Raw genomic sequence first — 288,358 nt, 5'->3', positions numbered from 1 at the left:
CGAAATCGTTTTTTCCCATTAAAAGTAATGTAAAATCGTTTTAATCCGCTCCAACACCCTGAATGTTTACCATGAACGTAAACATGAAGCTAACCCAGGCTAAAGATTACGCTAACATGAACGTGTAAAAATAAAAAAAATCAGGTCGTTTACACGTCATTTAGCACCCGGGTCTCCACAACAAGTGGTGAGCGGTTAAAGGATAAAGAAAAGATTTATGAATAGGATTTCTTACCTTTGTGGTGGTCTGCAGAAGCCATGCTCTATAGTCTATACCCTCAAAAGAAGGGAAACTCGCACATCTGCTTCAGGTTTTGCTATTATTTCTTTCTTAAATGCAATAGTTGTACGCACTACTCTTCTTTTTTCACCTGCAGCAACTTTGCTGCTTGCACCGACCTTCTTCCGAGGCATAATTAGGGGTTAAAACACTCCGTTCACCGATATTATAAACAAAAGCAAAAAGAAGTGCGCGCTCACGTGACAACAGTTCTTCACGAGGGGTAGGGGCAATCTACACCCGTACGCCGCTTAGCATCGCCCCTAGCGTACCGGCGTTCGAACTCCGATTTTTTGAAGGAAAAGCGAAGCAAGAATTTCTCGAAATTTTTGGTCGAGAACCGATTTGTTCGAACTGAGAGGCGTTCGAAAACCGAGGTTCAGCTGTATAATGTTTCACTTCCTTCAGCTTAGGATAGCTATTCAGTAATACTCGTATATTAGCATTAATCCTCTTCCATTCAACAAATATGTGCTATGGGAAAACTGTCAATTTCACAAATCCAGATGTTGGCTGCAGCAAATGTGCGTGTGTGGATGAATCAATGTGGCCAAGAAAAAACACCCCAGAGGAGAGGGACTCTTTTTTTCTCTTAACAGCAAACGAGCGTCATCTCGAAAAACAACATGAAAATATCATACATAGCAAGTCAAAGAATTTTGCTCCACTTTGGCAGGTTCACGGTTTTGCCGTAGTCCTTACCTCTAGTTGCTTTCATTTAACATCTGAGTCGTTATGGCGATAGGAGGTAAATCTGTTGCTCTGGGACGCTTCCAAGCAATAAATCATGTAATTAGTATCTAAAATGTCTCATCTCATCTCATTAGTTGCACCGCTTATCCTCAGTAGGGTCACGGGGGTGCTGGAGCCCATCATCGGGCAGTGGGCAGGGGACACCCTGAACTAGTTGCCAGCCAATCGCAGGGCACACAGGGACAGACAACTCGCTCGCTCATTCACACTTAGGGACAATTTGGACCGGCCAATCCACCTGAAATGAATGTCTTTGGAATGTGGGAGGAAACTGGAGTGCCCGGAGGAAATCCACGCAAGCACGGGGAGAACATACAAACTCCGCACAGGAAGTCCGGTAGCTGGATTTGAACCCAGACAGGAGGTTCCTAACCACTGCGCCGCGCTGCTATCTAAAATGTAATATAGGTAATTTCCACAAAGGAGTAGTGAAATTCAGGCGGCACGGTGGATGGGTGGTTAGCGCGCGGTGCGGACGTTTAGGGTTCAAGTCCAGCTTCTGCAGCCTCCCAGTGTGGAGTTTACATGTTCTCCATGTGCCTGCGTGGGTTTCCTCTGTGCACTCCAGTGTGAATGAGCGAGGTGTCTGTCTCTGTGTGCCCTGCGACTGACTGGGAACCAGTTCAGGGTGTCCCCTGCCAACTGCCCGAAGATAGCTGGGATGTGCTCCAGCACCCTCGCAACCCTATGGACAATTGACAAATTATACAAACTCCTTCTTTTAAAAAGTAGTCTTTTTGTGGGGGACAGAAACATGAAGCTATTCTGTCTCACACCAGCAGCACGTCATATTTACAGCAATGCACCGCCTTTTCTGTGGTTGCAGCTGCTTCCTGTTTAAACGAAAATGACACCAAATGAAACTTTTTCTATCAGATAAGATTATTATGAAAGGAATAATGGCATGCCATCCCGCACCCTCAGATGATCCTCCTCCCTTCATCTCACTGTAGCTCAGCTCCATAGGGAGCAGAGCTTTCAGCCGCTCTGCCCCCCTGCTCTGGAACTCATTGCAGATTGACCTCCGGAATTCTGCCACCTTTTTAACTCTACTGTGTTTTATTTGCTATCAATTACTTGCTTGTTTTACTCTTGCTTTATTGTTGTTTCTTACTAAATGTAGAGCGACCTTCGGTTGTCCTGACAAGCGCTTGGAAGTACATGTACTATCATTATTAACCCTTTTGTTCTTATTTGCTACTAGATTTGAGTAGGTTGTACTGTATATCATTATCCTCACTTTTTCAAAATACAATTTGTTTTCAAACGGTACAAAGGAAAATTCATCCAGAGGATCCGAGAGGATTTCTTCTTCCGAGAGGGGGCCGTGACAGAAAATAAGCGAGAAGCACTGCCCTAAATTGAAAGCATCCCCCACACGCACACATCGACGCGTGTGTACACCCACGCACGAAGATTTTTTTTTAAATCTTGCTTATTTTTTCTAAGGATAAGAAGTATGTAAGTTTTATCAAAGGAACGCTTTCTTGGCGTTTGTAGAATATTTTTTGCTGAGGCAAATTGTCAAAATTAAATACATATGTTATCATTTAAAATAAAAAACTTTGGTGCATTTTTAATATTCTCATCTCATCTCATCAGCCGTACCGCTTATCCTCATCAGGGTCGCGGGGGGGCTGGAGCCCATCCCAGCTATCTCCGGGCAGTGGGCAGGGGACACCCTGAACTGGTTGCCAGCCAATCGCAGGGCACACAGGGACAGACAACTCATTCGCTCATTCACACCTAGGGACAATTTGGACCGGCCAATTCACCTGAAATGCATGTTTTGGGAACGTGGGAGGAAACCGGAGTGCCCGGAGGAAACCCACGCAAGCACGGGGAGAACATACAAACTCCGCACAGGAAGTCTGGAGCTGGATTTGAACCCACAACAGGTTCCCATGACATGAACTGTGCCGCACAAGCGCTAACCACTGAGCCGCCGTGCTGCTGTACTTTAGAAAACAATGTCCTATCTCCAGTTACCAGGGTTGGGTAGGGTTACTTTAACTTGATTACTTTCAATTACTTTTGGATTACTCCAATACCAAATATGCTAATAAAAGACAAAAGAAACTAAATATGAATAAAATTACTACATTTTGTGCAGGCTTGGGGAGTAACGGAATATATGGAAAGGCAAAAATGATGTTGGCAAGCTGTTTGGATTTATTTTCATTTTGTTTCTGTCGCATTTTGTGTTAGTTTTAGCGGAGATCAAAGAGATAAAAGCCAGGAGAGAAAGGTTACCACGTGTTGTGAGTCATAATTTTATTCATATTTAGTTTATTTCGTCTTTTATTATCATATTTGGTATTGGATTCATCCAAAAGTAATTGAAAGTAATCAAGTTAAAGTAACCTTACCCAACCCTGCCAGTTACTTAGAATACGTCAAATGCACAAATTTCTCCCACTTTTTGCCTGTACAGGGTAAAAACGACCAAAACACACAGTTGTTCTTAAGTCAAGAATTTTAGAGCCCTCCCTTTTCTAACGTGTCTCCTGTGTGGTCAAGTGACAATAAAGTCTAGTCTGCAGCTCGCACTTAGAGAAACTTGTAAGGACTGCGTGCATGTCTTTAGCTTCTGCAGCGCTCGATTCCAAAATGGATATTACGAATGGAACGGAACAGAATAAGGGTACGTGTTTTCAGTCTTATTGGGGTTTACTGGAGAAAGGATACCTTATGTGTAAACATTTGCAATACTGCATGTGATTTTTTTTTTTTTTTTAAAAAGAGGTTATTCTAAATCTTAACCTTTTTTGAGTAAGGTTTAAAGGGACAGTGTGTATTATTTGTCCACCAGATGTCACTGCATTATATCATGCAACCCGCAAATGAGTGCTAAAAAACAAGAATGCAAACTACAAAGACTTCACCGTTTTTATTCTTTGTTTTGCCCAGCATTTTGTGAGGTTTTTGGGTGCCCATAGCAGCAAGATACAGTGGAACCTCGGTTTTCGAACGCCTCTCAGTTCGAACAAATCGGTTCTCGACCAAAAATTTCGAGAAATTCTTGCTTCGCTTTTCGTTCAAAAAATCGGAGTTCGAACGCCGGTACGCTAGGGGCGATGCTGAGCGGCGTACGGGTGTAGATTGCCCCCACCCCTCGTGAAGAACTGTTGTCATGTGACAGCACACCTCTTTTTGCTTTCGTTTTTAATATCGGTGAACGGAGTGTTTTAACCCCTAATTATAATAATAATAATAATTTCCTTTGTATTGTCATTCTTTGTAACAATGTACACAGAACGAAATGTCGATACACCTGACCCGTTGTAGCGAGCTGATGCAGCCGCAGCCAACAGAGGGCGCCGCCATTTTACCAATGTTATAAGTCTTAGGTAAGACTCGGCCGAGGCGCGAACCAGCGACCTCCCAGTCTCAAAGCGGGCGCCCTACCATCTAGATGCCTCGGAAGAAGGTCGGTGCAAGCAGCAAAGTTGCTACAGGTGAAAAAAGAAGAGTAGTGTGTACAACTATTGCATTTAAGAAAGAAATAATAGCAAAATATGAAGATGTACGAGTTTCCCTTCTTTCGAGGGAATAGAGCATGGCTTCTGCAGACCACCACAAAGGTAAGAAATCCTATTCATAAATCTTTTCTTTATCCTTTAACCGCTCACCACTTGTTGTGGAGACCCCGGTGCTAAATGACGTGTAAACGACCTGATTTTTTGATTTTTACACGTTCATGTTAGCGTAATCTTTTGTACGGAAGATTACGCTAACGCGAACGTACGATTAGCCTGGGTTAGCTTCATGTTTACGGTCATGGTAAACATTTAGGGTGTTGGAACGGATTAAAAGGATTTTATATTACTTTTAATGGGAAAAACGATTTTCGGTGATCGACCAAATCGGTTTTCGAACAGGGTTCTGGAACGGATTATGGTCGAGAACCGAGGTTCCACTGTAGTGGATAATCATGTCAGCTTCCTCTGAGTGAGGATCGAGTTGTGTCAGGTGAATACACATATATTAACCTATTTAATATATTTAAAGAATGCGCTTTTATGTGATAGTTCTGCATTTTTGCTCAATATTAAAAATCAATATAGTTTTTTAATGAATGAGGGTTTTTATTACCAATAGGAGGCGCCAATATTTTACACACTGGCCGTTTAAGTAGGCTCCAGCCAGAGAGAGGCACCTCCTTACCCCCGTGCAAATTAGTTACAATAGCAAGTTCAAGGCTTACATATTGTTCTGATTACAAGTGATTGTGAAATACAATGGGCAGGGCACCCGTATCATGCAGCAGGGGTAAACCAGTGATAAGTGTTGGGCCCTACTGTTGAACAGAAGAGTGTGTTGTGTCACCCTGAACCGAGTGACATGGCCGCTTTCTTGTGTCCCGTTTCATCTGGAGGGACGAAAGCATGACCGACTTGGGTGCCGAGGTGCTTAACTTGTTTGGGTATTTGGGTTGCCCATAGTCTCAAATTTTTGTGTCTGTTTTTTGCTACTTTTTCCCATTTTTTTTTTTTTTTAATTTTCTTTATTTTTGTATCTGTTTGTCTTGCTTTTCAACCACTGGGTGTTGCTTTATTATGTACTGCAACAACAAACAAGTTTAGAAGCACAAGGAAGTATCCAAACTAAGGTGACCCAAAGTGACAAAACCGCACCATTTTAATAACATTTTTTTGGGGACCCGTAGCAGCAAGATGACAGAAAAGTATATCAGCTCTTTTTAGGTGAGGCTCATTCTATGTAAAAAAATGCTATAATTTGTCAACCTAAGAGTATTTAAAATAAGCATGTTTATATAATAGTTCATGCATCTTTGCTTGATTTAAAGGTAGAGTGTGTAATATTTAGTGCCCCCTGGTTGTGCAAAAAAAAAGACAGACGGGAGCAAAGACGGGACAGGTGGGACTCAGGGTCGAAAAAAGCTTGCCTATTATATACTGAGGTTCGCAGACGGACTGACAACAGGGGATTGACAGGATCGGGTTCAAATAGTGACAGGAAGCCAATCAGAACTATGCGTTTTTGTTTATTGTCAAGTCAATTGACGCTTGTATTTATTGTTTTATATTACAGAATATTTTGTTGTTTTGAGCACTTATTTTATATCTGTCCAAAACTTCAATATTTGAATAAAGAGGGGGAAATTAGAAATGTCTTTAAGGAATTCGGTTCATCAAAGAAATAATCGACAGATCCATCGATTATGACATTAATCATTGGTTGCAGCCCTAAAATCAATATCTATATATATATATTTTTTTTTTAACACTGGGAGGCACTATACACTACATACTGTCCCTTCACACTACTGTACATTTATCTCTCTCCAGCATTGCCTCTGAATGGTTTCACCGTGGCTGTTCTTGCATCCTTTGTGAGCATAGGAATAATATTTATCATGTCCATGGCGTTCATCACCTGCTGTATTTTGGATTGTGCTGCAAAAAGCTCCACAAAAAAGCAGCTCAGGTGAGTTTTTGTAAAGATGGTAAGAGGAAAAAGTCGGTCTCCCTGGAGTGAAATATTTCTTTGCAGTGTTTCTATCAAAAGGCATTTGGAAGATGGTGTGTCTTACTATGACCTTCAAGACAGCAATGATCATTTTTCACCCTGGAACATTTACATCCCACAGAACCTCTATGAAAGAAGGTGAGAACTGGGCTACTTTATCAAAATGAAAGGAAGCTAACTATGAGTCACAACAGCTATACAGTAGCTATAACTTCAATTTCCTTTCCCACAGCCCTCCTCAATGGTTCACCTTTGGCCTGGGTCCCACAAAGTCCCCACACCTACTCGTCCCTCTGGATTCTACAATTGGCAACATCCAAGCCCACAGAAATTCCACCATGTGCGGGAATATCGTTAGCCTCGGTTAGGTATCAGTTCAGCCATGTTGTCCAGAACAGAAATAGGCACCAAAGCCAAGAATCATGGATGCGGTTTGTAAAACCCTAATACATTTTTAAAAGCTCCTCTACGAACTACTTCTCACTCCATAAGAACGTAAATGACCATCAGGTGATGTATGATGGTAATGGACTCCGGCGCTTCATCACTCTTGCTGCTGCTGGACCTTAGTGCTGCCTTTGACACTGTATGGTCTCTCAGGAACAGTCCTCTTATGGTTTGGATCCTACCTCTCAGATAGGACGCACTGTATTAAATACGGTGAAATGACATCTGAGCCCTTTATAGTGTTACCTGTGGTGTTCCACAGGGTTCAGTACTTGGCCCCCTTCTTTTCAGTATTTACATGCTTCCATTAAGTGATATTATTCGCAAGTATAACATCAGTTTCCATTGCTACGCAGATGACACTCAACTTTTCCGATGGAGGAATCTGCCACACTAAACTGTGGAAATTTGGAGGTCTGCCTCAGAGATAAAAGAACGGATGTCACTCAACTTCTTGCGCCTTTACTCTGAAAAGACCGAAATGTTAGTTATTGGTCCATCTAAATGCCGTGACTTATTCTCAAAAACAGCTCTAAATATTGACAAATGTAATATCACCAAGAGTGACTCAGTCAATAATTCAGATGTCATATTTGACCCCGATCTGTCCTTTCAAACACACGTTAAGAATATTACTAGAACAGCTTTTTCCCATCTTTGCAACATTGCTAAAATTCGCCAAAAAGAGATCTGCAGGTTCGAGAGTGTTCTCTATTCGGGCCCCGGTGCTGTGGAATGCTCTTCCCCCTAAGATTCGATCTGCAACCTCAGTGAAAATGTTTAAATCTAAGCTAAAACACACTTCTATTCTATAGCATATAAATAACCTATATTTTATGTTGACAATATCTGTGTATTATTTGCCCTTATGTAGGTTTTAGATCTGGGAATGGTGTCATAATAGTCTATAGTTTGCAATAGCCCTTCGAGACTCTTTGTAATTAAGGCCTATACAAATAAACATGACTTGACTTAAAACACAAAAATTAGACAGACACCAGAATATAGTGCTCAACATAAGTGAATACCAGTCCACCTAAAACATATTTAAGAACATTTTGTTTACCACCTTGAATGTCATAAATGATGTAGTAACCTCAACATAATTTAGAGGTGAATCATAGCTTTCTTGTAGTGATCCACAGGTACCTTTGCCCAGTCCTCATAAACAAAGACCACCAGTCCATTAACATTTTTTGGGCTGGCATGCTGAAACTGCCTTCGTGCCTCACTAAAGACATGTAAAGAGATTCATGGTGATGGCCACTCCACTCTTCAAGACTTTTGAAACCCATCCGTGGTAGAATTTGAGGGGTGCTTGGGATCAAAGTCCTATTGGAAAGTCCATAACATTTGCATGACTCAATCTCCTGCTGGTCAACTGAATTCACAGTACCTTAAAACAACCCAAGAGTGTGATAAACTCCCCCACCCCACATTCATGCTTCACAGTAAGCAGAGTGTTCGTTTTCTTTAGGCATCTTATTTTTCCCTCCATGTACCGTTGAGCCATTGGGCTCAGAGTTCCAGTTAGGTCATCACTCCAGAGAACAGCATCCTCAAAACTTTGGGGTTTGTCCAAGTTTTTTTGGCACAGTGGAGTCGAAAGGGGTGTGTGCCTAGACCAGGGGTGGCGAACACGTGGCTCTAGAGCCGCATGTGGCTCTTGACCAATAAGAATGCGGCTCTTTGCCTCTTCATATTTTCTATATACTGTGGCTCTTTGCCTAGTTTCATGTTTAGTTTTTCCCCCCTCTTAAAACACACTTGAATCCATCAGAGTTAATAACGAATAATATATATATATATACCACAGCCATATCCCCTAGTGGGAGGTGGCTAGAGTCATTTCTGACTCTTTTTGGGAGATAGATTCAGAGGAGGGGATTCCCAGCCCCCTCGCTCAACCCAACTGAGGTGTTGGGAGTCATTAGGTGACCAAACCCCTCAATTCCAACCCCTAATGCTGAATGCCAAGCAGGGAGGCAACGGGTACCAATGTTTAAGTCTTAGGTATGACTCGGCCGAGGGTTGAACCACAACCTCCCAGTCTCGGGGCGGGCACCATACCCCCAAGGTCAACGAGCTAAAATAAATAATATTTTGAAATTAATTTGGCAGATTTGTTGTTTTTATGCTGCTCCGGACACATAACTGATTGCCAATCATCTGCGTAGGTTACATCTAGTGCCGGTCAGTGGGTGGTGTGGCTTTTTGACTCTCACGGTTAAAAATTTCAGCTCTTTGTGTCAAACTTGTTTGCCACAACCTGGCGTAGACCTTTTTGCACGGAAGCAGTTATATAGCAGTGTGCACTTTATTATCTTCAATAAAAGATAAAGTATGGGGGGAGTTGACCCACTATCTGAATATTTCTGAGCATCCTTTTGACTTCATGTTGCAAAGATGTCTTTAAATGACAAGAAAAGCAATGTGTCAGTCTTTATAAAGAATCTAATTATTGTAGGGTCAGTTCATATCTACTAGAAGGGTTAAATAATTATTAAAACATGTCATTTGAGTTGTTTTTGTCATGCTATTATTAAAAATGGTTGCAAATAAGGTCAAATGAATTCTAAACTTGGAAAGACAACTTTTAATGAAAAAAATCTCGCGCCACATCGTTTCATGTTTCAACAATACCAGTTTCATATTGTTGATTTTCTTGAATTATCATGTTGACAAAATGATAGTATAGAGCAGGGGTAGGCAACCTATGACACGCGTGCCAGCAGTGGCATGCGAGTGCACGGCAAAATAACAATGATTTTTTTTTTTAATGAGCATTTACCTGAAATTTTCAGTTGCACTCCGTGTTGTTTAGAGGCTTTACGGTCCCGCCCCTCCTCCTCTGCTCCGTTTATGAGTGTGTGTCTGCGCGGCGCCGAGGAAAGGAGGAGTGATCCGTGTTTTAACCCAGCCAACGAAACACAGGCGCGCGAAAAAACGAATGAATCATGACGGCTCCTCCAGCGAAAAAAATGTTGTTCTTTTCAGCGAGTATGGGCAAATGACTGGGGCTTTGTGCAAAAAAAATGACTGTGCTGTTTGTGCATTATGCATTGAGAGCGTTGTACCTCGCACATCAAGGGTTAAATGTCAATACGGAATGAATCATGAACATGAATTCAAGGGAGAGTCTGACAAGGCGGAGACATTAAAACGCGCTGTGTCCAGATAAGGCAAACACAGACCCTGAAAACCATTGACACTGCTAAAAACGCCATTGCTCTCTGCATTTCAAAGCACGGAAAATCTTTTGCGAATATATTAAAGAAGCGTTCTTTTCGAGCTAGTTTTTTTTTTTTTTGGTAGATTGCCTAACAAATAGACAATCAAAAACAAAAATTAAACACATCCCCATGTCAGCCAGAAGTGTTTTAACGTCAAGAGGATGGGCTGGCAGAAAGCGTGTATGTGTGCGTGTGTGTTTCAATTTAATATTTTCTGCTATAAGATTTAATTTCATATTTTGCTGTTATTTGGGATTGTATTACATGTTTCATTTGTTTTTAAGTTTAACTATATTTCATGCAATTTTTCTAAAAACAAACTAAAAAGGAGCGAAAATGATTTTCTAGTAATACAAAACCTGATTTAATACATTCTAACCTTTTTTCAATCTTTTTGGGGAGATTATCAAGATATTTAAATTGTGATTTTTACTTTATTACATTTATTTTATTATTTTCTGTTGGTTAATAGATATTTGTACCTGTTCTGTCTCATGTTCAGAGAATTACTTTATAAAAAGAGAGAGTAAATGCTGCCACTGGTGTGGATGAATGTTACAGTTGGATGATTAATGATAAAATGCTATGTTTTATTTAAATACTTATAAAACAAGAATAAAATAATAAAATTGGGCAATTTCCTGTGGTACACTAGACAAGGTTTCACGGCACACTAGTGTTCCCCGGCACACTAGTTGAAAAACATTGGAATAGAGTACAACAGGATGCAATATGTTATGTTTTCTAATTTACATTGAAAGTTGAACATTTGTCAGCTTTTTCCTTACTTATGACACGATTTCCCTTCAGCTATTGATAACATTTTTGTAATGGTTGCAAATGTTCTTTACAGTGGTCTTGACCGCCTTGCATGATGAAGCAGCTCAAAACAATAAGCGAGGAAATGTACTCCTATGAGTTTGATATTGTTAACTGATGTCTTATGAAATTCTTTAGTCAAAAAAAAAAAAACAACAACAACAAAAACATCTTAAAGGCAAAATTTTTGGCGAAACTTTTGAGTGTATTATTGTGCATGATTAGGAAAAAATAACTGGTAAATGTTTTTGAAAACACAAAAAAATAATGTCAGATTTGATTAAAGTCAGTTCTAGTCATTTATATTCTGGGGTTTGCAAAACAAATGTTATGATCCAACTCACTTCCATCTGGACAGCCTCTTTGCCAAATGCTTCTCCCTGATGCGCTCAATAAACAATCCAGACCGCAATCAGAGGGCGTTACAAAATTCACATCACTGCAAGTTAGGTATCTCGCACATTTTTGGCTTTTTTTCAGAAAACTTTCTAGATAATTTGGAAAAAAGGTGCCCACAGCCCTGAAAGCACAATAACGTTTAACATCCGAGTTGAACAACAGTACGTGATGCAAGTTGGCCCGCGCTTCTATTAGATGTTGTATATGAGCACCATCCTGTCTATAGTTGCCCTGCAGATGGGACATTTCTTTGGCCCCGGCAAAGCCTCGTAGCACCTCGTGCAGGTGCACACGTGACCGCACTCTAGAAAGACACAAGAGCGCTCCTGGTAAAGGCACACTGTGCATCGACTGGCTTGCATTCCCCCGTCTTCTAGGTTTGACTCCTCTTTAATTTTCTTCTCTTGCTCCTTGAACTCTCGGAGCATGCGCTTGACAAGCTTCCTCTGCCTGTAGAAGGCGTACTGCTTCCACAGGAGGTAGAAGAAAGTGGAGCAGGCAGCGAGGCCAAAAACGGCCGTCAGGATCCTCCACAGTCTGACGTTTCGCTCCAGCTTCCTCAAAAGAGCGTCGTAGTCCAGTAGGGTGAGGAAATAAGGAAAGCCTTGTTTGGGCGGTTGCAGCTTGAGAACATTGTTATCCAGCACCAACTCGCCCACGCCCGTGACGCTCTCGCCCAAGCGCAGCATCTCCTCCGTTTCGTGAACGCCTTTGGGGCGCTCGCCGCTGATGAAGCTGCCGATGGCGCTGGTCAGGGACTGGACAGCAGGGTGGAAATTCTCATATGTGGTCTCCAGGTTCAATTCTGCTGCTTCGAGTGGGCGCATTATGCGTACGGCAGCGCCAATGTCGTCGTCGTGGGGACCGAGTGCAAATGGAACCGTGTTGGTGCGCTGGTGGATGACTTTCTGAGTGTTGCTCCTGCATGTCACGAACACTTGGATTAGAAAACAGTTAGGACATACACTACATAGTTAAATCATACTCTCTGTAAGAGTGGTCCGCAACATTTTCTGTACCGCAGACCAGTTTAGCGTCTGTCAACAGTCTTGCGACCTGGCCCAATAACATCAGTGAAAATAACAATAATAAGCCCAAATCCAACATGTCATTTGAAATTGTTAATTTAAAAGACACATTTAGACTTCACACATCTGGAAAATGACATAAAAATGAGAATCATTTAGATGTTAGAGCTTTTTTGTTGAATATATCGTAGTTCTGGCAGGTCTTTAAAAACAAGACCAGTCCAGCGTTCAATGCCAGTGGTTGCCTTGTGGCATTTTATATTACTTCCTGGTGAGAATTCTTTTTCACATAACTTATGAGAAAAGGCATTGCCATTTTATCAGAAGTAAGACGTATCCATTTTTCGACGAAGTTATTGTAACAAACCCTAAAATCTAAAATATTCTTCTTTTAAAATCTCAATTCTTTAAGTAAATTAAAATATTAATTCAATATTTTAGAATGCATACATTTTTCGGATAAGGATCTGCAATTGTTAAAGGAGAAATTACATGTGAATCAAAAATAATATACAAGTTTAAGTTATTGGTAACTAGTGAAATTTGGGTACTTTTTCCTTGCAAAAATTCCCATATGTGACCATTTTAAATGATATCCATCCATCCATTATCTGAAACCGCTTATCCTCAGTACGGTCGCGGGGGGCTGGAGCCCATCCCAGCCATCTTCGGCCAGTGGGCAGGGGACACCCTGAACTGGTTGACAGCCAGTCGCAGGGCACACAGGGACAGACAACTCGCTCGCTCATTCACAGTTATGGACAATTTGAAGCGGCCAATTAACCTGACATGCATGTTTTTGGAATGTGGGAGGAAACCCACGCAAGCACGGGAAGAACATGCAAACTCCACACACAATCTCATGACCTCAGAACACTGCCGCGCACCCGCTAACCACTGCGCTGCTGTGCTGCCACTTTTAAATGACATGTTATCCTTAAATTAAATTGGTAAAACTAATCCTTAACCCCATGTACATTTGATGTGCCGGTTTTCCGTCTTACCAGAGTTGTGTGGTTCGGTTCCACACCATTTTCTCCTCCTTCAATGTTAGTCTCTCTATGACACCTTTGCAATTGTCGAGAAACTGGCTGTTAAGGGTTTCTTTCACAGACATCACGACACCTGTAACAAAGGGTACCATAACTAAGAGTGTTGAGGGTTAAGAAGAGATGTTGGTGAAGATGCCCTTTATAGCAGCTTTAAAAAATATATCGAATGAGGAAGACAGTCAGGATAATACAACAATATTAGAGATATTTAGAGTAAATGCGTGAGTAACATTTCTCTTTTAGTTGCTGGCATAGGTTATAAGGCAAAAATAATGTGACTGTAATCTCAATGCATGTGGATGTCTAGGTGGTGAGTACTAGAAACTTACACAATATAGAACTTTAGATTTGATCTGTAACACACCGCTAGTACAGTGCCTTGCAATATCCTTTAGCCCCCTTTTCGCCACATTTCAGGCTTCAAACATAAAGACAGATTTTCTTATTACTTAAGTGGGCCACAATTTTTAGGTGTTACAAAATGTAATCGGTATTTAAAAAAAATAAAAATAAATTAAAACTTAACATGTTATTCGGGCCACTATGAATAATTGTAACGCCACGGTTTACTGCAATTACCACTGCAAGTCGCATTGGGTTTCTTTCTCAGTTTTTCACATTGTGAGACGGAAGTCATTGCCCATTATACTTGCAAAACACATGGAGCACAGTTCTTCCCGGAGATTCTTGATTGGATTCAGATTTGGACTTTGACTTGGCCATTCCAACACCTCTATTTGTATATTTATGAATATTTACATTGTAGATATTGCTTTAGGCTTTGGATCGTTGTCCTATTGGAAGATAAATCTCCATCCGAGTCTCAGTTTTTTGCAGACTTACACATAGTGTTTTGCATAGTGGCCAAAAAGTTTAATTTTCTTTCATCTTCCTCGTGTATTATATGTCTTTCAGGTGGCTTGTGAAAATGAGACCTTTAATGGCTAATATTAAGAAATTGCTTTCCTCTTGCCACTTCCGTATAAAGGCAAGAGTGTGCAGTGTACAACTGATTGTCATCCTAGACAGGTTCTCCCACCATGTAGATTTCTGCAGTTCATTGATAGTGATCATGGGGCTCTTGAGCTGCATCTCTGATCAATATTCGCCTTGTTCGAAGTAAAAGTTTAGAGGGACAGACGGGTCTTTGAAGATTTGCAGTGGATTGATACTCCATACTAATATGATTGTTTGCACAGTGATCCTCAAAATTTTTAAAGCTTGTAAAATCTTTTTCTAAAACCAAATCCGGCTTTAAACTTCTCCACAACATTATCTCGGACCTGCTCGCTTTCTCCCTTGGTCTTTACAATGCTTTCTGCACTTTACCTGAGACTATCACAGTGCAAGTGCATTTATATGGAGACTTGATTTCACACACGATTCTATTTATTATCAACTGTCGTTCAAGACGTCATTGGATCATTCCGAGATCCTCAAAAAACATTTGAGCTAAGTTTGCTGCACTTAAAGTAAAAAAGTGAAATAATATTGCGCACTCTACTTTGCAGTTTTTTTTTTTTTTTTAATAAAAGTATAAAATGTTAGATATGGAAAAAAAAAACGTTCTTCAACTATGAAAAATACATGTGATCAATATCAACTGATCAAAAACCCTGCAAAATCATGTACACGATCTTGACCAGATGTCGTGTGAATCAACTTCTAATCTATGGATATATAAATATCCAATAAACGTTGTGATGTTCTGTCTTAAACTTAAAATGTGGCAAAAAGTTGAAAGGCAGCTCATATTTGATTTTGAGCAACCCAGCCGTGCATGAATCGCAAATCTCACCCTGAATGACAGCATAAGGAAAACATCTTCCAGGTGTTTCAGACAGGATAATTTTCAAATCCTGGTCAATGGATACTATCTTGGCTTCCTGTGCACAGAAGAGATGTCTGTTGTGTTATCAATTGGCTTGAATTTTGGTGACAGCGTTGTGAATGGAACGTGTTTTGGATGTGACAGACCTTTAATTTGGTCACTGTTGCTGCTCTGTTCCTGTAGACATTGTAGAAGAAGGCAGTAAGAGCCGAGCTGGTAGCCAAGAAGCCCACCTGAAGAGCTGAGGGATTCCAGTCCATGATGCTGTCGAGACAGGGAAGCACAAATTTGTGTCAAAATAAAAAGTATTCATGACTGAAAATTTGCAAGCTGCTTGCTTCTAAGACAGTTAAATTCCCGTTTAATCAAATTTTGTAGGAAGTTAAAAAACATTTGGACTTGAAAACAATGCAATAAAACATGTTCAACATAATTTATATACTGGTGGGTCTTTCAGAATTCAATGTCCAATATTCACACGTTACATGTCTTGTCAGATGATATATACTGGCTCTATAAAAGTTAGCGGTCTGCCATTCCCAACTACAACAGGTATCAAAAAGAGGAATATGTGGCTTTGTTGCACGTGTGCAGAAGAAAAGAATTAATATAAATTAGAACTGTAGTACAATAGTTATCTGCCTTTTACTGGCGACTATTGCAGCAAAAACAAAGGTATCATTTTTGTTGTAGATGTTAGATGATTGTCATGATGTGTTTGCCCATTATTTCTCTTTTAAATGGTCTACATTTATATAGTGGTTTTCAAGTGAATGAAGACCTCCCAAAGCGCTTTACAATGTGCTTCACACTTACCCATTCACACACACACTCATGCACCAATCGTGAGTCAGCCATGCAAGGCGCCTACCTGCTTATTGGGGGCATTAGGGATTAAAGAGTATTGGCCAAGGACACTTTGACAAATATTGAGAACATTTTCACCAAAAACATACCCTCACATTCTGATTGGTGCACTGGTTGGGGGCGGCAGTAGCTCAGGAGGTAGAGCGATCGTTTTAGGATTAAGGGATCCCAGTTCGAATCCCGGCTTGTCCGTGTTACATGTCCAAGTGTCCTTGGGTAAGACACTGAACCCCCAATAGCCCCAATAAGCAGGTTAGCGCCTTACATGGCTGCACAGATCACGGCCGCTATTGGGAAATGTGAAGCACAATGTAAAGCGCTTTGGGAAGTCATTGACTTGAAAAGCGCTATAGAAATGCAGATCATTTCAATGCAGATCATTTCATTTCATTTCATTGGTTAGTGATCTGCCATTCTATACTAGCGTAGGAATAAGAGATAAATGTGTCTTTGTTGATTTATGTCGAACATTTCAGTCAGTTTATGGTGTGTTTTTTGCCCATAAAGGCTAGGCGTTTGTGCAGAATGACAGAAACAATATACATTGAGGCTGTAAACAGTAGTTAGGGGTTTGCCACTGGCAACTACTGGAGCAATTAGAGAGCACTTTAGTTGCAGATTTTGATGAATATTTTCCTATGAATTAGCTCCCAATGCAAATATTCACCCAAAATAAAACCAAGACATTCTTCCACGTTCTGATTGCTGTATGAGATGCCATTAGCAAGTAACTAACGAGCTCCAATTTGGTCATTATGCTCAAGTGCATTACTTTCAAATTACGGCGCTAACTCCACCAGAACTCAGACACAGTTCAGTCTTAAAGGTAGCGTAGCCTTTGATACTTGTTCCACGTTTGGAAATGCCCAGGCTACGTCGACGTTGAGTGATTCGGCAAGGGAGGAAACACTTTACCTTTAGAGCTGATCAACGTTGGGCGTTTTTAAAAAGAACTAGTTTCGTTTTGCGTGAAAACTCGGCTCACATTTCCGATGGTTTCATTTTGGACGCTAGCTAGCATACATGCTAGCTCCCTCAATCTCATTAGCCAGTGTCACTTCAAGCCAACTAGATAATAGTTTCACAAGTGCACACCTTTACGTTAACCATGACTAGATATTTTTTAAATGTCGACATTTATTTAAGGGCTTGAGCGAGTCCGAGATGAGGTCACGGTTGCCCCTAGCAAGATAACTTTGTCAACAAACCTTCCGAAATGGACGTCATTGCATAGCCAGAAGCGTGTGACGTGACATGCTGATAAGCACAAACAAAAAAATAAAATGTTATTTTTTTTAATGTACACACATAATTTGCAAATACAAAAGTTCACTACTTTTAATATAGTATACTATTTATGATTTATAAAAAATAAAATAAACAGAAGAAATAAACAAACCTGTACATGCACATCTTTCTTTTTGCCAGACGATGTCAGTGTTGTTGTAGAACCATGTTAGTGCTGAGTCTTTTCATATCTTTTTTCTCAAAATAAAAAAATAAAGAACGAAATATGCATCTGACTTTTTATTTATGTGTAACATATCTGTCCATATCAGCTGGTTGCTTCCATTCTTGATCATTGCAATTCCCCTTATTAAGCAATAATAAAACATAACTGCACCCATTTACTCACAGCAAGAGACACTATCCATCCATCCATTATCTGCAACGCTTATCCTCAGTAGGGTCGCGGGGGTGCTGGAGCCCATCCCAGCCATCCTCGGGCAGTGGGTAGGGGACACCCTGAACTGGTTGCCAGAGAGTTGCAGGGCACACAGAGACAGACAACTCACTCGCTCATTCACATCTAGGGACAATCGGACCAGACGAATTAACCTGGCTTGCCTGTTTTTGGAATCTGGGAGGAAACCCACGCAAGCACGGGGAGAACATGCAAACTCTACACAGGAAGATTCGATCTCATGACCGCAGAACTGTGCAGCACACGCGCTAACAGATAAATTGTGTAAACAACCATTTTATTTTATAAATAAAATATGCAAACAAAGTTTGGGTGTGTCGTTCAAGTTTCCTTTAAAAGTTGAAAGTAGAATATTTTGTCATTTAAAGGTGGTGTCCGTAACTTCAAAATATTCTACTTTCTGACACCATCTTCTGTCTGAAAACATCATTGCAGCCTCTGTCAAGCTCTATGTGTTGCATGTGCAAGTACGGGAAATTCTTCTTCGAATCAAAAATGTTGGACAACGAACACAATTTGAAATGATTAAAAAACATATGATATTCTGGGAAAAGCATTCGTGGAGGGGATGGTGCTTTAATGTCCATTCTTTCCAGCTCCTGGTTGTGCACATCTTCGATGACCTCTCCTGGTCTGCCAACTCCGAAGCTTTGGTACGGAAGGCCCAGGAGCAAGTCCACTTCCGGAGGGTGCTCAGGAATAAGAGCCTGGAACAGAATCTACTGGGGTTGTTCTACAGGCCCACACTGGAGACTACACACTGGAGGCATAAAGCATTACGTTGTGGTATGACGGGAGAACCTTGTTGAGAGTGATCAACCCTGCCCGGAAAATCATCAGCTTCTCGCTGCCCAGTCTGGGGGACATTGCTGGCTTTCAGAAACAAAGCAGAACCAACAACATTATTGGGGACCCCTCTCAACCCAGCCACCACCCTCTTTGATCCCTTAGGCTGAGACAGTTTATTCCCCAGGACTTTTTTTTCTCTGTCTCTGTCTGTCTCTCTCGCTCTCTCTCTCTCTCTCTCTCTCTCTCTCTCTCTCTCTCTCTCTCTCTCGCTCACTCTCTCGTTCTCTCTCTCTCTCCCCTTACCAACCTCCCTCCCTCCCTGTGTCTTGGACAAGTAAAGTCTGGTGGCACCCATTTCTCTCTAAGCCAACATATGTTTCCACCCAGTCTCTAGCCGGGGACTATTTGCGTATAGGACAACCAAATATACAGAGCCTCATTCAAGAGAGATATTGCCATCACAAAACAAAGACTGAATGTGCCTCTTTCTCTTTACGGTGGATATTTATGACATTATCAACCTGACATGTGAATATTAAACTGTTGAAATTCTTTCCGACAGGAAAGGGGGTAACTTCATTGTGACCTCCAAATCATACACAGGCTATTTGCCTTTTTTGTGAAATAACGATGGATGGCAAATCAGTTTCGTATCACAGCTTAAAACTGTAGATGAAAGACTAGGAAATTGCAACCATAATTGTTGGCGTGACAGCAGTAGACATGGCATTTAAACAGAACCCTGTACCAATTGGTTAGCTCAATTGCACGGTCACAATTTCGATGGCTCATCACTCTGTTACAGCCCCCGCTCGCATCAGTGGGCGACCGAAGATAATGGATTATGGACACATCAGTGTTGTTTATTTTAGGCGGGCCAAATGGACGCACTTCAAAGGCCCAGCCCGACAAAAACTGCGTTGTGCCAGCCCCAACTCGCATAGGTAGGGAGAACAGAGATAATGGGTGGTGGCTGCACTAGTGTAGTTCTTTTTAGGCAGGCCAGAATATCAAAATTCCTCCACCAAGCCTTGCCGAAAATCCAATGCGCTGGGTGAGCCCAACTCAAGCGAAATGAGATAATGGATCTGAATTTTTGGCAGATAAGACAGTAAAATTCAGCCGCCAGCCATGCAATTACTAGGCTGTTTGCAGACAACCTCACATACGTTGGGGAACGGGGATAAAGGATAGCAGGCGAACTATTTTCATTCATTCATTCATTATCTGCACCGCTTATCCTCAGTAGGGCCGCGGGAGTGCTGGAGCCCATCCCAGCCATCCTCGGGCAGTGGGCAGGGGACACCCTGAACTTGTTTCCAGCCAGTCGCAGGGCAGGCGCACTAATGTTGTTCATTTTAGGGTGACAGATCGAAAAATGTAGCTGAAAAGTCCTGCCAAAATGCGACATGCTGGCCTAAACAGTTCATACGTAGGCAAAAAGGGAAATAAGTATCACAGCTGCAACAGTGTTGTTCATTGTCAGTGGACAGAACAGCAAAATTCAGTCAGTAGGCCAAAAATGTATAAGCATAATTAGGCAAACAGGGATAATGGATCATGGCCTCACCAGCGTTCTTCATTTTAGGTGGGCCAAAAGACATAACTCAGTGGCCTGGCCTGACAATGATGTGCTGTGCTGGCCCCAAGTCACACGAATCTGAACGGGGATAATGGATTGAGGAAGCACCATTGTGTTTCATTTGCGGCGGTCACCAGCAAGGCAAAATTCACCAGCCAGGACGGCCAAAAATACGACGGCCAATCCTCACTCACAGCAATAGGCAACTGGGAATAAACAGAACTGCAAAATTCAGACGCCAGGTGGGACAAAACGTTGCTGTACCAGGCCTCATTTTGTATAAGTAGGTGCACAAGGATAATGGATCACAGCCGCACCAGTGCTGTTCATTTTCTGCGAAAGATAGGGAGAAATCAACCACCAGCCCAAACCAAAAGTGTGCTTTGCCACTCGCTGAAATTAAATGCAGGACCTCTGAATTATCAGCCACATGTGCTAACCAGTCGCCGTCTGCCTAATTTAAAATCAGTATAGTAAAAAAAAGGAAACTAGGTTTTGTACTCTCTCAACTGATTTAATTCTCTAGACGGTATCAAGTCAAGTCAAGTCATGTTTATTTGTTTAGGCCTTAATCACAAAGAGTCTCAAAGGGCTGCACAGATCAAAGACTATTGCAAACTACAGACTATTATGACACCATGCCCTCAAAAACACTGTACAGAATGCCTGTTAATGATATTGTAGAATATTATGGTAATGCAGATGTAAAAAGCACAGATGGACAGGATACAAATTTGATGATACAGACAACGAAAATGGACCAACATAAAACCTGACCCAAACCTAAAAACTGAAAACAAGTTAAACCAGAACAATCCAAACCACTGATCGTGATATAGATAGATAGATAGATAGATAGATAGATACTTTATTCATCCCCGAAGGGAAATTCACTTTTCCAGCAGCATCCCTAAGCTGAGAACAATCGAAAATAACTGAGAACAATCGAAAATAACACGGGAGCTGCTGGAGTGGCTGCCATTCGTGACGGCGCCGGAGAAACGATTCAATTTGAATCATGTACAAACAAACAAACAATTGAATCATGTACAAGAAACGATTCAATCTGAATCATGTACAAACAAACAAACAATTGAATCATGTACAACAAACAAACAAAATATTTATGTTTCAATAAGTGGAGTGTTAATAAAATGGGGGGAAAATAATTTCTGATACTGATATAACCAGGTAAAACTAATTTTAAGTTACCTGTCCAAATGAATGTTGTGCCATCTCACCTTTCCCACTCTCTCTGCTCGCTCCTGAAACTTTATCAAATAGTCCAAAATTTTACCTCATCTTCTCCGCTCACCTCGTCGTCCTCTTCTCCTTCCACTTCGCACTACAGAGACTTTTTAGCTGAGCCGTCTCTTATGACACCATCCCCTGATCTAGACCAAACTAATGCAAGCAAAAATGCAATGGCAAAGCAAAGCCACTGAGGAGCTAAACGATATGCTGTGATTGAAGGAAAATAGGTTATTAAAAGATATTTTATACTTCATATTTTAATTAAACTAGGATTCACACAAATGTGCAAAGACTAGTTCTTGTCCTCCCTTAAGGAGGATTGTTTATACTAATTCGTCCGCCGAGACCTTCCCGAGATGTAAGAAACATTACTCCCAACTGTAAGCAAGTCTTTCTACATTTCTTTCTAAATGTATGCAAATCTATTCTACAAATGCAAGTTTATTTTCTACAACATATACAGGGGGGGTATACTGTATACCTCTATACGTTTTTTAAGCATTTTTGAAGGGGCGCCGCTACTTAGCAGATTTTCAGTTTTCGCGGGTGGTCTCGGTCCCCATTAACTGCGATAACCGAGACTTCACAGTATTTCCAATCTCACTCATATCCCATTTTCTTCATCCCTGTAAGGCAACATTGTGCAAAGTCAGCATAGGCATGAATACAATTTTAGATAGATAGATAGATAGACACTCCGCTCATCCCCGAAGGGAAAGGTGATTTTCCATTTGTAGCAACATTTCATGTCCGGATCATTCCCTTACCCTGATTTTTCTCTAAAATCTGCAGAATGTTTACAAAAAGTACTTTAATTGTTCACTTAAAGTATTTGCAAAGATTTAACTCTAAATAAAATGTGTTATAGATATTATTTTGTATTTTGTATTTTGGGGGAAACTTTTTGGTGACACACATGCTCAATTTTATTGTTTCATGAACCGTAACAGGATCAGGACCCAAATGCGTGACGTTTCTTACACAAGCTTTTATTTTACGGGAAATGGGGAGTCATGCACGTTAGGCAACTGTCTGGCGTGGAATGACAGGAAGCCAGAGACCGACGAGATCGATACCAAATGCCTGAGCAGATATCAGACAGATGGGCTTGATACCAGACATGACGGGACAGACAGGATTGATATCATAAGAGGATACCGAAATTAAACAGGACAAACTAGACGGGAACGAAACTGGAAACCGATATCAAACAGGACAAAATGAATTGGAACAATACCGCACAGGAAATACCAACAGGAAACAGGACCGAGTCAAAACCCACGTCTTGTGGGGCATAGGTTTGCTGACGGACTGACAAAGGAAGAGTGAGAGCACTGAGCTTAAATAGACGGAAAGCCAATCTGTCAACAAGCCGCAGCTGGCGCAACACATGCTGTTGGATCTATGAACCTAAAAGGCTAGAGTGGGGACCAAAGCGGGGCTGGGTGTTTAATAAGGACGAGGAGTGATGATAATAATAATAATAATAATAATAATAAAGTAATAATACTTAAAAAATTCTATATTGTTAATATTCTAATATCCATCCATCTATTTATCCATCCATTATCTGTACTGCTTATCCACAGTAGGGGATGCTGTAGCCCATCCCATCCATCTTCAGGCATCGTGCAAGGGACACCCTTACCTGGTTGCCATCCAGTCGCTTATTATAATAATAATATTACATTCTCATAGTATGGATGTATGTGTTTATGAACAAAACATTTGTAAAAAATAAGCTTTTTGCGTAAAATAATTGTTAGAAAATGGCTGTGTGGAAAACATTTACACATACTGTTGAAGAAAACAAGCTATAATTATAATTGTATCCATCCCTGAGCTTGATCACTATGTATTTTTTTATTGTTATACATAATAGTATTGTAATAAAATCAGAAATATGACACCAAAATGTTGTTGAGGAATTATTCTTTTAACCCACATCATTGTTGCTATGAAGATTAGTAATGTTGGGTTTTTCTAGTGAGCCAATCAACAATCATTAGTTGTTAGCACTGTCAGGACCAGAACGGAAACAGGACCTAATTGCGTGACGTTTAGCACAAGTTTTATTGAAAGAAAGAGGAAGGGCTGCGCCCACGAGCCATTGTTCGCTGGCCGCGGAAAGAAAGTCGCTCTCGGAATTCGGACTGGGATTCAAACACAGAAGTGGATTTTCCGTAGCAAGTGATGGCGGTGTCGGGGACGGAAAAAGCAGGTCGGTAGTCGGGACAGGAGAGCAAAAACGTGGTCGGGGTCGGAAGTGAGTCGTAAGTAAGCATAGGAGAGAATATGTAGTCGGAGACAAAAAAGAGGTCAAAAGTCGGGACGGGAGAGCAGACGTGGTCAGGATAAAAAAAACGGGACAGGATGAAGTCAGGGTTTAAAGAGGCTTGTCTAGTGTTAACTGAGGTTCGCAGACGGACCGACCAAAGGGGACAGACAGGACTGGGTTCAAATACTGATCGGGAGCCTATCAGAACCCGCGGCAGTTGGCACCAAAGGAGCGGGCACAGCTGTGTCACATTGGTAATCATGACAAAAACAAGCTATAATTATAATTGTGTTCATCCCTGAGCTTGATCACTATGTATTTTTTAGTGTTATACATAATAGTATTGTGATAAAATCAGAAATATGACACCAAAATGTTGTTGAAGAATTATTTAGTTTTTTTACCCACATCATTATTTCTATGAAGATTAGTAATGTTTGGGGTTTTTTAGTTAGCCAATAAACAATCATTAGCTCTTAGCACCACATACATCTTGAAACAAACCATAGGGCTTGGTGTCTTATTGTCATGATTACCGATTGGAATCAGCTGTGCCCACTCATTTGGCGCCAACCGCCACGGGTTCTGATTGGCTCCCTGTCACTATTTGAACCCAGTCCTGTCTGTCCCCTGTGGTCAGTCCATCAACGAACCTTTGCCCCGCAAGACGTGGGTTCTGACTTGGTCCTGTTTTCCTGTTGGTATTTCCTGTCCGGTATTGTTCCCGTTTATTTTGTCCTGTTAAATATCGATTTCCAGTTCCGTTCCCGTCTATTTTTGTCCCGTTTATTATTCTCTCCAGTTTTCGTTCCTGTCTTGTTTCCCCTGTTTATGTCGATATCCTGTTTCATCATCAATTTTGTCTGTCCCGTCCTGTCCGGTATCGACCACATCCGTCCGATATCTGCTCGGGCAATTGGAATCGATCTCGTCAGTCTCTGGCTTCCTGTCTTTCCACGCCAGACCGCTGCCTAACGTGAATGACGCCCCATTTCCCGTAAAATAAAAGGCTTGTGTGAGAACGTCACTCGTCTGGGTCCTGATCCTGTTCCTGCTCCTGACAATTATACTGATAAAAAGGGTGTCAATTAAATTTACTAGCAGTATACTGTTCATACATGTTTATTTTAAAACTATATAATTCCGGCTAAAATCAAAAACTCAATGTAGCAAGCTTGCCAAAGCGTTGAACTGGATCTTAATTATTCCAACGCTTTGTGGAACTTCCTCTTTGATCACTGCTGCACACTCAAGTCTCTGCGACTGTTGGCTAATTGCGAGATCTTCTTTCTATTTGACCTTACAAGCGGACTTAATCGCTCCCTGTGCTACATCGCTTTTTAGATAATGGGGTGAAACAAACCAACTGATTAGGAGTGAGCTGTGGTGCTTGTAAAAAAATAGAGCAACGTCCTAAATTGATGTTGCTTTTCTTCCACTGCTGCTCATAAGTCATCCTTCGTCATAACAAAGCTCGGCGTCAAGAGCTCTCTGCTCGGAAGCAATCACCTTTCATTACGGAATGCATTTGCTTTCTTATCGCCCTCTCTCGCATATTGCCGGGTGCCTTGCCGTCTCGACATCACCCTCTCAACGCACATTAATCAAACTTCCCAGAGGTGGGGCACGCTCACAAGGCCCCTTTCATTGATTACTTTGCACTGTTGGGTGATGAAGAGTCTGACTCAGTGATACCTCACTCGATCCAAAACTCTCGACATGATCTCATGGAAAAACACGTTTTGGAGGCGGGTATCTCAAGACGGACACATTTGAAAGTTCTAATCTCATCTCATTAGCTGCACCGCTTATCATCAGAAGGGTCGCGGGGGTGCTGGAGCCCATCCCATCAATCATCGGGCAGTGGGCAGGGGACACCCTGGACTAGTTGCCAGCCAATCACAGGGCACACAGATACAGACAACTCGCTCGCTCATTCACACCTAGGGACAATTTGGACCGGCCAATTAACCTGAAATGCATGTCTTTGGAATGTGGGAGGAACCCAGAGTGCCCGGAGGAAACCCACGCAAGCACGGGGAGAACATACAAACTCCGCACAGGAAGTCCGGTAGCTGGATTTGAACCCACACAGGAGGTTCCCAAGACCTCAGAACTGTGCCGCACATGCGCTAACCACTGCGCCGCCCATTTGAAAGTTGCTATTGGTAAATCACTTGGAAATGATCTTGACGCAAGGGTAGAGGTGTCCCAAATGAGGCTTGAGAGCCATATGCAACACAATACGGACGCTCTCCTACTTACGACCATTTCACTTACGTAAAACGATAGATTTACATTTTTTTCAGGATGTCGAAAAATTTCCGGTCATTGCTGTAAGTTAGATTTGTGTGCACCTTTTTTGGAGTACAGGACATTACTGTAGTGCTTCTTTCCGCTGCTACCGGCGTGTTGAGCTGTGAATTAAAAAAAAAAAAACGCTTCCTCTTTCTAGTTCGTGTGTAAACATTCTATAGGTTTACCGTTTTCCGTCAAACCTGGTGTGACAGCTTGTTAAAGTAAAAAGCAGCCCTTGCCTCTGCAAAATCAGCCTGTTTTCAAAGGTGATTGATAGTTCTATCCATTCAGCCCATGACTTTATGGGCTTCTTTAATAAGAAGATTCAACGCATACAGGAAGAAATTTCTAAAGACAATGTTAATACATCACTTATTAAAGGTCTGAAATCTATAGATGCGCGACATGGTGGCTGTCCAGTGACTTTTTCCCGATTTAGTGATCTCATCTCATCTCATCTCATTAGCTGTAGCGCTTATCCTCATTAGGGTCGCGGGGGATTTAGTGATCTGTCACTTGATAATATTAAACAGGTGGTGAATACGGCCAAACCAATCACTTGCCTGTTTGACCCGCTTCCAGGTTAGCTGATTAAAGATCTTCAGTTTTAAATATTATAGAAATATCACTCTACTCAGGTGTAGTTCCAGTGGCTTTTAGGTCCGCTGTTACTAAACCTACACTGAAATGACCCAACCTTGATCCAGAAAGCTTTTGTAACTATAAACCTGTGTCAAACCTACCATTTCTTTCTAAAGTACTTAAAAACGTTGTGGCACATCAGGTAAATGATTTTATATCTGAGAACAATCTTTTTGAATCTATGAAATCAGGATATTGAGGTCTTGGAGTTTTTCCTTGCCCTAATGTAGGTTTTAGATCAGGGGATGGTGTAATGATAGTCTGTAGTTTGCAATAATCTGTGGTCTGTGCAGCCCTTTGAGACTCTCTGTGATCAAGGGATATACAAATAAACATGACTTGACTATACTGTCTATGTCTATACTATCTCGAGCACGCTAAAAACTTTGACATTTTTATTGTTTAATATCTCATGCATCCATTCAATATGGTTAGTGTAAAGTGTAAAATAGAGGTGAGCTGTTTTTTTTAAATGAAAGTGTAATAAGAAAGCTTGAAGCTGTTGAGAAAATGGTCGGAACGCTATTTTTCGGCCACTTTTTACCCTGGAGAAGGACCTCTTGAAGCGCATCTTTCAAAAGTAAGTTAAACTTCACTTTATTTATCGTCATAGAGCATATTATTTTATGAAATGTTTATTTTTTGAGAACAAAACAATACAGGTTACTTATACAAGCCTTAAACATACAAAATATAGCACTGAAGCAACTTCTGTATCGACTTTCCTTTGGCTTCACCAAATATTTAATTCCCCTAATAATGAATTGTTTTTTTTTTGTTTTGCGGTTTTCTACCTTTATCAAGATGTTCAAGAAAAAATACAGTTATATAACAAGATTGTTTTCCTTGAAAACTAGTGAATAAAAAAAAGAAAGAAAATGAATGTTTTTTCCCTTTGTTTCACTTGTTGGTCGTGCCAGACTCAGATAAATGAATATGAATGATCATCAAGCAATTGCTTTATAGTCATTTTACCACAGTTTGCTATAGTTTTCATTTTGTAAGTGGAAATGAAATGCGAGTGATCAAGTGGAACAGCTGGGAAAAGCCAGTAAAAAAAATCTTAAAAGTTTAAATAACTTGTATTTAACAGAAAACGTATTTGCACACAGCCAAGAATAAATTATTACCCCATTGGCCCTCACTTTTGCTCAATTTAGGTATATATATATATATATATATATATATATATATATATATATATATATATATATATATATATATATATATATATATATATATGTATATGTATATATATATATATATATATATATATATATATGTATATATATATATATGTATATATATATATATATATATATATATATATATATATATATATATATATATATATATCTTTTTTTTAAACTGTGAACCGAGTTTTTATTTGCCCTCATGTAGGTTTTAGATCAGGGGATGGTGTAACAATAGTCTGTAGTTTGCAATAGTCTTTGGTCCGTGCAGCCCTTTAAGGCTCCTTGTGATTACGGGCTATAAACATGACTTGACTTATTCTTACTTAAAGATAATTTATCTTAATTTTCTTGTAAAATAAAATAAAAATATCCAAGAATTGCCTTAAATAGCAGATTGTGGATTTTTTCAAATTGCAAAATATTTTTCTAACCTTGTGAGAAAATATTTTCCCAAAATCGATATAATTATCAAATATCTGCTAGATAAGGTCATTCTGCTTTTTTATGGATTTTTCCATTTTATTTGAGAAACAAGATACAACATATTAAAGTAAGAAAGATATACTTAAAACAAGCAATATTATTAGATAATTTTGTAACAATGACAATAAAGGTATATTCTATTCTAATACAAAAAACATACTGCATAATATACTCTGTATTCAAAGGCACATGGAGTAGTTTAATAGCTTAATGGTTAACATTTTTTCAATCATGTATGCAGCACCTTAGTGATAAGTTTCAATTTTGTCTTCACGCCTTTTTCTCTTTCAAATCTACAATGGACCCAATGTTTTTTCCTTTTTGTAATTGTATGTGAAAATGAACGACTCTGGGCACCAGTGCTCTGCATGGTGTTAGCATGATATGTTAACCACGGTTAGCAAGACATTAGATCTCCACAACAGCTCGAATAGTTGTCACCTCCTGCACTTCACAGGGCAATGTATTTTTTTCTTTCTGCAGTGTGGATATTTAGAAAGCAACATTTGCTGGCATCTGTTTTTTTATTACACTCCAACAGAACTTTTTAAAAGCTCCAATATGTTGATTAAGCTTTAATGATGTTTCCATTCAAATAATGTGTTAAAATTATTTGCTAATTTGTTTTTCTCCGTACAACAGAGGACTTTTGATGATCCAGATGTAGTCACAAAGCAGTCATTTAAGCCCCTTTGAGACTTCTCGTGGGCGCTGGATCCTCTCTCTCAGTTTTATAGGACTCATAAATACAGTGATACCTCATCGCAGAGCTGGACAGCTCTGTAACGCTTCAGAGGGGATCCATTTGGAAGCCAAACAAAGATGTGGGGAGGGCTGTGCATGCTCCAAACACTCAGCTCAGCGCATCACGAAGCGAACAGCAGAGGAGAAAGAAGAAAGAGAAGGAAAAGGAAGGAGGAGCGAGCAGGCGAGCAGACCAACTGAGCTCTCAGTTGCGATCGTATGCTCGGCAAAGCAGCTACCCTGTCTCTCGGCGGCACAGGAACCTCCAGCTTTTACAGACTGAGCTGAAACCAGCTCACCAGGGAGCACAGGATCTCCTCCTGCGGCCGCACCATGTTGCCCTGGAGGAGGAACAAGTTTGTCCTGGTGGAGGATGAAAATAAAATAAAAGGCAAGAGTCTGGGGAATGGACTGACCTATCAGTCGATTCTGTCCTCTCTGCTGCGCTCTTGTCCCGACCTGCTGCCGGACTGTCCCTTCGACTGGGTGGGGAACATCTTCCAAAACAAACGTCAGAAGGTGGAACTCAACAAAGAGGAGCCTGTTTACAACGTGCGCTACCTGGGAAGTGTGGTCACCATCATGGCCAAGGGGGAAGGTTGCACCCAGGAGGCTGTGGCCAAGATCTGGACCAAGAGCGGCTACGGCGAGCAGAGCGTCAAAATGAAGTTGACGGTGGGACCGCAAGGCGTCCGCATGTGTGCCGATAAATCCGGCAAGAAAAGTCCAATTCACCTTTACTCCCTGAGCAGGATCACCTACTGCGCGGCTGACCCGTTCCGACCCAAGATACTGGCTTGGATCTACAGGCACCAAATCAAGAACATGGCAGTTGTTCTCCGCTGCCACGCTGTGCTGGTAAGCAAGCCCGAGAAGGCCCGAGCCATCGCGCAGAGTCTCTACCAGCACTCCACCTCGGCCTTCAGCGAGTTTAAACGGCTGAAGCGGCAGAGTGACTTCCGACACTGCCAACAGCAGCTGCTAGGGGACGAGGCGGTGCCACTGATGCCCCTGAGGAGGCTGCTGAATGGCCAGTGCCACTACAGATTGCCCGCTGAAACACCCGGGAATGCCACCCGGCTCAGTTCAATCACAGAGGAGGAGGAAGACGATGGCAGTGACGGGGAGGCACCACCAGCCCCTACAAGGAAACAGAAGGTCCTGACCACAAACACAGACCCAACTCAGCTGCTCTCCCAGTTGGACCTTGGAGATATTGCTCGATTGGAGCAGTGCCAAATCACCTTCATCAGTGAGACCAATAACAACACGTTTACTTTCATAACCTCGCTGGTCTAGGTGTCAACACAACAAATAGGATTTTCTCTTTTCCTGGGGTTGCCTCCTATTCTCCCTCTTGAAATTTTATTCACCAGCGTCTGTTGCCGGCTGGTCTTCTGTGAGGACACTTTTTTATAATCTGTCCAGATGGCTCTGACGCCATATTTACCGTAGCAAGTCGAGAATGTTTACAAGGAGAAGCACTGATGCACACCCTCACGAGCACAATGACTGACGTCACTCTCATACGGTCATGTTTTGATGACTAACAGTCCTTTATTTTGTCTTTTTTAAAAACAGAGTGTTTATATGTTTGTGTGGTATTTATAACGTGACAATCCTAACCCGTGGTCAGGTTGCAGAAGTTTGTTATTGATTTGTTCATGAAGAAGGTGATTCATTTTGGATTCAACCCATTTATTTGGCTTCTTAATTACCGCCATTTGTTACCGTCCTCATCATTAATGCATGACATGTCAACTGTAACCTTTCCAGTTGAGCTTTCGTCTGTAATCATCCGACACTTTCACTAAGAACACTGTGATAAATGTGTGAGCAGGGACAAAACGTGATGCAAAGTCAAGCTTATGTACATTTTTACATTACTGTTTCTATAATGCAAATTTTAGTCTTGTTTTGGTTACATTCCCTCTACATAAGCTCTTACGTAACCTCATAGTTTGTTTGAAATATGTCACTCGCATCTTTCCATTTAATTCAGTTTTTAATGGTAGACCGCATTATGTTGTACACTGAGAGATATTATTTTCAAAATATGATGAATAAAAACTTGTTTATGATTCCTTGGTAATTTCTGAAAGATCGAGTGGGTTGATTGAAGCGAATGTCTGAAATTACATGATTCGGATGGGAATATGTTTGAATCCATCTCAAGGACACAGAACTACTCATGTACAATTCGCAAAGGTGTGTAATCTTGAAATTTAATAACAGACCATGTCTAACAGTTACTGACTGACACACATTTCTCTTACGAATGAGAAATGAGGAGAAACTTTGGACCACAATCATCCATTGTTGAACTATTAGTAGTAGTCTGTTTTTAATTTAACGATTGAAATTTCCAACATTGTGCATAGTCATTGGATGCACCTCAACGTTTTTATCCTTGTTTTTGCAACTCTCTTGAGCAGCTATCCTGGACTTGTGTCCTAAAACTTCACAGTCAAGTCAAGTCAAGTCAAGTCATTTTTATTTGTATAGCCCTTTATCACAAAGAGTCTCAAAGGGCTTCACAGGTTTTTGCACAGACTATTATTTCAGACTATTATTACACCAACCCCTGATCTGGAAACAACATGAGGGCAAGGAAAAACTCAAAAACCTCAACATGAGGAAAATGAAGAAACCTTGAGAAGGGACCGCACATGTGGTATCCCCCTTTCAGGATTACCAGGCAAAGGATGTTGCAATTACAAATAATAATAAGATATTGTCCACAAAAAGTATAGGTTATTCATATGCTATAGAGTAGAAGTGTGTTTTAAGCTTAGATTTAAACATTTCCATTGAGGTTGCAGAACGTATCTCAAGGGGAAGAGCATTCCACAGCACTGGTGCCTGGATGGAGAACGCTCTGGAACCAGCGGAACACTTCTTGGCTCTTGGGATCACCAGAAGACCGCCGATCTCAGAACGAAGGCTTCGGACCGGAACATAGGAGGATATCAGATCTGAAAGATATGAGGGAGCAAGTCCATGTATGATTTTGTATAATACTAAGAGAACCTTAAAATCACATCTTAGGCTAACAGCCAATGCAGGTTAGCCAAAATCGGCGTGATGTGATCTGACTTTTTTGTCCTAGTTAATAGCCTCGCTGCAGCATTTTGTACCAGCTGAAGACTCTTGATTCTGGACTTCGGGAGACCGTAGAGTAGTGCATTACAGTAATCGAGACGGGAGGTAACAAACGCGTGAAGTGCCATGTAGCTTACAGTCTCAAGTCTTTCTCAATTTGATGATCTTTAACGGGTGTCTAGAGTTTTTATAGCATTTTTGTCATAACCAATCTAATATCTGACATATTTTGGACTTTCAGCTAAATCAGGTCTGTTATAGATTGGATTTAATCTAAAATAGACTATAAAATTGGAATTTCATTCTCCGTCGAAAGTGCCCTGATTTTTTATGTTTTTTAAAAGGTCTTTGTTGTGTTTACTTTTTCCAATCTTGTCCAAATTAAGTCCACGTACAGTTTTTAGAAACATACGGTAATTTTAACACACTGAGGTTAAAATGCAATATGTTAAGAGGGTATAATTAAGAATTCCTTTAATGTATAACAAATGTGGGAGTTATTTCAGGAGCGGACGTTGCTCTTTACGTGCCAGTTTTATTGATGTATGATGGACAGACAGAATGCACACTACTTCATATTGTTGCCAAAGTACTGAGAACCGACGAACCAGAAAATATTTGGGAAAGGCACATTCCTGGCATCTAAATCTTCAATTTCATGAACAATTAAACAGTATACTGAAATACAGTAAAACAAACAGAAATTAAATCAGAAGTCAGCCCTATCGATTGTAGTTCGATGGTTTCCTGCTGGCTTCTGCTGAATTTCCAGGCCGCTCATGCTGAGGAGGGCATTTCATCAGCAGATTGAATTGTACGGAGAGAGAACATAAAGAACCTGCCACAGCATTTCAGCTGTCAGGGACTGACATCACTGACAGCTCCAAATCCAGGGCCGTTACTTAGATGTCATGAGATTTTACCATAACCATCAGCATTTTAATAATGACATACCTTGAAGCAGTTGTTCTGGAATTTCACACAATTTGCAGACATTGCATCAAAGTATTATTTCAGAATCAAGGCAACATAAGCAAAAGGTTGGAAAATTTAGACAACGTGCAATAAAAGTAGAAGAACTAAAAGGTGCAGTGTTTATATTGTGAAGGATACAATTCAATCCAAACCCAACTACTATTTACACAAATAATTCTTTTTCCGGATCTTTCATAGTTCTTTCCTCACTTTCAGTAAATTTAGTGTTGCTTATTATACGTGGCAGTGCTACACTACGCACATAAATCAATGCTTAATCTGGGATTACTGGTGTACCGCGGCAATATTAGCGATCTACAATGATGTTGTCGTCTGCCAGTGACCGAGATGAACCGTATTTTAACCGAACTGGAGGGAGGCTTTCGTTTTTCTTAGTCTCTCTCAGACTGTCATGGTTGCCATGGCGCCCAATTGGCCCCGCTCGTGTGGCGCCAGCTGCAAATTGTTGACAGATTGGCTCCCTGTCAGTATTTGAACTCGGTCCTGTCATTCCCCTTTTGTCGGTCCACCCTTTATCGCCTGTCCTGTATTTTGCTCCTGTTAGTCTCCCGTTACGACCTGTTTTGATCTCGACTACGTTTACTCTCCTTTCCTGGCTTTCGACTTGCTTCCGATCCCGTTCATGTTTTTGCTCTTCTATCCCGGCTACTGGCCGTTTTTTTTTCCGTTCCCGACACCGCCATCGCTCGCCACTTCCGCGTTCAGAGCGACCTGCTTCCCGCGACCAGCTATCACCGAATCGTGAGCGCAACCCTTTCTCTTCCTTCAATAAACCTTGTGAGAAATGCTACGCGAGCGGGTCCTGTTTCCGTTCTGGTCCGTTCTCATCCGCTACACTTTGTGTCCACACCTAATGTGTGCAAAGCACGCATGCTCAGTGCAAACGAAATCAATGCTCCATGCGCATTTTTGTAACGAGAGCGCCACTGCCCCCTAGCATAGTGAAGGTGCAACTGGACTTTGTTCTGAAAAGATATATTCTCCTCGAGGAGAATAATATTTGACAAGGGGGGGGGGGGGTACTCGCTACTATGTGAGAATCACTGGTTTGACAATTTTATAGCAGAAGTAACTACCTAATTCAGTGAATTAGTTGGTGACAGGGGTGTGAATTCCTTTAGCCTTTTTATTTTCTGTGCATTTCCATGAGCTTCTAGATTCCCGTTCGAGTCGCTGCGTGTTACATTAGCAGTCCTGCGTTTACACGCAGCACTTGGCAGAACAGCAATTGCACTTTTATGTCAACATAACTCTCAGGCAAAGACGAGAGAGCAGATGGTTGAAGCAAGACGCACCTTGGGCTTTATCACCAATACCTTGCAGAATAACAAGCCCCCCAAGCCCGCCATCTCAAGCTTTGTTGTGTCACTTCGTCAGCCACAGGGGACGCTCCGGCGGGAAATTGATAAAGTCCTTCAATGCAGCTCGTCACGCGTTGGAGAGCAACACGATGCGTTTTGAAAGATGACAAGATGAGTGACAGCGTCCTGGCAAGTGGCAGCTTTTCCCCTCCACGGTTCTGATGTTCAATCAGCGGTAAACTACAAGGCAAAAGAGAGCTGACACTTCAAATGTAAATTAATGTTTTTTTTTAATTCATGAAAAAATATTCCAAGCATACACATTATCATGTGTTGTTATAATAATATTCAGAACTTATACTATTAAGCAGTGGGTGGGCGAAGTTTTTAATTCACGGGCCACATTGAGTTGAGTGGCTGGGAAAGGAGGAAAATACATTTGATTCAATATATAATACATAAGGAAATACATGGGGAAAAATTTAGCAGGGTTTAAACCATTCATTTCTAACATCATCACTACTTGTTCAAAAATGCATCTCTCCATTTTTGCTTTTTTTTTTCATTTTTGCACTTTTTTCATTCCATTCATTGGGGCGGCAGTAGCTCAGGAGGTAGAGCGCTCGTCTTGGGATCAAGGGATCCCAGTTCGAATCCCGGCTTGTCCGTGTTACATGTCGAAGTGTCCTTGGGTAAGACACTGAACCCCTAATACCCCCAATAAGCAGGTTAGCGTCTTACATGGCTGCAAGGCCGCTATTGGGAAATGTGGAGCACATTGTAAAGCGCTTTGGGAAGTCATTGACTTGAAAAGCGCTATATAAATGCAGATAATTTCATTTCATTCAAAAATTAAAAAATGACAAAAATACTGCAGTATTTTACAGGTACATTGTGTAATATTTGACCAAGTCTAGACAAACATGGTGGCAACTAATAGGTATGGATTCCAAGAAATCCAAATTTCTCGACCTATAGATATTTTTTCGAATTAACATTGGTATGATAGCTCATGTATTTTTGCCTATTACTTGAAACAATATATATTTTTACAAACTGTCCCTTTAAATAACAGCTACAAAGAACTTATGAGCAAGTAATCATGTGAACATATGCATGGCATGTTAGATTCTTTGTCTATTTTATCAAATGGTTTTACGCAGTTTTTTGCCAAACTCATTCTTACATCATCATTCTGTAATGCATCTAAACCCAAGTTTAACTACCTAAACCAAATATATGACAAGCGGGAACTCAAATTTCCCGATTCAGCGACTCTTATATTGTACTGTATCCCCTAAACTCAAAATGAAAGATTGTCTGTAACGCATGACACCGTTGTTGGCGTAGACAATCCGTGTCTCGCTGCGTGATCATTTCCTGGGATTCAGACCGAGTATGAAGAAAAAAGAGCTGAAGAGACCAGTTCACTTGATGACTTTTATTACAAAGTTACAATATAAAATCAAAGTATACTCTGGGTCTGATTAGGAGAAGTTCATCCCTCAAACAAGCATTGAAAAAAATGGCTAACCACTGACTAATAGAAAAGGGTTGGGGATTGGCTGAATGGAAAATGATACTTAACGAGGCTGTAATTTTCCAGTCGAGTAAAGGAGGGACATCTTCACAAGAAACCTTTGTTTGGATTGGATATAACTGTCAGGACCAGAACGGAAACAGGACCCACTCTAGTAATGTTTACCACAAGTTTTATTGAAGGAACGAGGAAGGGTGCGCCCACGATCCAGTGTTCGCTCTCGTATTCGGTTTGTGATCCGAAAGCGGAAGTGGATCTTCCGTAGCGAGCGATGGCGGTGTCAGGGGCGGAAAACTTGTCGGTAGGTGGGACTGGGAGAGCAAGACATGGTCGGGGTCGGAAACGAGTCGTAATTCAGGACGGGAGAGCAGATGTGGTCGAGATCAAAACAGGTGGTAGCAGGAGACAAACAGGAGCAAAAAACGGGACAGGCGTGAGTCAGGGTCGAAAAAGGGCTTGGCGTGTAAAACAGAGGTTCCCAGACGGACTGACAAAAGAGGACAGATAGGAATGGTTTGAAATATGAACAGGGAGCCAATCAGAGTCTGAGGCAGTTGGCGCAAAAGGAGCGGGCACTGGTGATTCACATCAGTCATCATGACAATAACTGGCTTTTTCAAGTGTTCTGATAAGATTATAGTACACTCAAAGGCACATTACTGGGAAAGTACCGAATGAATCCACACATATTGAAACATCTAATCTAATACAGAAAGTAAATACGTCATTCAAATATGTGGATAAGCATACGGTAGACAAAATTAATAATGTGATTCTCAAAGTGAGGTGATGATTGAATGAGAAAACTAATATTGCTGGAAAACTCTTGCAATCGTGATAACATACTCAGTGACACATTTTAATCATCTAAGTGTGCTGGCACAACTAACATGCTAACCAATGTGTAGCTTATGGTATGACACCTTCAAAACTGTTTAAACTGTATAAAACGTTTTGACACAATATATGTCATGGTATGCAGACAATATACATATATTACAATTTCGACACATTGCACAAGACACTGTGTTTTTCTTGATGAACTCAAATCCTGTCTTCCTTTTTTCACATCTTTCTTGAAATTGCATTCTATCAACAAAAATTCTTGCTACATATATTTATTTCCAGATATCATTTTACAACGATCATTTACCACTACCATATTTATTTGTGTATAACGTGCATTAGTGTACAACGCGTACCCCCTAATTTTTTATTAAAAATCCGTATACAATTTTGTTCACTTTTTCTTAGGTCTAACCAAGCATTGTAGGCAACATATGTTCCATATGCATGGCCATGTTTTAAATAATGTATTTACAGCATGAACTATGACCACAGTACCAACATAAAATTGTATTTGTTTAATGTTCTTCTTAGTCTGATTCACCATCAGATACAACAAAGAGTTCTTTACCACATTTTTTTCATTTATTTATATCTTTCGGAACGACGTTCTGGTTTCTCCATTCTCTTAACATTCCTCTCTGGTTCCGTAATTACCGAATCAGTTTAACATCACTAGTGGTTAGGATTAAACTTTCCCATTGCCATGACCAGGGTTCGATTCCTACGGCTTAGTTTGTCTTGTAGTAGTGGTGGGTGATGGTCAGGGTTGGGTAGGGTTACTTTAACTTGATTACTTTCAATTACTTTTGGATTACTCCTATACCAAATATGCTAATAAAAGACAAAAGAAACTAAATATGAATAAAATGATGACTCACAACACGTGGTAAGCTCTCTCTCCTGGCTTTGACCTCTTTGATCTCCGGCAAAACTAACATAAAATGTGACTGAAACAAAATGAAAATAAATCCAAACACCTTGCCGAGATCATTTTTGCCGTTCCATGTATTCCGTCACTCCCCAAGCCTGCACAAAATTTAGTAATTTTATTCATATTTAGTTTCTTTTGTCTTTTATTAGCAAATTTGGTATTGAAGTAATCCAAAAGTAATTGAAAGTAACTCTACCCAACCCTGGTGATGGTTTTCAACTGATCAGTCACACAAAAACCAACTAGTATACTACCACCAAACTTTGTGCGTAATGCACACCCAAACTTTTAGTTCTATTTTAGGTCAAAACAAAAAAGCCGGTTGTGGTTGTTTTGGGGTGCCGAAATATAAAATGACAACAAACAACAATAATGGGACAACAGGATCAAACAAAATATACCAAAATTCTTTTGTTTCCCTGAGCGGGACAAATTCCATCGGGGGACAATGAGGTACAATGCACTGTATGTCATTGGCATCATGGGCATGCTGGTCATCGCATTAAAATCTGAGCCTTAAATAACAAGTAGTGTAATGTTACGACTCCTGAAATTAAGGATGCAAAGTTACGTAGTACATTCATGGCTTTATTTTCATATGAAAGTCTTTGGGGATGTTGCAGAATTACAATGCAGAAGTAGAGATTTGTGAAACCAAAATGTTGTCCTTTATCAGTGCGATGTCACAAGAAAAGGCAGGCGGCGAGGCAATCCAGTCCAGAGCACCAGAGGCAAACAAGAATTACCAAATAGACAGGCGAAAGGTTCGGGCCTCCAGTGAGTCAAAGCAGCAAAGTCAACAGTCCAAAACTCCATCATGCAGTTTTTGTAGTCCGTGAGGTCAGGCAGTGGTTTGGTATATTGGGTAGACAGAAGTGCTGTAACAAGGGTGCTTGAAACGTGACAAGAAAAACAACAATCTACAAATTAACCAAGGCAACAGAATACGTAAAAAGGAAATAGGATGAGTCGTGATAGGAGGAAAAACTGCGGTAAAATCAAAACACGCGATAATAGAAAGTGAGTCGCAAAATTTCTCAGGCAGCAAAAAGAGATGTATCTCAGCTTAAAATAGCTGCAAACGTGGTACCTTGGAATAAGATGTGTTTTATTTTGCTATTCAAAGAACCCATCAGAATGCTGCTGCGGCAGAAGATGGTCTCTGTTGGCCCAAATAGCACTGGGTGTTTGTACTACTATTATTGTTTTGTTTGGTTGCAACCCATGTAAAAATAACACAAGGTATTCAAGCAGTTATATAAACTCATGGAGCCAAGACTTTTCAAGTATTTGTGTCTTCTGGTGAGGAGCTCCGAAAAGTCAAATTTTGTATTTCGGTAGAATAATTAGTCAAGGTCATCAAACGAGTTTTATAGTTTTATTCAAATAAGCCAAAATTGTTTCAATACAAAAATGAAAAAAATACTTGTCAATGCCGCCCGGAAAAAAAGAAATGAATCATTCTGTGGACCTTTAGATATTTTTAATAAGTACAGTGTTGACAGGTTTTCATTAAAAGTTGTTCCGTGACCTTTATGGCCCCTAAATCAGGTTATGTGGAATGTGGAATCTAACGGTCCTTGTTTCACAAATCTAAACGATGTTCCACACTCTGAAACACACTCGGGTACCTTCAACAATGTCAACTCTTCACTAAATTTCCCTTTGTTGTCACCAGATAAAAAGTCTGTGTTTCCATGCCAACAGTATTGCCAAAGTGAGAATGGTAAAAGGTAAATCATCTGCATGTATACAGCGCTTTTCAAGTCATTGAAGACCCCCCAAAGCGATTTACAATGTCACACTTTGCCATTCACACACACACACACACACACACACTCACCACCGATAGCGGCAAAAGCAACATGCTTAATGGGGGCATTAGGGGTTCAGTGTCATCTAAAGTTGAAATGCTTCATAAGCTACAGAAAGAGTGTGTGTCATGATTACTGATATGATGCACCTGTGCTCGCCCCTTTAGCGCCAACTGTCTCGGACTCTGATTGGCTCCCGGTCCTTATTTAAACCCACTCCTTTCTGTCACCTGTTGTCAGTCCATCTGCGAACCTCAGTTTACACTAGGCAAGCCTTTTTTGACCCTGACTCCCCCCTGTTTTTGCTCCCGTCTGTTTCCCGGCTTCGACTCATTTATGATCCTGGCTTACGACTCGTTTCCGACCCCGACCACGTTTTTGCTCTCCTGTCCGGGCTACTAACACGTTTTTTTCATTCCCGCCACCGCCCGCCATGGAAGTCCATCTTCTGCGTTAAGAGCGACCTGCTACCCGCGCCCAGCAATCACCGGATTGTGGGTGCAAACCTTTCCTTTCTTCCAATGAAACTGAGGGAAACGTAACGCAAGTGGGTCCTGTCTCCGTTCTGGTCTTGACAGTGTCTCTTTACACTTCATACTAGCAACATCCCCATCCAGTCTTCATTTAATGTGGTATGGATTTGTAATGAAAAAGGAAACGAAAACACAGGAAACTAAACAATTTATGCAAAATATGTGCATTATGGTAAAAGTAGATGAGTCCTAAACCTGTAAGAGTATTGATGTCCCTCTTCTTCTTCCCTTTCTGCTTCTGAACACGCTCTATGATTTTGTGTTCAGACTCAGAGAAGGCTTTCACAAAGTCTTTTCACTCATAAGGCAGAAGTAGCGTGACTAAGACGCGCGAGCTGATGGGAGCCGACATGTTCATCCTGTGAACTTACTAAAGGATAATGAAACTGGTTATCTGCATCTCAAAAGTGTGCTTGTTAATTCAGCACGTTAGCCTGAGGCAAAAACAATCAGAGGGGTTTGTTTGCTGACTCGGACTCACCCTGTCACAAACTAGAAACGGAGACGGGACCCAATAGCACTTGTTTTTATTGATAAGAGGGAGAGAAAGGCTTGCTTCCACAATCCGCGGATCAACGAACACGGGTAGCAGGTGGCGGGAATGCGGAGGTGGCACTACCGTGTCTGGCGAGGAGGATCGGAGACAGGCAAGTCGTTGGCCGAGGCTGGAGATCAAAGGCGGTGTCGAGTTCATAAGCGAGGTCGGTAGCAGGAGGGAGGTAGGTAACGGGGCAAAACAGGTCAGGTAACAGGCAGACAGAACGGGGCGTAGTCAGGTCCGGAAACAGGTTGTCAACAAAGATCAGGCAGAAAAAGCAGGACAGGAACAGAGTCGGAGTCGGACGAAAAAGGCTTACTGAGCTGAAGGAAACAGTTCGCGAACGATCTGACGGCTTCCTCTTGCTGTCCAGGCTGTTGGTGCCAATCAAGCTGTCGCAGGTGCTCTCAATCGGCAATCATGACACACCCTCCTATTTCTCATTATTTTTCTGTGCCAAACTCAGGACAAATACTAGCTGGAAACAAAACTTTCAGACTTGCATAGTGGATGTCAATCAACGTCCTGAGAAATGTATCAACCTTTTGCATTACACAATTGCTGAGTGAAAAGTATCCCCAGTGTGCGGTAACAATCATGCCATACCAATGGTTAGGAGTCCACCCAAACCATAGCCACTTACAAAGTACAATCAAACAACATCAACAGGATGATAAAGATCTTACAATGTTGATAGACTGAAACAGGTCTGGAGACAATAGAGTAATCGCATCAAATGAACAAATTAATTTATTGAAAGACTAAATAGTTTAATTAAATTTCTATGTGACATTTATAGGATAGGGGGCAGCACGGCGGCGCAGTGATTAGCGCGTGTGCAGCACAGTGCTGAGGTCATGAGATCAAACCTCCTGTTTCGAGTTTGCATGTTCTCCCTGTGCTTGTGTGGGTTTCCTCCCCCTTTCCAAAAACATGCGTGTCAGGTTAATTCGCCGATCCAAAGGTACCCTAGGTGTGGATGAGCGAGTGAGTTGTCTGTCCCTGGGTGCCCTGCGACTGGCTGGCAACCAGTTCAGGGTGTCCCCTGCCCACTGCCCGAAGATAGCTGGGATGGGCTCCAGCACACCCCCCGACCCTACTGAGGATAAGCGGTGCAGATAATGGATGGATATATAGGATAAGGTTCTATTGAATTCACCCATCCATAATTATTCATAAAGGCAGAGGTCAATTTCTCAGAGTAACAGATATGAAGGCATTGCAGCATGCGTGTGTCATTCCATTTTGAGGCTGTTGTTTGGACCTGTTTCCATTTTCATGATGTCAATGCCCTTTTTTCTTTTGTTACTTCATTTGGAATTGTACGCCTTTTTGCATTTCCTTCTGCTTGAAGGTGGGTCGCATCGTTAAATAACATCTCTGTAAAATATGTGTTAAACAATGCCCAAATAAGTCCAAAGAGCCTATATGTTTTTTATTCCCAATGCAACTGCTTTTATCTTACTTTTAGCAAAGCTGTTTGGTGTAGAACAAAAGAGGTATCAGGAGACCAGAACAGACCAGGAAACCCCAGAGCATTCGTTTCAGTTCTTTATTTAAGGAAGTGTTCAGGGCTTGAGGGAGACGTGATGGCCGTCAGACGTCAGTAGCAGAGCCGGAGAGATAGCTTCGGATCAAGTGGCCAATCGGAGTGCGGAAGTCAGGCAGGTCGAGTTTACCGGGGCTGGAGAGGAGATCGAAGCGTGGGACGGAAACAGGTCGGATCGGAGGCAGGCAGAAACAGGTAAGCAGAGTTCTTTGATGAACGGGAAATCAGGAGAGTCACACAGAGTTGCAAATGTACACTCTGACAAGGAGGTCTGGGCGCAGCGCGCTTGAGAGCGAAGTGCCAGCCAATCAGAAGGCGCCCACATGATTGCTCCAGGTGATCAGAGTTAGTAATCATGACAGGAGGTATAGGGGGACACAGGGGTGATGGAGGGAGACTATTTTTAGGGAGGTGTCCATTGGTTATAATATGGCATATGATTCATCATCATCTTTACATTTGTAAGGTATTTTGAAACATTAACTACTAGAAAATAACAAAAAGTTAGCTAATTGAGGTAACATTGGCAGTTGTGTAAAGTTTAGCAGTTTGCTCGCTACCATCAACTGAATGTCGAAGGAGTAGAAACAAAACAAGATTTCCTCAATATCGGTTGCTTTAAGCATTACATAAAAACATGTATACAAGCAATGCAGTTACCCTTGCATTATTAATTTTGGCGCACACACCAACGACACAAAATAACAAAAAAAATAAAGTATTTTCACTACAAGAATTGCAAGTACTGTACCTTGTTTTTTCGGAGGAGATATCCATTACATCCTCCTATTTAATTCCAATTTGCCTTGCAACTCAGTATAAATCCTGCTAGTTGTCCCAACGTATCCACGATTTCCCAATTTTTTTGAGAAAATGAAAGGTTGCTGTTCTTTTGCTCATGATACAGAACATGCAAATTGGAATTTTGCCTACTCAGCCTGAACTAAGGAATTATGCCTCAGTCGCTTGAAGGAGTTAATGAAGCACAATTTCAATTAAGAGCAATGTCATTGCTACCAGTGCAGTATTTTTTTTTGCTCAGTGAAAAATGCATTTAAAAAACTCTTTGAACAAGCACAACTAAAAGAGATGAAGGACTTCTTTTAATTCAAGATAATCTTGTACATCGCTAGTGAAATACGTAAGTTTAGAAGATACCAATGATAAAGAGAGAAGACAACTATGGATTTTAAACTTGCAAGGAGAACAGGGGAGCGAGTTTTTAGAGAAGAAATTCCAACCTGTTCTAAAGGCCCTCCCCTGAGCCCTTGCTTTTATTGAAATCTCCTAGGTTACAAAGAAAATCCGCCCAAAAGGGTGTAGATATCAAAGAACAGAAACATGATTGACCGATAGTGACAATGATGTAATCAGTTTACAATAGTCAAAACAACAAACAGCAGTGCACAATAATAATCAATATTGGCAAAACTGGCATCCTCTGCAAAGTCCTTTGCAGGTGTCCAATATTAAAAACATAGTACACATATCACACAACTACTGAATTTCTGATTTATGCGTTTAAAACATACATTTTGAAATACAATATTTTTTGATATAGGTGCAATAAAAGTGTGGTTATTTCAAATATTTATTTATTTCCCAAGTTACTTATTCTGACTAGGGTCGCGGGGGTACTGTAGCCCATCCCAGCTAACATCGGGCAGTGGGCAGGAGACACCCTGGACTGGTTGCCAGCCAATCACAGGGCACACAGCGACATAATACCACTCACACGCATTCATTCTAAGGGAAAATTTGGAGTAACCATTCAACCTGCCACGCAATTGGAAAACTATGAGGAAAGTGGAAAGAAAACCTAAGAAAACCCACGCAGGCACGGAAAGGACAATTGCTGGAACTGAAACCGGGACCTTCAAACTTTGAGGCTGATGTGCACGGCAGTCATCCAACATGCCACCCCTATTTCAATTACAAATAACAAAATTACGCTTAAAAAGGATGGTGCAATCAAGGTTGCCTTCTTGGCATTATTTGGTTTTGGTTCAACCAAATAAAATGCAGGTAAGGTGAGTGATGGTCTCAGACAGGATTCAGAACTAATCTGTACCTCTACCAGGCAGCTTTGCATAACATGACATTAGTTTGACACCACTGGTTTAAGACATTACGTTAATATGTACTTCCCATACAAACACAGATCAAGACAAAATAATGCATTTCATATATTAGCTAATTTTACTACACAGCTTGTCTTATACACAATCACACAAGTACAACACTTAGTTAATCAAGACCACAGTTGAAGCGGCTGACACAGATTATTCTTTTCCCGTGGCACATCATGGAGACTCATTTAGGATATAAAGCTGCAGGATATTGTCTTTTCTATTAGATTGCATTCAAACATCCAATTATTAAATACACTGCTGTTGTTTCATAGTTGTCATTAAAATGTGTTTTGTTTATTATCACCCTCCAGCTGTTGACAGCGGTCTTTGGTACTGCCAGGAAAAGCCCGAGCTGACAAAACGCATGGTGGCATATCCCGCTCGTCAAGGGCTGTGTGTGAATAAGTGATGAGAAGAGAAAAGGAAACATGCTTAATATGCATGAAGGTACAAGTAGTTGAATATCTCCTGGCATCACCTCCATGTGATGTAATTGGCTGCATGTTTCATAAGGTCGGTGCCTAACTGAAGCTCGTTGGCTTTGTCAGCTTTCCGCAAGTAAAGCGAACTTTAAAAGCTAAATGCACCCTTCGCTATGCCCCATTATGTTTGCCACTTTTTAAATTGATATTCTGTTCTCTTCTCCCAGATAAACAAGGAACGGTTTTGTCACTTCTATCCATGCTGGAGATAAGTGGGTTTGAGCTAAGGGATTATTTTGTGCACTTGCGAGATTTTATCCTTCAAAGAAGAAACAGTAAGTCATAAACTAAATGGGAGATCAAAAAATGTGTTTTAGATAGGAGGATAGAGAGCCAGGAAACTGGAGAAATAAATCATTGGGACTTGGGAGTTTGGGTGAAATGGGGGAAAATGCTCAGATTAAGTGTTGGGCACATTACTGGGGAAAAAAAGTAGTTAGTTGAAATTACTGGTTACATACAGTAAAACTCGGTTTATCAGGATTCAATCCTATCAATCTACCATGGTCATATCCCTCGACAGGGGTGACTGACAGCAAGACAAACACATACAAAAACAAAGAAAATAAAAAAGGGAAAAATTAGCAAAATCATACACAAAAAAGTTTGAACCATGGCCAACCCAAATGCCCAAAAACCCAATCAAGTTAAGCACCCAAGTTGGTCATGCTTTCATCCCTCCAGATGAAACCGGACACACGAAAGCGGCCGTGTCACTCTGGTCAGGATGACACAACACACTCTTCTGTTCAACAGCAGGGCCCAACAGCTTTGACTGGTTTACCCCTGCCGCATCCTACGGGTGCCCTGCCCGTCCCTTAGAACACGTCTAAACATCCCACTATCCTTTTACAACACCTCTCCACTCATTCCTATCACCAAGATGAGCTCTAGCTTCCACTATATTTAGACCTCTTTCCTGCAGTGCACTCAGAACACTATCCATCGACGTCAATCGCGGCCTTCCTCTTGGTCTCCTTCTATTTACTTCTGCTCTATAGATCCTCTTCAACATTCGCTCCTCATCCACCCTCTCCATGTGTCCAAACCAACCGAGTACTCTCTTATCCACACGCTTGCTCAGTTCTACAACTACTCTAGTTATGTCTCTCACAATTTCATTTCTCAATCTATCCAATCTCGTCACTCCTAACATACTCCTCAAACACTTCATCTCAAAAACATTCAGGGTTCAAATGGATCGGGAAAATTATCCGGATTATCCAAATATCTGGACAATAAACTGGACCGTTTAACAACTGGAAGTGCCATCGAACCGCGAGATGACGAACTGCTGCGCTAAAATTCTGACGAAGACATGGTTAATCTTATCTATCACGGCTGACGTTCAAAGAAACTATGCGGGTCAGATGTATCGACATTTCGTTCTGTATACACGTGTATACGAATGACAATAAAGTAAATCTGTATCTGAAACTGAATTAGCCGATGTCTGGTAATCTCAGAACCCTTGACCTCAAAATGATGTATATTATAAATAACACGAAAAACTCATCATTGAACATGAATTCATGCATTTATATTCACACAGATGAAATGAGAATTGTAGAGTGTAAGAACGGAAGTCTAAGGCGAGGTAAATAATGTCGGCGCGAATGGGAGCTTTATTGACATAGCTTTTCAAAACCGGGCACAAAAACGATGGGACGTTGCTATCCCTCTAACCGGAAGAAGGGACAGCATAACTTCCTAACCTGTCCCACTGGAACTGTCTACTCAACAACAGTGTTCCGTGGGGGGATTATGTAAACCCACTACAGAATACTCATGAAACATACATACCTTCTTTTTCAGAAATTCTTTCAATGTTTGAGGTTTCATGTGAAAATAAGCCACCATATGTTTCTTCTTCATATCAGTGCGGTTGTTACTGAGTTGTATGATCTTTCATTTTTCTTCTAATGTCCGGTCCTCTCGACTCCTCTTCTTCACTAACGCCATGATGTGATACTCTAGCGTAATCTCCTTCAGTGTCTTTTTGCACGAATAGATCACAACTTGAATCGAAGCACAATGAGATAGAGTCAGTCAGTGATAACTGGGAACATGTCCCAGGAAGACAAACAGAGAAATTTGTTTGTCTATGGACAAAAGGATGGCATACACTTTCAGGGAAAGTTACGTCATCCAGCCCCTTCTAGGAAGAAGACGTCAAAGATGGCATGTCCACTTGGAATACAACTCCGGAATAGATATGGCAAAATGCATAGGAATGGATCGAAATGATTACGATTTTGATCCGGAACAGCCGAAGATCCGGATCATAAAATCCGGAGTATGAATAGATTTTTCTGAGGGTGTTCATTAGCTATAATCCAGACTAAACTTTTTATCCAGATATCGCGAAGATCCGGATAAACCAAATTTGGATTATTCTAGTTTTACTGTACTTTGAAAAATAATTCCTTTAACCCCCAGATTACTGACACCAAAAGTAGCGCGTTACTCGGCAAGTAACTTTGTAGTTACTGTCATGATTACCGATGTGAATCATCTGTGCCCGCTCATTTGGCGCCAACTGCCTCCCAAACAGTATTTGTACCCAGTCCTGTCTGTCCCCTTTTGTTAGTCCGTCTGCGAACCTCAGTGTATACTAGGCAAGCCTTTTTCGACCCTGTCTCCCACCTGTCCCGTGTTTGCTCCCGTCTTTCTTCGGCTATGACCCCTTTTGATCCTGACCAAGTCTGCCCTCCTGTACCGACTTACAACCCGATTTTGATCCCGACCACGTCTGCTCTCCCTATAACTTAAGACCTGTTTCTGACCCCGACCACGTTTTTGCTCACCTGTCCCGGCTATCAACCTGTTTTTCCGGCCTTGACACCGCCATTGCTTGCTACAGAAGATCCACTTCCGTGTTCGGATCACAATCCGAGTACGAGAGCGACTTACTTCCCGCGCCTGGTGAACACCAGATCGTGGGCGCAGCCTTTCCTCTTTCCTTTAATAAAACTTGTGAGAAACGTAACACAATCGGGTCTTGTTTCCGTTCTGGTCGTGACGGTTACAAATGACTGTATTTACCCGCCTTGCAGCAGACCCCTTAAAACTGCTTAAAAATAGCTCCATAATAAAGAAAATTGACCAACCTAGGGAAGCGGTGAACCATTTATGTTTCTTGGCTTGGTCAATCTTAAGATCTTGCAAATGAACACTTAGCCTCATGTCTCTGGGCTTCAAACCACTCGAAGAATTCCTTCTCAATGTCTAGGTACTGTCCAAGACGTTTCTTTTTTCTCCCCAAGGCATGGTGTATTGCAAAAATAATTTGACATGTAAAAAGATCAAAATTCAGCATTCTATTACCGTAATTTTTGTGCTCACGTTTGTTCCTGTATAAGCCCCACCCCATTCCAACACACTGCCTACCACTCTCTACTGGTGACACACAACACAATCAAATATGCATTTATGAACTGACCCCCGGAGTTCAGTATTTTTTATAGTTGTAAATACAGCCTAGATGCAAGTGTATACAGTAGGGGAATTATCAAAATGATCAGTAGGGAGAAATTCAGTGTTCTCGTGCTCACGTTTACATATAAACACGCCCACACTTCCATCTGAATATGTTCAGCTTTGTGTTGCAGGCGAATTGAGCTTTGTATGTTACATAACGAGCATAGGAGGAAGAGTTAACGATCAGAAGATATTATGTCTAATGAGCTGCTTCTAATAAGTAGAGGAGTAACGCACCATGTTGTTGAGTTGAGTTACAACATTTCATTAAGAATGCATTACGGTACTGGTTACTGAGAAAGTACCGTAAATTCCGGACTATACGGCGCACCTGATTGTAAGCCGCATCCACTACTTTTTAGGTGATTTGCCACTTTTATACTTACACAAGCCTCATCCATGTATTAGCCGCGTGCGCCCGCATTAAGACTTGCGACACAATCAAAGGTTTGACCCAGGACAGTCTGTAAGGCCTACTATTATTACTTCATTTTTTGGTTTGAACAAATTTATTGACACTGATAACAGCAAACAAACAATGTGAGGTTTGAACAACCCTTCTCGACAATCTTAACAGCAATCAAGCATATTCACAATTTCGTTATGTCTGGCTTTTTTGGTTTGAACAAATTTATTGACACTAATAACAGAAAACAATACAATCTCAACAGGGGTTTTTTTTTAAGGGTTATTGTTCTATCTTCGTTATTCATTATCCATTATCTGTTATCGGTCAGTTCATAATACGCTACAAAGCCTAGGAGCCAGGACACTTACTCTCAGCCAAAAGGCCAAGCTAAGGTCCTAGCCCTAAAGCCTTGCTGCGATCATTGCGAATGCACCGTTCCCGGAGCGGGGGGGTTTTTGGGGTTTTTAAGGGTTATTGTTCTATCTTCGTTATTCATTATCCATTATCCGTTATCGGTCAGTTCATTATACGCTACAAAGCCTAGGAGCCGGGACACTTACTCTCAGCCAAAAGGCCAAGCTAAGGTCCTAGCCCTAAAGCCATGTTGCGATCATTGCGAATGCACCGTTCCCGGAGGTACTGCAATACCGGGCCGATGCGTGGAGTGGACAGAGCAAGCTCTTATTCCATCTCCGGAATACAAAAATCAAAAGGCCAAGCGGCCAAGTTAAGGTCCTAGCAGGCCAAGCTAAGGACCTGGCATCAAAGATGAGGACGGCTTACCGTGAATTTCATAATTGCGGCAATCAAGCACAAATATGAATCCTGGGACCACAGTTGGCATCAAGAATGGAAAATGATACCCGTAATTAACGTATGATGCAGACTTGTAGAGTCTGAGTCCCGTTGAAAGTAATCCAAGGAAACAAAATGTATATTTCCAAAGTTAAGGGTGGGAAAAATATCTATCCACTATTGTCCGCTGCGACAACAGACAGATCTACCGGTAACTCAGCTTTACCCCATTTCCCATCAGCCCGCGTTTGCCCCGCCCCTTCTTTTTGATTCGTCCGTAGAACACATAACAGAATAAATCTCTAAAATAAATACATTACAAAAATATACAGTTGCAAATACATATTAGATAGATAGATAGATAGATAGATAGATAGATAGATAGATAGATAGATAGATAGATAGATAGATAGATAGATACTTTATTCATCCCCCAAGGGAAATTCACATTTCCAGCAGCATCCCTGAGCTGAGAACAATATTATTATTATTATTATTATACATGTTTACACATAGTTTTCAAAGCTTTAATAATAATAATCTAACTTTCATCCCAAACCGTGCCTTTGAAAGGTACCAACATGCTAGTAGGATCACGCTCGCAATGTATCTGACGTGCCTGTTAAAAAGAAGCATCCCGTAATTGTGAAATTCACAGTTTATCGTCCTCAACTTCCTCCTCATAACTATCGCCATCAAAAGCGTCTTCCTCATTATCGTAACGGACCTTAACTTTACAGAAAATCTATGCTTATACCTAGAGGTTGCAGTCTTTCTTGACCCACATATTCTACTGGTAAATTGGCCGCTTCACTGAATAAGCCGCAGGGCTGAACATTTCGGAAAAAAGTAGCGGCTTATAGTCCGAAATTTACGGTAAATGTGTTACAGGATCACGTTCTAACACTTTACAAACACTGCTCAGGTTAGCACATGGAACGACCCCAACTTGTAAATTTGCTAACTTACTAACAAGAAGTTTACTGCCAGAAAGTAAATGCTGCAGTGCACATGGCAAATAAAACTAAGTCATGTTCAGCTTTGAGGTGATATAAAAGGGAAAACTCAGCAAGGTGTGTCATCTGCCAATGACCTGACAGGATTGCTTTACAAATTAATGCTGCAATCCACGACTTATCATGCGAGCCTACCGTCCTGCAGAAAAAAGTGGCTGTCCCTCTACATCAACTAATATCGGCATCTGTCTGTGAAATCACTAGGAGATCCAAATTGAGGCCCTCTACTAATAATTTATAGCGAGTAGAGGGAATATGGGAACTCAGAGAAACTTTCATATTAGTGAAGTGTGTTGAAACCCTGGAAACACATTTTCATTCAAAGTATTTCTTAGTTCACTGAGCTGCACTACTTAACTCCCTTTCATTAATCATGATCCAACTAATGTAAACTAGTGCAATATTTGTTGAGATGGATCAATTTACGAGTTTTAAAAAACATCTTCCCTCAAAACAAGATGAGCAAACACTCGAAGTTATCCTGGAGAATGTATTTGACTTGAATGATTCACAATGTAGCTGACAGCAGAAACTCAGCGGTGAAATATATTACCTGAAGGCACAGGCATCGCCAGGCTACTATAGCCAACCGTAATCCCGTCCTTGCATTTCCACGTGGTTTTAGGATCTTCTTGAGAAGGTTTTCTACAGCCCTGAGCTGGTCTAGCCCACCAATCTTAGCCAAAAGTCCCCCCTGACAGGGATGGCCAACATTCATTGAGTGGGTCTGCCATGATTTCTGCAGAAGTTCTATCACAGACTGGCAGCTGGCGAGACTCTGCTAATCTCATAGAGCTTTGCACAACATGGTGGACCTTCCAAGCCCCCCAGCTAGGCTTTGTCTTTGAGAGATATGTTTTTCCATAAGATTCCGGACAAGGGTGGAATCTGGCTTCTTTGAAAGTAATGCATACCGTGCCTAGTGGGCGAAAACTCTGAATTGCATGCCTGTGAACAAAAGAACACGCTTGAGCCAGATAGTGTAATTCCATTGTTAGAATTTTAAATGTGTCACTATACGTGTCGAATGAGAATGACATGAATGTCAGTACATTAACTTACGGAATCATTAACTCTGTATTTCTTATACAAGCGCAAATACGAAATTAGAGCATCGTCACCCACTGAATTGCATGTAACAGCAAATAGTACAGTATGCTCTGTAATGTCCTGCTGGTCATGTGATGTTAAACGTTGGCAGCTGAGTGGTAATGAAGATTGATAAAACACACCTAGACTCAGAGAGCTAAGAACCGAGGTACTTCGTTTCCAGAAAGTAAATTTCAGAGTAGCTTCTCTGGTTCAGTGTTCTCGTTTGCCCGCGTCCCTGCGTCCAAGACGCATCATTTTTGCTGGGGACGCATAGTGTCAAATCGACGTGCGTACCCGAGACGCAACTTTTTTGACACAAAATTGTCATTACTACCCAATACTTTTTTTTAACAAAGATTTACCGCACTCAACTTTTGGTCAAGCAGATACGCCATTGTTGTTTTGGTCTTGCGGTTCGAGATTTCGTCTGCACGCCGATCTCGGCAAACGAGATCTCGTTGCTTCGAGATGACGTCATTGTTGTGGCGGTTGTCGAGTGAAAGAGAAGTTTGCCTCCGAAAAAACAGTTAGTATTAGGTGAAAATTAACACAAAATTGGTAATTTCTTCAGTGTCAATAATAAGTCGAAACGTAACACAGAAAGTGATAACAACGGCCTATAATTCCGGCACGAAAAAACGGCGGAGAAATTCTTCGGAAGATCGCGGAAGAAAGGAAAACACGTGTGTTGAAGCGAACGATTCGACGAAAGAAAAACTAAAGAATACTCCTAGCAAGAAAAGGACTTTTCAGCCATGGAAAAAATTGACTAAATTATATTCCTGGGTACGCTATGAGGAGGATGATAATGGATTGGACCTTGAGAAGGCATTACAACTGTGGCGGGACAGCAAACCACGAAAAATATACGAAGTGAAAAATCTGAAGTGATAACTGCTTTGTATTACTAATTAACTGTGATAATTAAAACTGCATGACTATATAAAGAAATATTTCAGCAATATTATTTTGTATAAAGTCCAATATTGTTGTGAACTGAAAAATCTTGAAGTGATAACTGATTTGTATTTACCAATAAACTGTGATGATTAAAACTTAATAAATATATAGATTTATATTAAATATTTGTCGCCTATTTACAATTTCAACCTCGATAACACTAAATTTTGGAGACCCATAGATCTCTGTTGGGACCCATAGAATTTTGAGCATGCGAGTCCCCGGGACCCATCACTTTTCAGAGGTAAAATGAACACTGCTAATTTCTAAAAATGTAAGCATAAAAGTTCAATTAGAAAGATAACCAATTGAAGATCCTGTGGAATATAGAAGGAATAATTTTTAAAACAAGATGCAAGATTTAAGAGAATTGTTGCAGAGATGTAGAAAGAACTGAATTTTACACATATAAATTCAGATTATCTTTTTCGTGTATTAACTTTTTCAATCATTTTTATGTCTCTGTAAGAGTCAACTATTGTGCATCACACCAATAACCTGCTATCTCAATGGGCTGTGTGCACACAGCATCTCCGCAAACTACACTAAGGGTTGCCAAAATTTTTTACTTTCATAATAGCTTTCCTCATAAATTAACGTATAATGTATAGTACAAACCTATGCCTCATTCTTAAGTCTCTTGCAGACTCCCAACAGATTTCCAGCCAGAATTGGCCGGTATTTGGCTCCATCCATCCTCCCACCAACTCCAACGATCTTCCCAGTCCCTGCTAAAGAAAGCATCCTCAGAGCATGACGCTGCCACCACCATGTTTGACAGTGGGGATCATATTTTCAGGGTGATGTGCAATGAGACTCTTGTGCCAACACTTCGTAATCAAAAAAGTTCAACTTTGGTCTCATCTGACCAAAGCACCTTGTTATTTTTGTCTCCCATGTAGCTTCTTGCTAACTCCATGGAGGGGGCGGCAGTAGCTCAGGAGGTAAAGCGCTCGTATCTCAGGAGGAAGAGCGCTCGTCTTGGGATCAAGGGATCCCATTTCGAATCCCGGCTTGTCCGTGTTACATGTCGAAGTGTCCTTGGGCAAGACACTGAACCGCTAATACCCCCAATAAGCAGGTTAGCGTCTTACATGGCTGCAATACAAGGCCGCTATTGGGAAATGTGAAGCACACTGTAAAGCGCTTTGGGAAGTCATTGACTTGAGATCATTTCATTTCATTTCCAAATGGGCTTTTTTTATGGTATTCTTTCATAAAAGGCTTTCTTTTTGCCACTCTTTCATTGTGAATTTCCCTTCGGGGATGAATAAAGTATCTATCTATCTATCTATCTATCTATCTATCTATCTATCTATCTATCTATCTATCTATCTATCTATCTATCTATCTATCTGTCTGTCTGTCTATCTATCTATCTATCTATCTATCTATCTATCTATCTATCTGTCTGTCTGTCTATCTATCTATCTATCTATCTATCTATCTATCTATCTATCTATCTATCTATCTATCTATCTATCTATCTATCTATCTATCTATCTATCTATCTATCTATCTATCTATCTAAAGGGCAGATTTATTCAGAGTACGACTAATAGTTCTCTTTTGCACAGATTGTTCCACCTCAGGTTTGTATGTCTGCAGGCCACCCAATGTGATAATGGAACTCTTGGTTGCTTCTTCAGAAGAACGTCCAGGTCTTGGTTAGGTTTGCAGTGATTTTTATACTCCCTCCATTTTCTTGTATCTCATTACTGCTTGAAGGTTTCCCCAAGTTGATCCCAGACCTGCCTGGTGTATTCTTTGGTCTTCATAATTGTTACATAATGTCATGGTTGCCATGGCGCCCAATTGACCCCGCCCGTGTGGCGCCAGCTGCGGCTCGTTAACAGATTGGGTTTCTATCTACTTTAAGCTCAGCGCTGTCACGCTTCCCTTGTCAGCCCTTTAACAAACCTCTGTCCCGCAAAACGTGGGTTTTGACTCGGTCCCATTTTCCTGTTTGTATTCTTTGTCCGGTAATGTGCCCGTTTATTTTTGTCCTGTTTAATATCGTTTTCGAGTTCATTCTCGTTTATTTTTGTCCTGTTTATTATTGCCTCCAGTTTTCGTTCCCGTCTAGTTTGTCCTGTTTAGTTTTATCTATCCTGTCTGTCCCGTCCAGTCTGGTATCGACCCCATCTGTCCGATATCAACTCGGGCAATTGGAATTGATCTCGTCGGTCTGTGGCTTCCTGTCTTTCCACACCAGACCGCTGTCTAACTTGCATGACTCCCAATTTCCCGTAAATAAAAGGCTTGTGTGAGATACGTCATGCGTTTGGGTCCTGATCCTGTTCTGGTTCATGACACATAATGCTGTCTGTTCAGGTGCGTTTATTCTGAGACTTCATGACACACAGTTGCACTTTGTCATTATTAGTCATTTAGGTCCACATTGGATCAATGCTTTTGCTAGGGACTGTAAGAATTAGAATACAGGTGTCAAACAGGCGGCCCGCTAAGGGATTGAATCCGGCCCGCGAGACAACACTCAGAGAGGCGCAAGAGAAAAACAAGCTGCAGGTTGAAATATGTCAACTTGATGTTGCCAAAGCCAGGTGCCTCTCACAAAGACACTTTACTTGTATTTATTTCTCTCTCTCTCTTTCTCTCTCTCTCTTTCATTTCCACCCCTTTTCTCCCACTCTGTCTCGGTCTCTTTCACTCTCTGTGTCTCTTTTTCTCTTCCTTTGTTGCTCTTTGTCTCTTTCTCTCTCTGTGTCTTTTAACCTCTTTTGCTTTAACTTCCTTTTATACTTTTCTCTCTTTTCTCTTTCTCTCCTCATACCCTTTTCTCTCCTTCTGTCTTTCTATTTCTCTTTGGATTTCTTTCTTCCTCTCCCTTTCTTCCCCCCTTCTCTCACGACTTTTTCTTGTTTCTTACGCCCTCCCACTCTCTCTCTTTTTCTTTCTTTGTACCGCCCTCTCTCCTTTTTCTTTTTCTTTCTCTTTAATCTACTAGTCCGGCCCCCGACAGAATGTTTGTTCTATAGTGTGGCCCCCGAGTTCAAGTGAGTTTGACACCCCTGCATTAGAACAACATAACCACAAATACATGCTCACTTACTCCAAAATTGGGAAATGCCAACTTTGACGATGCCAATACAGGATATTATATGAGTCTGACCGGAGAATTGCAGAATGCAAAACCTTCTCCTCCCACGCGTGACACAGCTCATCATGAGGCTCTCACTGACGTCCGTAAATAACCACCCACTGTCTGTGTTCTACGTGAGATGAGTGGATGACACAACTCTTTACCAAAAATCGGCAGCAGTCGTGCCCACACACATGCTGGCTACTAGCGAATGGCTCAATGTGTTCCCTAGCTGATTGCATTTTCCTCGGCTCGCTGTTATTGCTTCTGAAAAAGAGGTCTGAAATGGAATCGATTAGAGTGTTTGAGTTTCTATTTTCTAAAAAAGTAAATTGCAGTTTGGCTTAGAAAACCTAATGATTAATGAGAAAATTAGGAATTAGTTACAGTCAATGTTCCCTCTAATTTTCCACGGGTCTGAGCGTTCACACAAAGTCGGTGTGCAACGCTTGAAACAGCGGTGAGCAACCATAATCCCAAGTGTGGCAAGATAATTAATTATCAAACATGTCCAAAACTTGACATCAAGTTACATTTTTCTGAGTTTCCGGCAATTCAAAATTATTTTTCTCTTTTGAATAAATTGACTCATGTACTATTGCAATGGTTGTACGGCCTACAAATCACATTTTTAGTGGAAGTACAATGTTGGCAACAAGATTCACTTGGTATAATTGGAAATTATTTGAATGCAACACAAACTTTTTCTTCTTTTTTCCGTGTTTTTTTCTACTTTTTTTTTTAATTCCTTTAAAAAAAAATCTCATTGTGTTTATTTTTTCCGAGCTGTTACTTTTTTGTTTTTGTTCTCTGTTTACTTTTTTCCTACATTTCTTTCTTTTCTTTTTTTCTGTCTTTTTTCTAAATTTTTCCTTATTTTTTTCTCTTCCTTTTGTTTCTTTTTTTGTTCAGCTTTTCACTACTTTTTCATTCTGGTATTTTTTTCTTTTTTGTTCTATTCCCCCGTTCCTTTAAGTCATTTTGTGCATAGTTTTACATAATATTTGGTCCTGTTGGGATTAAAGAAGCAAAAACAACCTGAAGAGCCGTTTAGGACCCGAAAGAGCCAGTTCCTTTTAGTGAGCCAAGCCGAAGAAGCCGGTTCGTGACAAACTCTACTAACTTTACTCAACTTCGTTCTACTTCGACTCGACTTCAAAATACCGCATTTAGGACACAACGTCAAGGGAACCCGTGTATTTTTACCTTCATGCACCGTAACTTTGACTTAAGTCGCTTCTTAATTAGTAATTTTGAGCCCTCTATTTTGTGCGCTGGCTAGATGTTCTTGTGCGCAGAGAATGTGCGAGCAGTGCGCAATTGTGCACGCGCGCAGCTTAGAGGGAACACTGATTACAGCACAAAACAACATTAAGATTCTGCTCTATTACAGTTTCTATGATACTCACACAAATGCCACTTAGAAATGCACAGAATCGAGTTTATTTAGCCCAGTTCCCAGAGGAATGCCCAGCTGACTTTCAGTTTTCATTAACATTCCTTGTGTCAAGTAGTTACACAAATACTAGCACACATCAATGAAAGATTCAACCTCAATTGAGGAATCATATAACAGCGGACAGCTATTGGGAAAACCATGAGCTTCACCCATAGGGCTACATTGACTTAGAAATGCGACGATATTGTAGTAAAAGACAGGGGAGGAGGGGGCTACCAAGGGTGTAATATTTAAAGAGAAAGTAAACTGCCACGGCGTTGAAAAAAAAGAAAGTAGGCCAGAAAACGATGAGTTGCTTTGGGGAGTCTCTCCTCTGAGTGCCCACGCTAGAAGCAGAATTATGAATTCATGTTTTTCTTGGTGATGTTAACGTACAGACCGTTCTACATGGAGCACGAAGGTGGTGAAAGTCTTGATTGGATTTGCAACTTTTCAGGATTTCTTACATGCATGATAGACAGGGTTGGGTAGGGTTACTTTAACTTGATTACTTTCAATTACTTTTGGATTACTCCAATACCAAATATGCTAATAAAAGACAAAAGAAACTAAATATGAATAAAATTACTAAATTTTGTGCAGGAATACATGGAACGGCAAAAATGATGTTGGCAAGCTGTTTGGATTTATTTTCATTTTGTTTCTGTCGCATTTTAATTTAGTTTTGCCGGAGATCAAAGAGATCAAAGCCAGGAAAGAAAGCTTACCATGTGTTGTGAGTCATAATTTTATTCATATTTAGTTTCTTTTGTCTTTTGTTAGCATATTTTGTATTGGAGTAATCCAAAAGTAATTGAAAGTACATCAAGTTAAAGTAACCCTACCCAACCCTGATGATAGACTGACAGCAGTTTAAATTATAAACCCCACCCCACCTTTTTTCTTTTTCTTTTTTTTCTAGAATTGTTTTTATTAACATTAGAAAATTACTTCATTTCGAAGGGTTTATTGTCATAGGTACAGTAAAGAACCATGTGTCCATGCACAATGAAATTTGCTGTCCACACAGTTGCCAGCCTAAAATTAGAAACTAAGACACTATATACATCCATCCATCCATCCATTATCTGCACTGCTTATCCTCAGTAGGGTCGCAGGGGTGCTGGAGCCCATCCCAGCCATCCTCGGGCAGTGGGCAGGGGACACTCTGAACTGGGCACACAGGGACAGACAGTTCGCTCGTTTATTCACACCTAGGGACAATTTGGACCGGCCAATTGACCTGACATGCATGTTTTTGGAATGTGGGAGAAAACCGAAGTGCCCGGAGGAAACCCACGCAAGCACGGGGAGAACATGCAAACTCGACACAGGTGGTTCGATCTCATGACCTCAGAACTGTGCCGCACACGCGCTAACCACTGTGCTGCCATGCTGCCCCAACTATATACAGGTATACATGAAATAATATTGTGAATATTAAAAGATAAAAATATAAGATTAAATCAAAACAAAAGGGAGTCGACAGGGAAGATAAAAACCCAAACAAATCTTGACATCCCAGAACCGTTTCCAACAACACAATAGCCAATTCCAATCCAAAAAAACAAAAACACAAATAATAACCTGTAAAAATTAAAAATACCAGAAACAGTTCTGTGAAAACTCTAAACCAGGTGTCTTAAACTAAATATCTTGATGGCCGGTGGTGCTTGCCTTTGGGTAAGTTCATACAATATCATACAGCAGATTGCATTTGGCCCTCAGGCTTTATTTTTGATTCCTCTGCTACAGTGTACTACATTCAAGTACAGACGCTCCCCTACTTACGACCATTCGACTTACGTAAAACGGTAGATACGAACATTTTTTTTTCGGGATGGCGAAAAATATCTGAACATTGCTGTAAGTTAGATTTTGTATTATGTGCACCACACCTTTTTCCGAATGCAGGACATTACTGTAGTGCTTCTTCCCGCCACAACCGGCATGTGGCGCTGTGAGTGGTCACCCAGCATCCACCCGGAAGAAAAAAAATCTGCTTCCTCTTCCAAGTTCGTGTGTAAACACTCTATACTGTCTATGTCTATACTATCTCCAGCGGGTTAAGAACTTTGAAATTTTTATTGTTTAATATCTCGTGCATTCATTCAATATGGTTGGTATAAAGTGTAAAGAAACCGAGCCATTTCTTTTAAAACAAAAGTGGAATAAGAAAGCTTGATGCCGTTGAAACAATGGTTGTAAGACTTTTTTTCAGTCACTTTGGACCACGGAGGAGGACCTCTTGAAGCGCATCTTCCAAAAGTAAGTTAAACTCAACTTTTCTTTATAAAGAATCTCATTCTATTAAATGTTTATTTTTTAGTACAAAACAATACAGGTTACTTATACAAGCCTTAAACATACTAATATAAACCTTAAACATACAAAATATAGCACTGAAGCAACTTACAAACAAATTCAATTTTCAAACGATTGTACGGAATCATGTTCGTAAGTAGGGCAGTAGGGCCCTTTTTCCAGTATTTCCCCCCAAAAAAACGTTCAATAAATTAATAATGAAAATGTAAATTTTCACCCCATTAGCTATTTCAGTTTTAGGCGTAAGTAAATGGCCTTCTGGTGAGAGTATTCATTTCTACATACATACATTTAAAAACCCTGTCTCAATATCAAAAACAACATGGGTTTGGGTCTTGTTATTTACATTTTGAACAGGTGGAAGGAAAAGTCGAGTCAGATTTATGAAGATTTTTATTGATTTTGACTGTTAATATCAGTTTGATACAAACATTCCTTCCATCTTGGTTTAGCATTTGTTTTTTTTCTGTTCTTAAAATAACCAAAACCAAAGAGAAAGAGAAACAGGAAGCATTTTAGGATGCTAAACATTCTTTTCATGCAGTTGTCTCCAGAGTTGGTGTTGTTGCCATTCTGCCCTAGTTGCTTTTTAGGTGTGTGTGTGTGTGTGTGTGACTTACTGTAGGTGAGCGAAGAAAATTGCTAACCATTTCTCTTGCACATTTTGCACGGTAATGTCTCACTTGGGCTCCCTCGCTCATGATTCCTCATTTTCCAGCCACTGCCTTTTAATAAGAAGTCCGCCCAGCGAAAATGGACAACCAGTGGATTAACAGCCCGACTGGTGGCCTGTTAGAGCTTGAAGTCTCTTCTTTTAGAGACTCCTTGTGAATTTGCAGCCTCCTACTTCCTTGGTTTCACTTTGAATTATGCATAAAACACATTGGTAGAGCAAAAACAAGGAGAGTGCAATCTTTAAAAATGTTGAATTTAACAAATGTTGAAAACTTGGAACGGGGACATAGCTTTGCAATCTGGAGGAGACCAAAACAAATGCATGATTGCGATAGCATGAGAAAGTGCAGGCTAAAACAGCACACTCAAGTGATTTTTGAATCGTCTACAAGCTGTCACATAGCAGATGCGTGACGGCCACAATAAGGAAAAACATTGCGGGGATGGCTAGTTTGAGAACAAAAGTCATACTGTCAGGACCAGAACGGAGACAGGACCCACTTGCGTTACGTTTCTCTCAGTTTTATTGGAAGAGAGGAAAGGGTTGCACCTACCGGTGATCACTGGTCGCGGGAAGCAGGTCGCTCTGAACGCGAAAGTGGGACTTCTGTGGCGAGCGATGGCGGTGTCGGTAACGGAATAAACAGGTCAGTAGCTGGGACAGGAGAGCAAAAAACGTGGCCGGGATCGGAAACAAGTCGAAAGCCAGGAGAGGAGAGTAGACGTGGTCAGGATCAAAAAACGGGTCGAAAACAGACGGGAGCAAAAAAAGGTGGGAGTCTGGGTCGAAAAAGCTTGCCTAGAGTACACCGAGGTTTGCAGACGGACTGACAACAGGTGACAGATACATGTGGGTTTAAATAGTGACAGGGAGCCAATCAGAGTCTGAGGCATTGGGCGTCAGAGGAGCGGGCACAGGTACATCACATCGGTAATCATGACACAGTAAGGAAAAACATTGTGGAGATAGCTAGTTTGAGGACAAAAGTCATACCTCTGGATACAAAATCACAAACGTGAAAAGAAAACTGTTATGTGCTGTCAAAACAAAGTCTATTTTGTTAAAGTCAAGATTTTCCAAGAGTTTTTACCTCCTCCCCAATACTTATTCTTAATACCCTCCTGAGTCTGTTTCAGCACATTTCTACTATAGGCAGAATAAGGGAGTAGCAAGGCATTTGAGAACATCCACCAGGGACTCGAGCAGCTGAAGCAGCAATTTTGCAACTACCTTTGTGAACCAGCACAAGAAGCAATTAAAAAAGAGCGACTGCAACTCTGGCCCATCAGACTCTTCTTTCAAATTAAAAGGACAGAGAGCAGAAGGACGCTGCTGCTTGCGGCCACTCGCTGGGATAATCTCTCGGATGTGTGAAACCTCTCGCCAATAACTCTCACGAAAACACTGGGCAAGTGAAGAAACGTGGCTGAGTAAACACAGCGACCTCCTTCCTATGGCAGAAATGATGAAAGGATGCTATGAATTCATAGCTGCTCCCTGAGGAAGACCATTGGTTTCCATTTAATGATGTTATTAGGGCAGCTAGAAGTACAGGCCTTTTGCCAATTATAGTGGCCATGTGACTATTAGTATACATGGTATGCCCATGTTATATTCCAAAAACATCCTTATGAACCTAGTTTTGGAGAAACTTTGTTTGAAGTCCATTCTATGAAACAATTCATAGCAGTGGAGTGAATCACTCCTTTATTTGAGAAAAAATTGGACATATACAAAATAATTTGGAAGCCATTTTTACATTTTATTAACACGACAAGTGTCACGGTTGCCATGGCGCCCAATTGGCCTCGCCCGTGTGGCGCCAGCTGTGGCTCGTTGACATATTGGCTTACGGTCTATTTAAGCTCAGTGCTCTCACTCTTCATTTGTCAGTCCGTCAACGAACCTCTGCCCCGCAAGACGTGGGTTTTGACTCGGTACTGTTTCCTGTTGGTATTTCCTGTCCGGTATTCTTCCCGTTTATTTTGTTCTGTTTAGTATCGGTTTCCAGTTTCGATCCTGTCTAGTTTGTCCTGTTTAAGTTCGATATCCTGTTTTGATATGAATCCTGTCTGTCCCGTCCTGTCCGGTATCGACCCTATCTGTCCGACATCTGCTCGGGCAATTGGTATCGATCTCGTCGGCTTCTGGCTTCCTATCATTCCACGCCAGACTGCTACCTAACGTGCATGACTCCCCATTTCCCGTAAAATAAAAGGCTTGTGTGAGAAACGTCACGCATTTGGGTCCTGATCCTGTTCCGCTTCATGACAGTAAGTACAGAAATTCCTTGCTACTTCACGCTTCGGGTAACGATGGTCCTCTGCTTTGCACAATTTTTAATTGAATTGCATTTTCTTCAATGTCATTGATATTAACGTATCGTTCGTTTTGTTCAGCAGACAGAAAATGCTATCCTGGGAGTAGGTTCGAAGGGGCTTTGTGTGTTGGGTGGGGGGGACTGTTTGTGTGCAGGACTGTGATTGGCTAGTGCATGCTGTCAGTCAAACAGCGGAGCGAGCGCACAAGCCAAAGCAAACTGGGAAGCATGGCGACAGCTAATAGTTAAAGTGGCTCGTTATATCAAAAAGAAATTATGAATTAAATTGGACTCTAGGGAGTATCAGAAGAGCGCGAAGAAGTGGTTATCACCAGCTGGTGCTCCGTGGATTGTTATCGGGTCCGGGAAGCGACTGACTCACTGTCGTGGGAGACAATAGCGAGGCTGCAGGTCCTGCCCATTGTTACGGCTAGGCTAACAAATCTCTTGATCAACCCCTGCCGAGACTGTATCTCACCAACACCAGATCCATTATTCATGAAACGAATGACAGAGAGCTTCAACTCATGGTAAACTGCTACATTCGGGACAGTAATTATCGCAGAGACCTGGCTTACTTAAGGATACCCAATACTGATATGCAGCTAGCCAGCTGCTTCTTAATTGCTTTCTTACATTAAAAGGATAAGCCCTCCAATTTACTTTTGTATAATTACTATAAAGACCAGTCATTCAGCCGCGATTTTGTGTTTTTATATGTAGATCTATTATTGCTATTTTGTTACTGATGTATACTCTCAGTCTGTAAGGACATCATCTTGAAATAATTTTGACCTTTGGAGGCTTTTATGAATGTGCAAGGATTTTCAGGATTTTGACTTTAAACGGGAGGTTCTGCTCCCCATTAACTGCGATAACCGAGGGATTACTGTATTAGTTATTGAATAGGTATAAATTGTATTTCAGCGACAGAGATTGTTTGGAATTTTTTTTTTCATTTGTTTTCATAAATAAGATGCATTTTTTTTAGAATGAATGGAATAATGAAAGTTAATGGAGCCTGGAATTTATTTGAGCCTATACAATTTGGATATGAATGTTTTCACAGCACGTAATTTTAATAATAAAGCTACATCGGCAGGAGCGTGATTAAGTCTCCGGGAAATGCAGAGGAGGGCGACTTTATGCTTAGTCGTCCTCCTAGGCGGCAGTGGCTCAGGAGGTAGAGAGCTTGTCTTGGGATCAAGAGATCGCAGGTTCGATTCCTGGCTCCTCAGTGTTATATGTCGAAGTGTCCTTGGGTAAGACACTGAACCCCTAATACCCCCAATAAGCAGGTTAGCGCCTTACATGGCTGCACAGCCGCTATTGGGAAATGTGAAGCACACTACTGTATAAATGCAGATCATTTCATTTCATTTCATTACGTGCATACCGAGTGTGTCATGATTACCGATGTGAATCACCTTTGCCCGCTCATTTGGCGCCAATCGCTGCGGGCTCTGATTGGCTCTCTGTCCCGACTTAAACCCACTTCTGTCGACCCCCCTGTTGTCAGTCCGTCTGCGAACCTCTGTTTATACAAGGCAAGCCGTTTTTGCTCCCGTTTGTCCCTGGCTAAGACCTGTTTTGATCCCGACCACGTCTGATCTCTTGTCCCGACTCACGACCCGTTTCTTGGTCCCGACCACGTCTGCTCTCCTGTCCCGGCAATTGACCGTTTTTTCTGTCCCTGACACCGCCATCTCTCGCAACGGAAGATCCACTCCCGTATTCGGATCACGATCCGATTGCGAGAGCGACTTGCTTTCCGCGTCTAGCGAGCACCGGATTGCTGTCCTTCCTCTCTCTATCTCAATAAACTTGTGAAAAACGTTACACAATTTGGGTCTACCCTTTGTTCTGGACGTGACAGAGTAGGGTAGGGCACACATTGCTCACCAGGTATAGAGGTTCTCGCTGGTGGGATCAAGGGGGGTTATGAAAAAGGGTCTCAACAGAACAATTTCAGTTTTCATATTGAAAGCAAAATTGATGTATTCTTGTGTATCGGTTTGTGTCACAAGTTTCCAGAAAATTTCTTATTCCTGTGCATTTTTTATTAATTTATTTTATTCTCATTAGAGTCGATTGGGTAAACGCTGCCTCGAGCTAAATGATGGCAAAATATTGTGCTTGTACACAATTTTCCATCATGTTGATAACTTTTCCAAATGTAATAAAGTATTTTTTGTCATCATTACCGATGTGAATCACCTGTGCCCGCTCATTTGGTGCCAACCGCCGCGGGCTCTGATTGGCTTCCTGTCCCTATTTAATCCGAGTCCTGTCACTCCCCTGTTGTCAGTCCGTCTGTGAACCTCTGTTGATACAAGGCAGGCCTTTTTTTAACCTTGACTCCCGCCTGTCCTGTTTTTGCTCCCGGTTGTCTCCGGCTATGACCTGTTTTGATCCCGACCACGTATGCTCCCCAGTCCCGGCTAACGACCCATGTTTGATCCCGACTACGTCTACTCTCCTATCCTGGCTTACGACTCGTTTCTGACCCCAACCACGTTTTTGAAACCGCCATCGCTCACTACGGAAGATCCACTTCCGTACTCGGATCACAATCCGAGTGCGAGAGCGACTTGCTTCCCGCGTCCAGCGAACACCGGATCGTGGGCACAGCCCTTCCTCTTTCTTTTGATAAAACTTGTGGTAAACGTCACTCAATTGGGTTCTGACTACGTTCTGGTTGTGACATTTGTAGCACGTAAGACATACAGTCGTATGGACACCCTTGCCTGACAGTGTCTCCAGCATTTTTTTTCACAATACAGACATACAAGGGAAACGCGATGAGCGGAAATTGCTGTTGTAGAGATGAGAGGATTGTCTGTGGCAAGGTGATTTGTTTTTCAGATCCAGGAAGGCTTCAGGGCGGTGTGATTATGAAATAGCAAAAAAGTGAAGGTGATTTACATCCTTCCTGTTCACATTTTTTAATATGCACTTCTCAAGGTCAAACAGAGGCCATGGTTGGATAAGGAAGAAAAGAAAAATCCATTCAATGAGAATGTTTTTAAATATGACTAATAATAAGTGTATGTGTGTTTGATTTATCAATGTAATTGTATTAAGCAGTTGTCTTCTCAAATGAACTTATTAGCTCTGTTGTAATGCCTCAGGCAGTTTGGACTGCTGCTACTTCATTACCCAACAAGCCTTTACATTATTCATTTTGCATTTGATACCCGGTTACTAACATACATATCAATGCTTCTGCATCGTTTATACAAGATTCTAGTCTCGAGGCTGCATAGATTTTGAGCTCCAACTCAAAATCACATGCATTTTTTGTGTAATTCTTAACAGGCACACCGACAAACAAGATAGATAGATAGATAGATAGATAGATAGATAGATAGATAGATAGATAGATAGATAGATAGATAGATAGATACTTTATTCATCCCCGCAGGGAAATTCACATTTCCAGCAGCATCCCTTCGCTGAGAACAATACAATAAAAAAGCAAAAGGAATACAATATACAAATACGTGTGTTGTGTGTTGTATAGAGTATTTAAATAGTGCTACATAAAATACACACTGCAATAAAAGTACGGTAATATGCAATGTAGGGGGTGTGGTTTAATGTGGGCCTTTACTCCGCAAGGGTGGAGTTAAAGAGCCTCATGGCATGAGGAAGAAAATATCTCTTCAGTCTCTCCGTGGTACAAGACAGTGACAGCAGTCTGTCGCTGAAGCTGCTCTTCTGTCTGGATATAATGCTGTGTAGTGGATGTGATGAATTGTCCATGATTGACCGCAGCTTTTTCAGTGCCCGTCTCTCAGCTACTGTTGTCAGGCTGTCGAGCTCTGTGCCCACAACAGAGCTCGCTTTCCTCGCCAGTTTATTGAGACGAGAGGCATCCTTCCTGACGCTGCCTCCCCAACACACTGCTGCATAGAAGAGGGCAAGTGTGCAAACCAACTGTATATTTATGAGTGACACATATAAAATTAGAACTTTTGAAGCTGCAGAAACAAGGACATGTGTTTGTCTTGGGAAGCCTAAAGGCTGAGCACTTTTGTAGAGGAGCCAAATGCTAATGAATAATATAATACGGTCTTGGCAGCGAACAGGCACCAGGCCAGAAAGTTGCTTCATTATGGAATTGTCAAGTAGCAAAAGCAGTGGTGTCAACAACTGGTCCTCGGGAGTAATTGTCGTGCCTGTTTTCACACGGGTAGGTGGAATAGTAACAGCAAAGTCTCATTATGACAGGCCTAATGTCAAATTAGATTTATTTACTAATTAGACTGTCATGAACCGGAACAGGATCGGGAACCAAATGCGTGATGTTTCTCACAAGAGCTTTTATTTTACGGGAGATGGGGAGTCATGCACCTTAGGTGTGGAAAGACAGGAAGCCAGAAACCGACGAGATTGATACCAATTGCCCGAGCAGATATCGGACGGATGGGGTCGATACCGGCCAGGACAGGACAGACAGGATTGATATTGAAACAGGATATTGAAATTAAACAGGACAAACTACACGGGAACAAAAACTGGAGAGAATAATAAACAGGACAAAAATAGACGGGAACAAAACTAGAAACCGATATTAAACAGGACAAAATAAATGGGAATAATACCGGACGGGAAATACCAACAGGAAACAGGACCGAGTCAGAACCCACGTCTTGGGGGGCAGAGGTTTGTTTACAGACTGACAAAGGAGGAGTGAGAGCCCGTTCTAAAAAGATCCAGTAATAGGGGAAATTAGTTAAAAAGAAACCTTTATCTTTATTTTTACAATTTTTATACAATAAAATACTCTATTCTACATTGAAATCAAAGAAAAAACAATTTTCATCAGTTTATGCATTTGTTTAACAAATAAAAGTACTGTACAAGCTTTTTTTTGACGAATAACTACACTACTGTCAAATCATAGGTTTAATCCTCAATATGAACAGCTTCAAATTGTGAAGATTACCACCATCCGACCAGGACCTAATTAAAAGAAGCTAAAACAAAACCTAAAGAAAGAGACGCTTGCGATTAGCAAGAAATATGAAGAAGGCACAAGAGGAACTACCCTTGATAAGTTGCATGGTCATAAAAAAAAACCTACCACAACTATTACAAAAGACAAGAAAGCAATGAAAGCAAAGGGACGTTTAAACATCAGTTCAATTTTTAATTGGTTATTGCCATCTCATCCCCCAGTCTGCATCCACTTGCTAACTCCACTGTACCAGCTTAAGTCACAACACACTAAAGGTAAATAAAATATTTTTTTTCTTTTGCATCTATCTATTTATTTATAATGTAATTTAATCATATACACATATATTACATGTAAGTTGTGCTTAATATGTATTTTTTTGTTATTTCAATGTGAAGAGTAGTGAGGGTTCACTGTAGTGTCACAGGGCAGCGAGTATACTTAAGTTAGTTTCCAACTTTGATTTCTCTGACATATTGATGAAAGAACAGATGAATAGCAGTTGCACCTTGAAATACTATACTACGGTCAACAAAGACATCATTGATACCATTGCGAGTTTCTGGTCACTTTTTGTAATCTCTAATAGTAATGTACATATTTTCCAAATCTCTAAAGGAAATTTATCATGAACTCAGAATTCCTGTCGCAATAAAAACGCTGCCTGACATAATTAAATATACTTAAAGAAGTGACTAAAAAAATTACTGTTGCAACTATACAGACGCTGCCCGACTTACGAACAAGGTTTCAGACGATCGTTCGTAAGTTGAATTTCTTCGTAAGTTGCTTCAGCGCTATAGTTTGTATGTTTAAGGTTTATACTGTATAATTATGTTTAAGGCTTGTATAAGTAACCTGTATTGTCCTCCTCCGTGGTAAAAAGTGGCCTAAAAAAAGCACCCTGACTATTTTCTCAACCGCATCAAGCTTTCTTATTCCACTTTTCAAACAGCTCACCTTTCCTTTACACTTTACACCAACCAAATTCAATGGATGCACGAGATATTAAACATTAAAAATGTAAAAGTTCTTGGGGTGCTGGAGATACAGTACCTGTAGCACTGTTTATTCACATACGAACTAGAAAGAGGAAGCTGATTTTTTTTCTTCCGGTCGGGTGCTTGGTGACGGGATGTTTTTGACATCCCGAAATTTTTTTCGTATCTGCCGTTTTACGTAAGTCGAATGGTCGTAAGTATGGGAGCGTCATTACAGTAAATAGAGTTTAATGAACCATGCATATGCGCTTCAAATAATCTTATCAAAAAGACCAAGAAAATGCTATAAAACACATTAATTTTTCCAAAGATTGCCAGTAGAAGTGTCGGATATCTGGGGATAATCTTAGCCTAGTTGTTAGCCTAGTCTGGAGCAGATTAGCTGTAAAGAGTAAATCACTATGATAACTGACCCAAACTTAATTTAACCGGCTTCACTTGCGGCTATATATACTTAGTTTGAGTTATATTGCGTCCTTGTCTGCGCTCTGTGACAAAGACAGCACAAATACTTTTCTTTAATACTTAGCATTTTGCTTTCACCATAAACATGGCATTGGGCATTTTTCTGTTGACTATTCTGTCACTGGCACACTGGCTACGGAGTCTGGTCATATGGCACATTGTAGACGACAAACGTAAAGTCTCTCAAGTGTCATGATTCCTTTCATCAACCCAGATGTGTTCAAGGGGAAAGACCATAAAAACAGGCATGGCTATGTATAGCCCTCAAGGACCAGGGTTCCCTAGGAGTATCAAATGCTTCCATTCCCAAAATCTGAATCAGAGAAGCCCAAAGTCATTGGAGTTTAGTATTAATTGAGATCTTTCTTTTCCTAATCATTATGCAGCGCACGCTAGCGGACATCTGTCACATTTGAGGTTAAAACAAAGAGATTGAAAAGGACATGGGCGTGATTTACATGTAAAATATTAACTGAGGATCAAGATCATCCATCTTACAAGAATCCAAATCTCAAGATGACCCAAAGGACCTTCATTAAGTTTTCAATCGAGGCCTTGACATAACGGTTTTCTTGTCCTAGATTATACTTGACAAAGGGTTAAAGGGAATCTCTTTCTCTCATGCATGTGTACTTTGTACTTTGCAATTACTGGTTTTTGTCGCATATTGATTGCAAAAATTCCCTGTGCTCAATACTAATCACCAGCCAAGACAAGAGAAGACCAGTGTTTCCTCTAAGCTGCGCGCGTGCGCACTGCTCGCACATTCTCAGCGCACAAGAAAATCTAGCCAGTGCACAAAAATGAGGGCTCGAAATTACTAATTAAGAAACGACTTAAGTCAAAGTTACAGTGCATGAAGGTAAAAATACACGGGTTCCCCTGACTTTGTGTCCTAAATGCGGTATTTTGAAGTCGAGTCGAAGTAGAACGAAGTTGAGTAAAGTTAGTAAAGTTCATCAAGAACCGGCTTCTTCAGCTGGGCTCACTAAAAGAAACCGGCTCTTTCGGGTCCTAAACGGCTCTTCAGGTTGTTTTTGCTTCTTTAATCCCAACATGACCAAATATTATGTAAAATTATGCACAAAATGACCTAAAAGAAGGGGGGAATAGAACAAAAAAGAAAAAAATACCAAAATGAAAAAGTAGTGAAAAGCTGAGAAAAAAAGAAACAAAAGGAAGAGAAAAAAAGAAGGAAAATTTCATAAAAAAGCCAGAAAAAAAGAAAAGAAAGAAACGCAGGAAAAAAGTAAATAGAGAACAAAAACAAAAAAGTAACAGCTCGGAAAAAATAAACACAATGAGACTTTTTTAAAGGAATTTTTAAAAAAGTAGAAAAAAAAACATGGAAAAAAGAAGAAAAACTTTGTGTTGCATTCAAATAATTTCCAATTATATCAACTGAATCTTGTTGCCAACATTGTACTTCCACTAAGAATGTGATTAAGTACAGTTCTGTATCTTACAACTGACTAAATAAGCCCCTAAAAGTGTTAATATTTTGCGACAAAATATATCAGGAAATAAAAAGAAATGGATATCTTGTGAAATAATTGTAAGAATAAACGGCGTTTGTAGGCCGTACAACCTTTGCAATATTACATAAGTCAATTCATTCAAAAGAGAAAAATAATTTTGCTTTGCCGGAAACTCAGCAAAATGTAAGTTGATGTCAAGTTTTGGACATGTTTGATAATTAATTATCTTGCCACACTTGGGATTATGGTTGCTCACTGTTGTTTCAAGCGTTGCTCACCGACTTTGTGTGAACGCTCAGACCCGTGGAAAATTAGAGGGAACGTTGGAGAGGACCGATGTTGGCATTTCTTTCGTCGTGCACGTGTGTGTAAGAGATATTGCTTTTAAAATGAAAATAAACGTGCCTCCCATTGCCGAAGAATCAAGGGTCTCAGATTTAAAACAGAGCCACTTTCATAATCTCACCTTCAATTTAGAATATTTGGTTTGGCTAAGTCGGAAGCAATTTAGAATCACAGATTTGGCGTCGAGCGCCTTTGCAGCTTAGCTTGAGTTGCAAGTTCACCTCTCCATATAGTTTTCTGTGATTGATGACTCCAAGTTGCCCTCTGCTTGCCTTTGCTTCACACGATCCTAACTGGTTTTACACTTGTCAGAGCAAGAAAGCGCTTTGCCCTACTTTTCCAAGATCTACCGTCCCTTTAATCAGTGTTGGTGCTGCAAAACATTTCACTCGCTGTTTGAACACTTAGCTGTGCTGTATTATTCAATGCAGCTTTATGTTCTAGTTATATGTAATGAGAAGTACGCCAGATGCTTTATGCTCAAAGAAAGACACAGGATATGACATATCTGTCACAAGGTCTATTTAATAATACTTATTTCCTAATCCCAGTTTTGGGCCTGGAATAAATGCACGTATCTGTCAAGAACCGGAACAGGATCAGGACCCAAATGTGTGGTGTTTCTCACACAAGCTTTTATTTTACGGAAAATGTGGAGTCATGCACGTTAGGCAGAGACCGACGAGATCGATACCAATTGCATGAGCAGATATCGGACGGATGGGGTCGATACCGAACAGGACGAGACAGACAGGTAGAGATATTGAAACAAGATATTGATATCGTATAGGACAAACTAGACGGGAACAAAAACTGGAGAGAATATTAAACAGGACAAAAATAAACGGGAACAATACCGGACAGGAAATGCCAACAGGAAACAGGACCGAGTCAAAACCCACGACTTGCGGGGCAGAGGTTCATTGACGGACCGACAAACAAAGAGTGAGAGTACTGAGCTTAAATAGACGGAAAGCCAATCTGTCAATGAGCCGCAGCTGCAGCCACACGGGTGGGGCCAATTGGGCACCATGGCAACAGTGGCAATATCCTTAACTGTACATGTATTCAATCTCAAATGTGTGGTGCGTCGTTCTAGGCGTCCTTAAAAAGTTGAAAGTAGAACATTTTCTCAAATATTGATGAGTTCAAAGAACACCTATTAAAAATTCTACCGTGCCTATCTGCATTTATCTTACTTTTAGCAAATTATATGGGTGAAGGGTGGTGGGGTGTAGGGTAACTTTATCCTGGTGAAAGTAAGAAGAGTTCTATTTTAATATAGTCCAAACGCCAAACCAAGACCCCAAGAAAGATAAATCAAGAGTTTATTTGCGTCTAAGAAATGCAGGTACTTCCTCTCCTTCTGAAAACTCATTTGCATAAGACCAGGCAGGTTTCAGGGAAGGAAGGAATACCATAGACCATATATTTAATCCAGACTGTACCCTAAAATATGTTTTAGAATTACAGGTAAAATCAAATTAGTGACCTACTCGACTTACGTCCACCCATACTTATGGCCAGCAGACACTATTTTTTTCCCATGGATACTCATTTTTTTAATTCAATGTCTGCCACTACTGCAAGTAGTAGCACGGCAGAGCGTATGACTAATTTGGCAGCCAGCCGGCACAGCAGTGTACCACTTGTACAATAACTAGATATCTTCTCGGCAGCATGATGTGCCATTGTAATAGATTACTGACCGATTGGTTGGAACCTATCCCAGTTCAGTCAAATGTTACTTGTATCCCATTTTTTAGCTAAAAACTTCCCTCGTTTTTAAGTTTCTCGAGGATTTGTGTGAGCCCGATTATGTTCTTGGCTTAGCCAATTGTTGTTTCCTAAATTCTATGTTGATGATGATGTCTGTGTATTGTCTGTTGATGCCCTTGCAACATCCATTGCAGCCTGGTCTTCCTCGAAGGGGGATTACCTCATGTGTGGCCTCTTCTCAAGGTTTATTTTTTAATTTCAGGAAAGACTGACAAACTTGTTGCCATTTGCACTAAACAGTAACCAAGAAGAAAGTACGTGACCTATTGTGTTTTTGTTCATTACAATGTGAAAAAACATGAATGTTGACATTTTACTGATGCTATTTATCAACACAGAACCTTTTATTTTCATGAGATTTATTTGCCAGTTGCCACTTTGATGGCATCTACTAAGCATGGGACCGATAACATAAAACTCTGGACGGGTGTATAATAAAGTCATTGGAAAGAGCGGCTTGGCAAAGTGCTGATGGAATGCAAATGACAGAACATTTGTGAAGTGCTGGCGATGCACATTATAGAAGTGGAAGGAATTTTGTATCATCTACACCGTCATAGCAATTATTTGTTTTTATTATCCTTTTTATACAAACCAGTGTGTGTATGTAATGCAGATTAGAGGCTGTTACTAGCTCTAAAAAGATGTTATAGAAACTCAAATGGGAAAACTAAAACAAGGGGACTTTAGGGGGGAAACCTGTGTTGCTATTATATACATATACTCTATATACTCTGTATTCTTTGCTTAGTTTTTTTATTTCCTTTTTTTGAAAGCTTAGCAGTAAAATTTGTGTTGTGAATTATGAAAACGAAGACGGTCTAAAATGAAGCAGTGTCATGTTTACTGATGTGACTCGGCTGTGCCCGCTCTTTGGCGCCAACTGCCGCCGGTTCTGATTGGCTCCTGTCAGTAATTGAACCCAGTCCTGTCTGTCCCCTTCTGTCAATCCGTCTACAAACCTCGGTGAGTACTAGGCAAGCCTTTTTCGACCCTGACTCCCAACTGTCCCGTTTTGATCCTGACCACGTCTGCTCTCCCGTCCCGGCTTACGACCTCTTTTTGTCCCCAACTACGTCTTCTCTCTGATTCTGGCTTCAGACTCCCTTCCGACCCCGACCACGTTTTTGCTCTCCTGTCCCAGCTACTGACCCGCTTTTTCCGTCCCTAAGACCGCCAGACACCGTACCAGAGCGACTTGCGTCCCGCGTCCTGCGGATCGTGGGCGCAGCCCTTTCTCTTTCCTTCAATAAAACTTGTGAGAAACGCAACGCAAGTGGGTCCTGTTTCCGTTTTGGTCCTGACAATCCGTTGCGTAGGTTACGATTGATTGGAACAGCTTTTACCTTTGTTAGCGGTATGATAAAGGTAATAGAGCAAGTCAAATAGTGTTGAGGTGAACATTTTTCCTCCTTGACTCAATGAGACAAAATCCGACCGCTTCCAAAAGTGGGCTGCCGGCGGCTTATCAGCAATAGCTTGTCCACAGAACAAAGCAATGGCTCTCTTTGATGGGGGCCCTACGGAGGCAAACATGATTAAAGTGTTCTACTTTCTGTCAATTCTCTCAAGGGGAAACTTGATAAATCTAGTGAGTGAGAGGAGGGACAAGGGATGAAGCACGTTTTTGACGTAGCTTTCTGTTACATGCAAGAACAGCGGACAAAAGGTGGCGTCACCTGATGACGTTTGACAGTTTAAGAATAAATCGGGCGAAACAGGATCTCGTTCTTCATGTCTGTTTTCTATCCACCAGTAAAATTGGCTGTTATGTGCAATCATCGTCTACTTTCAAGATTGGATATCTCATGCATTACTCATCACCAGGCTTGGAGAGTAACGTGTCATGATTACCGATGTGAATCACCTGTGCCCGCTCATTTGGCGCCAGGGTTGGGTAGGGTTACTTTACTGGATTACTTTCAATTACGTTTGGATTACTCCAATACCAAAAATGCTAATAAAAGACAAAATATGCTAAATATGAATACAATTACTAAATTTTGTGCAGGCTTGGGGAGAAACGGAATACATGGAACGGCAAAAATGATGTTGGCAAGCTGTTTGGATTTATTTTCATTTTGTTTCTGTCGCATTTTATGTTAGTTTTGCCGGAGATCAAAGAGATCAAAGCCAGGAGAGAAAGCTTACCACGTGTTGTGAGTCATAATTCTATTCATATTTACTTTCTTGTCTTTTATTAGCATATTTGGTATTGGAGTAATCCAAAAGTAATTGAAAGTAATCCAGTTAAAGTAACCCTATCCAACCCTGTTTGGCGCCAACCACCGCAGGTTCTGATTGGCTCCCTGTCACTATTTAAACCCACTCATGTCAATCCCCTGTTTTCAGTCCGTCTGTGAACCTCTGTTTTTCAAGGCAAGCTTTTTTCGACCCCTGATTCCCTCCTGTCCCGTTTTTGCTCCCGTTTGTCTCCGGCTACGACCCGTTTTGATCCCGACCAGGTCTGCTCTCCCGTCCCGACTTAGGACCCCTTTTTGTTCCCAATTACGTCTACTCTCCCGTTCTGGCTTATGACTCGTTTCCGACCCCGACCACGTCTTGCTCTCCCAGTCCCGGCTACTGACCAGTTTTCCGCCCCTGACACAGTTATCGCTCGCTACGGAAAATCCACTTCCGTGTTTGGATCACAATCCAAGTGCGAGAGCGACTTGCTTCCCGCGTACAGCAAACACTGGATTGTGGGCGCAGCCCTTCCTCTTTCTATCAATAAAACTTGTGGTAAACGTTATGCAATTGGGTCCTGTTTCCATTCTGGTCCTGACACAACGGAATACATGAGACAGCATTATGTAATCAGGATACAAAAAATGTAATTGTATTCTGCTTCATTTACAAAAAAAAAAGAGGTAATCAAATTACAGATATACAGTATTAATAAAATAAGGATTACTTTGCAGCATTACAATTTTATTCAAAATCATTTTTATATTGCACACTATATGGCACAATATTGAAGTCTAGTGTGCATTAGTTTTATCCTTTTTATTTTTTTTCCCGTTCACGTTAGGCCATGTCCGGTCGCCACCCTCTCTCTTTGCAGTCCCATTCATTCCACACAAATGCAGCACACTCAGTAAAAACGTAAATGTATTCCGTTTCAGTTACAGAAAAGGAGTTGTATTCAAATGACTGATACATTTAATTAAAATAAAGATTACTTTGCAGGATTAAAAATGTATTCAAAACTATATTCCGTATACATAATGCGCCGATAGATGAATTTTGTCCGTCATCATTGTCACGAACGGAATAAGCAGTGGACCCAAATGCGTAACGTTTCACACAATGCTTTATTAAGGGATCGGGGAAGGCAGGACGAGAGGAAAAAGCTAGCGATCTTGTGCTCGCTGGGCAAGAGTAGTGGGAAGCCACTATTTGTCACTATTTGAATCCAGTCCGGTCAGTCCCCTGTTGTCAGTCCGTCTGCAAACCTCAGTGTGTACTATGCAAGCCTTTTTTGACCCTGACTCCCACCTGTCCAGTTTTTTCCTCCAGTCTGTCTCCGGCTACGACCTGTTTTGATCCTGACCACGTCTGCTCTCCCGTCCCGGCTTACGACCCCTTTATGTCCCCTACTACGTCTTCTCTCCTGTTCTGGCTTACGTCCCGTCTACCGACCAGTTTTTCTGTCCCTGACACCGCCATCACTCGCTACGGAAGATCGACTTCCGTGTTCGTATCACAATCCGTGTACGAGAGCGACTTGCTTCCCGCGTCCAGCAACCACCTGATCGTGGGTGCAGCCCTTCCTCTTTCCTTCAATAAAACTTGTGGTCAACGCTACGCACCTGGGTCCTCTTTCACTTCTGGTCCTGACATTCAATGTGTTGATAATTTAGTGACATTGATAGTTTATCCAAAACAAAATTGTGTGATTCTATCTATGTTCAGTTCATTTAGTATTTTATTAGCATATTTGGTATTTAAGTAATCCAAAAGTAATTGAAGGTAATCAAGTAACATGACTGCATTGTTATGGTATTTGGATTACATTACTGATAACATTTTTTTAGCAGGTAATGAGTAACTGTATGGGATTACATTTTTAAAGTAACCCTCCAAACTCTGCTCATCACTCGCCTTGTTCTGCTGCTTTAAAGCATTTGTAGCTTTCTTGCACTTGAAGGTTTCATCATTCTCTTGCCAGAGTCTGTCCGATGCAATTGTTTACCGCTTTCATCCAAGTGAAGCATCAACAGCAAGAAGCAACACGACTGCTGGGGTTTTCTGCTCTGTGTTCAATCAAACACTCCCTTTTGTCTGGATTTCATTTTTTGTTATGAAATCACTTAAGCCTTTTTGAAGGATCTAAGCCAGGGGTGTCAAACTCATTTTAACTCGGGGGCCACACGATAGAACAAACATTCTCTCGGGGGCCGGACTAATAGATTGAGGAGAGAGAAATAATACAAAGAGAGGAAGAAAAAAAGAGAGAGGTTGGGACCAAGAAAAAGAGAAAGGGAGAAAGAGAGAGCGAGAGAATGTGAGAAACAAAATAACTAAAAAGAGAAATAGTGAGAGAGGGGGAAAGAAAGAGAGGAAAAGAGAAATCCAAAGAGAAATAGAAAAAGAAAAGGAGAGGAGAGAAAAGTAAGGAAACAAAGAGAGAAGGGAAGAAAGAGAGAAGAGGAAAGAGAGATAAAGAAAGAGAGAAAAGAGAAAGCAACGGAATAAAGGAAGAGAGACCAAAGAAGGTAGAAAGACATGGAGAGAAAGAGAAAAATGAGAGAGAAAATGAAAAAAGGAAGAGAGAGCAAAAGGAGGTAAAAAGACAGAGAGAGAAAGAGACAAAGAGGAATAAAGAAAAAGAAAAAGAGACAGAGTGAAAGGGAGATAAATAGAGAGAGAGAGAGAGAGAGAGAGAGAGAGAGAGAGAGAGAGAGAGAGAGAGAGAGAGAGAGAGAGAGAGAGAGAGAGAGAGAGAGAGAGAAAAATAAAAACAAAAGTACAGCGTTCGTGAGAGGCACCTGGCTTTGGCAACATCAAGTGGACATATTTCAACCTGCAGATCGTTTTTCTCTTGCGCTTCCCTCAGCGTTGTCTCGCGGGCCAGATTCAATCCCTTAGTGGGCCTGATCCGGCCCGCGGGCCGCCTGTTTGACACCCCTGACCTAAGCAGTATTAGAAGTAGCTCAGATTATCTGTCAATGCAGGGAATGTTTATTTCTCCTTTTCTCATTTTTACAGAGCATCTACAAGTATAAGTATAGGCAAAGCTGAGGGATTGCTAATTATGAATAACTCATGTTTTTCTTGTGGTGTGCAGGTTTTCCCTCAGAAAAAGTACTTCATAAGCCTAATTTGTCAGGAAAATTACTTGTCTTTTGGGACAAAATCTAGCCTGGGCAAATAATGGTCGGTGGTAGATAATGAACGAGATGGGCCAAATCATATTTGTCGCTTAGTGGTTTAAAACAGGGACAACAGGGCGGCACAGTGGTTAGCGCGTGTGCTGCACAGTTCTGAGGTCATGAGATCGAACCTTCTGTGTGGAGTTTGCATGTTCTCTCCGTGTTTGCGTGGGTTTCCTCCGGGCACTCCTGTTTCTCCCCACATTCCAAAAACATGCATTTCAGGTTAATTGGCCGGTTCAAATTGTCCCTACATGTGAACGGTTGTTTGTCTCTGTGTACCTGGGGATTGGCTGGCAACCAATTCAGGGTGTCCCCTGTCCACGGCCCGAGGCTAGCTGGGATTGGCTCCAGCACCCCCGCGACCCTACTGAGGATAAGTGGTACAGATAATGGATGGATGGATGGCTGGATGGTTTAAAACAATGTGCATTTTTTGGGTAAATCTTTGGCTGTGTGTCATGATTACGCATTGCACTCACCTGTGCCTGCTCGTTTGGCGCCAGCTGCTGCTAGTTGCCTGATTGTTTCCCCTCCCATTTATACCTGGTATTCCAGTCACTCCTTGTCAGTCTGTCAACGAACCTCTGCACTTGTAAGTCTTGTGTTTTCTGTCCGGTATCCTCCTCGATTATTCAGTATCTGGTATTGATTACGCCTGGCTCGTCCTGTCCGTTATCTTGCTCCAGTGTCTGGTATCAACCCCGTCTGTCTTGTCCTGTTCGGTATCTTGCTCCCGTCTCCAGTGGGGTCTTTGGTCTAAAATTTATTTTTGTAATTTTAATCCGGTGTTCGCTGGGCGCGGAAAGCAAGTCGCTCTCGTACTCGGATTGTGATCCGAACACGGAAGTGGATCTTCCGTAGCGAATGAAGGCAGTGTCAGGAGCGGAAACCTGGTCGGTATCCGGGACTGGGAGAGCAAGATGTGGTCGGGGTTGGAAACGAGTCGTAAGCCAGGACGGGAGAGCACACGTGGTTGGAATCAAAAATGGATCGTAAGTTGAGCGGAAGAGCAGACGTGGTAGGGATCAAAACAGGTCGTAGCGGGAGACAAACGGGAGCAAAAAACGGGGCAGGCGTGAGTCAGGGTCAAAAAAGGCTTGCCTACACGGAGATTCGCAGACGGACTGACAACAGGGGATTGACAGGACCGGATTCAAATACTGACAGGGAGCCAATCAGAACCCGCGATAATTGGCTGAGCAGGCACAGCTGAGTCACATCAGTAATAATGACACTGTTAGGTATTGGCTCCACTAAACGTTCTTAGCGGGTCAATTTTGACCGGGGCCCCAATTCATTCCTGACCACCAAAAAGTATCGCTCAATTTAGTTGATACAACATCTTAACAGACACTATATGCATCCAAAACTAAATATTCCCATTGTAATTTGATTCTATGGCCCCTGAGACACATGAGTTATTACATTTTATTGCCTTGGAACGGGTCACTGGAAAGAAATGAAACTTTCAATGTAACTAGTGAATACTGACGAGTCTATTGTTGTTATGGTATACATCTGAGATCATGTAGCAAGAAACAACCTCGTCGTTCTCGATGCGAGGAGTTGTGAGATAAAAATAGGATGAACAGAAAATTGACTGTACATGGAATTGACTGTACATGATGCAAAAGCCCCTGATAATAGCCTAAACATTGTATATTCAGCAATAGCAACACCAATGCGTAGCGATCACACCAGAATAGACAATTTTCATGTTAAAATTCAGTGTTCACTATTCAAAACAACACTGGTAGCTCTCTGAGGAGTCTGAAAGCATCTAGCTAAGATGGATTTCAGATGCGGCTTCACGAATGCACCGTACATTATTGACTCCAGATGTGATTGTGTTTATGGTTTTTTAATTATTCAAGCTGTTTCACATGTCAAACCACACAGCTTGGCTTGACCTTTCTAAATGTTTTATGCTTTTCGACAGAAAGAAAGAAAATTAAGGCATTCTCGGATTATAATTGAAATTGATGATAAATGCAACAGGTTTATTTTACTCAAAGCTTTGTTGTAAACATGAAGCAAACGCATTTTTTAATTTTTGCAGTGCTGTATATCCAATTTGTTTGAAATTTGTTGACCCTAGTGAAGTTTCTGTCCTACTTTCTGTCAGGACCAGAGCAGAAACAGGACCCAATTGCGTATCGTTTACCACAACTTTTATTGAAAGAAAGAGGAAGGGCTCCGCCCACGATCCAGTGTTCGCTGGACGCGGGAAGCAAGTCGCTCTCGCACTCGGATTGCGATCCGAACACAGAAGTGGATCTTCCGTGGCGAGCGATGGCGATGTCAGGTGCGGAAAAACTGGTCAAGCTGGGACTGGGAGAGCAAAGCGTGGTCGAGGTCGGAAACGAGTCGTAAGCCAGGACGGGAGAGTAGACATAGTCGGGATCAAAAAGGGGTCGTAAACTGGGACGCGAGAGCAGACGTGGTCGCGATCAAAACAGGTAGTAGCCGGAGACAGACGGGAGCAAAAACGGGACAGGCGGGAGTCAGGGTCGAAAAAAGCTTGCCTTATAAACAGAGGTCCGCAGACGAACCGACAACAGGGGATTGACAGGACTGGGTTTAAACAGGGACAGGGAGCCAATCAGAACCCGCGGCGGTTGGCGCCAAAGTTGAGACGAGTGTGGGAGAAAAAAATATTGCGTGAGCAATCTTCAGAACGACAGCTGTAATCCAAGGTCAAGAAAGGAACCGGATAAAATATCAATGCAGTTCCTCTTCATTAAGCCAAATTCTATTGAGCAATAGAACAAAATTAAGCTTGACATATTCACAATTTCTCTTGCTCAGCCCCCATTCTGAGGTCAGTCTTTTTAGCTCGTTCTCTTTGGTTTTCCTTTCGTCATTTAAATGCAAAATAGAGTGAGGATGACAGTTTGCATGTGGCCATATTTGCTCCACCTTAAACCTGCTTGTCCTAGATTCAGGAGAAAAGGCCTCTTGCCTTAGGCCATGTTGACAAATTAAGAAGAGGAATCACTAACTACATGACTGCGCCTCCTCGGGGGAGCACAAGAAGAAAGGAAGAGGACAGCATAAATGGAAGGGGGGAGAACAAGCTTCTTTCGGAAGTTGAATGGCCAGTAGACCAAAATAATCAAGTCACGTTTTCCTCATATCCAGTCCTCGGAGCATAAAAGGAACCCTAACCGCGCCGACTTTGTCCTCTTTTATTTGACTTTCATATTGCTATCTGGATTGATTCACATTTAATTTCCATTTGTGTGATCTAATGGCCCATGGATCGTGCTTTGTTTTTTCATGATATAACAATGAAAAGAAAGTGCCCCGGTAGGCGCTTACACCAGCTGCTGTTTCCATCATGTGTGCTCAAATGAACAAATTCCACCTAGTGTTGCACATTTTAATTCCATCCATTTATTGTTGCGTTTGTGGTATTCTTGAGGTTGATCCTATTGGGCAGAATAGCCATATGTTGACAAACAGAAATTGTTTATCTTTACTTCAATTATAGATTTGAATCTAATGTGGGTTTATCATGCTAAAGTTTGTTACCTCCTGTCTCGATTACTGTAATGCACTACTCTCCGGTCTCCCGAAGTCCAAAATCAAGAGATTTCAGCAGGTACAAAATGCTGCAGCGAGGCTTTTAACTAAGACAAGAAAGTTAGCTAACCTGCATTGGCTCCATGTTAGCTTAAGATGTGATTTTAAGGTTCTGTTGGTAGTATACAAAATCGTGCAAGGACTTGCTCCCTCATATCTTTCAGAATTAATTTCCCCCTATGTTCCGGTCCGGAGCCTTCGCTCTGAAAACGCTGGTCTACTAGTGATCCCAAGAGCCGAGAAGAGATCCGCAGGTTCGAGGGCGTTCTCCGTTCGGGCCCCGGTGCTGTGGAATGCTCTTCCCCCTGAGATTCGATCTGCAACCTCAGTGGAAATGTTTAAATCTAAGCTTAAAAACACTACTATTCTATAGCATATGAATTACCTATATTTTATTTTGACAATAGCTGTGTATTATTTTCCCTCATGTAGGTTTTAGATCAGGGGATGGTGTCATAATAGTCTGTGGTTTGCAATAAGCTGTGGTCTGTGGAGCCCTTTGAGACTCCTTGGAATTAAGGGCTAAACAAATAAATATGACTCGACTTGAATTTGCAGTCTGTACACCATCCCTCTATGCCCCGACGATGACGAAGTAAAAAGCTCTGTTAAAGCCTCTGTCAGTCCTTACCCATTGAAGGAACTTTAGAAAATGCATCTATTTTTTGTTTTATTTATTGTTCTACTGCTGCGAATGAGCCTGTTCTTGGTTTACAGCGGAAAAAACGGTTTACTTGATTTTAATTTAAGATGTATTTGCCTGTCCCTAAAAATGGAGAGAAGTTTATAGTCTATGTCTACTGTCTGCTTATGAATGACTCATGTTTCATGTTGACGATGTCTGTGTATTGCAACATCAACTGCAGCCTGGTCATGTGCGGTCCCTGCTCAAGGTTTTTTCATTTTCATAATGCTGAGGTTTTGAGTTTTTCCTTGCCCTCATGTAGGTTTTAGATCAGGGGATGGTGTAATAATAGTCTGTCATTTGTGATAGTCTGTGGTCTGTGCAGCCCTTTGAGACTCTTTGTGATTAAGGGCTAAACAAATAAACATGACTTGACTTGACTTGACTCGACTTAAAGAAGGCTACACATGCCTTAGGTCAGGTGCATTTGCTTTTATATTTTGCTCCTACTCCAATAATTGTAACCAGTTAATTTCCTCCTGAATTGGTCATCAAATTGAGCTAGCTTGCATTTATCATGCGACATCGCAGTAATGTGGGTCAATTTTGCCTATTATTTTTGTACTGTAACATTGGTGATAGGTTTATAGTTTAGTAGACACTGATAATAGGCAGAGAAGACATCTATGGATTTCGAACATGCAGAGAAAACAGGATAGTACTGTACAAAAAAACCCTCATGAATTTCAAATGTGGTCTGCATTTATATAGCGCTTTTCAAGTCAATGAAGACCTCCCAAAGCGCTTTACAATGTGCTTCACACTTTTCCCTTTTATACATTAACTAACCAATAGCAGGGCAGCACGGTGGCACAGTGGTTAGCGCATGTGCGACACCGTTCTGAGGTCATGAGATCGAACCTTCCTGTGTAGAGTTTGCATGTTCTCCCCGTGCTTGCGGGAGTTTCCTCCGGGCACTCCGGTTTCCTCCTCACATTCCAAAAACATGCATGTCAGGTTAATTGGCCGGTCTGAATTGTCCCTAGGTATGTTTGCGAGAGTGAGTTGTCTGTTTCTGTGTGCCCTGCAACTGTCTGGCAACCAGTTCAGGGTGTCCCCTGCCCACTACCCGAAGATCTCTGGGATAGGCTCCAGCACCCCCCGCGACTCTACGGAGGATAGCACGGCTACTACCTGCTATCGGGGGGCATGAGGGATTCAGTGTCTTGCCCAAAGACACTTCGACATACAACATGGAGGAACCGGGAATCGGACCTGCGACCTCTTGATCCCAAGACGAGCGCTTTACCTCCTAATAGTCAAAATAACGAACAGGCATCCTATGCTTTTTCAGTCGTGTTTCAAAACAGGAAAAGGTTTTTTTTTTTTTTCAATATTTTGAAAACTAATCTATGAAGCTAAGTATGTCATTAACAATCCCCTGAGCAGAAAGCTTCTCATGTAGAAACAGGAGACCTCTGCTTTTACGTTAGCTGATCTGCAAAATCAGAACGTGTCCAATCACTCAAGTGGACAGTGAATAACAATTTCAGTGACAAAGAAAACGAAAGAAACTACTGAGGCCTCTTGAGCTAGCCATCAACACACCTTCTTTTTATGTATTAAGCAGGGAGATAAAGTGTGTTCCAATGTTTTTTCAGTGAATTATTACTGCCATTTCTTTGAAATATATGTGAAACATTAATCTACATTTCACATAGGTTGCAATTTCAACTGCGGTAATACATGTCGGTGATAAAAAGCACCACTCACCACTTCTTCTTTTGCTGACAGCTATGGCAGTGTGACTATATATCGATGCTCCAGCTCTTGTCAAAGTCACTTATGAAGTTTTGTTCTCAGGTTAAAGGTAGGGTACATTGTTTGATGTGTTTTTAAAAAGTTGAAACTGTAACGTTTTCGCCATTAAGTATGTGTTAACAATATAAAAAAATGTCATTTGTGCCTTTCGACTTTTACCTTTCCAGTATTCGCAACACATTAGCAAGCAGGAAAAGGGGGCGGGGTAGGAGGAAGGAGAGTGATTTCATGCTCGTTCCTTGGGGTTTTTGTTTGTGTAGCCTGAAGATGGTAGAAGTAAGAAAAAGCCTGTTTTAAATACAGTCCAAACGCCAACCCAATCCCCCAAAAAGATGAAACAAGAAGAGGGTATTAGTACTTGATGAATGAAATGACTCTAGGCCAGGGGTGTCAAGCAGGCGGCCCGCGGGACGGATCAGGCCCGCTAAGGGATTGAATCCGGCTCGCGATACAATGCTCAGAGAAGTGCAAGAGAAAAAATGAGCTGAAGGTTGAAATATGTCCACTTGATGTTGCCAAAGCCAGGTGACTCTCATAAAGACACTGTAGTTGTATTTCTTTATCTCTCGCTTCTCTTTCCCCCCATTTTCTCTCACTGTGTGTCTCTCTCTCTTTAACTTTCTGTGTCTCTCTTTTTCTCTTTCTTTCTCTCTGTCTCTTTTTTTCTTTTTCTTTGTTTGTCTTTGTCTCTTTCTCTCTGTGTCTTTTACCTTATTTTGCTCTCTCTTCCTTTTTTCCTTATCTCTCTCTCACTGGCTTTCCCCTTCTCTATTTTTAAACTTCTCTCTTTCTCTTCTTCTCTTTTCTCTCCTCTCTTTGTTTTTGGATTTCTTCCGTTCTGTCTTTCCCCCTCTCTCACTATTTCTCTTTTTATCTCCTTTTGGTCTCGGTTTCTCACGTTCTCTCTCTCTCTTTCTTTCTCCCCTTCTTTCTTTCTTTGTCCCACCCTCTCTTTTTATCTCCCACTTGTTCTCTTATTTCTTTTTCTCTATTCTACTAGTCCGACCCCCAAGGGAATGTTTGTTCTATAGTGTGGCCCGCGAGTTAAAATGAGTTTGACACCCCTGCTCTAGGCTGTGATCATGAGGAAAGGGTGTAGGAGAGTGTCACAATTTCTAGTTGAAGAAACCAAATCAAATCAAATCCCTATGTAATTCGTCTGGAAATGTTTTATAAATTATAATGGAAATATCAATCTAAAGGAGGAAATGCAAATGAAAGAAAATACGAACCCAGGTTGCCAAAGTGTCACCAACAACGCCAGCACATAAAATGTCCTAACAATGTTATAGTCTCATGATCAGTGGCCACCGAAAACAATTTCATTATTATTATTCATATTTTAGCTAAGACCCATAAGCATTTCAGGTATAAATCTTTGTCGGGAGAGGTTCAATGTTTGATGGCCTCTGCGCCATTACACAGATTGCTGAGAAGAAAAGACGGATGGCATCCATATTTCATGAAGGCATCACAATTTTGGAGAATGTCAAGTGACCATGATCACAATGGCACCTCAATGTTAAGTGGCAATGGTTGATTGGAACATTGAAAGCTGAACTTCCACAAAAAAATGATAAAATTGGAGGTTAGTGTACTACCATTAAGAGTAAAATGTGTTATAATGGCTTATACCTCAAACCAATGTCTTGGAATGGGTTGTACATCATCGTTGAATATTTCTTTTTTTTTCTTTTTAATTCCATGAAAAGGCTTTTTTATTTTTAACACCATCATTTGAATTTGTATAAAATAACATCCAAGCTGTTCTGGGTATCGTTTGTTGTGATGAAGACTGATTTGGATTACCTGTGCTCGCTCGTTCGGCGCCAACCACTGCGGACTATCTGATTGGTTCCCTGTCCTTTTTAAGCCCAGTCCTTTCACTTGCCTGTTGTCAGTCCGGCAGCGAACCTCTGTTTCTACAAGACTCCAACTCCCATCGGTCCCGCTTTTTGCAACCGTTTTCCACCTGTCCGTTCCTGATCTCCCCGTTTGTTTCCGGCTTCGACCTGTTTTTGACCCCGACCACGTTTTCTCTCCCATCCCGGCTTACGACCTGTTTTTTGATCCCGACCACATTTTTGCTCTCCTGTCCCGGCTATTGACCTGTTTTTTCCATCTTTGACACCGCCATCTCCCGCTCCGGAAGATCCACTTCCGTATTTGGGTAAGAAGAAATGCAATACCAAAGAAAAGTGTTGGCGTCATTTTTAAGTGCCTTGAGAAACATAGCAACAATTTCAAGCATTTACAAGCACTTCAACCAAAATAGAAGCACTTTTCAATTCTTGAAAACACAATAAAATTCAAGCATTTGCAAGCCCCCATAAAAACCCTGCAGAAATAAGATTAATATCATATTATTCCCAATTTTATGCGGTTTAAGTACAGTATTGTTGTTTGGGGGTATAGAATTATGTCCTAGTACTGGGTGGGCGGGTGTCTGTTGATATCCCTTAGGCACAAGGGTTGTAAGGGCGCCATTTCCTGTGTTGTGTCTTGGGCATGTACAGCCAGGTGGTGCCCAATATTGGCATTAATGACCACTCAAGAACTAAGCATTTCTTTTCTTGACATTTCTAAAAATACATACAACTTACCATATGTTTGGGGTAACCATAAGCGAAGGTTCAAACAAAACAAACAAAAAGATTTGTATCGCGTCTGCATTTTGCAACTTGTCCGGCCCCTTCTCAAGGAGTCTTCATTTTCTTCATGCTGAGGTTTTAGATAAAGGAATAGTGTAATAAAAGTCTGTAGTTTGCAATAATCTGTGGTTAGTGCATCCCTTTGCGACTCCTTGTGATTAAGGGCGTCACAAATAAACAACGACACTGAAGTCTTTTTAGAACTGAAATATAGATTTCTAATCATACTTACTGAACCTTCATTATCAGTATATTAAAAGGTGAGGAGCTTCATTTGAAGTGACCTTAAAAAGTGAAAGGCTAATTTTTTTTTTCTATTACGTGTGTTAATAATGACAGCAGAGGGGCCCGCGGGCCTGTTCTGAAAATAGCACACCAGTGCTGGGTCATCGTGATTTTCTAGTAAAATGTGATTCTTATAAGTGGTTGACAGAGTCTATTGCACCCTACCTCTAATAGTTAACCTGCTAATAACTGTGTCAAAACATAGTATAATATGATGAGTTATTTACGAAATGCATGTCAAAATGGGTGCCCATTGCTCCAAAAAGTAACAAAAGTATCTTTAAGCTTGAAAAAAATGGTGATCTTTGTTATAAAAGGACGCTGGTTGGTGTCTGCTGTTCTCTGCTGGAATATGTGAGTATTGCACCAACTAGAACATATCTGCAAATTAAAGTTTTTCTTGAGAAGCGGTATGTGTGTTGAGTAAAATCTCAAGGAGCAACACCATGCGGGTGAGGTTAAAGGGAAATTGTGTATTATTTAGCGCCTCCTACTTAATAAATCCAATCATTAAAAGACTTATATTGATTTAAATAATAAGAAAAAACGTATGAACATCTCATCTCATCAGCCGTACCGCTTATCCTCATTAGGGTCGCGCGGGGGGGGGGGGGGGGGGGGTTGGGGGTGGGGGGGGTGGGGCTGCTGGAGCCCATCCCAGCCATCTCCGGGCAGTGGGCAGGGGACACCCTGAACTGGTTGCCAGCCAATCGCAGGGCACACAGGGACAGACAACTCATTCGCTCATTCACACCTAGGGACACACAATCAAATATAAGCATAAACTGAACCCTGATTTCAGTATTTCATTTTATAGTTGTAAAACAACTTAGTTATTATATATATATATATATATATATATATATATATATATATATAAAATCTTGTAGGGAAATTATTAGTGAACTCTTTTTAATAAGTAGCACCATGTTATAATGACCTTTGGGTTACAAATTTGTATTACAAACACTTTACAGTACTTGTTACAGAGAAAAGTAATTGCTTGACAATGTAATTTAACCTTGCTGTCTGGTAATCCTGGAAGGGGGATACCAGATGTGCAGTCCCTTCTCAAGGTTTCTTCATTTTCCTCATGTTGAGGTTTTTTGAGTTTTTCCTTGCCCTCATGTTGGTTTCAGATCAGGGGATGGTGTAATAGTAGTCTGAAAAAATAGTCTGTGTAATAACCTGTGAAGCCCTTTGAGACTCTTTGTGATTAAGAGCTATACAAATAAAAATGACTTGACTTTTACATTTCTACTGCACTAGTACTCCTCCCCTTCCTCTCCCTGGTCATCAATAGAGTCAGCACCAACTTCCTCATAATCTTTCTCCATGGCTGCCATGTCCTCCCTAGCTTCAGAAAACTCCCCCTCTTCCATCCCTTCCCCCACATACCAATGGACAAAAGCTCGCTTGGCGTACATCAGATCAAACTTGTGATCCAAACGGGCCCAAGCCTCTGCAACCGCCGTGGTGTTGCTCAGCATGCAAACGGCCCTTTGGACCTTAGCCAGGTCTCCTCCAGGGACCACAGTGGGCGGCTGGAAGTTAATGCCGACCTTGAAACCGGTGGGGCACCAATCTACAAACTGGATGGAACGTTTGGTTTTGATGGTAGCGATGGCAGCGTTAACATCTTTGGGTACCACATCGCCACGATACAAAAGGCAGCATGCCATGTATTTGCCGTGACGCGGGTCACACTTTACCATTTGATTGGCTGGCTCAAAGCAGGCGTTCGTGATTTCTGACACAGTCAGCTGCTCGTGATATGCCTTCTCTGCCGAAATGACCGGTGCGTAAGTTGCCAGAGGGAAGTGGATACGAGGGTATGGCACAAGGTTCGTTTGGAATTCTGTCAGATCAACATTGAGGGCACCGTCAAACCGAAGGGAAGCGGTGATTGAGGACACAATCTGACTTATCAACCTGTTCAGGTTGGTGTAAGTTGGACGCTCTATGTCGAGGTTTCTTCTGCAAATATCGTAAATGGCCTCGTTGTCCACCATGAAGGCGCAGTCGGAGTGCTCCAGGGTGGTATGGGTGGTTAGGATGGAGTTGTAGGGCTCCACCACAGCGGTGGACACCTGGGGAGCTGGATAAATAGAGAACTCCAACTTGGACTTCTTGCCATAATCCACGGACAGACGCTCCATGAGCAGGGAGGTAAAACCAGAGCCGGTGCCGCCGCCGAAACTGTGGAAAACCAGGAAGCCCTGGAGACCGGTGCACTGGTCGGCCTGAACACATAAACAGAAGAAAATTACTTCAATAGCACTCAAATGCCTCTTCTAAAACCAAAAATAATCCATTACGATTGATAGTTGGGTTAGTCAAATCCCTGCTGATATGTCTACCTTAGCCTAAACAATTAGAGTCCCCATAGGGTAGTATACGGTGTGATAGCAGGCAGTAGTTTAACAGGAAAAATATACACCATGTTGTTTCCAATAGTATGTCATTGTCGTTCATGTTATAAGCACTCTTTCATGTCACGTAGTTTGCCTAATTAGACCATATACTGTAAGATTGTTTGTTTATTTTCAACATTTAGCCATAAATGCCATGGCGTCAGGTTGAGGATGCTCTTTGCTTTTGAAGAAGTCGCCACATTCTGCTTGTTGTGAAGTACGCTGCCACAATTTAGAACTTGTAACTGAAATCTTTGCTTACAAAATGAAAACAGTAGAGAAATTGCTTCCATTTTGAAAATGAACTTTAAACCCCCAATAAAACACATTGTATCAGGTACACACCAGTTTGCGGACTCTGTCCAGCACCAAGTCAATGATTTCCTTGCCAATGGTGTAATGTCCACGGGCATAGTTATTCGCAGCATCTTCTTTGCCAGTGATAAGTTGCTCGGGATGGAACAACTGGCGGTAGGACCCAGTCCGCACCTCGTCTAAAAATATAGTTGAAATATTTAAGACTTACACAAAGAAGGTAATTGTACCTAGTTGTTTGTTGCGTTACCAATGACTGTGGGTTCCAAGTCGACAAAAACAGCCCTGGGGACATGTTTCCCAGCTCCTGTCTCACTGAAAAAGGTGTTGAAAGAATCATCCCCGCCACCTATTGTCTGATCACTGGGCATCTGTCCGTCTGGCTGAATCCCATGCTCCAGGCAGTACAGTTCCCAGCAGGCATTGCCGATCTGGACTCCAGCCTGACCAACGTGGACGGAAATGCACTCACGCTGCAGAGCAAGTGAGGAACATAATGTTGTTATATCATCAGATACCATCAATAGGTTTTTGGTGTTTTTTTTCCCCGATTTGGGCACAGCACAGTAACAACAATACAAATAACCATAACATATTGACACACAAACAGCTTAACAATATATAATAATCATGTTCCTAAAGGGATTGGCTGCCCTTTAGGTCCCAACCCCTATTCAATTTTCTTTTCTTGCAGACGATATAAATTTAAAATCGAAACAAACTTTACCACATTAAACGAGAACAAAAACTACATTTCAGGCCTGCAGTTATATCACTAGTAACCCCTGTAAGTTAACATCTAATATTTAAAGAAACTCAATATATTAAATTTCCTTAGCATTTTAATGGGAAATATGCATAGTATATCATTTTAATTGATATAAAAAATGGACATTTTTAGGGTTATCTAAATCATTCGCGGTTCATGGATCCCTTAACCACCTGCGTTATAGGGGCACCACATCCTGTGGTATGTCTTGGGCAAGTACTGCCTGGCATCGCCCATCCATCTCCAGGTTGTTTTTTGGGCTATGGGTTTGCCCCTCCACATGAAACAGATTGTACTGGTTTCCATGGTTACCAGTAGCAGGAGAAGCCCCCTGATCTGACTCAGATACAGCACCTTCATCATCTGGTCGCTGTTGTTTTTTCGGTGTCAAGCGTCATCCCTCTCTTCAGAGATGAGCCGGATCTTGGCATTGACAGGAAGGGTGTGTGTGGCAATACGCATACTAGATCGTTACCATCCATTTAATAGTGCATCTGATCTTTTTCCACCACAGAATTCTTTAATAGATGATGAAAGTAATTATTTTTAGCATTTTCTGCCATATTGCCCAACAGTAAACAGCAAATCGGGGATTACACGACACGCTACACTAGATGCGAGGGTTAAATCTGTCAGGTCGGTTTCAGTGGTCCTGTGCTATAACCCACATAGGTGTGTATTGCGTAAGTATTCATTAATCTGCGTGTTGAAGAAGTACACAACACACATTAAATCTGGCCATTTTTTTTAGTATAGGCGTTGGGATGAAACACTTTAGCGTCTGAAAATAAGAAAATGTTAATTTAGCAACAATTAAGAGACAAATGGGACAAGCATCGTTCCTCCATCTTGCTTAAAGTCAATGTTCCCTCTAAGCTGCACGCGTGCGCAATCGCACACTGCCCGCACATTCTCAGCGCACAAGAAAATCTAGCCAACGCACAAAAAAGAGGGCTCAAATTTGCTAATTAAGAAGCGAATTAAGTCAAAGTTACAGTGCATGAAGGTAAAAATACACGAGTTCTCCTAACGCTGTGTTCTAAATGCGGTATTTTGTAGTCAAAGTCGAAGTAGAACGAAGTTGAGGAGTCAGTATGGTTTTTCGAGAACCGGCTTCTTCGGCTTGGCTCACAAATCAGGAACAGGCTCTTTCGAGTTCTGAACGGCTCTTCAGGTTGTTTTTGCTTCTTTAATGCAAACATGACCAAATATCATGTAAAATTATGCACAAAATGATTTAAAGGAAGGGGGGAATAGAACAAAAAAGAAAAAAATACTAAAATGAAAAAGTAGTGAAAAGCTGAGAAAAAAAACAAAAGGAAGAGAAAAAAAGAGGGAACATTTTAGAAAAAAAAGCCAGGAAAAAAAAGAAAGAAACAAAGGACAAAAGTTAATAGAGAACAAAAAGAAAAAAGTAACAGTTGGGAAAAAATTAACACAATGAGATTTTTTTAAAGGAATTTTTAAAAAAGTAGAAAAACACGGAAAAAGAAGAAAAAGTTTGTGTTGCATTCAAATTATTTTCAATTATATCAAGTGAATCTTGTTACCAACATTGTACTTCCACTAAAAAATGTGATTAAGTACAGTTCTGTATCTTGCAACCGACTAAATAAGCCCCCAAAAATGTTAGTATTATGCGACAAAAGATACCAGGAAAAAAAAGAAATGGATATCTTGTGAAAGAATTGTAAAAACAAATGACGTTTGAAGGCCGTACAACCTTTTGCAATAGTACATGAGTCAATTCACTCAAAAGAGAAAAATAATTTTGCATTGCCGAAAACTCAGCAAAATGTAACATAATGTCAAGTTTTAGATAATGATTTAGTTGCCACACTTGGGGTTGCTGTTTCTCACTGTAGTTTCAAGCGTTGCTCACCGACTTTGTGTGAATGCACAGACCCGTGGAAAATTAGAGGGAACATTGCTTTAAGTGAAGCATTTTTAAACACAGAAAGCGCTCACCATGATGTCTTGTCGATGTTGAGATTCGTAAAACTAAATATTTTTATATAAAATTGCCTGCGCTTCTTCTGTACCTCCACTCCAAATTACAGTAGAAAGGGAACTTGACTTTGCCAAATCTCTGCCCTAAGTTCCGTTGAAGACTTTTTTTAATTAAAAAAACTCAATTTAATTGAGGAATACTAATAACAAACGAACAGTTGTTCGCAAAATTGCTATTTTCAATACTGTACTGAAAAAATTATCCCTGAAAAGAAAAAGGAATAAATCTGACCCTTTAAACGCGCTGATAATTCAGCAAAACAGGTCCAAATACACAATTGTGTAAAACGATGTGACTATGAGATTGGGATTCACTACCCCCCAAATAGGCGTGAACTTTGAAGGTCTTTCGAATCATTACGAATGTTGTCACGTGGAAGAAGCAGCCCCCTTTTATACAAAGTTCAGTGGGGTCGAACAGGCTCAAATGTAGAGCTCAACGGGACTTGGGGGAAAGCGAGACGTTAGCCATGTTAATAGCTCTGCGAAATCGTCTTTCTCTGTTTTACACAGGTACACGTCCATTTTCGCAACCGCTCTGTCTGGCACCTTTCGCACCCGCGTCAGACTATCGAGAATGGAACCGAACCGGTTTCGCTCATCTTGGAACTCCGAACAGAAAATGTTCGGGGAAACGCTTGAATGTGCCGCCCAGTGCCGAGTTCGTTGCGAGGGTCAGCGGGATTCCCACCATGGGCAAGCTGCCTTACCGTGAAACGGCGGACGGGCTGGATGCCGCCTTTATTGGCGTCCCCATTGATACCGGAACTTCCAACCGACCCGGAGCCAGGTGTTGTAAACCATCGATAATTGTTTCCTCAATTTTGTTTAATTATAACGTTTAAGGAATATTTTACTTTTAAATTCAAATAGTTTTCCCTAGCTTCTTTACACAAAATACTTGCTTAAGACCTTATGTTATACATTTACTTAAGTGTTACGTTAAGTATTTATATAAACTGGATCCAATGTACAATGTTTATTTAACACCGGTTGTATTAAGTGTAGTAAGTTATAGTGTTTTAAGTTTAGTCAGCAATAATGTTCATTTTTACATTTTATCTACACAGTATAATAGCCAGGGTTGGGTATGGTTACTTTAACTTGATTACTTTCAATTACTTTTGGATTACTTCAATACCAAATATGCTAATAAAAGACAAAATAAACTAAATATGAATGAAATCATGACTCACAACACGTGCTAAGCTTTCTCTCCTGGCTTTGATCTCTGATCTCTGGCAAAACTAACATAAAATGCGACAGAAACAAAATGAAAATAAATCCAAACAGCTTGCCAACATCATTTTTGCCGTTCCATGTATTCCTTTACTCCCCAAGCCTGCACAAAATGTAGTCATTTTATTCATATTTAGTTTTGTTTGTCTTTTATCAGCATATTTGGTATTGGAGTCATCCAAAAGTAATTGAAAGTAATCAAGTTAAAGTAACCCTACCCAACCCTGGTGTTACATTAACACATTAAGTCTTTATTTATTTAAAACTGGGTCCAATGTACGGTGTTTATTTAACACCAGTTGTATTAAGTGTAGTAAGTTATAGTGTTTTTAAGTTTAGTCAGTTCATTTTTTACATTTTATTTACACAGTATACTAGCCAATGTTAACAATCTGTAAACAAGGACCATATGTTCACTGAGGTGGTGTTAAAAGTTTCAAGTTTTAAATTAACACTACCGTATTACTGACTAACTCAGTGTTAAACCCAGGGTTGGTTAGGGTTACTTTAACTTGATTACTTTCAATTACTTTTGGATTACTCCAATACCAAATATGCTAATAAAAGACAAAAGAAACTACATATGAATAAAATGACTAAATTTTGTGCAGGCTTGGGGAGTAACGGAACACATGGAACGGCAAAAATGATGTTGGCAAGCTGTTTGGATTTATTTTAATTTTGTTTCTGTCGCATTTTATGTTAGTTTTGCCGGAGATCAAAGACAGTAGAGAAAGCTTACCACGTTTTGTGAGTCATCATTTTATTCATATTTAGTTTCTTTTGTCTTTTATTAGCATATTTGGTATTGGAGTAATCCAAAAGTAATTGAAAGTAATCAAGTTAAAGTAACCCTACCCAACCCTGGTTAAACCCTATTAGTCACTACACCTAAAATAATCAGTCTTAAATAAACATTAACACTCTGTAAACAAGGACCTCATCATAGGTTCACTTAAGCAATATTAAAAGATTACGCTCTAAGTCCGTGTTTTTCAACCAGTGTGCCGGGGAACACTACTGTGCCGTGAGACTTTGGCTAGTGTGCCGCTTGAATTTGCCCAATTGTATCTATCAAAAAAACAGGCCATTATTCAGTATTTTTGTTATCTTCAGACGAGGAACTGTAATAGTCATCCAGATCAGTTGGTGGCAGTAGATTTTCATATAGTTTTTATATATTAATTATCTGCTCATGAGGTAGCACAGTATATTTAGTAACTTAATTTGTTTAACAAAGATTGCACTGTAAAAATGAAAACATCATTCATCATTCTGTCCTGGTGTATATTGTAAGGTGTCAACCTTTATTAAACTGAAATCTGACTCCGAAGACACTTCACGTGTCTGAACCCTTACAGTTGGAGCATATTCAAAAGCCAGGGAAATTTAATCAGCCGAACGACAAGTATAGTCCACATATCAATTTATTTAGCCGAATCAAAGAGTTTAACAAATCTTTCTTCCTTGCCAATTACAATCGTGTGGAGAAAAGAGCGCTGAGGTTCCGGGGTCTCCTCCTCTTATCACCCATGCCGATGAAATGTTCACGCCCCATGATCAAGCCTCTGGCTGATTGCATCAACACGGCGCGGACCGAAATTCCCAATAGTCCTTTGAAGCTTTGGAGAAGGGTGATAGGTCATCGCCCTCCGGACAGAATGGGGCACAACACACACATTCTAACCCCCCAAACGAGGTGATAAATCATTGTTATCTGCACAGACTGAAACCAAAGAAAACATTCCAACGCACAGGCGTTTTACGATATCCTTCTAAATAATTACTCTCAAGCCTGAGGTCAAACTTAGGACAAGTATTTTGAGTATAAGTGGAATTAAACAGCGTATAAAATATAGTATATAACTTCATTATTTAATAATAATACTTGAGGAGTAATTACTTTTAAGATGAAAATCATTTTCCGTAGCATCGGTCAGCGCCAGGATCATATTTATCATTTGATAGATTTAACAAGAACCCGATTAGTTTAAAATAATTTCAGTAGAGGAATTTGGTATAATTGATTGATTTTTTTTCTCAATTCTTTTTGTTTAGGTTTAGGCTTGAGTAACTCCACCTGTCAACCCTGAGTGACAAATATGTAAAAGTCAAGCTAACTGATTGCATTTACCCCCCAAAATGTTGTTGCATTTTTAGTTTCCATTTGCAATAAATCTAATGACTTATGTTCCCTAATGAACATATGCAGCTAAAATCAAGGTTGAATGTATGTGATGTCAACATGAGTGCGCCAAATACTCGATCTAAATTGAAGCAGTCAATTAAGCAGAGGCTAAAATGACTTATTTTCAAGAAAATACTTAACACAAAACTAAAACAAAGAACTAATGTGCTTAAACACTCAATTAGGCATAGCAAAAGTTAAAGTGTAGTTTAACACACTGTCACTCATGTCTAAAATGACTGCAGTGACATCATCAGGTTGTCTTCAAAAGGCTCAGCTAGTCTAAAAGCAAGGAAATCTGCATGGTACGCCCAAAATTGTGTATTAGGTGAAAATCTCATGTAATCTATGAATATGCTAAAACTATCATAGCAAATATGCGTATAAAATACAACACACTCATATACTTTGAGAAGTATGATTATTAGACCTTACTTCTGAATAATATAACCTCATGGAAGCATGTAAATGCTGAAAAGAAGGGGGCTGAACACCACAGGTAGCACCAAAGGGCTCAGATGCAATTTCCCCATATTTAACACAGTGGGTCCTATCTGAGAGGTAGGATCTGAACCATAAGAGGACGGTTCCTGAGAGACCAATCCATTCGCTCTGAAAATGCTGGTCTACTAGTGACCCCAAGAGCCAAGAAGAGATCCGCAGATTTAAGAGCGTTCTCCAATCAAGCCCCGGTGCTGTGGAATGCTCTGCCCCCTGAGATTCGATCTGCAACCTCAGTGGAAATGTTAAAATCAAGGCTTAAAACACACCTCTATTCTATAGCATATGAATAACCTATATTTTATGTTGACAATATCTGTGTATTATTTGCCTTCATGTAGGTTTTAGATTAGGGGATGGTGTCATAATAGTCTGTGATTTGCAATAATCTGTGGTCTGTGCAGCCCCTTGAGACTCTTTGTGATTAAGGGCAAATAAACATGACTTGACTAGATATAAAGATGATGTAGACCAAAATGTTCTGCTCCTAATGTACCAAAGTGTCCAATGACATAGGTACGTTAAATCTTTGAATCCGCCTTAAACCCTTTCATGATGCCGAAAGATCATTTGTTCGTTCTTAGCACGCTGTAATACTGTATGTCATTGCATAAGGAGTTAATATCAAAACGTTTTGAGTAACCTTTTTATTACTTTATTTGAGATTGTCGTGTTTGTTTTGCTGCTGTTGGTGTCGGTGGATTTGTTCAGACCAAAAACAATCGACTTTGGCCTGGACGGATCTATTGACACTAACAAAGATGTTATATAACAAAATTGTGAATATGCTTGATTGCTATTAAGATTTTCGAGAAGGGTTGGTCAAACCTCACATTGTGTTTGCTGTTAAATGTCATATTTAAATATAATATTGTGAATGTGCTTGATTGCTGTTGAGATTGTATTGTTTTCTGTTATCAGTGTAGATACATTTGTTCAAACAAAAAAAAATTCATCACATAATTATCATTTTTTCATGTTAATTTACTGGTAATAAGTGCAATTTAACATTAGCCTTCTATTTAAATATTCCCATTCACTTGATTGTTGTGGAAGACAGCCTCGGCCTCATCATACCACCTTCAATATATCCAGGTTTATAACAGTTTTCCTGCATGGCTAGGACCTTTTGACTTTATTTGGAAAATTACACTCTTATTCATGGAAAACCATGCCCATGTTTTATAAACAATGCCTAAATTCATTCTGACTTTGTTTAATTTATTTTATTTTAATAAAATCCTCAACGGAAACTGTTCTCAGCTTTTGTTTTATTTTTCATTAAGTCTTGTAGAATTGCGCATGCAGAGGAAGGAAAACGTCCTCTCTTACGTCCGCTTAAGAAGTATTTACTTTAAAAATCGGAATAATTTTCCATTGCCTCTGTATGGAAAAAATGCTAAAATCACATCTAATTTTTGATAGATTCTACATGATCGGTACTAAATCCAAATTATTATGAATAAGTTGGAGCTGTTTAGTCCAGTAGATTTACTGGGTATGATTGATTCCTTAATTTGGCAAGTACACGGCTTGATTTAATTCATACCTGTCAACCCTAAGTGACTAAAATGTGCAAAAGTCAAGCTAATCATCTGTATATTTCAGTGAGGAGTCGGGAGTTCCATGTGAAAAAAGCACTATACTACACATTATAAACGCTATAAATGACGATTTAATTGAGATGCAGCACTTCAGCTAAAAGTTTGAATATGTTTATGGTTTTCGATAAGAAAATAAAGAAAAGCTCAAACAAAGCAAAAGTCTACACAAGAATGCAAGATATTCTTAATAAACTGAAAACATAACATCAGTAGCAGATATATTGTTTACAGTGATGTTTTATCAAACTACAAGGCCAAATTTTATCTGCAAGGAACTTTTATACATGATATCGACAAGAGTGCGCGATATACTAACAAAACCAAACGACGCAGCCAACTAGGCAAAGACAGAAATAACTTTTTGTCAGGAAAATAAACACAATCCAAGAGATTAAAAAACAAGTGTGCTGACCGAGTATAACGCTAAGCAAAATAATAGACACGAACAAGACTGAACAATGTGCATGTCTAGAGGAACTCTAAAAGGCACTGTAGGTTTAAAAGCAAAGAAATCTGCACAAAAAAATAAATTGCATGTTAAATGAAAAGGTCTGAATATGTTACTACTTTAATATTTTTGCAAATAGTTGTATGAATTAAAAAAAAAAATGTATATGTTGAGAGCTTGTAATTGTAATAAGCAAATGTACCACAACGTCCAGTACATAATATCCATCCATCCATTATCTGCACCGCTTATCCTCAGTAGGGTCACGGGGGTGCTGGAGCCCATCTCAGCTTCAGGCAGTGGGCCCCGAACTGGTTGCCAGCCAGTCGCAGGGCACACAGGGACAGACAATTTGCTCGCTCATTCTCACCTAGGGACAATTTGGACCGGCCAATTAACCTGACATGCATGTTTTTTGGAATGTGGGAGGAAACCGGAGTGCCCGGAGGTAACCCACGCAGGCATGGGGCGAACATGGAAACTCCACAAAGGAGGTTTGATCTCATGACCTCAGAACTGTCACGCACACGCACTAACCACTGTGCCACTGTGCTGCCCCTAGTACATAATATGTAACACAAATATAGGTCTTCATTCATATGCAAAATAAGATAATCTACTTTTAATGTTTCAATTTTAAAATGTCTTCCTCAAACATTTTCATGATACTGATTGGTCCTTTTTATTCCTGATTGGTCCTTTCACTGCACATATTGGAAAAGTAAATCCTGCTAAATGTAACCTGAACATATTATAAAACATGGTGAGTTTACTAAAATCTGTTGTCCCGGATATTCATGTTTACTGTTCCAGGTTTGGTCCAAGGCAAATCCGAGTGGAATCAGCCATGCTGAGGGCCTACAACAGTGGCACCAGAGCTGCTCCTTATGAGTCTCTTATGGTGGCTGATATTGGAGATGTTAATGTGAACGTGTATGACCTGAAGGACACGTGCAGGCGAATAAGGGAGACCTACAGGAAGGTGCTGGCATCTGGATGCATCCCTCTCACAATGGGTGAGTGTCCTATGCAGAATAATATTTTTTTTCCTGAAAAGGACATTTTGTATTATTTAATGTCTCCTAGTTTAAAAAAAAAACTTCAACTTTTAACAATTGATTTTAATAATGAGCAGGAAAACATAAACTATCATATAAGTTTGCATTTTTTTTAAACGTTAACAGGTCGGGAAATGTCTTTCATATTTAGTTTACATAATTTGCAGCCCACCAAGAGGGAGCTTGCATAACTGTCTGCCATTTTGCTGTAATGGGTACCTTCAAAACCTCATGAAAGGCTTGGCAAAAAAATTTGATGATAAACTGCAGTTTGGTCACTTTGAGTCCCTGTAGTTTGTCTTCCTTCTTGTGCTTTGTAGCACTTGTGGTTGCACGACACAATACAGATACATCTTAGTGGGCAAGTAATACACACCGTCCTTTTAATCAGATAATTGTACTTACTTTATAACCAAACAGCATTTTTTATGTCCAGGTGGAGATCACACTATTGCATATCCAATTCTGCAGGCTGTTGCTGAGAAGTAAGTAGACCAAAGTAAGGAAGCGTAATCGTAATTTCATCAATGTAATAAGGACATTATTTTTCACATTTCACAAGAAGAAAATAAGTCTAGTTAAAAGAGCAGAAGGCATATATTTCAATGTGGATGTCATGTCATCAATAAAATAAATAGCCTGAATATTTTATATTCCTTTTAATGTTCAATAGCCTGCTTACATTTTTCTGAAATAATGAAATTATTCAGTTGTACATTTATATTAATTAAATATGCTTCTTTTTACTTTTTTTGTGGAATATCACCCCCAATCGTACCTGTACCTCTCAGTAATGTTCTCAGGACTCACCTTAGTACTGATGGCGCGTAATTTGCTAGTAACCAGAAAGTCGCAGAAACACGCTTGGATTGTAATTGTTACTGCACCCACTAAAATTACATTTCTTACACTATATTTTTGTACACATACATTCAAAATATTGAACTTGTTATCAAATGACTTTTATCCCCAAAAATACAGTTTAGCCCAAGTGAAAAGAAACTTAACTCTGCCATCGACAATGTCATCGCTCATTGCAGTGAAATAAAATGATGATGATGGAATTTTAAGTCTGAATGCGAACAATAAAATGTGTTCCGAATATAATTTTTTTTATACTAGCAACAGGTTTAGCTAACCTAAATAGATACTGTGTTGTTAAGAATTCCTCTTTTTGTGTTTTTATCAACATTGTGCAAACATCAGATATGGACCAGTGGGACTCATCCATGTGGACGCTCACTCTGACACCAGCGATGTGGTCTTGGGAGAAAAGATTGGCCATGGGACTCCTTTCAGAAGATGTGTGGAGGAAGGCCTGCTGGACTGCAAGCGAGTGGTGCAGATTGGCCTGCGAGGTTCTGGATACTCTGCTGATGCGTACGAGTGGAGCCGTGCACAGGTGCTCTCATGGTATCATTTATAATCTAACAATAGTCTCATAGTAATGATCATTCTAATTCTAATAGATTTCAGTTCTTGTATCAAGAAGGCAAGTTACAGTAACTGATTTATCTCTTAGATACAGTGGAACCTCGGTTCTCGACCATAATCCGGTCCAAAACCCTGTTCGAGAACCGATTTGTTCAATCACCGAAATCATTTTTCCCATTAAAAAAATGTAAATTGTTTTAATCCGTTCTAACACCCTGAATGTTTACCATGAATATTTAACGTAAACATGAAGCTAACCCAGGCTAATCGTACAATTGCGTTATCGTAATCTTCCGTACGAAAGATTATGCTAACATGAACGTGTAAAAATAAAAAAATCAGGTCGTTTACAAGTCATTTAGCACCACAAGTGGCTAGCGCTTCATTGGAAAGGGGGCTCCGTTCCAACACCCTGAATTTTGGGCTCAGTTCCAACACCCTGAATGTTTACCTGAATGTTCAACGTAATCATAGAGCTAACCCAGGGTAATCGTACCTTCGCGTTATCGTAATCTTCCGTACGAAAGATTACGCTAACACGAACGTGTAAAAAAAAAAAAAAAAAGGATAAAGAAAAGAATTATGAATAGAATTTCTCACCTTTGTGGTGGTCAGCAGAAGGCGCATGCTGTATTCCATAGCAAGATCGGAAACTTGCACACCTCTTTCATATTTAGCTATTATGTCTTTCTTAAAGGCGATAGTTGTACGAACAACTTTTCTTTCTTCACCTGTCCTGCTTGCACCGACCTTCTTCGGAGGCATAGATAGGGGCTAAAACACTCCATTCACCAATATGAAAAGCGAAAGCAAAAAGAGGCAAGTGCGCACGTGATAACAGTTGGTCACGAGGGGTGGGGGCAATCTACACGATCTACACCCGTATGCCGCTCAGCATCGCACTCTAGCGTACGCACTCACGCATTACCGGCGTTCGAACTCCGCAACATGATCCGCAACATGTCAAACAATGACCTGCCCTTTTAAATATGTCCACTGGATGTCGCTCAAGTCAGGTGCCACTCCCAAAGTGCTGACAACCATTTATCAACCAGAAAACGTTTGATGAAACAAAAACATCCCAAAGTCATCTTATTTAATGGTAGGGTCTGTAACTTAAAAATATTCTACTTGCTTATAGCTAGATAGATACTTTATTATATTCTATTATGCCATCTTCTGGTTGAAATCATCATTGGAACCTCTGTTAAGCTCCGTTTGTTGCACGTGCAAGTATGTGACATTTTTAGAAATGCCTGAATAAACTCTTCCTTTTTCATCTTTTGGGGGATTTGGGTTGACAATTAGACTGTATTTGAAACAGTCATTTTCTTACTTTAAACCATTTTCATCCTAGAATAAAAGAAAGCCTCAAGCATGTGCGTGAAATCACTCTCCTCCCCCATTCCCCTTGCCTCATTTCATGAGCGTAATGCGCTCTGTGGCTTGAACACCGAGGGTAAGAGTTAGATAAAAACAGATCAGAGTGGTGTGGGAAAAAATGTAAAGGCTCTTTGAACTCAGTTGGGCAACACATACTTAATAATGAACATATTCAATTTTAAACTTTTTAAGGACACCTGAAACTAAGCACCTCGCCTTTTCTCCAGAAGTTGGGATGCACTGCACGATTACTTTCACGTGTGCTGTGTGGATGTCTCCCTTAACCTTGACATTTGCTACTAAACTATGCTTTTCATCCCCAGTTATTGGAATTTATCGATTCGCACCTGAATTAAAAAATACAAAATTATAATAGAAGCTGGATATTGTTGCTTAAACTCCTTTCTATAATTGATATAAAATGTAGCAGAAAAGTTCCCAAGTTCTGGCAAACATTTTCATTAAAAAAATAAATAATTAAAAAGCAGAAAAATGCCTCTCATGATAATCATCTTTTAATCATTTATTAATATATTTTGCACTTGAATTAGTGTTTGGGTGCTACTTCTACACTCCAGTATGCATGTGTTTCCCTGAGTTATATAAACTGTAGTGAAAATAAATAAAATTGTTTGCTTTTTTACAAATGCACTGTTGATATACACTACAATACATTACATCTTAGTGAAGGAATACAAATATTGAACAAGAAAAAAAAAGCCTAAATAATTGTTTTATAATTGGATCTTACACCCCTTAATCATAATCGTAATTTAATTGTGAGCCTCTGAAAGATCACCAGCCCTACAGTGACAGTTTTTACATTATGGCCCCTGTGAAAGTGGTCTTTTTACCGTGGGGCCCCTAGGCTAAAATTAGTTTGACACTCCAGTTTAGACATAAAAAATAATATTGTTAGGGAATTGTTGTGTTGGACTTAACTTTAAAGGGACAGTATGTATTATTACTGGTAAAAAATGTCATTAAAAATAATATTTATTTAAAAAAAGCATACATGAGCCATAATTTACATTTACTCCTCGTACTTTGTAGCACTTCAGTTGCACCACACAAAAAACACATCTCGTGGTCAAATAATACACACAGTGCCATTAATGTCTCATGTAAAACAATTTTCCTGTTCTAAGGTTTAAAAAATTCACAATTTTTATCAAATTTGTATATTTTTTAGGGATTTCGAGTTGTACAAGCAGAGGAATGCTGGTTCAAATCAATGGCACCTTTAATGAATGAGGTCAGGGCTCAAATGGGCAGTGGGCCCGTATACCTGAGTTTCGACATTGACGCTCTTGACCCTGGCTTTGCCCCTGGAACAGGGACACCTGAGATTGCTGGACTCACTCCAATTCAGGTTAACAAACATCACTTTCATCGTTTATTCACTTTAAGACAGCACAACAATTTTTTTGAATTTTTTGATCCAGGGAGTGGAGATTGTTCGAGGCTGTCGTGGACTGAGCCTTGTTGGATGCGATTTGGTTGAGGTGTCTCCACCCTATGACACAACAGGTATTTTCAAAGCTCACCAAAAAACATTATTATTGGTTGATTTTATTTATTTTTGTCATTACAGGAAACACTGCACTCACAGGTGCAAATATCCTATTTGAAATGCTGTGTGTTCTCCCAAATGTGAAATATTACTGATTGTAAATCTGGACGATTTATCGAAATGTTATCATCTTAACAATATTGGTTATCTTTAATTTAAATATGCTTTCACTCACACCGCATGTGCTCAGTTTTCAGATCAGGTCAGCAACAAACGTCTCTTTGGCGCTCCTAAGTGTCAAAGGGTTGACCACCATATCTTCTTAATCTGAAATTCTATGCACGTTTACCAGGGTTGGGTAGGCTTACTTTAACTTGATTACTTTCAGTTACTTTCGGATTACTTCAATACCAAATATGCTTATAAAAGACAAAAGAAACTAAATATGAATACAATTACTAAATTCTGTGCAGGCTTGGGGAGTAACGGAATACATGGAACGGCACAAATGATGTTGGCAAGCTGTTTGGATTTATATTCATTTTGTTTCTTTCGCATTTTATGTTAGTTTTGCAAGTTAAAGTAACCCTACCTAACCCTGACGTTTACAGAACCTTACATAATCCAAATATCGACAATATTCTGATTATAATATGACTAATTATTTTATGTAAAAATAACTATCTACTTAGACACTTTACACCTACACTTTCAAAGAACACTGAGTATTATTTGACCGCTAGATGTCGCACTATGGTGTATTGTAACCAAAAACAAGTGCCAAAACGTACAAGAAAGAATACTAACTAAGGGATCTTAAACTCAATTGAGTTTGGGGCTTTGGAAGCTAGGATCCGGGTGAGGTTGTCCCAATTGGGGTTTTCCACAATAACAGTGCTGATAAAAATTTGCTCTACATTACCAATTTCGACAAATATTGTCATGTGTTTTTTTCCAAAACAATTGGTAAAGGGGAGCAAAATAAACTAGATACAGCAAAAATGTTTCCCATTTAGCAACACTGTGCCCTCAGGTTGAGGCTTGTTCTTGCTACCTTACTACACTAGCGTTCCAAAGTACAGAGAAAGTAAAGTAACACTTTCAAAATAAATGCATTGTATATTTTATATCTTTCAATCCTACATGCTCATCATTAGGACCAGTCAGTGTCGCAATTTTCTCAGATACGTGTATCGTATTTTCTGGACAGTTTTTTTCATTGGTATGCAACTTATACTCTGGTGCGATTTATAGGTGAAATGTATCAATGCATATAATTTCACGTATTGTTTTCACAATAAAACTTGTGTGTTAAATTATTAAAACAATATATCATTTCACATGTCATTTTTACACTACACCTCGAGGGTGCTCTGGGCCCGTGTTAATGATTTCAACATTGCCTGTAATTTTGAACTAAAAAGATTTAGAACCATTTAGCAATCGTCTTATTTTAATAATTCACTGAATTATTTTCGTGGCAACATTGTGTGACCACAATAATGGAAGTATCAAAGCGGTGATGTGATTTTGGTCCAACGCATGTCTTAGGTCTACCCACAATACAAAACTTCGGACACTGTCACTTACTTTGGCCCATGGGAAAGTATACATTTAACGAGGAGTAACTGTCCGACCAACGTTTTTGGCTATGGCTAAAAGCTGTATCATAATTTATTGTGTGCAAGAAATTATTGTGTAAATTATAACCTTTATCTTCTTCGTTCCTATATAATGTGTAAATAATAACCTTATCTTCTTTGTTGCTTCATCTTATTTGTTTTCTGTTATCCTCACTGCCAAATGTGAGACTGGAGTGCCACGTCCAATTTCGTTGTCACAATATGTTCAACCCATTTTGTAACAATGACAATAAAGGGATATTCTATTCTAAATATTTGTGTGTTTTTTTGTTTTGTCTATCATTTTTTTGTTTTTTGATTTGGTTGACTTGGTCTTGAATTTTATTAACAAAGGCATTAAAAAAGGTCTAAAAGTCTTGATTTACCTGGAAGACAAAAGACAAAATGGTCATGGTGCGTTTTGGTCACTTTGAGTCTGTCTTGTCTTTCCTTCTGCTTTAAACACTTGTTTTAGGTGCCAAGACAGAATACAGCCACATTTAGTGAGAAAATAATAGACACTAGTTGTTTGTCTGCCTGAAATTCTGAGGTTTAAGACCAGCAAGGCTTTGATGCTAGGTCCTTAGCTTGGCAGCAAGGCTTTGATGCTAAGTCCTTAGCTTGGCCTTTGGCTTTGATGCTATGTCCTTAGCTTGGCCTGATGCTAAGTCCTTAGCTTGGCCATCTTGGCCTTTTGATTTTTGCATTCCGGAGATGGAATAAGAGCTTGCTCTGTCCACTCCACGCATCGGCCCGGTATTGCAGTACCTCCGGGAACGGTGCATTCGCAATGATCGCAACAAGGCTTTAGGGCTAGGACCTTAGCTTAGCCTTTTGGCTGAGAGTAAGTGTCCCGGCTCCTAGGCTTTGTAGCGTTTAATGAACTGTCCGATAACGGATAATGGATAATGAATAACGAAGATAGAACAATAACCCTTAAAAACCCCAAAACCCCCATCCCTTTAACTTTCATATTAAGGTGGTGTTCTCAGACTATCATCCTGAGTGCCACAATTGACCCCAGGGCCCCGAGTAAGATGATGGGGAATGATCCTAGCTCCTTTTAGGTGAGGCTGATGTTACGTAGAGAAAAAAAGGTATTTGTTTTACCTAAGAGTTTTGAAAAATTCTGTGTTTATATGACAGTTCATGCCTTCTTTGCGTATTATTTGATCAATATTGTTTTTAATGAACTTTTTTTCAACCTTGTAAGAGGTAAATAATACACATTGTCCCTTTTAAAAGTTTAAGGTTTTTGATTTGTCTTCCTCTAAAAGTACCTTATATAAAACAGGAAAAAGTCTTCAATTTACCTGAAAGACAAAATGGATATGGAGTATCCCGGATGGTTAGTTTGCAAGCTCTCAAGTTTGCAACCCAAGCCAAGAAATGTGAAGGGTTCACTGCTTTTACAGGTTGGTGTATAAGTTTTCTTCCATTTTATTATGTGGCTCTTTTTAAGCAGTTTTAGGGGGGTCAGCTTCAAAGTGAGTTATACGATAATTTGTAAATAGATACTTTAAGAGTAACATGCTACTTTTGGGTGTAAGTAATCGGGGAGTGGGAGGGGGTGTTGGTAACGCAATTACTTTTTAAATGAAGTTACTGTAACTTATGACTTTTTTTTTCCAGTAAGTCACCCAACAGAGTTAAGTAACCTTTCCATAAATGCTCAGAGGCTGTAGCTGCTGAGTAAGACTCTGAAGTTTTACGTCAGTAAAAAAAAATGTGACACTTATTGCTGTGATGTGTGGTTTGTTAGGTGTGTTCCAGGCTGGTTCGGATGAGCGTGAAACTGCAGCTCGTTTCTATTTCTATCCGGGCCTCTCAAATTGGCAGCAGCTGTCGCGACAAATCCTCACGCTGACTGCTGCAAACACAATCGATGGATTCATGCAACTCTCGACATTTTGAGTTTGAAATGGCCCTGCGAGTTTGCACACCCTGGTAGCGCCTTTAATGCGTGTCATTATTTTTAATCTCGAGAAAGAAGCACTAACTCTCCACCTGCATGACTCGTTCGAGTTTGGCAGCGCGTGCATTGTTTATTACTTCCACGAGAGGGCGCTTGGTACTCGTGTATTCATTTTATGAAAAGTGTCCAAACTAAGGAAAGGACCAAACTCAATAAGTATACTGTACATCAAAGGCGATTTTAGGTTTAGACCAGGGGTCAGGAACCTTTTTGACCCAAAGAGCCATAAGAGCAAAAAATGTTTAAAAAAATAAATTGAGAGAGCCACATCATATATTTTCAGACAAAATTGAAAAAACTGCCAAACACGCTCTCTTGACAAAAGCTAATTCTTCAGCACATTTTTTTCACTGTGTGTCATTTGATGATTTGATCAAATGTATGAAATGATAGTAATGCCAAATCCTGTATCCCAAATCAATGTAAATATGCCATTTACAATTTGTCTTCCACTTACAGTTAAGAGTGTTGAGGCAATTTTTTTTTCATGAAATTTGTTCTTAATAACTGTTTCAAAACAATGTGCATGCAAAGTTCTTTTGTAAAAATGTCACAAATTACTGCAAACCATAAGCATATCGTCACTATTGGTGTAGACGAGAGAGAGAGAGAGAGAGAGAGAGAGAGAGAGAGACACTTGCGCTGTGTGCAGGGATCCGCCCACCTGCCAGCGTTTTTATTTTTCAGTTTAAATGGTTTCTTATCAAACTTCTGCATTAAGTTTCTTCGGCTTTATATGAGAGAGATGTGCAATAGTTACATTTTAAGCCATACGTACTTCATGAAAAGAGCCATATATGGCTCCCGAGCCCTAGGTTCCCTACCCCTGGTTTAGACCTTTGGGGGTGCTGAGCACCCATAGTGTCTGGCTGGTTACATTATTATTTTATTTTTATTCACTTAAAGTGATTTAGGATCATTCAACACTTACCATTTGTGAGCATCAGATTACACTTGTGGTTAGCAGAAAAACGAATACTACGATTCAATGCCTCTAAAATGAGAGCTAATAAATTTAATGATAAAGTCATGGTATTGTGTGGTAGAATAAGTTGTTCACTGTAACTACTGTATAACATACTCTCACCGTAATACACAGAGTCCCCACAGACTCTGCCGGGCGAAAAATGAGAAGGGAGGGGGCTGAAAATGGTGCTTGAAATCAAATAGACTGAACCATTTCAAGGAAGTGGAGTACAGTATTTCTGACACTATTTTTCTCACATTTTTGTTTTGTTTGACTTTTATTATTTTTTTATCCAACGATTGTCATTATATTTAAGCCTATTTTGTCCTTTATTAAGGAAACAATGTCAAAAAAAGCTAGTTTTGGGGCGTGCTTGTGCATCCCCTAAAACGGGCTGGTTACGTCCATGCTTTGCATGTGCAGTGTTCTCCTTTGCCCGCGTCCCTGCATCCTAGACACATTTTTGCTGGGGACGCATAGGGTCAAATCAACGTGTGTCCCCGGGACGCAACGTTTTTGACACAAAATTGTCATTATTACCCGATTACTTTTTTTTTTAACAAAGATTTACCGCACTCCAAACTTTTCGTAAGGCAGATCCGCCATTGTTGTTTTGGTCTCGCGCCGATCTCGACAAACAAAATCTTGTTGCTTCTAGATGACGTCATTGTTTTGGTGGTTGTCGAGTGAAAGGGAAGAATGCCTCCAAAAAAACAGTTGGTATCAGGTGCAAATCAACAAAAAATTGGTAATTTCTTCAGTGTCCATAATAAGTCGAAACATAATACAGAATTTGGATAATTACATTGTGAGTGGCTGAGATATTTGCTAAATCAGATTTCCTGATCTCACTATCGCCCTCTGCCGTGAGTTAAAAGAACTGCGTGCATTACTCAGCATCTGCAGATGCTCAGCACAGTTACATGCTACATATGTCTTATATTCATAATATTCTTAGTGTAATGTCAAGATTCAGCAATTTGGAAAAAAAATCAATAAATGGTGGAAATAAGTTAGAACAAAAGTATGATATTAAATAAATATAACGATTTTAATATCTTTTGAATATATTTCCAGGATGAGAGATGATGTACACCTCGTCACCGATGTGCCCAATTTGACAAAATGTAGTTTTTTTTGTTGTTTGTTTTCGTATAAGGTACTGCAAGTGCAGAAAATGTACTTTGTATGATGTAAGAAAATATGCATTTTGGCAATTATAGGCTACTACTACTTCTACATTACAACTAATAGGAGCAAGTAGTAGTAGTAGTAGTAGTAGTCCCATAGTTTTTTAGGCACAATTGACAATATTACTGTTGAAGGGAAAATTGCCCAATAACCCAACCCACTGTGCATGATGTCAGAAAATATGGATACCGGTAATGGTATCATTATTAGTTATAGTATTGGATGTATTTAAAGGGGAATTTGCATTGTTATTCCATATTGGGTGAAAAAACAAAGTTTTAATTCTATTTTAGAAATGTAGTATCATTCCAGCTACCTAAAAGGCATATATCTTTGCGTTGATGTAGCACATTATGTAAATGTTTAATTTTCTTTATTTTACCGGCAAACTTTCTGATTTTATTTTAGTAAGAGCAAAAACAATGTGAATTGGTGAACTTTTATGTAAATAGTTTGGGACAAGTTTCATAAATGAAAACTAAACACATATGTGCATGGCGGGTAGAGCACCAAATATTAAATTAAATTATATTTCCTGGAATATTTTTTGTAAGATTTCATATAAAACAAGTGACAAATAACCAGCCATCCATTATCTGCACCGCTTATCCTCAGTAGGGTCGCAGGGGGCTGGAGCCCATCCCAGGTATCTTTGGGCAGTGGGCAGGGGACACCCTGAACTTGTTCCCAGCTAGTCGCAGGGCACACAGACACATAGAACTCACTCATTCACACCTTTAGGACCGGCCAAATAACCTGACATGCAGTTTTTTGGAATATGGGAGAAAACCAGAATGGCCAAAGGAAACCAATGCAAGCACAGGAAGAACATGCAAACTGCTGGAATTTAACCCTTGACCACAACGTAGGGCTGCATGCTAACCAAACATCCGCCGTGCTGCCTTTATTTAAAAATAGCCATATTTTTTTAATCCAGCTCACCCATCACCAATATGTTTTTTGATATAATTCAATCGTTAATTTTCGTGTGCTTAGCAAAACAGACACAGGCCACAAAAAAACTGTTTAACACTATCAATTAAAAACCATTCAAGAAAATGTATTCATCAATTAATGTAATTTTGTTATCACATTTTGAGAATGTTGACTTTGTTGCAGATTCATGCAATATCAGGACCAGAACGGAAACAGGACCCACTTGCGTGACGTTTACCACAAGTTTTATTGAAAGAGAGAGGAAGGGCTGCGCCCACGATCCGGTGTTCTCTGGCCGCGGGAAGCAAGTCGCTCTCGTACTCGGATTGTGATCCGAACACGGAAGTGGATCTTTCATGGCGAGCGATGGCGGTGTCAGGGGCAGAAAACTGGTCGGTAGCCGGGAATGGGAGAGCAAGACGTGGTCGGGGTCGGAAACGACTTGTAAGCCGGGACGGGAGAGCAAAACAGGTCATAGCGGGAGACAAACAGGAGCAAAAATCGGGACAGGTGTGAGTCAGGGTCAAAAAAAAAGGCTTGCCTAGTACACACGGAGATTCACAGACGGACTGACAAGCGGGGATTGACAGGACAGGGTTTAAATAGTGACAAGGAGTCAATCAGAATCCGCGGCGGCTGACATGCTATTCTTATCCAAAAGTTATACTATAATCCATAGGAATACCTTGCCTGGCTTACTTCTTATGTTTCTGTGCTTTCCTAAATTATTTCTGAGAGCGATGCCTCATTTGTAACTCCTGACAGTTCTTTTACTACGGTGCAATAAAAGCATAAACATGAGTGAGAGTGAACAATCCATCTCAGACACACTTGTTAGATTAGAGACTTGAAGTAGGACAGTATTGTGACCTTCGTCCTGGTTCGGCATCTTCTCTGCATCTCAACCCTTACAGACACACCAGTAGACCTTAAAACCCTTAGGTCATAAAACGGTATGAGTAGGAACCACTTTGGACATAGTACACCTTCTTCCGCATCTAGCAAAATAAAACCATACAGGTGTGTATTCAATCTTTACAACATTCGCATCATACTTCAACAGATGCAGTTCCAAAATCACACTTAGTACCTTGATTCAAACTGGTGTTGCTGGAGCCACAACAGAGTTCTTCTAACTGTTATGATATCACAGCAATCATGGTCCTAGCATGGATAAGCAGGCAAGTGAATGGTTTGAAAATGTTTTTGAAAAAACTAAATATGAATAAAATTATGACTCACAACACGTGGTAAGCTTTCTCTCCTGGCTTTGATCTCTTTGATCTCCGGCAAAACTAACATAAAATGCGACAGAAACAAAATGAAAATAAATCCAAACAGCTTGCCAACATCATTTTTGACGTTCCATGTGTTCCGTTACTCCCCAAGCCTGCACAAAATTTAGTCATTTTATTCATATTTAGTTTCTTGTCTTATTAGCATATTTGGTATTGGAGTAATCCAAAAGTAATTGAAAGTAATCCAGTTAAAGTAACCCTTCCCAACCCTGGCAATGCCCAAGAGATAAGAGTTGAAAGTCAATGCAATTCCCTGGTTTTGTTTATATGAGAGTGTAGTCTGTGTACACTCGTTTTGAAACTTTCCACGCGCGCAACGCGCGTTCCCGTCACGCGCGATTTTTGTGGCGTCCCTCAGAGTCCAGAGATTAACTACCAGCTCCCTAAATTCCATTCCGCTTTTTACTTTCCCAGTGCGCTCTTCCGTCCCGAGCAGGACTTCCCAGCGTGTGACTTGCAAAGAGTGCATTCACTCGCACTGCGATCGAAGCGCTCAACCCGGCGTGCACGTCCCAGTGCCCGACGCGAAAAAAGGAAAGCAGATATAATCGGAGCGGATCTCCACTCCTCTTTTTCGCACCTGTTGATGCAACCCGGACTGCTCACCGGCCGCTGACGGGACAACAGTTGAGATTTCGCCCCGGGAAGCGAAGCGCCGAGAGGGCGCAGAAGTCGGGGAGAAGGACCTTTTTGTTTCCACTTTTCCCAGCGCTTTGCAGCCTGTGCTGGGTTCCAGGGAAAATGGGCTCTTGGATCTATGGATTTCTGTGCTTGTTACTCTCATACCAGTTGGTAACTGTAAGTATACACTTCTATACATTTTGCTTTCCATCATTTTATTTCTGCTGCGTTTCATTAAAAAGAAAAAAACAGTAATATACAAGCTATATAGACTTTCCTCCTGTAAGTAATGTTTTATATACAGTGGAACCTCGGTTCTCAACCATAATCCGTTCCAAAACCCTGTTCGAAAACCGATTTGTTCGATCACCGAAATCATTTTTCCCATTAAAAATAATGTAAAACGTTTTAATCCGTTCCAACACCCTGAATGTTTACCATGAACGTAAGCATGAAGCTAACCCAGGCTAATCGTACGTTCGCGTTATCGTAATCTTCTGTACGAAAGATTACGCTAACATGAGCGTGTAAAAATAAAAAAATCAGGTCGTTTACAAGTCATTTAGCACCCGGGTCTCCACAACAAGTGGTGAGCGATTCATTTGAAAGGGGGCTCCGTTCCCACACTCTGAATGTTTATCTGAATGTTCAACGTAAACATAATGCTAACCCAGGCTAATCGTACATTCGCGTTATCGTAATCTTATGCACGAAAGATTACGCTAACATGAAAGTGTAAAAATAAAAAAAGGATAAAGAAAAAAATCATGGATAGGATTTCTTACCTTTGTGGTGGTCAGCAGAAGGCGCAGGTGGACGGCCGTTGCTTGCTCATAGCACTTACTTAGCCACATCACTACATTTCACAGCCTCCTTATTCTTTAGTATCGTACTGATCGCAGATTTAGCCATGCTGTATTCCCTAGCAAGATCAGACACTCGCCCACCTCCTTCATATTTTGCTATTATTTCTTATTTAAATGCAATAGTTGTACGCACTACTTTTCTTTTTTCACCGGTAGCAACTTTGCTGCTTGCACTGACTTTCTTCCGAGGCATTATAAGGGGCTAAAACACCCGCACGCCGCTCAGCATCGCACCCTAGCGTACGCATTCACGCATTACCGGCGTTCGAACTCCGATTTTTTTGACCGAACCGCGAAGCAAGAATTTCTCGAACTTTTTGGTCGGACTCCGATTTGTTTTCGAACTGAGAGGCGTTCGAAAACCGAGGTTCCACTGTACTATTAATATAACTTAGAACTGATTATTGAATGTGTTGGTGAATCATTCCACACATATGCATGGTGGGCTGGATTTCAAATTCCTTTGCAGCATGTAAGGATGCTTAAAAAAGTGACAGACTAGAAGAGTCCTCTCGAGTAAAGTTGCTCTAAGTTTGTCCACAGAAACAAGCTATTCATAGTCAGACATGCATGGCCTGCTTGTCTCTGCTTCATCCATCAAGCACAAGTGCCCCGCAAACACACTTATACGTTTGTATATGCAATTTCCAGCAAAGTGATGTTAAATAGAGATAGATAGATAGATAGAGAGAGAGAGAGAGAGAGAGAGAGAGAGAGAGAGAGATAGATTATTCATCCCCGTAGTGAAATTCCCACTTCCAGCAGCATCCTTGTGTTAAAAAAATAAAATAAAGATATAGAATACAAAAATACCCAATATAATGTTTTGCGATAGAGTATTTAAAAAGTGCTAGGTAAAATACGCACTGTAATAAAAATAGGGTAATATGCAAATGTGGGGTTTAATGTGTGTTTTTACTCCACCGGGTGGGGTTAAAGAGCCTCATGGCATGAGGAATCAATGATCTCTTCAGTCTGTGGAACAAGACTGTCAGCAGTCTGTCGCTGAAGCTGCTTTTCTGTTTGGAGATGATGCTGTGTAGTGGATGTGATGAATTGTCCATGATTGACCGTATTTTGTTCAGTGCCCGTCTCTCAGCTACAGTTGTCAGGCTGTCCAACTCTGTGCTCTGTGATTTTGGATAACCCTTAACACTCATCAACAGTGTTAAGCGTGTTACTGTAAAAAGAAAAGACAAAAAAGAATTAGAGTTACTAGTGCCTTCATTTTAAAAGGAATTGGGTTACCCCCCAGATCACTGACATCCAAAAGTAATGTGTTACTCTGAAAGTACTCCCATTGAAGCCGGCCCCCTAAAACTACTTGAAAAAGCCACATACAAGAAATATACAAAAACGTGTACTGCGCACCAACCCCTGGGAGCAGTGAAGCCTTCTTATTTTTTGGCTTGTGCATTCTCGAGAGCTTGCAAACCAACACAGCCGAGATACTCCATATCCATTCCGTTTTTTTGTCTTCAAACCACTCAAATATTTCCTTCTTCATTTCTGGGTAATGCCTAAGAAATGTTCGTTTTTTTTCCTCCGGGCGAGGCGTATTGCAAAAATAATTATTACAGATAAAAAGACTAAAATCCTGCACTCTTTTACTGTAATTTATGTGCCCATGTTTGCCACAATTATTAAGTTGTTTCTGTATATATTTCTAAGGGATGGGCAGGGCACCCGTATGATGCGGCAGGGGTAAACCAGTGAAAGTTGTCGGACCCTGCTGTTGAACAGAAGAGTGTGTTGTGTCACCCTGACCCGAGTGACATGGCCGCTTTCTTGTGTCCCGTTTCATCTGAAGGGACAAAAGCATCACCAACTTGGGTGCCAAGGTGCTTACTTGTTTAGGTGTTTGGGCATTTGGGTGGGCCACGGTCCAAAAATTTTAGTGTGTGTTTTTTGCTCCTTTTTCCCTTTTTATTTTCTTTGTTTCTGTATGTGTTTGTCTTGCGGTCGGTCACACCTCTCGAGGGATATGACCAGGGGAGATAGATAGATAGAAATGTTTGCCACAATTATTTTGTTCCTGTATAAGCCAACCATTCTTCACTGGTGATAAACAACCAAATATGCACAAATACCTTCTGATTTCAGTATTTTGTTTTAAAGTTGTAAATACGACTCTGATGTGAGAACATACAGTAGGGAGAATATAAGAATAGAAATTACGTGACCTAGTTCTCTGTGCTTCAGATGGTGCCATCGTAACTCGATTCAGTTATAATTTATCAGTAGATATAAACATGCCCACCATCCATAATTGTAGCCAGCATTGTGTTGTTTGCAGACTGAGGATTGTATAGTACTTCAAGAGCCTAGAAAGAACTGTCAAAGAACAAATATATTGTATTCCATTATCTGCTTTTAACAAGTACCGGCCTAATGCACCATGTTGTAATGACAGTTGAGTTACCAAATGTTATCAATAAAAACGTTAAAGTTCTCGTTACCGAGAAAAGCCATTCCATTCCATCAACGTGTTCTTTTGTAACGCGTTTCTCATAACACTGCTTATCGATTAGTTGGATGAACTCTGTTCAAAATTTCTTACAAGGAGAAGAGTTGTCTTACGGTATTTAGCTGTTAGTTGCCGAGGATAGAATAGCACACCCAGAAGTTCTTTGGAGGTTTCCCTTGTGGTGAGCTGCCGCGGTTGAGATATCCGCCATTCCTCTGTTGATAAAAACTTTGATTTGAAAGATGGGATGTATCTGGGGTGTCCATTGTGAATATGTCTTCCACTTATTCCCACAATGTATTGTTATCTTAAAAGTTGTCATGATTACCGATGTGATGCACCTGTGCCCGCTCCTTTGGCGCCGACTGCCTCGGACTCTGATTGGCTCACTGTCCCTATCTAAACCCACTCCTTTCTCTCCCCTTTTGTCAGTCCATCTGCGAACCTCAGTTTACCCTAGGCCTTTTTTCGACCCTGACTCCCACCTGTTTTTTGCTCCCGTCTGTTCCCTGGCTTCGACCGTTTTTTTTTTAATCCTGACAACGTCTACTTTCCTCTCCTGGCTTTCGATTTGTTTCTGACCCCGACCAAGTTTTTGCTCTCCCGTACGGCTTTCAAACTCTTTTTGTCCCTGACCTCGTCTACTCTCTTTTCCTGGCCCCGACCCTGACCACGTTTTTGCCCCAGCTACTGACCTGTTTTATCGTCCCCGACACCGCCATCGCTCGCCACGGAAGATCCACTTCCTCGTTCAGAGCGACCTGCTCCCCGCGTCCAGGATCACCGGATCGTGGGCGCAAACCTTTCTCTTCTTTCAATAAAACTTGTGAGAAGCGTAATGCAAGTGGGTCCTGTCTCCGTTCTGTTCTTGACAAAAGTACCATATTTTCTGGACTATAAGGCACACCTAAAAATCCCAAATTGGCCAGAAATTTGAAAGTGTAACTTATAACGCATTGCGAGTACAGTGAATATTAATATTCGGAATTTATAAAGTAGTTGTAGGTTTTGCTTTTACTGTATGAGGTTTTACAGTATACTACTGAATATGTGCAATTATTGATCAATTGATTAACATGGCTGACCCAGACCGCATAATATTGAATGCAATAAGATTCAAACCAGAGTTGTGGTGGTCACAGTGCAGACATTTAACCACTAGTCCACAATTTATACAACCATAGGAAAATGCATTAGAGCTTATCTCATTATCACACTATTTTTACTCACGTTGCCGGCATTACTGATGTGCGTAGTGCATTTTGTTCTCCATTCTGATAGGGTAAACAGTCTCTCCACTTACATAGATATACATATCAAACAATAACGTTATTAATGCATGGGTGAAGAAGTGGAGTGACTGTTTAACCTATCAGAATGCAGAAAAAAATGCACTCTGCAAATCAGTATTTCTGGCATTGTAAAATTAGTGTGATATTGAAATGAAATCTAATCTTGTCAGGACCAGAACGGAAACCAGACCCAATTGCTTTACGTTTCTCACAAGTTTTATTAGAGGAAAGAGAAAGGGCTGCGCCCACGATCTGGTGTTTGCTGGACACGGCAAGCAAGTCGCTTTTGTACTCGAATGGTGCTCCGAACGCAGAAGTGGATCCTCCGTAACGAGCGATGGCGGTGTCAGGGACGGAAAAAACGGGTTGGTAGCCGGGACTGGGAGAGCAAAGCGTGGTCGGGGTCTTTAAGCGACTCGTAAGCAAGAATGGGAAAGTAGACGTAGTCGGGGACAAAAAGAGATCGTAAGCCGGGACAGGAGAGCAGACGTGGTCAGGATCAAAACGGGTCGAAGCCCGAAACAGACGGGATCAAAAAACGGGACAGGTGGAAGTCAGGGTCTAAAAAGGTTTGCCTAGTGTTCACTGAGGTTCGCAGACGGACTGACAACAGGGGACTGACAGGACAGGGTTTAAAAAATGACAGGGAGCCAATCAGAACCCGCGGCAGTTGGCGCCAACAGAGCGGGCACAGCTCAGTCACATCATTAATCATGACAAATCTATCTTTTCATCTGTCACCAGTACAATTGGTGGCCTAGTGGTTAGGTGTTTGCGCTCACACGGCCGTGACCCGGGTTTGATTCCTGTTGCATATATTATTTTACGACATTGATTAACTGATCAATCATTGCACTAATCTATGCTGATGGTGTATAAAGAACCCAAGGATTACATAAATATCCACAGTTACTCTTACTGTTGTCTCATGTGGCTTATGTGTGAAGAAATGTATATCAAAAGACTTTTGGAGTGCGGCTTATAATCAGGTGCGCCTTATGCTGCATAAAATACAGTAATTGTAAATTACATGGGCTTTTTGAGGTCGGTTGTCTGTCGTAAGCCGCAACGCATCAGGTGAAGCCCTTCGCACTTGAACGGCTGACCCGATTGAGAACCAGGGCCAAACATACCAAAACGTAATTGAATTATCTGGAACCCTGAGCATCTGTTTCCTCTATGATGGTTCTGAACTATAGCAGCAGATTTCCCTGTGCCATGATTCAATTAAGCAGCAAGCACTGATGGTGTTGCCATCAGGCTGTCTTCCCACCCTGTTGGAATGTTGGGGTCATTCAAATCTGCACACTCAAAAATCAAAGCCAGTGCAAATCCTCAATGGGTCACCGTACGACTTAAAAAATGAGTACCGGTGTCCTGAAGGACTCCAAAGAAATGACCAGATATTACAGACTACAATCCGCTACTTTTTTTCTAAATTTTAATCATTACGGCTTACAATACGGTGCTCCATTAAAAAGAATAAAATTAAGACACTCGTTCGAGGACTTTCGATCTTAATAAACTAGCGCAGCAGTTAAAATGAATTAAATTGGCAAAACCACATACGCTGATATGCGACAAAAACATTCTCAAAACAAAACTCAATGTACTGTACATACTAAAATTCAGAAACCCGTACAATCACAACAGCCTGTACACATGCTTAGCCATGTGTCTGATCTTAAGCTCTCCCATCCCTTGCGCACATGAAAAGGTGTCTTCCTTTGAAGGAGTACACGATAATATCCGGGCTGACAGTTATCAGATTGAGAACAGCCTTATATTCCAAACATTTACTTATAATGTCTTTTAAGTGGTAGTAGCAATACTTTGTCTCCTTTCTATCTCTTTGTCATGCGTGCAAGGGATGGGAGAGCTCAAAATGAGATGCACGGCTAAGCATGTATACAGGCTTTTGTGATAGTAAAGGCTTCTGAGTTTTAGTCAGTACAGTACATTGAATTTAATCAGTATTGACTGTTGTGCTAGTTGATTAAGATTGACAACTGTGTACACAATCCACAAACAAGGGTCTTAATCGTGGTACAATCTATTTTCTAGACATTTCCCCACTGATTTTTTCTTTTTTTATGTAAGAAATGGACATGAATGAGTTCATTTTTACGGCTGTTTAAGCCCATGGCTTAAAGATCAGATGCATAGTTTTTGAGGTGTCTTCACAAAGTATAAAATTCAATATTTTCTCTATTAAGTATGTGTTAACAATGCCCAATTGAGTTCAAAGACCCTTTATATATTTTTTTCACCACTCCTATCTGCTTTTATCTTACTTTTATTATCGGTGTACTGGCCACAGAGCGCATTAGGCCGGAGGAAAGGAGGCGGGCGGGAGGAGAGGTGTTGGGAGATTTCATGCACGTGGTCGCGGTTTTCTTTTATTCTAGAGTGAAAATGGTGAGGTTAGAAAAGGACTGTTTCAAAAACATTCCGAATCTCTAACCAAACCCGAAAAAAGATGAAAAAAGAGTTTAGTCGAGCGCAATCTAAGAGTCACCTACTTGCATGCACAGCACAAGCGGGGGGGATTTTGTAAGGTTTATTGTTCTATATTCTTTATCAATTATCCATTATCCGTTATCGGTCAAATCATAATACGCTTCAAAGCCAAGGGGCCGAGACACTTGGTCTCAGCCAAGAGGCTGAGTCAAGGTCCTAGCCACAGAGCCAAGGAGCGATCAGTGTGAATGCACCGTTCCCGGAGGTACTGCAATACCGGGCCGATGCGTGGAGTTGACAGAGCAAACTCTTATTCCATCTCCCGATTGCAAAAATCACAGCATTGCTGTAAACTAATCCTTCAAAGTTACAAAGTTGTAACTGCCGACACATCCAATAGATCAAGCTCTTATTCCATCTCAAATTCAGAACCACAGTTTGACAGAGGCTTGCAATGATGATTTCAGCCAGAAAGTGGCGTCAGCAAGTGGAATATTTTGAAGTTACGAACATCACCTTTTAAATACGGTGCCGCTTGTACAAAACAAAGTTGAGTTTTTTTTCCTTAAATCTGCACATGTAGCGTTCAATCAGGTTCGCTCTGTAGTCGGGAATTTACAGTACTATTTTTGCGACGTAGGCTAAGGTGTGTTTGTTTGGATTCACATTTGACTTGTTTGTGTCATCCGTCACATGGTTTCTGACACCATTGGCTGTGTGTTGCCTCCAAGTTTAGAGTGACACAAGTGTCCTCTGACTTAATGCAGGGGCGCCCGGACATGAGTTGGGGGTAGGGTGGCCTGAATTCCTTTGACGGTATAACTTGCATGTACGTATGTCAGTGGTAGAAATAATTCCGGTTCCTGACTGTGTAACTCAACCACCTTATCCACCGCGTGAAACTATTCCCATGTGACAGCGTAATCTCTTGATTTATTTGGTCTGAAAGATCTGACTCATTGATGAGGCATTAGGCAAAGTCGTCGCTCTCTCCTGTGTGGCTCTTTGTTGATTCAGACTACCTGGTGGTTGCTTTTCATTCACAGTCGATGAGGATTGCGAGCACAGCAGTGCAAACACCAACTGCACCCCATCGTTTGAACAGAAGGAGCCCCGCCGACTCACACCAAACCCGATGGAATAATTGCCTGAACACTTGGTTCAGTAAACATCGCATTGTTGAGTTATAGCCGCAGGAGAGAAGCCATCTTGGCTGGGGGGCAAGAGGCTGCACTGAAGCGGCACGCCACTCCTCAAGCAGACTGGCACATGTGCTGAATGCTTTTTGTCTGACTTGGGCCTGTAATGAGGTCATAGATGCGCTTTGGTGATTCATTAAAGCAATAAAGATCCCCTGATATGGGTTTTTCAGGGTCGATACTGATTATTAGTATTAAGAGGAGGCTTATAACTGATATTTGGAGCCGATATTTGCTGTACAAGCTTAAAAATTGGCCAAAATGCCAAAAGAAACACAAAATATTTGTTGAAAATACAAATAAAACTTTAATAGCTCCCTAAAACCTTTTACAGTAAATTACACTTTCAACACAATTAACATGAATAATCAGTTACACCAAAAACTAATAGTGCAGGAAATAAAATAAATATATCAAAATATCGATACAACCAACGTGACTTAAATTAACTTAAACAAAATGTGCATCGAAATTTCAACAAAGCTGGCAGATTAATAGTGCGAGCACTCATTTTTTTAGAGACTAATTGACGAACTAATGTTATGGTAATACAGCCTATATAATTGCGTAAAATTACGTTGGGAATTTAATTGGCTAATCAATGTGTCAATCCATTTTTGAATCTTTCACTATTGGCCAAAGATTTTAGAAGCCAAAGTAGGCCATGACGTTTTTTTTTCCAATACAGGGCCTCATAGGTGGTCACAGGCCAAAGAACGTGACAAAAAAAACTTCCAATTGGCCAAGAGTGTTGTCAATAAAAAGTTTGAGGCGAACGGCCATATTGGAAATCATCTGACAAGTCTGTTCATTTTTAAAAGGGAGTTATGGAGCGAAACAGACAAATTACAACAAGGATCATCATCAAACAATGCAGAAATGCTTTTAGGCGGATTTTTTTTTCAATCTGTTGGCATTACCGTGTGTTTCGCAGTAAATGTTTTACACAGTTGGATTCACTAGACTCTTGTGAATGTCGCATCTGTGGGGAATCGTCTTATAAGTAGAATTTCACAGCACTTTTGGGTGAGTTACACCGACTTTTTAGTTTTCGGGTATCATGTTTCAGACTGATTGTCATGTTGCGATGAGTATATTTTAAAATGGTCATCATATATTGAATCCCAGCAGTTTAATAATTCCAATGATATGCGGCATGACATATTTCAGTGACTTGTGACATCGTGAAGACAAGACTTCAACAGTCTGACAGCCTGTGTAAGGAAAACATGAAAAAATCTTTGATTTGTACAAAACTCTTCATTTATAATTATTAATTTTGGTCGGATATTTATTTTTTAAAAGTTGAAGAAAACCCCCTTATAAACAAAGCTGTTTGTTCATCTATTATTTGTAATGTCCTCAACTATAATGTTTTAGAGTGGGGTTTTCAACGTGGTGCACAAGGTATCCCCCTAAGAACACCTGAATAGCTCACAGACAGGTTCTGAAAATAGCTCACCTGTAATGGGTTATGTGATTTTCTGCGAAATTTGATTTCTTGTCAGGGAACCAGTGAACCTCTGCCCTGCAAGACGTGGGTTTTTACTTGGTCCTGTTTCTTGTTGGTCTTCCCTGTCTGGTATTGTTCCCGTTTATTTTTGTCCTGTTTAATATCGGTGTCCAGTTTCATTCCCGTCTATTTTTGTCCCAGATATTATTCTCACCGGTTTTCGTTCCTGTCTAGTTTGTCCTGTTTATTTTCGACATCCTGTTTCATTGCCAATCCTGTCTGTCCCGTGCTGTCCTATCTACTCGGGGAATTGGTATCGATCTCTTCCAACCATTTCAAGCCAGACTGCTACCTAACGTTCAGGACTCCCCATTACCCGTAAAATAAAAGGCTTGTTTGGGTCCTGATCCATGACAGTAGCATTCCTTTTAAAAAAGTTTGGGGACCCCTGGTTTAGAGGCTCTGCTACTCAAATTTACAATAGCAAATGAAGGTAAACCGTTTGAACCTGTAAAATAAATGCTAACAGTCAATACTCCCTTTTCATGCATGTCATTGCATCAGTGCAGGGCAGAGCCGCAGATGAAATGAGTGCTGCACCTCAGCTGGTGCAACCGCAAAACTCTTCATGTGCTGACATGCATGTGCATAGTCTTCTTTGCCTCTCATTGTAACTACCGTCTCACTCTTTCCATTTACACCTCAGAAAAAAGTCGTACATTCTCCTATACTGTACCATTCATGTTCTGTGCATGCTCAACAAGGTTGGTCTTGTAAACTTAAAAAAATCTTAAATTTACGAACTGCAATTTACAGCATTGAAGAGGTTTTAAATTCTGTCTACAAGACATAAATTTAACTCTTAAATGTATTAAAATTAATATTGAATAATATAATTAATAATAATTACTATAAATTAATAAATAAAATTAAAAGCTCTTATCTTCGCCGGCCGGCGACTTTAATCGGGCATGTTTAGAGGACTGTACTTCCCAAATCCATTCAATACGTGGACTGAGCAATTAGGGAAAAAACACTAGACCGTGTGTACAGTAAGATTAAACATCTAGTTGGATCCGCCCATCTCTGTCTGTCCCTCACCCCCTCATACACCCCCCCCTCCGGAGGAAACAAAGCCTATACAACAAGGACAGTACAAACATCTTCTTTGTTCCTTATCTTTGTTTTCCTTATATCCTCACTGTAAAATCTGGTACCTGGAGTGCCACATCCAATTTCGTTGTCACAATCTATCATATGTTGTAACAATGACAATAAAGGTATATTCTATTCTATTCTAAATGTCCCTGTGTTATCTCCATGATAGATCTAATAACTGCATAATGTATAACAATACATAACAAAAGTATGGACAATTATTTGAAATTTTCTTCAACACTTGGAAAATCCAGAATCCCGCTTTTTCAAAAATGCAGCATTACTTGGGAGCTTTACGCACAGTCAGTCTCTAACCTGCTGTCTTAGTATTTCTAGGATGGAAAAGTGTGGGGAGTTGAGTGATTTAAAGTATAACTGGGTTTTGGCTGTACCAGAGAATGAGTCTAGGGGGTCGCCCAGCTGATTCCTGAACGATTTGCGAAAAAGCCATTTTGTGCGGCGTGGTAACGGCGGCAGTTGGGCGTGGACCTCTGACAGGGTTGCCCAGCTGATATCCGGATCCCGTCACTGTGGCGTCTGTCTGGTGAGACGGGATGAAGGCGGCAGTCGGGCGCTTACCTCCGTCACGGGGTCGGCTAGCTTAGGCTCCAATATCATCGCAGCGGGGGCGTTGGGCGCTGCGGGGATAACGTTACGGGATCACCAGGCCATACGTCCCAGACCCGTTGCGGCTGCATGCCCCTCCGCCACCCTGAACTGCTCCGGTCCCACCCCCACACTGTCACCTGCGTCCGCATCCCCCGCGGAGAGCCGAAGAAGACAGGGAGCGCGTGCCGGCTTTAGCGGTCAGGTTGTCGCCTGCAGGGTTTGGTTTCACGTCGTTGTTACCACGTTCCCTGGGGTAGGGGGAAGCCCCTGTACTCGATCCCGTCCTCTTGACGGCAGCGAGTCACCTCGGCCATTCCATACCTGTCACCGACCCCCACGCGGTCTTGTTCGTGACAACCTCAGTCCCTCCCTTCATCCAGGCCTGGGTCGGGGGTCAGTCCTCGCATGGTGATAGCGCGGTCCAGTGCTCTTACCAACCAAGCCTTACCACCGGGTACGCAATTCCTTCCCCGCACTTTAGAGTCCTCTCCATCGGGGCCAAGTGGCGTCGGGCATTGGAGTCTGTCAAGACTCAGCTTTTGTTTTTTTGGGTTTAATGAGTTATAGGTAGAATAAAAACATATATAGCTTAGCAAACTCACATAAAATGTTTATGTTATGTAGATCTGTAAGTTTTACATAAAAAATAGAAAAAGAATATTGACTCCTACATATATCATCCCCATTCCTCTGTTATGAAGCTCCAGGTGCACTATAGCTAACAGGGTTTATAGCTGGGTCACTCATGACTTGAGGACAAGCAGCAGCAATAAAGAACAATAAAAGTTAGGGTCAGAAAGTATTTGCATGTGGCAAATCACAACGTGATGTATGAGTTTAGGTTGTAAAACCGACCCTATCCTTTGGAATTTGCTGTGTCTGAACAGGAGTGAGTATTTTATTTTACGTGGTCTCTTCACTGCAGGGACCACCAGGCTTTTTCTAAGCATGGTCTTCATGGAATGTATTGAAATGTTAAGTTGATTAACGCGGCCATTGAAGCTGCTCTGTCGTCAACCATTGTCTTTACTAATGACCGATTGTAAGTGCTTCCACATTGTTTTACCTTTCTGAATTTTCAGTAGTTCTTTTTTCATTCGAGCCTTTGACCTTTTCAGTACAGTAACACAGAACTGTGCTCCAGGTTTTCCAAAAGAATGTCCACTGCTCTTTTGTGTCTTTTGTTTTATAGCTTAAATAAATACAAGCTTTTTGTCAGTGGAGGCTATCTCTTACTGTACAACACCGAACCCACTCACTTGACTTGCTAGACATTTTCGGAGGGTCTTAAACTGAAATAACATATACCTATAAGCAATGAGTAGATTGATGCAGTTTTTAGAAAGACTAATTAGAAATGGAAATGCTCGTGAACTTCCTTTCTGGAATTGCTTGAATTTCATGTGAAGAGGTACAATAGCAAATGCCTAAATCCAGGGTTGGGTAGGGTTACTTTAACTTGATTACTTTCAATTACTTTTGGATTACTCCAATACCAAATATGCTAATAAAAGACAAAAGAAACTAAATATGAATAAAATGATGACTCACAACATGTGGTAAGCTTTCTCTCCTGGCTTTGATCTCTTTGATCTCCGGCAAAAATAACATAAAATGCGACAGAAACAAAATGAAAATAAATCCAAACAGCTTGCCAACATCATTTTTGCCGTTCCATGTATTCCGTTACTCCCCAAGCCTGCACAAAATTTAGTAATTTTATTCATATTTAGTTTCTTTTGTCTTTTATTAGCATATTTGGTATTGGAGTAATCCAAAAGTAATTGAAAGTAATCAAGTTAAAGTACCCTACCCTACCCTGCCTAATTCATATGTTTTCTCCAGAATCATAGCAGAGCAATTCAAACTTAAAGTGCTTGCCTCAATTCTGCTGAGCAATCTTGTGTGTGCTTTTGTTTGTAGTAAAGACAACTGCATCTGGAGAGAAATCTTGTGTTCTTTGATGCGTGTGCAGTTTGTACCTCCTCCAGGCTGCAGTCTTTCAAAAGAGCTTCACTCGTCTGATGTCCCACCAGACATAACAAGAACCTTAACGCCCCGAACAAACCTTCTCTTGGCACACATTCAGTTTTTTTTCTGATCTTGTGGTTTTTATTGCTCAGTCCCTTTTCACTGCAGTTCACCCCCTTTATAGTCATCAAATAAATGTATCTCGTACCTAAATTATTGGAGTAAGACAGTCTCGACCACAACGGAAACAAGACCCAAATGCGTAGCGTTACCACAAGTTTATTGAAAGAAATAGGAAGGGCAGCGCCCGCGATCAGATGCTCGCTGGACGCAGGAAGCAAGAAGCTCACACAATCGGATCGGGATCCGAATAGGGAAGTGGATCTTCCGGAGCGGGCGATGGCGGTGTCAAAGCCTGAAAACACAGGTCGATAGCAGGGACAGGAGAGCAAAAACGTGGTTGAGATAAAAAATGGGACGTAAGCCGGGACGGGAGAGCAAACCTGGTCGGGGTAAAAAACAGGTCGTAGCCGGAGACAAACTGGAAAATCAGGAACGGACGGGTGGAAAAACGGGTGCAAAAAGCGGGACCGACGGGAGTCAGAGTCAAAATGCTTGCCTTGTAGGAACAGAGGTTCGCTGACAGACTGACAAGTGGCGAGTGAAAGGACTTGGCTTGAAAAGGACAGGGAACCAATCAGGTAGCCCGCAGCAGCACGAGCGGGCACAGATGATCCAAATCAGTCATCATGACAAAGACATTATTTTCTCAGAGGATCATTCAATGCTTTTGCACCAAACAATGGCAATGAGACACATGTTCGAGGTCATCTATTGTTATGGTGCATCTGCCTAATATTTTATTGAAAACCTTTGACCCCATGCTGAGTCATCTTCCTGAATGGGAAATGAAATGGAATGCTGTTTCCACACCAAGATAACCTGACGTTTATTCAGGCTTTCCTGTATTAGTTTGTCCTGCTCTATGCTGTTTCATGATTCCCCACTTTTTCCCACTCGAAAACATAAACTGCAATGATAAGAAATACATTTTTTAATTTTTTTTTTCAGAAGTGCAAAAAAAAAGAGCCTTGTCATCGAAGTGTTTTTGGCCATCGCATTTTAATGTAAGAAGGTGCGTGTAGCAATGGATAAGACTGGAATGTCAATCCTTTTAATGCTGAAGATTTAAAACTAGATTAAAATCACAAGTCCTTTGTAAGCTTCTGGAAATTATGGGCACTAAGCAATCTGATCATGTTTCTACTCCCAAAGAGCTCACAGATTGCTATCAGTGAGAGAGGAGGATTTCACCTTTTATCCCCACTGATTTTCAGTTGTTCCGAATAAATCCAATGAAACTCAAAGACTTTGCAAGGTTTGTCTATCGTATATTTAGAGCTTGCGCATCAACCCGACACTGAGCAAGTCTGAGGTTGAAGGTCAGACAATTAGGAAAGCAGACAATAAATGTCCGTGGTTTAAACATAATGAGCAAAGATTTGTCAACCATATTGAACAATTGCGACTGATTGCATGCATCCATCCGTTTTATAATACCGCAGCCAATCAATTCAAAGGTCCAATACTCATTCAGTTAAAGTCAAGGAAAATATAGCCTGTTTTTACAATTACGTCTTGTTCTATATAGTGCTGTGGAGATCTATATGATCGAACGATGTAATTAATGTGTTTTAATCTTGCCTAAAAATTAGGGGTAGGCGGATCGATGAGTGTAGCATGGGCATCTTAGCTGGAAAACAGGTGAGACAATAGCTCGAAGCCTTACCTAGTACCTTATCAAATTTGATCACGATCTGAAAAACTAATTGTATTTTAAAAAAATGTTCCAATAGTAGGTCTAGGCATTTCCAAAAGTGGCTTTTTGGAGACAACCAGTTCACAGCCCTAAAAACGCTGCATTTGTGTATTTACCTTTGGGCAATTTTTAGACTTTGTGAAAGAGTTGTAAATGTGTGACTTTACTTTCCAGAAGTCATATGTTAATATGAACTGTATGTAATCCCTTTTTATATCGATCCATGCATTATCTGCACTTATCCTCACTTGGGGTCGCGTGAGGCGGGGGTGTCGTGGTAGGGAGGCGTAAGAGCTGGAGCCCATCCTAGCCTTCTCCGAGCAGTGGGCAGGGGAAACTCTGAACTGGTTGTCAGCCAGTTGCACCTTTTCTTATATGATACTGCAAAAGGTATCCTAGGGAAAGTTTAAAATTAAAATAGAAAAAAATAAAACAAGGGTAATGCAATAAAAAAAACATGATAGAACTTTGACTGGTTTATTTATCTCAATTACTGAACTTAGACATCTTAAGATCTCTCATGAAATTTGGAATGGGCTATTCCTTGGTATTTTATTAGCAATGAAATTGTAGCACTGTTCACGGATCCCTTAACGGCATGGGTCGTCGGGGCACTAATTAGAAAGCAACTCTGGCCAGCCTTCTCCACTGTTGACGGTCCCTGGCTGCTTCCTGGGTCGTGGCAAAGTTGGGACCAGTCCATTCCTTAATGTTGTCGGCCCAGTTCTTTTTTGGTCTTCCTCGCCTCCTGCCTCTTTGGACAATTCCCTGGAGAATTATCTTGGTCAGTCGTGAAGATCTTATGACGTGACCTACCCCTGAAGTTTCCGTCTACGCACATTTGACAACAGTTCTTCGTTGGGTCCAATGTGCCCTCTAATAGTTTTGTGCACCGTTTCGTTCGTCACACGGGCTAAGTAGCTGATGTCTATAAATTTCCTGTTGCACCGCATTTCCAGTTTTGCTGTGAGAGTCCATGTCTCGCAAGCGGAGAGGTATATGGATTTCCATATTCCGGCGCTGGCATGAGTCTGATCTTTGATTTCACTGCTATGTTCTTGTCCTTCCAGATGAGTTTAAGTCTGGTAAGTGCGGCCGTCGTTAATACTGCACTAAAAATACACCATTATTCCTACCAATCAGGTAAATGTTTACGATAGGAAAAAAGACATTATATTCTTAATTCCAGCACTGATACTTGAAATATTATTAAATGAAAAGGTTAGCGGTTCAGTTGTTCTTTGTTGATTGAAAGGAAATTACCATTGGCAAACACTTGGAGGCTTTTTAAATAGTACTTTTACTTGAATTGTGGAAAAAAGACAAGAAAGAGACTAACTGTATTTTAATCTTCAACATCAAAGCGTGTCCTAGTGACTGGAAGCCCAGTTTTTCCCCCCATTTAGAAAGCCACCTCTCCGCAAGAGTTTTCGGGTGTGACTTGAGAAGCTGTCTCATTCTTTAAACTGGGGATCAATATCAAATTGCCAAGTTTACTGTATAACAAGAGTGTACTGTATAATAAAGGTTAGCTAGCTGCTAGCCCTCTTTCAGTATCACGTTTCTTTGAGTGGCAGGACTTTTATTGCTGTGACCCCCAAAAACCATTACTCGGTAAAATGGTGACATGAGGAAAATTACACTCACTAAAAAAAGGACGGGCAGTTTTCCTGACACAGTATGTTTGGGGTGAGGTAGTAGCTTTTGTTTGACTCCAGTTTGGCTTTACAAACCCCCATCAGTTCTGCAGAAGAAAACCATGATGATGTCAGTGTTGTGTAGCTGAAATTGCAACGCACACCGATTTTATACTTTTCTAATTTTAGTGGTAAAAGGGAAATTATTGTTGTGTTCACTATTCACTCAACGGGCACAGTTGTCAAAGAGGCAAGCGTTAGTGGTTCTATGGTCAAGGACATTGTTGACTTCCAATCAAGAGGCCGCCACAGGCTTTCTGTGAACACAGTCTAAACTTTGCTTCTGATAATCGCCATTGTTAACTGAAGTTGCTTTGTCTTTGAGTCAGTGGCAGTACCGTCACTTGAGAAGGTTTACTTTTCCATGAAGCCTCTGGTGGCGAACCGGGCCTCTGTCGCAGCACAGGATCAAGTTGTGGGAACGGCAGCTGCTTGTTTCTTTTTGTCATCGTTTCACAACTGCAGTATTCAGGCAAATGTGAGACTATCAACTTAGTGTTCAATGCCAGACATTGAGAAGTGATGTCATGCAGCGATTTTTAGACTTGGTTGGGACTGTAAAATTGTGACTTTTCAGTTAAGACGTTGTTTGTACTCAGGTATCACGCCATTGCCTGAACTCGTTATGAATAGAGCGCAGGCAGCTAACCAAAGAGGCTACTAAGAAGCACTTGGCTACAGATTCCCCCACCGGCAGCAATAGAATGGCAGTTACTGAGCCCTTGTCAACGATGTTATCCTCATTCCATAAACAGAGGCTTAATGGGTGAGCTTGCAGCTGACCTGTGGCACAAGGATATGGAATCCAGAAAGAAATCAGAAACTTTTTCATCTTAGTAGCCCAATTGGGCTAGCTACGGTTCCTCTATTTCATACATCTATGGTAGGGCTGCACCATTAACTAAAATTTGATCGCTTTAGTGATGTGACGTTGTGCGATTCTGTAATTGCCGCTGCCTTTTTTCATGGATTTATATTTCCATGTTTGTGAGGGAGTGTATGGCCAACCAGAATTGTAACAGTTCAGGTTTCAATAGCGCCAGACAATCAGTGGCAAGTTTAAACGGCACTAGCCAATTATGCCGTGGTAAAGTTTGTAAACAGCACGCTATGCCCCACACAGCACGGTGTGAGCTTGGTGTGAGGAGACAGCAACTGTAAAAAAACTTCCCCAACAGAGGGCGCTGTAAACTTAAGGCTAAAGCATTTAAGAATTTGGCCAATTTTTAGACTTTGTGAAAGAGTTGTAAATGTGTGACTTCACTTTTCAGGCGTCATGTATTAATATGAACTGTATATAATCCCTTTTTATATCGATCCATGCATTATGTGCACCGCTTATCCTCACTAGGGGTCGCATGGGGGGAGGCGCTAATGCTGGAGCCCAAAAAACTAAAATACACTTTCATTTCAAAATTGAAAATAACAGAAATTGCAACACTGGTCTGAAAAATCGCAATAGTTTTTTTGTGCAGCCCTAATCTATGGTTAGATCCATAGGCTGCCTTTGAGAGTCCTCGAGGGAGCAAACCAGGCGCTGGTATCATGAGCTAAGCGACTCACACCTCTTTCGCTTCCCGACCCAACAATCAATATCGCTCAATGGACAGAACACCCTTGTGACACAGTCAAGCGTGCTGTGCCCGAGGGCTCTCTCATGATGTTGAAGTCAACACTTCTGACCAAGTTAAAGTGGTCAGTTAAAACCTGAAAAGAAGTAACCGTATTTTCCGGACGATAAAGTGCACCCAAAAAACAAATTTTTGGCCTAAAATTTGAACGTGGGTTTCATAACCCGGTGCGCCTTATGCATGGAAAATTTGGAAATGCATACCAGTGTATTATCATTACCTGGATCCCTGGTACATAGGATAGGGCACTCCCGCCGCTATAATCCAGGTTTTATTCCCGTTGCATCCAATTTATCAATTGTGATCAGCGATGTATTTTGGTTGATTATTCAATGCTCAAATATGGTAATTTGATATTTTTTGTGAAACCCTAATCCTTACTGTAGTTTTAATTATATGCGCATACTTATCTGCTTTATGTATGATAAAAATATTAAAAAGACAAAATTTGGGGGATGTACCTTATAATCTGATGCGGAAAAAATATGGCAAGTACATTTTGCCTCCCTACACTACTAACCTCCATGGGATTTGTGTGTAGTTGCTTCAGGGATATTTTTTTCTGTATTCTTCAATGGGAGGATAACTGTCAAGACCAGAACGGAAACATGACCCAATTACGTAGCGTACCACAAGTTTTGTGGAAAGAAACAGGAAGGGCTGCGCCCACGATCCGGTGTTCGCTTGACGCGGGAAGCAAGTCGCTCTTGCACTCGGATTGTGATCCGAATACGGAAGTGGAACTTCCATAGCCAGCGATGGCGGTGTCAGAAACAGAAAAACGGGTCGGTAGCTGGGAGTGGGAGAGCAAGGCGTGGTTGAGGTCGGAAACAAGTCGTAAGCCAGAACGGGAAAGTAGATGTAGTCGGGGGAAGAAAAAGGTCGTAAGCCGGGACAGTAGCGCAGACGTGGTCAGGATCAAAACAGGTCGTAGCCGGAGATAGACGTGAGCAAAAAACGGGACAGGTGGGAGTATGGGTCGAAAAAAGCTTGCCTTGTATGCACTGAGGTTCGCAGACGGACTGACAACAGGGGATGGACATGACTGGGTTCAAATAGTGACAGGGAGCCAATCAGAACCCGAGGCGCCAAATGAGCGGGCACAGGTGGGTTACATCAGTAATCATACTATGTATCGTGATACAAAGTGGGAGAGGAGGGCACAAAAGAGATGTCGCCGACTTTCAATTTTCCTTGGCAGAAAAGGTCAACCTTAACAAGGAAGGGTGGCATTATCAGGTCATGCTCAATATCTATTGAGATTCTGATCAATCTCCTAAGGCACGTGAACACTGTTGCATTCTGGGAAATCCACAATTCGTTCGCTATATTTGTTATTTACATTTATTTCAGGACAGACAGCTGTTTGAAATCGTTATTCAAACTCTTAAAATCCAGACGATTGAATGTCATCTATCAACATCTGGGTGTACAGTAAGCTACATACATCAATGCTAACTGATATTCAAAAGAATTTCAAAGAATCAGGTCTCAGAAGGGTTCAACCCCATTGCTGTTGTTCCCTTTCAAAGGCATTAAAATATTAGCTAAATGATGATGTTTGATCAAAGATGTGAAGTCATGTCTGCTCTTTTTTTTGTAAGTTCCGAGGAGCTTGTTGTGGCTTGTCTGTAGAGCACATGTTCACTGTGATGTTCACTACCTTTTTGTGGCCCATTGACGATTAACCACCCATCCTCAATGTGTTTTTACACAAGCACACCCGGTCCCTTGCCTGTAATTACATCTTGTTATAGAAGGAAACAACACACTCACATCTGTGCCCAATGAAAGGGGAAGTTGCCCCCGCTTCTTTGGTGTATGCATGCTTTTACTCATGCTTAACCCATGTCTATGAAGTTTTGAGCAAACCTTTAAATTAAATTGAGAGTTATGAGGACAGGTGAACTTTTCCAAAGTTCCAAGGTTCTGTTTTGGTATTGTCTCTTATTGGTGCCCTGCCTCTTTGATTTAGTTGGTGCAAAGCCAAGATCTGAATGAGCAGTAGACCCAAAAAGCTGTACTCCCTCCCCTCCTCTGTGTTTGTCTCCTAACAGCTGTGTCTGGAATAAAATAAATCAAAAAAACTCTTTCAAAAACACATGGCCGTGATTAACTTTAACCTGTAAATAATGACTTGCAAAAATCCTTGTTTTTCTTTGTTTATAGAATTACTTAAAATGGGTGAGTCAATCCTAAATATTATTTTTACTGTATTGCCCTTTTTGAGAGTTGTTTCATCATCTCTCTTAATGGCTTACTTTTATATCCAGCTTCTGGCCAATGTTAACAAGATTGTTTTACCAAACTAGAGCATTTAGTGGTTCTTCTTTCATGGGCGTAGGTTTGGTATTAGCATAGTTAAGTCAAGTCAAGTCAAGTCATTTTTATTTGTATAGCCCTTAATCACAAAGAGTCTCAAAGGGCTTCACAGGTTATTACACAGACTATTTTTTCAGACTATTATTACACCATCCCCCTATCTGGAACCAACATGAGGGCAAGGAAAAACTCAAAAACCTCAACATGAGGAACATGAAGAAACCTTGAGAAGGGACCGCACATGTGGCATCCCCCTTTCAGGATTACCAGACAGTAAAGAATGTTGCAATCACAAATATTACTGATATATTGTCCACGAAAAGTATAGGTTATTCATATGCTATAGAGTAGAAGTGTGTTTTAATCTTAGAATTAAACATTTCAACTGAGGTTGCAGATCGGATCTCAAGGGGAAGAGCATTCCACAGCACCGGTGCCCGGATGGAGAACGCTCTCGAACCAGCGGAACACTTCTTGGCTCTTGGGATTAAGGACATTGGCATTATTTTAAGTGATCAAATAATACTGGTGGGGACAAAACAATGATTGTTTGATATTGGTGTCACGACCAGCACAAAGAGTAGACCCAATCGGGTAACATTTCTCACAAGTTGCATTGAATAGAAAGAGCAAGGGCCGCGGCCACGATCTGGTGCTCGCTGAGCGCGGGAAGCAAGTCGCTCTCGCGATTGGATTGGTGTCAGGGACGGAAAAACAGATCGATAGACGGGACACGAGAGCAAAAACGAAGGTCAAAAAGGGGTCGTAAGCCGGGACGGGAGAGCAAACATAGTCGGGATCAAAAAGGGGTCGTAAGCCGGGACGGGAGAGCAGACGTGGTCGCGATCAAAACAGGTCATAGCCGGAGACAAACGGGTGGTTGGCGCCAAATGAGCGGGCACGGGTGATCCACATCGGTAATCATGACAATTGGTGGGGACACGTCACCTCTGTCCATGCCAAAACCGCACCCATGTCTTCCTTACAAAATTTACATTGGTAATAATTGGCATCAGTCAAAATGGCACACCCAATTACCTTTTTTTTAGATGAAGATCACCACAATTTGTAGTATTGGTCCCTGCTACATTTGTTTTCTAGCACTGCTGGGACATTTACTCCGGCACATTTCCATTCTTTCTGTAGTTATGAATTCGACCAAACACCTAACTGTTTGGTTGCTTGTAAAGCAATGTAGTTTGTTTGGTTATTTGCTCTTAAATGTGACTACATCTAATGATCCAACCAGATTTTTCTCTCTGCATTGGCTATCCTGCTTATAGTAAATATTTTTCTTTTATTATGATTGATTTCACAATTTTTATGACAAACTGTCAAGATGACTGATTAATTTCACCTGCGCCCGCTTGTTTGGTGCCAGCCGCTGCAGGCTTCCTGATTGGTTCCCCGTCCTACTTAAGCTCCGTCCTTTCACTTGCCTGTTGTCAGTCCGTCAGCGAACCTCTGTTTTCACAAGGCAAACATTTTTGACTCTGACTCCCGTCGGTCCCGCTTTTTCACCCGTTTTCGACCCGTCCGTTCCTGATTTCCCCGTTTGTCTCCTGCTACGACCCGTTTTTTGACCCTGAACACCTTTTGATCTCCCTTCCCGGCTAACGATTGGTTTTTTGACCCTGACCACATTCTGCTCTCCCGTCCCGGCTAACGACCTGTTTTTTCGTCTACTACACTACGATATCCGGCTCCGGAAGAACCACTTCCACATTCGGAACACGTTCCGATTCTGTGAGCGGCTTGCTTCCCGCGTCCAGCGAGCACCGGATCGCGGGCGCTGCCTTTCCTCTATATGTCAATAAACTTGTGATTACGTTACGCATCTGGGTCCTACTTCCGTTCTGGTCGTGACAAAAAAACAAAACATAGATTTACATTATCTTTAAGTTAATGTTAGGTCAAAATACCGTAAACATTCTGAACTAAACTATTTGCCGTACAGTATTTATGTACAAGATTCTACCAAACAATAACCGTCAAAAAAATAAGCTAGTGTTTCACAAAATCCCTCTCTATCACATGCTCTGTACACAAATATTATCCAGTTTCATAAGAAACCCATGCCATCGCTTCTGAATTTAACGAAAGTTTGATGTGCTATGTGTCTTACACACTCATCGCGTCTGCTTCTGTTCAAACTTATATTTATAAACCAAAACAAAAGCCTTCTTGTCAGTATCACCGATTGAAAAATGGAGGAGATTGCTCCGGGCCTAAAGTCTAGACAGGATGATTCAGCAGGTGAGTTAATAAACTGCAGTCCACACTGTCAATAAAAACGTTCATACGTGGTTGCTCTGAAGCATGTCTCATCAATGATTAAAGCAAAATTCACATTTTAGTGCAAAGGTGCACTATATCACATACACAGGCTCCCATAAAAGTAAATAGTGCTTAAGAAGTCTGGACTGTCTCTTGCAGAGCCTCTGGTTGACCTTGGACTGGGCAGTAGTGTCTTCTAACCAACAGCATTTCCTCTGACCTGCATTTCTAGTGTATCTCTATCTCTCTCTTGTACTGCCCCTCCTTCCTTGACCAAAGTCTGATCTCACTCTCTTGCTGTTTTGGATTTGTTAACTTATCTCCAAACATGGAGGCACTGGAAGAAAAGCTCAAACGGGCAATCAACTGTTTAACAGATGTCTGGTCTTGTTAAAAATGTAGCAGCATAATTTTGCATTTGGGGGTGAAACAATTAAAACAAAAACTCCCCCAAAACAGGAAAATAAACTTCTTGTGAATTTCCCTGCGGGGATGAATAAAGTATCTATCTATCTATCTATCTATCTATCTATCTATCTATCTATCTATCTATCTATCTATCTATCTATCTATCTATCTATCTATCTATCTATCTATCTATCTATCTATCTATCTATCTATCTATCTATCTATCTATCTATCTATCTATCTATCTATCTGTCTGTCTGTCTGTCTGTCTGTCTGTCTGTCTGTCTGTCTGTCTGTCTGTCTGTCTGTCTGTCTGTCTGTCTGTCTGTCTGTCTGTCTGTCTGTCTGTCTGTCTGTCTGTCTGTCTGTCTGTCTGTCTGTCTGCCCGTCTGCCCGTCTGTCTATCTATTTTCTAGCCCCTAAAACCAAAGATAGGTTAATCCTATTTAAAAAGCTGCTTGTTTTCAATTCAAATGAAAGAAAAGCGCTTTGCCGCTTGAGCAATCCCACCTTTGCAATACTGGAATTTCACAGATCTTCTCCTTGAGCCAGAAGATGCACCCCTTTTTTTCAAGTGCCCCACTCTTTGATCCTTTGTCATGGAGTGACAGAGGGAATCTCAATAAATGGGTTTTAAACTATACAGAGATGGTTTGCCTATCAGACAGAATGCATTTAATGCTGACAATGTGGGCACCTGATTCCCTCTCACTACTCAATAATTGGCTTGTTGGAATGTTCACTTAGCTCTGCTTTAGGATAAATACTTAAAACAGTTAAGCTCCCTGACTTTTCTGGAGGACAGTTCAGATTTGCCTTGATCCTGGGATAGGGTAAGAATGAATGACTTCCTGCACTAAACAAAGGGAGAAAAGTGCAGGGAATCCCCTGTTTTAGGTGGGAGAGCTGAAGGTCACATCTCTGCTTCCAAGTATGCGGGGGGATTTTATTCCCTGCATTAAAGTGAATTCTCTGCCATTGTGTGAAGTGTTCAGTTCCCTCTAAGTTTTCCTATGATCTTTGACCATGACGCTGTGTCATAGATTAGAACTAAGACCACACAACAAAGATGTACAGTTCACTATTTTCCAGGCAATGTTTATCGAATGTAATAAAAACCAGTAGAGTTCTTTCTTTTGGATACATTGACACTCAAATACACTTTTTGACTTGGGGTTAACTCCACTCCAGTCATTTTGGAGGGATTTGACAATAAAATCAAATGTATATATTTTGGAAAAAGCTTTGTTCGCTGTTTGTCGTCCGGACATTGTGTTTTTGGTGTAGTTTGGAAAAAGGTATGGGAGGAATTGGGTTTAGCTTGAATAAGAGCCCATAATGATGTTTGTCGTGCGGGGCTGTTATCTCCCTTTGGAAAAAAGAAGGTTCCTAAAATGTGTTTTTTTCCATAAAAAAGTAATTCTATGACAGATCAAGTAAACAAGATACAGTAAGCAGAATATTCAAAGACACACACATGTGCATTACACCCAAAAAATAACAACGTGACTGCCTTAACCTTGGTTAGCTGTATGCTCAAGTAAGGCATTTGCTGCTACTGTAGCTTAGACTAAGTCTAAATTTAGGTGAGCAGCATTGCATGGACGCAAGCGAGGAACAACAGCATTTTTTTTTTACCAGATTTATACTTTCGTCTGTACACAAATTTTGTGCTGACAAAATTTCAGGACAGACCCCAAGACACAAGTCAAGTCAAGTCAAGTCACATTTATTTGTATAGCCCTTAATCACAAAAAGTGTCCCAAGGGACCACACAGGATTACAATTACACCATCGCCTGATCTTAAACCAACATGCGGGCAAGGAAAAACTCAAAACCTCAGCGTGAGGGAAAAAAAAACCTTGAGAAGGGGCCTCACAAGTGGTAATCCCCCTTCCAGGATGACCAGGGTGGAATAGATTTAGCATTGAGACACAGTACACAAACATAGTAAACGTCAATAAAAGAGAACAATAGGTAACATGTTGAAATTTGTCCGGAAAGTGCAGTAAAGTGAAGTAATAGGATGACTAGCAGTAGAAAATAATGTTATTTCTCCTCCCTCTTCACCTAACAAGGAAGAATCAGAGGTAAGAAGCACAGAAGAAGATGCTATAGAAGAGTACAGATCAGGGTGGTGCAGGCAATGGAACGCTCTAAACTACAAAAACTATGTCAATTGCATGAATCTAGCATAGCGCTAGTAGCTCTAGCAATACAGACTCCACACCCGTGTTTACAGGTTCACCTTTGACCTGGCCTGCACTAGTGTACCCTGTCAAGTGGCACTGTATCATTAGTACGATCCAGTTGTACTACATGTCGGAATATAACTGTTTTATGTGATGCATTGTCAGAATGTCAGCAATATTTATAATATTGCTGCTTAATCCTAGCCAGGAATGCTATAGAAGCTGCTGTGGTTGTTGTTGTTGAGTCACTCAAGGCGCCTAATGTAATCCTTAGTAGCGCTAGACTCGCTCGCGGGAGGCTCCGTAGTTCTCCGAAGGAGAGGAAGCTGCGACTGTCCTGTGCCGCCAGGCCTGACAGGGTGTGACCCAAGCAAACCAAGCATACGAAGCCTCTGAAGTCCTTAGTACGTTCGGACAGGCCGGTGCATGATTTATGGAAGCCCTGTGGGCAGGTAGTACAGGTGATTGGGGTGTGGTCGCAGCGAATGGTTCGAAAGCACTACTGGCATTTGGACTGGGGGCCAGGGTTGCTCTCGAAGTCGCCCGCCCTAAGAAGAACAGAGAGAGGAGAGTAGAAGAGAGAGAAAGAGAGGGACTGATAGAAAGAGAGAAAGACAGACAGAGTAAAACGCAAAAAGGGGGAAAAGAGAGTGGTGGGGAGAGAGTAGGAAAGAGAGGGATATAGAAAATGAGAGACAAGAGTGTAAAGGGGTAAGAGAGAAATGGAGAGACAAAGAAGGAGAGAGGACCAAGAAAGAAAGAGAGAGCGAGTCTGAGTGGATTGAGTTGGATTCGTAAGGCTCCCTTCGCAGGACACCACGGGTTCCTAGTCTTTGTCCTGCAGAAGCTGCTGTTGAAGCTAAATATGAAACATTCTCCAAAATGTAATGAATTGCATCACAAATATACCAATCCAAAATGTCTTCATGTCAGATTCTGCTCATTTTAGGAAGATTTGGGTATGTCAGTATAGTGAGCAGCAATTGGCTGCTGTCATTTTCCTGTGTTTATCTGTTCTTAACCAAACCGACCTCAAATTGCATGCCGGCGAAGGATTGCAGATCATAGCAGCAAATGGCTTGCAACACCACTGAACGCGCTTTCTCTACTGCAAACATATATCATATGTGTTCTCTCTGGACAGAATCTCGCATAAAACTTTCCACACTCAAGCAGTTTTTCATCTGTAGGAGGAAAAACAAATACCACCTGCAGACGTGGCTCTGTTAATTCATTTGGGGATTTGGGGGGTGCCTGAAATATATCACATTATCAAGCAATTTCAAAGAGGTTTGTCAAACCATTATTATCAAACACAAAAACCAGGGAACAGGTGTTGCTGACCAATCAAAATGATATTAGGTGTGCAACAAAGACACAATCCCAAGGTTACAAAACAACGCAGAATGATAAAGAAATTCTGCAAACTCTCAGTTCACGCTCCAATTTTTAGACAGGTATTGTGCAGACATAACAGTCTGTCAAAAACATTTCCCGAGTTGTCTCATGTTTTCCCCCAATATTGTTGATTTCCCCCAAACTTCTGAAAACTATGCTGTGGTCTTACATGACAAAATTAGATAATTTTTTTCAATGATCGTATTCACTTACGTCTTAGATTAAAAACTACTCGCTATTACATTACTTATGTCATGATCAGGGTTGGGTAGGGTTACTTTAACTGGATTACTTTCAATTACTTTCGGATTACTCCAATACCAAATATGCTAATAAAAGACAAAAGAAACTAAATATGAATAAAATTACTAAATTTTGTGCAGGCTTGGGGAGTAATGAAATACATCGAACGGCAAAAATGATGTTGGCAAGCTGTTTGGATTTATTTTCATTTTGTTTTTGTCGCATTTTATGTTAGTTTTGCCGGAGATCAAAGAGATCAAAGCCAGGAGAAAAAGCTTACCACGTGTTGTGAGGCATAATTTTATTCATATATAGTTTCTTTTGTCTTTTATTAGCATATTTGGTATTGGAGTAATCCAAAAGTAATTGAAAGTAATCTAGTTAATGTAACCCTACCCAACCCTGGTCATGATTACCGATGTGTTGCACCTGGGGCCGCTCATTTGGCGCCAACTGCCTCGGTCTTTGATTGGCTCTCTGTCACCATTCAAACCCACTCCTTTCTGTCACCTGTTGTCAGTCTGTCTGCGAACATCAGTGTACTCTAGGCAAGTTTTTTCAACCCTGACTCCCATCTGCTTTTGCTCTTGTCTGTTTCCCGGCTTCGACCCGTTTTTTTGATCCTCACCACGTCTAGTCTCTTCTCCTGGCTTTCGACTCGTTTCTAAACCCAACCACGTTTTTTGCTCTCCTGCCCCGGCTACTGACCCCTTTTTTTCCCGGTCACGACACCGCCATCGCACGCCACGGAAGTCCCACTTCCGCGTTCAGAGCGACCCGCTTCCCGCTTCCAGCGATCACCCTTTTCTTTCTTCTAATAAAACTGAGAGAAACGTAACGCAAGTGGGTCCTGTCTTTGTTCTGGTCCTGACAAGCTATAAATTATAAATATTTCAAAGATAAAATATCTCCAACTGCATACATTGACAGTTTGTGTTCTCAGGTTCACCAGAAGCAGTAATGCAACATTTTTATGGCCTAATCTGATAAAAATAAAGCTTTTAAACTGTCAAAGTTTGGATTTAAATCCAATTTAGAAAAACGGGACAGGCGGGGGGTCAGGGTCGAAAACGGCTTGTCTTGTATACACGGAGATTCACAGACGGACTGACAACAGGGGCTTGACAGGACTGAGTTCAAATAGTGACAGGGAGACAATTAGAACCCAATGTTCAAACCTCTCTTCTTCCTTTAGGTTGACAAGCCACCAGCTTAGTCAGGTTTTGTCCCTCTAATGAAGTGTTATATTTAATTCTTGTTGCTTTTTAATGTTTGTGGTCTCACGTTGGCTAATTTGTTTAAAAATGTCCCTCCAAATGATTTTGACTGGATTACCCTTCTCAAATGTGAAATTTAGGAAGGCAATTTCAGGCATGTGCTTACTTCATCTTCCCCACTCCCACATTCAGCTGTTTCTCGGTTTGCTACCTGGCCAAAGCACTTTTAGGTACTTTCCATCGGGGGTCCAAAGTGCAGAACATGTGAAGTGGCCATAATAATACAGATGAAATACAAATCTGAGACTGGACTTCATTTCTTCAACCTTTCAAATGTTTTACTTTTTCTCTTTGTATAAATGTGTTAATATCGGGATCATACCAATATTTTATTCATGCAGTCCAAATTATTAAAATTGGATGATTTAATAAAATCTTTTACTTCACAACTGTTATTTAAGGTCAACAAAAACATAGTGCCAGAAAACATACAAAAATTATTCACTCGGAAAAAGGGAAATTATAACTTGAGGGGCTGTAGTGAATTCAAAATCCCAAAGGTGAGAACAACCAGGAAAAGTATGTGTGTGTCTGTGTGTGGAATACTTTACAAAATTAGATCAAACAATGTCCAACTATCCATGTGTTCAAATTCAAATACAAAAATGCATTACTGGCGAAATAAGGGAGAATGGGATATGAGGGAGATTGGAAATACTGCGTTTAAAACTATGGTTAACTTGTTGTTATTGTTGCTATTATATCAGAACTGTTATTATAAATCTCTCATCTCATCTCATTAGCCGTACCGCTTATCCTCATTAGGGTCGCGAGGGGCTGGAGCCCATCCCAGCCATCTCCAGGCAGTGGGCAGGGGACACCCTGAACTGGTTGCCAGCCAATCGCAGGGCACACAGGGACAGACAACTCATTCGCTCATTCACACCTAGGGACAAATTTGGACCGGCCAATTCACCTGAAATGCATGTTTTTGGAATGTGGGAGAAAACCGGAGTGCCCGGAGGAAACCCATGCAAGCACGGGGAGAACATACAAACTCCGCACAGGAAGTCTGGAGCTGGATTTGAACCCACGACAGGTTCCCATGACATGAACTGTGCCGCACAAGCGCTAACCACTGCGCTGCCGTGCTGCCCGTTATTATAAATATTATGTTTATTTTTATTGTTGTTATTATCTTTGGTGCCGCAGTGACATTTGGTAACTAGGCGCATTATGACGTTGAGGGATGGGTAGCGAAGATTAATGTATAAAATATGTGATTATTGTAATAATTATAATTATTGATATCTGACCTATGCAATAAGTATATCCACGAGATGTAGTTATATTAGACATAAGAGGAAAGGAGAATTTGTAAAATGTATTTAATAGGGAAGATAAAGGGGTAGGAAAAATAAGCATCTGCTTCTGACTACCCCCTTTCGAACATGTTATGTGACATTATTTTGTTGTTGACTCATTGTTTTTGTCCTGTTTTTATTTTAATGTTCGAAATAAAAGTTTTCATTCATTCATTCAATGTGTTGAAATGGACAAAGACTTTCATGTGGTCCACCACATAAGATTGAGCAAACGCTTGTCAGTCCCAAAATCAAAGTGCATCTTGGCTTACTAAGAAAAACGTTATCTCACTGTATTGAATTAGAATTGTCTTTCTTATTGTTGATAACGTCATGAACATTGTGTACAAGGGTTGGTACGAGTGCTTGAAATACTTGAAAATGCTTGAATTTTAATGTTGCGTTTCCAACGATTGAAAAGTGCTAGAATTTTGGGTTAATTGCTTTTAAATGCTTGAAATGGTTGCCATGTTTCACACCAATCTTCTTAAAAATACACCGACACTGCTCTGGTGGCTTCGCTTTGCCATTGCATTGCAAAAGTTTAAATCTAAGCTTAAAACTCACTTCTACTCTATAGCATATGAATAACCTATACTTTTCGTGGACAATATCTGTGTATTATTTGTGATTGCAACATCCTTTGCTGTCTGGTAATCCTGGAAGGGGCATACCACATGTGCGGTCCCTTCTCAAGGTTTCTTCATTTTCCTCATGTTAAGGTTTTTGGAGTTTGTCTTTGCCCTCATGTTGGGTCCAGATCAGGGGATGGTGTAATAATAGTCTGAAAAAACAGTCTGTGTAATAACCTGTGAAGCCCTTTGAGACTCTTTGTGATTAAGGGCTATACAAATAAAAATGACTTGACTTGACTTGACATTTCTTCCCTCGTGATTAACGGCAGCTGGCATTAGTTGCGCCCAAGAGAGCAGGTGCATGCTACACCTAAACAGGGCACTATAGAATGTGTATTGGTGCTAGGATAAGTTATGGACATTTATTATGGGGCATCCAAAGAATTAAGGTAGCGTTTGCCAAGGGTAAAATTTAATGGGAAGGACTTCCTGCACCTGAAAATGTATGCTACCTTTTATCATATTTTTACCCAACACCTATATGGAGAGATATTTGTCTAAAAAAATTGGATGTTCAGATCCACAAATATATTTGTGATTTACTCAAGACCTAAAAAAATCATGCATCTTGATGATAGCGCATGCAAGATTAAAAGTTTCATATGGAAATCGTAGATTTATTTATGGATCTTCAAAATACACAATTCAACAATTTCTTCTTCTAATCGTACTGGATAATTTGAAAAATTGGCTTTGAAAGTCCTTAAAAATGCTTAAATCCGGCCATCATAAAGGTGAATAAACCCCGTGTATACAAAAGATTAGAAATAAAAGAGAAACTGCTTTGAGTTCCCAAAGCGTTTCCATGGTTGCCCCCACAAATCCTACGTAATTAACTCAAGTGTATTTCATGACCTAAATAAGGACATTCTCTCCTTATTCTTTTAGTTTGTTCTAACTACTTTTGATTGACAAAAAAGAACAACGAAAATTGAACTTTATCCCAACAAATGACATATTGTATGTTTAAACAAGATAGATTATTTACTTATTCAAGTTTGCGATATAGTAAAGAACGGAATTAATACTTAAATGGGTAGGTGGCCATGTTTGTCCCATGTTCTGTCTTAACGCCCGAAATGTCCAATCTGGCTAAAGAACTCTATGATTATCGCAATCAGGGTTGCGAAACACTTGTTTGGGTTTATTCATCGAGTTTCCCACACTTTTTCGACATGGGTTTATGCAAGTGCACGCTGAGGGGACATAAGTGAGTTGTGGCCTGCCATTATGTTGTACAGCGTGAGGGCAAGTCAAGAGGTGGTGTCCAATTATTTGGCCCTGAGGCAGGAATGAAGGGGTGTGAAATAGTGAGGAGGGGTCATGGTAAAGGGGGTTCCTAAAGTCTGACATCAGAGTGGTGGAAGAGCATAAACATCAGGTTTCCTCTTCAAGTTTACAGTCTTGAAATATTCAAAAAGTTTAAAACATTTCGCGTTTTCATGTATGTCAAGACCAGAACGGAAACAGGAAACAGGACCCACTCCCGTAACGATTCTCAAAGTTTTATTGAGAAGTAGGGAAGAGGAGTGTAGGGAGCAGGTCGCTCTGAACGCGCAATTGGGACTTCCGTGGCGAGCGATGGCGGTGTCGGGAACGGAAAAAACAGGTCAGTAGCCGGGATAGAAGTGCAAAAACGTGGTCGGGAACGGAAACAAGTCGAAAGCCAGGAGAGTAGAGTAGACGTGGTCAAGATAAAAAAACGGATCGTTATTCGGGACAGGAGAACAGACGTGGTCGAGATCAAAACAGATCTTAGCGGGAGGCAAACAGGAGCAAAAAACAGGATAGGCAAAAAAAGGGCTTGCCGCGTAAAAACCGAGATTCGCAGACGGACCCACAAAAGGGAACTGACAGGACAAAGTTTAAATACTGACAGGGAGCCAATCTGTCAAAAAGCTGCAGCTGGCGCCACATGGGCGGGGCCAATTGGGCACCATGGCAACCGTGACAATGTACCGTATTTATTAGTGTAACGCGCAAAAAAAATAATTTACCTAATAAAATACCTCGAAGTTTGAGTGCGCCCTATAAACAAAGGCTGGGGTGACATGCTTAGATGTACGATTATATTTTAGTAAGGGTGGGTGATACTGGAAATTTGTATATCGATCCCATCCAAGAAAAAAACAGGTTAGTATTATAGATATTGAAAGTATGAAATAATAAACATACATTTTTCTATTACATCTGTTTTAGAACAAAATCCAAAAGAGTCAAACCAAAAAAGCAAGAACGTAAGAAAAATACAAATACTGAAACTATGTCAACAAGGCAATGAAAGTAACACTCATTGCATATTTTCTATTAAATTAAGTGGTGCAAATAAAGTATCAATTGTCTTTCTCTTGCCATAGTGACAACGGATTTACAGGTTTTTGTTCATAAACAGTAGCATGTTTACATTTTAGGTCGCAGCTCTTTGCTCACACCAGGGTGAGCCTTTTCCAGATGTTCGAGTCAATTTTTGGTGTCGCCACAGTAGCAGACCACCTAACCACACAAACGACACATTGTATTGTAGTTTTCAGTTGTTTGGAATACAAAGTCCACACTGCTCTGCACTTGGTATTTGGTATTTGTCCCTGTTATTTTAAGGTCTTGGTAGGGGTGGTCACAAAGATTTGTCTCTTTCTTCCACCTGGCACAATGTAGCAGCAGGGAGGCAATGGGTACCATTGTTGTAAGTCTTAAGCATGACCGGGCCAGGGCTCAAACCAGCAAACTCCCAGTCCCAAGGCGGGCGCCCTACACCCAAGGCTACCAAGCTGGTCAGGATAAAGAGGGAAAAATATCTACAAGGTAGTGCTTGGAGACTGGCGTAATTTGTAATAATAATGCAATGAAAAAGAATGCATCGTAACAATAGTGCAATGAAAAGTGGTGCAATAACAATAAGCAGTAAAAAAATCCTAATCACGTTTTGGGTACAGTGGTTATTATAGGGTATCTTTTGGCTGTGTATAATGAAGGCTCTGATAGACATGTTGGCACTGATCTCTGGCCTGCAGTCTGCGTACTACATTGGTCAGCTGTCGTCTGGAGAAACTGTAGCTGCATCACTCTCTCAAAAAAGACAGCAATAACTGGGAACACACGCTAACAACCTTTTGAATTTACCGTAAATTCCGGACTATAAGCCGCTACCTTTTTCCCCAACTTTCAACCCTGCGGCTTATTTAGTGATGCGGCCAATTTATGTAATTTTTCCAACGCTCGAGTACAAAAGGTAAGAGTTAGACTGCAACTTCTTAGCTTGTGCACAAATTAAATTACCGTAGACATATCCTCATCATGCTAATTGCAGAAAAGGCACATGACGCAACTTTCAAGTTAAACGTAATCAAGCAGTCCCCTTCACAGAAAGAGCTACCGCATGTAAATTTTATTTTGCGAGCGTGATGCTAGCGTGTTTTTGATTAAGGGAGCGAGGAATGAGGTCCACATGACAATGTCTCTTTCCCATACTGAAGGAAAACAATTTTGATTTGTACCGTGCCTATTAAAAGTACGGTATGTTTTTTTAACAGAGCTATTTACTGTGTTGAGAGCGTGTTGCTAGTAGCGTTTTGCTACCCTTCACAGGCACGGTTTGGGATGAAAGTTATAATATTATTTTTAAAGTTTTGAAAACTCTCTCGGTGTACTGTCTTTCTTTGTAAATATGTGTAACCATGTATAATATGTATTTGCAACTGTATATTTTTGTAATGTATTTATTTTAGAAACGTATTCTGATATCTTTTGTACGAGCAAATGAGAAAGAAGGGGCGGGGCAAACACGGGCTGACGGGAAGTGGAGTAAAGGTGAGACGTGTTTGTGGACGCGGCCGACAATAGTGGATATATATTTTTCCCACCCTTACCTTTGGATATATACACTTTTTTTCTTGGATTACTTTCAACGGGCACCCGGACTCTGCAGATCTGCATTAACTTTTAAGTACCAGTATCATTTTCCGTTCAGTTTGCCGGCTGTGTTTTTTGGACTTTATCGAGTATGGGTTGTGTTTGAACTGTGAACTTGGCATCTGATTCAGCCATGATCTTTGATTTTTGCAATCCGGAGATGGAATAAGAGCTTGCTCTGTCCACTCCACGCATCGGCCCGGTATTGCAGTACCTCCGGGAACGGTGCATTCGCAATGATCGCAGCAAGGCTTTAGGGCTAGGACCCTAGCTTGGCCTTTTGGCTGAGAGTAAGTGTCCCGGCTCCTAGGCTTTGTAGCGTATTATGAACTGACCAATAACGAATAATGGATAATCAATAACGAAGATAGAACAATAACCCTTAAAAACCCCAAAAACCCCAATTTCGTGTTTGAATTGTGTTTTTTCAATGTGGCCGCATGCGGCTAATATACAGGTGCGGCTTGTGTATGTACAAAATCGGTTTTCCTCCCGAAATGTAGTGGGGTTTGGGGTTTTTAAGGGTTATTGATCTATCTTCGTTATTCATTATCCATTATCCGTTATCGGTCAGTTCATAATACGCTACAAAGCCTAGGAGCTGGGACACTTACTCTCAGCCAAAAGGCCAAGCTAAGGTCCTAGCCCTAAAGCCTTGCTGCGATCATTGCGAATGTACCGTTCCCGGGGGTACTGCAATACCGGGCCGATGCGTGGAGTGGACAGAGCAAGCTCTTATTCCATCTCCGGATTGCAAAAATCAATGATCATAGTTAGTCTAACCACAGTCGTGCGGCTTATAATCAGGTGCGCTCTATAGTCCGGAATTTACGGTAAATGGACCTTTTCTACATGTAGAAGAGAATAATCAGTGGTTTTACTAAGGGCCTAAATTGGCTTCCCCCATAGACTGCCTATAAACCTGCTCATTCCTAACTGGAACAGACATCTGATAAGTTGGTGCCTCTTCAGCTGGTGTCTTTTGTTTCAGTTAAGTGTGTGCGCTAGTTTTTGTATCTGGTGCACTGGGAGATCTATTGTCAACAGCTGGCCTGAGCTTGGGCTAGTGGTGTCAAGTGGGCTTTTGTGTTTGATGACTTAGGCGATTAATACCACACCTCTTTGTCTATATGACTTAATAAAACCTCATCTAAATACCATTTTCAAACATAAAGCCACTTTAGAAAAAATGAAACGATATACTGTACAGCTAAACAAAGCATCTGTCAAGTTTCATATTTCAAGAGGCAGTGAAAACATGATTTATGCTCTCCATAGCCTATACTCTCGTCAGGCTCTGCCCTCTGGCCTTTAAAGAAATCTTACCATTCTTTTTTTTAATCTTTTATGCTAAATTGGACACTTCATCCTGAACAAACAGAAGACGGTAGATTCAAATTAAAACAGGGATGTCAAACTCATTTAAACATGGTAGAAAAAGCACTCTGATGGGGGCCTGTCAAGTAAATGATTGGCAAAAAAGTGTGCAGGGTTGGGGATCTTTCAGAGGCTCCCAAAAAATTAGAATGCAGGGATGTAAGATTTGATTATAAAACAATTATTATTATTTTATCGTTTTTTTCCCTTCACAGAGATTTATTTATCTCAGGTAAAGTCTTTTTCTGCTTTTTATTTGTATTCCTTTATTGAAATGTTCACCAGGAATTGCAAACTTTGCTGTTAGATTTCACATATATTAGTGAAAGCACCGTATGTGATGAATACCGATGCGCTGCACCTGTACCTGCTCCTTTGGCGGCAACTGCCTCGGACTCTGATTGGCTCCCTGTCATTAATTAAACTATTTCTGTCACCTTTTGTCACTCCATCCCCAGTTTATTCTAGGCAGGCTTTTTTTGACCCTGACTCACTCCTGTTTTTGCTCCTGTCTGTTCCCCGTTTTTTTTATCGTGACCACGTTTACTCTCCTCTCCTGGCTTTCGACTCGTTGCTGATCCTGACCGTGTTTTTTGCTCTCCTGTCCCGGCTACTGACCCGTTTTTTTCCGTTCCCGACACCACCTTCGCTTGCCACGGAAGTCCCACTTTCGCGTTCAGAGCGACCTGCTTCCCGGGACCAGCGATCACCGGATAGTGGGTGCAATCATTTCCTTTCTTCCCAATAAAACTGACAGAAACGTAACGCTAGTAGGTCCTGTCTCCGTTCTGGTCTTGACACCTTAAGCTTTTTCAAACTTTTGCAAACTCAACCCGTGCTATTTTTTGATATTTGATTTTTCAATCCAGGTGCTAACAGATCATTTCCAATCAGTAGCAATAAAAAGTGTAGTTTAGTCGCAAATATTGCAGTTAAGAGAGACATTGCCTTCAACACTGTGTCTGTTGTTTTAAGTCAAATAACATCTGAATGGGTGTTCCCTCATATGTCCTCCCGTTGATAAATGGTAGTCAGCAAATACAGCTACAGCAGTGTTCTCGTTTGCCCGCGTCCCTGCGTCCTAGATGCATCATTTTTGCTGGGGATGCACAGTCTCAAATCAACATGCGTCCCCGGGACGCAACTTTTTGGATACAAAATTGTCATTATTACCCGATTACATTTTTTTCAAACAAAGATTTACCGCACTCCAAACTTTTCGTCAGGCAGATCCGGCAGATGTTGTTTTGGTCTCGCGGTTCGAGTTTTCGTCTGCAAACCGATCTCGAGTTGTGAGGGTGAAAAGTCCGTCCTTTTTAGAGAACCGGCTTTTTCCGCTCAACTCATTCAAGAGAGCCGGCTCTCAAACGGCTCACTTGCTTTGATGCATTATATGACGAATTATTATGTTGTATAAAGAAGTTACTTACTTACTTACTTATTGCTCCAGCGAAGGTCGGGGGGTCCCGTCCCTGTGCGTTGAGCCGACCAGATGAACCAGGTTTTTCCAATGCTGGCGGTCTTGTGCCAGCTGTTCTGCATCCTCTACGGCAACTCCGTGTTGTTGGAGGTCGCCCGCAACGACGTCGAGCCATCGAGTGCGGGGTTTCCCTCGTGGTCGTCTCCAGCCTGCGGCCTTTGGGTCAAACTGGAGAATGGCTCGTGTCGGATGGTCTGGTGGTAGACGAAGGACATGGCCAAACCAGCGGGTGCGGCGTTGTGCGACCAAGGAAGATGCTTGGGGCTGGCACGTGCGGGCTCTGAGCTCTTTATTGGAGACTCGCTGGGGCCACCTGATGTTCTCGATGGTTCTGAGAGCCCTGCTATCAAAACCATCGATTCTTGTGGCCAGGGTGTCGTTCAGGGGCCATGTTTCTGAGCCATAAAGCAGGATAGGGAGTACGGCGAGGTTGTAAATGCGGAGCTTCGTCTTGCGTGCGATGGTCTGGTGCCGCCAGAGTGGTTTCCAGAGAGACTGCAGAGCAGATGCTGCCAGGGCTCTTCTGCGGAGAATCTCTGGTTTTAGGTCCCCATTGTCTGTCACCATGGACCCCAGATATACAAAGCTCTTGACAGGCTCTACGATGTCGCTACCAATTTGGATGGGAGGTGGATCTGGTCCATCACCGACATACATGAACTTGGTTTTCGTCCAACTCACTTGCAGGCCAAGCCGCGCTGCCTCTTCGCTGTAAATGCCCAGAGCGTCTCTCAGCTGGCTGTAGGAAGTGCTGAGAATGATGGTGTCGTCAGCATACTCCAGGTCAGTCAGGTGGTAGTTGCCGAAAGACACTCCGGGGATGCGCTCACTAACCCTGAACATCAGATGGTCGATGATGCAATTAAAAAGGTCGGGAGCAGCCACACAGCCTTGGCGAACGCCGCTGGAGATAGCAAACCAGTCGGAGTCAATGCCGTTGATACGGACACAGCTCTCTGTGTTGCTGTAGAGCAGCTTGAACAGGGCTATGATCTTGGGTGGTGCTCTGAGAGCTTGGAGGATGTTCCACAGTGAAGAGTGGCAGACGGTGTCAAAGGCGGCCTTCAGATCAATGAATCCGATATATAGATGGCGATCTTTACGGAATTCACGGGTCTTTTCTATCAGCAAACGGACAGCAGAGATGTGGTCCGTTGTGGAGCGGTTGGGCATAAAGCCAGCCTGCTGGGGACGGCGGCAGCTTCTGATTGCTGGAAGGGCACGGCTGAGCAAGATCCTGGTAAAGACCTTGCCCGGGATGGAGAGTAAGGTTATGCCTCTGTGGTTTCCACAGACAAGCCTGTCGCCCTTGCATTTCCAGAAGGGCAAGATGACTCCTCTGGTCCAGTCGGTGGGCAGCTGCTCCGATTCCCACACCTGGTTGAATAGGCGGGTTAGCCACTCCACCATGCCATCACCGCCGGCCTTGAGCATCTCGCCGGTAATGGCACAGATGCCGGGGGCTTTCTTGGTGTTCAGCTTCTTCAGAGCAGCTCTCACTTCCTCGGGTGTTTCAGGGTCTGTGCAGCAGGTGTCGTTAGGAGGTGCTGTGCTCGCAGCCCGTAGGAGGGTGGGATCAGCCGGGATGGTGCTGTGCTGCAAGAGGAGGCTAAAGTGCTCCTTCCAGCGCTCGAGGCAGTTGGCTTCTGTCATGATGAGGTTGCCGTCTGAGTCCTTTACCAGGGCTGTCTTTATGTGTGGGCCGCTACGGGCTTGGCGTAGTAGACTGAATACGCGGCTCATGTTGTTGTTGTTGGCCGCGGACTCAAGCTGTTGGGCTTCTGCCTGCCAAAACCTCTCCCTATCTTCAGCAATGGCCACATTGCGCAGGCGATTCAGTCTCCGATACTCTGTGAGGTCGCCTCGGAGTCGGGCCTCACGCCGCTGGTCTATGATGTTTAGTGTCCTCTCTGATATCCAGGGCTTTATCGGGGAGGATCGCGGGCGTCCGAGGACATTGTGAGCAGACTGGAGGACACTTTCCTTGAAGGCCGCCCAGTCTGTCAGCTTGTCAGGAGCCAGGGTATCAAGAGAGCGGCGGATGGAGCAACTGAAGTCTCTGGCGATGTTGGGGTCGCTGAGTCGGGAGGAGTCGGGGCGAGGCAGAGTCTTGTGCTGGTTGGCTCGGAGCTTTAGCTTGAGCTGGGCCACCAGCAGACGATGGTCTGTGTTGCCAAGCTGTGCTCCTCTGAACACCCGGCAGTTGGTTACAAACGACTTCCAGCGTCGTGATATCAGGATGTGGTCCAATGCCTTCCTGGTTCTGCCATCTGGGCTGTACCACGTCCAGTGATGGATGCATTTCCGGGGAAACCAGGTGTCAGCAACACAAAGGTTGTTTTGGTGGCAGAGGAGGAGGAGGCGGTTGCCATTGTCGTTTGTTGTGCTGTCAACGAAGGTGGTGCCGACAGGTGAGCCGGGGGACCGATCATTGCTGGATAGAGTGGCGTTGGCATCAGTGAGGATGATGGTGACGTCGTGTGGTGGGGCTTGGTTGACAGCCTGGTGGAGTTGGTCAAAGAACGCGTCCTTCGCATCCTCATCAGCGACATCGGTGGGGGCGTAGGCGACGATCACTGTCATCTTGCCGTGATGGTGGAGGAATCGAGCAGACAGTAGTCTGTCGCTTATTGGTGTCCAGCTGATGAGGGACCTCCGGAGGGCTTTTGGAATGGCAAGAGCCACACCATAAAGGCCGGTCCGACTCTCGGGGCCACTCCAGATGTAGCAATGGTTGCCAGCTGTTGTTTCACCATTGCCTTGCCATCGTACTTCACAGAGCCCTGCCATGGTGATGTTATAGCGACAGAGCTCTCGGGACAGCAGGGTGGCAGCTCCGGGGCGAAGGAGTGTCTGGACATTCCAGGTGGCGACACGGGTCTTATGACGAAGATCGATCCGTACTCGTTGGTCGGGGGCAGGCTGGGGTCCGTTACCGTGTTGGTCAGTCCGGCTTCTTTCTCTGGTCAGTTTCGTAACAAAGTGTGTTTCTCCTGGGTGAGTTGTTAGCCCTCCCCAGGATAGTCGGTTGGTGGGGCTGCCACCTCACAGCGTACCGACACGCTGGGGTCTTTGTTTGTCTGGAACCTACCCCGGAGACCGGCCCGCCATGGGTGACCCTACCAGGAGCAAGCTCCCGACAGTATCGCTCTCCAGGGTCACTGGAACACGCAAGCCCCCTCGCCGCATCAAGGCCAGACCCATCCGAGGGGGATAAAGAAGTTAAAGAAGTATAAAAGGAGAAAATGAAAAAAAGACAGGTTTGTGGTTATCCCTTTAATCTTTATATTACCAACAATAATTTGATGCAGAAAATGTATTAATAATTTGATGATTAAAACTGAATGAATATATAGATTTTTATTATATATTTGTCACCGATTTACAATTTCAACCTCGATAACACTAGATATAGATCTCTGTTGGGACCCATAGATTTTTGAGCATGCGAGTCCCCGGGGCTCATCACTTCTCAGAGGTAAAATGAACACTGCTACAGTTCCTTTGGGAGTGGCGCGTGGCTTTGGCAACATCCTGCGGACACATTTAAACCCAAAGTTATTTATTGTGGCTCATTTTTCTCTTGTGCTTCTCTCAGCAGGATTCAATCCGTTAGCAGGCTCGATCCGAGCCGCGGGCTTTTTTTTTTTGGCATCCCGATCTAAAAGATGCAGCCTGCTTGAAATGAGTTTCCCTCTGAAGTTTTGCACTTTGAAGTGAAAGCTTTTAAAACGAATGAATCCTTAAAGCTAAATTGTAGCTATTTGGGATGTCATTCCTTGCCATATTTGGCAACGACAAGTCCACACAGGCTGGACGCTTCATTCAACGAGCTTGCGTGTGTGCTGCAGGCTCTGCTCAGCTGTCAGAAAAGCTTGACTTTTATTTACACAGCCTGGTCAAGGTGGAAATGTTGTTCTAAGTAACAAAGTAGCATAAGTAGTCCAAAAGACAAATCATCTGTGAACAAGTGATTGGTGGCCTGACAGGATTTTGTTACACCAGACATGTATACTTCTCGATTACATGCGTTGTACCTGTGGAATGTCGACACACAAAAGAAAATTGAGTTGCTTTTGTTGTTGTTGTGATATTCATTTTTTGGTTGTGCTCTTTTGTTATAGATGATTACAAGGCTGAGAGGGAAAGTTTGCTTTTTTAGTTACTTACTCTACAGCACATGTGTCAAGGTCAAGGCCCTCAAGTTACATTTTCTACGACTCCTGAGATGATTGTATCCATCCATCCATTATCTGCACGGCTTATCCTCAGTAGGGTCGCAGGGGTGTTGGAGCCCATCCCAGCCATCTTTGGGCAGTGGGTAGGGGGACACCCTGAACTGGTTGCCACCCAGTCGCAGGGCACACAGAGACAGACCACTCACTCGCTCATTCACACCTAGGGACAATTTGGACCGGCAAATTCATCCGGCATACATGTTCTTGGAATGTGGGAGGAAACCGAAATGCCAGGAGAAAACCCATGCGGGCACGGGGAGAACACGCAAACAGGCTGCGGTAGCTGGACTTGAAGCCTTAACCCTTGCACCGAGGGGCTGCACGCGAACCACCCACCCTCCGTGCCAATCCACATATTGTATCATACAGCAACAATCATTCTGTACCTTGGCGCCCAGTTGGTCCCAGCCGGGTGGCTCCGGGTTCTGTCGCAGTTGCCATGGCACCCAATTAGCCCCGCCCTTGGACACCGGCTGAGACACGTTGACTGATTGCTCCTTGAGAGTACTTAAGCGCGGTCCTTTGAGTCGTTAGTTGCCTGAGCGTCTGTGAAACTTCTGCAAGAAGAAAAGAAATCCGTTTTTTACTCATTTTAAGTATAATTTTTCTTATTATTTTTGACTGTTGTCAGCCTGAATTGAGCACATGTTTAGCTTTCGAGTAGTGGTCTCCAATGTTGTGCCCACGGGCACCAGATAGACCCCGTAGAACACCCGAGTTGCCCGTGGACAGGTTCTAAAATAGCTCATCAGTGGGTATTTGCGTTTTTTTTTTTTCCATGAATGTGATTTATAACTGGTATTAAGCTTTTGTGTCAACCGAGCCTATTTCAACTCCACTTCTAATTGTTGGCACGTGGTAATAATATGGTAAGAATATATTAATAGCATGTTGTTATTTTACAAAAACAAATTAAAACTCTTGGCTTTTTTCACTAATCAGTAACAAATAGCTTTTTGCTCTTAAAAATGTTGTTGACTCCTCTTTAGAAGTTAGCTGTTATCGTTTGTGTTATCTAGCATTGCTTTAGGGGTTACTTGCAAGCAGTGTACCCTCTAAGCTGCGCCCGTGCGCAATTGCGCACTGCCTGCACATTCTCAGCGCCCAAGAAAATCTAGCCAGCGCACAAAAATGAGGGCTCAAAATTACTAATTAAGAAGCGACTTAAGTCAAAGTTACAGTGCATGAAGGTAAAAATACACGGGTTCCCCCGACGTTGTGTCCTAAATGCGGTATTTTGAAGTCGAAGTAGAACGAAGTTGAGTAAAGTTACTAGAGTTTGTCGAGAAGCGGCTTCTTCGGCTCGGCTCACTAAAAGGAACCGGCTCTTCTGGGGCCTAAACGGCTCTTCAGGTTGTTTTTGCTTCTTTAATCCCAACATAACCAAATATTATGTAAAATTATGCACAAAACAACTTAAAGTAAGGGGGAATAGAAGAAAAAAATACCAAAATGAAAAAGTAGTAAAAAGCTGAGAAAAAAAGATACAAAAGCAAGAGGAAAAAAAGAAGGAAAACTTTAGAAAAAAGCCAGAAAAAAAGAAAAGAAAGAAACGTAGGAAAAAAGTAAATAGAGAACAAAAAGAAACAAGTAACAATAAACACAATGAGACTTTTTAAAAATTCTTTTAAAAAAAGTAGGAAAAAAAACACAGAAAAAAGAAGAAAACGTTTGTGTTGCATTCAAATAATTTCCAATTATATCAAGTGAATCTTGTTGCCAACATTGTACTTCCACTAAAAAATGTGATTAAGTACAGTTCTGTATCTTGCAACCGACTAAATAAGCCCCCAAAAATGTTAGTATTATGCGACAAAAGATACCAGGAAAAAAAAAATGGATATCTTGTGAAAGAATTGTAAGAACAAATGACGTTTGTAGGCCATACAACCTTTGCAATAGTACATGAGTCAATTCATTCAAAAGAGAAAAATAATTTTGCATTGCCGGAAACTCAGCAAAATGTCAAGTTTTGGACATGTTTGATAATTAATTATTTTGCCACACTTGGGATTATGGTTGCTCACTGTTGTTTCAAGCGTTGCTCACCCACTTTGTGTGAACGCTCAGACCCGTGGAAAATTACAGGGAACATTGCTTGCAAGTGCAACATTAGCAACGAGCATTAGCAGCTTCTTTCATATTTGAGAATCGATCACTCAGGACCTCAGCTTGTAGTCAATTTTTTTACTCAGTCTGTCCATTTGACTTTGACACCCCTGCTCTTTGGGGTCCGAGTGACAAATCAAATGAACATAAAAGTGAAACCGCTCAAACTTGTAAGCAAAAGACCAGGCCTTATTCCTGTGTCGTGTGGGAGGCCTTGAAGAACAAAACCACCATTCTTTACTTGTCTCCCCCACCTTCCTTTTTTGAGGGCTGTTTGTTGCGCCCATCCTGTTAGTCATGGAACCTTTTGGGAAGACAATCCCTGCACCTGTCAAAGAGTTCTTGTTGAATGAAGAACTTCTTTCCGTTTCCTCCCTGTCACATCGCTTTAGATTAAACCTTGCAAAAATGTCAGAGGAGCTGCACCCAGCTTTGGGCCCTCACTCATCAAGTCTTTCATGCAGCTTGGGCCCACGTTGGACTTTCAGTGACATGAGTGGCAGTTTGTCAGTTCACTTGCGCTGGAGGTGCACAAAGCCGTTGTGTTGCCACCAACGTCCTCAGCAATGTACTGAGGCGGTTTATCTGAAGTGGCTGCTGTTTATCAGAAGAAACTAACTGTAAGAATCCCAGCAATGGAAATGTGACAGAAATAAGGGGGCTTAGCTTCCCTAGCTCAGGTCTCACTGGGGCTTGGCAGTGCAGGGTGGGCCTCAGCCTTTCAGTATAAAGGGCGTGTGTCAAGCTTCCATGTGCTTTACATTCCATTCGTGTCCATGTCCATTGCATGCTGCCTCTTCAAGTCCCAGCAGAGGTACTTGATTTTGAGGAGCATTAACAAAAAGGAGGAATGGAAGTTTGGAAAGATTAGGAAGTGCAAGTTCCATGTTGCCTGCATTCACACACAAAGGTGGGTATTGTTTGGGTTTTATCCGATATCGGTGCTTACGCTCCACTTCAAAAGTTCTAATGCCTAAAGGGTTCTCAATGCAATACATAAAACATGCATTCAAATAATAAATAATAAAAATGTGTGTGGCGGACCTTTTTATCAATTGATTTATAATTAATCCTATTAACGCATACGATAAACAGTGCAATTTATTTTAGACTGGCCACAATGCCATACTTGAGCAAGCCAAACAAGAGGAGAACCCGAATGCGAGACGTTTCTCACACAAGCCTTTATTTTACGGAAAATGGGGCAGTCATGCATGTTAAACACAAAACGCCAGCGATTTGGTGATCGCTGGGCGAAAGAAGAAAGACAGAAGTCCGGCGTGGAACAACAGAAAGCAAGAGACCAACGAGATCGATACCAGTTACACGAGACGATACTGGACAAATGATGTCGATACCGGAGAGAACGGGATTGAAAGGATTGATATAGGAGACTGGAGACAGATATCAGACAGGACGAAACAGACGGGATTGATACCGGACAGGATACACAAACAGGATACCGGACAAAACCACGTCTTGGGGGAGCATAGATTCGTTGACGGACTGACAAAGGGCGAGTGAGAGCACTGAGCTTAAATAGGAGGGAAGCCAATCTTTCAACGAGACGCAGCTGGCGCCACACGGGCGGGGCCAATTGGGCGCTACGGCAACCGTGACACGCACAAGTGCATTTAACCTTTTGGTGGACAGAACAGCAAAAAAGAGCCGTTAAGCCTGACAATAAGTCACTCTCCGGCCCCCATTTTCAACAATGTGCGACTGGGGATAACGGATTGTGTAATATTTTACAACCTTTGATGCACGGAGTATGCAAAGTTCAAAGCGTGACGTTGTAAGGGATTACAGTACATGGTTGTCATGGCTTTCACATGGGCTGTATTTTTATATTTTCTGTCCAATTAGTTATTTATTAGGGCAGCACGGCGGAGCAGTGGTTAGCGCGTGTGCGGCACAGTTCTAAGGTCTTGGGAACCTCCTGTGTGGGTTCAAATCCAGCTACCGGACTTCCTGTGCGGAGTTTGTATGTTCTCCCCGTGCTTGCGTGGGTTTCCTCCGGGCACTCCGGTTTTCTCCCACATTCCAAAGACATGCATTTCAGGTGGATTGGCCGGTCCAAATTGTCCCTAAGTGTGAATGAGCGAGCGAGTTGTCTGTCCCTGTGTGCCCTGCGATTGGCTGGCAACCAGTTCAGGGTGTCCCCTGCCCACTGCCCGATGATTGCTGGGATGGGCTCCAGCACCCCCGCGACCCTACTGAGGATAAGCGGTGCAGCTAATGAGATGAGATGAGATATTTATTATTCATTCATCCATTTATTCATGGATTTGTTGATGTTTTTATTTCTTCATTTGTTTTTGTGTATTTTATTTCCTCAATAGTTACTACTGTTTATGTCAGTAAAGTAACCTAGTCTGTACATAAATGCTGGATTTTTATTGTTTATAACTTAGGGTCATATTTTAATTCATATTACTCTCAATGACGAAAACGATTTTTTTTCTGTTTTCCCACTATTTTTCCTGCAGCTGCATCTGTTGCTTTATTCACATCTGGGGAAAATCAATCTTCCCCGAAGAGTGGGTCATGTCGCAATTACAGTAACATTATGTTGTGGGTGTGGCGTCTGTGGACAAACATTTTTTCTGTCATCTCCAAATATTTAAGTGACAGTTGTCCTCGTTTTCATATATTCAACAATAATCGTGCAAAGGGGGCTAAGATGGCACTTTTCTAGACACTTAAAGATGTTTGACAATGTATACCAGTACACACCCGTGGGGGGCTTTCGAGGACCACCTAACATTGCACTGTAGGCAAGGTGTGTTAAGTTGACAGACTGACAAAGGGCGAGTGAGAGCACTGAGCTTAAATAGGAGGGAAGCCAATCCGTCAACGAGACGCAGCTGGCGCCACACGGGCGGGGCCAATTGGGCTTTACTAATAGACTCCCATAGTCTTATGACTTGTAGGAAGCTGGATCCGAACAGATGCCCCTTTGGGTACTGTATGACCCTCATCATCTTCCTGAGCCATGGCCTTCTCCCCATTGAGTCGTCCCAGTATTTGAAATCTTTATTTTTTAACTTATAATTACAGATAATTATTACGTACCAATGACTCCATGTGGGAAAAGTCAAGCAAGCACCACATTTTTTATTACTCGTGACTCTACAAACTCACAGTTAAAACACAGCTGTCCTTTTTCGATGAGATTTTGCTGAAAATTCTTGGGGGGAAAGGATCCGGTCTTTCTCAGCGGCAGACCATTCTGTTTTTTACTCTTAGAGAATAAACAAAATATTGTGGCTTGTTTAAATGATGAGACAGAAAATGGATGAAATATTGCCAGTAGAGTAAAACCAACCTATCTCAAGATGGTCTAATCCAGGTTCATGTTCCCTATTTATAACGGTTTCCAGCTGCTGGATTTAATGGTGTGTTGAAGATTTTTCTGGACTCTGTTATGTCTTTCCAATTTGTTTTATTCAAAATTGTTTTTTCAGTTTTATAGTTGGTCACCCTGTTTTCTTTTTCCAAAGTCAGGTATTTGCGAAGATATTTTAATTCGGAAAAAAGGATCAACATTTTTAGCTTTATTCGTTCATTTTAAAGATGAATCCATTGACTAAAAAATTGCCGGATCACATGCGGAAAGAAATCTAAATGTGCCGTTTTATTGAAAGACCAGTGTTTTCTTAGAACCCAAGTAGTAGCTCTTATTTTATTGTCGATTACTTCACCCTTTCCGTTTACCGTAGGATTGCTAAATTAATGTTGACTTGGTTTGGTTCAGGGGGCAGGGGGTGTCACAGTGGCTTTACTGGTTAGCATATCTTCTTCACAGGGTTCAATTCCAGCTACCAGCCTCCCTTTGTGGAGTTTGCATGTTCTCCCCTGCCAATATGGGTTTTCCACGAGCTCTGCAGTTTCCACCCACATATCAAAACATGCATAGAAGGTCAATTGTTAATTCAAGATTCATTCCCTGAGGAATGAGTATGTGAATGAGTGGTTGTCCTTCTCTGTACCCTGCGATTGGTTGGCAACCTGCCCAGGGTGTCCCCTGCCCACTGCACTAAGTTAGCTGGAATAGACTCCAGCACCCCTTCGACTTTCATGACGACAAGCAGCTAGGAAATGAATGAAATAACAAATGCTTTGTAGTTATCCAATCAAATATTTTTATCGAGCACTTGGTGCCATGTGTGTTTGTTTGAAACTGACTCACCTTAAAACCTATTCAGACCATGCCCACCAATACCCAAATCCCGAGTAGTCATTTACACCAATACCATCACTATGTTAGTGATACTGATAGTACCTACAATTATCTGTCCTCTACTGAAAAAAAATAGATTTTTAGAGAAATACTTTTCAGTCCCATTATATTTTCCTTAAAGTAATTCTGCATTATATTTACCATCAATTTTCCCTTCCCTTAATTTCACATTAAAATTGTAATTGGCCACTAGAAGTGAATTGACACTTGTTTTAGCTACTGTTGCAAGTACTGATGCCTTAAAAAAGACTTAGTCTATTAGTTAAGCGGACCACAGTGGATTATTATGAAAATATTGTTTTAATCATGCACTGTTTTGTGCAATTATTTCGTACATAGTACATAACCATGTGGTCCTGAAGACCAAAGGAGCAGGATGTTCAAGATGATCATACTGACGGTTGACTGGTTGGTACCATTGAAAGGAATTTGTTTAGTCAGCGGTTTTCTTTTGAAAATGGCTCGGGATTGTTGTTGTAAGGGTGTGCAGTCAGGGGGAGAGGATTTGGAGGGGATATATCTCGTTATTTATTATCTGGAGGCCGTTAGAGTAGAAAACTAGCATGACGGAGTTAGCTGGAAATAGGAACTGGCAGGCCATGCCATCTGTAAATGCCAAAGGTGTCAGCGTGCCAGGGTCATCTCTAAACCTCTAAGCCTGTGACTGAGATGGTCTAGAAAAGCAAAGGCACTCAAGCAGGATACGCTCCATCAAGATGATCAGATAGCACTACGTCTGGCTCACTTTGGGTCTCCTCAACGAAATCGTGTAGATATATCTGATAGATACAAGACAAGGGCTTTCATTCATTGACCTTGGCAAGAATAGCTGCTGTCTGGGAATATTTCTTTTACCTGTTCAGTCACCCACAGACAGTCTTCTCAAGTTCTCAGAACCTAATGTTAACAATATAGATTTTAAAAAACAACCAAATGAAATTGAACTTCTGATTGTGATTTTAAAGTGATGATAGGAGTTATGTTCACCTAAAAAAGGGGAACCATTGAAAAGAACATTGAAAGTGTGATATTTTGAATTATTTTGAGTGCAAGACTTTGCAATTCCTTCCTTAGTCCTGTCTTTTACAAGTATGTGTCATTTATGAATACAGAGATTGTAAGTACAAAAAAGAGTGGGTCATGAACTTGTATTTGCGTGTGAACTCTTGAAAAACCCTCAAAGAGATAATAGATGTTGAAAGTAAACATGTCACAGAGCTTTGTTTCCTGCCGCAGCCTTTGTTTTGTCTTCAGTCGTCCAGGGTCTGCGCATATCACTGGGTGTTGCCCAGCTCAACATAGACTTCAACCTCTATAAATCATTCTGTGTTTGCTTCAGGTGACACAGGCCTCCAAGGTGTGGGGAGAGGTCCCTTTGCCAGATGACTTAGTGGAACGGGAACATTTCCAGGGAGTGCAGAGCTTACTGGATGACGATGAAGACTTTGTTGCTGATGAAGCTTCTGGAGGTGGGCAGGATATAAGGAACTGCTATACTTTACTTGTTGTGTGCATGTCAAAACTGAACAGCACTTCCTGTATATTTATTTTTACCTCCTCTATTTTTTTCCAAAGAATTATACATGCCTCATTAATGATGTCTAAATATACAAATATATACAATATACACAACGTTTCATTGGCACACTGTTACCAAAATAAGTATACAAGTCATGTCAACAAAGCCTGTGATTCATTTATACTCGTCTTCATAGATCTTCCCAGTGGTGAAGATGATGGAAGCACACCGTGGCATCCAATCTCAGAAAAGACAAGTAAGACACCAAACATTATTTGTTTTGTGGGGTAACATTTTTCCCATTTTTGGTCCTACATATTTGATTCTACGTTATGTGTATCTATGTTTGTGTGCCATGAAGTGTTCCAATCCTCTTTGGAGCCGCCGATCTGGTCATAACAAGATATTTTAGCTTTGTCATGCAGACGTAAATATATCCACATTTATTCAGCAGCAATACAGGTGGGAGCACAGGAAGATCTAAAAAGGCAACCAGTGATAGTCGGGGCCATTTTTGTCAAATTCCATTGACTATTTTGCCTTTTACCACTTCTTTTCTTAGTCCTAAATTAAGTACTGGATGCTTGGACATAATTATTATCAAAAATCAAATCCTATTTGTTAGCCTCCTGGGTCACAGCATTGAACCTTTTCTTTCCCTTTAAAAATAAATTTAAAACACAATCTGGTGGCATTGTGCACGCCTGTAGACGATGATAGTACGATTTGGATGAGGCAGGCAAATACCAAATATAGATCTAAGGACATTGCTAGGAAGGAAATTTGTTTTCCTGTGTTGAATACTGAAAGCTTTGAGTGTCTGTCCGGTTTTCAGAGGCTTCCTTTCCTTTCTACCACATTCATGGTAGTCCATGTCTCTGTTTTTCTCATTATTCCTTATTTCCTGCTGTGTTATTTACTTGTATTGTGTGAAATTCCCAAATCCATCCACCCCTGACAGATGTAGTGACCATCTGGAGGGCACTGGTGTGATATGTTTTATTTTTGTTGCACCATTGTTGTCTTATTTCCACACCCAGTGGTATATCCAGAAAAAAAGAGGTGGAACTCTATTACCTGCAAACTTCTCCTTTGACCTCCACTGATCCCCCAAAGGATTTTTCTTCGGCAAGATCTATTTGATCTCATCGGCGAAAATTCCCGTTCTTGGTATTTAATTCAGAAAGTAATGAACAAAAGGTTACCATTCATTATTGGTTTGTAGGTTCCGTTCTTTTGCTTGAGACTCCATTATCATGCAAGTTAGGAAATAAATCTCCTGGGCAAAACAGACATTGTTTGTCACTAGGCAGAACGTCTTTCAACCATACTTCAAGCAGATTTAATTACAGGGAACGCTGTAATAAAGCCTAAGGTGTGATTCCTTTTCAGGTGCCACGTTGGCATGCCAGGGTTGTCTACCTACCTGAGGCAGGCAGGCTGGTAAAGGCCTAATAGTTTACAGTGATTTATAAGTCCTGTATTGGCCTTTTATCAAGTAGCTGCAAAATGCTCAATTAATTGTTGCTAAGGGTAATTTAATGCATTTATTGATATTTATAAGGATTAACAAGACACATTTCTCACTTTAGCTTTTAGCTACAATGAAAAGTTAATCACATAAGTATTTGTCAACTAATTGCTGATAAAGTTGTATAAACAAAGTTAGAATAAACTCTGAGGTAAGTTTTTATCAATATATAACTGCATACAATGCAAATTTTAACACTCTTGGAGATTTCAAGCATTATTTGAGGTTCTTATAGCTTTTTAGGTATTAATCACATTTATTAATACAACCTTAAAACAAATCATCTTTAAAACAGGAACCTTTCCCGTTAAGCGAGAAACACTCTCATTAGAATGGGAAGCTTTCTCGTTACGTCCAAAGAGTTTCTTGTCCAAATGAGAATCATATCTCCCTTATTTTCCCCTTAATATTAATTTCTGAATATATTGTAACTTTTGATCTCCATAAGATACAACCAAACTACATGTTACTTTATACAATAAACGTTGAATGGAATATTGTGTGCAGCTACGATAGAGGAGGTCAAAGATACCCTTGTTAAATGTCTTTGGGGCACTCTTGTCTGAAAGCTCTGCAAATTATTTTTCCATATTGGGAAGAATATGCTAGATAGATAGATAGATAGATAGATAGATAGATAGATAGATAGATAGATAGATAGATAGATAGATAGATAGATAGATAGATAGATAGATAGATAGATAGATAGATAGATAGATAGACAGACAGACAGACAGATAGATAGATAGATAGATAGATACTTTATTCATCCCCGCAGGGAAATTCACACATGCTGTCAACAACCACACGTTTCTAGTTAAGGTTGTTGAAATAGAAGTTTTCTAACCAGTGTGTCTAATAGGTGATCATGCAAAAGGATGTAAATGTTGGCAGCCAGTGTTATTTTTAAGATATTTATTTATTTGGCCATTGTGGGCCCTCCAGGGGGCTCATGAGAGCAAAAGACAAAAAGAAAGAAAAAAGCCAGCACTGTTTTTTGCCTCACCATTGTTGGATTCGGTATCATAAACTCAGGGTCGACATTTAGGTTGATGACTGTAAAAGTATCACATTAAGACACTAATGCCCGTGATAAAATACTATTGTTCCATACACAGATGCGTTGCTCTGGAACGCATGGAAATTACCCACACTGCTCCTCATAAGGACAGAGACTCTGTTTTACTTGAAGAGATTGTGTCCCTGCCGGTGTTTCTCCTGTTAGTATGTGGTACAGAGGTGATCACATTTGATTGTTTATATATTTACCATTATAAGAAGGGCACATTTGTTCAAACACCAATGTCTATGAACTACAATCGTGCCAGTTCGCATTTTTAGTTTCAGAATTTTGGAGTTTGTTTGTGGGAATCTCTGAGATAAGTTGTAGTTTGATGCCAAGCCGCGGAACTTTGAAGATGATATTCTCTTCTCTCAAGTGGTAGGCATCAAGAGAATTTCCTTAAAATTCTAAGACAATCTAAAGAAATGTTGTTTTTCAAAAGTAAAGGTCACTCTCACTTTAAGTCATTCATGCACTCCCTAAAACCCTGGAATACTAGTCAAGGAGTTTTGGCTTTTGAGTTTTTTGTCAGACTGATATCTTCAATGACCACAACAGTAATTAAAACAAAGTCAAGAGTAAGATACTAGTAATGTGGTGCCACGGCCTCATTTTGCTGGACTGGACCTAGAGCCATCCTGACCAGGATCAGAGCAGAGCTTCCCCCTTGAAGGCAGAGGATACTCCTTAGCGTTTAATTAGTTTGGCTAAGCATTAAAGACTCCAAATAGAGAAGGGCATGTTTTATGTCAAATGTTTCCTGGCTGGATTTCAACCCTGGGATATTTTTACATTAAAACTGTTTACACATTTCAGCTCTGTAAACAGAATCAGCTAAGACCCAGATGAAGACTGAACCAAGAATGTTTTTTTTTTTTAATAGTTCAGTATACATGTAAGCTAGGCCTTGTGTGGCTTTATAAGCTGGATCCACAACAATCAATTGATTGTAATGGCAAAGATGGGTTTTGTGTTGCAGTTTATAGACTGAATTCATACAGAATCTGGTTTGGACTTGAAAAGTAAACTTCTATACAAAAGATTCCTTCATAAAGTTGTCTTTTTAAGTGACTTAATCTTTTGATATTTGATTGATTCTATGAGCTACAGCATCCAGAGGGGTGGAAAATGAGTCACCCTAAATCAGGAGGAACACGGTCCTTGGTTGCAGTACAAGTTGCGCTTAAGTGATATTTGTTGCGGATGTATTTTTTCTTTGCAGCAAAGTAAAATAGGAAGCAGCTCCTCCTCAAATCAGTGTAGGCGCGTCTCAGACAACAGAAATAAGCTGTGGGCAGTTTGTCGGGTCTGTCGGATATCCTTGTTCTGTTGGACCAAAGAGTTTGTCTTCTCTAAAAGGACATTCCTCAGGCCCTTGCATCCTTGATGGCTTGACGCGGACTTCCCTATTTCCCCATATGGGCTTGTCTTTCTCATCATTTCAAATTCTAGCATGGATTTTCCACATTATTGCACGGCACTCACCTGGATTGTAGCACCAGACAGAACAAACAACGAAGTGAAATAACTATTTAGGATGGTGTTTTTAATGGGTATGTAGTTTTCCACACTAAGGTCAAATTTTAACCAAATAAGGGATAATGCCACCCCTTAACCTAGGTGTCGGCAACCACAAAATTTTAAATCCTTATATAAGCGTAATAATCAATGCAACACGTGTCCTGTGTTTTTATGTTAGCTATATGAGCCTATCAAAATGAGTAAGTTGGATGCTGTGGAGATTGATGTGTCATGTGACTACTGTGTCGTACAATATGGCCTAATGTTTAACTTAAGTACAATATAAATGAATTATAGTATGTCTTATTGTTTTGATGAAGTTAAAGAAATTCAGTAAATAAATCACATATTTAATGGTTTGGTCACTAAGAGTCTTTATAGTTTGTAATTGTTCTTATGCTATGTAGCACTCATTTTGTTTGCATTACAGAACGCAGTGACATTTAATGGTCAAATAATTTACACAAGGAGACATGGCGGATGAGTGGTTAGGGTGTCAGCCCCACAGTTTAGGGCGTCAGGGTTCAAATCCACTTACAGGTCTCCCTGCATGGAGTTGGGATTCATTTATATGGATTTTTCCGGGCCGATACCAATTATTAGTATTAAGAGGCGACCGATAACCAATATTTGGGGCCGATATTAATCTGCTGGAAGAGCTAGAAAATTGGCGTAAGAAATTTCTAAAAATGCATGAAGAAACAAATAACATTTTTAGAAAATTCAAATAAAACTTTCAGTAGCTCTCAGAAATATTTTACAGTAAATAAATTATGATTTAAACACAACTAACATGACAAATATTTCACTTAAACCAAAAACTGTACACGTATTAAAATTAGGCTTAGCAGAAACTCCTATGAATGTACATAAAAATTAAAAGCTCCATGAAACGTTTTACAGCTTATTATAATTGAAACACAATTAACATGACTAATCTTTCACTTAAACCCTAATGGGAGAAGGATATGGGAGGAGGGGAGGAGCGAATGAAGGAATAACTTTGCTTCTAAGCAAAGCTCTCGCCGGCGCCTCTTACCTAGTTTTGAATATTTTTAATAATACAAATTATTAATAAAACTAATAACCAATAACAAAATCCAATACCAATATCCGTCAAATTCCCTAATATCCGTGCCTATAATCGGCCCGACCGATAATCTGTTAGGCTTTAGTGTTGAGTTTGCATGTTCTCCCCATCATTCCACATTCCAATGACATGCAGGTTGATTGTTCACTCCAAATTGTCCCTATGTGAGAATGAGTGGGTGAATTGTTGTAAGTCTCCATGTGGCCTGCAACTGGCTGGGGACCAGTTCAGGTTATCCCCTGCTTATTGCCTGAAGATAACTCTGATGGTCTCCAACACCCCCGCGACCCTACTGAGAATGAGCGGTGCAGAAAATGGAATGCATGAGGTTGCCTGCCGCTCCAGTTATTTCACAGTTTGTGTTTTGGGGTTAATCATGAAACCTTTCTCTATGTATTTTCTGATGACAACTTTGTACTTTTCTCCCATTATTTTCAATCACTTTCTTACTTACTGTCTACTCCTGCTTGGCTAACACAATCCTTCTCTTTGTGTCACTTTTCTTGTATTCTGTTCCCTTTTTGTGCGCCTCATGTTTCCTGCTCCTTTGCTTCTCACCCAACGTTGCTTATTATAGCGAACCGGCTGGACTCTTCCTATGTGGTGAACATAAAGAGCAAAGTCGAGTCGGCCTTCAGTAAGTTCTCCTGATGCAATTTCCTGCTTTTTGTGCGGAGACTGTATCTCCTACTTTCATCTATGCACAGTTATACAGTTTCTGTAGGCACGCACAGAAAACATTCCAAAACATTAAACATGCCACTTTTGCGTCGGAGATTATGTTTTTCAAATGTTATGGGAGGTCAGTGAAAAAATGATGAGCAAGTTCTGTGGAGAATTACTGACAACTGGTTGACAGCGCAAACTAAAACCGCATTACTGTATTTTATTTCACAGCTCTAACGCTGTGTTGTAACATGACATTTCCCAGAGACAAGTGTCGGTCTCTGGCACGTTCATCAACGTCTCAAAATGCAACTGACAGAAAGTGAGAAGGACAGGAAATAAATCTGCATGATAGTCTTAGTTAAGTAACCGTAAAAAAACAACACCGAGAATACTCAGCACACGTTCAAAAACATCAATAGTGAGGTATTTGTTGTAGAATATAATGAATGTATTATTAATAATGAGTCTTTATTGTCATTGATTACATTGTAGTCTACATTGTTAACAAGAAGTTGAGACGTGGTAATCCGGGATAAAGGTGTAAAGAAATAACTCCAAAAAACAAGATGAACAAGAATATTAAGTCAAGTAATGTTTGTTTGTATAGCCCTTAATCACAAAGAGTCTCAAAGGGCTGCACAAACCACAGACTATTGCAAACCACAGACTATTTTTACACCATCCCCTGATCTAAAACCTGCACGAGGGCAAGGAAAAACTCAAAAACCTCAACATGCAGAAAATGAAGAAACCTTAAGAAGGGACCGCACATGATACAGTATGAATTTAAAAACGGGTTTGGATAATACTGCCTGAACAACACAAAAGTTGCATATCTGCTCAAATTGCAGCTTTAAAAATGTAATAAATAATAGGATAGATGAGCAATATTTACAGGGTAGTGCTTGTATACTGGTATATGTTGTAAGTACATCATAAAAACAGTGCAATAACATTTGCAGCAAAATAGTTTAAATTAATAAGAGTTCATTCATGTGTTTAGAAATTCCATATGTCATATAAAACACATTTGTTTATCTGGGTTTTTTGAAATGCCAAATGTCATTTAGTCGGCTACAGATGCCCCGTGGGCCATAGCTTGTATACTACTGACTTTAAAAATGATAGGGGAAACTGTTTTTAAGAAAAACCTGACTGTCTCGGCCAGTTCTGGGCAGTTGCCGTAAGCACTGGGTTGGGGTAAAAGGTCAAGCCCAATGTGTCCGAGTTTGAAAGGCCATGCCAGCCTCATCGCTCAATCAAGTCTTTGTTTTTGAAGTAGGTTTCCCAGCTAGCAGGGGCCCAAGGCACAATGCAGCTACAGTTTTACGCTCCAGGTTTAATAGCCAACTACACTTTGGATCAAGAGTGTCCAATGTACCTTTCCATACTCTTGAGTTTTTATTCGTGTCTGCTTCAAAACATTCCGTTGCTGCTTTCGGGTATATTTTCCTTTTCTACAAGTAACATGAAGAAGAATAGGCCTCGCTAGTTAGAAACACTGTCATTAAACGATCTCAGACAGCGGCAGGATCGTATTCGTTCGGTCAGAGCATTAACACAGCTACCTTAGAATTAGCAGCAAGCTGACCTGGCGGTGAGTGCCCGCTAAATTGATGCGATTAGATGCGGGTCAAATGAAGCGCTTTGATGAGGAACTTTGATGTTGCCTGTCTTTTGTTTCCGCATCCAAGCAATTCAACAATTACTTTCTTTCAGTTCAACAGCAACAGTTTGCACATCAAGAGCTCCGGCACCCTGCCAGGCTGCACTCAAGCCTGAAGTTGGCAGAGTCACCCTTGTACAAAGTTGGACTCACTTTTTAGTCATGGGCCCGGGAGTAAAAAAGATTGAATTTATTTTTTGTTAAAAAAATGGTCAAAAACCCACTCAGAGTAGTGCAGAAACAAAGTGTAGAAATACTGATTGTACAGGAAATGGTGGTGTTTTATCCAGGCAGGTTTAAGTACACAGGAAGTTCGGTAGCAAGGCCACAATCGTGGTCCAAGATGCAGGCAAGGGGTCCTGACAACTAACTAGCACAGAGCAAGGGTGCTTAAATATTGACAAGGTAGAGTTGTGACAAGAGGGAAATCAAGACAAGTGTCAAGGTAGGAGAGAGAGAGAGAGAGAGAGAGAGAGAGAGAGAGAGAGAGAGAGAGAGAGAGAGAGAGAGAGAGAGAGAGAGAGAGAGAGAGAGAGAGAAAGGGAATTTAGAAAAACAGACGATATGCATTTATAAATAATACATGCAGACATTTACAAGTACATGCTGTGTATTGTTTGTCTATAAACAAACCATTTCACTAAACAGATTTTGAAATGCTCACTATTAAATTAAAGCACAAATAATGTCCATTTTTAAAGCAGGAAATTTGACAATCCTGATTGAAAAACTCAAAATGCAATACAATAAAAGATTTGATAACTATGTCTAGTATTTAAAAATACAGGATACAAATAGCAGGTAAAGAACATTTTTGCCAGTTATTTGGTTGTTGTGGACAATTGGGACCAAAGTCACACCAACTCAACACGTTTTCATTTGCGGGCCAAATGAAAAAGCCTGACAGACCGCAAATAGCTCACAGGTAGTAATTTACCCACCCCTGCTCTAGTAGTATAGCATCTATACTTCGATCATTATGTATCAAAAGTACAACCAGTTATTGACAAAGGTAAAGTCTCCAACGGAAAGTTGATGCACTAGAGTGGTAAGCATTAACAGTCGTTTAAATTCCTCGTCTGTAGCGTCAATTCAGACATTGACAAATAAGTGAAAGAATGGTTCAATGACCAACCAGTTCAGGGTGCCCCCTACCCACTGCCCGATGATAGCTGGGATGGGCTCCAGAACCCTCGCGACCCTACTGAAAATAAGCGGTGCAGATAATGGATGGATGGTTCAATGACTCTTACCAAGAAGTACTTGAACAGTCTGACCACATGTATTAAACATGCTGTATAAATAAAACCAACTTACAATTTGAACAACATGTTTGCTTGGTAGGATAATTGCAGCAGGGATCCAATTCGGATTTCCAAATACAGTGCTTCTTGATATCTGAGCGCATTTGCAAAACACAAGCCTATAAGGATTCAGTCCCCAGGATAAGTATTCCTTTGGGACTAGGGTAATGGTAAAGCATTTGAAACCGTGCGGTTCCCTTCGCTTTTGTCTTTCTTTCGCAATGCTCGATTTATTCTCAGATAAAGAAGACCTTGTCCTTATTGACAATGCTTGTTTTTAGTAGCCAGTGACAAAGAGAATCAGGCAAAGCTCTGGTAGTATAGCAAAAATCAACATCTGGCCTTTAAGGAAGTACTTCAAACATTGTCCTTTGCTTTTTGCAAGGCTAAAAGCATGGAGATTCAAGAATCGGTTCCAATATTGACTTCCTTCCCAAACCCCTTTGGCAGGCGAGCTGAGGTTGGCAGACTTTTTCAAACAAAGCGTTGGCAGCATTGTGACACCATAGCAAACTGCAGCCAACAACTATGGGGTAACTATGTCACAAGAGACGAGTAATTATGTCCCTGACAATTCGCTTAATAGCGTCATTTCAATATAGTATTGCAATACTATAATAGTTCAAAACTTACATATGTAACAAAAGATGTATCAAATCAGACCAAATTAAATCTTTCCAATTTGGAATTTATCCCAATACATAAATTTATTTCCTGTCCTTCTCACTCAAATCATTTTTAATCTGACAGATACATATTGGGAGTTAGTGGCATTACATTGGCATAGCATATTGGCAAAATAATTGCATTATAGCCTTGTATTTAGAGTTGTACCATATCAAATCGAATCTTAATCCCGCTGAGTGGAATCAAATAAATTGTTCCTCCAATCAAACTATCTGTGCTTTTGTACTTCAGGTATGGAAATCATTTTTCTAGAAAGTTTTGTTCCCAGACCTGGCTAGAAATCTAGTCCTGATTGTTTTAGGCAGTTTGAGTGCACTTATTTTGAATGAAGTAAAATATAACGTTTTTAGGCTTGTATTGCAAGAGGGTTACATAGTTGAGGAAAAAGAAGGTTGAGATGGCTTTGAAGCGATGCAAGCTGTTTAACATGATTTAAAAGTCGATGAGATACAAACTTCCGTGTCTCACTGTTAAGACCAGAACGTAATCAAGACCCAAATGCGTAGTGTTAACCACAAGATTATTGAATAGAAAGAGGACGGGCAGCGCTCGCAATCCGGTGCTCGCTGGGCGTTGGTAGCAAGTCGCTCTCGCAATCGGATCTTGATCGGAATACGGAAGTGGATCTTCCGTAGCGGGAGATGGCGGTGTCAGGGACAGAAAAACAGGACGATAGCTGGGACAGGAGAGCAAAAACGTGGCCGTCTTCAAAGCGGGTCGTAAGCCAGGACGGGAGAGCAGACGTGGTCGGGATCAAAAACAGGTTGTGGCCGGAGACAAACGGGGAGATCAGGAACGGAGAGGTGGAAAAACGAGTGCAAAAACGGGACAGGCGGGATTCAGGGTCAAAATGCTTGCCTTGTAACAACAGAGGTTCGCTGACAGACTGACAACCGGATAGTGACAGCACTGGGCTTAAAAAAGGAAAGGGAACCAATCAGGTAGCCCACAGCTGGCGCCAAATGAGCGGGCACAGGTGATCTAAATCAGTAATCATGACACTCACACCCTCTAATTCCACTGTGCTAACATACGTTTCTAGTTTCACGCTCTTAACATTAGTTTTGATTGGTGTATTCAGAAACATATATAGTAAAAAAATTGGGTTTTTCTTTTTAAGCAGAATCCAATCCAGGTTGGGCATGTCTAACTGTAAGGGCAAACTATGCACTCCAGTGCCCACCAATGATGTTGTAAACAAACACAATTAATTATGTCACAAGTGGTCCTTTGATTTAACTATTCCACTTGCATAATTGATATTATCTGCAATTGATTTTGTGCATGTATCGCTTCTGTTATGAATGCTAACTGGTTGCTGTTTTAGACGTTTAACCTTTAACAAATACTCGCTCTAGCAAAACAAACAGATTGTGTAACTTGACTCCATTGTTATGTCAATTGCTCGTTATGCTAAATATGGCAAACCGGTCAAAAACTCTAAATTTAATTTTGCTATTATGCTGCATCTCAGAGAAATATGAACAGAAACAAGAAATTCCAAACGTTTTTCCACAGTTGTCTTAAAGTATTTCTGCATTTCCCTACTGTCAACAAATTTCACTGAAGACACTGACAGAAAGGAAGTCATACAATAATTTTACAGTTATAATTGAGACCGTGGGTTAACAACATAACTTTCCAAGCACGTGTCTGTGTGTAGCTACACAGCGGCTAGCGGTTAAACTGAAGAACCAACCACAATTTAGCTATAAAAATAGATCCCGTAATTGGGTCCTTGCTGACTGAGGCATGCAAGGCAGTTGGTGCTCTTCAATTTATTCAACGTTTTCTTAGGGGAAAGCCTTCAGCATCATTTGGATTTTGTGTTCTTTAAAGTAGAAATAACCTGTGGTTTTAGATTCTTTCTGTCATGAACCAGAACTGGATCAGGACCCAAAAGCGTGACGTTACTCACACAAGCCTTTTATTTTACGGGAAATGGGGAGTCATGCACATTAGGCAGCAGTCTGGCGTGAAATGACAGGAAGCCAGAGGCCGACGAGATCGATACCAATTGCCCGAGTTGATATTGGACAAATGGGGTCGATATCGGACAGGACGGGAGAGACAGGAGAGATAATGAAACAGGATGTCGAAAATAAACAGGCCAAACTAGATGGGGATGAAAACTGGAAAGAAAAATAAACAGGACAAGAATAGACGGGAACGAAACTGGAAACCGATATTAAACAGGACAAAAATAAACTGGAACAGTCAGGATAGGGAATAACAACAGGAAAAAGGACCGAGTCAAAATCCACGTCTTGCGGGGCAGAGGTTCGTTGACGGATTGACAAAGGAAAAACGAGAGCACTGAGCTTAAAAAGACGGAAAGCCAATCCGTTAATGAGTTGATGCTGGCGCCACACGGGCGGTACTATTTGGGCGCCATGGCAACCGTGACACTTTCACAATAAAGGAATTGAATTACCGTATTATATTTTACCTTTGACACAATTTGGTGCTTTTTTTTTAATAAAATATGGGATTTTGATAAAGTCGATTATTACCCGGTAGTAGTACACCTTGTTCAGGAAAACCACGCTTCCACCAAGCAAACCATCCACACTCATAGCGCATTCAAACACCAAATGTGCAGTGGGAAGTTTCAAATATTTAAAGAAAATATTTGCTGTTATTTATTTGTTGAGTTTTTAAAATGTTGATTCACTTGATCAATGCTAATTGTATCAATCTATCGAGGAATTGGCATTCTAAAAAGGCCAAACGCTCCCAAAAGTTGGTTCTGCTAGAGACGTATTTATTTTGATATGTTTGAATACTTATAGCAGCTTGGAACAAAGCTCATCTATTTCAAATGTCACTTTAAAGGGCAACACAGTATTGGAAAGCTGGCGTGACTAGGATAAGTTTTGTTTGATTTAACTGGCAAATTCTGATTCCCGCTCTGTGAATCCAGTTTATTACAGAGCTCTTGTCAACTTCACCGACTCCATTGTCTACGTCCCCGAGTTGGAGGACATCTTCTCATCTGCCTTTAATGAGATCTCAGAAGCTGTGGTTGACACGGTATTTCTTTGTTATTTCTTGTGTCTTTCCTTTGAATCTTTGCTAATTGTGTTTTATTTTTTCCCTACCCAGTTGGAGTCCGAGTATAACCGGATCGCAGGGGTCCAGACAGTCAGCGTCGTCCTCATTAAGTATGCATTCAAATGTTTTGCATCAATATTTTGGGGTCCTTAAATCGAGTCCCTGCAGTTAGGCGCGGGTTACTGGCGATTTATTTTGTTTTATTTTGGAAGCAATGATTTGCCATCTATAAACGCTGACAACTTTGAGGAATATTTATTTTTATCACATAAGTGTTACCAGCGTTGACTATCTAGTCATTTTTCCTTTTTAGGAAAATGATTCGAGAGGATGGCATTGATGTATTTGTGGAACTGGATGTGGGCTCGGTGGACAATAGCAACAGCGAACAGCTCCGAAGTGTGCTATACAACGTAGTGCGGAATGGGGCAATTGCCTCCTATGTCACATCAGTGGAGGGCTTCCAGTTCAGACAGCTTGGAGAAGGTAAGATTTGCTAAATGCAGAAATACTTTAGTCCAGGGGTCGGGAACCTTTTTGACTCAAAGAGCCATAAAAGCAAAAAATATTAATTTTATTTTGGGAAAGAGCCACACCATATATTATGAGACAAATTTACTAAATTGCTAAACTGGCACCCCAGACAAAAGCTTAGTCTTCAGCACATTTATTTTTGATGATTTGATAAAAATTATGAAAAGAGAATAATGCCAGAGCCCCTGTCCCAAATTCAACAAACAGACCACTTTAAACTTGTCTCTTTCTTGCAATTACTCAAGATCGGTTAAACTCCTTTTGACCCTTTTTTTCATACATATTGGTTTCAAAACCAGATGCAAGCATTTATTTTGTAAAAACGTCACAACATTCTGAGAATAGGGAGCCTTATGTGCTTACCTTTGGCGAGAGATGGGAGGGAATGCTTGTACTTTTTGCATAGCTCCACCCATCCCTCCCACTCACCCAATCAAATGACTAAGTTCTCTTCCGGTGTTTTGGCGTATTTACAATTCTGTGGATTCATCATAAAGTATCTGAACACTGAACACAGATTGTATAGTGAACTTTTAAATAAAGGATTCTTTAGCGTTGTACAGCCAAAACGAGTTTTTTTTCCCCCTTTTTTTGTGTGACACCTTGACTGTAAATTGTAGTGAAAAACGTGCCCTATATATACTGCGAAGTGTTTCCTGTACATTTAGCTCTGGTTTGGCTTTACGTGTACCTGAATAGGATAGACAACCCCGGTTTTGAACAAAATGGAGAAATTTTGCATGCAATCAAACTGGTCTCTGAGCCACAGATACTCATAGAAAGAGCCATATATGGCTCGCGAGCCATAGGTTCCCGATCCCTGCTTTAGTCTTTCTATTAAATGTTTGGAATCTGGTGTAAAGACCACTGCAGCGTCAAGCGCAGGGCTGCTAATGTTTTCATTTGGTTTGTAGTTGAACCTCTGCCCTCAGCGGAACCTATTGTGGTACCAGGTTCGTACTCTGTTAAGTAGAGTTGCATGGTGAATGAGCTCACTGTGCTGTAGTAGCTGTAGGATGGCTGCGTGTAGTGGCTTTAGGGAGAAACTTTGATGACACGTGCAAGTGCAATGCTCATGTGGTCCAAATAAATGTATTGCATGGAGCACTCATGCCTAGTAAAAATTCACGATTAATTTAAGAACTATAATAACCACTGCATGCTATGACTTTGATCATTAATCTATACTTTCTTTATCGAGCCAGTAGCAATGTATCATCTTTAAACCCAAAAGTGAGAGTTCAGTGAGTGAAAGTTTAAAAAGATAATAAAATGCACAAGAATCTTTACGGGTGAACATCATACTGACCCTGGAAATGTTCAGTTAATTTTTCTGATAATTTAATGTTTAGTTCTTGGACTAGGAGTAAAATGTGTTTTATGAATTAATGTAGAATTGCTTTTCTTGTTAAACAAGAACAAACCTCTTAATCATCCAGGTCACATTCGAGGCCATGAGGCCAAGTTGACATTTTAAAGCTAATCAGCAGTATTACATGATCACTTCAAAATGCCGACTAAAGTTAGGCGGGATCCAGATTACAAGCATGTCAGATTAAAATTGTTTCTCTCCTCAAATTAGCTTTTTCAGACTCACGGTCTGCACTGTTTTTTTTTCTAAAGTCTGCAAATGGGATTCGACCCTCTTCAGACCAAGCCACATTATAGATGGATGGATAGATATATAGATAGATATATAGATAGATAGATAGATAGATAGATAGATAGATAGATAGATAGATAGATAGATGGATGGATGGATGGATGGATGGATGGATGGATGGATGGATGGATGGATGGATGGATGGATAGATAGATAGATAGATAGATAGATAGATAGATAGATAGATAGATAGATAGATAGATAGATAGATAGATAGATAGATAGATAGATAGATAGATAGATAGATAGATAGATAGATAGATAGATAGATAGATAGGTAGGTAGGTAGGTAGGTAGGTAGGTAGGTAGGTAGGTAGGTAGGTAGGTAGGTAGGTAGATACTATAGACTCATTTGTCAGGGGACTGCAACCCCTAATTTAAATTGTGGTATCACCCAGCACAAGATCACAATATGTTTAGATGTGGAACTTATATAACAGTGAATTTTATTTTACACCTAAATTTCACCCAAAAGCCATATATCACTGCTTTTTTCCAGTACCCATAACTTTTCCTAGCTAAGTTATTGTTCGTTTATGCTAGCTGTGAGTAAACCGGTGCCGCATTGTAACGTTTTTTTATTCCTTAAAATGGGAAATTGCAATTGTTAATATCGCAGAAAATGGCTGAGGTGGACAGGTATGAGATTAAGAGACGGCTCATGATGCGTGAGCGCTTACTGTACACTTAAAATTAAAGTTACTGTAACTTCAAACGTACGCACATACATTTTTACAGGTTTTTTGGCCTGTAGCATTATGCTTGTGCAAACTAAAATGCTGATGCCGGCGGTGAGCTGTCTCAAGCGGTCTCAAGTGGTAGCCTCTGGGACTCGTAGCTCGGATTTACTCTTGTCCATAGAACAAGATTTCTCTTCCCAGTAAAACTTGTATATTGAAATGCTCGTGTTTAGAAGTGCTTGTATAAAGAAGTACGACTGCATTGCATAATAAATTACCTAAAGCTGCACTGCCTCCTTGCTAGCCCTTCAGGCTAATCAGTGGTAGTAAACAACACAGACATAGGCCAACTACACAACTCACTGCTAAGTCACTGCATTGCCCACTCTGGAAAGAACTTGCACTCACTTTTACTTGAATAATTGAAATATAAAGTTGGGTGTAACCACATGTTTGTTTCCTACATGAACTATTTTAAATGGGTCAGGTTTATATGCCAATAACACCTTCCTGTAGAGATGACCTTTCAATAGATATTGTGTTAGAATGAATACAGTGGAACATCGGTTCTTGACCATAATCCGTTCCAGAACCCTGTTCGAAAACCGATTTGTTCGATCACTGAAATCATTTTTCCCGTTAAAAATAATGTAAATCGTTTTAACCCGTTCCAACACCCTAAATGTTTACCTTGAATGTTTAACGTAAACATAAGGCTAACCAAGGCTAATCTTACGTCCACGTTATCGTAATCTTCAGTACGAAAGATTACGCTAACATGAACGTGTAAAAATAAAAAAATCAGGTCCTTTACAAGTCATTTAGCACCCGGGTCTCCACAACAAGTGGTGAGCGGTTCATTGGAAAGGGGGCTCCGTTCCAACACCCTGAAAGTTGGGCTCCGTTCCAACACCCTGAATGTTTACCTTGAATGTTCAACGTAAACATAAAGCTAACCCAGGCTAATCGTACGTTCGCGTTATTGTAATCTTCTGTATGAAAGATTACGCTAACATGAACGTGTAAAAATAAAAAAAAAAGGATAAAGAAAAGAATTATGAATAGGATTTCTTACCTTTGTGGTGGTCAGCAGAAGGCACAGGTGGACAGTGGGGTATTCCCTAGAAAGATCAGACACTCGCACACCTTCATATTTTGCTATTATTCCTTTCTTAAATGCAATAGTTGTACGCACTACTTTTCTTTTTTCACCTGTAGCAACTTTGTTGCTTGCACTGACTTTCTTCTGAGGCATAATTAGGGGTTTTCGCACGTGATAACAGTTGGTCACGAAAAGAGCGATCTACAACCGTACGCCGCTCAGCATCGCACCCTAGCTCATGCACTCACGCATTACGGGCTTTCGAACTCAGATTTTTTGACTGAACAGCGAAGCAAGAATTTCTCGAAATTTCGAAAACCGAGGTTCCACTGTACTGCTGAAATAAAAAACAGTTGGGTGTGTTGTCATTAACTTGTTGCTGTTGGCTGTTTTTCATGTTTTGGTGTGATGAAGTGCATCGTTTGTCCCAAAAGTGTTGGCTTGCATGTTGACCCTTCCCCCTCCCATAGTAATCCCTGGCATCAGGCCGTGCATGCCGGATGAGCACAGGTGCGGTGACGGGACTTGCATCCTGTTGGAATACCTGTGTGACAATCGCCCAGATTGCCGTGATATGAGTGATGAGAACAATTGCGGTGAGTTGCCTCAGCTTGATGGGCTTCTGGGTTGTCATTCGGACAGCTGTAGTGTGTATCCATGATGTGCTATGAGGAATAAATTTGCCCTGACTGCCACTGGAACTCTGTTGCAGATATAAGACCTGTTGCACCCACCCGTGCCCCTGCCATCACAACCGCCGCTGTTAGGCCTCCTCAGCCGCCTGTCCCTCCTGGACTCTGTCGGGCAGATCAGGCAAAATGTCAGAGCGGAGAGTGTATCCCCCGAGACTACATCTGCGACGGTGAAAAAGACTGCTTGGACGGAAGTGACGAATTCCGATGCGGTAAGTCATACACTGACGTGGATGGATGGTGTTATGAGTGCACTGCAGGAAAGAGGTCTAAATGTAATGGAAGCTAGAGCTCTTGTTGGTGATAGAAAGGAGTGGAGAGGTGTTGTGAAAGGATATTGGGATTGTGGACGCGTTCTTAAGGATGGGCTGGGCACCAGTATGATGCGGCAGGGGTAAACCAGTGAGAGCTGTCGGGCCCTGCTGTTGAACAAAAGAGTGTGTTGTGTCAACCTGACCCGAGTGATATGGCCGCTTTCTGGTGTCCCGTTTCATCCGGAGGGACGAAAGCAAGACCGACTTGGGTGCCAAGGTGCCTAACTTGTTTGGCTGGTTGGGCAATTGGGTTGGCCATGGTCCAAAAATGTTTGTGTGTGTTTTTTTGCTATTTTTTTCCCTTTTATTTTCTTTGTTATTGTATGTGTTTGTCTTGCTGTCGGTCACCCCTCTTGAGGGATATGACCAAGGTAGATAGATAGATAGATAGATAGATAGATAGATAGATAGATAGATAGATAGATAGATAGAAGTCATACAAACCCGAACATGCAAGAATGCTGAAAAGCGTCGCCGGCACGTATCTGCTTGTCTTTACAGGAACGCCATCACCATGTGAACCCAATGAATTTAAGTGTAGGAATGGGCGCTGCGCCCTCAAGCTCTGGCGCTGTGATGGAGACAATGACTGTGAAGATAACTCTGACGAGCTGGACTGCCGTGAGTTAAATCTATTGTTCTGTTTGCACACGTTTCCGGAATGATGCAATTATGAGTGGAAAGTCTTACTCTCTGTGTTTTCATTCCACTCCTGTTTGCGTAAAACCGTGCAAATTGGTAACGGAAATAAGAGAATTTTGAATGAATATAAAATCGCCCAAAAATGTATGCTCAAATGAAGAAGTCTTAAAAAAGAATCGTTTTGCAAAAGTGTAATAGAACCCCTCGCAATTCTAACCATTATGTGACCCAAGCTTGTCAGGACCAGAATGGAAAAGGGACCCAATTGCGTAACGTTTACCACAAGTTTTTATTGAAAGAAAGACGAAGGGCTGCGCCCACGATCCGGTGTTCGCAAGTCGCTCTCAGACTCGGACTGTGATCCGAACACAGGAGTGGATCTTCCGTAGCAATGGCGGTATCAGGGACGAAAAAACGGGTCAGTAGCCGGGGCTGGGACAGCAAAGCGTGGTCGGGGTTGGGAACGAGTCGTAAGCCAGGACGGGCGTGTAGACGTAGTCAGGATCAAAAATGGGTCGTAAGCGGGACGGGAGAGCAGACGTGGTCAGGATCAAAATGGGTCGTAGCCGGAGACAAACGGAAGCAAAAACGGGACAGGTGGGAGTCAGGGTTGAAAAGGGCTTGCCTTGTATACACAGAGGTTCGCAGATGGACTGATAACAGGGGATTGACAGGACAGGGTTTAAATAGGAGGACAGGGAGCCAATCAGAGCAGTTGGCGCCAAAAGAATGGGCACAGGTGATTTACATCGGTTATCATGACAAGGCTATTGATGTTCATGTGTCGGAAGTCACGACGGGGTTACATATTTTGATGAATATGTCATTTAAATTAAAAAATATAATAACACCTATAGTAAGGCAATATGTAGACAAAATTAGGTCAATACATATTTTGTTCATGTGTAGGCAATGGATATACAGCACTGATTCACGCATAGACTTAGCATTGGAATGATCAACGGTACGTTTGTCTTTTACAATTATAATTAGTCTTTTATTATCATTCATAACAACGTGGTAAATATTGTTTGCAACGAGATTAGACATTGCATTCCAGGATAAACATATAATAAAGACTAAAGGAGGTTGTGCTTGGGGACTGGCCGAGATGTGATAATACTGCAATAAAAAAATAGTGCATTAGATTTAGCAGCAACAAATAAGTCGAATAAGATATGAATACCAATTATTCTATACAATTCAAATTTTTCAATGCAATTACAATATATGTGAACTTGTTTAGGGTGATGATGGCCCCGGGAAATTCTTTTAGTCTGTTAGTCCTTGTTTTAAGGGACCTGTTGGCAATGTCGCAAGCTTTTGTTTAATACCGTCAACGCAGCTGCAAATTCGTGTGAAAACTCTGCAGGAGGACGTGCTAGGAATAAAACATTGAAAAATATGTGTTTGGTCGGCAATCAGTGCAATCGCAAGGTCTGTTATTGTCAGTAACCACCAGCTTCCCAATGTTTTTGTTCTTGGCCACATTTTTCTTTCTTGTTTTCTCTTAGTGTCTACCTTATCCATATTTAGGTTCGTCCTCTGCTTGGCTCATAAACCTCACGCGATTGTTAGGACTTTTCGTGATAAAATGAGCGAACAACTATGATCGGAATTATCTAAACTATGCAAATGCTGCATCTTTTGCGAAAAATCTTTCATGAAAAATTTTTTATTTTCAGGACTAGAATGGAGACAGAAACCACTTGTGTGCGTTTCTCTTAGTTTTATTGGGAAATAGGGAAAGGATAGTACACACCATCCGTAGATCGCTGGTCATGGGGAGCAGGTTGCTCGGACGTGGAAGTGGTATTTCCGTGGCGAGCGATGGCGGAGTCGATAGCGGAAAAAAACAGGTTAGACGGGGGAGCAAAAATCGTGGTTGAGATCAGAAAAAGGGTCGGAGCCGGGAAACAGACGGAAACCAGAACAGGAGAGAGTCAGGGTCGAAAGGCTTGCCTAGCGTAAGCTGAGGTTCGCAGACGGACTGACCGGTGACAGGAAGACGGGGGTATAAAAAGTGACAGGTAGCCAATCAGCGTCCGTAGCAGTTGGCGCCAAAGGAGCAGGGTCAGGTCCCTCGCATCAGTAATCATGACGGATATTGTTACGTACTTTGGGATATACCTGCTTCTGAACGGCCCCCCAAAAAATACAAGGCTACTGTTTGTACCGTTTAATTCAAGAAATAAATAAGTGTGGTCAAAATGCAATCAAAATTGTTTCTGACGGTTAGGATTCGACACACTTGTAATTATTTGTAATGCCCGATTTCCTACGACACAGCCACCAAGGGTCCAGATGACAGGTGCGCTCCGGAGCAGTTTGAATGCCTTAGCGACCGTACTTGCATCCCTGCGAGTTACCAGTGTGATGAAGAGCCGGACTGCCCTGACCGCTCTGATGAATATGGCTGCAGTAAGTCACACTTCATCCCTCTTGAGTATTTCTCTTGTGTACTTCACATTCTATACTCTGCTCCTTCATTTCGCTCCATAGTGAACTCCTTTGTACACTCTGGCTAAGTCTCTGTGAAACTCATGCTCTTTGCACATGGGTCATTTTAGACACAGGGATTTTTGTGAAACCTCCTCTCCACCCAAATAGAAGGGAATTGTTTCATCTATGATTTACTGCATCATCAAATTCCATGTAGTCTTTATGGGAATTGACTCTTGACTGTTGAGATTAAAGTGGGATTCAACCCAAATAATTCCCTATGAAACAGTATTATGGTGTATGGGCCCCTACAAGTCTAAACACAGCATTTTGTGCTTGTAGGGACAGTGTGTATTATTGAGCGCCTTCCAACAACAACATTGACTTAAATAATAAGAAAAATCATAAACTGTCATATACCAGAGTCTGAAACTCATGACAAAAAGTTAGCAGACACCAGGGCAGACAACTCTGAAAAGTTCTCTGCCCAATCATAAAGTTGCCTGCCCAATTTTTCACAACTTGAAACACAATAATTCGACTAATTGCAAAAAAAAACATTGTTGCAAAGTATTAAGAATTGATAATCAGAATATATAACAGAACCACACTTGCAACAACAGCAAGCAAACAACACTACTGCTCCATTCAATACAACATAGCAAAACAAAAAATGGTGCGTGCGTAATGACGTCACACAATGGAAAACGTCTTACCGCAATACCACGAGTAAGAGCGCTATTAAATTGACAAATCTTAACAATTCCTAACCACTTATCCATTTTTCTTATGTTCTCTGTGCGTCTACTTTGGAAAATGATATGCAAATGCACGACCTTATCACGCTCGGGAAAGTCCGGAAGCACAAAGTTATTCGATGCAGGCTTCCGATTGGCTGCCGAGTATGCAAATTTCCAAACAAACCGAAATTCCGAAATTTCCAAAATGAACGAAGATTTCGAAATTGGAATAAAACGTTTTATTAGTAAAAAAAAAATAAAAAATAAAAAAATAAAAAAAATAAATTATATATATATATATATATATATATATATATATATATATATATATATATATATATATATATATATATGTATATATATATATATATATATATATATATATATATATATATATATATATATATATATACTGTATATATTTTATTTATTTATTTTTATTTTTTTTCTTCCTTGAAAAAGTTGTCGGCTACCCGGGCAGAGACGTTATGTAAGTTGTACGCCCAACGTGAAAGATGCACACCCCGGGCGTCCGGGCAGACATAATTTCAAACACTGCATATACACATGTATTTTTTAAAAATACGCATTAAGTTGAAAAATTTGCAATAATTTTACATAGCAAGAGCCTCACCCAAAGGGAGTTGACATAATTGCCCACCATATTGCTGCTTAAGGTACCCAAACTCCTCAACAATGTTGAGCAAAATACGAGAGGCAAAATAGTGCGTAGCCCATGGATTGGTTCTGAAAATGTATCACAGTCAGATGATGTGGTTGAGGGAGCCTATCATAATTGCAACATGGTGATGACATAATAATAACATAGTAACCGTATAGTAATAACATGTTATTTTTAAATGCATATCAAACGGGTAGCCCTTTGCGCTAAACAGTAACAAAAAGCAGCTCTCAGCTTCAGAAAGGTTGGCGCATTACATCTCACAACCACATTTAGTGGACAAATAATACACACTGTCCCTTGAATAAAAATCTGGGGTGGAGGCTTTTGTGATTGCTTTTGAATACGTTTCATATCACAAACGTTAACGCTTTAAACAATGACCAATCATGATTCTTCTTCAAAAAGCAGGCGATTGGTCCCTTTTAAAAGCGACAAATAAAAATGGGTGAATTTGTAAAAGGCAGTCTTTAGCACGTACATGTTATTTTTAGAAAAACTTTGGCATGACTTCCGCTGTCGTTACTTTTCACACGAAACAGCTCCTCCGTCTGTGACAAGCCCACCAGAAGAATCAATTGAAGCGGCTCGGGGGGCCACTGTAACATTTACTTGTCAGGCTGTTGGAGTGCCAACACCAATCATCACCTGGAGGCTGAACTGGGGACACATTCCAATTAGTGGCAGGTAGGATTCAACCAGCAATTTTTTTTTGGAGTTATCTGTCTGTATGTGACTCGTTGCTCTATTCCAGGGAGCTTAAGCGTTTAGTGTTCAGTGTCATAATGGCGACGCGGATTTTACTCTTTGACAACCAATATCGCCTTGTAACAAAAAAGACATACCAGTCTTCTTGATGCACCAACAAGTAGTCAGCTCCCCATCATTCTTTAGGGTTCCCCAAATCCTTCAAAAGTCTTAAAAAGCATTAAATTAATTATTCTAAAAATAAGGCCTTAATTGCCATTGGTGTCAAGTCAAGTCATTTTATCCGGTCCCTTCTCAAGGTTTCTTCATTTTCCTCATGTTGAGGTTTTTGAGTTTTTCTTTGCCCTCATGTTGGTCCTAGATCAGGGGATGATGTAATAATAGTCTAAAAAATAGTCTGTGTAATAACCTGTGCAGCCCTTTGAGACTTAAATACAATTTTCAAAAGTCTTAAAAATGTGAACACATAAGATTTATATATGTTTTAATTAAAAATATTTCGTAAGAAAAGTCATTTTTTTTATAATTAATGATAAACATGCTCATCAATGTAGCAGAAGAGTTATATGGAACTTGTAGTTATCTGCCTGTTTTGACTGAGGATCCATGATGTACTGTAAACATCATTTTTATTAATTGTTTTCCATTCCTAAAATTGTGAAAAGAGCTATGTTTTCAAATGGACTGAAAACAAATGAAACATTTGTTTAAAATTGCCTCTAATTAATGTGGTTATTTTCTTTTTTTTTTTACTTGGTCTTAATTTTGATTTCAAAAGGCATTAAAGTGTTAAAAGGGCTTGAATTTAACTTGCTTTCAGTTATATGAACCCTGTTCTTGAAACAGTCCTTAATCTGCATCAATTTTTCTTTTTTTGACATTTTTGGAATCATTATTTATATCTCAATTTCGCTTGTTGGCAATGATGTGGAAATATTACTGTGGCTATTGAAGTTTAAAGGCATTGTGGAAAGTGTAGGTTTTGGTCAAAACATGCCCTTAATTAATTTTCTGGCATTTAGTTGTAAACACTTAAAAAATAATTAAGAATCCACTTTGAAATGTTTAAACTTCATTTAACCATATAAACCAGAACATATTCACCAAACAATTTTCTGTTAATAGATTATACTATGTGAAAAGCTTTATGGAGGGAACATGGATACTGTTGAAGATAATGTTGGTAAGGTTGGACTCTAAACCCCCAGAAAATATTGTCCCTGGACTGAACAATAGCCAAATCCTTTCTAAAATATCACAGATCATCTCAGTCAATTTATTGTAAGGTTGGTAAATATAAAACCTTTGCTTGGAAAAAAATAATGTGCTCCTTTCATAATTGGAATGTTGACACAAAGCAAACAGGATAACTGCGTAGAAATAATAATAATTTGTTTTTTTCTTTCATTCTTCCAAAGGGTTTTAAAGAGATATGTTTTTACTATTTTGATTATAAATTATTGGTTGTACCTTAGCTTAACTAGAAATTTTTTACAGTGTATAAATCCAACTCAAGACATGCAATTTTGAGTACATGCTGCCATTCATTATTAATAAATGGTGAGCCAAAAATGGCTCCTGAGCCGACCGTTTTGACACCACTGTTTGGATCAATATTTGTCACAAAGCACAGTGTTTTTTCTTGTTTTTTTTTCACTAGACAAAGGCAGAATCACACTTTTAATCTCCTTGCTATTATTTATGGTTATCTGTTGTGTGTTGAACTGAAATTACCAATAAAATAGTATAAAGTCACTATATTGATTTTGAGATCTTTGATGTTTATATAAGTATTGCTAACAAAACGTGAAAATGTTTCTGGCAAAAATGATGGTACCTGCACCTGAGTTTTAGAATATTGTTTTAATGAAAACAAAGTTCCGTGCCCAACATGAAAATAGTTAAGACCCGGAACAGGAGGAGAACCCAAAGGCGTGACGTTTTTCACACAAGCCTTTCATTTTACGGGAAATGGGGAGTCATGCACGTTAGGCAGCAGTCTGGCGTGGAATGACAGGAAGCCAGAGAACGACGAGATCGATACCAATTGCTCGAGCAGATATCGGGGAGATGGGGTCGATACCGGTCAAGATGGGACAGACAGGATTGATATCGCAACAGGATATTGAAATTAAACAGGACTATCTAGATGGGAAGGAAAACTGGAGAGAATAATAAACAGGACAAAAATAGACAGGAACGATACCGGACAGGAAACCCAGGCAGGAAACCGGACAGAGTCAAAACCCCCGTCTTGCGGGGTAGAAGTCCGTTGACGGACTGACAAAGGGAGAGTGAGAGCACTGAGCTTAAATAGAAGGGAAGCCAATCTGTCAACGAGCCGCAGCTGGCGCCACACAGGCGGGGCCAATTGGGTGCCATGGCAACCGTGACAGGTTGTATTGTTCAGAATGTGAAAGAATAGGCACAAACCATGTGAAAGTCATTGCATCCAGTAATACATTAGTACCAAGAATTATGCCAATATGTTTTTGTACTTCACTGTCGTCATACAATGATGTGACCTTTTTTGGAATTAACTTGTAAAATTCTCTTCTAGTGAAAATATTTGTTCCACAAATGACCTGCTTAATTTTCTAAGGCATCGTGCCCAATGTGTTTCGCACAAAAATGGTACGTTTTACTATGCAAATACTTTCTTTTATGGATGAAAAACCTTTCTTATCCATGTAATCCCAGAATCTCCATGACCAGTGAGAACGGTCGCGGCACACTTACCATCCGTGACGTGAAGGAGGCTGACCAGGGGGCCTACACCTGCGAGGCCATCAACGCTAAAGGTCTGGTGTTTGGTATTCCGGACGGAGTGCTCACTCTTACATCCAATCCCAACCCAGGTACAATTCAGCAGAAGCGTGACGGTTTTTATTCCGAGCCACGGATGAAATGGAATTCAGTTAAGGAAGTAAATTGTTTTGACCTTGCTAGGCAACTGCCCAGATGGTCACTTTAGTGTGGAGGGCCGTTGTGTTCCTTGCTTCTGTGCTGGAATCACCAAGAATTGCAAAGCCACCGGACGCTACCGCAATCAGATCAGTCTGCGTTTTACTGAGGAGGAGGATTTCAAAGGTACTGTATTCGTGATTTCAAAGAATTCAAGTGAAAGAAAGAAAAGCTCAGCTCCTTTGGATATATTTCGCTACCCCTAGGAGTGAACGTCAGCTACCCTTCCAGGCCAGGCACTCCCCCTCTTTCTTCAACTCAGCTGCTCATTAACCCAGAGATGGAAGAGTTCCAGCTGGTAGATTTGTCTCGTCGCTTCCTCAACCTGGACTCCTTCTGGACTCTGCCTGGCCAGTTTCTTGGCAACAAGGTACCCCTCTGCAAAACTGTTTTTCTTGACAGACAAAACATGTTGTCTACGACATAAATTAAGGAATTTGTCTCAGAGGCGTGCATATTTTTGTTTGATAATCCTCCATTTGTGTTAGATTGATTCCTACGGAGGATCACTGAAGTTCAAAGTACGCTACATATTGGCCCGTGGTCTCTCTGAACCAGTGGAGAAGCCAGATGTTATAATCGTTGGAAACGGGCGCAGGCTTATATACCGCAGAGGGAGTGCCACCCCTGCCAGAGTGGTCAACCACCGAGAAATAAAATTCACTGAAGTAAGTACTTAAAGCCCCACTGTGTGTAGTGTTGCAACCCCTAGTGGTAAAAAACAAACACAATTGATCTTGAATAATAATGAAAAACACATGGAGCGGCATTTTTTACAATACATGTAGGTCTAGAAATGTGTCATGACATAACTTGTGATGCCCTTTGAAGAATTTAAGATGTTTGGCTGCCACTTTCCTACTACTGATACTGAGATAATAATTTTGCATAGTTACTTTGTCTTGGTGGTGCTTTTAGCTTCGGTTTAACAGGAACTTATGTTCCATAGTCCCTCAGTGCGCTTGTCGTCCTCTATGTTGACCTTTAAGCATTGGCAGGTTGTGCATTTCACACTTATGAAATGAAATGAAATGAAAATGAAATGATCTGCATTTATATAGCGCTTTTCAAGTCAAGACTTCCCAAAGCGCTTTACAGTGTGCTTCACATTTCCCAATAGCGGCCGTGCAGCCATGTAAGGCGCTAACCTGCTTATTGGGGGCATTAGGGGTTCAGTGTCTTGCCCAAGGACACCTCGACATGTAACACGGAGGAGCCGGGATTCGAACTACGATCTCTTGATCCCAAGACAAGCACTCTACCTCCTGAGCCACTGTCCCCCCTCCTATTTATGCTCAGTCCTTTCACTCGCCCTTTGTCAGTGCGTCAGCGAACCTCTGTTTACACAAGGCAAGCATTTTGACTCTGACTCCCGTCAGTCCTGTTTTGTTACCCGTTTTCCACCCGTCTGTTCCTGATTTCCTCGTTTGTCTCCGGCTACAACCCTTTTTTTTGACCCCAACCACGTTCTGATCTCACGTCCCGGCTAACGACTCGTTTTTTGACCCTGACCACGTTATGATCTCCCGTCCTGGATAACGACCTGTTTTTCCCGTCTAATCACGCAACTATCTCCCACTCCGGAAGATCCACTTCCGCATTCCGAACACGCTCCGATCCCGTGAGCGGCTTGCGTCCCGCGTCCGGCGAGAACCGGATCGCTGGCGCTGATTTTTCCTCTATATATCAGTAAACTTGTGAGCAACGTTACGCATCTGGGTCCTCCTTCTGTTCTGGTCTTGACACGTCTGAATCAATCCAATCCTCAATAAACATTTTTGGGCTATAAAAAAATCTACTGCAGTTCTAGTTGCAACACATCTAAAAAAAGCTTTAATAAGGACCCCACATTCTACTCATCAAAAATCCTTTTTCTGTTTTTGCAGAAAATCATCCTACTCTCCTTTCTTACGATGATTTCAATTCCTCTCTTGTACAGATTTTTGTGTGTTTTAGTTCTAACAAGATTATTTTTTTTAGCGTTTATGCTGAAAGCCTGTCCTGACGTATTTCTGGCATAATTCTTTTTTCAATTTAGGGCTGAAAAAGTCTGCTTGATAGCAGCAGTTGTACAGGGGGATTTTTTTCTTCACGTTTTCGTTGTGATACTTCTGTTACCGCCCCCTAGCCAATTATATCTTGTGAAACCAGTGGCGTTTCCCAAGGCTAGCGAGCAGGCGCTGAGTCGCCAACTCAGAATCTGATGGGCTTAACCAACAGCTTTATCGACACTGATGTTATGCCATAGGGCCTGCAGAGCTCATTCTGAAGGCTTCCGGGTACATTTCTGATCCTGGAAACAATTAATGGCTGAAATGTGATTGGTTAAATTATTGTATATGAGAGCACACATCTGGAAGCAGCTCAACGAGGTGAAAAGCACTAAGGAAAGCTGTTAGACTATTTGGGATTATTTAACACATATTTATAGACACAATATAATCCACTTCACATGATTTGGATGTTTATTAGGCCAGCAGAGAAGGCCTTACATACTCTGACTGCCCGTAGCTCAGGGATGGGCGAACTCGATGTTTGTTTTTTGAAGTTTCTCTGCACGTTATAAGCTCATTATCAATCTTTGCAATAGCTTGAAAACGATCCTGGTGATTAAAATCATCTGTATTGGAGCAGAGACATTCCCAAAACGTGCAGGATATGCAGCCCTCGAGGACTGTATTTACCAACCCCTGCCCTAACAGTTACTGTTGTTAGCCACTCCATGTAAATCAATGGTTTCCAAACCTTTGCAGGCTGGTGCCCCCTTGGCTCGACGGTATACTACTACCGCTAATAGATAATGCATTTTTGGGGTTGGACACTATTAGACATTTTTAGCTAGAGTCACTGCATTGGTTATTTCTTTGTGCCTTTGCGTACGGCGTGAAGGGCACAAATGCTGCTTTGATGGAGGTTTGCTTACCTCTCAATCCTTTTTACATGCTGTGCTAATTTTTAAGATGCTGGTACAAATGACTTGTGTTTCCTCTGGACCTAGCGACGACGTGAAAGTTTTCTTCTGTTCCACGTCGGCTTTGTCAAAACCAAAATGGGTCCAAACAAGTGATGTACCGCCCTTTTTTCGGTGCAAGCTTCGTTTCCTTCTCGTTTGTTGACTCTGTTGAGTCCGCCATGACACTCAATGAGCTCACACGGTGGGTGTGGCCTAGCATGGTGCTTCAAAATTTGAGTCGCGTTTATTGGCTTGTGCTATTATTAAAACTTGCCTCTGATTCGTCGGCACTTTTAAAACTTGAACAGCAACACTTATGGTATGCAAAAACTCCATCACTCACTACAAAACCTTGAAAAAAACGCAGTGCTTTGCAGTTTCACAACCGCACTACGTTCAAACTCCTGACTTCGACTTCGGACTGCCGCCTTCCTACCGCCGCCCTACCGCCCCCTTACTGCCCCCCTACCACCCCCCTACCGCCCCCCTACCGCCTTCTTCTTCCTCACCGCCCCCCAGATTTTTCCACAGCCCACTTTGGGAACCACTAATGTAAATAAAGCTTTCCTCGTCTTTCGGTGTCACTCGCAAACAAATATCGCTGAGTTACATGATTGAGTGTCCAGACGCTTCACATTTCCGGGTTTGCTCTCACATGCTTTTCCTGGCCTTTTTAGTTGTTTCTCTCACTAGCCACTAAAGATAGCTACCTGACTGTGGCCCAACAACTTCACCTAGTTGCCTTTTTTAGCAGCTTTGGATAAATCAAGCGCGATCTCTCTTTTGTTGTTCCTCACGAGGACTCACACAGGCTCTCATGTCCTGTCGATTGCTGAAATTAATTTTTGCTCACGCAAAAGAAAGTGGAATTGGGCTTGTGAATTTTGCAACGTGGTATGTATGTTTGCTGCTTTCGATGTGTGACATATTCTAAGGCACATCTTCAGCTTCATTTATTGCCTCAGCAACATCTAATGGTGAATGATGTCAAGGACTGTGGCGTGGAGTCAATTTAAAATGCGATAAGGTTTCATAAATTCCTGTTATGTTTGTGAAGGATAACTGGCAACACTCCAATGGGCGACAAGTAAGCCGGGAGGACCTGATGATGACGCTAGCTAACTTGGAAAGCATCAGCATCCGCACCATCTATGACAATCACATGGTCAGCGTGGCGCTCAGTGACATCGTCATGGATACCACCACTGTGGAGTTCAGCACTCGGGGTCATGCTAAGGATGTTGAGGAGTGCAGGTGAGGAAACACACTGAAGAAAAATAAGTTTGTTTATTTTGCGTGTATTGTATTTAATGTATTTTAGGTTTTCTCTTTGGTGCTATGTTTTAGGGCCAGTTGCTGTGAAATAACTTTTTTAATGGATTAAAGTTGAGTGCTCTGTGAGCAAAACAGGACTAATGTTCTTCTTAGTATAGTGAGTTTACAGGCGAATGACACATTAATGAAGGAATAAATCAGATTTGAGTAAAGTGGTCATCATTTGTAGATAAGATTAAATTTATGTCAGGGTTACCTTAGCCTGTATTTATATCGTCTAAGTTAAATGTGGGATGCATCTCTAGAGGTGTCTTTCAAAAAATTGAAAGGTAAATATTTTCTCTATGTGTTATTGATGCCCAACTGAGTTGAAAAATACCTTATGCTTTATTTCCTACTCGACCTATTTGATTTTATCTTAATTTTAGCAAAGCTGTTTGGGGCGGAACACAGTAGGTAGGAAAAATGGGGAGTGGAGGGAGTGCTGAAGACTGACGTCATGCTGGCCCCATTTTTTTTGGTGTGTATTTCTTAGTGCATGAAAATATATAAAGTTTGACAAAGGCCTGCTTCAAGTAAAGTCAAAACAGCACAAACTCCAAGAAAATATTTTTAAAAAAGCCTTTTCGAGCGTATCCTAGAAATGCGCAACACAAACAAGATAAGGCTGCAATGATGACACAAGCCAGGAGATGGTGGCAGCGGGTAAAAAAAATCCCATATTCTGTACAGTTCCTTTAACGGACAGGACGAATTAGGACATGACAGCACGAATTTGCTTGAAACGTAAAAGTTAAAAAAGCACCAAAATCAGTTTAAAGCCAAATCACTTCCTTAGACCTAGAGTCGGTGATTAATGAAATGAAATGAAATGATCTGCATTTATATAGCGCTTTTCAAGTCAAGACTTCCCAAAGCGCTTTACAGTGTTCTTCACATTTCCCAATAGCGGCTGTGCAGCCATGTAAGGCGCTAACCTGCTTATTGGGGGCATTAGGGGTTCAGTGTCTTACCCAAGGACACTTCGTCAGGAGCCGGGATTCGAACTGCGATGTCTTGATACCAAGACGGGCGCTCTACCTCCTGAGCCGCTGCATCCCCAAGTATCGTTATAAAAAATGTGCTGGGAATAAAATGAAAGTCAGAAATATAGTATCCAAGCATGTTAGCTTGACTTTTGATACCCAGAAGTAAATATCCTTCACCCTAATGCTACCCAGACAAGGAGAAAAGCTTATTTAGTATTCTATACTAAAGCAGTGTAAAATGTTAAATAAAACAGCAATAGGGAGCCCCAGTGACTCGTAAAAATCGGAGAAAATTTAGGACCTTTCCCCCCTCGCTATTTCAGCTGTTCCTATGAATAATATCAAAGATTCAAATGCCTATTGACAAGTCCCACTGTGTTGAGACAGCTGTTGTAAAAGCCTTGATGATCTTTACCAGATGTGCTCCTGGATATACGGGCCTGTCCTGTGAAATGTGCTCATCTGGTTTTGAACGTGTCCCCGGCGGCTTGTATCTGGGGACCTGCGCTGGTTGTAACTGCTATGGACATGCTAGCGCCTGTGATCCAATCAGTGGACACTGTCTGGTGAGCATTAATGTTACAAGCCTGTTGATGATGATTTTCGACATCATTTCCAAAAACTCTTAAACTGCTTGTTTCCTTCCGTCTTGCTTGAGTCGATATTGTGTTTTTGACTGCAGAGCTGCCAGCACAACACAGAGGGCCCACAATGTGACAAATGTCGCCTTGGATACTTCGGCGACCCAAGACGAGGCCGATCCGATGACTGCAAGCCTTGCCCTTGCCCGTACTATGAAACGTCTCGCCGGTATAGCTCCATCAGATATTTGAACAATGGCTCCTTCATGCCACATGCTACTGATTAACCCACCACTGTCAATGGTTACCTATAACTCTTTTTTTGTCACTGTAGGTTTTCTGATACCTGCTTCCTTGACTCTGACCAGCAGCCAACATGTGATGCCTGCAGGCCTGGCTACACAGGAAGGCGCTGTGAAAAGTGACAGAATGATCTTTTTTATTGTAAATTACTACAAAGTAAATACTATTGATGATTTAATATTCTCTTTTGTTGCAATTCTGTCCTTCTCTATAGATGTGCACCTGGTTACCAGGGTAATCCCCTACTCCCAAATGGAAAATGTATTCCTCACCGTGAGTGCATTTCAGTAAAATGTTTTTAGAGTTGAGTTTGCCCTTGTGGCGGAGTTGGCAGTAGTATGTGCTCATAGCACAGGTATGCAGTGCTTTTGGAGCATTGCCAGGTGAACTTTCCATGCCATATGTTTCATCTTTCCACTGCTCCCCCTTGCAGAAACCAAGTGCGATAACAGAGGAAGCATCACCTCTAGCAGCAGGCCATGCAGCTGCAAGGTACATACTGCATGATAAGTGAAGAGTGAAACCACACAGATTTCGAACCATCCACACTGCAGAAGCACAAATAACACTACTCATTGGCAAAAACATTTTCTCTGCTAAGTATTATTTTTCTTATTTTATCCATCCATCTATCCATTATCTGCACTGCTTATCCTCAGTAGTGTTGCGGAGCCATCGGAGTCTATCTCAGCCATCTTCAGGCAGTGGACAGGGGACACCCTGAACTGGTTGCCAGCCTGTCGCAGGACACACAGATACAGACAACTCACTCGCTCATTCCAACCCAGGGACAATTTGGACTGGCCTTTTATTCTGACATGCATGTTGTTTGAAATGTGGGAAGAAACCGGAGTGCCCGGAAGTAACGGGGTACGCAGGTACGGGGGAGACCATGCAAACTCTACAAGGGGAGGCTGCGGTAGCTGCTCTTAACTTCTACACCGTGGGGCTGCGCGCCACCCACCCAGCTGCCGTGCTGCCCTTTCTTATTTTCTCATATTTTCAATTTGTTTTTAGTATTATTAGATAATAATTGAAAGGGTTAGGTCTATTTCTTATTACTTTTTATTTTTACGAGATATTTTCCCTGTTTTTCTCGTGAAAATGAGAAAAAGGGCTTTTTATGGAAATGACAGACAATTCATTTTACCAATGTTTTTTTATATTGTTTTGTCAACAACCTACTATTTCATTATTTGTTTTATATAGTAAAATATCAGGGATGTTAAACACCACTTTTTCTATCCTATATGAATACCAATATAAAGTGCAAAAACGATTAGTATTTTCTGGGGACATAAAATTACATAAAAGCAAATAACGACATCTCTGAATGGAGCAAATTTTCTGAGCCGAAAGGCAAAGCTCTCAATCTACCGGTCGATCTACGTTCCTATCCTCATCCATGGTCACAAACTGCTGGTCATGACCGAAAAAAAACAATATTCCAGATACAAGCGGCTAAAATGAGTTTCCTCTGCAAGGTGGCCGGGCTGAGTGTAAAGCCACTGCTCCTCCGCGTTGAGAGGAGCCAGTTGGGGTGGCTCGGGCATCTGATAAGGATGCCTCCTGGACGGCTCCCTCTGGAGGTGTTCTGGGCATGTCCCACCGGCAGGAAGCCCCGGGTCCGACCCAGGACACGCTGGAGAGACTATGTCTCTAAGCTGGCCTGTGAACGCCTCGTTGGATGAGCTGGATGAAGTGGCTGGGGAAAGGGAAGTCTGTGCTTCCCTGCTAAGGCTGCAGCCCCCGTGACCTGACCTGGATAAGCAGGAAAAAATGGATGGATGGATGGATTGTATAGTATTTTTCCATCTATTTAAAAGGACACAAAATACAATCAGCCTGACTTGCTTTTTATTCCTGATCCTATTGCCACAAGCATGACGGCTGATACCGGTATCGATATTAAACTATGGTCTGGTATCGGCCCAATACTGAGGCATGATATCCGCATTTGCCAAATCTCATAATAATTAATCGTAAAATGCACTTTTGGGTAAAGTAAAAAATATAACAAAATTAGAAAGGAAAAACTCAATATTTAAGAAATTATCTTACTTTCTTACCGAACCTACCAAAAAATAGGTAAAGTAGGTCAAATTTATATACAGCAAAATAGCAAATATACCCTGAAACTGGGCCAATTAATGCCAGGTATTTAGATTCTAAGCAAATACATTTTTCCTGTTTCTTATTTTGGAATGTCTGATATTTATTTTTGTGACAGAACTACGTGGCAGGGGCTCTCTGTGATGAGTGCAAGCCAGGTTTTTTCCACCTCTCGGAAAACAACCCCGAGGGTTGTCTGCGTTGTTTCTGCATGGGCGTCACCAAACAGTGCGCCAGCTCTTCTTGGAGTCGGGATCAGGTACAGTCAAGGGAGGGGTGCAAATTTTTACAAAGATGTCTGCATGGCAAATGGTGTGAAAATACGGCAGCCCGTAAGCAATGTTACTTTTTGCTGATTTTCCGGCAATGCAAAATTATTTTTCACTTTTGAATGAATTGACTAATGTACTATTGCAAAGGTTGTAGGGCCCTACAAACGTCATTTGTTTTAACAATTCTTTCACAAGATTTTCATTTTTTTCCTGGTATCTTTTGTCGCATAATACTAACATTTTTGGGGGCTTATTAAGTCGGTTGCACGATACACAACTGTATTTAATTACATTTTTCAGTGGAAGTACAATGTTGGCAACAAGATTAACTTAATATAATTGGAAATTATTTGAATGCAACACAAACTTTTTCCTCTTTTTCCCTGTTTTTTCTTCTTTTTTATATTCCTTTTCAAAAAAAAATCCCATTTTTTTCCTAACTGTTACTTTTTTCCTGCTTTTTTTGTTCTCTATTACCTTTTTTCCTTTATTTGTTTGTTTCTTTTTTTCTAGCTTTTTTCTGAATTTTTCCCGGTCTTTTTTTCTCTTTTTCTCTCCTTTTGTTTCTTCTCAGCTTTTCACTAATTTTTCATTTTTATATTTTTTGCTCTATTTCCCCCCCTTCCTTTGTCATTTTGTGCATAATTTTTACATATTATTTGGTTGTGTAGGGATTAAAGAAGCAAAAACAACCTGAAGAGCCGCTTGGGACCCGAAAGAGCCGGTTCTTTTTAGTGAGCCGAGCCGTAAGAAGCCGGTTCTCGAAAAACTCCACTGACTTTACTCAACATCGTTCTACTTCGACATTGACTTCAAAATACCGCATTTAGAACACAGCGTCAGGGCAACCCGTGTATTTTTACCTACTTGCACCCTAACTTTGACTTAATTTGTTTCTTAATTAGCAATTTCGAGCCCTGATTTTTGTGAGCTGGCAAGATTTTCTTGTGCGCGGAAAAGCTCTGGGTAGTGCGCAATTGCGCACACATGCAGCTTAGAGGGAACATTGCCCGTAAGGATTTATTAGCTGTTATGTGTCCGTAGGTACGAGGAGGAGTGAACGGGCAGCGCTTTGCCCTCACCAACAGCGGCAATTCGAGAACTATCAGCGAGGGGATCTCTCAGCGGGGGCCCTCAGAAGTGGTCTACCGCTCCTTTTCAAGCATCCCCAACGACATCTACTTCTGGGTCTTGCCTGAGACTTTCAGAGGAGATAAGGTGAAGTTCTGCACTACAAAGCATGCGAGGGGAGGGCAAAGATCAGTCAGGTGTTTCATTCAGCTTACAGCTTTCTCTCACACTTGGTCATGTCTCAACATGTGGGATGGAAATAACTTCACATGCTCTTTTAAGATGTAGAGTGAAACCACAGTGAAGCCCAGCAAAAATGTTGTTTCAAAATTGTGCTATACCTCATGTTGCTTTTTGCCTGTAACACCTTTCAAATCAGGGGTGTCCAAACTAAGGTTTGGTTTGGTTTGAACACTTTTATTGACACTAGTAACATCAAATAAACAATGTGAGGTTTGAACAATTTTTCTCGACAATCTTAACAGCAATAAGGCACTCAGGCTAAAATAGTATTTAAAATGAGTAAAATGTCTTGCCATTATGGTTAAACAAACATATTTTGCAGTATAATCTATTTGAGTCCCGTTTTCAAAACAAAATGAAACACTAGTTTTGATCTGCTAATGATAAGTGCATAGTTTAGTAGACACTCAAAATGGGGAGAGCATACATCAATTATTTTTTAACTTGCATAGAGAATAAGAGAGGACGACAAAAACCCTCACAATGCCAAATTCAAAATCTGTTCCAAAAGCCCTTGCTTTTATTTAATCTCCTCTGTTACAAAAGTAGATCAGTCGTTAAAAGTGTGAATCAAAGAATAGCTACATCATTGGCCAATATTAACTAGGATGTAAACCGTGCAAAATAGTCAGAATAATAAACTGGCCTCCTATTTGCAGGTGTCAATTATTAAAGACAGAAAAATAAACTTATGAGATAGTTATTTACAATAAAGTGTCAGGACCAGAACAGAGACATGACCCACTTGCGTTGCGTTTCTCACAAGTTTTATCGGAAGAAAGAGAAAGGGTGGCGCCCTTGATTTGGTGATTGCTGTATGCGGGAAGCAGGTTGTTCTTAACGCGGAAGTGGGTCTTATGTGGCGAGCGATGGTGGTGACGGGAACGGAAAACAGGTCAGTTTTTCCAACAGGAGAGCAAAAACGTGGTCGGTGACAAAAAGAGGTTGAAAGCCGGGACAGGAGAGTAGCCGTGGTCAGGATCAAAAACGGATCGAACCCGGGGGACAGACGGGAGCAATAAACAGGTGGGAGTCAGGGTCAAAATGGCTTGCCTAGTGTTAACTGCGGTTCGCAGACGGACTGACAAAACCGGACAGATTGAAGTGGGTTTAAATAGGGACAGGGAGCCAATCAGAATCCGAGGCAGTCGGCGCCAAAGGAGTGGGCACAGTTGATTCACATTGGTAATCATGACATAAAGAAAATCCAAATAGCCCTTGTATCTTCAATTGTTCTTACGTTGGGTCTCTGAGCAGACAAATTGAGACACCTTGGAAAGTAGTAATCTCAGAATTAAATGCCATCGTCTTATCACGTGAGTCTTTTTTGATGCTTTGTTTCTACCAGGTCACAGCCTATGGCGGGGAGCTCCGCTATACCGTTCGTTTTGAACCCTTCCAGCGTTCGTTGGTGATTGATGGTCAGCCAGATGTGGTTCTCCAGGGCAATGGCATTTCTTTGGAATACTACTCCCAGAGAAAACCCCTTCCACGCGTTCCACAAACAGTCACCCTAACATTCAGAGAAGTCTGTTTCATTTTTGACAATGTTTGGCTCCTAAAAACACACTCACAAATGAACCTTTTAATTTCTGCCCTGGCAGTCTGCATGGCGCCGTGCTGATGGGCAGCCGTGCACTCGGGAACATCTTCTCATGGCCCTGGCTGACGTGAGCACCTTGCTCATTCGAGCCACTTATAGTGACAACATGGCAGAGAGCAGGTAGATTCCTCAAGATGATCAAATGAATGTCGAATGCATTCAAACATGTCCCCATCTTACGAGTTGCCTTACAGTTTGTCAGACATTAAAATGGACATTGCTGTTCCACACACAACTGGGAATGAACCTGCGCTGGAGGTGGAAGAATGCGCGTGCCCTCAAGGTTACAGGGGACCATCTTGCCAGGTAGACATGGTTAAATTCAGCCAAGCGTGATGGTGTGCTGAGTTCTTTTTTCTTTTTTCATGGACGTATCACTCGGTGTTGCAGGAGTGTGAAGAGGGTTACACACGGACCAGCTCCGGCCTGTATCTTGGCACTTGCGAGAGGTGTGACTGCAACGGGTACGCCCGCGGCTGTGACCCGGAGACAGGAAGGTGTCTTGTAGGTTTATCGCGCCTTTCTTTATCTCTTTATTATTTTTTTCAAACGCTGAATTTGCTTTCATCTCTGTGCTGGAATGCAATTAAAGGTTAACTGTTTTTGATCTCAACATGTAAGAACAAGTTATGTGCGGGCTGCAGAAACCTTCCAGTGAATCTCACTTCTTTTTGTGTGCGTGTGTCTTCTTTGATAGCAATGTCAACACAACACCGATGGGGCAAGGTGTGAACGCTGTCAGGCCGGCTACTATGGAAATCCAGCAGCTGGTGCTGCTCAGGCCTGCCAACTTTGTCCGTGTCCTGGAACAACAGCCAATAACAGGTGAGTTTTAAATATCAATGAAAACAAATGGGAATTAATTTAGGTATGATTGTATGTATTTGTTTGTTTGCCATTTTTTTAATTTATGAGGCCCATTCAATGACTAAGGTAAAGGTTGTAGAATAAGAACCTCTAACACAGATAGAATCTTACATTTTTTTGTTTTTTTCCATCAAAACGGGAACATGTCCAGTGGGTTCACAAAGAAAAGCTCAATATAGATTCCTGGTCATCACTTTTAGCAGCGGCTTTCATGTTTAAACTAATTACAACGTTATTACTGAATACGAAAATTGAAAGCACTAGGTGCTTTATATTTTTGTTTGTCCCTAATTGAAGTTTTACTTGATTACACTTTCAAACCCCCTGTCGTTTTTGTAAAAGGAATTCTTACTTGTAATATATTTGTGATAGATTTTCCTCAACTTGTTATATGGAATCTGATGGTCAGCCAACGTGTAGATGCCCCACTGGATACACTGGCCGCCGCTGTGAGAGGTAAATCCCACCCTGCTTTTAATATTTTGCACTTTCTCCTTACGTCTTCTTGGGCTCATGTGGACGCTACAGGTGGGTTCAGAGTTCCTGGGAGGCCCTGGCTGCAAAGTTAATGGGGGCTGGCGGTCATTGGCTAAGGTTGCAAAACAGGGATAAATGCATGTTGGTGTTAATTTATGCTACAGTCTCTTGTGTTTTATTCACCGGTCGTTGCTTGTATGCAGTATATGAAACATGTATCTTTCATTGGAGGTTCCTAAAATGAGTGATTCAGCAACCTGTGTCCTATGGCACACTCTGGTACTGGGCTTCTACATATCTAGAATTGGAGTAAGACATAATGCAGCTTTCCTCTGGGATAGACTATTACTTTAGTTTTGTTGTGTCCATGTGGTGAAAAATAAGTCAGCTCATCTTTAGTTTGGTTTGTGGTTCTTTTTGCCCTGTGCTTCAGCTTTTGTGCTTTGCTGGTCGCAAACATTTAAAGATTGTATTGGCTCTTGTGCACCCTCAAATATTCTTCTGGGTCTTTATAGCATAAATGTAGATGAGACATTTATGAGGAAGGCATTCTGGCTGTAATGAAATCTTTGCTTGTCTGATAGCATAGATGATAGGGATACATTGGTGGATAGTATAACAAATAATTAGATATTTGAACAATCTTTACAAACAACAACCCTTATTGTGCTGTTTTGACATGAAGAGAAGAGATGCCATCTGCAGACAGTTGTGGGGACCCTTTGCAAGAGAAGCTGCTTGATGGCTACCTGCCCTTGGGATGTGGTGCTGAAGACGTTTTAAACCTCAGCCTGAATGAAGAAATAACCCATTTTGGCAGCGGAGATGGCAATGATCTTGACTATCAGTGGGCTGACACCACAACACAAGCCATACTCTCCACTAGAAAAATACTTTCCACTTCATCTCACTACCGTACCACTCCATCTGCTTCAAAACTTGGGACAGCTATTGTGCCACTCGCTCCCAATAAATCGGTGCCAAGGTTCCCACTGCGCTTTACACCAGACCCTGACAGCAGACGTTCTAGCTTCCAGCACTTGCTCCGGATTCACCTGAACACCTTTAATCAGCGTCTCAGCATGCTAGAGGGCAACACTCTTGATATGAGGGATATGATTCACAGAATGGAGGGTCAACAGAGCCATCTAAGTTCCCAGCTGAAGGAGCTCATAACTGCTGAGTTGGCCACTGAAAAGACCAACAAGGTCACTGAGCTCGAGAAGAGCTACACTGACATGGAAGGTCGTTTGAGTAGACTGGAAGGAAGGCTGGAGATCCTGATTGATGGCTTCACAGCCCTGGCTCAGGAGATAAACAAGATGAAACGTTCTAGACATACTTCCCGTTCGCTGCAGGAACGCTTGCCCCTGCCTTCACATAACACAGTACTTGCACCCCCAATGTACTCAACACCAAAACCACCAAGCAGAATATCTACAACAAAGAGACCGCTCACCCACCGATCTTCTGTACTCCAAAGCATACCCACCCCTAGTCTCCTTGTTCATAAAACTACCACTGCACCTGGAAATGAGAGAGATATAATGACACAATTAACACACAAAAACTCCACAAAAGGTATCATTTCTCAATCTAAAGATAAAGTCTTAAATTCAAAACCAAGCTTAAAGGAAAATACCAAGAGTTTTGCTCGAAATCGATCCACAACCAAAGTGACCGTGAAGCCAGAGGCCAAAAGACGAGTGAACAAGGCACCAATTGGGACAACAAAATATGTCTTCCAATCAAACCAAACTCGGCCAAAGCAAGTTCAAGATGAGGGTGCGGTTACAAAATTTCAACTTGAGCCGCCATCTCACAAAGAGGTCTCCTCAAGAACAGCCACCCACAGAGGACGAGATAAAACATTTAGATCCGATGAACCCCTTGACAAGAATCCCCAAAGGGGACGGAATAACGGTGTTAAACTTAAAACCATGGATACTGTCAAGGTCAAAAAAGCATCATCTTCTCTTGGTACTCAAGAGAAGAACCCAAACAGGCCAGGAACCGGAACGGTGTTGGCCACTCAATCCACGGCAACTTATGCTAAGAATTTACGCAGATCAACAAAAGCAACAACGTCCCCCCGCACAACCAAAGTCAGAACCTCAAAAAAGTCAAGCAGAACCACCAAATCCACATTGATTCCTTCTACGACTAAAGCAACGATGGTCGTGAAGGCGGTGAAAAAGCCAGCTCTGGCGGTAAGAAGCAAATCCAAGGGAGGGAAGAAAAAACAGCAAAAAAAATCTAAATCCGGGCTTTTGGACTTGCTGAAGCTATTGAAAGGAGGACATAAAAATCAGAAAGATGGTTCTCTTCATGTTGTCCTGGGAAGGCTGGCCATCCCGATACGGATCATCCCTGATGAGTAGTCCAAATGTGCTCTGACTATTTTTTCCATCCTCACGTCTTTATTTATACATAATCTAATGTATGCTTCTGTATGGAACTTGATGAAGGGCTTTTTCACATTTTGTGTGTTTCAAGGTGCTTGCCTTTTATGAAGAGATACCTTATCTTTATCTTCATTGCCTGTTATTTTTATTTTTTTACTTAATGACTAGACTACCTCAAAATATCCTATTGTTTCTTTGTTTATTACAGTCTTCATGTGTGTTTTCAATAGAATCCATAGTGATCTTTTCTGGGCTTTCTATTAGTTTTAATTTAACTAATAATAAAGTCACAAAATGGATGAATGCATTTTTCTGTGTCGTAGTAAACGAAGAAGAAATACATATCAAAATGTGTTTTTGAATGGAGAGTAAAATACATTTAATGGTCACTGATGTGCATTACATTTGATCCTGAGATACTCAATTTTATATATGCTAAATTAATGAAGTCTTACACAAATGTAGTGGTTTAGTCTAATTTCTCCAGACTAATATACTTAATTGTAATACAAATAGAATGTTGCATAGAAATTCAAATGTACTTAGCACTTAGCATTATTTAGGACGATTGGATATAGTTTCAAACAAGACATTGGCTGGCTTTTCAAAATGACTAACTGCAACAATATTTACAGATGTACAGATTGTGGGGTCGTAACAAATTTCAGATTTAAACATTTGAGATGAGAAAAGTCTGCACAATTGCTGTTCTGATCAAGTCAAGTCTAGTCAAGTCATGTTTATTTGTATAGCCCTTAATGGTATCACTAGTAGACCAGAATTTTCAGAGCGAAGGCTCTGGACCGGAACATAGGGGGAAATTAAATCTGAAAGATATGAGGGAGCAAGTCCATGCATGATTTTGTATACTACCAACAGAACCTTAAAATCAAATCTTAAGCCAACAGGGAGCCAATGCAGGTTAACTAAAATCGGGGTAATGTGGTCAAACTTTCTTGACTTGGTTAAAAGCCTCGCTGCAGCATTTTTTACTAGCTGAAGGCTCAACTGATATGCCCATTGAAAATATGCAGCTTGTGTTAAACATTAGACTAGTCCTCCAGCGTGGAAGTATTTTGTTGACAGTTGACCTTCGAAGCTGCCATAGGACAGGTGAGCTGAGGCTTGATACCCTAAAGGCTGTCTGCATAGTCTGCGTTTCTTTAAAGAAGCTTTTCCTTTGGTGGCAATGCTTTGAAACTGGCTGGGGGCAAAGTCTTTTCTCCACGCATTTAGCATCTTTCTCTGCAAACAAATTGCTTACTCATGTCTTCCTCTGTGTTTCAAGCAATGGTCATCCTACATATCAGAGAATCCCCTTCTGGGAAATGGTGAATGAAAATTGTGTTTTGGGGCTGTGCTTTATGAAATTCTGAGGCAAACAATGCAAAAAAGTTTTTCACCTAAACTTTTTTGTGCCAAACAGAACTGATTGGGTTTTCTTTTAAAATTGGAGCCATGCACACATCGTTTCAGCTTCACAATACTGAGCGATGTTCTGTTAAGGGTTTGTCATCACGTAGTGCTAGTGCATGTCCCAAATTGCGAAGCCTACTAGCTGCTCATTCATCTTTTCTTTCCAAATCCAATCCAGGTGTTCACAAGGATACACCGGCAACCCTTTGCTTGGACAGCAGTGTGTTTCTGGCAACAATGAAGTCAATGGTAATCATTCTATGCTTTGATATATTATTATCTCACAAAAGTATGTGCTCGAAAACGAAAATGACCCAGTTTTCAAACATTTGCTTCGATGTGCGCAAATAGGTAACTGCTACAACTGTGACCCAAGAGGAAGTGAAGGCTGCGATGGTGGCTTTTGTAGATGCAAAGTACGTAAAATTATGAATATATATAAACTATATATATTGTGTGAATGTATGTCTGTGTGTATGTAAGATTACGGTAATTTACAATATAACTATTTTACAGAAAGGTATTAATGGAAGCACTAACTGGAATGAATAGTATTACATTTTATGTGATGTGTAGCATTATGAAATACTTTCAAAATTTGAGTAATAATATTGTACTATCGTTAAGTAAACAATACTTTCCCACGTGCTGCAAAAAAATCTTTTAGATTTCTCTTTTCATAATATTTTAGTTGATGTTTTCTGTAGAAAGGCTAAAACAATAAAAAATAAAGTAATTCCTAGTTAAGAAAATAATTATCAGGAGATTTTCAAAATTCAAAGAAAGTTAAATAAAACATTAAAATATATTTTAGTATAAAATTAATAGAAATGTAACTTAAAACAAGCTAGCAAAACAAACCACTTTTACTTGGAAAGAAAAGTATTTCACTTGTTTTGCTACAGTAAGTGGAATCTTTGGAGTGTGTCCTGAGCATTAACAAGGTAAAGTTTTCATTTGTTTCATTTTATTCATTTTGTATTTTTATTTTATTTTATGCTTATCTGCTTTAATTCAAATATAAGTTGTTTGAAATTCATTCTCTGTTGTGAATTTAGTCCATGTTTATAAATGTAAACGTTTTTAGAGTTAGATCAACATTGAGAATGAGTACAACCAGTTCAGGGTATCCCCTGCCCACTGCCCGATAATTGCTGGGATGGGATAAGCAGTGCAGATAGTGGATGGATGGATGAGAATGAGTATAATGTGGACATGTAGAATACAGAAGAAATAAGACTTCTAAGGAAAAAGTACCAACTAATGTAACTTGTCATTTTTGGCAAGGTGTATGGTAATTCCCCTTTTTTTCTAAAGGTGAAGTGATCACCTTTTCAAGGAAGTAACTAATCCAACATCGCTTTCAGACGAACGTTGAAGACCATTCCTGCTCCCGGTGCAAGCCTGGAACCTTCCATCTTAGCCAGCAAAACAAAGACGGTTGTCTGTCCTGTTTCTGTATGGGAGTCACTCAACAGTGCTCAAGCTCCAACTACTACAGGGACGTGGTAAGCGAGCCGCTTGAAAACAGTTCGAAATAAGGCCATTTTTAACACTTATATCAAACAAAGTTTGACTGCCCCATCAGTCAACATTGACAAACATCCAGTCCAAAAAGAAAAAAAGATTGATTGGATTTATTTTACTGTCTCAAGTCCGATACCTTGACAATACATAAAAAATATGTAGGACTTTTTAATTTTTCCTGTAGTTATTTATACATGCAGACATCTACAGTGGCTTGCGAAACTATTTGGCCTCCTTGAACTTTGTGACCTTTTGCCACATTTCTGGCTTCCAACATCAAGATATAAAACTGTAATTGCTTGTGAAGCATCAACAATAAGTGGAACACAATCATGAAGTAGAACACACTTTATTGGATATTTTAAACTTTTTAACAAATAAAAACCGAAAAGGTGCGTGTGCAAAATTATTCAGCCTCATTGAGTTAATACTTTGTAACGCCACCTTTTGCTGGGGTTACAGCTGCAAGTCGCTCGGGGTATGTCTCTATCAGTTTTGCACATCAAGGAACGGATATTTTTTCCCATTACTCTTTGAAAAACAGCTCGAGCTCAGTGAGGTTGGATGGAAAGCGTTTGTGAACAGCAGTTTTCAGTTCTTTCCACATATTCTCAATTAGATTGAGGTCTGGACTTTGACTTGGCCATTCTAACACCTTGATATGTTTTTGGTGAACCATTCCATTGTAGCTTTTCCTTGAAGTTTTGGATCTTTGTCTTATTGGAAGACACATCTCCGTCCCAGTCTCAAGTCTTTTGCTGACTCCATCAGGTTTTCTTCCAGAATGGTCCTGTATTTGGCTCCATCCATCTTCCCATCCATTTTAACCATCTTCCCTGTCCCTGCTGAAGAAAAGCAGGCCCAAACCATGATGCTGCCACAGCCATGTTTGACTGTGGGGATGGTGTGTTGAGGGTGATGAGCTGTGCTGCTTTTATGCCAAAAATAACGTCTTGCATTGTTGCCAAAAAGTTCGATTTTGGTCTCATCTGACCAGAGCACTTTCTTTCACATGTTTGGTGTGTCCCACGTGGCTTGTGGTAAACTTAAACGACACTTTTTATGGATATCTTTAAGAAATGGCTTCCTTCTTGCCACTCTTCCATTAAGGCCAGATTTGTGCAGTATACGACTGATTGTTGTTATGGACAGATTCTCCCACCTCAGCTGTAGACCTCTGCAGTTCATCCAGAGTGATCATGGGCCTCTTGGCTGCATCTCTGATCAGTTTTCTCCTTGTATCAGCTGAAAGTTTAGGGGCACGGCCCGATCTTGGTAGATTTGCAGTGGTCTGATACTCCTTCCATTTCAATATTATTGCTTGCACGGTGCCCCTTGGGATGTTTAAAGCTTGGGAAATCTTTTTGTATCCAAATCCAGCTTTCAATTTCTCCACAACAGTATCTCAGACCTGCCTGGTGTGTTCCTCGTTCTTCATGATGCTCTTTGCACTTTAAACAGACCTCTGAGACTACCACAGTGCATTTATACAGAGACTTGATTACACACAGGGGGATTCCATTTATCATCATTAGTCATTTAGATCAAAATTGAACTTCTGGACAGAGTTTGCTGCACTTAAAGTAAAAGGGCTGAATGATTTTGCACACCCACTGTTTCGTTTCTTAATTGTTAAAAAAGTTTAAAATATCCAATAAAATGTGTTCCACTTCATGATTTTGTCCCAGTTATTGTTGATTCTTCACAAGAAATTACAGTTTTATATATTTAAGTTTTTGGGGCAGCACGGCGGTGCAGTGGTTAGCGCATGTGCGGCACAGTTCATGTCTTGGGAACCTCCTGCGTGGGTTCAAATCCAGCTCCAGACTTCCTGTGCGGAGTTTGTATGTTCTCCCCGTGCTTGCGTGGGTTTCCTCCGGGCACTCCGGTTTCCTCCCACATTCCAAAAACATGCATTTCAGGTGAATTGGCCGGTCCAAATTGTCCCTAGGTGTGAATGAGCGGGTGAGTTGTCTGTCCCCGTGTGCCCTGCGATTGGCTGGCAACCAGTTCAGGGTGTCCCCTGCCCACTGCCCGGAGATGGCTGGGATGGGCTCCAGCCCCCCGCGACCCTAATGAGGATAAGCGGTACAGCTGATAAGTTGAGATGAGATGAGATCTTTAAGTTTGAAGTCTGAAATGTGGCAAAAGGTCACAAAGTTCAAGGGGGCCAAATAATTTCCAAGGGACTGTACATGAAGATGTATTTGCCTATCAATAGATTTATTTATTAAAATTGTTTTTTAAACACTCAGAATGAAAGAAAAGTAATTTATTATGCCGCTCTTTTAAGCACAAATTTTGATTATATGCATTAAAAACTCAAAATAAAATGTGTTATTTTGCACGACATTTGATAAATATCTTGATAAAAAAGTGATAACACAATAGAAACAATTTTTTAAAAAAGCATGGGAAACTGGGGACAAGAGTGGCACCACATTTATTTGTATCAGAAGTACTGTATAATCCAATGTCATTTTATTCTTAGTATTTTCGTTGGGCGGGCCGGATTAAAAAGCTGGTCTACCTCTGTTCTATAACATAGCATCGGGGATGTTCTAAAGGTTATAGCTCGGCTTTGCTTTTACAATAAACCAACAACCTCAATCAGAAGGTCTCTGAAACAAAGGCCCACTTCTACGCTTGATTTCAGCTCAATGCTTATCATAAACTGTTATGTTCTCCTTCAGGTGTCATCAACATTTTCTCCAGGGAATTTCCAGGGCTTCGCGCTAGTGAACCGTCAACGCACAAACCGCATCACCACCGGTTTCACAGTTGAAATTTCCACCGAGGGGACCCAGCTTTCTTACAGCAACTTTGACTACCTTGGACAGGAGCCCCACTACTGGCAGCTTCCTGGGGTCTTCCACGGAGACAAGGTCAGTACACAATACGCTTGTAAGACGAGTGGTGTCCCTGGAATTTCTGGACTTCTCATTCTCTCGCTTGGCTCTTCTTTTCTCACTTTTTACTTTGATCACTTTTAGAAAGATGCGTCTATTACTCGTTTGAAACGAGAACAGGTAGGCTGCTGTGAGTGCAGTGACAGCTTTTGCATCCGCATGATGTTAAAAACATGAACAGGCGTTAAACTATACGTCAAATTGTACATATTGACTTTTGAGGGCTAAATTGTTGAAGTCATGTCATTTACTGTTCGACATCGGCGTCTAGAAGACCATAAACATTTGAACACAGATCAAAAATCTGCATGGCCCAAAAAAATTAACCCTTATACCAGTGACAGAAGTATTTGCTCATTTTAAATGTATCTTTTACCTCAAATAAAATGCAAATAATCTTGCCTGGTTTAAAAAATATTTTTTATTAAGGCAGAGAAGTGGTTAGCACGTGTGCGGCACAGTTCTGAGGTCTTGAGATCAAACCTTCCTGTATGGAGTTTGCATGTTCTCCCCGTGCTTGCTGGGGTTCCCTCCGGGCACTCCGGTTTCCTCCCACATTCCAAGGTTGATTGACCGGTCCAAAGTGTCCCTAGGTGTGAATGAGCCAGTGGATGGTTGTATGTCTTTGTGTGCTCTGCAACTGGGTGGCAACCATTTCAAGGTGTCCCCTGCCCACTGCCCGAAGATAGCTGGAATGGGCTCCAGCACCCCCGCGACCCTGTTGAGGATAAATGTTTGTCTTTTATTTACAGTTTTAAAAGTACAAAAAATACACTTAAAATGAGCAAAATTTGCTGTCAAAACACAGTACAAATAGTATCAACGGTGGTAAAGATGTGGATTTGAACTTTAACTTGAGTCTTTTGGTGAGCTCCGAAAAACACTACTGTTGCAGTTTAAGCTAGTAAAACGTAGAGTTCAGAACTTTGCAAAATGTTGCTGTTGCAAATTCACTCGAGATCTTTACAAGGGATCTTTTCTGTGTGTAGTGCATGCTCACATTGTCTACGAAGCATGATTAGGAAGCCGATTCAAGAGTAATACATGCCCCAGGACCCTTTATTTTGGATATCGCCACCTTATCCCTCTATAGGGTGACGTCAAAGAGCTGGATGATGAGGTCTGGGCCCTCCTCTCAAACTTTTCCTATCAACACCTTCCGCGCTCCTCCCATGGTCCGACGACCTCTTCTTCCTCATCCCCGTCCTCTTTCTCTCACTTGCCGTTACATAACCTGAGGCAACCTCCTCGTCAGTCTCCGGTTAGAGCAGCAAAACCCCAGTCGTACTCTCCAGGCTATACACCTCACATGCAGGTACAAGTTCAGTTTGTGAGTGTGACATTGTATGTTGACATGCAGGACATAGTCGGATTCAGTTCAGGATTCAGGTTTTTAGACTATCTGGAATAATCTGTTGACTTGACCAAGAACTAACCCCCATTAGCGGCGTCTGAAAAGAACCTGATCAGAAGAGGCAGAGCACAAGCTACTTTAATAAACTGTGTTTCTGCATTTAAAGTTTTACATTAAATAAAGGATGTTTTCATCTATCTTACTCACCACAATTAATAAAGTATAGTAGTTGTGTCCTCCTTGTTTCAAAATTGAGCATCTTCCCCGCCTTTCCTACAGGTTGTGCTCGTAAGTTGCATGTATTGATAGAAATGTTGATTTAGCCATAGTGATAGACAACAATAGGAAGATATCATGAAGAAATCAGACAACTAGTATGAGTCCTATTTAGCAAGTTAGCCAGAGATAGTGTATATGTTTCATTTATGTACTACTAGCCCGAAATTCTTTGCAACAACAACAAATAAGAAAACAATACCCCAAGAGCAAATTGAACATACGCACAAGCCTTGGGATAAACCAAAATGGGTTTACGTAAAAGGACATATTCTGATTTCTGTGCACATTTTCATACCAAGGACTCGTAAATTGGCTATATTCTGATCCTAATCCGACAGTTGCTTACATGTAAACGTAATAAAAGTTGGTTCCATTGCGTCCCCATTACCGGTCTGCTTTTTTTTTGGTTGCGCCATCAGCAGAGCGGGAACATAATGAGCAAGACGTCTGCTCGTTCTCCTGGAATTGGCAGCAAGGTACAATACCATCATTTAACTCATTGTGGAGTTAGAGAAATGCTGTAAATAACCTTCAGAAGAATTGAAAACCGGATAGACTATATAACTATCGTAAATTCCGGACTATAGAGCGCACCTGATTATAAGCAGCACCCACCACATTTTAAGAGGATAGACGTGTTCTACTTACACAAGCCGCACCTGTTTATAAGCCGCATGCGCCCACATTGAAACATGTAACATAGTCACAAATTTAACTCAAACCCTACTTTGAGTCACGCGATTTTAACTTTTTTTGGTTGGAACAAATTTATTGACACTAATAACTGAAAACAATCATGACAATCTCAACAGCAATTAAGCACATTCACAATATTATATTCCAATATGACGTTTTTAACAGCAAACACAATGTGAGGTTTGAACAACCCTTCTTGAAAATCTTATTAGCAATCAAGCATATTCACAATTTCATTATATAACATCTTTGTTAGTGTCAATAGATCCGTCCAGGCCAAAGTCGATTGTCCTCGGTCTGAACAAATCCACCGACACCAACAGCAGCAAAACAAACACGACAATCTCAACAGCCATCAAGCATATTCACAATTTTTTTATATCTGACAATATGACGTGACGATATGACGTTTTAACATTTTTTTCTGACATTTTCAACATCAATTAAACAATTTCAGAGTTATTTTCTTTTAACAGTAGTTAACCAGCGTGTAAAAGGCAATACTATTGTGCAAGGGCATAGCTCTGCCATCCCACCCTCCCAAGCAGCATCCTTCCAGTCCTCTGTGTGGGTCCTCTCCCTTCTGTGTGGGTCCTCTCCCTTCTGGGTTCCACAACCCAGGCCGTTGCTGCCGGGACTCCCACAGTGTAGCTCCGGTTCCCCCCTCCGGGTGGGTGCAGACGAGTCTTCTTTATGGCTGCGTCCTAGGCCCGCCGCTCGCAGATTGTATGGTATCTGCAGCCATTTGGAGCACAGCCACGGGGGGGATCTGCCTGCACCTCCATACCAGCAGGTTTCTGGAGGTCCAGATGGCGTCCTTGATGGCGGCGAGAGTGAGCCAGTCCCTGGCAAAGTCGTTCCGAGGCCTCCTCGACCGACTCACCCCGTAAAGCACGTATTGTGCATCAGGGACCTCCCCTGCTGGCAAGTCCGGGAACTTTCCTAGTTTTGGGGGGTTTTTAAGGGTTATTGATCTATCTTCGTTATCCATTATCCATTATCCGTTATCGGTCAGTTCATTATATGCTACAAAGCCTAGGAGCCGGGACACTTACTCTCAGCCAAAAGGCTAAGCTAAGGTCCTAGCCCTAAAGCCTTGTTGCGATCATTGCGAATGCACCGATCCCGGAGGTACTGCAATACCGGGCCGATGCGTGGAGTGGACAGAGCAAGCTCTTATTCCATCTCCGGAATGCAAAAATCAAAAGGGGTTTTTAAGGGTTATTGTTCTATCTTCGTTATTCATTATCCATTATCCGTTATCGGTCAGTTCATAATACGCTACAAAGCCTTGGAGCCGGGACTCTTACTCTCAGCCAAAAGGCCAAGCTAAGATCCTAGCCCTAAAGCCTTGTTGCGATCATTGCAAATGCACCGTTCCCGGAGGTACTGCAATACCGGGCCGATGCTTGGAGTGGACAGAGCAAGCTCTTATTCCATCTCCGGAATGCAAAAATCAAAAGGCCAATGGGGTTTGGGGTTTTTAAGGGTTATTGATCTATCTTCGTTATTCATTATCCATTATCCATTATCGGTCAGTTCATAATACGCTACAAAGCCTAGGAGCCGGGACACTTACTCTCAGCCAAAAGGCCAAGCTAAGGTCCTAGCCCTAAAGCCTTGCGGGGGTTTTGGGGTTTTTAAGGGTTATTGATCTATCTTCGTTATTCATTATCCATTATCCGTTATCGGGTCAGTTCATAATACGCTACAAAGCTTAGGAGCCGGGACACTTACTCTCAGCCAAAAGGCCAAGCTAAGGTCCTAGCCCTAAAGCCTTGCTGCGATCATTGCGAATGCACCGTTCCCGGAGGTACTGCAATACCGGGCCGATGCGTGGAGTGGACAGAGCAAGCTCATATTCCATCTCCACACCTTTCTTTGAAGATTGTATCAGGGGTTTTTGGGGTTTATAAGGGTTATTGTTCTATCTTCGTTATTCATTATCCATTATCCGTTATCGGTCAGTTCATAATACGCTACAAAGCCTAGGAGCCGGGACACTTACTCTCAGCCAAAAGGCCAAGCTAAGGTCCTAGCCCTAAAGCCTTGCTGCGATCATTGCGAATGCACCGTTCCCGGAGGTAATGCAATACCGGGCCGATGCGTGGAGTGGACAGAGCTGGCTCTTATTCCATCTCCGAAATGCTAATGTCAAAGATCATGGCAAGAGGTACTCTCGGCCAAAAGGCCAAGCTTCAAAGCCTAGGAGTCGGGACTCTTACTCTCAGCCAAAGTATCAGGGGGGGGGGGGGGGGGGTTTAGGGGTTTTAGGGGTTATTTAGCTTGTTCATAAATCATTATCCATTATCCGTTATCGGTCAGTTCATAATACGCTACAAAGCCTAGGGGCCAGGACACTTACTCTCAGCCAAAAGGCTAAGCTAAGGTCCTAGCCCTAAAGCCTTGCTGCGATCATTGCGAATGCACCGTTCCCGGAGGTACTGCAATACCGGGCCGTTGCGTGGAGTGGACAGAGCAAGCTCCTATGCCATCTCCAAGTTGCAAAAATCAAAGATCACAAAGCCTTGTTCAGCATTGTTTTTAGCCAAACGGTAAAGATAAGGTCCTAGCTTCCCTGCGAAGTTCGCAGTTTCAAAACCACCGCTGGCAAATTATTGGAAAATTATACCGGTAGTTAACATTGGTTGCAGTCCTGCAGAGTCCGGGTCCCGTTAAAAGTAATCCAAGGAAAAAAAGTGTATATTTCCAAAGGTAAGGGTGGGATAAATATATATCCACTATTGTCTGCCATGTCCACAAACACTCACCTTTACCGGTCCCCACTTCCCATCATCCCCCGCGTCTGTTACGCCCCTTCTTTTTAATTGGTCAGTGCAAGACTTATCAGAATAAGTGTCCAAAACAAATACAAATAAATACATTACAAAAATATACAGTTGCAAATATATTTTTTATATTATATACATGGTTACACATATTTACAAAGAAAGTCGGTACACCGAGAGAGTTTTCAAAGCTTTAATAATAATATTATAACTTTCATCCCAAACCGTGCCTGTGAACGGTAGCAAAACGCTACTAGCAATACGCTCGCAGCACAGTGAACCGGTCTGTTAAAAAAAACACACCATACTTGTAGAAACCACGGTAAACAGTCCTCATCTTCCTCCTTATAACCGACGTCATCAAAGTCGTCTTCCCCAGTATTGGCAAGAGACTTTATCATAAAGACGACCTTCCACGCTCCTTTATTCATAAACACGCTAGCAACACACTCGCAAGGTAAAGTTTGCGTGCAGTAGCTCTGTTTCCTTCTTTAACGGACTGCTCGATTGCGTTTAGCTTGTAAGCTGCGACATGTGCCTTGAACTCGAGCGCCGCTGGCGGCTGTTAGAAAAATTACATAGATTGGCCGCATCACTGAATAAGCCGCAGGGTTGAAAGTTTGGGAAAAAAGTAGCGGCTTATAGTCCGGAATTTACGGTATATTTCTTACCAGCTTGCTTTGACTGTCGTATGTCTTAATTTGTGTTTAAAGGCGGCCTCAGAGCCCTCAAGTGTCAGTTTGTGTTACTCTGTGTGGAAATTGTCAGACAGCGGCATAGTTGGCATCATAATGGGTGATTTAGTAGCACCCCGCAGCATGTACTTCGAAACAGTTTAAATGTACGCTCCGCATTCCTCCTCTGAGGCTTCCTCTGTGCTCACTCGCCTATTTCCTTTTCTGTGGCTCATTTTCCTTTCCTTCCCTCACCGCTGGCTTTGCAGTACTCTCTGGTCTACAAAGGTTTCAGCTTGCACCAGGACGATCTGCTCTACTGGCAGCTACCCGCTAAGTTTACAGGGGATAAGGTACCGTAACTGAAAACTTTGGGTGGAATCCCTCAGCTCTATGCTTCCCAGCACCCTTTCACCCCAATCCCATAATCCCCAGCCCCTTTGCCACAGTTGCCTGATTTTCCGATATATATCCTCGGTTACGGAACATTTTCTTCCACATCATATTTTTTTGCCCGGTCTTTTTAACATATTTCTATTATAATATACCTTATTAATCAATTAAGAGTGTCATCATGTATAACTGCTTTTATGAATTCTACCTCTTTCAAGACTCATTTCTCCCTATTTCCTTATCTATCTTATTTCTCTTATTTCTATTTTCTCTCTCTTTCTTTCTTCCCTTCTTTCTTTCTTTCTTTCTTGAAGGTGACTGGTTTATTTTGATGAGGATGAAAATCTTTTATACAATAGAAATGCTGCATCACTGTTTTTGCAAACTCACTCAACAGAAATGTTAAACTTCTCTTTTTGATGCCATATAACTATTAGTTAAAATAAAATGTCAAAAGTATGTTTATTGTTAAATGATTATGTCAGATATGGTCTCTAAAGCTGTTTATGTTTTCTATCCGATAGAAATAGTTTTGCCCCAAAAAAGAATTTCAAAAGGTTTTAAGTCAATACTATTATTAATAATAATATTTCTCTGTTTTATAAAAGTCAAAACAATGTCTACCCAATCCCGCAAAGATAGAAGAAGAGGGGTGTGAGGATTCAGATGACAAATAAATTCTTTCTTTTTTACTACTTTGTCTTCCAATTAAAAATGTTTCGGGATGGCCTATTTTCATTTTTTTTTATTCTGATTATTTTCACATTTTAAGGCAATGGTCCCTTTACTGCTACCAACCTACTTACGGAAACATAACTCCCGACTAAATGATAACAAATGGTTTAAAACATCACTCAAAGTTAGCTATTAGAAATTCTATGGACCCCATATCTGGCATTATAACTTGATAAGCATGACTCTTCATTTTTTGACCGTTTGTTAAATCCTGTGCTAATTTTACCATTTTATACATTTATTAAGGCGAAGGCGGTTGATTGAGCTAACCAAAATCAAGCATGTGTGAATTATTTCTGTTATAAAAGTCTCTTAGTCTATTGCACCCTGGTCATCCTGGAAGAGGGATTACCATTTGTGAGTCCAATTCTCAAGGTTTCTTATTTTCCTCATGCTGAAGGGTTTGAGTTTTTCCCCGCCCACATGTTGGTTTAAGATCAGGGGGTGGTGTCATTGTAACCTGTGCAGTCATTTGAGACATTTTGTGATTAAGGGGTGTACAAATAAATGTAATATGACTTGACTAGTCTTGACTGAAAGTTAACGTTTGGAAATTCGTGGCCTCACACTTTTGGTTCAACCCTAATGTTGAAGCCTCCATAGTGTTTTCTGGTTTGTCAAGTGCAAGTCAACCCAAATAATTTCTTGTACTGAATATGAGCCCCAATTAGCCTTTTCAGTAATATTGTATTGTAGAATATGAATTTAAAGAAAAAAAATCCTGATGAGGGGCCATATTATTCTTGCTGTTCATTAAAGATGAGATAAATGTTTCCCAGCCCTGACCAAATGACCGATCACTGTTAACATGTCTTGAATTGATATGAGGCCTGGGCAACTGTATTTTTCCTTTTTCAGTGAACAGCAATTGTCAAAAAAGCTGCCCCTGAGATGTAAAAAATGTGTCCCTTTTGCTGCTTAATACAAATTCCTCATATTATTAAAAAGGAAAAAAAATATTTGGGTTGGATTGAATTTTAAAGTTCCAGCATTACATGAGACTTGATAATTTGCTTTTTATTTTATGTTGTTTCTGATACTATTTGTCTTATGGTTGGGAATGTAATTGAGTTATCTTGACATTTGATCATTTCTATCCAAATGTTTTTAAGGTGGGCTCATATGGTGGCAAACTGAAATACAAAATCTCCTACGTGGCAGGTCAAAGGGGAACGGTACTTGAAGATGCTGATGTACAGATTATTGTGAGTCTTCTTTTTACTCGTATTCCCAAACTTAGTTATAGGTAGATTTTCTTAAACTTTCATATAATGTTCTGGTAGGGTAACGACATCACTCTAGTAGCTCAACAACTCTGGCAGAGAAGGCAGCATGGCAGCAGGGAGACTCAACAATTTGAGGTGGTCTTTACCGAGGTGAGAAAAACAGCCAAACAAATGATAGTCTCTACTGAAACCGGAGATATTCCCCATGTACCAGGTCAAAGTTTTCCATTTTTTTCACCCCAAAAAAGCTTAGAAACGCTTGTCATGAAAAGTCCTTTCATAATTTCCAGGACCACTGGCGTCGACCTGACGGCATGCCCGCCACACGAGAGCACCTATTGATGGTTTTGGCTGACCTGGACGACATCCTGATCCGAGCGTCCTATCACACGGAGCTGCGCTCGTCCAGTATTTCAGACATCAGCATGGAAGTGGCTGTACCAAACTACAGCGGGCTGGCGCAGGCCCTGGAGGTGGAGCAGTGCCGCTGCCCGCCTGGATACCATGGGCTTTCTTGCCAGGTTCATTCTTGCATCAATTCACCTGTAAAAAGTGCGGACATAATTCAAGTGCTCTTTTATCAAAATCCATTCCAGGACTGTGCACCAGGATACACTCGCACTGGAGGAGGGTTATACCTGGGTCACTGTGAGCTATGCGAGTGCAACGGTCACTCGGACTCCTGCCACCCGGAAACTGGCGTCTGCACAGTACGGAACAAAAAATGTGTCCTGGAAGGTGTTTGGCTACATATCCAAAAATATTTTTCTTTCCAGAACTGCTTGCATAACACTCAGGGTGAACTCTGCGAGCAGTGCGCATCCGGCTTCTTCGGTGACCCCACTGTTGGCACACCGGAGGACTGCCAGCCTTGCGCATGCCCTCACTCTGACCCGGACAACCAGTGAGTTCTGGCACACATGCCTGGGCTGCTCATTCTTCCTCTATTTATAACCAAATCTCATCTTGTACTGCTCACTTTTGAGTGTGGTTCTTGTCTAGAGGGTCAGTACCCACTGCAGTATATTCATCTAAACCAGACATGTTAAACATAGTTGGATGATTTAATCCGGCAAGCTATAAGTCTCTGAGTATGTCAAATAAAGAAGCGAATCTCTAGGTCATTTCTATGATTTTCAAAATAAAATGCAAACCAAATACGGACTCTGGCTACTAGAGGCTTGTAAAGGATATATTTAGTAGAATTAGAAGTTAGAATTAGAATTTTACCTTTATTGTCATTCTTTGTAACCATGCACACAAAACGAAATGTCGATACACCTGGCCCGTACAATTAAACTGTAGCAAGCTGATGAAGCCGCAGCCATACAGGGCGCTGCCAACTGCTGTGTTGGGAGTCATTAGGGGACCAAACCCCCCAATTCCAACCCAAGCAGGGAGGCAATGAGTACCAATGTTGTAAGTCTTAGGTATGACTCGGCCGAGGCTTGAACCAGCGACCTCCTAGTCTCGGAGCGGGCGCCCTACCATCTAGGCTACCGAGCTGGTATTTAGTTTTTATTCATTTCAAACCAATACGAAAATTAAGGCAAAAAAAATGTTTTTTTCATAGCCCCCACTTGAGTTGGTATAGCGTGGTGAATAGGTTCGGGTGTAAAACTGCATTCACACAACTGTTATAATGCCAGACATTTTTTTTTATTGTTTGTAAATAAATGTATAATGCTTTTAGAAAAGATCCATCATCCATGTTTAAAATATTTAGGTTTGGCTACTAAAGTAGGCTGAGTAGGATAATCCTGAAAATCTACAGTAACCTAGCTTAAATTTACATTCTACTACTGATGTGGCCCGCCTAAGAATAGAAATTCTGGATCCGGTCCTGATCTTAACCTACAAATAACTGCATGGCTTTTTTAGAAAATCACTGCTTTACAGTCTAACTGACTGGTGAACAAAATCCATTTACAAAATTGAAGTCAAAGCCTGAAGCCCTGTTTTTTTCATTATAAATATTGTTTATAAGTAGTATAAATAGGGATAATTCTTTACTAATAGCTGCATTCCGGTTATATTACATTATCAGTTTTTACAGTCTGTTTACTTGTTGGTGACAGGTTCTCTCCCACTTGTGAAAGCCTGGGAAATGGAGGCTACCAGTGTACCGCCTGTCAGCCTGGCTACACGGGCCAGTACTGTGAGCGGTAGGTGATCCTCAACATTATCCATATGGTTATTTCAAACAATGGACTTTATAAATTGTCAGTCATCCTGTTGGTGCTAATCTGGGAAAATTGACCTTAAGCAACTGGACTCATTTCAAAATGTAAGACTAAAATGGTCCATTGTCCTTGATCGCAGACTTAAATACTAGACTCAGATTTTCTTGTTAAATGATTTTCACATTGCCTGGCTTTCACTCCAACAGATGTGCTCCTGGTTATGTTGGGAACCCACAGCAGAGACAGAAGTGTCAACCATATGATGGTAAGGTGACCCAATAGTCCCAAACAACAAATAATTCTACTCAGTGGGCATTATAGAACAATAAGTTCACTGAATGGTAAAAATATTACTTACTTATAGCTGTCTAAAGCAATTTATTTTCTTCCTTCCTTAAATAATTGTGCTATCTATGGAAATAATGCAAATCATTATTTTTATCGTAACAATTCAAAAGACACAAATACCCTATATAAACACTGTATCTGTTCATGCTCGCATGTGTTTATCTTTTGGGTGGATTTGAATAATCTTTTGTGACTTATGTCACAACAAACATAAAATCGTTGATTTAGACTCGTCATAACTGCAGAAATCTGTTCTCGAGATTATTTTTTTATTTTTTCGCAGCTGCAGGATCACTGGTGGTGAGGGTGTATCCAGAGAGGGTCTTGACAACCCAAGGCGGCTCAGTCACACTGCGGTGCCAGGTGTCCGTGTCCAGTCCTCACTACTTCTACTGGTCAAGAGAAGACGGTCGTCCCATCTCAAACAGTGCGGACCGACGTAGACAAGGTACAAAACGTCTTGGTATCAAGAGATCTCAGGTTCGATTCCCGGCTTCTCCGTCTTATATGTCGAAGTGTCCTTGGGCAAGACACTAAATCCTCATGCCCCCAATAAGCAAGTTGGCGCCTTTCATGGCTGCACGGCCGCTTTTTTGTTTATAGTTTATTCAACCAATAATCTTCACATAAAAATCATCGGAAATTGTCTCGTTGTCTCGGCTCAAGTAAGAATTTAAAAATTTAACAACATTCAACATTCAGAATATCAAACGAAAAACTGAAATTACAATTTACAATTATTAAAGATTCGGACAGCACTTGGGTAAAAACTGTTTGTAAACCTTTTAGTACCCCTGAATGACTTCAAGCGTCTACCGCTCCGTAATAGATGAAAACGATCATTACCAGGATGACTCTCATCCTTAAGAATATTTGAGGTACGTTTCAAAACTTTATCATTATATATAGATTCCAGGGATGGCAAACCGGTGCCCACAATCTTTTCCGCTGTGCGGATTACAGAATTGAACTTCGACAGATCTTTCTTTGTGATTCGACCAAACCAAACAATAAAAGAATTTGCTAAAACACTTTCAATAATCGCACGATAAAAATTAACTAGGATTTCCTGATAAACATCGTAGGAGTTCAACTTCCTTAGGAAGAAAGTTCTTTGGAATTTTCTCCGAGTTCAGTGCCCAGCCTAGATCCTCTGAAATAAAAGTCCCGAGAAGTTTGAAATGTTCCACCTGCTTGACTCTTTTACCATTGATAAGTAAAAATTCCTTCTGGTTTTTGTTTTTCGTCCGAAAGTCAATAATCATTTCTTTGGTTTTGTCCAAATTCAATATCAAATCATTTCCATTGCACCATTCCACGATGTTATCCACCTGCCGTCCGTATACGCTCTCATCATTGTTCATAATGTAGCCAGAAACAGTAGTGTCGTCAGCAAATTTAGAATAGAATAGAATAGAATATACCTTTATTGTCATTGTTACAAATGGGCTAACATATTGTGACAACGAAATTGGGCATGACACTCCAGTTTTACACATTCATAGTGAGGTATGAGTAAGAAGATAAAGGAACAGAGAAGATAATGTTATAAGACAAGGGGGATAAGGCTATAGTTATAATTTACATGGTATTTACACAAGAAATGTCGGCATGTGGGATGTTACATACAGGGTTGTCGTGATAACGTTGGTATCGTAACGGTTGTGCAATATTGCATTTGGTGCAAAGTCATCATAGTGCAAAAATAGTCAGCATACTAGATTGTTATCATCAATGAATTTGCAATCATACGTAAATATGGAATAAAGACAAGGTGATAAAACACATCCTTGTGGGGTACCGGTGTTTAGAACGAGATCATTCGAGGTATGATTACCAATTTTCACAACTTGATGACGTTCGAGCAAAAAAACCAAAATCCAATTACAAATCGAAACGTAATCACGTAATTTCACATATAATTTAGAAGGTATGATGGTATTAAACGCAGATGAGTAGTCTATAAATAAAATCCTGACATACGAGTTCTTTTTATCCAAGTGTTCCAAAATCCTATGTAAACAAATGTTCAGCGCATCTTCAACACTTCTGTTCGCACGATACGCGAACTGATAATCATCTAGACCAATCGGTAGTAATGACTTAATATAGTGTAAGATGAAGCCTTCAAATACTTTCATGGGTACTGGCGTCAGTGCTATGGGTCGAAGATCATTCAGGCATGTGACGGTGTTTGACTTGGGAACTGGAACGATGGTAGCTGTTTTGTATAATGCTGGAACTCTGGCAAGGCGGAGTGACCAATTGTAGATGAGGCTATTGGTGTGTGAGTGTGTGTGAATGGGTAAATGTGAAGCACATTGTAAAGCGCTTTGGGAAGTCTTCATTGACTTGAAAAGCGCTTTATAAATGCAGACCATTTACCATTTAACACGTACTTCAGTCCTGTATATTGCTGAAACTCCGTCTCTATCGTATTGAAATTTTTACAAAAAATGTCTGGGGGTACCTGTCCGTTGAGAATTATTTTTATTTTTGTTACTTTTTTCAGGGGCAGAATTGTATTTCTCCAATGTCCAGCCGAGTGATGCCGGTGTTTACATCTGTACCTGTCGGGACCAGCACAGCACTAACAGGAGCCGAGCTGAAATTGTTGTCACAAGTGTGTATGAGTTGCGCTATCTTGAGATACTTCAATACAACATGCACTAAACATACATCACCAAACACATTGAGGAGCACAGATAAGTTCTATTTTAGAATGTTTTTTCTCTAAAAAATATTTACAGTGGTGGAAATGACCTACAGGTTCTGTTTTTTTTAAATTGCACAATGTTTTTTACTATTGCTATTGGGAGCACAGTTTGTTAAATAAGCAATGAGGGAAACTTAGAATATTTGTAGCATAGACCAGTGGTTCTCAACTGGTTGGACTTCAGGACCCAGCATCTCACCCTAATTACAAGCCACAACCCAAATCAAGAAAACAACTTCCCCTTCTGGCATTTATTTAATGAAAGGTTTGTGCAGTTTAACCCAGAGATGGTGGAATAGATTTTTTTTTAAAATGGCCAGAAAAACCAGAACGACTAAGTAATATTCCTTTTAATGCCCGATTAGCTACATTTAAAAATGAAATGCAGTAGATTTGTCTTCAGTACAATGTCCATATCTCATATTTTGTCTGCTGTCTGTGTTTGGCCATGCTCAACAAGTGTAAACAAACTATCTGTCTTTTTTCCGTAGTGTGAAATGACAGGTGTCTACTTCGCAGGGAATTATTGCCATCTACTGTTAAGGAGTTGAAACGACCCTCAGTTATTTCTCTTCTACTCTTGGCATTATGTTGCTAATGCTAAGGCCTGTGACCCACTGAAAACAGGTCCTTGACCCATGTTTTTGACCCAACCTCCTAGTTGAGAAACACTGACATAAACCCCAATTGAAATTTATAGTTGATGATCCATTGTAAATTGTAAAATTGCATTTAACATCTGTGCTTATTAAACGTGTTTTGACATTAAATTTACACCTTTTAATAAATTCTAATGTGTGCAAAAGCACCTTTTTCACCCCTCAGAGCACTTGCAACACAACATGTCTGAGCAAGACATTTTAGAGATCCTCTTTAAAATAAGTCTATGTACTTTTCATTGTTGGTTCCTATATCCCCCTCTGAGTATATTTTTCCTTTTTCAGGCGCCCCAACCAAAGCTATTGAGGTGACAGTTGAGGAACCCAAAGCTCAAACAGTGAGGGTGGGCTCGACTGTGAACTTCATCTGTACAGCAAAGAGCAAGGTAATAATGATCGCGGTTAAAGAAATAGAAATTGTGTTTCTTGACTCTTCAGGTTAAAAGTCACTTTTTATTGACTTAATATCTTAAATCCAGTGACAATGGCTAGTATTATCACTACAAGCGCCTTCAGATTTTTCTGTTACCTTCCAGTCGCCAGCCTACACCCTGGTTTGGACCCGTCTTGGCAACGGGAAGCTTCCAAACCGAGCCATGGACTTTAACGGCATCCTGACCATTCAGAACGTCAAGCCAGAGGACGCCGGCGTGTACGTCTGCACAGGTTCCAACATGTTCGCTATGGACGAGGGCAATGCCATCCTCTATGTGCCAGGTTTGTGATCCTTGGCATCCTTAGCATCCTCCAGTGTCCAATCAGCTCTGGCTCCGCCCACTTCTATCCCCCGCTGTCCTGCTTTCGCTTAAAATGGCGCATGCTTCTCTGCTTTTTGGTGTACACTTGGCTGGCTTCTAGCTAACATTGTTTTAAACTCGCTGCCCTAACTTCTAATACTTGATCGGTCCTGCTCCTTCAACTGCATATTTCTTACTCTTGCTTGGTTAATGTGGTTTGGCTATAAGACTTTCTGGTCCATCTGCAGGGATACAGCTTGTGGGGTTTTCAAATTCAATCCTTGGACTATACATTTGCTCTATGGTAGGATCAATGATAATCCAGTTTCATCAAATCATATGCTCTCGCCAAGCACTCTTATACCACTTCAAAAGATTTCTGCTTTTACGTGGGATGAATAAATCGGTGGTGGTTTATTTGCTTTCTGACAGCAAGTTGCTGAATTCTTTGGCTTGAGGTTATCCTAGCAGGGTGTTGAATCTTTTACCTTTGGGCTCCTTGGTGTCCTGCCTACCAGAGCTGTATATGTAATGGTAAGGAGGAATTTGGATGCCGGAAAAATGTTAAGCGACTCAAAGAGGACTTCTGAAAGATGCCCAGTATCCCTTCAAGAATTAGCTGTGACCTCAAAGGATCCAGGTCATGAATGCTCGTGACACACGGTGCTGTCCGCCAAACTTTTGGCAAACGTTGTGCTTGATTTATTTTAAAGATGTTTCTGTACCTGCTCAGTAATTTCACATATGACACAAAAAGCAGAAGAACTAATAAAATGACAAAAGTATTATGCTATAATCTTCAAGGTTGTTGATGCATCTTTGACTGAAATGTTGCAGTGACACGTTACCGTGTGGCAAATGTAACTGGATTTTGCAAATCATGTGCCTGATTTTAGGCCTCAGACTTTTATTAGTATTGCTTGTCCATGCCTCCTGATGCTATGCAAATTTACCGAAAGTTTTTTCTATATGCATGTTTCACTGTTGTAACGTGCACATGCTGAGTTGTCTGTGATTGAGTTTGAAATATTTATCATGAATGTGAAAAAAACCAATATGAATTAAAGAGATGGCAAGGGAATATTTTCACTCCTGTATTTTTTCTCCTAACGTAAATTGAAAACTGACCACAAGCTGTATGTTTTTTTTAATGTAATGGTGATGTAACACTATATTTCTTAAAACGTGTCTGACTGTACTTTTTCTACTAACTAACCAGCATGTACCAAAGCTACCTACCTGCATCTTCATCCCATTGCTTTGCTCTTTGAGTGTATTATTAGGTATCTTGATGCAAAGTGTTTTTCTTTAATTTTGTACTGGTTTAACTGTGACTATTATAGTTTGCAGAATTCCATTTTATAACAATAATGATTGATCACGTTGGTGTGTCTTAGGCTGATATGCATATTTTTTTAAGTATTTAGACATTTACAGTATTTATCCGTATGGCAGGATCGGTCCTCCATACAATACACCCGTTTAATATTTGCAGCATACAAGTCTGTCCTAATTTTTGCCTGAATTCAAATCGTCCCTTCAATACAATTTATCATGGCAATTTGACGCTTATGTTTGGCCTCAAATTGGGAAAGGTCTCAAGGAGAGACAGGAGGTGAGCGAGCCTGAGAACTGACCTATTAGTTTACCTGTCCTCCCCCCTCCCCTGACTCCCTCCCCCATGTCTAGAGGCCTCACAGACACAGATGTTTTACACAGCCTATGAAATGTTTGAAGGACACAGAAAGCGTAAGTCAGCATGGGCATGAATTTCGCTCTCCTCAGAAGAACTGGCATTTTTCTCCAATCTCTTCACATCAGCATGACCCCATCTTCTCCAGGATGTAGTTTTGGCTGGGAAGGGCCCATGTACAATCAACTACACACTGTATTGTTGTAGATTGTACATGAGCATTACCGGCTCTGCTCTTTTGGGGAATAGGATTCTACCATACGGGGCTTCTGACATATTCAGCTTTACGGACACCTCCATATGAATGTTGAGTTTGCTTTAATGTATTGAATAAGGCTTCAACTGTATGCCTTTTTGAACATTTGATAAAATGCAAATAGAGCTGCAACCCAATGAGCACAGAGTGTAGGAAATGTAAGCAAAGCTAAGATTAATGTTAGACTGCATTGGAGCCTTGGAACAAACAGTGCATTCCTACGGCCCTAATTTAAATAAATCTTAACCTAAAATACTTGTCAAATATTGCTTTCTACTGTTAATGACAGTTATTTGTCGTAAAACACAAAAACAACATTCATAAAACAATAAAACCAACAACAAATAACAAAAATATTTATTCATGTTAATGCATGAGTACCGTTTTTCACTTATATTTTCTAAATCCAAATATATTCATGTTTGTTCCAAGGGTATACATAAAAATGTAACAGCTGTTAGACAAAATTTGACTCGCAAAGTCTCGACATTCAGGATTGGAGGTATCTTCTTTTCTCATCTATTTTTCTTACCTTTATCCTGTCAAAACATTCTGAGCTGGAAACCTGGTCTCATTTTGGCTTCAAACACCATACTGTGCTTGATACATCCCATTACCTCTTTGTGTACTCACAAAATACTACGTGTTCATAGTTAAAAATTTCAGGGTTGCAGATTGAAAGCATAGACTACTTCTCACTTTCGAATTTTGGATTCAAGCCTTTTTTACAAGAGGAACTAAGGGTATTGTCTCCACAGATAAAGTGTTGGCAGAAAACATTTGAACGTGTAAAGGGAACAAGAGAGGACTGTACAAGAAACACTTAAAATGTCAAATTTCATATCTATTCTCGAAGCCCTACCGCCAGCCCTCTTTTAGTATTAAATCTCCTGGGTTATAAAAAGCAGGTTCACCCTAAAGGGTTTGGAAATTTAAAATAAACCCGCAACATTACTGGCTGTTAGTGTCAATGATGTAAACGGCGCATGGTCATCCTATGCAATATAGGCATCCAATACTTAAAACAGAACCCTTGATCACAATGAGTCTCAAAGGGCTGCACAGGCCACAATTGCAGACTACAGACTATTAACTTATTGTTTGTAATTTCCATTAAAAGGAATGTAATACTTTAATGAAAATGAAAACAATAGGCATTTTAAATAAAATTCAAAGTCCAAGTCATTATCAAACATTATGATAGTTGTATCTTAAATTTTAATGCATTTACTCAGAAAAATATTTTATAATAACCACTAAATTTCTCAATTTTTTTATCCAGCAACAGACTTAACCAGATGAGAAATTCCAACCTTTTCTGAAAGCTCCTGAGCCCTTTCTCTTTATTAATCTCTAATGTTACAAAAAAACATATCTGCCATAAAGGGTGTGGAATTCAAAGAATAGCAACATGATAGGCCACTACTAACAATGATGAAAACAGTACAAAATATTCAAAACAGCAATGAGGTAAAATAGTCGAACTAGCAGAATACAATTGTCAAGTCAAGTCAAGTCATCTTTATTTGTATAGCCCTTAATCACAAAGAGTCTCAAAGGGCTGGACAGACCACATATTATTGCAAACCACAGACTATTATTACACCATCCCCTGATCTAAAACCGACATGAGGGCAAATAATACACGGATATTGTCAACATAAAATATAGGTTATTCACATGCTATAGAATAGAAGTGTGTTTTAAGCTTAGATTTAAACATTTCCATTGACGTTGCAGATCGAATCTCAGGGGGAAGAGCAATTTGTATAGCTTTTACAAAAATGAAATCAATAAAATAATAAATCTAATGACCTTTTTTGTCATTATAATTATTTTTTAGTGATATGTTCTTGTCCTATAAGCAGATATTTTTGATAATTGAAATAGAAAATTACAATATATATATATATATATATATATATATATATATATATATATATATATATATATATATATAATGTTTTATGTGTTTACTGTGTCAATTTTGCTCATTCTAAAAGGGTATTTCTTATTTACAATATGCTTTATATTATTTTCTTAAAATAAAAAAATAAGATAAAATGGTCTGAAAATGCAGATGGCAGATAATTTTGCTTGTTTTGAGGCTAACCTATTTTTGTAAAAAAAAAATTTACCAAAAATATGCCAATGTGACAATATTGTTTTTGTGTTGAAAGTACTTGAGGTCAAAATTGAGTACTCTCTTAAATCCATAAAATAAATGTTAAGTTGCAATCTTTTCCTTAAATATGTTTAAAATGCTCTGCTATTTTTATTGTAAGAATTTTGGTAGAAAGATTTGTTTGCTTTTATTTCTCATCATCCTGGTAATTTGCGCTATAGACTTTGTTTTTCAATTGACGTTTATTCAAAAAAATCTTGCCTTCCAGTCTTTCACCTTGCTGTCATGACAACATGATTTTCAGATCTAGAGCTTACGTTGACGTTGAAATGTTATAGATAAATAGGTATAGCTTACATGTTTTCCTTCTATGAATCTGATCTAATGTCTCCTGACTGGCGATTCCTGTTAGGTCAGAAAATTCCCTTTTCAGCAATCCCAGAGCTTTTCAGCTGGCCTGGATAAAACTGCTCCATTCCTGCTGAAAGGCACCTTTCTTTTGCCTTGGCGGCAAACTGGAATGCTGCCTGCCAAACTCCTAGAGGCAGCAATATGCTCAGGGGCCACGCCAATGGCTGAATGCCATTTTCCTTCATAAACTTTGCAGGGAAAAGTCTACCAAAAGTGCCGACAGGGCGCTGTATAACCAATTCCGTCATTTGGCCTTCTCACTGTTTCTGTCTTCTGTAGCTGCAGAGGGAGGCCAGCCCGTGGCTTCCATTAGCCCTTCCACGCTGACCGTCCCGCAGGGCCAGAAGGCTGAATTTCATTGCTCAGTGACTGGCAACCCAAAACCTGCCATTGAATGGATCGGTAGGCATGCTTTAGAGCTCAATTAGATTTTTTTTCCTCCGGTGATGAACTGACAGGATGGATTTGTGATTTTCCAGGGGGTCCCGGGAACAGAATGAGTCCCCGGGCAGTAATAAGGGGCAATCTGTTGACCTTTGCTGCAGTGGAGCAGGCAGATGAGGGGGAGTATGCCTGCAAAGCTCTGAACACTCACGGGGAGCACACGGCACGAGTTTCGCTCTTTGTCAAAAGTAGGTGCTTAACCTCCCTATATGAGGCATTTTGTGCTTTCACTGTTAATCAAGAACCCCCCTGGGGTTGTCCGGAACCAGACTGCGGAAACACTGATTAGTATACCCGGGCAAAATTTGGTACACAGGAAGACAGGTAGCGAGGCAACAATTGTGGTCGAAGATCCATGCGAGCAGTTGGTGTTCCAGTAAGTCCAGACAGCAAGGGAAACGGTCCAGTAGTTTGTCAGGAAGTACTCAGTACTCTAGAAGGATTGAGTCCACTGGAATAACATGAAAACCAATGAACTAGCACAAAATCAAGGAGACAAAGTGTTTTAATAGAGACGAGGGAGAGTTGTGGCTTGAGGGAAATCAAGACAAGTGACTGCAACTGTGAAGAGGAAAATTGAACCGGGAAATGAGTGACCAGACAAGGTCAAGTCAAGTCATGTTTAGGGGGGCTTGCCAGACCACAGATTACTGCAAACCACAAAGAAACTAAAGGATTTAGCGGACGCAATATTTGCACTGGCATACTTTCTGAGCTCTCCAATCTTCTTTCAGGAGTAGTTGTGTCGTTTCCTTGATATAAAGGCTCTATTGACTCACTCATGAATGAGTTTAATGCTACCCTGGCTAGTGTCCTGGATTCAATAGCGCCCCTACGGCTTAAATCACGACCTAAAAGACGCACTCCTTGGTTTACTGATAAAACTAGATTGCTTAAACAAGACTGCAGGAAATCTGAAAGAAAATGGTGCGCTACCAAGCTTAAGCTTTCCGTCTAACCTGGTGTGACAAAGGTAAGGTCAAAAGAGTGAGGAGAGAATAATACATAGAGAGGGAACGTACAGAGAACCTGAGCGCAGGATTTTGACACTGTAGTCCTCCCATAGCAAATGTTTTGGCCCAAAAAAAGTATTGTTTCTCCTGTTTAACTTAGCACATGTCTTGATATCTATATGTGTCCTTTAAAACTAAAAATCCTAACTAAGCTATGTCACGTTTTGGCTTTTTTTTGGAGACTAGATTGTATTTTCTGCACGATATGATGCATCGACTTGTAAGGTGCACATCTCCTAAAAATGGTCTTTTGTGAAATATGGGTGCACGGAATCAAAACTACTGTAAGGGCTAGGATTACATGAAAAATAAATAAATACATTTAAATCAAGGTAATTTCTTTTATAGAATATAAATTAACATTATGACATATGGTTTCACCACTAAAATTATTTTTTGCAACAAACACTAAACATGTTAACCACAAGAAGGCACTCTAAGACCACTCTATATCTTTCTCAAAGGCATAACAGGTACTGTATGCAGTATCAAAAATTAAATAAACTACCTGAGTTGAACAAAAAAAAAAAAATTCCACTGTGAAAGCCAGTAAGGAGAGTCCCTGTGACCGTGCATACTTCCTTTAAAGACAACAACACTTTGTTTTTTAATTTTTGTAATACTTTATATATTTCTGTTACAACTAGCATTGTCTATATTGTCGTAAGTACGCGGGAAACAAGCCACTCACGGGATCAGAGCCTGTTCCGAAAGCGGAAGTGGATCTTCCGGAGCGGGAGATCGTGGTGTCGAAGACGGAAAAAACAGGTCGATAGCCGGGACAGGAGAGCAAAACATGGTCAGGATCAAAAACGAGTCGTAATTCGGGACGGGAGAGCAAAACGTGGTCGGGGTCAAAAAACAGGATGTAGCCAGAGACAAACGGGGAAATCAGGAACAGACGGGTGGGAAACGGGTGCAAAAAGCGCGCCCAACGGGAGTCAGTCGACGTGCTGGCCTTGTAGAAACAGAGGTTCGCTGACAGACTGACAACAGGCGAGTAACAGGACTGAGCTTAAAAAGGACGGGGAACCAGTCAGGTAGCCCGCAGCGGCTGGCGCCAAACGAGTGGGTACAGGTGAAACTAATCAGTCATCTTGACACTAATGCCTCTTTATATCACATCTATGTTGCTAGTGACTTAGTGGTTAGGATTCGGGGCTTAAACCCTCACTATCCGGGTTTGATCCCTGTTGCCACCACTGTTGTGCAGTTGTGGTCAGCACTATTTTGCCACTGATCAAAAATTGCACTAAAATTGTGATTTACCAGCATGCAATTACAATCAGTGTTCGCTCTAAGCTGCGCACGTGCGCAATTGCGCACTGCTCGTACATTCTCTGCGCACAAGAAAATCTAGCCGGCGCACAAAAATGAGGGCTCAAAATTACTAATTAAGAAGCGACTTAAGTCAAAGTTACAGTGCCTGAAGGTAAAAATTCAAGGGATCTCCTGACGTTGTGTCCTAAATGCGGTATTTTGAAGTCGAGTCAGAGTAGAATGAAGTTGAGTAAAGTTAGTAGAGTTGGTCGAGAACCGGCTTCTTCGGCTCGACTCACTAAAAGGAACCGGCTCTTTCGGGTCCTAAACGGCTCTTCAGGTTGTTTTTGCTTCTTTAATCCCAACATGACCAAATATTATGTAAAACTATGCACAAAATGACTTAAAAGAAGGGGGCAATAGAACAAAAAAGAAAAAAATGCCAAAATGAAGAAGTAATGAAAAGCTGAGAAAAAAGGAAAGAAAAGGAAGAGAAAAAAAGAAGGAAAAATTTAGAAAAAAGCCAGAAAAAAAGAAAGAAATGTAGGAAAAAAGTAAACCAAGAACAAAAAGAAAAAAGTAACAGCTCGGAAAAAATAAACACAACGAGATTTTTTTAAAGGAATTTTAAAAAAAAGTAGGAAAAAACACGGAAAAAATAAGAAAAAGTTTGTGTTGCGTTCAAATAATTTCCAATTATATCAAGTGAATCTTGTTGCCAACATTGTACTTCCACTAAAAAATGTGATTAAGTACAGTTCTGTATCGTGCAACCGACTAAATAAGCCCCCAAAAATGTTAATATTATGCGACAAAATATATCAGGAAATAAAAAGAAATGGATACCTTGTGAAAAAATTGTAAGAACAAACGACGTTTGTAGGCCGTACAACCTTTGCAATAGTACATGACTCAATTCATTCAAAAGAGAAAAATAATTTTGCATTGCCGGAAACTCAGCAAAATGTAACTTGATGTCAAGTTTTGGACATGTTTGATAATTAATTATCTTGCCACACTTGGGATTATGGTGGCTCACTGTTGTTTCAAGCGTTGCTCACCGTCTTTGTGTGAACGCTCAGACCCGTGGAAAATTAGAGGGAACATTGTTTACAATGTTATCCGTATTTAGCGCACTGGATTTTAAGGTGCAAGTTATGTTTTCGAGCCAATTTGCTGTTTTTAGGTGCTCCTTATAGTCCGATATGTCATCAGTGACTACAACACAGCACAAAAGGGTAAATAGTGGTGATTGTGAAACTCGGTTGTAGTGGTTTGTATTGAGAAAGGAAACATACAGAGTCTGGCATTACGAATAATTGCTCTGTCATTTTTAAAGGGTCAAACCCCAATGGACCCGGCACACAGCCCCAAGTCCAAGTCAGCCCCCAAAATATTGACGCTCAGGAGGGAGACACCTTGAGGTTGTATTGCCGTGCTTCAGGATCCCCCAACCCAAATCTCACCTGGCTCAAAAACGGAGGACAAATCCCATCCCAGGTAGGACCATGGCAGTAACAAGAGATGATGTTAACAAGTGTTCAAAAAACATGTTCACTTCTTGCATACATGATTCTGGTGGTGGTCCTACTCGGATGTTTTCTGTATTTTGACCATTTACTTCTATTTTTTTCCTTCCTTGTGTTTTGTGTCCCATCCCACACCTACCCTTCGTGTTGTTGTTTTTTTTCCTTTGTTTCCTCCCCTTGTTCTGACATTATGCTCAGGCAATTCCCTCTCACGGTTTCCATCAGTTTAAAAGCAACAGTGTCGATGTGTTACACAGAAGTATTGAGGAGATGCAGGTCTGTCCATCTGTCCTCTGTCTATCCGTCCTATTCAGTAGCTCGCACCCATTCCCCTCAACTCCATATTTTGTTCGCAAAGTGCATGGTCCAAAATGTCCTTGATTCACGCCTTTTAGGAGCCATTAATTTCCCTAGCCCCCTCGCAAAGTCCTTTTAGAGTAGTTGCCAAAACATAAAACCAACTTGCTGGATCCGATTGGCTTCTTAATGTACTTGCATGCTGCTCTGCTTTTATGTTGTTTCCTCTTATAGATCCATTGTCCCTTGTTCTGTATCCAAGTTATCCGACGGTGAAATGTAGCAAAGTACCGTAAATTCCAGACATTTTCAGAGGAAAACCGATTTCGTACATACACAAGCCGCACCTGTATATAAGCCGCATGCGCCCACATTAAAAAATTGTAACATAAACATTAAATTTATCCAGACCCGACTTCGAGTCGCGCGGTTGAACCTAAATTTTTTGGTTTGAACAATGTGAGGTTTGAACAATTTTTCTCGACAATCTTAAATGTCCTTCATTGAAGTACACTGTCCAAAAATCACAGCCGGCAAAATGAACGAAAAATGATACCGGTACTTAAGGTTTGATGCAGACCTGCAGAGTTCGGGTACCCGTTGAAATTAATCCAAGGAAAAAAAGTCTATATTTCCAAAGGTAAGAGTGGGAAAAATATATATCCACTATTGTCCGCCGCGACAACAGGTCTCACTCACCTTTACCCCACTTCCCGTTAGCCCGCGTTTGCTCCGCCACTCTTTTTTAATTCGCAAAACATATCAGAATAAGTGTCTCAAATAAATACATTACAAAAATATACAGGTGCAAATACATATTATACATGGGTTACGCATATTTACAAAGAAAGACGGTACACCGAGAGAGTTTTCAAAGCTTTAATAATAATAATAATATATCTTTCATCCCAAACAGTGCTTGACAGGGCAGTTAATGGTAGCATCACACTAGCAACACGCTCGCAACACAGTAAACGGGTCTGTTAAAAAAACATACCGTACTTGTAAAAATCACGGTAAACCGTCCTCATCTTCCTCCTTACAACTAAAGCCATCAAAGTCATCTTCCTCAGTGTCGGAAAGAAACAGTGTCATATATAGACGTCGTCCCACGCTCCCGCAGCCTCACTCGCGTGGTCACTGTCACTGGTATGCCCTACTCTCCGTCACGGCTTTTCGCAATCCGTTGGTGATGGTGGATTTTTTTATGCTGCCCCACGCTGTCGGGATCCACTGGCAGACTTGCGAAAAAGTTGCCTTTCGCATGTGGCCAGTTTTAGTAAAAGATTTCTCGCCGCTAGTCAAGCCAAGAAGTTGCAGTCTTCCTCGGCGCATATATTCCACCGGTCTAAATCTTACCTTTGGTACTCGAGCGCCGCTGGCGGCCATTAGAGAAATTAGATAAATTGGCTGCATCACTGAATAAGCGGCAGGGTTGAAAGTTTGGGGAAAAAGTAGCAGCTTATAGTCCGGAATTTACGGTAAATTTACTTCATCATCGCACCTATTAAGTATATTTTTATGTAACCTTACTCCTTAATTGTCTTTACAGTACTTGTTTTTCCAACCTTTTTTTAAAATATTTGTTACGATGCATTATTTTGAAACCGAGTGCAAAATCTTAACTGCAAAGCAACAAACTATAATGTAATAGATAGATAGGAACCGGCTGGCACAAGCAACCTAACTAATTACGCCTTGTCAGCTTTCAACCAATAGGGGATTAGCATTTGCAAGTCCTCTTGTCAAGTAATTTTGACAATAATATTTGTTTATTACTTCACATGTCTATGAGAATGTAAGTCAGTTTTAAATTTGATGTTTTGGTTGTTGTTTATTATCAACTTTTATCCCAACTTATCATATTCAGTAGGTAAATGGATGTCCAACGTTTACAAAATAAGTATATGTTCGTTATTTCCAATGAATTTATTATTTAGTAATTTTGAAGGTGGATAGACAGACATAATGTAGAACCAATTTCGAGTATTTTCACTTTTAACCATTAAAACTTTTGAAATTGAGTCATTTCTGCTTAAGTACGTTTTTTCCACAAACACCTTTTTGGCTCGTGTATTTCTACTTTTACCTAAAAAGTATAGAATAAGTATTTAATCAACAATTGATTCCATTTACAGTGAACCCTCATTTATCGCAGAGTTATATTCATAAACTATAGGCAAAATCCTTTTTTTTCCCAATTGTTATACAATTAAATAATCCATAATACACTGAAACCTAAGAACAAACACATTTTAGGGGCTTAAACATTTGTTTTACATATAAAAGTACTGTACAATGAACCTTCGTTTATCACAGGGGTTACATTCCAAAAAGAAAACATGTACGGCAAAATCCTGTCAGGACCAGAACGGAAACAGGACCTAATTGCGTAATGTTTACCACAAGTTTTATTGATATAAAGAGGAAGGGCTCCGCCCACGATCCAGTGTTCGCTGGACGCGGGAAGAAAGTCGCTCTTGCACTTGGATTGTGATCCGAACATGGAAGTGGATCCTCTGTAGTGAGCAATGGCGGTGTCAGGGACGGAAAAACTGGTCGGTAGCCGGGACTGGGAGAGCAAAGTGTGGTCGAGGTCGGAAATGAGTTGTAAGCCAGGACGGGAGAGTAGACGTAGTTGGGATCAAAAATGGGTCGTAAGCTGGGACGGGAGAGCAGACGTGGTCGGGATCAAAACAGGTCGTAGCCGGAGAAGAACGGGAGCGAAAGCGGGACAGGCGGGAGTCCGGGTCGAAAAAGGCTTGCCTTGTATAAACAGAGGTTCGCAGACGGACAGACAACAGGGGATTGACAGGACTGGGTTTAAATAGGGACAGGGAGCCAATCAGAACCCGCAGCGGTTAGCGCCAAATGAGCGGGCACAGGTGATTCATATCATATCGTGACAATTCCGTGAAGTAGAAACCGTATTATTTTTCTTTACATTTCTTATTCAATTTAGTGATCTATAAACATTGATACTAAATAAAGAAACCCCGTTTACAGACCCAAGTATTCGATAAACAAATAAAAGTATTCTATACTGCACCTGTGAATATGTATCCATTATTATTACTTTTTTTAACCAACACCTACTCTCATAGTGACTGTCAGGGTTGGGTAGGGTTACTTTAACTGGATTACTTTCAATTACTTTTGGATTACTCCAATACCACATATGCTAATAAAAGACAAAAGAAACTAAATATGAATAAAATTACTAAATTTTGTGCAGGCTTTGGGAATAACGGAACACATGGAACGGCAAAAACGATGTTGGCAAGCTGTTTGGATTTATTTTAATTTTGTTTCTGTCGCATTTTATGTTAGTTTTGCCGGAGATCAAAGAGATCAAAGCCAGGAGAGAAAGCTTACCATGTGTTGTGAGTCATAATTTTATTCATATTTAGTTTATTTTGTCTTTTATTAGCATATTTGGTCTTGGAGTAATCCAAAAGTAATTGAAAGTAATCCAGTTAAAGTAACCCTACCCAACCCTGGGGACTGTTTGGCCAATCAGAATGCAGAACCTATTGAAAGATGAAAATTCCTGATGCACTGAGAGGGTGAAAAGTGTACCATGTTAATAAATGTTAGGGATTTTTTTTTACAATTAATTACTATACTGTCAAATAATAATTGTAATCATAAACATAAGATTTTTAGCCAATCAGAATATAGAACACAATGCATGAACTAAATCAGTGAAGTAGCGAGACCGTTTACAGATTACAATTAACACAGAAGCATATAATTCCTTTTTTTGGTAAGACCACATTTCATCGCCCGCTCTGCATTTATTTTTGGGCTGGTTCACAACAATCCGGGGCCCCGTGAAGCTCTTAGCTCCCTTTAGTGGGACCGTTCCCAGGCCCAGCCCGACTCTGCCGTGCAACAGACTAGAAATGTTGTATATTTTGGCAAACGGCTGGCTTTGTAAAAGCATCAGTGTGTTCAGACGTGCGCTGAGCCTCAGCTGATTCTTACTTTAGCCGGGCTTATTTTTGCACAGGCTGCAGCTAAGCGGCTTTGTCTGTGCCTCACTAGCCCCCAGATGCGGAAATGCCTTCCTTGACCCCCCACACCCCAACGTCCTTAATCTTGTCCTCTTTTGGACATTTGGGACATTTCATACCTGAAACTAAACAGTCAAGTTCTGGTTTATATATGCGTCCCCAAAAAGCCCGATATGTTTTCCAAGCTGCCTTGCAAGAACATACTATAGAATAATCCCTCATTTTACGCGGGGTTGCGTTTCAAAAAGGTCCCGCAATAGTCAAAACAGGCAAACTACAAACTTGTATTTATTGATTTGATTATTTATCAAATACTCTATTATACATTCAAACCAAAGAACAAACCCAATTTACAGGATCAAGTATTGGCTTAACAAAAAAGTACTGTACTTTATAAAGGTGTTTTTTTTTTCTTTTACAAATAACATGTCACTACCAGAATTGAATCGGGACCCAATTGCGTAACGTTTACCACAAGTTTTATTGAAAGAAAGAGGAAGGGCTGCGCCCATAATCCGGTGTTTGCTGGACGCGGGAAGCAAGTTGCTCTCGCACTCGGATTGTGATCCGAATACTGAAGTGGATCTTCCGTAGCGGGCGATGGCGGTGTCAGGGACGGAAAAACAGGTCGCAAGCTGGGACGGGAGAGCATATGTAGTCGGGATCAAAAAACGGGTCATAAGCCGGGACGGGGGAGCAGACGTGGTCTTGATCAAAACAGGTCGTAGCTGGAGACAAACGGGGAGATCAGGAACGGGCAGGTGGAAAACGGGGTCAGGGTCAAAAAGGCTTGCCTTGTATCAACAGAGGTTCCCAGACAGACTGACAAAAGGAGAGTGACAGGACTGGGGCCAATCAGAGTCCGCAGCGGCTGGCGCTGAATGAGCGGGCTCAGGTGATTCACATCGGTAGATAGATAGATAGATAGATAGATAGATAGATAGATAGATAGATAGATAGATAGATAGATAGATAGATAGATAGATAGATAGATAGATAGATAGATAGATAGATAGATAGATAGATAGATAGATAGATAGATAGATAGATAGATAGATAGATAGATAGATAGATAGATAGATAGATAGATAGATAGATAGATAGATAGACACTTTATTCATCCCTGCAGGGAAATTCACAAATAATCATGACATAACATATGTACTGTCAAACTATAATTTAAAAAATAATCATGCTGCTTTATTGCACAACTGCATTGAGTAAAGACACCATCCACTGCAGCTAGGCTGTACTTGCCCAAGACACACCACAGAAATCGGTGCCCCTACGACCCTAGAATCATAATGCAGAACACAACGCGCCATGAAAATCTCCTAAGAAGTGAAACTGTGATAAGTAAATCATGATACAGCAAGGGATTCGTGTACTGGTAAAATATTTGACTTGAGCCTTAATCAAAGAAACATGTTACTGTTCTAACACCCCAATGTAGTCATCCTTTATCCAATCATGTGTGTGTTCGTCAAACATAGAAATCAAGCAGTAGACTCCCAATGTACATGCTTATAGTGCTTTTGTGTTACATTAGCTAGTGATGTCAAAATGTCCTATTTGTGCCTTGCTTCAAATGACTCAATCCAGGTAAGTAGCAAATGTCCAGCAAGCCACTGCCTTTTCAACTGTAGCCCAGGGGTGTCAAACCTATTTTAACTCAGTGACCACATGGTAGAAAAAAACAGGGCTAGTAAATCAATGGCGTAAAAAGTGAGCTTTAGCTGTATGGGTGGGGAACTTTTGGAGGCTCACAAGTAAATTACGATGATGATACAAAGCTGTAAGTTTCGAATATTAAATGATTATCAAGGGTTTTTTTCCTTCAATATTTTTTCCTTCACTAGGATTTAATCTCTTAAGTGGTTATAAAGCATGCACTTGCAAAAATAAAACAAAACAACAAATCAATTATTTTTTACTATAGTTTTTTTAACTCAGGCAAACTGGAAAGCGACAAAAAAGCAGATTTACTCTGATTGAATGAAAATGATTTAATAATTTAAAAGTCTTTTTTGTCAAGAACCAGAACAGGATCAGGACCCAATCTCACACAAGCCTTTTATTTACGGGAAATGAAGAGTCAGCCATGTTAGGCAGCAGTCTGGCGTGAAATGATAGGAAGCCAGAGGCCGACCAGATCGATACCAATTGCCCGGGTTTATATCGGACAGATGGGGTCGATACCGGACAGGACAGACAGGAGAGATAATGAAACAGGATATAGAAAAATAAACAGGACAAACTAGATGGGAACGAAAACTGGAGAGAATAATAAACAGGACAAAAATAGACAAGAACGAACTGGAAACCGATATTAAGCAGGACAAAAATAAACGGGCACAATACCCGACAGGGATTACCAACAGGAAAACAGGGCCGAGTCAAACCCCACGTCTTGCGGGGCAGAGGTTCGTTGACGGGCTGACAAAGTAAGAGAGAGCGCACTGAGCTTAAAAAGACGGAAAGCCAATCTGTTAATGAGCCGCAGCTGGCGCCACACGGGCGGGGCCATTTGGGCGCCATGGTAACCGCGACATTTTTTTTCTCCTTTTTTTTTTGATGACCCGAATTTCGGAACTTGACTGTTACATTTTAGATATGTATTATAGAAAAGAGCTCAAGCTTCTTTAAATTCTACCCAAGTGCAATTTAGAGACTGGAGCTGAAAAGCATAGTGTAGTTTAGTAGCAAATGTTGGAGTTCAGGGAGACATCCATGCACCACACATGAGTGCAATCATATTGCCTCAAACAGTGTGTCCCTGACTTTTATTTTAAGTAAAATAACATCGAAATGGGTGTCTCCTTAAATGGTCGTCAGCAAATACAGCTGCAGTGAGAGGTTTCCTTTGGGTGTGGTGCCTACCTTTGGCGACATCGAGGGGACATATTTAAAATTGCAGGTCATTGTTTGAGTCAGATCGTCATGTTTATCTGTATAGCCCTTAATCATAAGAAGTCGCAAAGAGCTGCACGGACAACAGACTACTATTACTCTATCCCCAAGTCTAAAACCTACATGAGGGCACAGAAAAACTCAAAAACCTCAGCATGAGGAAATGAAGAAACCTTAAGAAAGGGCTGCACATGAATGAAAGGAATGATTCCAAAAATCAGATTCACACAATAAACAGCATACTCATTTCAAAATGATTTACATTTTTGGGATTTCTGACTTTTCCAAATAATGGTGAATATCCCTATACAAAAAAAGTAGCACTATGGCTGCAAAACAAGCGACAATAACTAAGTTCTCCCTTAGCAGAAAATACCCATATATTATAATACTTTAATAGCATAATGCTAAAGACAATAAGACTCGTGCCAGCTGCTCGATTTATGCTGGTAGCCATTTCTGATGACAAGTAGTTTCTTTTAAAGTCAGTGAGGCAACACAATCTCATTTTCCCCCTGTGCTTCTCTCAGCATTGTCTTGCTGGATGGATTAAATCCATTAGCAGGCCTGTTCTGGCACGTGGGTTGTAGGTTTGACACCCCAGCTCTAAGGCAAATGATGTCAAATTGGGTTTAAATTGTCACTGTATTCTCCTCAATGACTGCCATCTCTTTAGGCCAGCGTGGACCGAACAGACATTGGAACACTTCTTATCCCAAATGTAAAGGTTTCCGATTCAGGAATATATATGTGCGTAGGCAGCAACAGTGTTGGCTCCAACAGCGCGCCCATTAATGTTTCGGTGCGAAAAGGTGAGGTGTTTTCTCAGGGCGTTGTTGGGGTTTATTAGCAGTGGAGGTCTTGAAGGTGTCTCTTTGTACTCATGCAGCGGAAAGTACTTCGGTTATCAGAATCCAACCATCAGAAGCGGATGTCCACGAGGGGCACAACCTATACCTCAATTGCATTGTACCCGGAAATCCACCTCCAAGAGTAACCTGGACGAGAGCAAGCGGGAACCTAGCGTCAAATCACCAGGTAAAACATAACTGTAAACTAGGGGGGGGAACACGGTAGATCAATGGTTAGTGCATCATCTCCATGGTGCGAAAGACCCAGGTTAATTTCCGGCCACCCTTTGCAGAGTTTGCATGTTCTCCCCATGCCTGCGTAGCATGACAGGTGGATTGGTGACTCCAAATTGACCCTTGGTATAAATGAGTGTGTGAATAGTTGTATGTCTATCCTTGTGCCCTGCCACTCGCTTGCACCAGTTCAGGGTGTCCCCTGCCCACTGCCCAAAGATGGCTGGGATGGGCTCCAGCTCCCTTGCGAACTAGAGAGGAAAGGCGGCGCAGAAAATGAATGGATGAAAGGACTAAGGCTCTTAGCATCACAACGCCATTTGTTAGAGCAGGCACTGCACCAAAGTCGAGTTGTTGTTTTTTTTTAACTTTACACAAGAATAAAAGAAAACTATAGCAACAATTGTTAGTGTCAGGACCAGAACGGAGACAGGACCCATTTGCATTACATTTCTCTCAGTTTTATTGGAAGAAAGGAAAGGGTTGCACCCACGATACGGTGATCGCTGGTCGCGGGAAGCAGCTCACTCTGAACGCGGAAGTGGGACTTCCGTGGCGAGCCATGGCAGGGTCAGGAAAGGAAAAAAATTGGTCAGTAGCCGGGGCAGGAGACAAAAAAATGTGGTCGGGATCAGAAACAAGTCGAAAGCCCGGAGAGGAGACAAGACGTGGTCAGGATCAAAAAACGGGTCGAAGCCAGGAAACAGAGCAAAAACAGGTGGGAGTCAGGGTCGAAAAAGCTTGCCTAGAGTACACTGAGGTTCGCAGACGGACTGACAACAGGTGACAGATAGACGTGGGTTTAAATAGTGAGAGGGAGCCAATCAGAGTCCGAGGCAGTTGGCGCCAAAGAAGCGGGCACAGGTGCATCACATCGGTAATCATGACAGTTAGTGGTGCTTAAAATTTGTGCTCTGATTTGAGTTGAATTGTCTTTTGAAATGTAAAATTTGAAGTAAAATAAACAATGTGCGGAACTCTGTGTCTTTACAAGTTCCCGACTACAATGGCTCAGGGCAAATCAGAATCGTCATTCCTGAGACTCCCTCATTGAACCATACAGCTAGAGCAGGGGTTGGGAATCTTTTTGAACCCAGGGAGCCATAAAAGCCATTTGAGAGAGGGAACACACCCTATGTTTTAGACCAAACTAATAATGGAGAAATAATAGAGAAAATATTCTACTTTCAACCTGGGCGCCTCAAACGACACACCCCACCTTGAAGACAAAGTTTAAAATAATGTTTTGTTCTTGTAAAATAGGGCAGCACGGCGGCACAGTTTTGAGGTCATGTTATCGAACCTTTCTGTGTGGAGTTTGCATGTTCTCCCTGTGATTGCGTGGGTTTCCTCCGGGCACTCCGATTTCCTTCCACATTCAAAAGCATGCATGTCAATTGGCCGGTCCAAATTGTCCCTAAGTGTGAATGAGCCAGTGAGTTACTGGTCTCTGTGTGCCCTGCAACTGGCTGGCAACCAGTTCAGGGTGTCCCCGGCCCACTGCCCGAAGATAGCTGGGATGGGCTCCAGCAGCCCCGCGACCCTACTGAGGATAAGTGGTGCAGACAATGAATGGATGGATGGATGTTGTAAAATATGTTATATTGCCCAATTCCTAGTATTTATTGAATGTGCTGCATGCAGGTTGTCGGCAGTCAGCTTCGAATCTTGTCGGCAACTCCAGAAGACTCGGGAGAATACATCTGTCAAGTGCAGAGTGGATCCCAAATCCACCGGTCCACTGTCTCTGTGTCGGTGACGTCATCGTCTTCTCGTAAGCTTCATCGATTTAGTTTATAAGTATGCATGAATTGGAAAAACTATACGTACAAAGTAAATAAGGTCCTATTGAGGTCATAAAAATGCCATTGTGACATCAATTTCTACCTCATGACTGAAGTTATATTTGTATTTCTATTGTTGGACTTCAGTTGCTGGTGTCCAAAATTCCATTACTAGACTCTCATTAGCCTAATTACTCAAATACGAATTCACATACTAGCTTTCTAAAAGCCAGGGTTCATACGGGTGCTTGAAATCCTGGAAAATGCTTTAAATTTGATGTGTTTTAAAGAATTGAAAAGTGCTTCTATTGCGATCATTAACAAGTCCGCCTAAAAATGACACCAACACTGTTCTCTCGTGGCTCCACTTTGTAATGCATTTTTCTTCCCTCATAACTACCAGCAGCTGGTATTATTTTGCATAGCATTGTCCTATGAAGCGTCATTCACGCCCAAGAAGACAGTTTAATAGAACACCTAAACATAACACTATGAAATGTGTATTAGTGCATGGATTACGTATCAATATTGGACATTTATTATGAGCTGTGCAAAGTATTAAGATAGCGTTTCCCAGAGGTAAATTGTAATGCAAACATAGTATGAATGTTTACCCAACACCTATATGTCAAGAACGGGAACCAATCAGGACCCAAACGCGTGACGTTCTCACTTAAGCCTTTTATTTTACGGGAAATGGGGAGTCATGCACGTTAGGCAGTGGTTTGGCGTGGAATGACAGGAAACCTTAGACCGACGAGATCGATTCCAATTGCCCGAGCAGATATCGGACAGATGGGGTCGATACTGGACAGGACGGGACAGACAGGATTGATAATGAAACAGGATTTTGAAATAAACAGGACAAATAAGACAGGAACGAAAATGGGAGAGAGTAATAAACAGTACAAGAATAGACGGGCATGAAACTGGAAACCGATTTTAAACAGGACAAAATAAACAGGAACAATAGTCTGTAATAATAGTTTGCAACAGTCTTTGATCTGTGCAGCCCTTTGAGACTCTTTGTGATTAAGGGCTATACAAATAAACATGACCTGGCTCGACTTATTTTAATGGAGTGTTCATTTTACCTCAAAAATCTATGGGTCCCAACAGAGATCTATGGGTCCCCAAAATTTAGTGTTATCGAGGTTGAAATTGTAAATCGGTGACAAATACATAATAAAAATCTATATATTCATTCAGTTTTAATCATCAAATTATTAATTTCTTTTCTGCATCAAATTATTGTTGGTAATGTACCGATTAAAGGGATAACCACAAACCTGTCTTTTTTTCATGTTCTTCTTTTATACTTCCATGCCTTGCTCTACCAGATCAGTTTTTTCCGTCCCTGACACCTCCATCTCTCGCTACAGAAGATCCACTTCCGCGTTCGGAGCACAATCCGAGTACGAGAGCGACTTGCTTCCCGTGCCCAGCGAACACTGGATCGTGGGCGCAGCCCTTTCTCTTTAAATTCTTTATGCAACATAATAATTCGTAATATAATGCATCAAAGCAAGTGAGCCGTTTGAGAGCCGGCTTTCTTGAATGAGTTGAGCCGAAATAGCCGGTTCTCTAAAAAGAAACAGACTTTTCACCACACAACTCGAGATCGGAGTGCAGACGAAAACTCGAACCGCGAGACCAAAACAACATCTGCCGGATCTGCCTGACGAAAAGTTTGGAGTGCGGTAAATCTTTGTTTAAAAAAATCTAATCGGGTAATAATGACAATTTAGTGTCAAAAAAGTTGCATCCCGGGGACGCACGATGATTTGAGACCATGCGTCCCCAGGAAAAATAATGCGTCTAGGACGCAGGGACGCGGGCAAACGAGAACACTAAGTACTGGATATATTGAAAAATTAACTTTAAAAGTCCTTAAAAAGAGCTTGAATTTGTCCATGAAAACAAACATTGAAAACCCCATTCCTTTATATATTAGGTCTTCAAAGTCCAATCATCGCTATTGAGCCTCACAGCGCTTCGGTGCGTGTTGGAGAATCGGCCAGCTTCAGATGCAAAGTCTACAGCGGGGCTCAACCTGTCAGACTGGAGTGGAAACTGTCTGGCAACCAACCACTGCCAGGTACTTGCCAAAATATCTCGGTCTCTGTTTATCTCTCATACCAAAATGCCATTTCTTTAGTCCCCATGTATTTGGGATGTGGTTACCACTTTGTACTTTAATTTGACCCACTTCCCACGCAGACAATGTGAAAGTTGGCCGCGATGGTTCTGTGATCACCATTTTCAATGCGAAACCAATGAATCATGGTGCTTACCGCTGTGTGGCCAGCAACCCGTTTGGCATCACCCACACCATTGTGTCATTGATTGTGAAAGGTAAGAAGATCCTTTCACGTTATTTTCTGCACTCATTTCTATGGTATAGTGAGTGAGAAATGACGAGGAATAGAATTTGTTTTTTTTAAGTATTTCAGACAGCTTGTTCATTTGTCACCATCCTCTGGTTTAAATTAGGTGTCCAACAACTTATCGATTCATCAACAACCAATCTAATATCAAATATTCAAATACAGTGGAACCTCGGTTCTCGACCATAATCCGTTTCAAAACCCTTTTCGAAAACCGATTTGTTCGATCACCGAAATCATTTTTCCCATTAAAAATAATGTAAATCTTTTAATCCTTTCCAACACCCTGAATGTTTACCATGAATGTTTAACGTAAACGTAAAGCTAACCCAGGCTAATCGTACGTCCACGTTATCGTAATCTTCCGTACGAAAGATTCCGCTATCATGAACGTGTAAAAAATAAAAAAATAAAGGATAAATGAAAGAATTATGAATCTGATTTCTTACCTTTGTAGTGGTCAGCAGAAGGCGCAGGTGGACAGTGGGGTATTCCCTAGCAAGATCAAACTTTTGCACTCCTCCTTCATATTTGTCTATTATTTCATTCTTAAATGCAATAGTTGTATGCACTACTTTTCTTTTTTCACCTGTAGCAACTTTGCTGCTTGCACTGACTTTCTTCGGAGGCATAATAAGGGGCTAAAACACCCGTACGCCGCTCAGCATCGCACCCTAGCGTACGCACTCACGCATTACCGGCGTTCAAACTCTGATTTTTTGACCGATCAGCGAAGCAAGAATTTCTCGAAATTTTTGGTCGGACTTCGATTTGTTCGAACTGAGAGGCGTTCAAAAACCAAGGTTCCACTGTAATTTTTTTTTGTTTGGAGACCTTTTGGAATAAACACTATCCAATTACACACATTACCTAGCCCGATCCTTCAGTATAGTGTCAAGACCATTTTTCAGAGTTTTATTGGGAAGAAGGAACAGGAGTGCACACACGATCCGGTGATCGCTGGTCACGGGGAGCACGTCGCTCTGAACCCGGAAGTGGCACATTCGTGGTGAGCGGTGTCGGTGGTGAAAAAAATAGGTTGGTAGCTGGGACTGGGAGAGCAAGATGTGGTCGGGTCGGAAACGAGTCGTAAACCGGGGCGGGAGAACAGACGTGGTTGAGATAAAAATACGGATCGTTATTCGGGGCGGGAGAGCAGACGTGGTCGAGATCAAAACAGGTTGTAATTCGGGACAGGAGAGCAGACATGATCGAGATCAAATAGATCGTAGCGGGAGAAAAACGGGAGCAAAAACACAGGACAGGCGAAAAAGGGATTGTTGTGTAAAAACGGAGATTCGCAGACGGACCGACAGAATGGGACTGACAGGACCGTGTTTAAATACTGACAACAAGCTGCAGCTGGCGCCACACGGGCGGGGCCAATTGGGCGCCATGGCAACCGTGACATATAGACTCAGGCTGCAAAATCATTTTATTATCTTATTACTGTATTTTTGGCGTCAATTATTATTTTGTGATTAGGAGAATACCTTTTATAAATTAATTTTGTCTTAAGGAAATAAATGTGCATGTACTCCTTTTTGTATCTATATTTCATTTGATCATATCCTGTTTGGAACTCCCGTTATACATTTAAACTCCCTTTTTAAATTTGAGCTTCCTTTGTTAACACTGCACACTGAGGCAGCAGAGAAAATGTCACTGGTATTTTATGTTAATGACAGAACAGACAATCTTGAATCCTGAGTCTTAAAATGAATTCATTCTCTCATGTTCTAGCACATTTTGCTGGTCAAAACTTAATACATTTCACGTTAAATTCAGCAATCCTTTAACATGGTTAGCTCATTCATGTGTGTGCTATTTTTACAAATTATTGTTTAAATTAAAATAATATTTTGGAGATGTACGATTTTAGTCTGTAAATAGTGTTTTGGATTTCAAGTACAAGCACAATGTTGGGAACTTTCTGACACCCAACCGTATGTACCTAACCAGGAACGAGGTGATCATAATTTAATGTTTTCTGCAAAGAAATGGAAATGTTTTATTTAAAATATATGTATTGAAATTCAAATCCGCCAAGTGGTAAATCGTCTGCATTTATGTAGCGCTTTTCAGGTCACTGAATACCATCCAGAGCGCTTTACACTTAGCTATTCACACACACACATTCACGCCTGAATAACAGCATCAGCCCTGCAAGGCACCTACCTGCTTATGGGGACATTAGGGGTTCAGTGTCTTGCCCAAGGACGAAATTCCTGACCTCTCAGTCCCAAGACGCATAGTCTACCTCCTGAGCTACTGCCGCCCCAATAATAAATTTGTCATGATTACTGATGTGACTCAGCTGTGCCCGTTTATTTGGCGCCAAATGGCGTGGGTTCTGATTGGCTCCCTGTCAGTATTTGAACTCAGTCCTGTCAATCCCCTGTTGTCAATCCGTCTGCGAACCTCAGTGAATACTAGGCAAGCCTTTTTCGACCCTGACCCCCACCTGTCCCGTTTTTTTCTCCCGTCTGTCTCCGGCTATGACCTGTTTTGCTCCTGACCACGTCTGTTCTCCCGTCCCAGCTTATGACCTCTTTTTGTCCCCCTGACTACATCTACTCTCCTGTTCTGGCTTACGACTCGCTTCCGACCCCGACCACGCCTTGCGCTACCAGATCAGTTTTTTCCGTCCCTGACACCTCCATCTCTTGCTACGGAAGATCCACTTCCGCGTTCGGAGCACAATCCGAGTACGAGAGCGACTTGCTTCCCGCGCCCAGCGAACACTGGATCGTGGGCGCAGCCCTTTCTCTTTCCTCTAATAAAACTTGTGAGAAACGTAACGCAAGTCGGTCCTGTTTCCGTTCCGGTCCTTTCACTGTTTTGCGTGATCCTTCTTGTTGTATCTATGTTTTTTTAATCTCATGTTTGCCTAATCAGAGCCTCCTGTGGCCACCGTCACCCCTGTTGAACCAGTGCACATTAGGGTCGGTGAACCTATTAACCTGGAGTGCCAGGCTTCTGGAGAGCCTCGCCCTTCTGTCTCATGGCACAGGTTGGACAGCAACCGCAAGATTAAGTTGAGCAGCCCTGTTCCTGCTGAGTCCAATGCGGTCATGCAGGTACTGTCAGATTCACACACTGGAAACCATCTCATTAACCGTAATCATTGTGTTTTTGTCTTGTCTGTGCCCCAGGTACTTGTAGCTCGCCAAGAAGACAGTGGCACGTACGTGTGCATAGCACGCAATATTGAAGGCACCACAGAGACCAGGATTGAAGTCATCGTGCAGGGAGACTCTCAAATGCCCTCAGTGCCAAGAATTATCGTTCCTGAGCCGCTGATGATTGTGGTAGAAGGACAGACCGCAACCCTACGCTGTGAAGCGCACGGTAATCAAACATCCCTGCCTCGGTGTCACCACAAATTTACCACAGAAATAAAAATGCTGCCTTTACAAGTTCATACAATATCCTGGTTCACTGTCTTAGGCTTCCCTACCCCATCTATTACGTGGTCCAAATTGCGATCGCCTTTGCCTTGGAGACATAAGGTGGTGGATAATAATCTGGTCCTGCCCAACGTGGGACGTCAAGACTCAGGAGAATACATCTGCAGTGCTGTAAACAACATGGGCACGACTGAAGTCACCATTACTTTAGATATTGAAAGTAAGTTGGATTTTATACTAACGTGTTTTTTCAATTCAGACACTGTACAGGTAAAGTAAAACAATCATGCGAAAATGGCATTACTGACAATATTTGTTTTATGAGAAAAGAAACTTACATTTTCTAACAATATTTGCAACTTACAATTAGTCATGTTTTTTTTAAATCACCAATCCCTTAGTATTGATACCTCACAATGAGTTTGTTGAAACAATCACTAATTAGCGAATAATAATTGATAAAACATTTTTCCGTTTGATTCCTTTTTTAATTAATTATTATTATTTGATTAATAGGTACTGTGTGGCACGATGGGTGACCGGTTAGCAGGGTTGGGTAGGGTTTCTTTAACTGGATTACTTTCAATTACTTTTGGATTACTCCAATACCAAATATGCTAATAAAAGACAAAAGAAACTAAATATGAATAAAATGATAACTCACAACACGTGGTAAGCTTTCTCTCCTGGCTTTGATCTCTTTGATCTCCGCCAGAACTAAAATAAAATGCGACAGAAACAAAATGAAACAGCTTGCCAACATCATTTTTGCCGTTCCATGCATTCCGTTACTCCCCAAGCCTGCACAAAATTTAGTAATTTTATTCCGTTTGGAAATTTCAGAATTTCAGATTGTTCATCAATTTGCATACTCGGCAGCCAATCAGAAGCCTGCATCGAATAACTTCGTGCTTCCGGACTTTCCCGAGCGTGATAAGGTCGTGCATTTGCATCATTTTCCAAAGTAGACGCGAAGAGAACACAAGAAAAATGGATAAGTGGTTCGGAATCAAGCCAAAACCTCAGCACCTGAGGAAAGGTTCAAAAGAAGCAAACAAAATTTCTGACTCTACAAAACGTAAACGTACATTAAAAGCATCGTGCAAAGAGGAGTTCACGTGGCTTGTAGCAGACGACGCAACGCAAACATTGCATGAAATAAGATGAATAAATACAGGTACATACTGATGGCAGATGGAAAACAGCGATGTCATATACATGCAACGAATGTTATAAGTAGATTTATAATAGACTTAATTTTAAAAGGTTGTTCTGTTATATATTCTTATTATCAATCCTTAATACTTTGCAACAATGTTTTTTTTTTACGATTAGTCGTCTTATTTTGTTTCAAGTTGTGAAAAATGGGGCAGGCAACTTGATGGCTGGGCATGTAACTTTTCAGAGTTGTCTGCCCTGGTGTCCGGTAACTTTTTGTCATGAGTTTCGGACACTGCTATTACCAATGTGTATTTCTCGTAGCACCATAAAATAATTATTCAGGATACAACTATGTACTGCAGGATTCAAGTACGACCCGGTAAACTTAAAGGTTTTACAATATTGTCTGTATGCACTTTTGCCCAACTTGCAACTAGTATGTATTGTTGACAAAATGGACAAAATGTGTGTTTTTATATTCCTACGCGACTCTCCTAGTGTGACGCTTGACAAATCGGGTCCATTTTTTTTCCAGCCTCTCCGTATGCAACTTGTGTGCCCGATGATGTGGCAGTGCGTGTGGGCGAAGTGATCAGATTGCAGTGCTTGGCTCATGGAACTCTTCCACTGACCTACGTTTGGAGCAAGCTGGATGGCGCCTTGCCCTCCAGGGCCCAGGTCAGCGAAGGCGATCTCCAGATCAATCTTGCAACCGCTCAGGATGCCGGGACCTACAAGTGCGTTGCCCGCAACAGAGTCGGCCACAGTGAAGTCGTGGCTAAAGTTGCAGTCAGATGTAAGTGACTCAACAGTGAATTTAATTATGTTAAAAAAAATCAATATTTTAGCTTGTATCTACATAAAAGCATTGGTATCATCATAGAAGGAGAAAGCACCTCATCTCATCTCATCTCATTAGCTGCACCGCTTATCCTCAGTAGGGTCGCGGGGGTGCTGGAGCCCATCCCAGCTATCATCGGGCAGTGGGCAGGGGACACTCTGAACTGGTTGCCAGCCAATCGCAGGGCACACAGGGACAGACAACTCGCTCGCCCATTCACACCTAGGGACAATTTGGACCGGCCAATTCACCTGAAATGCATGTTTTTGGAATGTGGGAGGAAACCAGAGTGCCCGGAGGAAACCCACGCAAGCACGGGGAGAACATACAAACTCCGCACAGGAAGGCCGGTAGCTGGATACGAACCCACGCAGAAGGTTCCCATGACCTGAGAACTGTGCCGCACACACTGCCCAGGAGAAAGCACACCTTATTTTTTTGTTTCTCCTAGTAGTGGTAATGTATTTATTTTTATTTAGTTAAACTGAGTGGAGACGTACAGCTATACCTATTATTTAAAGCACAGGTGTCAAACAGGCGGCAAGCGGGCCAAATCAGGCTAAGGGATTGAATCCGGCCCGCGAGACAACACTCAGAGAAGCGCAAGAGAAAAACAAGCTGCAGGTTTAAATATGTCAACTTGATGTTGCCAAAGCCAGGTGCCTCGAACAAAGACACTGTACTTGTATTTATTTCTCTCTCTCTTTCTATCTCTCTTTCTTTTCCACCCCTTTTCTCCCACTCTGTCTCTGTCTCTTTCACTCTCTGTGTCTCTCTTTTTCTCTTCCTTTGTTGCTCTTTGTCTCTTTCTCTCTCTGTGTCTTTTAACCTCTTTTGCTCTAACTTCCTTTTTTCCTTTTCTCTCTTTTCTCTTTCCCTCTTCACACCCTTCACGCTTTCTTTTTTTTCTTTTCTCTCCTGTCTTTCTATCTCTCTTTGGATTTCTTTCTTTTTCTCCCTTTCTTTCCCCCTCTCTCATTACTTTATCTTTTGTTTCTCACGCTCTCTCCCTCTCTCTATTTTTCTTTCTTTGTCCCGCCCTCTCTCCTTTTCCCTCCCGCTTTCTCTTATTTCTTTATCTCTCTTTTTATTTCTCTTTAATCTACTAGTCCGGCCCCCGACAGAATGTTTGTTCTATCGTGTGGCCCCCAAGTTAAAGTGAGTTTGACACCCCTGATTTAAAGGGACAGTGTGTCATATTTAGTGATTCCTAGTCATACAAAATTCATTTATTTGGCCAAGAAATGTGTATTTTTCTTACACAGTGGAATCCCCTCTCACAGCCATTTTTGTCCACCATCCTGCCACCACGCTGTCCTCTGTGGTACTGGCCCTTTCTCGCACCAGGCAACACAGTCCCATCTAGTGGTCAAATATTACACATTGGGGCTTTAAGTAATGAATATAAAAAACTGGTTCTTAAATGGGGTTGATATTATTATTATTATTCTTATTATATTATCCCTGTAGGTCCTTGAATGTCCCTTAATTCATTCACTTGGGTCAATTCATCCTACTTAATCAGAAAACAGGAATGTTGTCTAAAACTGTCAATGGCACTAAACTCAAATGATAGTCATTAGATGTGAATGGGTTAAGATTGGGATCTCAATGTTTTAAAATGTAACGTTTAAATGAATGTAAAATCAAATAACATACTCTTCTATGTTTTAGTATATTAACAGAAAAATAAGAAAATTAATCTTAATTAATCATTTTGTTATTTGAAGCATTTTTTAAAATTTAATTTCCATTAAAATATAAATCACATTTTCAGTACTTTCAATTTCAATCTGCCCAAAAATGACACTCTTTGTTAAAAAAGTGTTTACCCAATTGGCAGAAAATTAGGCTAATTTCAAGTAACAATATATTTGTTCCCATTTTATATTTAAAATGTTTTGTAGTTTCTCAAATAAAGTATGAAAAGTAATTTGTAGATCAGGCAAATTTGTTTTATCTAGTATACGGTAGATCATTTTGCCCAGGATTTTTTTTTTCCTAGATTAGAAATAAATGTAAATTTATTTTATGTAGATTACTAAAACATACAAGAAAATAATGCTTAAATTGATCGACCATTTTTTAGGAAAATATAAATATCGTCTCAAATAGGAAAAATACGGTGTATGAAATACAAAGAATTGGTCCATTACCCTTGGTTTATTGTAGGGTTAATTTAAAAATGAATACTTCAACTTGCGGAAGACAGGCAACTTATTACTTTTTTGATGGTTGGGCTAGTTAAACACTGTTAACAAAATACTTCTTCATTATGTTCCTTTTTGTAGCTCCACTGGCAGTACGCGTGTCTCCTCAAGTGGAGGTGAAGGCCCAAGGGAGTGCTGTTGAGTTTACATGTTCAGCAGCTGGCGGAGTAGAAACAAAAATTGAGTGGCTAAAAGAAGGAGGAAGCCTTCCTGTGAACCACCACGTCAAAGATGGTGTGCTCAGGTGACACAATTCAGCAGTTATCAATCTTTGTATTTTAACTTCTCACTGTAACAAGGGACAGCTTGAAAAAACTTCAAGTTATCCCATTTGTAGCACATGCACACCACAGTGCTTCAAATTAAGAGACACATTTGAGCAGTGTTAGGCGTGTTACTGGAAAGTTACGGTTACTAATTACTTAATTAAAAAGTAATTCAGTTACCCCCAAGATTACCCACCTGTTCCCAGTTCAAAATGGCATTTGAGGCCCTCTGGTGGTGGGAGGTATGTCAGACCCTAACACTGTCCCCCTAAAACTGCTTTAAAATAGCCACATAATCAACAAAAATAGAACAAAACATGTCCACCAACCTGTGGGTGCAGTTAAACTTTCATATTTCTTGGCCATTTTGACTATGGGCTTCCAACCACTCACATATCCTTCTCCATGTCTGGTTAATGTCCAACACATCTTCAGGCATGGTTCATTGTAAACATAATTTTACAAATAAAAAGACCAAAATTCAGCACACTTACCATAAATTATGTTTTCACATTTGCCCCAAAGATTTCTTATTTGTTTGTTTTTTATGTATAATCTACGACCCCATACACAGGCATTACCTACCATTCGCGACTGGTGTCACACAACCAAATATGTGCATAAACTGACTTACTGTCAAGAACCGGAACAGGGGGAGAGCCCAAATGCATGACTTTTCTCACACAAGCTTTTATTTTACGGGAAATGGGGCAGTCATGCACGTTAACCCAAACGCCAGTGATTCGGCGATCGTTGGGCAGAAGACGTAAGGCAGCAGTCCGGCGTGGAATGACAGGAAGCCAGAGGCCGACGAGATCGATACCAATTGTACGACCAGATATCGGGCAGATGGGGTCGATACCGGACAGGGCGGGACAGACAGGATTGATATCAAAACTGGATATCAAAATTAAAAAGGACAAACTAGACGAGAACGAAACTGAAGAACGATAGCAAACAGGACAAAAATAGACGGGAACGATACCGGACAGGAAACACAGGCAGGAAACCGGACAGAGTCAAAACTCACATATTGCGGGTGCAGAGGTTCGTTGACGGACTGACAAAGGGTGGGTGAAAGCACTGAGCTGAAAAAGAGGGGAAGCCAATCTGTCAACGAACCGCAGCTGGCGCCACAGTAGTGGGGCCAATTGGGTGCCATGGCAACCGTGACACTTACTGATTTCAATGTTTTATTTGATAGTTGTAAATTTAGCTTAGATTCGAGTATATATAATAGGAAGAATTTTTCCATCAGGAGAAATTCAGTGTTCTCGTTCTCTGTGCTCGAGACGGCGCCACCCTAACTAAATTAAGTATTTTTTGGTTCTTTTGTAAACATAAACATTGCCTCTACTGGATAAAGGGATGTATGTGAAAACGTAACTAAAGCAAGAGTACCCAACATTCAGAGGACACTATTATTAAAATTCTTAGTTTATAAAGTAGCGGAGCAATGACGTAGCACACCTAGTAGTAAGAACAGTATGCTTACAAAACTTTGTTAATGAAGTGTCACAGTCTTTGTTACAGAGAAAAGTAATTGCGTTCCAGGAACACATTCCTTTGTAACGCATTAGTCCCAACACCGTTAACCTCCAATCCCAAGTCCATTAGATCTTGAATGTTTAATACACTTTGAAATAATGCCAGGTATACACTTAATTTGTTCATTCTCTCAATTCCCTGACTGCTTATCCAGCTTCTCTTAAATACAAATCACAAAACCTGTCGTGAAATAGACGTAAGACATAAAGTGCACTCATTTAGTCAGCTAAATATTGGCGTTGAGTGCTAAAATTGAGCCATAACTTTTCTTTATGCTCTTTCTCAGAATTGAAAACCTTGAGCAGAGCAATGAAGGTGTTTACATCTGCAGAGCAAGCAGCATATATGGGCAAGCTCAGGACACAGCCAGGCTCACCATCCAAGGTATGTTTCATCAATCAGTAGACAATGTCCTTCAACAAAGTAAACCTTCTTTTGTTTTTAGCACTGCCCAAGGTGATGATCAACGTGCGCACGTCAGTGCAGACGGTCATGATCGGGAACTCGGTGGAGTTTGAATGCCAGGCGGTTGGTGACCCTGAGCCTACTGTCCATTGGAGCAAAATAGGGGGGCCTCTGCCAGACCACATAGTGGTGATGGGCGGCATGCTGAAGATCGAACGGGTGACAGAGGCTGACGCGGGGCAGTATCGCTGTACGGCTACCAACGATGTCGGCTCAGTGCAGTCCCAGGTGGTCCTCAATGTTCAGTGTGAGTACATTTGCGTTATTGCATTTTATGGCCAGTGGGTACACCATCTTGCCTCATTCTCTGCGGCAAACACTATAAGTTTATTTTTTGACATAACATTCCACTCAAAGGGTTAACAGGCTCAGAAACAGTTTCTTCCCCAGGGCCATCACCACCCTAAACAAGAGTTGCAAAACTTTAAAAAAATGTATATCTTACCACCAGTTGCATTAACAATGGGTTTTTATCTATTATTTATTGACTTACTTGGGAATTTGTGTTGCTATTAAATATTACTGAACTTCTGTAATAATAAAATAATTTTAATTTAACTATTATTACAACTCATAGTCTCCAAGTGTAAGATCCACATTCACGCTGGACTGGATGATGAGGTTTTTATTACAGTTTCTGCAGCTTTTCTGCTGGCTTTGATCTCATTGGCAGCTCACTCTGTAGACTGCCCAAAGCATATCAAAGAGCTTTCTTTTCATTTTACATAAAATACATTTTAGAATACCACAATACATTTTTACATCCATTTTAACAAGATACTTTTAACAAGAGATCGTATAGTGTTTTTTTAACGTTTACAATGAATTAAAAATATTTTTCTTTAGTATGAATTTTAACCAACATCACCCTTTTTAAATATATGAGAAAATAGAAATAAGAACAATAATGAGTATAAAAACGGGTACAATTTACCTGCAGATGAATTGAGTCACAACATTAGTTTCTCTACTGGCTTTGATCTCTTTGATCTCTACAAGGGGAATTAACATTTTAGCCAACAGAAACAAAACGAAAATAAATAGAATAGAATAGAATATACCTTTATTGTCATTGTTACAAAATGGGTTAACATAATAATAATAATAATAATAATAATAATAATAATTTCCTTGTATTGTCATTCTGTGTAACAATGTACACAGAACGAAATGTCGATTGCACCTGACCCGTTGTAGCGAGCCGATGCAGCCGCAGCCAACAGAGGGCGCCGCCGACCACTTTTTAAGTCTTAGGAATGACTCGGCCGGGGCGCGAACCACCGACCTCCCAGTCTCAAAGCGGGCGCCTTACCATCTAGGCTACTGAGCTGGTAACATATTGTGACAACGAAATTGGGCAAAATCCAAACAGCTTGACAACATCAATCACATTACTGTGCATGTTGAGAGATTTGTCAGCTGTGGTTATAATATTTAAAATTAACTTTTTTTTGTCGAGCACCAAAAGATCGTGTCTTACCATTGGCAGCTCGCTCTGTAGACTGCCAACAGAACCCCGCCTTCCGGTCACATGTCAAAAGCCAAAACAAACCCTACCCCATACCAGCAGGTGGCACTGTTGGACTCTTCATTGCAGGACACTTACCAAAAACTATACACATATTTCAGCAGAAATTTCAATAAAACAAAAGTTATTATTACACCGGTTACACAAATACTATCTTGTAAATATTTTTGCCTATTCACCCTTATTTTTCTTTATTACGTGTTTATCCCGGAGTGTCATGTTTATTCTCGTTCACTACGTTATTAACAATGACAATATAGACAATTTAATTCAACTCAGAAAAAGAGTAAAAACATCCTTCTGAAGTGGAGTTCCTTTTCTCTTAATGCGTTTTTTTTCATTTTGTTTGTTGTACAGCACTTCCTCAGATTTCTGCACTCCCTGAAACAAAGGAAGTGACTGTGGGCTCCGATGCTGTCCTGCCATGTGTGGCCTCCGGATATCCTGTACCTGAGATCAAATGGACCAAGGTAAAAACTTGAAGCTGCTTAAATTGCTTTTTTTGTTTTTTGGTTGTAAGGGTTGGCAATTTTGTCGATGCTCGTTTCTGGGTAATACTGAAAAGACAAAGCTCGGTATAGACTATTTTTCTCTCACGTGACCAGTGATGCTTGAGTAGATAGCAAACATCAGTATTGGGCTGAACGCTGGTCGTGTTTTACCACATTTGCTACACTAAATGTACTTGCGTTAATTTCGAGATTTCAGAAATTGTTTTGTTATCATAAAATCTAAAGTGTATTTTTCGTTTTGGGGTATTTGTGAGAAAATGAGCTGTTTCTTCAGTTTAAGTTGTTCAAATTCCAGGACCTAGTCAAATATAATACAGCTAGAATGTCACGACTAGCACACAGGGTAGACCCAATCGCGTAACGTTTTCTCACAATTTTATTGAAAGAAAGAGAAAGGGCAGCGCCCGCGATCCGATGCTCGCTGGACGGGGGAAGCAAGTCGCTCTCGCAATCGGATTGTGATCTGTATACGGAAGGGGATCTTCCCTAGCGGGCGATGGTGGTGTCAGGGACGGAAAAACAGGTCAATAGGACAGGACTGCAAAAACGTGGTCGGGGTCAGAAACGGGTCGTAAGCCAGGACGGGAGAGCAGACGTGGTCGGGATCAAAAATGGTTCGTAAGTCGGGACGGGAGAGCAGGCGTGGTCTGGATTAAAACAGGTCGTAGCCGGAGACAATCGGGAGCAAAAACGGGACAGGCGAGAGTCAGGGTCAAAAAAAGACTTGCCTTGTATCAACAGAGGTTCACAGACGGACTGACAACAGGGGATTGACAGGACTGGATTTTAGTAGGGACAGGTAGCCAATCAGAACCCGCGGCGGTTGGCGCGAAATGAGCGGGCAGAGATGATCAGGTTTGGGTAGGGTTACTTTAAAATGATTACTTTCAATTACTTTTGGATTACTCCAATACCAAATATGCTAATAAAAGACAAAAGAAACTAAATATGAATAAAATTACAAAATTTTGTGCAGGCTTGGGGAGTAACGGAACACATGGAACGGCAAAAATGATGTTTGGATTTATTTTTATTTTGTTTCTGTCGCATTTTATGTTAGTTTTACCGGATATCAAAGAGATCAAAGCCAGGAGAGAAAGCTTACCACGTGTTGTGAGTCATAATTGTATTCACATTTAGTTTCTTTTGTCTTTTATTAGCGTTTATTTGGTATTGGAGTAATCCAAAAGTAATTGAAAGTAATCAAGTTAAAGTAACCTTACCCAACCCTGGAGATGATTCACATCGGTAATCGTGACAATAATGTCATTTAAAGCTTTTAACAAAATGCTGCCAATAAATATACAGAAAATGTTATAATTTGAGGAGATATGGAGAAATTAAGATAACGTTTTCTTTGTCCCACTCCCTTTAAGGCATTCTGTTACGATTTAAGTCATATTTACATGTGTACTCAAAGAATATAGCTGCCTAAAATGAATGAATAAATAATAAAAATAAGCCCACAAGTACCGTTTCATAAATACCTGCTCCCTTGTTATATTGTGTACATGACAACATAGTTTGTCGGTTTGATTATCATTACTCGGCACGTCATGAAAAGCCTGTCCTTCACACAAGGGGTGTGAAGGGGCTTACTGTTGAGTGAGACTGCAGATTGCTTGCCTATGAATGAAGGTCTGTCATTCAAAGACAGTTAGCAATTGAATATTATTTAAACATACAGACTGGAGCCTAAACACATGAATGTACCATGCAACCAAGAATGTAAACATGCAACTGTTTTTGATCAAAAATCAGAGGCAAAATTGCTTTTTCCTTGAAGCAGATAACCTAAGGGTTGGAATGAGATCAAAATGTAACTTTATTTGTAATACCTACTTTGTTATCAGAATAGTGTGCAATGGAAGGTATTTTAGTTTTCTTTTGTTGTAGAGTATTTGTATTTTCCTGTGTCTTTTGTTTGTTATACAGTTTTTGTATTTTCCTTACTCCGATGCTTTTTTTGTTCTAAATATTTATATTTGTATTTTTTCATTCTGCTAAAGTTTGCATTGTATTTATTGTCAGGACCAGAACGGAAACAGGACCCAATTGCGTAGCATTATCCACAAGTTTTATTGAAGGAAAAAGCGCCCACGATCCGGTGTTCGCTGGACGCGGGAAGAAAGTCGCTCTCGTACTTGGATTGTGATCCGAACACGGAAGTGGATCTTGCGTATCGAGCGATGGCGGTGTCAGGGACGGAAAAACTGGTCGGTAGCCCGGACTGGGAGAGCAAGGCGTGGTCGTGGTCGGAAATGAGTCGTAAGCCAGAACGGGAGAGTAGACGTAGTCGGGGACAAAAAGAGGTCGTAAGCCAGGACGGGAGAGCAGATGTGGTCTTGATCAAAACAGATCGTAGCCGCAGACAGACGGGAGCAAAAACGGGACAGGTGGGAGTCAGGGTAGAAAAAGGCTTGCCTAGTATACACTGAGGTTCGCAGACCGACTGACAGCAGGAGACTGACAGGACTGGGTTCAAATAGTGACAGGGAGCCAATCAGAACCCACGGCGGTTGGCGCCAAATGAGCAGGCACTGCTGAGTCGCATCAGTAATCATGATATTTATATGATCAAAAAAATATACAACCGCTTTCATTCCAAAAATCTGTATGCTGTTTATCGTAAATAGAAACTAAATCAAGGGGGGATTTAATTATTTGGTTATGAGATATCCAAAAAGTATCGGTATTGATCGATACTACCCGGATTGATACCAAAATCCCGAGTAACGCCCTACCCTAATCTAAACTATGTCTTGTGTGTCAATGCTTACTACTTTTAGCTTGAAAGTGAGCTGGCCCCCAAGTGCTTCCAGGAACAAAACGTGCTAACAATTCCTCGGGTCAAGCTTAGCGATTCAGGGACATACGTCTGCACTGCTTCAAACAAACAGGGAAAAGTGGAAGCCTTCACCCGACTGGATGTCCATGGTCAGTCTGCCGTGTTTACGCATCACCTCTGTGTTTACATTTATTAATTGTGAGAGTATCTCCATTTCTAGAAAGGGTGATGCCGTACTTTGCCCAGGAGCCACTGTCTTATCTCACCTTGCCAACCATCAAAAACGCTTACAAGGCTTTCAAAATCAAGATCAACTTTAGGCCTGATAATGTGGATGGTGAGTAAATTGTTATATACCGCAAACGAATATTCTCGGCTTTATGTGGTCTTCAAACGTATCAACTTCGTCTGTAACGTCATGACATCTTGGTTTATGTCTCCTCCTTGACAATCCCTCCCTCGCCCATGCGGTGGGAAGGTCTGATATTGTACGCTGGTGAGTCTCAGTACTTGAAGGCCAATGTTGATGCTGCATCCAGCTTTCACATTTTAAAACTCAGTGCCGTTTTTCTTTGTTTTGTTGTGTTTTTTGGAGTTAGTAATGCAATAGATTGCATGGTGCTTGGCTTTTGTAATGCCTTCTTCAAACCACAATCATCAATTTTGCATTAGTTGGTCGCTATCAGTGAGTAAACAGAAATCCTAAAAAAGCTAATCGGGATATATCAGAATCTTTATTTGCACACATCAGTAATGCTCCAAGCAGACATCGGATTTGGATTTGTCACGCTAGCATGTGTTCCCAGCATGTGGAGATGCACGCCACGCTCATAATGTGTTCGTGACCAACTTGAGATGGGACCCAGTAAGTCATAACTTAAAAATTGTTAGGCCTGCCACTCTAACAACACGCATGCTGCATTTGCCATCCAGTTTGTAAAGACCACGGACGGTGTGTGAACGAATTCTGAAACAAGGGTACAGTCAATGGCAGTAATTTATACACAAATGTTAAGATACTGTTTCAACAATAATAAGCACTGATGTTTTTTGGATCCAACTAACACAAGTTGACTGCTTACAGACGAAAAAATCTAAAAACATAAATGATAACTTTATTGATGAATTAACTGCAAAAACTTCTAATAGTTTATCATCAATGTTGAGCTTTCATGGCGCCCTAAGCAAAATTCAATTTGGGGCCCCCTATTTCTTGATCATTTGTTTACGTACTATAACTCATTCCATGTTTTTGTTGTTGTACAGTAGTTAGACTGTAATCCACAGCAAGGCCACGGAAGCAGACCACAGATTTGTGAATTTGCAAAAAAATCCATTAATATTAATATTGGGCAAATCCTCATGCTGTTGTTTGGGAATGGTGTGATCATAGTCTGTAGCCTGTAATAGTCTGGTCAGTGCAGGCCTTTGTTCTTCTTGGGCGGCAGTAGCTCAGGAGGTAGAGCGATCGTTTTAGGATTAAGGGATCCCAGTTCGAATCCCGAAGTGTCCTTGGGTAAGACACTGAACCCCCAATACCCCCAATAAGCAGGTTAGCGCCTTACATGGCTGCACAGATCACGGCCGCTATTGGGAAATGTGAAGCACAATGTAAAGCTCTTTGGGAAGTCATTGACTTGAAAAGCGCTATATAAATGCAGATCATTTCATTTCATTTCATTAAGGTCTATACAAATAAACTTGACTTGACGTACGTAACTTGCCCTACTGGCCACACAGGAATCAATACATAAAACATTAAAGGGCAGTCAGCCATGTTTTACCAATGATTTATAATCTGTATTGGTACAGAATTCAACTACAAGAGCAGCCTGGAGTTGATATACACTCAATTTTGAAAGTGATATAGTACAAAGGGAGATACTGAAAGTCATCTATGCTATATAAAAGTAACGATTTAAACTAATTATTTCCTGCAAACACAATCTGCTTTATTATTTGTGACTAAAATGAACTGCAAACACAAATGTACATATCAAGCTACCTTAAACTCAAACAGTTACTGCAATAAATTCATAAATGCACAGAGGTACCTGAAACAAAGTAACAAATGATTTGTGTTTTAAATGAACTGCAACAGCAAATGCACAAAAAAGAATGTAAACTGAAATACCTAAATGAATATATACATGCACAGAGGGACAATAAACAAGATAAAAGAAATTACTTTTGTTTTAAAATTACTGCAACAACAAACGTACAAAAGTGAAATTAAAGTCAAACAAATACTTCTTAAATAAGTGTATAAATCTAACTGCTCTTGTGGGCCCCTTATTAGTTGCGGGGTCCTAAGCAGCCGCTTAGTTCTCTTACGCTTTGGGCCAGATGTTGGCTTACCATCAGTGGGATTCTCTTGGTGGGTTTAATGTGGTTCACTCGATGCTTGACTGAATCCCACCTGTGCTCCCAAAATTTCAGTTTTGTGTTTTACTACACATTAAAAAACTGTAACTTGAATTCATCGGTTGTCTACTTGTTATTACTGCTTTTATAAGCTATTAATAACTTTGAAGGGATATCAACATTTCAGATTAGTTTTTACTGAGTGAACCTGTCCAAATCAATCTTACTCCATTTTCTAATTTAAGTTACCAGTGCTCCTATTTTACTATATTATGAACTTGCTTTTTTTTCTAGTTAAAAAATACATAAAATATGCAAATGTATGTTGTACGGTAAATGCAAAAATATATGTAAAAAGGGTTTTATTTTTGTGACAAAATAATCCTTAAAATGAGCAAAATCATATACATATCAACATATCATCTACAGCAATATTTTGCCTGTTTTAAGTATTCATTTATTTAATGCTTGTCGATTTAAACCAGAAATTAACGTTAAAATAAAATTAATAATGATAAAATACTTTAAGTGTGTAAAATGTTTCCGCAACAGCATAGCCACAAAATAAATCAAGTTTGAGTTGTGTTATTACTTAAGAATTGCAGAAATTCATCAGAAAGTTTGGGGGAAAATAGCCTAAAATGAATAAAAAATCACAACTTTTACAACTTACATTTTTTTTTTTTTTAGAATTTTTTTTTGGGGTTATACATATTACTATTATTATTTCTATTATTGCTATTCATATTTTTGTTCCACTGGCTGAGTCCTTTCTTAATTTAAAATATGTAGTTAAAAACAGATAAATATTACTTTAAATGTACAAAATAATTTGCCATTGGAACAGTGTTTTTCCAGTTTAAAATAAAGTGCTGGTATTATCTACCCATACAATTGGACATGTTTCTGTTCACTTCACACCGTCCTGTGTTCTTTCCTGTTGAAATATGTTTTCTTGTCATTTTAGTACACTTTTTCAATGTTATGAATTTAAATGTACAGGTATGATCGTGTACAACGGTCAAAGGAGGTCTACGGGAGCCGATTTTATTTCTCTTGGTCTTGTTGGTGGCCGTTTGGAGTTCAGGTCTGTCTTTATAATTGGATTTCATGTTATCACTAGCTTATTATTGAGTACATGCCTGCAACAATTGCATCTTTGTGGTCAGGTTTGATGTGGGTTCGGGCATGGCCACCATTCGTGACCCCAACCCAATCAAACTGGGAGAATTCCACACAGTCGAGGTGTATCGTAACCTTACCATGGGCTACATCGTGGTGGATGGAGGGGAGCCAGTCAACGGCAGCTCGCAGGTACCCATATTGACGTCAATGCTGAAGTTACCGAAATTGATTTTGTGTTTCAAAACTGTTCCTTTCGTTTTCTTTTACCCAGGGCAAGTTTAAGGGCTTGGATTTGAACGAGGAGCTGCATGTTGGCGGTTACCCTAATTACACTGCTGTGGCCAAAACTGCTGGCATCAAGACAGGTTTTGTAGGTAGGGATAAAAGTCGGAAAAAAATAAGATAAGTACAAGCGCTCTACTTAATTTTTACTTATTTGCAGGTTGCATTCGCCAGCTTATCATTCAAGGTGAGGAGGTCATCTTCAAGGACATGGACCGCAGTTCCACTGGTGTCACCAATTGTCCCACCTGCAAAGATCATCCATGCCAGGTTGGTTTCTTCCTTATCTTTGGTAACTGATATGTTTATTCTGTTTAATATTGGACAACTGCATAGGAGATTGACTATTATTGCTCACTGTTGTTTGTTATTTTGACAATTATGCTTTCTTTACATCATAATCACTGTCTTCCAATCATTTATTGGTTCTTTGGTATCCACACCCTTCAGGGTAGGTCTGCTTTTTGTATCCTAGGACAGTGCTCAGCAACCACCTGGCTGCTGACCATATTTATACTACATTTATATATATATATATATATATATATGTATATATGTATATATATATATATATATATATATATATATATATATATATATATATATATATATATATTGTATTCCCCCTAAAAAAAACTCAAAGTTTGGGTACACGTTATATAGGAGGTTTTACTGTAGTATAAATATATATATTTGAGCAATGATCGATCAGTCGAAAAAATATCGCTCCCAACGGGAATTGAACCCAGATGGCAACAGTTACAGCGCTGAATCCTAATCACATGACCACTAGAAACGTAGATTGCACAGGAAAAACATTGGATTTTATCTCATTATCAAACTATTTATACTCACAGTGCCACGTTGAACAACGTTATAATGGAGCACTATCCGACATGGTTCAATGTGGCAGCATGATTAAAAATAGTGTAAGTCAAGTCACATTCATTTGTATAGCCCTTAATCACGAAAATGTCTCAAAGGTATGCACAGTATTACAATTACACCACCGCCTGATCTTAAACCAACATGCGGGCAAGGAAAAACTCAAAACCTCAGCGTGAGGAAAAAAGAAGCCTTGAGAAGGGGCCTCACAAGTGGTAATCCCCCTTCCAGGATGACTAGGGTGGAATAGATTTAGCAATGGGTAACAGTACACAAACATCGTGAACATCAATAAAAGAAAACCCCCCAAAAAATGTTAAAATTTGTCGAGAAAGTGCATGACAGCAATGACGCCTCAGGCCTCTAAAAAAGTCCAAAAAGTCCATAACAGCATTGACGCAACTTCCCATATCTGCCGGCTGGTCGATGCAGGCGTTGACATGCTTCAGGTCCAGACGCTGGACCGCTGGCTCATCTCAAATCATCCTTCTCCCTCGTATCACTACCAGCTAGGCAGTCGGAAGAAGACAGGACAATACAAAATGGTGGGGGAAGAATTGAATAGAAGTGGGTCTTGAGTCTAGATTTAAAAACTCCCACGAGGTTGCAGATCTTCTCTCCGGAGGGAGAGCCTTCCACAGCACCGGGGCCCGGATGGAGAACGTTCTTGAGCCTGCAGAGTTCTTCTTGGCTCTTGGAGTCACAATTAAACCAGGCATTTCCGAAGGCAGTCTCCGATACGGAACATAGGGGGAAATAAAATTAGAGAGATAAGAGGGCGCAAGTCCATGCAAACATTTGTATGTTAGTAAGAGAACCTTAAAGTCACATCTTAAGTGGACTGGGAGCCAGTGCAAGTTGGCCAATACAGGAGTAATATGCTCAAACTTTTTTGTCTTATTCAAGAGTCTAGCTGCCGCATTCTGAACCAGACGCAAACTTTTGATGCCAGACATCGGGAGACCAGAACACAATACATTGCAGTAATCAAGCCAAGAAGTAACGCATGAATTACAACCTCTGCATCTGATTAGGACAGCATTGGACGAATCTTCGCAGTATTACAGAGGTGGAAGAAAACTATTCAACTAATATTTTTCACGTGTAACTGAAACAACAGATTAGGATCAAATATAACACCTCGATTTTTGACCAAGTCACTATGGGTGATATTACATTTGTCTAGGTTCTGGGCAGTGTTTACCAACAACTCACAACAATTAGCTGGACCAACAATCAACATTTCAGTTTTTTCTGGGTTAAGGCGCAAAAAAATAAGAGGCATTCATCTTTGAATCTCAGTAAGGCACGCCTCCAGATTTGTAATGATGAGATAAAATTGAATGTCTTTTCCTGTGTTATCTAGATCCCTTATGGTTTAGTAATTTCACAGTGGACTTAGGCATACTATTATTTTTATCATTATTGTTATCATTATAACTACCAATGTTGTTATTGGGCCAGGTTGGAGAATTAGAGCGTGTCTGCTACAGAAAAGGTTGTGGACCACTGACCTAAGAGATTTGATGAAAAGAAAGGGCTCAGGGGATGGCGTTTAGAACAGATTTGAAATTTGCCATGGTGCGGTAGTTTTGTACAGTCTTCTCCTGTAGTCTTTGCAAGTTATTCATTGATTTGATCTCCTTATTTTGAGAGTCTACTAAACTATAAACGTATCAGTGACGTTTCTTTCACTTATTGTACATACAGTGAAACCTCGGTTCTCGACCATAATCCGTTCCAGAACCCTGTTCGAAAACCGGTTTGTTCGATCACCGAAATCATTTTTCCCATTAAAAATAATGTAAATCGTTTTAATCCGTTCCAACACCCTGAATGTTTACCTTGAAAGTTTAACGTAAACATAAAGCTAACCCAGGCTAATCGTACGTTCATGTTAGCGTAATCTTTCGTACGGAATGTAAAAATAAAAAAATCAGGAAGTCATTTAGCACCCGGTCTCCACAACAAGTGGTGAGCGGTTCATTGGAAAGGGGGCTCCGTTCCAACACCCTGAATGTTTCACGTAAACTTAAAGCTAACGCAGGCTAATCGAACGTTCGCGTTATCGTAATCTTATGAATAGGATTTCTTACCTTTGTGGTGGTCAGCAGAAGGCGCTCGCACACCTCCTTCATATTTGGCTATTATTTCTTTCTTAAATGCAATAGTTGTACACACTACTTTTCTTTTTTCACCTGTAGCAACTTTGCTGCTTGCACTGACTTTCTTCGGAGGCATATTAAGGGGCTAAAACACCCGTACGCCGCTCAGCATCGCACCCTGGCGTACGCACTCACGCATTACCGGCGTTCGAACTCCGATTTTTTGACCGAACAGCGAAGCAAGAATTTCTCGAAATTTTTGGTCGGACACCGATTTGTTCGAACTGAGAGGCGTTCGAAAACCGAGCTTCCACTGTATTTATTTTTGTCTTCAGAATGGAGGCAGGTGCGAAGACTCGGACACTAGTTTGTATACGTGCAGCTGCCCCAGGAGATTCACTGGCAGCAACTGCCAGCACCACTCGTCCCTTCACTGCCATTCAGGTACATGCTGACAAGCAAGCATTGAGTTAGAAACAATTGACCTTTTTGGGCTTGTATCCGGCAGATGCCTGTGGACCGGACGCTACTTGCATTAACCGGCAAAATGGTCTGGGCTATGATTGTCGATGCCACCTAGGAAAATACGGAGACAAATGCATGGGTGGTAAGACAGTCCTTTATTGTAGTTTGGAAGGTTTTCTAATTCATGCTCAGCCTGACTAAAACATGGATATTGCAAGTTTTGACAAAGACAAGGAGGTTAAGGTGCTTTCCCTCCTTCTCGTTTTTCCAAAGGGGAGTTGGTAACCACTCCGCTATTTGATGGAGAGGAGTCTTACATCTCGTACCCTCCTCTGACCAACGTCCATGATGACCTGCGAGTTGAACTAGAATTCAAACCTCTTGAGAGAAACGGCCTGATGTTCTTCTGTGGTGGAAAGAAGATGAAAGTGGAAGACTTTGTAGCTATCTATATGGCCGACGGGCATGTAGAATTCAAATATGAGCTCGGCACAGGTAACGTAGACCGTGCTCTGAATTTTACTTCACTACACAGGGCTGGGTATAGAAAAAGGGAATTTTACTTTTTTCCTGAGTAAAAAAAAAATCCTATTTCCAAAAAGTGATATAAATTATTTTTTGTTGTTGGCTTTTTACACGATAACATAGTCATGATTCTGGGTCCGACATTTGAGCATTAGCCCTGCACACACGTGTAGAACTTACACAAAACGTTGGCAGAGCATCATCACTTTCGGAATTATTTTTGTGTTATCTACTGTAACAAGCAATCAATCGTGCAAGTGTTGTTTTTTACTGACGAATAATACAACTATCTAAAAGGTAATTTTTCTGCCCAATTCACCCGCCAGAATTCATAGAAAATGTAATTGTAGGGCCCAAGTTCTGTCAGGACCGGAACGGAAACAGGACCCACTTGCGTGACGTTTACCACAAGTTTAATTGAAAGAGTGAGGAAGGGCTGCGCCCACGATCCTGTGTTCGCTGAGCGCGGGAAGCAAGTCGCTCTCGTACTCGGATTGTGATCCGAACACGGAAGTGGCTCTTCCGTAGCGAGTGATGGCGGTGTCAGGGGTGGAAAACTGGTCGGTAGTCGGGACTGGGAGAGCAAGACGTGGTTGGGGTCAGAAACCGGTCGTAAGCCGGGACGGGAGAGCAGACGTGGTCGGGATCAAAAACGGGTCGTAAGAAGTCAGGACGGGAGAGCTGACATGGTCAGGATCAATACGGGTCGTAGCCGGAGACAATCGGGAGCAAAAACGGGACAGCCGGGAGTCAGGGTCAGAAAAAGGCTTGCCTAGTATTCACTGAGGTTTGCAGACGGACTGACAACAGGGGACTGACAGGACTGAGTTCAAATAGTGACAGGGAGCCAATCAGAACCCGCGGCCGTTGGCGCCAAAAGAGTGGGCACAGCTGAGTCACATCAGTAATCATGACAATAACATGGATTTGATTTAGTAGATTTTGATTAAATCAAGGGTTTCTAAATTCAGCCCTCAGAGTTAAAGTGTAGGCATCCTAATTTAGATTGACAGTTTTGGATTGAGAACTAGTGATTTAAATTACCAAATTTGACAAGATCTGCAAGAGATGAAAAAAACAAAAACATTAAATGAGTGTGATTAAACCTGTGTGTGTCTTTCTTGATATTCAGGCCAGGCCGTCCTTCGCAGTCCAGAACCAGTCTCTTTGGGCCAATGGCACCGAGTTGTGGCTGAACGAAACATGCGGGATGGTCACCTCAGAGTTAACCACGGCCCAGTGGATAGGACAACGTCCCCTGGGAAAGCCCAGGGCCTCAATATCCACACCCAAATGTTCCTGGGAGGTGTTCCCAACTTTGAGATCCTGCCTAAGCCTGCAAACATCAGCCACATGTTCGATGGTTGTGTGGGAGAGGTGTGCTTCCTCCATGTCAAATCAAAGACAGATGCCGCTGTATGTCAATTTCGTGGATTTTTCAATTTCCATGTTTCTGCTTAGGTGCTCATCAACAACAAGAAGTTGGATCTGTCCTACAGCTTCACAGAGAGCAGAGCGATCCGCAAATGTGTGGATTCGAGCCCTTGCGACCGGCGGCCTTGCTTGAATGGAGGCCGCTGCATGCCCAACGCTGAGTATGAGTACCAGTGTCTATGTAGGGACGGATTCGAAGGTTTGTGCTGCCCAAGCCACAATCTTTCATTACCCTCATGTGAAAACAATCTAACGTGTGCAACAACTTGCAGGTGAGCATTGCGAGATCGTAAAAGACGTGTGCCAGAGTGACCAGCAATGCCAACATGGTGGCATCTGTGTTAATGGACATTGCGTGTGCCCGTCGGGATTCACAGGGCTCAACTGTGAAGAGAGTAAGTTTTAAGATGGGGTTTTACAAGTGTTGGGTGCATTTCTGAAATAATGTAATTCATTAAAAAAGTAATTGTGTTATGCTCCAGATTACTGACACCTAAAAGTAGCTACAGTGGCTTGCGAAATCCCTTGAACTTTGTGACCTTTTGCCACATTTCAGACTTAAAATATGAAAATATAAAACTGTAATTTCTTGTGAAGCATCAACAATAAGTGGGACACAATCATGAAATGGAACACACTTTATTTGATGATTCAATGTTGATCTAAATGACTAACGATGATAAATGGAATCCACCAAATCAAGTCTCTGTATGAATGCACCTGCACTGTGATAGTCTCAGAGGTCTGTTTAAAGCGCAGAGAGCATCATGAAAGACGAGGAACACAACAGGCAGGTCCGAGATACTGTTGTGGAGAAGTTTAAAGCTTGATTTGGATACAAAAAGATTTCCCAAGCTTTAAACATCCCAAGGAGCACTGTGCAAGCAATAATATCGAAATGGAAGGACTATCAGACCACTGCGAATCTACCAAGATCGGGCCGTCCCCCTAAACTTTCAGCTCATACAAGGAGAAAACTGATCAGAGATGCAGCCAAGAGGCCCATGATCACTCTGGTGAACTGTAGAGGTCGACAGCTGAGGTGGGAGAATTAATGGTAAATGGTCTGCATTTCTATAGCGCTTTTCAAGTCAATGGAGACCTCACAAAGTGCTTTACAATGTGCTTCACACTTACCCATTCACACACACACTCACACACCAATAGGGAGTCAACCATGCAAGGCGCCTACCTGAATCTGTCCATAGGACAACAATCAGTCGTATACTGCACAAATCTGGCCTTAATGGAAGAGTGGCAAGAAGGAAGCCATTTCTTAAAGATATTAAGTATTAACCCAATGGGGCTGAATAATTTTGCACACCCACTTTTTGTTTATTTATTTGTTAAAAAAAGTTTAAAATATCCAATAAATTGTGTTCCACTTCATGATGGTGTCCCACTTATTGTTGATTCTTCACAAGAAATTACAGTTTTATATCTTTATGTTTGAAGTCTGAAATGTGGCAAAAGGTCACAAAGTTTAAGGGGGGCAAATTGTTTCGCAAGCCACTGTATCTAGTTACAAATCAACATATGTAGCCTACTCCCATTGAAGCCAACCTTCTGTAACTGCTTAGAAATAGCTTAATAAAAAAGAAACGGAAGAAAACGTGTAAACCAACCTGTGAAAGCGACAAAACCCTTCATATATTTGGGCTTGTGCAAGCTTGAGACAGCATTGCAAAGTCACATAGCCAAGACACTCCATATCCATTTTGTCTTTTGTCTTCAAACCACTCAAAGGTTTCCTTCTCTATTTATGGGTAATATCCAACACTTATTTCTTCTTTTCTTTTTTCTTTCTCCAGACATGGAGTATTGTAAAAATAATTTTACAAATTGAAAGACCATAATTTAGCACTCCTTGACCGTAAATTCTGTGCTCATGTTTGCCCCATTGATTTTGTTGTTCCTGCCACAACCCTCTCCCCACATGCTCTCCATTTTTCGCTACTGAGTACGCTACCAAATACGGGCATAACAGTATGAATAGTCTACGGGAGGGCTTCAACGTCCATGACAGTGTCGCGAGGGTTCAGCTGCCCAGTTGGGTTCGGACCGCTAAGGGGTGGACGGGGCGTGTCGATGAAGTAATGGGAACTTTTCGTTACTCCAAAGTCCGCGGGCTTTTGACGTGAGTCGGAATAGGTGCCACCTGCTCACAGTCACTCCATGGCCTCGGTAGAGAGAATATCAGAATATCAGTATGAAGAAATTACTCTCCCTCATGCACTGCACCACCATAACATTATTCAGTTTTTTGTACGGAGATTTATACCTGCCCACCATTCTTTTATGGCAGATTTTGGGTTGTATATTACTTCGCGAGCGAAAGAGTATTGATTTAAGTAATGAAGACATTGTAATTCATGATCTCATCTCATCTCATTAGCTGCACCGCTTATCCTCAGTAGGGTCGCGGGGGTGCTGGAGCCCATCCCAGCAATCATTGGGCAGTGGGCAGGGGACACCCTGAACTAGTCGCCAGCCAATCGCATGGCACACAGGGACAGACAACTCGATCGCTCATTCACACCTAAGGACAATTTGGACCGGGCAATCCACCTGAAATGCATGTCTTTGGAATGTGGGAGGAAACCGGAGTGCCCAGAGGAAACCCACACAAGCATGGGGAGAACATACAAACTCCGCACAGGAAGTCCGGTAGCTGGATTTGAACCCACACAGGAGGTTCCCAAGACCTTAGAACTGTGCTGCACACGCGCTAACCACTGCTCCGCCGTGCTGCCCGTAATTCATGATAAGCTTTTAAAAAGTAGTGGAGTAGCGCACCGTGTAGTAACAAAATTATTTTTTTATAACATGTTACAGTACTTGTTACCAGGAAAAGGGTTGCGTTCATTTGTAATGGGTTACTCCCAACACTGGTGTGTGGTGATGTATAACGAATAGGCACACAAGAATTCATCCCTTAATCGCTCTTTATGCTAGGGGTATTCCCATCATCTATTCACTTTGTCTTGTCTTACCGCTGTACACAAATCTTGCGCTCACAGGCCTCGTCTCAAGCTTCCCCAAACCCGCGTGGAATTCAGCAGCTAGCGAGGCTAATGGTACAGTATGGGAATATTGAGTCTGACTGATCCGACCGTGACTAACAGGGACCCATCGGGGGTCTGGGTCCTCATAACCTCTGGACCCATCCTAAACATGTGCTTGCACGCCTACAAGAATCCACCTAGGAAAGCTGGGATGACGGAATTTGTACTAAAAAAAAGACATGCAGTTTTTTTAATTTGGCTCATTGGGATTCTCTTATTTCTTGCTTTTGTCATCACATTTACTAAAAGACCATCACCTACATCCTTTTTCAGACATCTTTGTTTATGAAGACAGAAAAAAATACATTACCCATCAAAATCCGGCAATGAGAGGGCTTCGTACGGCCCCTGAGATGAATCGTTGTGTATTTTTTGTACCGTACGTAAATTCTTCTTGATGAAAAAGTTGTTTTTGTTTAACACATGCTTGTACTTTTGGGGGATTTTAATCCATTTATATTTTTTTATCTCGGTGGCCTTAGGAGTAGGGCGCCCGCCCCTAGACTGGGATGTTGCTGGTTCAAGCCTAAGACTTATAACATTGGTACTCATTGCCTCCCTGCTTGGCGCTCGGTATTAGGGGTTGGAATTGGGGGTTTGGTCACCTAATGACTCCCAACACATCAGTTGGGTTGAGCGAGGGGGCTGGGAATCCCCTCCTCGGTATCAATCTCCCAGAAAGAGTCAGACATGTGACTGTGTTCTTGACTCTAGCCACCTCCCACTAGGGGGATTTTTTTAATGATTTTATTTGAGTGAATAATAGAAAATTGCTATTATTTTTTTTCTTTGGGGGAAATTTAGCCCACTTTTGCTAAGTTAGAAACTTATCGATATTAATGGTGCCTGGATATTTCTGGCTTCTTCTATTTCCTTTTAATGTTATGGGGATTTTTATACAAAATCAATGTTTTTGCCTTTTGAAAATGGAAGATGACTGGCATTGCCATAAGAAAATATTTCTTTTATTTATGTGATGTTTGTTTGGTTTTCAATAGGTTCAATCAGATCCACTGGACTGTATGCGTTATGTTTAACCTTTTCAAAATTTGATCAGTCAAGCCTTTTTATTTGGCCCTCTGTCCATTTGACTTTGACACACCTTTTCAAGATTAAACAATTTTGCTCATTTTAACTATCTTTTTTATTATTTTACTGGAAGGGGGGATTACCTCATGTGCGGTCCCTTCTCAAGGTTTCTTCATTTTCCTCATGTTGAGGTTTTTGAGTTCTTCCTTGTCCTCGTGTAGGTTTTAGATCAGGGGATGGTGTAATAATAGTCTGTGGTTTGCAATAATCTGTGGTCTGTGCAGCTCTTTGAGACTCTTTGTGATTAAGGGCTATACAAATAAACATGACTTGACTTGACTAGAACAACCAAATACAATTCCTGAAAACGAGATAATGTAGACTTAACCCTGGAGAACCCATTGGTCATAATTTATCTAAAACGAAAATGGTTCATGGGTTCCCCAGAGTTAAAATGGGGAAATGTTAAGTTAAGAACATATTTTTTTACCATATATGCACTTCTATTAACAATGCGCACTTAATTATGGTTGCAACTTGCATGGAGTTGCAATTATTGGTGATGGGAGATGTGAAATGTAAAGAATGTGCTACAGTATTATAACTTGTTCTTGATACTAAGCATGAGGTTAAGTATATTTTAAAGGGGGGTTGTGATACAGTCTTCACTATGTTAAACGCTACAAGTTTATCACTACTTATATGCAATGTGTTTTCTTTCACTGACCAACAAAGTCTGCCTCACCAGGTGCAAAAAACCACCACTGGAGGGCGTCATAACAGTGCCGATACTCTTGTGTTTGCTTTATTAATTGGTATTTTTTGTTCCTTTTGTATTTAGATTCTCCCTATCAGTATGCAGCTCACTTTCAGAATGATGCATATGTTGTCCTTCCTAACTCCAGTTTAAAAAGACGGTAATATGTGTATTAATCTATATGTTTGTTTTTGCACTCATGTTTGTTGTTCTTTTGATTGTACTCATGATTACATATTAATATCCTTTAGGACACATGACACGCCGGAGACTATTGAATTTGAAATCAATACGCTCTCCTCTGAGGGAATGATCCTGTGGCAAGGAGTCGTGAGTCATGAGCTTCATTTTCAACCATTACTTTTAGTACTTTTAGTCTAATCTTACAATTGAACGTCACTTGACACGCACGGGAGTGTTAATGCCGGGATTCTATTTTTAATGTTACTTTAACAGCACAAAGCTCTCTTCCTTACATTATTGGTTGCTGAGCACTTCAACCAGCTCATTTTGAGTCTTGAACAGTGGGCCTGCTGTGTCTGAATAAAATGAATGCATGTCACTTTTCTAACCTCCCTTCCGTTTCCTTCAGGAAACCAATGGCACACTCAATTTGCGAAAGATGCATGCTAGCAAAAAGGTATCCACTCCAACATGAGAAGCTCTTAGTATCTGGCACATTTGCTTATTCCATACTAATATGACATCATCAAAGCATGCTTTGGAAGGTTGCAACTATCTGTTTATGCTAAAATGTTTTAAAAGTCCTTAATTATGAAAGGTAATGTTGCTAAAGAACGTAGTCCTGGTCAAAAGTTGCTGGCACATCTCATTGTTTTATCTCTGAAAACTCTTAAGTAAACCATCTGATCCCTAGGAACACGGGGAACACGGCAAGGGCAAGGACTTTATCGGTCTAGGAATTCACAATGGACACCTCGTTTTCAGGTTCGCTTTTAGCCTCGGAAATTCTGGAAATAAGACTAAACAGCTTTGCTTTGATTTGACTTGATTCTGATGACTTTTTAATCTCCAGTTACCAGTTGGGTAGTGGAGAGGCGGAGATCATTTCACGACACTCCATCAACGATGGCAAATGGCATAGAGTGCAAGCAGTCAGGTAAAATGGGTTATTTTGGCATCAGCATGCACAAAACCTTTAGAACCTTAATAACTAAAATAAATAAATAGTTATTTCAAATCACTGACCTAGAAATGACATTGATCTGCATTATTTACATATAAACCAACATACAAGAAACTGTATGTCATCAATGTATCACTAGGCAAAAAATGCATAATAATATACTAATACTGCTAAATTATCATACAAAGTTACCCTCGACGTCGAAAAAAATAATCAACACTGTCCAGCAAATCATCGGCTGCGCTGTCAAAACAAATTATAATGGACACCTTTCACCCTGGCCACCACCTATTTGACCTGTTACCCCTGGGAGGCGCTACAAGTCCCTTTAAACAGGGACCAACCGACTCAGAGGCAGTTTATTGTATTGTATGGAAAAAAGAGTATTTGCATGTCATTTATCGACTTATTTGGGAATTTTGTTGCGATTGCAATACTCTTCATTGCACTATTGTTGCAATTTTTCATGGCACTAATATTACAAAAAGAAATTGCACCTAGACTTTATGCCGGTTCTTAAGCAGTACCTTGTAAATGTACTGTAATGTGAATTTCCCTGCGGGGATGAACAAAGTATCTATCTATCTATCTATCTAAAAATTGTTACTTATTTTCACTCCTTTATCCCATTCATCTTATCGGTAGATAGAATAGCAGAATATCAGTATGAAGAAATGTTTATCTTGTTTATCCTGGAGTGCCATGTCTATTGTCATGAACCGGAACAGGCCAAGAACCCAAATGCATGAGGTTTCTCACACAAGCATTTTATTTTACGGGAAATGGGGAGTCATGCACGTTAGGCAGCAGTCTGGCATGGAATGACAGGATTAATATCGAAATAGGATATCAAAATAAACAGGACAAACTAAACGGGAACAAAACAGGAGAGAATAATAAACAGCACAAAAATAGATGGGAACGATACCGGACAGGAAATGTTTGGGAAACCGGACAGAGTCAAAACCCACGTCTTGCGGGGCAGAGGTTCGTTGACGGAATGACAAAGGGTGAGTGAGAGCACTGAGCTTAAATAGAAGGGAAGCCATTTCTGTCAACGAGCCGCAGCTGGCACCACACGGGCAGGGCCAATCGGGCGCCATGGCAACCGTGACATCTATTTTTTGTTGCAAACATTGTTCACTGCGTTGATACCAATGACAATATATCCGTTTATATTCTATTTAAGTGCAGTTCTTGGCAAAAAGTTGGTAGCTCTAATCCAAAGGGAAATCATTCTTATGTGGCAATTAAACTATACCGTGGTCAATTAGTGTACACTATTTTTTAATTGAAAAATAATAAAAAAAAGGTCTGCTTTTATTTTTATCACACACATGCGCATCATTGCTGTAACAAAGTAGTGCATCGTGAAAATCGAAAGCGTCGAAAAACATTTTAAATCAAGATTTTTCTGTGCTCTTCTCCAAGTGTAACATAGAAAACTGGCTTTAAGAAAAGTCATTGTGGTACAAATCGAAAGAAATACAAGTAGGTGTTTTTCCCCCGCAGGAATGGAAGAGATGGTTTCATCCAAATCGACGGCGGAGCTGCAATGCACGGACAGTCAAAAGGAAAAAGCGTCATGGTCAACACCCAAGGCCCTCTTTTCCTTGGTGAGTTTGTAACCTTTCGAAAAAAGTCGCCTTACAAGTCATGCTCCAGACCACCCCACAGTAGGTATACAGAGATCCCTTGGTTTTTGCGGTTTATGGGCCCCAGAACTACCAACCGAGCTATCAATGGGCAGGGGACACCTGAACTGGTTGCTGACCAGTTGCAGGGAACAGAGAGACAGACAACTATTGTAGGGTAAATTTGGACACAATTGACCAGCCATCAGTGTTCATTTTACCTGTGAAAAGTGATGGGTCACTGGGACTCACATGCTCAAAAATCTATGGGTCCCAACAGAGATCTATGGGTCCCCAAAATTTAGTGTTATCGAGGTTGAGATTGTAAATCGGTGACAAACATGTAATATAAATCTATATATTCATTCAGTTTTAATCATCAAATTATTAATTAATTTTCTACATCAAATTATTGTTGGTAATATATCGATTAAAGGGATAACCACAAACCTGTCTTTTTTTCATTTTCTCCTTTTATACTTCCTTTTTTTCTTAACTTCTTTATACAACATAATTCGTAATATCAATCATCAAAGCAAGTGATCCGTTTGAGAGCTGGCTCTCTTTAATGAGTTGAGCCAAAAAAGCCGGTTCTCTAAAAAAAGACGGTCTTCCTTTCACTACACAACTCGAACGCGTTTGACTTGATTGATTTGCCGTTTCGTGATAGATGGTGTATACCGGATGGTACCCATCGTTGACAAATTTGTGTTGTTACGTACAGATTTTCTTGTACGTCGTACATGTCTTAAAATGCATAATAAACGTACTTTGTACGGCAAAAACGTACAGGTTGACAGGTATGAATTTCTCTGCCGTTTTTTTCGTGCCGGAATTATTGCCGTTGTTATCACTTTCTGCATTATGTTTCGACTTATTACTGACACTGAAGAAATTACCAATTTTGTGTTAATTTTCACCTAATACTAACTGTTTTTTCGGAGGCATACTTAACCTTCGCTCGACGACAAGCACCACAACAATGACGTAATTTCGAAGCAACGAGATCTCGTTGGCCGAGATCGGCGTGCAGACAAAAACTCGAACCGCGAGACCAAAACAACAATGGCGGATCTGCCTGACGAAAAGTTTGGAGTGCGGTAAATCTTTGTTAAAAAAAAGTAATCGGCTCATAATGACAATTTTGGGGCAAAAAAAGTTGCGTCCCGGGGACGCACGTTGATTTGACACAATGCGTCCCCAGCAAAAATGATGCGTCTAGGACGCAGGGACGCCGGCAAACAAGAACATTGAACACTGAATGTGTGAGGGAACCAAGGGCCTGGAAGAAAGCCACACAGGCATGGGGAAAACATGCAAACCCCACATGGGGAGGCCAGTAGCTGGAATTGAACCCTGGACTCTGCACTGTGGGGCTAATGTGCTGACCACTCAGCCATGTTGCCACAAAAGTGAAACATGACAAAAAGACAATTGATAAATGTTACTACATCTTTTAGTTCAAACCAAAATATATCTTATTAATACGTTCACATTTTTTGGACTTTGGAAAATTATATTTGAGACTTATAATGCCAAATATGGCCTTATTTTTAGGATAACATTTCTATTCTCGAGCTTATGAATTACTTATATTTCCTGTTGACAATATCTTTGTATTATTTGCTGTTGGAAGATCCGTTATCCTGGAATGGGGACAGGGTTGGGTAGGGTTACTTTAACTGGATTAATTTCAATTACTTTTGGATTAATATGCTAATAAAAGACAAAAGAAACTAAATATGAATAAAATTACTAAAGGCTTGGGGAGTAACGGAATACATGGAACGGCAAAAATGATGTTGGCAAGCTGTTTGGATTTATTTTCATTTTGTTTCTGTTGCATTTTATGTTATTTTTGCCGGAGATCAAAGAGATCAAAGCCAGGAGAGAAAGCTTACCACGTGTTGTGAGTCATAATTTTATTCATATTTATTTTCTTTTGTCTTTTATTAGCATATTTGGTATTGGAGTAATCCAAAAGTAATTGAATGTAATCCAGTTGAAGTAACCCTACCCAACCCTGAAGGGGGATTATCTCATGTGTGGTCCCTTCTCAAGGTTTCTTCATTTTCCTCATGCTGAGATTTTAAGTCTTTCCTTTCCCTCTTGTAGGTCTTAGATAAGGGGAGGGTGTAATAATAGTCTAGTTTGCAATAGTCAGTGGTCTGTGTAGCCCTTTGAGACTTGTGTTTAAGGGCTGTAAAAATAAACACAACTCGACATGACTTGACTATAACTCACCCGTCACACTAAAAATGAATGAATGAATGAATGAATGGTTTCATTCATTTAAACAGAACAGCATACCCTGAAGCCTGGATGGAGAGCAGGTTGACTTCATAACTCATGAATTGTGTATGGTTGTTTGGCAGGTGGATCCCCAGACATGGCAGCCATGACAGGAGGGAAGTTTTCCTCCGGTATGACTGGTTGCGTGAGGAACTTGTCCCTGACCAATAGCCGGCCGGAAGATCAGCTGGCCCGGCCTATCGACCTGCGATCCCACGTCGCACACAGTGTCAACGTGCAGCCGTGCACATCCTAAAACATACACACCATGCAAACGCAAAAACAAAACGAACGCAGACATTTTCACGGACTCTGAGTGATTTTATCCACAAACGCATAGAGAGACACTGACACACGTAGAACCTTACGCAAAGTTGGTGCTTAGCTGCTACCAAAAAAATCAAAGGATCCCGGTGTGTAAACCAAAACAAAACACGTGAAATTTCTTCTCTTCCTCAGATTGGTTTTTAAATTGTGGTAAAAGAATAACACGCAGTTTACATACTTTGAGCAGTAGTTCTAGCCATGAGAAATCAGATCCTATGGAGTTGAAGAGTTTTTACAGCACTGAATTTTATTTATATGCATATGAATATATATTATATGTGCAGGGGGCGAGGCGGGGGCAAAACATGCAAACTATCCATAACTGCACTTCAGACACATTTTTCTGATATCTAGCAGTTCATCCGGAGGTGGTCACCGTTTTATTACTAAGAATTGATGATGTTTAAGAAATCCTTTTGTCAATGTGTGTTTGGCGAAGGTGCGTTTTTGTTTTTTTTTTGCTTTGGGGGCAGAGCACAGCCTTGGAGCGCATACAGTTCGTCAGTTCAGCTCAGGTTAGAATTACAACCGAAAAATCATGGCGTTTTGAAGTGGCCTCTGCAACATTTGTGATCTGTGTCTGTTCTTTTGTTTTCATTTTGAAAAAAGAAAGACTTGGTGCTAAATATGTCACAAACATGAATGCAATGTAGTTTGTGGACACAAAATTCAACATGATTCGGTGATGGCGGTGATGATCATAAATTCATACCTGTCAACCTCCAGGGCTCCATGCCCTTACAAACTCGTATTTTCCCTTACAAAATACAAAATAATCTTACACCATATTTTTTTTTCAAACGTGGTTATTTATGTAGTTTAACATGTTATATTGTACATGTGTTTTGTTATATCATATATTTTGTTGATTAACATTTTGTTGTGAGATCCTGAGTTGCTCGACATGAATGAGGTTTATTATAAAAAATGTTTAAAAATGAAGTAGCTTGGACTTTCATTGTAGAAGGAAAAACTACATGCAAATATAATTAAGTAGAATAATACATTTTCTTATTCAAATTATGAATTCATTTTCTGCATTAAATTATTGTTGGTAATATACTGATTAAAGGGATAACCACAAACCTGTCTTTTTTCATTTTCTAATTTTATACATCCATTTTTCCTTAACTTCTTTATACAACATAATAATTCGTAGTATGATGCATGAAAGCAAGTGAGCCGTTTGAGAGCTGGCTCTCTTTAATGATTTGAGCCGAAAAAGCCGGTTCTCTAAAAAGAGACGGACTTCCTTTCACTACATCAAACCGCTCGCTTTGTTTGCAATGAAAAAAAAACGATACCGAGAAAGAGGCTTCCGGGGCGAACTCGTTTGACTTGATTGATTTGCCGTCTCGTCATAGTCGGTGTATACCGGATGGTACCCATAATTGCGTTTTTCCGTACAGATTTTCTTGTACGTCGTACACGTCTTAAAATGCATAATAAACGTACTTTGTACGGCAAAACCGTACAGGTTGACAGGTATGTAAATTTGTGTGGTGAGGCACAAACAAATCAATAAATGACCCGACATTCTATTCACCATTTGACTAGCAGAGCAAGAGCAATAAAGAAAAACCACAAACAATGCCTCTGTAACATTATCCTAACATAGAAAAAGAAAAACTGAAAATGTTAACGTTTTACTTACTGTATACTTAGAGTATAAATCAAGTTAATGAACTGGTCATTGTTAAAAACTAATAGTATTCAGTCTTCCATTTTAGAAAAAGGCAAAGCAAAAGCTAAAAATTACTAGTTTGCTTCACTTCCTTTAGGTTCGTTTACTCTACTAACACTAACTCTGTTGCGGTCTGTCTTTTGAGCTGTCCTTAAAAAGTGGAATATATTCTCTATAAAGTACATGATAATAATGCAACTGAGTTCGAAGAGCCTTTATCGAAATTTTTCCCAATACTCCTACCTGCCTTAATTTTATTCTTAACAACGCTGTTTTGGCCGCGCAATATATTAGGTAGAAGGAATGGAGGGAACGCTTGGAGGATAACTCTATGCTCGTCATCGCAATGTTTTGTTAGTGTAGCATGAAAATTGTGAAAGTAAGAAAAGGCCTGCTTAAAGGACAGTCCAAACGACAACCCAGACCCCAAAAAAGATAAAAAATAGAATAGTTTATTTGAGCAGTGAATGATCTGACTAAAGCTACTAGGGTAAGTACGGCCCAATCAAAGTTTTTTAGTCTACAACTGCTTTATTTTAAAGCGACACCGTTTTTGTGCATGAAATACTTATAATACGAGGATCACCTAGACGTAGCTGGCATGATTGTCCGGCTTCTTGCTACTAAGGCTATCCCACAAAAAAACTTGTGGTGCGGTTTGGTCACTTTGATTCTCCGCAGTTTTTATTCTTCCTTGTGCTTCGTAGCACTGGTTTTCGGTTGCACTACACAATACAGGGACAGTGGTCAAATATTACACAGTGTCGCTTTAAGGCAAACGTGCTCCAGACTGTGCATCTGCCCTCCCATCATGCTTTAGATCTAAACAAAGCAAGACTTTTTGATTGATTGGTATACGATGGTGTACTCTCGGGTGGATGTATGTGTCTTTGATTGTTTTTTTCTTTGTCCCACACGTTTTGTTACATACACAAGTGTGTATTTGGATTTCACAATGAAATTGAAATTGTATGTTTTTCACAGCGCAGCAGTGTTTAATTGAGTAGATCTCAAAAAAAGGAGTTTCGTATTTTCTGTGTTGCTTTTGAAAGCCACTTGAGTAGTATTTGACGTCAATTGTCAGCCCAGAGGTGCCATGAGAAATTTTTTGACATTTTGGTGAAATGCGTCATCTTTAGTTGGACCGTTTAGAACCAAATGTCAGTTATTTTGTTTTTCTTTAGAGTTGCTGTGACACGTCTGGCTCCAAATTGGAGTGCCCCTCTCTTTTTTTAAAAATAACGCTGTTTCTTCTTCTCTTTCTGTGTGTGGAAAATGCCGAAATGAGCACCATCTTGTGAGTTAGCACTACTTCATTCTTATTTATAATTTTCTTCTACTTTCACTCAACAGTTTTAACCCTTTGTCTTACACTTTGGATTTTACGTTTTCTTTATCTCTGCCTCATGGAAAATTCACCCTAATACAAGGCAACAAAATTCAGTTCGAAAATTGTTACGGATCAAAAAACCATGTACAGTGGAACCTCGGTTCTCGACCATAATCCGTTCCAGAACCCTGTTCGAAAACCGATTTGGACGATCACCGAAAATCGTTTTTGCCATTAAAAGTAATGTAAAATCATTCCAAATCGTTCCAAATCCTTGAAGGCTTACCATGAACGTAAACATGAAGCTAACCCAGGCTAATCGTACGTTCGCGTTAGCGTAATCTTCCGTACGAAAGATTACGCTAACATGAACTTGTAAAAATAAAAAAAATCAGGTCGTTTACACGTCATTTAGCATCGGGGTCTCCACAACAAGTGGTGAGCGGTTAAAGGATAAAGAAAAGATTTATGAATAGGATTTCTTACCTTTGTGGTGGTCTGCAGAAGCCATGCTCTATTCCCTCGAAAGAAGGGAAACTCGTACATCTTCATATTTTGCTATTATTTCTTTCTTAAATGCAATAGTTGTACGCACTACTCTTCTTTTTTCACCTGTAGCAACTTTGCTGCTTGCACCGACCTTCTTCCGAGGCATAATTAGGGGTTAAAACACCCCGTTCACCGATATTAAAAACGAAAGCAAAAAGAAGTGCGCGGTCACGTGACAACAGTTCTTCACGAGGGGTGGGGGCAATCTACACCCGTACGCCGCTGAGCATCGCCCCTAGCGTACCGGCATTCGAACGAAAAGCGAAGCAAGAATTTCTCGAAATTTTTGGTTGAGAACCGATTTGTTCGAACTGAGAGGCGTTCGAAAACCGAGGTTCCACTGTATCTTAAATGTGAATACATGCAATAGTATAGTATTGGAGTCGATTTGGTGCCTACGAGTGTTTAAAAAAAAAACTTAATTTAGAATATTGATTCAAATGATTAGCATAAATATCTGAACTATCATATTAAAGGGCTTTTTTTAATAACTGTCGGTTAAAGAATGTACATTTGTTTTGTAGAACAAGAGAATTACCTAGAGCTAACATAATTTTCCGCCATCTTGCTGCTACTGACACCCTAAAACCAAAAACCTCATGAAAATTGTGCAGTTTGGTCACTTTGATTATTTGTAGTCTGGATTCTTCCTCATGCATTTTAGCACTTGTTTCCCCTTGTAATACGCAATACATGTTGTTATCAAATAATACACATTGTCCCTTTAAAAAGATCTGAACTGACATTTCATGCGAACACTGTTACAGAATGAAAGTGTTGTCACACAAGATGTTTTTTTGTTTGTTTTTAAGCTCAGCATTGGTCTCACATTTGTCATTTTCATGAAAAGTGCACTTTCACTTTTGGTCTATATTTTAGGTTTTGGCTCAACAGATTTTAAATAATCTACCCGTAATAGTTTGTTTAGAAGAACCAGACGGATGACACAATGTTGAAGCAACATGCCCCCCTTTGTGTTTCTTAAATAAAAAACAAAATTCATGTGCTATTTGTGAGACTGTGTGTTGTTATTGGAAAGTGGAATTCTTACCCTGAAGCCTATTGGGAATAGTGACTCGGTGTAACATTGCTGGTTACACCCAAGTCAGTTCCATCGTATTGTTAGCTACCATTGTTTTGTTTCTCAAATAAAGAAGCCAGGCTGCTGCCTGTCCCTTGCTGTCTTTTGTTTTTTTTAGGCAATGTAAGGAGTAGAAAGTTGTGAAAACTCATTCAGCTTGGGGGCCACACAGAACAAACATTCTCACAGGGGCTAGGCTAGTAATCAATGGCATAAAAAGTGTGCCTTAGCTGGAGGGCTCCAGGTCTTTTCGTAGGTTCATGATTAATTTCATCAAATATATTACATTCATCTACTGAAAGTAAAGACCTGAATTTAGAGGTCAGGTCTTAAACTATTTGTTTTAGTGACAAATCCAATAAATGAGAATAAAGACGGTGCCCAACTTACGAACGAGAAAGGTTCCGGACGATCGTAAGTTGAATTTGTTCGTAAGTTGCTTCAGGGCTATATTTGGTATGGAAAGTATGTTTAAGGGTTATATAAGTATGTTTAATGCTTGTATAGGTCACCTGTATTGTTTTGTACTAAATATAAACATTTAATAAAATAAAATGCTCTATAAAGATTAATAAAGTTAAGTTTAACTTACTTTTGGAAGATGGGCTTCGAGACGTCCTCCTCCATGGTAGAGCGTGGATGAAAAAAAACAATCAAACCATTTTTTCAACCGGATCAAGCTTTCTTATTTAATTTTCCTTTCAAACGAAACGGCTTGCTTCTTCTTTACACTTTACACCAACCATATTTAATGGATGCACGACATATTAAACAAAAAAACGTCAATGTTCTGGACATACAGTATAGAATGTTTACACATAAACTAGAAAAAGGAAGTATATTTCTTCTTCGGGGTGCATGCATGGTGACCTCTCACAGCGCCACCATACGCACTATAGTAATGTCCTGTACTCAGAAAAAGGTGCACACAATACAAAATCTAACTTACTGCAATGTCCAGGTATTTTTCGACATCCCGAAAAAAATGTTTGTGTTTACCAATTTTTTACCAAGTCAAATGGTTATAAGTAGGGAAGCGTCCGTACCAGAATGGTAGCATGTCCAACAATATATGGAGCTGATTACATGCTTTACAAATTAATCAAATATGTTACCTTTTTTTACTGAAAATAGAGACCTAAATTTAGAGGTTAGGTCTTAAACTATTTGTTTTAGTGACAAATCCAATAAATGAGAATAGATGCATGTAACCGCGGTGTACGTGTCCCACCAAAGATCCACATTCACGCTGGACTGGATGATGAGGTTTTTATTATTACAGTTTCTGCAAATGGATGAGTCACAACATTAGCTTTTCTGTTGGCTTTGATCTCTTTGATCTCATTGCAGTTCTCTTTCTTGTAAGACTGCCAACAAAGCATATCAAAGAGCTTTCTTTTCACTTTACAGAAAATACATTTTAGAATATCACAATACATTTTTACATCTTTACATGTTAACAAGATACTTTTAACAAGAGATCGTATAGTGGATTTTTAACGTTTACAATGGATTCAACATATTTTTCTTTCGTCTGAATTTTAACCAACATCATCCTTTTTTAATGTATATGAAAAAATAGAAATAAAAACAATAATGAGTATAAAAACGGGTACAAGTTACCTGCAAATGGATGAGTCACAACATTAGCTTTTCTGTTGGCTTTGATCTCTTTGATCTCTACAAGGGGAATTCATAATTTAGTAAAACAGAAACAAAACGAAAATAAACCTAAACAGCTTGACAATATCAATCACATTACTGTGCATGTTGAGAGATTTGTCAGCTGGGTTTATAATGTTTAAAATTAACTTATTTTGTGGAGCACCAAAAGATGTGTCTTACCATTGCAGTTCTCTTTCTTGTAAGACTGCCAACAAACCCCGCCTCCCGGTCACATGTCAGAAGCCAAAACCAAACCCCACCCCATACCAGCAGATAGCACTGTTGGACTCATTATTGCAGGACATTTACCAAAAACTATACACATATTTTAGCAGGAATTTCAATAAAACAAAAGTTATTACTACACCCGTTACATGCATACCATGAACGATATTGCTATTCTTTCCAGACCTTTCTTGAGCATGCTGAATGCTGGGTGGGGTCTTTTTTTTTGCCTCTGTGACCTAACGCATTGTGAAACAAACTTAAGAATGGGGTGGGCATTTAAAGCTATAATAATGCAAAAGAAATTGGATATGAATGCTTCCTCTGTCGTAAGGTCAACCACACTTCAACTGACAGCCTGAGCCACATTGTGACAAAGTGTTGTATTACTATGGATCGCATTCCTCCCTAAAGATGTCCTGCGGCACAATAGGCTGGTTCAAACTTAATATTTTACATCCATTTCAGGTAATGGACTGCACCATCTAAAGCAGTCCTTCAGTCAAGGATTAGATGAGCTATAGGAAATAACATTTCATGTTAATTCAAGAGTCAAATGTATTGAAAAAAAATATTTTTCCTTATTGTTCTCCTTTTTTATCTTTTGTCCATTTAAATTATTTTAATTATTTTGAAAAGCTTACAAGACCCTATCAAGTACAAATAAACATGTTTTAGGCCGACCCTTGAGTTGCTTTCACTGTGTCACGACCAGAACAAAATCAGGTCCCAAATATGTAGCGTTAACCACAAGTTTATTGATAGAAGGAGGAAGGGAAGCGCCCGCGATCCGGTGCTTGCTGGACGCGGGAAGCAAGCTGCTCACACAATCGGATCATGACCCGAATACGGAAGTGGATCTTCCGGAGCGGGAGATGGCGGTGTCAAAGACCGAAAAAACAGGTCGATTGCCGGGACAGGAGAGCAAACGTGGTCGGGTCAAAAACAGGTCGTAGCTGGAGACAAACGGGGAGATCAGGAACGGATGGGTTGAAAAACAGGTGCAAAAAGCGCGACCGACGGGAGTCAAAATGCTTGCCTTTGAGAAACAGAGGTTCGCTGATGGACCGACAACAGGCGAGTAAAAGGACTGGGCTTGAAAAGGACAGGGAGCAAATCAGGAATCCCACAGCGGCTGGCACCAAAGGAGCGGCACTGGTGATCCAAATCAGTCATCATGACACACTGTGGTATCCCCAGTCCAAACAGTTCTTAAAGGGACCGTGTTATCGTGAGGGATTACCAAATGAATACATCAAATTTCCTAACAGGGACACTGTACTATTTAGAGAAGAAGATGAAGAGAATTTGAGTGTAAAGCACCAGACATCGCTGTATTGTGTAGTACAACCAGGTTTTGGTACGCATGAGGGCTATCGACCCACATATCGGCCACTGCTTTGGTGGTCATAGGATTACGAGTAAAACCCAAGTATGGTTGACAGCCGCCTATAGAGGTTTTTGTTTTCACAAGCAATATATCTCGACGTGGCCGATCGAAGATTGCATTCAGCTGCTTGGAGTGGTCAGTGGTCGTGAGTACCCAATTTGGCCGCCAGATGGCGTTAGAGACCCAATCAAGCAGACCACATGAAACCCAGCTAAAGACAAATGTAAATTTTAACTAATAGTGTGAGGTCCCAGTACGATCATGCCCATCAGAGGGCGCCAGGGGACTAATAACCAGATTGGGTGCACCTAGAGCTCGTTAAAACTGTCTCATTTAATGCTGCATTCCAGAAAAGTGGGAAGTCGAGGTTTTCCAATCTCCAAACAGGAAAATATCGTTAGAATGACATTCGACGTGGGAGGTCCCAATCACAAATGTGGAGAAAAGATATGTACCCTGACGTCATCAAATTGCTTCAGTCAGAAGTCACTCAACAAAAAAGTCTCAAAGGGCTGCACAGACAACCAGTGACTAGAAAATGAAACAGTGGAGAAAAAAGTGTGAGATACTTAAATCACAGGACGAGGTCATTGCACCGTAAACAGGGATATTGACTTAAGACTGTGATAAAGTACCTTCCATTCAAATCAAAGTCGAGAACATCTAAAGTTAAACATCTGCACAACCGAGATATTGCACTTCAAACCGTGTTTCATGACTTTCGTAAAACATAATTCACATGGTGATTGAAATATATTGTATTTAGTTAACACAACTTCACTTGACACAGTGGTTCTCAAAAAGAGAGCCAGGCCTCCTTAATCATAAGTAAATGTTTAACTTTTAAAAATTAAAACAGTTAATTCCTAACTATAGTTACTTTTAGTCAAGCAAGGGTGTCTAACTCATTTCAACCCGGGAGCCACACGATAGAACAAACATTCTGTCGGGGCCTGGACTAGTAGATTAAAGAGAAAGAAAAAGAGGGATAAAGAAATAAGGGAAAGAGGGAGGGAAAAGGAGAGAGGGCGGGACAAAGAAAGAAAAAGAGGTAGAGCGAGTGAGAAACAAAAGATAAAAAGTCATGAGAGAGGGGGAAAAGAAAGGGAGAGGAAGAAAGAAATCCAAAGAGAAATCGAAAGACGGAAGGAGAGAAAAGAGAAAAGAAAGCGCGAAGGGTATGAAGAGAACAAGAGAAAAGAGAGAAAAGGAAAAAAGGAAATTAGAGCAAAAGAGGTTAAAAAACACAGAGAGCGAAAGAGAGACACAGAGTGAAAGAGACAGAGACAGAGTGGGAGAAAAGGGGTGGAAAAGAAAGATAGAGAGGGAGAGAGAGAGAGAAATCAATACAAGTACAGTGTCTTTGTTCGAGGCACCTGGCTTTGGCAACATCAAGTTGACATATTTCAACCTGCAGCTTGTTTTTCTCTTGCGCTTCTCTGAGTGTTGTCTCGCGGGCCGGATTCAATCCCTTAGCGGGCCTGATCTGGCCCGCGGGCCGCCTGTTTGA

The 288,358-nt window shown here is 40.8% G+C and overlaps 5 protein-coding genes and 10 pseudogenes across 9 annotated transcripts; 5 read left to right on the top strand and 10 right to left on the bottom strand.

Moving 5' to 3' along the window:
- Window positions 1-9,554: 9,554 nt before the first annotated feature.
- On the bottom strand, window positions 9,555-17,436 carry mul1 (mitochondrial E3 ubiquitin protein ligase 1). Of its 5 annotated transcripts, none has more exons than XM_088330703.1 (5): window positions 17,411-17,436; window positions 15,482-15,599; window positions 15,303-15,390; window positions 13,457-13,577; window positions 9,555-12,345 (listed from the first exon to the last, which is right to left on the bottom strand). In XM_088330703.1, exons 2-5 carry the CDS (start codon window positions 15,593-15,595, stop codon window positions 11,616-11,618), a joined length of 1,053 nt encoding a protein of 350 aa, XP_088186829.1. In that variant the 5' UTR covers window positions 15,596-15,599; window positions 17,411-17,436; the 3' UTR covers window positions 9,555-11,615. The 5 variants fall into 5 exon arrangements, with proteins under 5 accessions (XP_088186829.1, XP_088186828.1, XP_088186827.1 ...); XM_088330702.1 differs by lacking the exon at window positions 17,411-17,436 and adding an exon at window positions 17,118-17,404; XM_088330701.1 differs by lacking the exon at window positions 17,411-17,436 and adding an exon at window positions 17,188-17,404.
- An 11,823-nt stretch (window positions 17,437-29,259) lies between these two features.
- On the top strand, window positions 29,260-31,254 carry fam43b (family with sequence similarity 43 member B). The gene has a single exon (XM_088329779.1). The coding sequence runs from the start codon at window positions 29,507-29,509 to the stop codon at window positions 30,470-30,472; it is 966 nt and encodes a 321-aa protein (XP_088185905.1). The 5' UTR covers window positions 29,260-29,506; the 3' UTR covers window positions 30,473-31,254.
- An 18,189-nt stretch (window positions 31,255-49,443) lies between these two features.
- On the bottom strand, window positions 49,444-49,560 carry LOC148368695 (U2 spliceosomal RNA; annotated as a pseudogene).
- Window positions 49,561-87,825: 38,265 nt separating this feature from the next.
- LOC148368694 (tubulin alpha chain-like) lies at window positions 87,826-92,741 on the bottom strand. Its single transcript, XM_088330697.1, has 4 exons — window positions 92,397-92,741; window positions 89,910-90,132; window positions 89,690-89,838; window positions 87,826-89,173 (listed from the first exon to the last, which is right to left on the bottom strand). The coding sequence occupies exons 1-4, from the start codon at window positions 92,397-92,399 to the stop codon at window positions 88,196-88,198; spliced, it is 1,353 nt and encodes a 450-aa protein (XP_088186823.1). The 5' UTR covers window positions 92,400-92,741; the 3' UTR covers window positions 87,826-88,195.
- A 101-nt stretch (window positions 92,742-92,842) lies between these two features.
- agmat (agmatinase (putative)) lies at window positions 92,843-105,701 on the top strand. The gene is made up of 7 exons (XM_088330699.1): window positions 92,843-93,228; window positions 99,232-99,434; window positions 99,913-99,961; window positions 100,683-100,878; window positions 103,486-103,665; window positions 103,739-103,823; window positions 103,888-105,701. Exons 1-7 carry the CDS (start codon window positions 92,909-92,911, stop codon window positions 103,959-103,961), a joined length of 1,107 nt encoding a protein of 368 aa, XP_088186825.1. The 5' UTR covers window positions 92,843-92,908; the 3' UTR covers window positions 103,962-105,701.
- Window positions 105,702-106,044: 343 nt separating this feature from the next.
- On the top strand, window positions 106,045-106,218 carry LOC148368692 (U2 spliceosomal RNA; annotated as a pseudogene).
- Window positions 106,219-112,214: 5,996 nt separating this feature from the next.
- On the top strand, window positions 112,215-283,496 carry hspg2 (heparan sulfate proteoglycan 2). The gene is made up of 83 exons (XM_088329717.1): window positions 112,215-112,593; window positions 161,791-161,920; window positions 162,167-162,226; window positions 174,425-174,534; window positions 174,607-174,665; window positions 174,869-175,041; window positions 179,005-179,130; window positions 179,247-179,438; window positions 180,042-180,161; window positions 182,472-182,603; window positions 184,589-184,733; window positions 187,455-187,612; window positions 187,704-187,844; window positions 187,925-188,088; window positions 188,207-188,386; window positions 191,729-191,925; window positions 193,393-193,540; window positions 193,657-193,784; window positions 193,890-193,976; window positions 194,073-194,131; window positions 194,292-194,350; window positions 196,089-196,229; window positions 197,287-197,460; window positions 198,905-199,084; window positions 199,161-199,279; window positions 199,354-199,465; window positions 199,550-199,663; window positions 199,857-199,984; window positions 200,399-200,482; window positions 204,503-204,573; window positions 204,676-204,740; window positions 205,692-205,832; window positions 208,545-208,736; window positions 209,854-210,075; window positions 214,822-214,905; window positions 216,793-216,885; window positions 216,964-217,056; window positions 217,197-217,427; window positions 217,503-217,616; window positions 217,683-217,810; window positions 218,985-219,071; window positions 219,296-219,354; window positions 219,721-219,885; window positions 221,950-222,060; window positions 223,098-223,198; window positions 223,349-223,529; window positions 225,239-225,298; window positions 228,314-228,436; window positions 228,514-228,666; window positions 232,091-232,251; window positions 232,479-232,556; window positions 240,180-240,315; window positions 240,393-240,541; window positions 242,233-242,362; window positions 244,327-244,470; window positions 244,593-244,727; window positions 247,658-247,839; window positions 247,915-248,110; window positions 248,210-248,389; window positions 249,866-250,126; window positions 252,463-252,625; window positions 254,482-254,579; window positions 254,641-254,907; window positions 256,546-256,658; window positions 259,490-259,637; window positions 259,709-259,825; window positions 262,855-262,939; window positions 263,022-263,166; window positions 263,249-263,351; window positions 263,420-263,529; window positions 266,585-266,693; window positions 266,758-266,856; window positions 266,988-267,209; window positions 268,372-268,616; window positions 268,701-268,872; window positions 268,946-269,068; window positions 273,609-273,684; window positions 273,776-273,854; window positions 274,117-274,164; window positions 274,402-274,472; window positions 274,561-274,644; window positions 276,184-276,287; window positions 278,681-283,496. Exons 1-83 carry the CDS (start codon window positions 112,537-112,539, stop codon window positions 278,851-278,853), a joined length of 10,857 nt encoding a protein of 3,618 aa, XP_088185843.1. The 5' UTR covers window positions 112,215-112,536; the 3' UTR covers window positions 278,854-283,496.
- On the bottom strand, window positions 119,745-119,880 carry LOC148368691 (U2 spliceosomal RNA; annotated as a pseudogene).
- On the top strand, window positions 147,144-147,233 carry LOC148368690 (U2 spliceosomal RNA; annotated as a pseudogene).
- Window positions 147,680-147,769, bottom strand: LOC148368689 (U2 spliceosomal RNA; annotated as a pseudogene).
- On the bottom strand, window positions 212,199-212,425 carry LOC148368688 (U2 spliceosomal RNA; annotated as a pseudogene).
- On the bottom strand, window positions 212,454-212,694 carry LOC148368687 (U2 spliceosomal RNA; annotated as a pseudogene).
- LOC148368686 (U2 spliceosomal RNA) lies at window positions 212,881-213,123 on the bottom strand (annotated as a pseudogene).
- On the bottom strand, window positions 213,152-213,292 carry LOC148368685 (U2 spliceosomal RNA; annotated as a pseudogene).
- On the bottom strand, window positions 213,509-213,657 carry LOC148368684 (U2 spliceosomal RNA; annotated as a pseudogene).
- Window positions 283,497-288,358: the final 4,862 nt, after the last annotated feature.

The sequence above is a fragment of the Urocampus carinirostris genome, chromosome 3, assembly GCF_059441175.1.
Source record: "Urocampus carinirostris isolate Australia breed hairy pipefish chromosome 3, RoL_Ucar_1.0, whole genome shotgun sequence".
Classification (NCBI taxonomy): domain Eukaryota; kingdom Metazoa; phylum Chordata; class Actinopteri; order Syngnathiformes; family Syngnathidae; genus Urocampus; species Urocampus carinirostris.
The sequence above is the reverse complement of the archived record's forward strand: the minus strand, read 5'-3'. Positions and strand labels throughout refer to the sequence as shown.

Bases quoted from the DNA above. Each gene is read 5' to 3' on its own strand.
- mul1 (XM_088330700.1), bottom strand. From the start codon at position 16,889: ATGTCTTGGTTTTATTTTGG. The intron at 15,391-15,481 runs GTCTGTCACATC...TTCTGTGCACAG, and splicing joins CAACAGTGACCAAATTAAAG to GAAGCCAAGATAGTATCCAT. The intron at 13,578-15,302 runs GTGAGATTTGCG...CCTTTGTTACAG, and splicing joins TCCTTATGCTGTCATTCAGG to GTGTCGTGATGTCTGTGAAA.
- fam43b (XM_088329779.1), top strand. From the start codon at position 29,507: ATGTTGCCCTGGAGGAGGAACAAGTTTGTCCTGGTGGAGGATGAAAAT.
- LOC148368694 (XM_088330697.1), bottom strand. The intron at 89,839-89,909 runs GTAACGCAACAA...CTATATTTTTAG, and splicing joins CTTGGAACCCACAGTCATTG to ACGAGGTGCGGACTGGGTCC. The intron at 89,174-89,689 runs GTGTGTACCTGA...TTATGTGTTCAG, and splicing joins TGGACAGAGTCCGCAAACTG to GCCGACCAGTGCACCGGTCT.
- agmat (XM_088330699.1), top strand. From the start codon at position 92,909: ATGTTAATAGCTCTGCGAAATCGTCTTTCTCTGTTTTACACAGGTACA. The intron at 100,879-103,485 runs GTGCTCTCATGG...TATATTTTTTAG, and splicing joins ACGAGTGGAGCCGTGCACAG to GGATTTCGAGTTGTACAAGC. The intron at 103,666-103,738 runs GTTAACAAACAT...TTTTTGATCCAG, and splicing joins CTGGACTCACTCCAATTCAG to GGAGTGGAGATTGTTCGAGG.
- hspg2 (XM_088329717.1), top strand. From the start codon at position 112,537: ATGGGCTCTTGGATCTATGGATTTCTGTGCTTGTTACTCTCATACCAG. The intron at 225,299-228,313 runs GTAAGTCAGCAT...TGTCTTCTGTAG, and splicing joins GTTTGAAGGACACAGAAAGC to CTGCAGAGGGAGGCCAGCCC. The intron at 263,352-263,419 runs GTAGGGATAAAA...ACTTATTTGCAG, and splicing joins CATCAAGACAGGTTTTGTAG to GTTGCATTCGCCAGCTTATC.